Below are 268,002 nucleotides of genomic sequence, written 5' to 3'. Positions count from 1 at the left end.
ATTCTCCCCTCGGGCAGGTTCAAACCATTCCCCTTGGCCTGTCCCTACAGGCCCTTGTCCCAAGCCCCTCTCCAGCTTCCCTGCAGCCCCTTTAGGCACTGGAGCTGCTCTAAGGTCTCCCCTTCAGGAGCCTTCTCTTCTCCAGGCTGCCCCAGCCCAGCTCTCTCAGCCTGGCTCCAGAGCAGAGCTGCTTCAGCCCTCGCAGCATCTCCATGGCCTCCTCTGGCCTCGCTCCAACAGCTCCACGTCCCTCTTGTGCTGCTGCCCCAGAGCTGGATCAGGACTGCAGGGGGGGTCTCCCCAGAGCGCAGCAGAGGGGCAGGATCCCCTCCCTGAGCTGCTGCTCACACTCTGGGGGTGCAGCCCAGCACACACGGGTGGGGGGGGTTCTGGGCTGAAGCGCATATCATCTCATTTGGTGATTAATTCAGCTAAAAACAAAAAGTGGAATAACTGATTATATTTTCACTACTGACATATGTTTTCTCTTACAGAGAGCCAAGCCTCCTAAAGAACAAAGAAATGAAAATTTTGTCTTGACGTGGAGACAGAAAGAAAAGGAACTCCTTGAAAATACTAAATTAATAAAGCTGTTCGACCAGTACTGCAAGGTCTACAGATGGCAGCAACAGAAAGAACAAAAATGGCTGAACAGTGCTGTGCAGAGAAAGGTTGATTCGACAATGCAGGAGTACCTGGCCGGGATTGCCGAGAGGAGAATGAGGTAGCAAACGAGTAGCTAATACCATTATCTGCCCTACTATTTTCAACTTAGCTTAGAGGAATGATGACATGGAAAAGCCTTCTAGAACTCAACATTGTACACTGTATTGTGTATTGGAGCATGATGTTTGTTATTTTAACAGAAACCATGAGTTGTGCTTATTTGTTGGCCAAGCAGTAGTGTACAGCAAATAGTAGTTGTTGAGCTGCCATTACTATTATTGATGAGTGAACCAATCGCTAGAGATCACGTCAAATACATTAAGGTGGCATTTAGACCCTAGTCTGCCAAATGCAAATTAAAGGTAATATTTCGTAGTAGTATATGCAATATATAGCTGTAGTATATTCACTTTAGTAGCTTGATTTTTAAAGAGAACAAAGAGTACTTTATTGTCAGAAGCTTTAATTGCTGGGTGTAACAGTGTTTTGTTGTAGCTTCATCAAGTCAATGTTTAGGTCGTACAAGTAATTTTCATTACAGGCAGTTTCAAAAATAAAAGAATTTCAAAAGTCAAAATAATGAAGGTGAGGCATATTACAGTCTTGTAAAGGACACAACTGAGCTGTGTTGATCTTCGGAAAAAAAATCATATGATTCCGTTTCTCAGTTACTTTTTCATGGTAAGTGACTTTGGAGCTGTGAAGGTCAGTGTTTAGGTATCCTGCTCTGATGTGTCTTCGTAGCAATTGTATACCACTTGCACAGGTGGGAAGGATCCCTGTGAGAGAATCTAGCCTGACCCCCTGCTCAGGCAGTCTTGTACAGCAGGTTGTCGAGTACTGTGTCAGTTTGGGTTCTGCTTATCTCTACACATGGAGACTTCACCATCTCTGTGGGCAACCTGCATCAATATGTGACCACCCACACAGCTAAAAATCAAACCAAAACAAACCCGAGTTTTCTTGTGTTCAGATGGAATTTCACGTGTTTTAGGTTGTGCCTGTTGCCTCTTATGCTGTCACTGTGCACTACTGAGAAGACCCTTTTCCGCGTTCCTTTCCTTCAGATGTTTATGTACATAGATAAATTCCCCTGAACCTTCTCCAGGCTGAAGTTTCTCCTCTCAGGAGAGATGCCTCAGTCCCTTAATTATCTTGGTGGTCCTTCACAGGGCTCGTTTCACTAAGTCAGTATTTTTCTTGTCCTGGGGAGCCGAGAACTGAATCCAGCAATCTGTGTGAGGTCTGATCATTCCTGAAAGGAAGGTTCGCCTCCAATGACCTGCTGGCAATGCTTTTCCTCATGCAGACTTAAGATGCTGTCGGCTTTCTTTGCCGCAAGGGTGCATTGCTGGCTTCTGCTCATCTTGTCTGCCAGGACCTGCGGGTCCCTTACGGCAGAGCCTCTCCTCAGCCAGTCAGCCTGCAGTGTGTACCAATTCATTGTGTTATTCCTCCCCAGGTGTTGTTGAACTTCATTGGGTTTGTTCTTAATTAGCTACTTAATATACCTATGTTGTCCTTGCATGGAGACTCAGCTTGGTGTATAATTAGAACTTTGTAATTCAGTTTCCAAAGTTGGTTAGTCTTTGGCTTTGCTACTATAACTCCCACTGGCAGTGGCAGTTTAGGTCCTAGAGCGCTATTGCTCATGTAGTAGCATGGGCACACCATTGCATGAAAGTGAGAGTAATTTCCTGGAAAACACTGGGGCATTCAGGCTGAAATTAGTGAATTTCTGGATTCCTGAATTCCTCCACCTTTCTTTCTGCTAGGACAAATAGGTAAATGGTGGCATGTTTAAAAATTGCTGATTTGATATTTTTCATTAAGTTCTTTCAGAGTGAAGTGGTTTATGGAGTGATGCTTAAATAATAGAAGGTACTTTAAGCTAAGATACAGTTACAGATGTGTAGAGAAGGGTGGTAAATACCAGGGAGGGATTATGCTGAAGGATAACACTAGTACAAGAAGAAATTAATTTCATCTGGTGACAAATACAGTATTTGTTTAATGGGGGACTGAAGTTGTAAAGTAGCATCGGAAATGGGTTTGTAAGGGCAGGAACTTAAGTTGTGCCAGGACAGGCTAGCTCATACTGTACTGTAAGATTCCCTCCATGGGCACAACAGGAATGATCCCTGAGTTCAAATTTGATGTTCCCTTCTTTGGCATTTGCAAGAAATGTTGAAAGGAGCCTAGTACCTATTTTGTGCTCATAACAAACTCAAACTTACTCAACAGAAGCATTGTTTTAGCTTTTCTTTAAACATTTTTATTACAGGCTTTGTGAGCTTCTGGAAGCGGAGGAAAGTAGGTACTGCGCTGAAATGGAGGCACTTGAAGAAACAACACAGAAGAAACAAGCAAAGATGAGGGAGCGAGCAAAATTACTGAAAGAGAAGAGAGAAGAAGAAAGACAACAACTGGTGGCTGCAAAACAAGAGCAGCAATTCAGGTATCACCATAAAAATATCTTAGAGAATTTGTCTGAAGTAAATATAAAGAAGACATTTAACAAGGTGACAATAATAAACTGAGTAAGAAAAGATGAATGTGAGTGAAATGATAAACCAAGACCAAATTAAAGTGGCTTGGATAAAGGTATGTGAGCTTTGCCAGAAGCTGTAAGGCTTCAGCTATGTTGCATGCAGTGGAGCAGAGTATAGCCTGTTTTTTACTTTCTGTGGTCCAGGGACCAAATTTGTAATGCTGTAATGCTCAGTAAAATATGTGAGAAAAAAATTAATTAGTAGAGATGAAGGCAGCGGGTACAGAGATCTTCACTACCCCCATTATTTAAGTGTTGAGATACTAGGAAAACATTCTTTCAAGTGTACTGTGAAACTCTTGAGTCCTGTGTGAGCATCCCTGCACTGTCACCTGCCAAGTCAGCTGTTTTTGTCATTCCTTATTCTGGCATAATCTATTTCAGCTTTATACTATTGGAGTGAAAAGCGTTTATGGAAGATTAATTTGGTCTAAATGATACTTCCTAAGCTACATTGAAGGTCCTTGAAAAGTGAAGATTGTCCAGTAAGACAGTGTTTTTATTTAGTGCATATTCAAGAGTTCAAGCCAAAGGTAAAGTTTAAATGCAACCTGAAGTTCCTGGATGCTGAGCTTGTCAATATCTTCCAAAGTCATCAAGATTCACAGGTGTATATCAGGCTCTGGGGCCCTGGCATGAAATCTGACTTGTTCAGTTCTTGGAAATCTGATTTTCTGAGGAAGGGATGAAAATAATATTAATGCATTTTAATTGTAATCATTTGAAGTGTCTCTTGCTACTTTCCCACCGAAATCCAGAACACCTGCTTCTCAGTGTGCAGGGGTAAAAATCAACACTTGTTTTCACTTGTGCATGAGCTCTAATTAACTAATTTCATAGGTAGATATCTGTTTCTTAAGTGTGGGGTTTATTGACTGAGGCAGGTGTTAAGACAGTGCATGCACATCTAAATTCACATGCTGGCTTTAAAATATGGCCCTCACAGCTGACAGTTTCTAGTTCATATCCATCATGCAGTAGTTGAAATTCACTTTTAAAATTGTTTTGAGGAGATGCTGCTGGACTGCCTTTTATTTTGTACTTGTAGCTTGTCTTACATGCCGAGGAGGCATGATTCAGTTTCTCATTTAGACACCTAAAGGTAGATGTCTAAGTGTTGCTATCTTTATATTCGCTGTGAATATGAAATCCTGTTCTACTCAGTGAATTTTCATTGAGATCAGGACAGTTAAAGGAACCTAATGTTATACTGAATTAGTCACATACTGGTCTGTCAGTTGAACTGCACTCTCGCTGGTATTAACTGCAGTGATTGGGTAGATTCTCATTGATTAGAATTTAGCTGATACGTAGATGCCTGATTTTAGGTATTGTAATAGCAGACTGAATCCCACCAGTAAATCTCATCATCTGCTGATAACACACTTGGACTTTCATACTGCAGTTACCTGTCTTGATGTCTCAGGTCCTCTTTTCTCCCAGTACAACCCTGCTGGTACATGATTGACTCAGTCTCATGGGATCATTCCCATCGTTCTTCTACCTTTCCCAGTCTGCTCTCTCAGTCTCCCCTCTGTCAGTTTAAGGCCATTCCCTCTTGTCCTGCCTCTACAGTCCCTTGTCAAAAGTCCCTCTCCAGCTTTCTTGTAGGCCCACTTTAGGTATTGGGAGGCTGCTATAAATATATATGCATAATATATTTACTTATTTATAAATTATGTACTTGTAGTATTATAGTAGTATATTATATACATTATAAAACATATGCAAAAATAGAAATTAAAAGAGGGCAAGGTAAAGAAGAAGTAAACACTATTTTAATTTTAATGCTACTTATTACTGTTACAAACCATATTTTCTTCCTGCACCCCAGTAGATTGTCTTACGCACCCTGCTTTGGAAACCTTTGCTCTAGGGCACAGCCAGAGGAGCCCAGGGAGATGATTTCAACAGTAGGTGGATATACACATGATTTTCTGTTTCTCTTTGCCTGTGAATTTACGACTATTTGGAATGTCTTTCAGAAACCTAATACAGACTTCTTTATTTCTTTTAACTTTAAGAAAGTCACTCCACTCTTTTGCAGTGCAGATTCTCAGCCTGAGGTATGGGAGCACCTGAAGTGTACAGCACTCCAATACATTATTTCAGAATACTAAAAGGATGCTCTTTTATCATCTGTGTGGGCTGGGTTTGGAGCTGTAGCCAAAGGGTAATAGATCTAACAGCTTCTCAGTGGTGATATTAGCCAGGAAGAGTCCTTTGTGGTGAGGTCATAGAGGGCACAATCCTTGGACTACTAGAGTCACACTGGAATTCATTTTCATGTGGGGCTACAACTTGTATGAAGAGATACTCAGCCAGTTTTAGCCCAAGAGCATGTTCAGCACTGGTATCTTTAAAGAAAATTGCAGTGTCTTAAAATTTGCATAAAACACATCCTTTTTATTGTGATAACATCAAACATCCATACAGAGATGCTGTTATCACAGCAACTTTGTATTGTAGCCATAAAATGAATAAGTAACTGCGAGTGGTGGCGAATAAATGCAGTTTCTGTCTTTGGGAAGTAGCTACATACATTTTAATGTTAAGAAGCTTAGGATAGCAAAGTGAGGAAGAAAACCAGCCATCTGTGGGAGCAGATGTTTATAGGTTGCTGTAAAAGCTGCTTTAAAGGAATTATTTTGATGAAATCAAGCAATTATGGGGTTATTTTATATTAAAATTCTAACCGTGCTGAACTTTTATTTAACTTCTCTTCCTTTCGGAGAATTCAATTAAAATTCAGATTAGTTTATAGTCATGAAAAAGAATAAGTAATTCTTTATTCCTTCACTGCTGAGAGTACTTTGAACCCATTGTGTTAAGGTAATACAGTTATTTCTAATGGTGTAAGATTTCAAATCTTAATAATGGGATGTTTCCCTCACAATATTTGAGAAACACATTTTTCATTAATACTAATTAGTACTGTAGGCTTTAATCACCACTAGCTCCTGCCCAGGAGTTGGAAGATAGACCCCAGTGCTAAAATATAAGAAAACTGGCAATAACGTGGTATGTTGACCTGCTTGAAGGATGGGGACACCTCTTGGAGTGTGCCATTGCTTACAGCCTGCACATCTCTATGCTACTCTCTGCTTTCACTGTCGGGACAACCAGTAGTCAGAAGGCTCCTGTCTTGTACAAGAGGCAAACCATTCTTTTTCACTAGCATGCACTGGCATCTGCTGTTTTGTTACTGCATTTCTTCACCCTTCTCTTCTGCAGCTATGCTAAGGATGGTTCCTCACTCCAGGGACAGTTTCTCCTTTAGATGATACAAGCCTGCCTAAGCAAAGAACCAGCATTTGGTTAGAGGATGTGGAATATCCTAGGGTTGGGAGTGTGGGGGGTGGTGTTGGGGGGGAAGTACCAAGTGTGGCAGGCTATATCTTACATCAACTTGATGTTGATAAAAGGGAACTCAACAATTTGCTGTTGTTTCCTCCTAGTTAGAAGGTTAGAAATACCTTCTGGATATCAAGCAAAATGAGAATTTTGTTTTCATGGCACTGCTGCCCCTTTTATTGTTTGTGTATAGTACCTAGCACCTTCTGCCACAGGCTCCATGGCATTAGGTGCTTTACATATAGAAAATGAAGAAAGGAATGCCCTTGGCCTCAGAAACTTGCAGATGAAAATGTGAGGCAGCAAACAGTGAATGCTGACAGAAAGAAAGCTAGTGAGACCTCTGCTTCTGCATGAAATTACATGTCATGGATTGTGTTCTTTGGCTGTACCTCACTGCTACAACAACAAGGGACAGCAAGATGTAGCCACCTTTCCCCTCCACAGTCAGCTCTGATTTTGCACTGCTCCACTCTAAGTTTGACTGTTGTGGCAATGAGAACAGGGTCAGTCTGGCTTTCAGCACTGTCACTTTTTCTGTCTATCAGCAGCTTGTTCAACCGGTTCTGAACCAAAGTAGAGCTATTTGGGGAAATGCTTTTTGCATTTTATAAACCGTAAGTATTTTTTAGTAGGCTGTCTTAGCAAGGAGTTTTATTAGTAAAGCTTTGGAAGATCTTATAAGCCAACAAATAATTATTTACATGCTGGTGTTTGCCTCAGCTGCATATTAATGATACCAGGAGCTGTGCTCATTCTGTGCTTTTTAGCAGTAGGTGAGCAAGGGGTGATGAAGGAGCAGTGTCAGGTGAAGAAGCCATTATTTCAGAGCATAATCTTATCAGTTTTAGGGCAGAAATTGAGTTACAGATCACCAGTCACATGCTGTTTTGCTGTATTTCCCCTGCTTGCATCATTGCCAGTGGATACAGCAGTTGACCTTAGGGAGAGGCCAAATTTGAGTTGTTTCTGAGGCCTCTGTGTAGGTGTGAACCCATGGCCCCAGAGCGAATAATGCTCCTATTAACTCTGTACCTAAACTCCACATCAGGAAATATAAATATGGGTTTAGATGGAGACAGCAGCTATACTGGACTTCGGAATCATTTAGAAAAGTAAACACTTTGCAAAGACAGCTCCTTAGCAGGGCCACAAAATATGAAAAAGCAAACAAGCAAGTGCTTTACTGCTGGCAAACTTTATTTTGTTTTTAAGTATAAAAAAGAAAATTACACCTTAGTCAATGGGATTCAGATTTTGCGTTGTTGCTGCAGTTATTCAAATCAACTGTAACTATCCCAGTGTGGAGACTGAGTTCTGTGAAATAGTTCCTTGATGACTATTAAATATTTTTGCTACACAGGACTGTCAGCTAAATGCTGTGCAAAGTAATAGTATTTCACGTTGTACAGGTAACTGCTGCTGTCATATAGTGGTTTGAGATTCAGTCAATGATGTCTTACAATATCTGCTATGAATTCCTAATTAGGGTTGTAGTAACCTGTAGAAGATGGTTTCATTCAGCATGAAACTGAGATATATTTTTACTTCACAGCATTCATGTCTGTCTGTCACACATCCTTAGAGCTTGTAGATCCTGAACACTCGTAGATCTTCACCATTGTTTGCCAGTTTCCCATTTTGATTTTGTGAAAATTTGCATCTTAGTTATAGAACAGAATTAAAATGTTTGCATATTGTTCAAATTAGATGTTGTTCAATAGCATATGTTGATCTCAATAGTGTTTTGTTTGCAAAAATAAAGGCAGAATCTATAAACAGTTGAGTGTTCTTCAGCTGGGGACAAATACCTGTTTATATGCAACTCATTTGCAGTGAATAAGTGAAAATTGAAAGCTGCATTAGTTATTTGACTTTCTAGCTTCTCCCGACTTTCATTGCAACTTTTCTGAGTTATCCCACAAAACTTCATTTAAAAAAATAATAAATTTCTAGTGGTTCCTGTTGAACCTAAATTTCCGTGCTCAGAGTATTTCCTGAATATGGATGAGCTTTCAAGTGACTAATAAAGATTTTCTAAGTCCTCATTTGAATAAAGAGCAACCTACATGTTGAGCAAGTTCAGTGTGCATGTGTTTTATATGTTAAAAGAAATATACAGACCCAAACATTGCATGTTCCAACGGTATACATATATATTTTGTATAAAATACACATTGCGTATAAAATGTATGTATGTATTGTGCATGTGTGTATATATGTGCTTTACAAATTCATGTCAAGATCTCCATCACATCAGGCTCTATGTGATTCCTTAGGACTCACAAGGAGTTAGTGTCAGACCAGGTGTACAATTTGGTATCCTGATCCATGGTCCTTTGAGTATTATGAGCTGGGGACTTCTATCCATCACACCTCCAGACTTGCTTATTACTTTGAGACTTTTGGGTTTTTTTTTAACTTTTATGTTGCCTTTCAGAGAACAATCTGAAGAGCTTCGTACACTGTGGATGAAGAAGCATCAGAAGGAAGTGTTTGAAGACCAGCTGGTCCAGGTAGCACTCAAGGAGGAGTTGGAAAAGCAGCAGCAGAAGGAAGAGCGGATGTTTGAAGAGCTTTTGAAAGAGGATATGTTAGCAAAGGAAAAGCAGGAAGCGGTGAAGATGCAGAAAGTAGCAGAACAGCATCGGGAAACTCTGAATGCGCTCAATGCCCAGGTAGCGGTGCTGAGGGCTCACAAAGAGGAGGCAAAGCGGCTGAAGGAGGAAGAGGCTCGACTGCTGGTAATTTCTGTTATCATTCTCAATTCTGGGTTGTGTCTGAGGCCCTCCTAATGGTAGGCTTAGTAGACATTTAGATTAATCCATACCTTATTTGTATCTTCACTGATTCCATTAGTATCTGAGACTGCCCTATTATGCTAAGCTTCTTTTCCAGAGCTGTGGCAAATGCATTCCTGTTTACAGAGGGAAATACATCTTTTGAATGCTTAGCACTGTAAAGGATTTTGGCATTCAGAGCCTCTGTGGGAAATGGAAATGTTTTTAACCTTTTGCCCCACATCTTTGCAGTTTTCTGATTTCCGCTTTCTTGTGGGATAGCTGAAGAGTCCAGCACCAGATCTCAGACCAGATCTCAGACCACGATACGTATGTTCAGTGATCATGGTAAATGCGCTGTGAGGAAACACCAAGAGTGTGCTGCTCCCAGAAGGGAATTGGAGCCAGGAGCTGAAAGTGACAGTAGGACAGGCAAGTATACTGTCCTCTGTGTCAGGAATCCCACAGTACCCAAAGAAATGGAGGAGAGGAAGTCTGCTGACAGTGACTGCTGACATCTAGAAGTCCAGACTGCTCGGCAAGTCAAGTCAGCAGGTCTAGATCAGGATCAACCTCAGGCATAGGCATACCTGCAGCACAGCTCTTGTAGGCACCAAGGGCAAGAGACAGAACCTAACTGCAGCTTGAAGTGACTCCTCTTAGCCCTTTCTCACACCAGTCTTTCCCAGCATTCTGATCCAAAGCTCACGTCAGGGCTGGCTGCAAGCACAGGTAGGCAAACCCTGCAGAGAGGTTGTAGAGCCTGTTGATGTACTCAGAACCCTGATACATACATGAGGAGACATGTTTATATGAAAAATCTCAACTGCTTATGCTGCAGCTGACTCAATTTCAGAATCCACATCCCTTTTTTTAGAAACAAATTAGCAAGCAGTGCCCAAGCTCTCTCACCTGCTAGTGTTGGCTGCTGTTGGGCATCACATCATGGAAGGCATCTGACTACCTTGGCCAAAATGGGCACTACACTTTTTTTTTTTTTCTCCCCTTATCTCCCCCCAGTGTAGGCTTGCTGTGGTTGTGCTGGATTTAGTGGGGACACTGGTTTACAGTATTCTTGTTGACTTTGTGAGTTGAGACTCTTTAGCTCAGACTCAGTCTTCATTTTGTAGCTCTTTACATGTAGCAGTTGAATAATCACTCAGGGTACTGTGTTAGACACTGCAAGCTGATGTTGGCAAGATACATCACTGATTTTTAAAAATAATGACTCTATGCTCTGAAAATCCTGCCTGTGAGTCCTTATTTTGAGCTAGACTTATAATGTTTCACTTATTTAAAAACATGCAGAATGAAATTGTTTTCTTGTAACAACTTTTAAGGCACTGCCAAAACTCCCAGGCAAAGAACTCTTGTACTTAACTGGCCTTTTCAGAAATATGCGACTAGAGTAGAAGACTCTGTAGCTTCCCCTGAAGACACCTGCCTTGGGCTCTATCAAGGACATAAATTTCTGGTGAAGTGGTTTAGTGTCAGAAAAAAAGCTTTCTTCAAAGGGTCCATAAAGGAGAGTTTCTGTATTGAAAATGGGATATAATCCTTTATCAGCAGAAGAGGGATATGGCAGATGGCCCCATTACAGGTTTCTCAGTGCAGAGTTGATAGCCTCTAATGGTCAGGGGTTTCATCTGGATGAAGGACACACCAAGGACAGCTAAGTGTCTCGATGTGTAATGGTTTCTTCTGGTTGCTGCTGGAAATAGATTATTTAGTAAGTTAAAACTTGCACCTTTGCCATGAAATACCACGTGTGCATCAGAATGCCTCAGGCTGGATGACAAAACAGAGACAGCAATTTTGCATTAGCTACACTAGTGACATTAGCCATCTTCCTGCTGCTCTTTCTTTTCTCTCTGTTAAAGAATTATGATTTCCTGAGAAGGTGATTGAAATCACGTTATTCTGGCTGCAGTCTCACAAGTTCTACATGGGATTCTGCCATAGCACTTTGGTCCTAGCTTACAGGTGGATGGTTGGCAACAATTTCTGTGTACACTTGCAGTGTTGTGTTACCCCAGCGTTTATACCTTCCTAAAATAAGCACCATGGATTCCATTCTTGGACACTCTCACACAGCTTCACTGGTGTCAGAATTCGGTCTACAACATGTGGCAGCTTGCCCACTAGACTGTTAACTAGCTCTGGCTTTGAATCACTGGAAAAATCAGTGAGTGCTTTATGTCCAGTGTAACAAGTTCTGTTCCTTAAGAAGTGCAGCTTGTACTTCTGTATGGGGAAGATAAACCTGCTAATGTGTTTCAGAAGAATTGTTCACATTACAAAAGAGATATTTAATTTAAAAACAGGCTGACACAAAACTGTACTTTCAAGACAGCTGACACATTGCTTCTGAGGCCTGTAGATAAGTTAATGATGGTCACATACTGTTTTATGACTATGTTTAAATGCAGTTGTGCTTGTAAACTTACTCAAATGCAGGCTGTTCAAGAATTATGCTAAGTTAGTTTATTAATGGTACTCTGGGATTAATTTTTATTTATTTATCTTTTCTAAATATTCTTGAAGTTTGATCTTGAATACGTTTCCTGGTTTTCACTGTTTTTTCAGAGCTTAGCTCTACTGTCCATTTTTTCTCTTCTTTCCAATATCAAATGGAATGGTTTGAAACCATTGAAATTCAGTAACTGCCCATGAAAATAAAAAGATCCAATTATTTTACTTTATACAACGTTACATTCACTAGTTCTGTGCTCTGGACATGGCACAGACATGGCACAGGTAATACATGCAGAAACAGGAGGGTTCTGTTACTGGTTAATAGTTATGGCTGCATGTGTCGACTTGGACAGAGATCATAAATTTTGCAATGATATTGATTTCTCTGAAGAGATGATTCTGTCTACCCTTTGAAATACTTGGAGAACATCAGGCATTTCAGTGTTTTGATATTGAAGTGCATGTGATAATTAAATGTAAAAATCCTGAATTCTAATAAATGATATGCTGAAATGTTCATGCTTTAACAGGTTCAGTGGATGACACTGATTCACTAATGTCAGCAAGAAAGGCTTTAAATATTTATCTTTCCTGTCCAATATTCCAATTAAACTAATTCTAGCCATCACTTTAGTTTGAAGTTATTCAATGATTTTGCAAGCTGGCTATTTTTACCATTGTAGGAAGAAGAACAGCAACTGCTTAAACTAGAAAATGAACAACTTCAGATGGAGAAACTGCAGAAACAGAGGGAATGCAGGGATATGTTGCTCAGTGCAGCACAGGACAGGAAGAATCGTCTTAATGAAGAAAAACAAGTTGAACTTGCCTTAGAGATGAAGATCCTAGAAAAAGCTCTTCAGGGCCCCCAGGAGAACATTGAGAAAGCAAGAAGAAAAGTAAGGCCTAGAGGTGTTTGTTGTGAAGTTGTGGGGGAGTACCTCATCTAGACTAACTTTGTGGCCCCTAGTGCTTTATACTACACAGTATAAATAAAATCAGACACAAGCCCTTTTCTCTGAGCAAGTTGATTCTTTTCTTGCATAGTCTGTCACCTCTCCTCCTGCCACAGCTCTGCTTCTCTGAGGAAACCCATTATCTGTTAAAATCACAGTGAGTAATTTAAAGCATGCCTTGCAATCAGGAAGAATACCAAGCTAAGTGAAAGAAGGGAGCTCTTAAGAAATCCTGGACTCTTGTCCCTCTGCCAATTTCATGGTGTATAAATCACCTGAGATTTTTCATCCTTGCACTGCATGGGTATAATGGAGGTTAGAAAAATATTTTTTGTTTCATGGACCTGATTTGTTAAGTATTTACAACTGCTAATACTTCTAATTCATTAATGCTAAGAAATTATTTTAAGTCTTAGCTGGATAAGCCAAGATGCAGATATAGCATGGATATAGATAGCTGCATATATAGATGCAAAACCTCATATTAAATGTCTTGGAGATGCCGTGAATTGATGGATGTGACTGTCACTTCCTAAATTTAAAACAAGTAGATCGTCCAGCTTCAGGGTGAAAATATCTTTCAAGGTAACTTTAAGCCAGAGCAGAGAGATGCATTCATTACTCTGCTCAAGTTATTTAGAAGCTCATGTGAGTTTATATGAGAAAGTTGTATAAACTGTTTATTAGACCTTTGCACAAAATTAGAAGAGGTGATACTTATTATTATACTTACTGGACACCAAGTCTTCTAATGCAGGTAAAGGTGAAGTAGCTGCAGGAAGTTTGTGAAATGTCATTGTTGTAGGCAGCTGAGCTTCTCTGGGGAAGGGATCACTTGGTTTTGTTCTGCTCTTACGCTATTGTCCAAGCACTGCTGACTGGCCAGGAAGAGGATTCTGTGCAGCTCTTTCCCATGGCAGGGTTTGGAATGGAGCTCTCAGTTCCCACACTGGCTGCAAACCCCACTTCTCTTCATGTTTTGAAAGTTGTTTTGAAGTAATTTACTCAGCTCTGCAAATGTCTCTGTGTTTGCAGCAAGAGCTGTTAAAGGAACAGAAGACTTACCTGGCACACCTGGCTCAACAGCTGGAGGAGGAGAACCAGCGACAAAAAGAAGTGGACAAGGTCATTGATGAGGAGATAGCGAAGATTTGGGACAAAAAAGCTGAGCAATTGAAACTAGAAAAGGAGGCTAGAAAGCAGCTCCTGAATGATGTCCTGAATACAAGAAAACTGCAGATTGAGGAGAAGTGTAAGTAGCAACAGCTCACTGTCTGGGCACCAAACCTACCACATGAATGTGAGTCTTGGCAAAGGCAGAGGGAGTACAGCACACTGCTTTTGGGAAGACCATCTGGCCCAGCATGCACAGGGTGTATGGCTGACTGGACAACAACGCTACTGCGTCTGAATCTGCTTCTGAAACTTCACTCCTACAGACATTCCCTGCACTAATTTCCCATTGCTATCACCACAGCAAAGCCTAGTAAAGATTGCATGATCAAGCAGTCATTATTGTTAACTATATTATTATTAAATTCTTAATGTGAAATCTTTTCCATTCTGAGTGGGTGAAAAACTAAACTGAGAATACACTTGCCATTGTTCTGTGTGCTTCAGAAGCAACAGAACTCAGGCTCGCTATTTAGGCTTCTTGGCTTGAACACAGCCTTGCTGTCCCTTCAGGCTTAGCAGTGCTGTGATCTTTAAAAGGTTTTGTTGTTTGGGGTTTTTTGCAGTGCAGAGAAATGTAAAGAAGCAGGAAGAACTCGCTCAGGAGAAGAGGTTACTAGCTGAAGCAATCACCGAACTCAAGCATACAGAAGAAGAAAAATATGCAAGGTTTTTGTTTTGTTTTTCTTTCTATGCTATCAGTTCATTCCATTGCATATCAATGTTTTAAGCTTGTGGAAAGGCTAATTCTTATTTTCATATAATTTTAAGAGCACTGGGTGGGCTTTATTCTGTTCAGAGAGGCTCTGCCACTGTGCAACCTGTTAGCTCGAAACTGCTCAACAGCAGCTCTGTTAAACTGCAGTTGGTGTTAAATCACTAATTCCAATCTCATCATACAAATAACGGTGTTTCATTACATATCCATATTTTGGTCTTTTGGGAACATCATGTGACTTGCATCAATCATCCCCTCATACTCTGAGCTGTTTTTATGAGTGGCAGAATTTGGGGAGGAGGGTTAATGAAGGGTTAGTTCATTACTCACCTAGGAGAACTAGTGTATTCTGGTTTATTGCTAAACTCCACCGGCATGCATCCCTTAAAACAATCATATAGGCAGCCACCCAAATAACAGACTACTGCACAAAACCCAGCTACTCGGGGTTTTCCTCCCCTTGCAGCTCCTCAGGATGAGAATGTAGTTACATGCAATAGCTGAAATGTTCCTCTGGGTGTCATGCAAAGCCTAAGGCGCTGGGCCTTCTTCCTCTTCCTCAATTTCCATTTTGCACTTCCTGCCCTGTCTCCAGGCTTGTCGGCAGGAGGTAACTGAGTAGCTTCTTCTACAGACAGTATCTGTTGTGTTCTCTGATGGTGTGATTGGTAACAATCTCCTGGCTACAGCAGGAACCTCACCCTTCTGAAGGAGGCAAGCTGGGCTTCATTTTGGATATCACAGTATCACAGTATCACAGTAGGTTAGAGATTGGAAGGGACCTCAAAAGATCATCTAGTCCAATCCCCCTGCCGGAGCAGGAACACCTAGATAAGGTTACACAGGAACGTGTCCAGGCGGGTCTTGAATGTCTCCAAAGAAGGAGATTCCACAACCTCCCTGGGCAGCCTGTTCCAGTGTTCCGTCACCCTCACTGAGAAGAAGTTTCTTCTCAGGTTTAAGTGGAACCTCTTGTGCTCCAATTTGTATCCATTACCCCTTGTCCTTTCATTGTTTGCCACTGAGAAGAGCCTGGCTCCATCCTCGTGACACTCCCCCTTTATATATTTATATACACTAATAAGGTCACCCCTCAATCTCCTCTTCTCCAAACTGTAGAGACCCAGCTCCCTCAGTCTTTCCTCATAAGGGAGATGCTCCACTCCCTTAATCATCTTAGTTGCCCTGCGCTGGACTCTCTCCAGCAGGTCCCTGTCCTTTTTAAACTGAGGGCCCCAGAACTGGACACAATATTCCAGATGAGGTCTCACCAGGGCAGAGTAGAGGGGAAGGAGGACCTCTCTCGACCTACTAACCACCCCCCTTCTAATACACCCCAGGATGCCATTGGCCTTCTTGGCCACAAGGGCACAGTGTCGGCTCATGGTCACCCTGTCGTCCACCAGGACCCCCAGGTCCCTCTCCCCTACACTGCTCTCTAACAGGTCGTTCCCCAGCCTATACTGGAACCTGGGGTTGTTCCTGCCCAGATGCAGGACTCTACACTTTCCCTTGTTATATTTCATCAAGTTATTCCCCGCCCAGCTCTCCAGCCTGTCCAGGTCCCTCTGGATGGCAGCACAGCCTTCTGGCGTGTCGGCCACCCCTCCCAGCTTAGTGTCATCAGCAAACTTGCTGATAGTACACTCAATTCCCTCATCTAAATCGTTAATGAATATATTAAATAATACTGGTCCCAGTACCGACCCTTGAGGCACTCCACTAGACACAGGCCTCCAACTAGACTCCGCCCCATAGACTACAACTCTCTGGCTTCTCTCCTTCAGCCAGTTCACAGTCCACCTCACTACCCGATCATCCAGACCACACTTCCTCAATTTAGCCGCAAGGATGCTGTGGGAGACCGTGTCAAACGCTTTGCTGAAGTCGAGGTAGACCACATCCACCGCTCTGCCATCATCCATCCACCGTGTTATTTCCTCATAAAAGGCTATGAGATTGGTCAAGCACGACTTCCCCTTGGTGAAGCCATGTTGACTGCCCCTCATAACCCTCTTATCCTTGATATGCCTTAAGATGGCACCAAGTATAAGGTGTTCCATCACTTTCCCAGGAACGGAGGTGAGGCTAACCGGTCTATAGTTACCCGGGTCCTCCTTCTTGCCCTTTTTGAAGACAGGAGTGACATTTGCTTTCCTCCAGTCCTCAGGCACCTCTCCCGTTTCCCAAGACTTGGTAAAGATGATGGAGAGCGGTCTGGCAATGACCTCAGCCAGTTCCCTCAGCACCCGCGGGTGCATCCCATCTGGACCCATGGATTTATGGATATCCAGATTGCTCAACTGGTCTTTAACCCATTCCTCATCGACTAAGGCAGACCGCTCCGTTGACCTATCTTCATCCGGGGTCTCAGCGGTACAGGGCTCTTCAGGACTGCCTCCAGCAGAGTAGACAGAGACAAAGAAGTCATTCAGTAACTCTGCCATCTCTGTATCTTCTGTCACCAGGGCACCCGTCCCGTTCATCAGCGGGCCTACATTGCCTCTGGTGTTAGTTTTACCTGCCATGTATTTGAAAAAGCTCTTTCTGCTGTCCTTGACCCCTCTCGCCAGCTTTAATTCCAAGGAGGCCTTAGCCATCCTAGCAGCTTTCCTACATCCTCTAGCAGCAGCCTTATATTCTTCCCAAGTGGCCAGCCCTTCTTTCCATGACCTGTAAACTCTCCTCTTCCACTTGAGCATACCGAGCAATTCCCTATTTAACCACGCAGGTCTCCTGACCCTCTTCCTCGACTTCCTACGTGTCGGGATGCTCCGATCTTGAGCTCGGAAAAAGCAGTCCTTGAACGTCAACCAACTATCTTGGGCCCCTTTCCCTTCAAGCAGCCTAGCCCACTGTATTTCCCCTAGCAATCGCTTGAAGAGGCCAAAGTTTGCCCTGCTAAAGTCCAGGGTTGCGATTCTACTTGCTATTCTACTGACCCTACCACACAAGATCCTGAATTCTACCATCTCGTGGTCGCTGCAACCAAGGCAGCCCTCAACCTTCACTCCTTCAACCAGACCCTCCTTGTTAGTGAGGATGAGATCCAGCAGCGCACCTCTCCTGGTTGGCTCATCCACCATTTGCATGAGGAAGTTATCATCTATACACTGGAGGAACCTCCTGGACTGCGGCTGGGTTGCCGAGTAGTCCTTCCAGCAAACCTCAGGGAAGTTAAAATCCCCCACGACGACCACGGCCTGTGACCGTGAGGCCGCTGTCAGCTGCCTGTAGAAGGCCTCGTCAACTTCCTCACCCTGATCCGGTGGCCTGTAACAGACCCCCACAACAGTATCGCCCCTGCCAGCCTGCCCCTTAATTCTCACCCCATATGCTTCACTTAGTGAAGGTGTTATTCAGAGGTGTTAGTAAGGGTTTGTGGTTCAACTGCGTTGTTTTACTGCACAAGTCAGGACTAGACTGTTGGTATTTTAAGTGACTGTGTGAGTCTGTCTGACTGGTGCTCCAGAAGTGCCTGAGCAAGGAGGTAAACTTCCACTGCTTCTCCAGAGGGTAGTGAAAGTAATCTGTGAGTCTTGAGGTGGAAGGGAAGAATGATTTCTTCTGACAGCCATTTCTTAGAATATCAGTACAACAGCGCAGCAGGAACCCGCACCTTGCCTTCCCTTTGGCAGTAACTTGTTATCTTCAGAATGAGGGCATGGAGATGGGGTATAAGGCTGCTACAGCAGCAAGCCTGAGCTAGGAGAGGACAGAGACCTGACACACTGATTCTCTGTGCTCTCTCAACCACTGTGAGGAGCAGAGAAGGGGCCATCCTGGTTACAAAGAGTTGTTCATGCTCTCTTTGTTGAGCACCGTTGAGCACTGATTTTGCAATCTGCCTTGTAAAATGTTTCAGAATGCAGTTAATACTCTAAAGACCCTAAGGTTAGCATGTAGTATTTGGTTAATAGAATGGTAGTTATTCTTAACACCTAAAAGGAGTTCTTTAGTCCAAGGTTGAACGCTATTAGCTATAATAATAATAATAATAAATTATTATGTCGCTTTGGGTTTTTTTTAACCCACATTTCATAAATAAGCTATTCATATGTCTTTTACAGAAAAGTAAAAGAAGCAAAAGAATACCAAGAGCAACTCAGGGCTCAAATGGCCTGTCGACAACAGGCCCGCAATGCTGAGCAAGAAGAGAAGCAACGAGATTATGAATCGACCCTAGAAGCAGAGAGAGCATACCGAGAAAAAGTACAGGACATTCTTTCAATACCTTGTGAGAAAGTAGCAAAAACCCACCCTTTCAGAAGAAAACTAATGTCTTAACTGTAAAGAAGATCACCCAGTATGGTATTTTAGCTTCCTCGGTAGCCTTTAAAAACATTTTCTAAAGATGTTTATAATTGACTTGAGTTAGTAGACCCCTCTCCACTGTGATGCTCAAAATATTTAACTGGAAAATACAAGAAATAGTATTTTACTTGTATAAGAAACAAGTATTTTAAAGGTAATTTTTTTTTCCATGTGGACTTTTACAAAATGTCTAATCCAGATCAAAGTGTGGCATCTTAATACAAGACTACTGTATGTTCTCTGCAGTATAATAATGGATTATGGCATAAATGGTATACAGGCATCCTTTAAAATCTGCACAAATAAAACACATATGAGAGTTTTAGTGAACTTTTATTAAAGTGCCTTTCAAACTGCAAATATTTTCAAAGTCTTTTTTTGTATTTAGACAAAAATTACCTGGAGATTCATCCTCATTTCCCTTGTTAAACACAAAACTATGAATCTGTTTTACTATGAGATGGGCAGTAAAGAGCTGATACTGCTTTGCACATGTTCTGATAGCCCTTGAATGATCTGTGGAATACTGGAGTCACAAAGCTAGTCTGTAAGACATCTGCTTGGCCAGAATTAATTGTGCAGGACTGAAGTTACCATTTTCTTGCAAAAAGGGTTATTATTTATAGTTTTGACAGCAACTCTGCCTCTTTAGACTGCCTCTGGATTGCTGCCAGTGCCATGATTTGAACACACAGAATGGGATTGCAGAGCACCAGCAACATTTTAAGACAGAGCAACACAAAAAATGGTCAGATGTCAACAGGAAGCTCTTGGAAAGGTTTTGGCAGTGGGGAAGAGGGACAGCTCCCCACAGGACACTTAGCTCCCCCTGTCAATGAGCAAAATTGCCCTTTATGCCAAAGGAGAGGTGGACGCAATTCAGCTTCTCCCAGGGCATTGCCAGCAAACAGCTCCCTGTTGTGTATTTCATTAGTTTTCCCGCTGCCCTTTTCAGAGGAAGGAAGTGAAGAGTCCATTTACAGCCTCATATTCTTTCTTGTTCATAGACTGTGTGGCACCCAGAAATGTTTTAGCTGCTTTCTTGCGTTTTTCCAGTTGAGTCCTTGCTGCTAGTTACCTGCAGATGTTTCTCTCCAGCTTTTCAGCTTCTACCATCTTTCCTGCAGCCCTTGCCTTTTCACTGTTTTCCTCTCCCTTCCCAGTGTTTGGCTCCCTGTTGGCAAGTACGAGGACTCTTGTGGGTTTTCGTTTGTGGGAGCATGAACGATGCATGGGGAAGCTGATAAATGGCTGGGATTGGAGCTTAGGAGGTCTTGGAACGAATCAGGAATAAACTGCCTGCACAGTCACCTCAGTTTCATGGTTTAAAGCATCAACAAGTTGACAAACACTGTTTGTCTGTGGAGAAAGATGTGTGTCTGTTTGCAAAAGGACAGGAAGAGTTGTATTAATGTGAAATGGTATCAGTGATCTTAGCAGAGCAACAGAGCTAATTATGGGTGTTTGGTGGAATAATGTGGCCCCAAGACCTTGCCCTGCTGAGGGGTGAAGGTGTGTGGTGGGGTTTTATCCTTGCTTACAGACAGGACTTCTCTGAGATAGCAGAGGGGAAAGGAATGAGTTCACCAGCTGTGATCATAAAGACAAGTGACTAGACAGAGCAGAGCAGTGGCTCTTCATGTCTTCTTCCTTGAATCCAAACAGGGATGTCTGTTCTAGTATTTAAAAGGTGTCTACAAAGAAGATGGAGATTTGCTTTTTACAAGAAGTCCCATGGAAAAGGTGAGGGGTAATGGGCACAAGTTACTGCTGGGGAGACTAACTGGACACAAGAGGAAAATCCCAGTGAGAGCAACCAGCCACTGGGATAATCTCCCCACGGAAGTGGTGGATGCCCCAACGTTGGACACTGTTAAAATTTAGCTGGACAGGGTGCTGAGACTTCTAGTCTAGGTCCTGCCATGTCTAGAAAGGACTGACCAGATGATCCTTGAGTTCCCTGGGATTCTATGACTCCTACAGACACTGAGAAAGAAAATGTCTGTTGCAAGCCAGGAGCTTGGGTTGTTAATTGGGATGTCTAGCCCTTACACGGTGCTTTTCAGCAGCCATCTCCAAAGCCACGCTGAGTGGCTCTTCCTATTTTGCAAGTGGAAAGGCCACCTCAAATAATGCGAATAGTCTCATCAGTCCAGAGAGCTCAGGTAATCATAGGTCTCTGCTCTCCCTGCTGGGTCAAACTGGCAGAATGATTAAGAGATTAATTTCCTGGTTTGCTGATGTGGCCCTGCACAAGCAACATAGCTTTTTTTTTTCTTTACTACTTTGACCCATCTTTGAAAAATGATCATAATAGCACATTCAGAATTCCAGGATTAATTAAAGTGTGTTATTAAAGGTTGTGACATGGTGGGTACACCCAATATGAGAGGCAGAAACTTTCACATTGGTGAGCTGAGTGAATTTGAGCCATCCAAATTCATAACAAGTCTTTTTTTAATAGAATAGTATCTCTGAAGATGTGGTCAGAGATATCAAGTATTTATAAAGTATCTGAGCTCCTGTTCCTGGAGGCAAAATTCCTCTGCAATGAACACAAAGTCTGCACAAAAATGAAAGTTCAAATGCGAACAGGTTTGCCTTCAGCAGAGATGGATTCCCATGGGATAATGGCCAGCCGAACTCCTCTGAAGGGAAACTAGTGGTGAATGAATGTGTTGCTGGGGATGACCCCTTTGCTGCTGAGAGCTCTGAAGGCTTCAGGTTGGAATAGAAGAATGGGTAAGGCTCATACCAGGCTGATGAGTGGCTGAGTGGGTGAGCAGACTCCTTGGGAAGCATCCTCTCACTTCCCCTATCAGTCAGGTGAGCAATGCACTAAGAATAGTGCTGTCTGTTGAGACTGAAGAGTTTCCTTAATTCTACTGATTTCCATCTTCTTCCAGTTCCTTTCATCTCCTCACAGTAAATGGCAAACAAGGTGCTAAGTGGCACATGCTTCAGAGTGTGGTTGTGCCTTTGCCTCCCTCCAACCAGCACTCATGTTAGAGTTTTAACTTAGAGAACCAGCAAGCAATAATAAAATCATGGAATGGTTTGGGATGGAAGGGACCTTAAAGCTCATCCATCTCCAGGACCCTGCCATGGGCAGGAACACCTTCCACTGGAGCAGCTTGCTGCAAGCCCCTGTGTCCAACCTGGCCCCAAACACTTCCAGGGATGGGGCAGCCACAGCTTCTCTGGGCACCCTGTGCCAGCACCTCAGCACCCTCACAGGGAAGAGCTTCTGCCTAAGAGCTCAGCTCAGTCTCCCCTCGGGCAGGTTCAAGCCATTCCCCTTGGCCTGTCCCTACAGGCCCTTGTCCCAAGCCCCTCTCCAGCGGCCCAGCCCATGGGACACATAGCATTGTAACAGAGGGACAAGGCTGGGACCTGTGAGCGTCTGAGGGAGTAGACACATCTGACACACATCCGACACACATCCTGTAGCTGCAAAGAAGCCAGTGGCTCTGCTGAGAGGTAAAAAATCCTCCTAGTATATAGTTCATTCCCCCCAAAAGTGCTTCAGCGTGCATGCAAAAGGTGGCACTATAAATTGCTATTTAAGAGCCAGCACTTGTTAAATATTATCATTGATACAAGTTCTGATTCCCAAATGGAAAGAAGCTCCTGCCTCCCAAAGGAGACAGTTTCCAGCAACTCAGCACATCGGACATACTTCAAGGATTTTGTATGTATTTTTAGGTTTTGAGTTTCTAATTATAATTAAGTTTTAGATTAATAGAAAATCACGCATGGCACCGGCTGGTATTTTATGGCTTTGCCTCTGGGCTATCACTGCTAGTCAGGCTTCACTGACACCTTTGCTCCTGATTGCACTGGTATTTTGTTTTTACAGTTGATTTAATAAAAGGAGAGGAGCAAGTTTTGTGTGCCTGACAAAGCTTTGGAGGCTTTGCAGAGATTAGGCTGTCAAATGTGTTACCCAGGGTAATTTCTATGTAGGGTGCAGGTTTTTCTCCCCTTCTTTGCTCCTTCCCAGAGCCACCTGCAATTTATTTGGAGGTGGATTAAGAGCTGGAAATGGGAGATATCTGCGATGCTGTCTGTCCTCCCATCTGGCTCTGGGGTGGCAAGGGGGAAAGGTGCCAAAGGGGGGAGTTTCACCCTCCCAAAGGATGAGCAGCAGAGGGTGAGATGCCACCAGTAACGGCTTTATAGAAAGGCTGTGGGTGCCCCTATGAACGGCACAACCTGAAACCATAGCAGGAGGGATCCCCAGTACGGAGTAAACAACCGTGGCAGAGAATAAGCTCCCGCTGAGCACATTTTCTGCCTCCTTAGTTAATATGCAAAACACCTTGGATGATAATGAATAGTAATAATGATTAATTAGGAATACTTTGCATTCACATCATCCTTCTCAGGCTCAGAAGGTGTCTTATAAACAGGAACTGGAGCACAGGGTGATTGATCCCTGCGGGATGGAGTGGGACAGTGTGGCCATGGACCAAGAGGACGGGGACAGTTTTGGGCTGTTTCTGTCTGAAAAAACGTTCCTGATGTTGTTGTAGGATAAAGCAACACACACCAGTGCCCAGGAGCACAGTGTTGACAATGGGAACCCAAACCCACCTTCAGGCAGGAGACAAGAGAAAAAACCACCCCTGGAGCATTCCTTGCATGTGTTTCCAGAGGGATCATGTGCTGCTTATCCCTGCACAGATGTGTCCTGGCTAAGGACACCCTGTTAAGGCTATTCCTTGCACCCCAATATATGGCGATCCCTATTTGGGAGGGACGGCACAGCCTCAAACCACCAAGGGGCATCTGCTTGAGCCTTAATTTCCCTTCTGCAGTAAGAGAGGAAGAAGAATCAAAGAATAAAAGGGAAAAGAACCCCAAACCAAACCCAACAACAAATAGGGTGGGTGCTTCAGCAGCTCCCTCCTGCTGTAGGGAGCGGGACCAGAGTGGGCTCCTGGGGACACTGGGGAAGAGGCCGGGACCGGGGAGGGGAAAATGTATGTAAAAAGGGGTTTATTTTAAAAAGAAGTAATAAAAGCCGATACAGGCGGCAAGGGAAAAGCACTGCTCCCCCTGCCCAGCCGATCCGAGCCCAAACAGTGCTGAGCCCAGCCGATCTGAGCACGATTAGTACTGAGCCCGGCCGAACTGGGTCCGTACCGACCCGAGCCCAGCTGCACTGAGCACGAACAGTGCCGAGCCCGGCCGAACTCGACCCGAGCAGTGCAGAGCCCAACTGATCTAAGCCCGTACCGAGCCGAGCCCAGCTGCACTGAGCACGAACAGTGCCGAGCCCGGCCGAACTCGACCCGAGCAGTGCAGAGCCCAACTGATCTAAGCCCGTACCGAGCCGAACCCAGCTGCACTGAGCACGAACAGTGCCGAGCCTGGCCGAACTCGACCCGAGCAGTGCAGAGCCCAACTGATCTAAGCCCGTACCGAGCCGAGCCCAGCTGCACTGAGCACGAAAAGTGCCGAGCCCGGCCGAACTCGACCCGAGCAGTGCAGAGCCCAACTGATCTAAGCCCGTACCGAGCCGAGCCCAGCTGCACTGAGCACGAACAGTGCCGAGCCCGGCCGAGCTCGACCCCAACAGTGCAGAGCTCAACTGATCTAAGCCCGTACCGAGCCGAACCCAGCTGCACTGAGCACGAACAGTGCTGAGCCCGGCAGAACTGAGTCCCAACCGAGCCGAGCCTGAACTCATCCTAGACGGGCCGAACGGACCCGGAGGGGGCCGAGCGCGGCCGCACCGCCCCATACCTGAGCGGGGCGCGGCGGAGGCGGAGCGGTGCTGCCCCCTCCTCCTCCTCCTCCTCCTCCTTCTCCTTCTTCCAGTGCTGCCGCCCCGCCGCGTCGCTCTCTTCCCTGCCCGCGCCCCGCCGGACTCGGCGGTGTAAAGGTCGCTCGGTGCCTCGGTGCCGCTCACTGCCTGCCGGCCCCATGCTCCTCGCTTAGCGCCGCCCGCCCCTGCCATGTCCGCCGTGGAGCTCTACACCAAGGTGAGCGGGGGGGGGAGGGGGGGGGGGTGCTGCTGGTGTCTGTGTGCATCTTCCTTGTGTTTTGGGGTGGGGGGGTCCCAGCCGTGGAAGGGACCCGCAACTTTCCCGGACTCATCGCTCCCCCCCCCCCGGCTTCCCCCGGTTTTCCATAGGGAGCAGCGGGCTTCGCCCGCGGGTCCGGGTTGTGGCAGCGTTGGCCTTGTACTTGGTGGGGTTCCGTCACCTGAGCGGGCTCCAGACCGCGCTCAGCTTCCCCAGATCCACACGGAATAGTTAGTTTCCTCGTATGCCTACAGCGCCGGGGTAGGGGTCGGCGGGGGGGTGTGGGGGGGAGAGGGATAAATCCGTCCTTACAACTGCTGTAAGTAACCGGAATGCTCCCGACGTGCCTGGTTTCCGGAGTCCTTTTCGTTCTGTGGCTCAGATAAAGCCCTCGGCCGTGGTACTCCCAAAGGCACCCGCTTCCTGGTGGCAGTCGGGGAGGTGGCATGGCTGATGGGATGGTGGCCTCGCAGGGTGTCGCCGGGTTTGCATCCAGCTGCCCTCCCATCGCTTCCCAGAAAGAAGCACGGATTTGTCCTAAAAAGTGGCTCGTTGTGATGACGGGAAGCTCGGGTGCTTGTTTTTGAGCAGAGTTTGAACCGTAGATAAGGTATCACTTGTGTTTTCTTTCTCCTTTATTATTCTGTGGCTGCAGGGTACTCAAGCAGGGCACCGGGTATTCCTGCTCCTTGGTCAGAGCAGGACAGGGAATACATCCCGCACAGTTCAGGGCTTTCTGCCCCCTTCCCAGAGCGAGGTTTGTGTCCAGAGAGATTTTTGCCGATTGACTTGGCTTGATGAAAGAGCTCCTTGCACGGTATGGAGCGATAACTGGCACAGGGAGCGAGCCCTGTGCCTGTGCTCCACATCTTCCCAAGGCTAGGGAGTGCTGTGGGCATCCAGGATGCAGAGAATGTGCTTAGTAAAAACCATCAATAACGCTAAGCAGGGAGCTCATAGAGCAAAGTGCTTGGCTTCAGAACGGGTTTTGCTGCAATAATGAGAATTTTAGTGTTTTAAATTCTTCCTGTGACCATGGTCAGTGCAGGGATGCTGCCAGATTGGCACCAGCCCTCTTAAGGAAGCACTTTTTGTCTCTGTGCCAACCTCCCAGGCTTAACTTTGGGGTAGATTTCTGCTTCTGTAACTCATTTTGCGGACAGATTTTATGTAATATCGGGGGTTGCCACTTAGGTTTATTTTGGCTGTCAATACCAAACGCATGCAGGATGAATTGTGAATCTGGCAGCTCCTCCTTTGAACCTCTGGGAATTAAAGGAGCTCCACTGGACCGATGGGGCTATCTGTGAGCGGGATGACCTCCATCCTTCTCGGGAGCACTTCAAAAGCAAAGTCTCAGGTTTGGAAAACCTTTTTCCCTTGGAAAATCTGATGGGGAGCACAAATAAAGCCATGGCTGAACTGCTCCGATGTGCTGACAGCAGCATCTCGTCGAACGAGTGCGGGGATGTGATGGGAAGCATTGCTGGGGAGGAAGGAGGCTGGCTGCGAGCGTGGTGTTATCCCTAACAACCAGGTTAATTGATTCTTAACCTGATGATCAGGTAATTAACCCGTTTGGTGTTTTTATGCAAACTTGGTTAGCTTTGTATTCATGTTTATTTGTTGAGTGGGTATACAGCGCCTGTCGGGACATCATCACTTGTGATCCTGGTGCTGTATAGGGACTTTTCCATGAGGTACTTGTGAAGTGATGGTTTTGGTGACAGTCTGTGCCTATCATTAATTTCTAATTCAGTTTTACTAACAGCAAAGATTCTTGATGAGAGCTGGCCCTTCTGATGGCGTCTGTCTGTCCTGCGGGGACAAGCTGGTGTGGTGCAGACATGGATGGTGCCTTGAACACATATGGGTCATCTGTGGGGCTGAGCTCTGGCGTTGTGATGAAATTTAGGACCATCCTGCTGTGTTTGCTTCTGCATGGGGCGTCTGTGCCAGCTCCGGGCTTTGAAGCAGCAGGGAAATGTTTCCTGTGACTTTGAAAATGTGAGAAAAAGAGCAAAACAGTCTTTAACAAAACTCAATGAAACCAACAGCCTCATGCTTAACCTGATGGCTGCCAGCGGCTGATGGAGGACCCCAGGATGAACCAGATGGGGCTGCCTGGATTGCCTTGTCAGCATGGTGGGCATGAGGCTTTTGGAGAGGTGTACGGTCCAGCTCGCTGGAATTAATACAGGTGTGTTGCTGAAAGCCTATAGATCCCGTGTGAGGGGTTGCATTAGCACAGGCACAGTGGGGGTCCTTTGGGACCTTCTTTGGGGTCCTTTGGGACCTTCTTTGGGGTCCTTCCTCCTCTTGCTTGACCTAGGATGAGAGAGACTACTGGGGAGCCACTTCAGAGCAGCTGAGTGGGACCTCTGAGGTTGTCCCACCTCTCTTTCCTGCTGGGCTGCAATGGGACCAGCTATGTGTTGTTTAGAGTCCTTAGCTTCCACTTGATGCCTTCAGAGCTCTCCTGGGACTCTGTGGGATACACAGCATTTCCTTGGTGCTCAAGGCCATGTTTGTTAAGCGATGCTGCTGATTTTGTTGTGCACTTAAACTAGAGAGGGACCCATCATGGAAACACCAGCAGCTCTGAGTTGCTGGTGGAGGCTCTCTCCACGCGATGTCTCACCTGTGCCCCTTTTAAGAGCAGGGATGACGGGTGTTTAATAGCCCCCATCAGACAAGATAATTAACAGCTTTGCCTAATTATGAGCATGAGAGTAGTTCCAAAACTGCATCAACCTTCAAGCATGTAGGACTCCACTTGTGTAAATAGTTACGGGGAGACCATTATAATACTCTTCTTACTCCTGATGCAGTACCTGGGGACTTTGGGATTGCCTGGCTGTGGGGTTTATTTTGTTGCAGAAGAAAACAGGATTTTAGTGGGGCTTGTGTCCCAGCAGTGGAGGAGCTGTATGGCAAAGGGTCCTCCAAACCTGGTCCTGGAGCTACTGGCACCAGTGCGTGCAGGAGGAGTAGGGGATGTAATGGTGTTAAGGACTTCTGCTAGAATCGATGAATCCCAGACTGGTTTGGGTTGAAAGGACCTTAAAGCTCATCCAGCTCCAACCTCCTGCCACAGGCAGGGGCACCTTCCACTAGAGCAGCTTGCTCCAAGCCCCTGTGTCCAACCTGGCCTTGAACAGTGCCAGGGATGGAATATTCACACTTCCTTGGGCAACTACTTCCAGTGCCATACGAATGTCTTTCTAAGGCTGCTCGGGGCCGGTCCTGCTCCTGCCATGTCCCTGGGGCTCCTGCTACAATGCCCTTTCCTTCCTGTCCAGCCAGAGCCTTCCAAAGAAACCTGTTGCTGATGAAGCTAAACTACAGCCAAGATAAGTGCAGTCCAGTCCTGTTGCAGGTGCCAGCTTTACTCTGTAATGAGATAAGAGGGATGCTCTGCTCCTCTGAGGTGTGTACTGGGCAGGATGGAGGGAGGAGGACATTGTCCCTGGAAGATGCTGTCTCCAACAATGGTTTGATGGGCAGTATTAAACCAGAGATCAGACCTGTTTGCGTGTCTAGCCTTTGTTATTGTATTGAAGCTCTTCATGTGACTAAATTATAATTGGTTTTGCTTCTGGATGTTCTGCTCTCTTAAAGGTACTTCTTTAAATGTGTTAATTGAAGTGTAGCCTCTGAACCTCATGTGAAATGCTGCTTTTGCCAGGCTAGGGAATGAGCTGTGCCTTCCTGCTCCTGGGGTGTTGCACACCTCCAGGTAATGCTCCTCAGAAAGTCTGCATGCTCTGGGTGAGCAAAAACCAGGGTATTTCTGTCTTTTTTCATCCCCCCCCACCTCCTGTTTTGCCAAGTGACTGTTACTTGCCAAGTATTTTTTAACAGATGATAGAATTTAATGCATTAAAAGATCTTCTAAGGGCCGGTGTTGGGGATAGAAAACTCTCTGGTTTTCACTTAAAGTTGTATTAAATAAAGTAGCTGGAATGAATTGGTGGTTTCTTACCCTGGGGAGAAACTCTTCAAAAGCAAATATTGCCAGTGCGATCACACAGTGATTGAGTCAATGAATTGGCATAAACCTTCTGGCAGAAAACCTTTCTGAAAATGATTTATCCTTCAAGGCTCAGGGAAGATTCATCCCTAGTCTGTGCCTTTGTGCTGCTTTGGGTTGAGCAGCAGCGGGGAAGGAAAGAGAAGATTTTCTGTGTGTTGTGTAGAGAGAGATTTCTGGGAGTAAGTGTTGGCAATGGGGAAAGTCTGGGGCTCAGTCCCAGGACGTCCATGGGACTTCTGGTCCTGAGCTCCTGCCCCTGCTGATTGCAGCTACTGTTAGGAAAAAGTATAACTACTTGAAGGTTTTGCTTGGTTTGGGTTTTTTTCCTTTTTTCCTCTTTATTTTAGACTATGAGAATGTGCATGGGTCACACCACGAAGGGTAGTGACAGCTTGGAGGCCATGCTGGGGACATCTTGCTGAAGGAGCCGAATCCATTGGCATCCCCAGGCTCTTCCTGATCCTGCCTCCATATGAGCTGCAGTCGTGGAGAGGGAATCAGCGAAATGTAAAGTGTGATTGCTCCAGCCAGCTCCCTGCGGCTGGGGACTGTGCCAAGGGCATGGCCACCTCTGCAGCCTACCCAGGGCAGCATAGAGGGGATGGAAGCAGAGCCCAGCTTGGGGGCTTCAATACCATTCAGCCCAGTGAGTAGGTACAGGGAGGTGGGTGCTGCTGGTTTTGTGTGCATTGCCCTCCTTTGATGGGCAGGACATGGCCAGAGTTTGCCCCATGCTCTCTCGGCGCTGTGTGGGTGCGTGTCCTGCTGCAAGGCACGTTGTGCAGGGACTTTGCACTGCAAAAATAACCAGGTTTTGTCTTCTGTTGGTGCAATTGTTCATCTCAGCTGGGCATTTAATAGCACCTGTGCTGGGGTTAGAGGAGAGCCACTGAGCTAACAAACATGGAGCTAAGTGCAGGTGCTGGGGCACAGCCCTGGGAATTATTCCAGCAGGGATTAAATAGCCTGATTCCTGCTTTATGTGCTCTTGCTGGTTGGGATTAGTCAACTTGCCTTTCTAAAATACTACTTTCAAGAATGCCTGCCTTGATACTGCCTTGATACTGGGTTAAGGATATGAAATTTGTGTGTGGGGAATCCTAATGCACGTAAGCCAAAGTTGCAGAAATTTGTTTGGGTTAACTCCTGGTGAAGGGTGGATATCTGTGTGTGTATATATATTATATATATGCTTATATATATGTTTGAAATTGCTCTCAGTTTGCTGTAGTGCAGTGCAGTCGTAGGCACGTTGAGATTTTAATTTGCATACCAAGTAGCCTGTAGCTCTGGTCAAAAAAAGGAGCAGTGTACCTTTACTGCAATAGCTGTACAGAGAGGAATAGCTTAACTTTAACATGAAGATGGACTTTGGACCTTCTGAGTTAGTTGGTGGTGTAATAAATAGCAGGTAGTGAAGTTGAAGCCCTGAGTCCGGGTTTTTTTGCAGCATTATTTTGTGCTCTTTGACCTGTTCTGCAAACAGAGGCATTTTGTGGCTGTTAAAGGAATATCAGCATGAGCTACAGTTCAGATGAGGAAAATGACTGCTTTTACTGCAGCAAAAAACCTCAAGCTCTGGCTGATACCTGGAGCACTTGCAAACCGTTTTAGTGAAGAATTTGTTATTAGCAGAACTGATAACATTCCCTGTGAGCTTTCCGTCTCTTGAGTGGGTTGTGTAAGGCAATTGGCCTTGAATGCCCCTGGCCTGCTGCAAGGCATGTCTTGAGGACTTTCGTTGGCTTTTGGCTTAGCCTGGTCCTCCAGAAAAGACCAAAGGGATAGTGGCAGGGCTGGGAATGTTCAGGGATCGATGGGTGATGGGCTTTATGTAGCCTTCCTTGTCTGAATGCTCATTAACATGATATCCAGGGCTCAGTCAACTAGTCAATTTTACTAATGAGTCTATTAAGGATTTAGTGTTTCTGCTCTTTGCCTTTGCTGTGATATCCAGAGGATTTGTAGAGGAACATCCCAACAGGGAAGAGCCTGCAGCTTTGAAGTGTGACCTTTTCTCCCAGCTGTGCACTGCTTTTGTCCTTGATTTGCTGCATCCAAAGTCTTCTCCAGCCAACTGAAACTTGTTGTGAGTCATGGGAATGGGTTAAACGTGTCAAAGGTTGGACTATAAGACTACAAGAACTGTAAGCAGCATAGGTCCATAAACCCTTACTATAAGGAACATAACCCCTTAATGGCAAATTATGGCCCCAAATCCATGGTTTGGTGTGATGTGTTGAGACAGTGGTGCGGGTTCTTTATCAGTGTGTGCTCCTGACCTGCTGTGACAGCATCCTTCTCCACTTTTAAATACTAGCTTTTTTGTCTGGTTTTTAGTCTTTTTAGTACTGGCTTTTAGTCCCCCACACGTGCCCATATGAAGCTGGTAGTGCTGTTAGGACATTCAGACCCTGCTGTGGCAGTTACAGCAGGTGACACACATGGTAATGTGTAAGTAACATGTCTTGCTGCCCTTCCATTAGACCAGGTTGCTCCAAGCCCCATCCAGCCTGCCTAGGGATGGGGCAGCCACAGCTTCTCTGGGCACCCTGTGCCAGTGCCTCAGCACCCTCACAGGATGCTTCTCTAATATCTAATCTAAATCTCCCCTCTGTTAGCTTAAAGCCATTATGTTCCCATATGGGTACTGGTGGGGTGGTTTTGTGCTGTTCGGGTGCTTGGTATTTATATGATCCAGGCAATGTGGCTTGGAGATGTGTGCTCTGTCCACTTGTCCATCCTGACTTTCGGGTGTTCTTGCTGGTTCTCATCCATCCTTCTGCCCATGAGTCTCCGTTTGCCATGTGCTCCCAACTTAACTCTTCCTTGAGTACACCTTTTCCATGCTTGAGGTTGACCTGCATTATCAGCTCATGGCCACTTCCCATGCTGCTGAACCATGGGCAGCCCTGTGGGTCTGGTGGGCTTCATGAAGGGACATTTTTCACTTGGTGAAAGCCAGGGATTATCTCAGTTGATCCCTACCTTCACCCTTCCAGTGAGTCACTGCCCAAGCTCCATTACGATAGCCTCGCTGAGGTGTGAGGCACTGGTAGGATGTGCTAACCACCATTTACAGTGCTGTTGGGAGCAGGATGTGTTGTGGGTGAATCACAGCTGCTACTTATCAAAATAACACCTTACATCCTGGGAACGTGTCCTGGTGAGTCACCCCTCTTCAAAGGAAAAAAGACCCTTAATGTATTTAAAGATGGCTTTTTAAAAGTCATGGAGGACAGTGGTAGAAACGCTTGGTTTCTTCTGAAAGCCACCCCGGGATGATTTCGGGTGGCCCGGGCAAACCAAGTTCCCAAGCAGGCTGGATGTGAGCAGCCAACATGTGCCTTAAAAAATGGGTGTTGAAAACTGTTTTAAAATCTATTTGTTTAAAATAAATCTGATCCCTGTGCCTGCTGTGAAAGCTGGTCCTTGATGCTGCTCCCCATGTGAGCAGAAAAGTCAGTGTAAGCATATTTCAAGGCAGCAAGTGGATGCGGAGGTACCGAGATGATGTAAGCTATAATTTTCAACCTAATTAAGCTGAGTAACTCCTTGTGGATTTATGCCTCTTAATTACTTCTAGCGCTGCTAGCATGGGTGCTGTGGGTATTGCTGTTTTTTGGGCACTGAGTGTGATGTCTGGCTGTGTTGGAGGAGCGGTACCCATGGCATGGTCTCAGTCAAGGACATAGCCTCCTGGTGGGGTGGGCATGGAGAGCTGGAGTGGCTTTCATGTGGCAGTACTGGACTACAGTGGTCTTGAATTTGCCTCACATGTCCTTCTAGGACCATGTGTCCTGTTCAGAGATGAGGTGGAGGTGCAGGAGAATTAGGTCCTGCTCCAAACCCATGCAGACCTCAGCAGGAGGCAGATGTCTGGGTACTGGTGTGGCTCTCATCAGCCTTTCCCATGGTTTCAGAGTGCCTGTTTCTTGCCTAGCCGATGCCTACTTTCACCATCATGTTCAGTGGTAAGAAATAGAATAACAAAGGAAAAGAAGGCCCAAGTGCTGCTCATCTAGTACTTGATTGGTGCCTTGTGTCACTGTGCTGTCCACTCGCTTGCCTTTATTGGTAAGAAATCACTTTTCTGCTGGGATAGACCATCAACATCTGCACTACCATCTTGTAGTAGTGGTACCAACAAGGCATGGTTTGGCTGGAGGAAGACCTTAAACAGCACTAAGAAGCTCTTCTGGAAGTCATATCTGCATGGGGTGAGAACATACCACCTTAGGGCTGGTGGAGAGCTGCCCTTGGGGTGTCTGCAGGGACTCCCCTACTCTGAGTATTGGGATTTCCCCCCCAGATTTTGGTGTTGCAGGGATGAGATTTGCTTTCCTCTCCTGTATGACCATGGCAGCTGAAGTGCTGCTGGGGACACGTTGTTTGTGGCTAGATGGCTTTTAGGCTACCAGGATCCCTGGATGAGGGATTCTCTTTTGAGCTGGACTGCCCTTGTCTCTCTTGCAACACATGTTCTATGGCCCTGAGCATTATAAAGATCCTGTCCAGAGGGATAGGAAGATCATGGCTCTTCTCTGTAGACCCAGAAATTCCAGACTTGAAATCTCTTGCTCTACTTTCCTTCTACTTTATTTCTTTTTTTTTTCTTTTACTTTCTAAAGCCTTTATTTTCATTTGGACCTTGCTTCAGTGAGGTGATAACTTCTTCCTCCCCATGCAGTGATGAAATGGGTGCTTATGCTTCATCCAGAAGGATGGAGGCAGGGCTCCTAAATAAAATACTTCCTTTTTAAAGAAAAACAAAAAAAAAAAGGAAGGAGGAAAACCCGAGGTGTCTCAGCATGCAAATCTGGACTCTAGACAATACTGATGCTCAAGGTTAGGGTGCTGGTGCTTTGGGTGCAACTGGTGTCAGGGCAGGCTGTGGGTTTCAGCCTTGCAGCACTGCTGTCACCCTGGGGTGATTCCTGCTGCCCGGCCCCTTGCCTGCTCGCTGTGAAACATCATGAGCTCTTGCCATGCCAAAACAAACTCTGCGTCGGGGCTGTCAGAGCTGATCTTCGTTCTCTCGTGCTCTGCCCTCCCCGCTGCTGTTCCGGTAAGTGATGGCTGCGCTTGCACCCGCTTGTTGGTGCGGGAGCGTGGGGGCCATCGCTGTGATGCCAGATAAACACAAGAAGTGCTGCCTGGCTCAGAAACCTGAAATACCCATTTGCTTGTCTGTCAGGATATGCCTAAATCATCTTCAGGAGCAAATCTTGCTTGAATTTGCCTTTCAGCACCCGACGCTCCATGCTGAAGGAGACGGGATGGACAAGGCTGTCTCAGGCTGTGCAGTCCCTTACAGTCCCCAAAGACTGAGCTGCAAGGAGGCTTTTCCTTCCCCAGCAATGCTGCACCAGCATTTGCATCCCGAAGTCCAGCAGCAGGCAGAAAACATGCTGATCTCGCACAAATGCAGCCTCTCTGGGGCCTTCTGCTTCGTCCAAGGAACAGTGTGGTACAGAAATCCATACTTTTTAAAAGAAAGTCTATTCTCAGATATAGAATGTTCTATTTGACAATGCTGGAAAGTCTGTAACTCTTCAGGTTTTCACTATTTTTTTACATGTATTTTTTTAATTTATTTTCTATTTTTTGACTGAAAATGTCCTGTCCCCTGACAGTCTTTGCTCTGATACAAAGTTTGAGTGCTGGCAGGTCACATGAAATGAATCAGCAGAATGCAAACCCTGCTGTTACTCACTAAACTTTGCCCAGAATTCATCTAATTGTAGACCCGATAGGAACTTCAGGAGCTCAAACTCTTTTCCTTTGAACAAGGGGCTCAGCTCCAGCCCCTGGGGCAGCACTTGCTCCACCTGAGCATCCTCCCAGGATCCATGCTCTAAAGTATGGTAATTTTGAACCCTTTGGATATAAATCATGCTGAGAGATTACTTCCTGTTGTATCCCAATTTAAAACAGTATTTTCTCTGTTGGGTAGCAGGTTTATGGCTTTTTCTTCCTTTTTCTTTTTAGTCACAGATGGCTCTGCTTTAATACTCAGTCACTTGTGAGGTATTACACAAATTTAGGCTGGTACTATTTGCTGGCATGATGGCTTTTGGTGTCCCTGTGTGAAGACCAGGCTAAGGACTGGGACTTCAGTGTGCAGACCTGTGTTTAGCTATCGGATCACACAGCTCGTAAGTTAGTGAGGCTTCATCCTTTTAGCGGCTCTGGAAGCAGTTTCTTGTCTCCTTGCGTTCAGTACTAAAGGCTGAATGTTTCTAAAGGAAAAACCTTCCAACAAACCAATTTAATTTTCCTCGGTCATACTGTATGGACAATCTGTTGGCGACTGTTTTATCCAGCGTGCCATCTCTGGGCTTATGACCCTCTTTGATGTGGCTCATTCAGGGGAAAAATGGCATTACACACTACCTCAATCACTCAGATGTCGGAGAGGATATCTCGTTTGACTAATCGGGGTGAAATTTGGGAAGATTTAGTAATGCCAGGAGACATGACCCACTTTCAGATAAACGCTTTTCAGACAATAGAGGTTGTGCTGAACTGTGGGGGAGGGAGAAACATTCAAACGGTAGAAATAATTAATAATTGTTTATAATTATTAGATTTTATATTGTTGTGCTGAACTTCTCCCAGGTGCAGAATGGGTTTGCTTCCTAATCTGGTGTTTTGTTGGGTCTTTTTTTTTGTTTTAGAAGAATAAAGTGCTGTCACCAGCTGGCTTTCGACATATTTGTGTTATCCAGAGATCCCAGGCTGCTGATAACCTGTCACCTTTGGGATGCTCCATCGAGCACAGCGGGTGGTTGAAGGGTGTCGTGATGGTGTTGGGAGCTGTGGTCTGGTGTGATATGGCTCTGGTCCAGCTGCTGGAGACCAGCACAGGTTGGAGATGGGGAACCTACTGTGGGAGTTTGCCTTGAGTGTCCTGGAAGGTGTCCACCCAATGAAGTGCATCTTAAGTACATGAAGACAGAGGAATATCAGTCTGTAATGCCAGGTTTCTGTGTTTTCTTCATACCACAAACCTTTTATGTAGTTCACCCCTATTCCTATGTCATTGTGGAGCTTCTGGCCAAAACAGCAACAGAAATCACAAAGGTGCAGCACTATGATATTGTAAAACTGTGAGAAAACCAAACCTGATGCTTGCTTTTGTAGTATATAACCTTTATTCTTCAATGACAACAAAAGAGAGCGTTCTTTAAGTACTAATTGCATAATTTTCAGTGATGCAAGTTCTGTCAAGCAACTTGTGACTCTTCCTTTGTGCAAGGTTTTATTACAGCTGTATGAGCTGAGCAAAACCAACTTAGTCTGCTTAAAACTTCTTATAACTCCTTTGTAAAAACACATTTCTAATCATACAACATAGCAACAACAGTTCTGCCTTCATTTCATATTGCAGCTAAACTTCTGTCAGTATCTTGCAATTGGCATTTGGCAAAACAAACATGTATGTCAAAACAACCTTTTGAATGATCAAGCAGCTATAGGTGTTTTTTAATGATCTATTTTTCCCTGCAGCCACAGACTTCATTGCTGCTCTTCCACAGTAAAAAAACCCTTTTGTTTCCAAGTAGTTCCCTAAATTCAATTCTTTTAAGAGCCACATTATAACAAACTTCAAGCATAGAATAAAATCATAGAATAGAATCATAGAATAGTTAGGGTTGGAAAGGACCTTAAGATCATCAAGTTCCAACCCCCCTGCCATGGGCAGGAACACCTCACACTAAACCATGTCACCCAAGGCTCTGTCCAACCTGGCCTTGAACACTGCCAGGGATGGAGCATTCACAACCTCCCTGGGCAACCCATTCCAGTGCCTCACCATCCTTACAGTAAAGAACTTCATTGTTAGATCCAATCTAAACTTCCCCTGTTTAAATTTGATCCTGTTACCCCTTGTCCTATCAACTACAGCCCCTAATGAAGAGTCCCTCTTTGCTAAGCAAGCTAGCACCTTCCTCAGGTTGAAGTCTTTCTTCTGCCTTTAAGCTTCAAAGCCAGTGGACTGACAGAATTTGGGCATATCTCTGTTGATGAACGCTGATTTTACATGCTGTTACAGTGATAGCTGGAAGATGCGTGGCCCTGGCTCTTGTCTAGATAAATCCATTTCCTTCACACATACCTCTGGGTGTTTGGTGAATTGGCCCTTGGGATATTCGTGGGCGCTCTGAACTCCAAATTATCATTGTGTCCTGTGCAATGCCCCGGTGGAATTCTGGAAGCATCAACTGAGGGTGTTGAAGCTCTGATTGAAGTCATTTGTGATGCTGAGAGCATCTGTGCTCTTTGGGTGACTCAGGAGGGATGGTACCTGGTCAGGCAGGAAGGTGGTCTTGCTGCTTCTGTAAGCACCAGGGATGCCTGCTCAGTGTCATGTGCCTGGGAAGCAGCTGGAAAGTTGGGAAGAGCTAAAATATACCTGGGATCTGGACAAACCTGTCCTGCAGTTAGGCTAAACTTCAATATAGTTATTTTGTCTGGGAGGGAAGAGGCTGTTTTGGAAGGACCTGACTCCACTTCTCCTGCTCACACAAAACACACGTCATTTAGCAAGTCAGGACAGAGTAAAATGTAGTGGCCAAGGCCTGAATGAGCCAGCCCAGCAGCTGGACGTGCTGGAGATGAATGCAGATCTGAACCATGGCTCATAATTTGAAAGCTGAATAGCTTTTGAAACAGCCTGAGAGATGGAAGAGGCCCTGGCTGCATCTGCCTTACCTGCTTTAACCCCATAAACAGCACTGACCCTTGTCTCTTACAGGTTCTGTATATGATTTATGTTTGATTTAAGAGCTGGCTGCTGCATTAATATAGTTGTCCAGTGCCCCTATTTCAGCCTTGGAGTAGTCTCTTGGAAATGACAGTGCCCATCCAAGGGATTCATGTTGGATGGTTGAGTCGTATTAAGGATGTTTAAGTTGTTTTATGGAAGCAGGCCAGTGAATAAGGGAGACTTGGCTTCATTCACCCTTTTAGTTTCAGGCAGAGCTTAAGAAAAGCTGAAGCCACCAGAGAAACATGTATAGATCTTCTTCTCTGGTACTAAACCTGCAGCGGTGTAGCGGACGGGGCCTCCTTCATCCCATTGCTCTGAATGTGGGCAGCCAGAACAAGTGTGAAAATGTTCAGTAGCTTTTTGCCACTAAACCAGCCGTGATTATTTGTGGGGCTGAAGTGACACATGAAATCTTAAAGGGTCTCTTCAGGATTCAAGTGTTCCTTCCATAACCAAATGCTGCTGGTGCTGATGGCAATGTTCTACAGTTGCCTGCTGGAGCAGAGTTGTACCCACCAGGCATGAGCCTTACTGAGGTTTTTCTGGTCCACGAGGATGCTTTGAGCCCCCCAGATTAGAGCCCTGAGCTCTTGTGTATGGGGTTAGCAGTTGCTGACCTCTCTACATGTTGCACATCCTTTCCACATGCTCACAAAACATCCCACTTTGGGCAATTTAAACAGTTGCTGAGGATTTCTCTTGCATTTGGTTTCTGTAGATTGGCCATATGATGCTGGGGATAAATTTACTGTAATGATAAAACACACATTAGGACTGATAGCAACATTTGGCTGCTAAAGTCTGTCTAGCTACTGAAGGAGCCCCTATGTTTTATATCTTGCAATGGGGAGAGATTTGTGACTTGTTTTCTCCAGTGTCAGTGTAACACAATATGTGGGCTTTCTCCCGTGCATGCATATCCTGAAAGGAGTTCAGAAGCGTTGGAGAAGAGGGAAAATCCCAGCTCATGAGCTTTCGCAGGTGGTGTATCTGTGTGGAAGCAGGCAGTGGGGATGCTGAGGTTTTCTGGTTGCCTTTCAAGCAAAGTCCAGCCTTTTGACAGGGCACTGCTGGTAGTCAACAAAGGCATGAAACATCCTCTGAGAACAGGCTAAAATAGTGTTTAAACAGGTTAAACTGCTTTCCCATAAAAAGAGCTGTTGTGAAAACCAGTCCCTCGGGGCTCCTCACTGGGGCATCAGTGCTGGCAGCCAAAATGAGCACAGTTTGTGGCCATGCTGTGCCAACTGGTGACAGCCACATTGTGCCCTGCTCCTTGCTGTGGTCACCAGTGCTATCATTGCAAACCTTGTGAAGATTTGGGCAGTGTTGTGTTTCAACTGAGGTGGTTTCTCCAAAACGCATTAAGCTGGAGCTCAGATCCACATTCCCATGGCTGGGAATGCCAGCAGTGAAGTGAGCATGGAAATACGGGCACTTTTGCACCAGGAAGTGACCATCAGGTCCCTGGGTATTGGGCTGGGCAGGTTTTGCTCTGCAGGGTTGCTTGGCCTCTGTGGTGAAGTTAATGCTGAGGACATCCTTTAGCTTTGCATTTGGAAGTGACCCTGTTTTGCAAATTCAATATGGGGTGAACAGGGGAGGGGAAGGCAAATATTTGGATTTCTGCTGCTGAATCCATCTTGCTGATGCTCTGATAGGACGTGTTCCTGTCTCATTCTAGTCTCTGTGCTTACTGCAGTATTTCTGAGTTCGTTTACAGAAACTCAGAAGAGGGTCTTATCTCCATTGTGGCTGGGAGTAGGGAGGTTGTGCTCTGACAGTGGATTTAATAGTACTCTGATAATGGCTTGCCACCATCTTTGTAGGGAGAGCTGGTTTAGTGGGGAGTAGCAGAGTGTAGAGTGCCATGGGGAGAAGGAAAACTGAAATGGTAGCAAAACCTGGTTGGTATTTGGTAGTCTGATTGACTGGTAGGTGAAGGAGGTGAAGAGGGTGGGCATGGTCTTAAGTGTGGAAAGCACCTACATGCTGCTTGTCTTGATATCCTGGGACGAACAGAGCCAAGGGCATGACTTGACTCATAGTCAAAAATGAATCTCTTATATTTACTAAGTCAGCAGTTTGAGGTTATTTTATTCCTTATCATCCCATACCAGAGCTGGCTGTACCTTATTTTCTTGAATTGTATTCCAGTAATTATGGTAACGTGAGACTTACATCTGATATTCTGAAATTTCTGGAGAAATGGGTATCAGTGTACATTTGTGGCTTTAGGGGGAAGAGGGAGTTGATCCCAGTGATGGAGTTTGGGATGTGATGGAAACCCACTTTCATCTGTTAGCTGAGCCTTTGGTAACTGCAGTTGGGTTTCTGGTGCTCTCTCATGAGGCCGCTGTCCCTGTGATTATCCCCAGGGATGATCTGTCTTCCTGAGGTGGCCTGGAAAGGTGAAAGCTTCGTTAACTGCTCTTCTAGTGTGGTCAATTTATGAAAAAAGCACTCCAAGTTCTGATTCCTACTCATGTGGCTTCATTATCTATCTATATGTGTGTGTGTGTGTGTGTGTATCTATTTCTCGGAATTTCTACCTGTGGACTGCCCTGAGTTTAGCTGAAATTCCACATTAAATGCCTGTTGCTTGAATAAAGGCTCATAATTTTGTTCAGAGAGTCATAACTCTTGTTTCCTCAGCCACCACCTTTTCAGTTCTTCTAGGCAGTTTTGATGTATATGGAGAATAACTGACATTCAGATCATGAATCCAAGTTTAATCCTGTGGTCATGCTTGATGCTTTGTTCCTAATAAGCAGAAATCAGCTCCTTAAAACGTTGGTGATTCCATAACAGTACAGAATGCTTCTACAAGGAAGAGGTGCCAGCTGTTGTATGTCCGAAAAACTGACTTGACTTGGGATAATAAATTAGGAAACCCCAGACTGGTTTGTATTGGAGGGGGCATTAAAGCTCATCCAGCTCCAACCCTGCCACGGGCAGGGATACCTTTGAGCAGAGCAGGTGCTCCAAGCCCCTGTGTCCAACCTGACCTTGAGCACTGCCAGGGATGGGGCAGCCACAGCTTCTCTGGGCACCCTGTGCCAGCGCCTCAGCACCCTCACAGGGAAGAGCTTCTGCCTAAGAGCTCATCTCAGTCTCCCCTTGGGCAGGTTACAGCCATTCTGCTTTCCTGTCCTACAGGGCCTTGTAAAATGCCTTTAGCTCTCCAAGTTGAAGGTTAAAATACCTTGAACCTTTGCGGTCATGCTGTGAAGCAGGGTTCTGGGAGTTTTCACTCTTGGAATTCAGGTCTGTGGGTCACTTTTGGCTTGTGGATAACAGCAGCATCATCTCTTTAATCTAAATTACTGACTGTAATTGTCCAAGAGTGGAGGCTTTGTTTGTACTTGGAAAAGCACCGTCTGCTGGTCACTACAAAAGGACTTGGATTTAATTTACTTATGGGCACCAAAAGACATATCATGCTTTTGGACCTCTCCTGAACACCCTCCCTGTGCTGCTGGGAAACTTGTGGAGCTGTGGTCCCTTGTCTGGTGCCACCATGTGCTTGAGCCTTTGTCTTTCAAACAGTGCCAATTCCCCTGCAAATGTGAGGTCATGCAAGGCCATCTCCTGCTCTGGCCTTTTCTTAATGCCTCAGAGTTTGTGCAGTGTTTAGCACCAGGTACATGGGGGTACAGAGCTTTGGAGCTCAAGTTTTAGGCAGTTGAAGGAAAGCTTCTACTAAGGGATATCCTCAAGAGGTTTCATAATCTGCGGCAAGAACCATTACAGCCTAGTGCATCATGATGCATGCCCTGACCATTGCTTGAGGCTTTCTTTAGGTTGGTATGACCTCTTCTGTCTCAACTGTTGAACATCCGCATTTATGCTGAGAGTTTCATGGGACTGAGGAGCCTTCATACAACAAATCCAGATTTGGATAGAAGTGACATGACATGCACTTGAAGTTGCTGGTGGGTGCCCACAAGCAATGGCTTGAGAAGAAATGGCTGTGAACAGCATAACATAGAGTTATATCTCTAATGTTGCTGCTGAGGAGGAAGTGGGTGACTGTGATCTCTTCTCTTGCTGCCGCTTGAGTTGATGGCCATTTGGCTCACACCAGCCTCTTTTCCCATTAGCTGATGGGTGAGAGCTGGTGTGGACACACCGCACTCCGAAAGGCAACAGGATTTCAAGGGCTCATTGCTGTGGAGCTTGAAATGTGTCTTAAGTGGCTGTTGTCGAGGAGGGGATCCTAAAGGCTCTGAAAATGTTTCTTGAAATACAAATTTCTCATTGCATGCCAGCTCTTAAGCAGAGAAGTCTCTGCTGATTTGCACATGACGTTTAAAAAGGCTTTAGGGGTTTGGGTGTTGTGGTGGTGGGGAGGATTGTGCCTTTTCCCCCACAACTGCCCAACTTCCCCCCTGTGTGTTTGTAGCCCAATATGTGCTGAAATCTGGCATTTCCTGGGGGTGACACATTGATCTGTGCTTCACAGGTTAGGTAGCTATAAGCAATGGCCATACATGGTGATCTAAACGGGTTATTCTTTTTTCCTCTAAGAAAGCACCGAAAAATGAGTTTTTGAGGGTTTTTGGCAATTTCTCCATAGTGTGGGACCTCCTCGTCCAAAGGGCAGATGAAAGGGCAGGCAGCTGGAAGAAAACACAGCTATGAAGGGACATGTGTTGCTTCAGCATCTCCCTGTTTTTTGTAGATCACATCCTCTTCTGAGTAGGGTCCTAAATCCCTGCTGTGTGCATGGATGTGTGTGACCACTAATGCTTCTTCTAATGCATTTGCAAGTCCCTCAGAACAAATCCATGATGTGAGTGATGCTGTGGGTTATCTGGAGCTTTGCCCATGGTAGTGGGCTGTACAAATTCGGGTGTTCCCATCCAGCCACCAGACCGTGGGGTTTGCAGGAGCTCTGGTCTTGGGAATATTACTAATTATTCTAATATTACTAATATTTTATCAGAAAGGGCAGAAACTTTTGGGTTTGTGTGTTAGGAGCTGGGAACTGGCAGCACAGTTTGCAAGAACTTTGCTTTCACAGCAAAATAGACTGGGGTAACATAATGTTTATTTAATTTAAGTTTTTTTTTCCCCTTGATTTATTCATGTACCTGGTGAAGCATGAAGTCATTACCTAGAGGAGAGAAAACATTGCAATGCAATTCTTGGTAGAGATGGAATTAAGTTATGGTTTTCCCTAATTTGAGTGAGCCACTCTCCATCTCTCATTGCCTTCATGAACCACTATAACTTTGGGTGTGTTTTCAATTTTTTCACTGCTTTTCTAATTATCCTTTTTATTTTCCTCACTGGGGGTAGTGAGAGTAGGTTGAAGTAGTTTTGCTTGAAGCAGATTATAGTCCTTAAGCTGTGCTGGGGACCCAGTGGCTCCAAGGCAAGCTGCATCAGCTGAAGGGTGACCATAAATGTATGTCCTTGCCAAAGGGAAACACATCCTTTGGATAGGAACTGTTTCCTGGTCTTGGAACAAAACCCTCTGGGCCTGAGCTGGGTGATGTGTTGTGGGATGGAAATCCTATAGTTGGGATGTTTCTGGGGTGATGTGATGCTGCTGGTAATGATAGAAGAGTCAGAGTTCAGACTGCATTAAAACTCTGCACCTGCTGCCTGTGCCCAGAGGTAACTGCTTAGGAGGAATAAAGAAATGCGCTTGTAATGCAAGGAGCAGTGTTTAAATGAGTAAATACATCTCCTGTTGGGATATAGGTGTTGTCCTGTGTGTCAATCCAAGACACATACAACAGAGCAGATGTGCTGTGGGGATGGGGAAGGAAGCAGTAGCACAGGTGGCTGTGATAGCTTCTTTTCCTTTAAGTTATTCTTATTTTCTCCTTCTGCTTGGGATGTTTTCTATGTGGACACTCACTGGCTCATGAGAGCCGTTTGATCTGCTTGGGAGTGTGTGTTTGTGTGTGCTGCTGGGGCATCTGCCCTTCCAACGCACAGGGAACGTTGCCAAGCTAGGGAAGAAATCCAAGCCAGAAGGTGAAGGGTAGAAAGGGTGCATTTGGTGGCATGGTTATTCTTATATGTATTTATCCTTTTATTCGAAGTGGGGGCAGTTGCCTTCTTGTAGCCCTCAAGGGCAGCCTTCTGCATCTTGATGTCCTTCATTGAGCCCTTCCTGCACAAAGCAAACAATGTTCTGTTAATGGCATCACTTCCCAAGTCTCCTGCTGCAATTCAGTATTCAGGGGTTGATGGAGACAGCTTTTCTTGCATCCTTCCTTATTCAAGCTTTCATCTCCCTTATGTTTATTGGAGGAGGAAATTGTATATGGGATTTAAGGAATGACTTTCCAGGGAGCTGCTGTGTGGTATAAATAAGAGGCTGCAGGATGTCAGTGCTGGAAAGCCCAAATATCAGTATTTTAGCTGGACATGTGAAGTTATAAAGAAATATGAAGGAGAACATAGCTGACTGTCTAGCCATCCTGTGCCTTCTATTTTAGATATGAAAAAGGAACCTGCATTTGGGTTTCCTCAGAGGTGTATTTTGAACCCATTTCAGTTTACCAGTTGCAATATAGAATCATAGAGTAGTTAGGGTTGGAAAGGACCTCAAGATCATCAAGCTCCAACCCCCCTGCCATGGGCAGGGACACCTCGCTCTAAACCATATTACCCAAGCCCTCATCCAGCCTGGCCTTGAACACTGCCAGGGATGAATCATTCACAACCTCCCTGGAAAACCTATTCCAGTGCCTCACCACCCTAACAGGAAAGAATTTCCTCCTTATATCCAATCTAAACTTCCCCTGTTTAAGTTTTAACCCATTACCCCTTGTCCTATCACTACAGTCCCTAATGAAGAGTCCATCCCCAGCATCCCTACAGGACCCCTTCAGATACTGGAAGGCTGCTCTGAGGTCTCTATGCAGCCTTCTCTTCTCCAGGCTGAACAGCCTCAACTTTCTCAGCCTAGCTTCATATGGGAGATGCTCCAATTCCCCGATCATCCCTGTGGCCTCCTCTGGACTTGTTCCAACAGATCCATGTCCTTTTTATGTTGAGGACACCAGAACTGCACACAATGCTCCAGGTGAGGTCTCATGAGAGTAGAATAAAGGGGCAGGATCACCTCCTTTGACCTGCTGGTCATGCTCCTTTTGATGCAGCCCAGGATACGGTTGGCTTTCTGGGCTGCAAGCACACACTGAAGCAGGCTCATGTTCATTTTCTCATCCACCAGCACCCCCAAGTCCTTCTCCTTGGGCTGCTCTGAATCTCTTCTCTACCCAGCCTGTAGCTGTGTCTGGGATTGCTCTGACCCAGGTGTAGGACCTCGCACTTGGCATGGTTAAACTTCATGAGGTTGGCATCAGCCCACCTCACAAGCGTGTCAGGGTCCCTCTGGATGGCATTCCTTCCCTGCAGCTTATCAACTGAACCACACAGCTCAGTGTCATTGGCATATCGTGCTTGTTTTCTTTGTCTCACTGGGGAGAAGAGACAAAATACATACACTAATGTAGAGTAACTCATGATACAAGTGAGCATCTGAGGTCTGGAGTATGGATGTCCTGGGAGAAGAGGAGCAGGGTACAAATCACATTCCCAAAGACCTGAAAATTACTGCAACAAAATGAAAATGCAAGTCCTTCCTTCCAGGAGACCCCTTTTCTGCCCTCTCGTTCCTAAGCAAATAGGGGTGTATGACTGTTCGTTCACTGCTTCAGACATTTTAATTAAATGTGTTCATTCCAGCTTTGCATCTTGATCCCTGGTGCTGTTCTTCAGCTGTCTAATATCTCCTTGCTATCAAACTTTATTGCTGGGATTTTTTTAACTATAACCAGTAAAACACTTCTTACTTAAAGCCTCAGTAATCAATTTGTTTTCCTTCAGTTGCTCAGCAATGAAAAGGATGCAGAGGTGGCCTGGCGGGGGGAGGTTTACAGAGCATCCTTCTGGTTAGAAAGTGCTGAAGAAATGCCTGATACGTAAAACTAGGGGTCAAAACCCCTTTGAATTAAGCATGCACGGAGTGATGCTCTGAGAAGGCTTTTAATGCACGAGTTCTGGAGAGGTGAGGGATAACTGTGCAGGTAGATTAATCCAATTAGTTCTTTCTAATAAGGATGAAAATCCAGTCTGATGGAGATGTTTCTCTGCAATTAAAGGTAGATTTTGGTGGTGCTGTTTGGGCATAGCAGTGCCTGGTGGGGAGGATGGTTCAGTGCTGAAGCTGGGGGTGAGGTGGCTTGTACCCTGAGTTTCAGAAGATGCTTGTGACACCGTGAATGCGTTACTGCAGTTAACAGCCTAGAGGCAGCCACTGTTCTTACTGTTCCCTGTTGGAAGTCCTGGTGTCCCCTGGCTACATCCCAGGGCTGCCCAGCAGGGCTCCTCACAGGAAATCATTTAATGGGAAGTGGTCTCTGCACTGGGGAATGAACATGCTCATGAGCTTCCGTAAAGCATCATGAGGCTATGTTATACATGGAGAACTGTGAAAACCTGGGGGGAAAGCCTATTTTTAACTTCTTAATTAAAATTGAAAGGCCGTTTCTTAACTACTTTATAAATAATCAAATAATCAAATATATATGGTGTATATTGAGCATGTTTTGGATACACCCTATGTTCGTCAAGGTGCTTAAGTGGAGTTTGGGTGGAAAATGGGACTGCGGGGACAAGATTACACCACAACACTGATCAAGGTTTTGATTAATTGAGAATTAGGCGAGAGAAGGGTAATTAATGCCAATCAAGAGGGCTTTGCAGAAAGTAGTCTGGAAGGATTTAAGTTGCAGTGTGACAGGCTGTTTGGTAAGTCATGCTATGGAGACACTTAGCTCCTGCATGGGGTTTTGAATTAAAAAAGCAAAATCAAACCTGGGAAACCCCAACAGCCTTTATTGGAATAAAAACCCTCATGGTTGCCTTAGGACCATGAGTCTCATCTTGATTCCCCTTAGACACCAAGTCAAGGATGTTTTTCTAGATCCTGGGCAACATTTAACATTTGTGAATCAATGACTTGGAAGATGATGTAAGGAGCCCTGGAAGGAGCTGGATCAGGTGAGTGGTGCTGGTGGTGGTCATGAGCATCCCATGGGTGCCTGGCAAAGGGGAGATGCTTGGGAAAGAGCTGTAGAGCCCCCTGTTCCACACTGCTGCTTCCCTGATGCCTGCTGCTCTTCCAGGAGGAGCTGCAAGTAAAGTGCATCATGACCTGGGTTGGCTTTAGCACCAGACTGTTGTGCTTCCTCATGGACTCTGCAGTGGTTTAGGGGGTCTGCAGAGTATCCCTATTTCTGGCAGTGTGGCAGAGACTAGATGGTGATGGTGAGCATCTTGCAGGGCTCACCCAGGCCTGATAGAAGAGACCCTCAGTGCTCTCTGTGGCTCACTGAGTTAGTGATCCCCTACTCATGGTGCTTTATGGGACAGGACCTGCGGAGGGGTGTCCCACCCAGCAGACTGGTGACTGCATCTCTTGGTGCAGCTCTCTAATGCTGGTGAATATTACATTTTGAAGGGGCTTTCCCAGGGTTTGTACCAAATCCTCCAGTGGAGCATGTGCTTTAAATCCAGGTTTAGATACCCTAAGGGGCAGCCCTGCCTTGTACCCCATGATTTCATCAGGCTCCTGGCTGCACCCTTGCAGCAGGCAGCAGCCTGCTTCTCCCACTGCCAGCTCTCAGCCTTCTCTAGTGCTGCTTCAGAGCAACCGAAGGCAAAGGGCTCCTGTGCTCAACCTGGTGATGCACATCCCCTGCAGGTGAAGCCTTGTTGACCATGTTAGAGAGGTTTGGTTCCGTTCTTTCTTAGAGTACAGCAGCAGAGTACAAGTACAAGAACTGTTGCACAGCCCGGAGCAAACCCTGGTCTTGCAGCCCATGATGGGATCACTCCCCAGCCCAGGAGGGACTCCTTTTACTCCCAGGTTAAAACCAAGCTGTTTGTTCACCCTGTCCCAATCCACCTGGGGCTGTACCTGGTCTTGCAGCATCTAATGACTTATTGCAAGAGGCATTTTGCATTTCAGCCAATTGCTGCAGTGAGAGCAGGGCTGCGTGTCTGCCCGAGACCTTGGCTCTGAACTCGTCAGTCTTAATTAAGCCTGCAGTAACGAGTGCCGCTGAAACACCATGGAAGAAATGGTAGGGGAGAGGATAGGAAGACACAAGCTGGCTGTTAGTTACACGTAAGAACATTGATTACTCCTGGAAATCATGTTTAATTAAAGAGAAGCCTCCAAGCCTGCCCCCAGTATTTCTATCCTAATGTGGGGTTTGCCTGCAGCCCCGCTCTGCTCAGTGCCAGTTTTACCTCCGCCCTTCATTAGCAATGCTGTTAACGAGCTGGTGGATAAATGCTGCAGACGCTGCTTGTCCAAGCTGCTGAGTGCTTCTCAGCTGCTGTGACACTTCATGCAAATCACCATCTGAGTTAATTTGGGCAGGGGAATAAAATTCAGCAAAGAGAAATTTAGTGCTGGTGGGAGGCGTGGAGCCATCCATCAGTGTGACAGCCCTTCGGGAGGGGAGGAAAACCTTCCTGTACCTACGAGGCATCAGCAAACCGTGTGCTTTGCTAGCTCAAACCCAGTGACCTGGGATGGACAGAGATGCTCTGCAAGTTTAGGAGCTCTGCCTTGATGGGGACATGGTCTCGGTGTGCATTTATGTGCTTTCCCTGTATCCATCTCTGTGCTGATGGCACGAGGAGGATGAGGCACAGTTTAGATCAGGCTCGCATGCCTTTGCTTGGCTGTTTGGGTTGGTGAGTTATCAGCCCTGGGAAACTCACAGATTGCTTGTTCTCATGTTGAGGAATTAAAGATGCTTCTGCAGCATGCTGCTGTCTTTACCTTTGCATTTAACACTCAGCAAGTTAACATTTGCATTCTGTAGCTCAAAATGATGTTTTTTTGTGGTTTTTTTTTTTTTGTTGGTTGATTTTTATTTTTTCTTTAAGTAGTAAAGCACAGGATTATTTTTCTTGCCTTACTCCTTGAGCATGATGTTGGTGTTCTGAGTGTCCCTTGCTATGTGTTGAAATATTGGCTGGTCATGACCTCTCCTTTCAGCCTTTTTTGGTTTTGTTTTTTTGTTTTTTTTTTTTTTTTACGGTGAGGAAGAAGTGGATCTCTTCCTATTTCAGGTTCTTGATGTGAGTGAATGCCCTCTGGCCAGGCAGGGGGTGCTGGGCTCGAGCATGGCATCACAGCATCAGGTACCAGCGCTGCAGAAATTAGTCAGGGAAGGGCTGTGCAACACCAGAGCATCCCTGTCTGCTCTGTACCAAGCAGTAAAACCCTCTTGTCATCCCCTCATGACCCTTGTGAGGGTTTGCCAGCTGGTGGTACCCAGCAGCAAACAGAGAAGCCAGCCTGGAGCGAGATGCAGGCATCAGCCTGTCCTGGAGTCACAGCACGGCTTGGGAAGCAATGACCTAAATATGGGCTTTGCTTGTCTGCTGGGCAGGGGAGAAATCGCTCCTGGGATGAAAATCTCATTTGGAGGATGGGAAAAGGAGGATTATGATCTGCTCTCTGCCCTGATAGTCAATATTGTAAATAATAAAAGCAAAGCTGTTGTTACAACTTAAAAGAGTGGCCCCTGAACAGGGCAAAAACCCTCTCTGCTGCCAGAGCACCTTGTCTGTGCCTCACTGCGTCATGGGTAAAGCAGATTTTGGTCCTCAGTCACTGCCAAATGGGGCAGAAAGTGTTTCTGAGGCTGCAAGGCACCTGGGAGAGCCTTGGAGCCGGTTCCTTTCCGTGCTCTCCTGCTCATGGCACACATCAAGTGGCTTTTCCCAGCACTGACAAGCAGGGTGGTTTGCACAAGCAGTTTTAGCACAGCTAAATAACTCCATAAATAGCTGCTTGTTAATCACAGGGGATGTGGGATCCTGCTGCAGTGGGAATATTACCAGTGGATGTGCAAAAACACTTGTGGTGGTGACCCCAGTTCAGCCCAGGACTCTACACGCAGTGCAAATTAATGAGGAGAAGCTTGTTTGCTGTAGTGCAGAAAAAGGAGGGGATGCTGTTAGCATGCACAGTGTCTGCAAGGAGAATCCTCTGGGGATTTTTGCAGCAGGAGCCTCTTCAAATTAATTCTGTGGGGTAATTTTTAATAGCGGTTTAAGGAAAATAAGAAAGATGGCATCAAACCCTGAGTTGTGCTGGCATGGACCACTTTTAATTTAAGTTAGAGCTTGTATTTTGCTCTTTTTGCTTGGGAAAAACAAAGTTTTGGGAAACTTTAAATGTAGTAATAGCTTTTGGGAACTGAAGGGCAGTTATCAGACTGTTTCAAAGTGAGCTGATTAAGCATTCACATGCAGTATGTATAAATGTAAACATTGACCACTTTTAATTTAAGTTAGAGCTTGTATTTTGCTCTTTTTGCTTGGGAAAAACAAAGTTTTGGAAAACTTTAAATGTAGTAATAGATAGCTTGTGGGAACTGAAGGGCAGTTATCAGACTGTTTCAAAGTGAGCTGCTTAAGCATTCACATGCAGTTATGTATAAATGTAAACATCCGTGGGGAAGCCAGGACTGCTATTTATTCTTTCGTATGTGTTTTTGTTGTCTTCAAGGGTATCAAGTGATACTGAGCCATGTTATTTCTTTGTACAGTCTGGAATGAAGTTGCGATAAGCCTGCATCAAAGGGGGAAAAATAGCAGGTGTTTTGTCCCAATCTGTTTGTTCTTAGTTGACGGTTGTGTGTTCACCTTTGTTTTTCTAAGCTGGACATCACTGTCTCTGCTTTCTGCTACAGTCCTTTTGTAAGTTTTTTCTTAATCTGTGTGGAAGAACCTTGGTTGTGAGACACCATGTCTGCATCTTCGTTACTGAAATCATAACTGCTTGGTGGTCACTACTATTGTATTGCTAGCATTACGGGTTTTCTGCCATGCCTTCCTTCTGGTTGGAGTTCTGTTGGAAGGATGCCCCTGGAAAGGTGCCATTAACTCAGGAGCAATTAAAACTTCCTGGGGTCAGCTCTGAGTATTGCCATTCCTGAAATAACTCTGGGGATTAAAACCCAATAATAATAAAGATGGATTTGCTGACTTCCAGCTTGCCACAGATACTTGCAACCACCAAACACCTAGACTAGACTGAAATAGCTCATTTTTAAGCATTTTTTTCTCAATTTAATGGACAGTTATACCCTTTATTTAATGGACAATTACTATCTATCTGCACAGAGTACACAGAGGTATAACTCCTTCTGTGCATCCCTTCCTGCTGCAATGGAGCATCCTCCAAGCACATTGCCTGGAGTTTGCTGGGAGTGCCTTTGGCTGGCACCGAGGGCTTTCAAACAGCAAAACAAAACCTGCCTCTTCTAATTTAATGTTGGTTTTAATCTGCATCCACAGTGGCAGCCTGCTAAAATCTAAATCAAATCAGGAGGTGCGGATTGAATTTATTAAGCTTCTGCTTAAGCTGAGTGGAATAATGCAAGAGGCTTTGAGAGCACCAAATTGCTTTGGTTTTATTGGGAACCTTGTTTAAAAGAAACAAAACAAAACAGATCATATTTTTTCTTGAGCATGTGGAGCTATTTCTGATTTATGTTAACACATCATTCAAAGGAGTCCCTGAGGATTAAAGAAATGCTTTTCTTTACGCTCTCTTGGATGGAGACGTGTGCTGGGAGGTTAAGTGGTCTGCCCAGGGTTGCGCCTCCTTATAATTCTCCAGTCCCAGTGTTTTGACATAGACATGTCTGCCCTTTCCCTTTATAACAAGCTCCTCCAGAAGATCAAGAGGTTAAAGCTAACGAAGCCGGGGCATAGCCTATAACAGGGAATAATTATGCTAGAAGTGAGATTCTGGAAGTAAAGGTTCACAGAGATGCCCTCCTCCTGCCCAAGTGGGTACCTGCCTGGGAGCATGGTTTTGGTGACCTGGTGGCTGTCACCTATAGAAGCTTAACTGGCAAACATACAGCATGTGAAGCCGCTTTGGAGGCTGCAAAAGTTGGAGACAGGGAAGGCAGGTGACATGAGCATGGTGCTCCAGTGTTCCCTCAGCATGTGCTGCCTCCAAGCCTCATTGGGCTTTAATGAAAGCTGACCTTGTAAAGATCTAAGAATGGCAAAGTGCTTTTATTTTGTTGCTGTGTGGTTTGACATATTTGGGATTTACAGGTGAAAGGGAAGGTTGGATGCAGGTTTGTGTAGCAGCCTGCCCTGCCTGGAGGGCTGAGTACTGGCATTCTCTGCTGGCGTGCAGCAAGGAGGGGAGGATGGTGAAAATGCACAGTAGGAAAGGTGATCCCCTCTTTGGATGTCTGTGCGTGCATGCATGCATGAGATGACAGCATTATAGATGCTTGGGGAAATGCATTCATAACAGCCTATTCTAACAGCCTGCAGCTATTTAGCAGGACAGGAAGAGCTTAGTATAGGGGGTGCTTAAGCAGGGATTGCATTCAGGATCTCCCAGCCAGGGAACAAGCTATTCCCAGGGCTCCTGAGACCTTGCAAACACCTTTGTCTTATTGCCTTCTGTACTGCATGATCCCTTACACGTGTTGTGTATACACAGAGTCTTGGAAAATCAGTTATATTATGCAAATTGTCTTGTTGTCAGGGTGGCTGATGGGATGTTAATCATCCATCACCAGGTTGTAAATTCATCCCTGGGTGTTGGATGCTGAGAGTTTCTACCCTTCCACACTGCTGAACCACTGGTGAACCTTGCATCATGCCTGGGTGTTGAGTAGCTCCTGGCTGTGGTTGATGATGTGCTGCTGAGAGGGGCTGATGTGACCTCTTACTGCTGCTGGAGGTGCACCCAGATTTCAACCACCAAAGCATGAGCAAGCACCACTATGGTTTTGGGGTTGCTTTAGGGTCAGTGACCCCCTCTTCCCATCCATCTGTCCATGCAGGTCCATGTCTCAGCCCAGCCCATTGTGCAGGTGGAGGATTTGCAGGATTCCAGCCAGGACCAGCAACCTCTTGTTTTTGAGGCTGCCTTGAGCTGGGTACATGCTGATCCCTGGCTATTTCAGGCATTTCTAGAGCATATTTGATCTCTTTCTGCCACAGAGAGCTGGCACTGGATGAAACCACAGTGGTGGGGATGAAAAGGCAGGCAAGGCACTCTGCAGGAGGAGTGAGAGCTGCAGCAGTGGTTTGAAAAGCCCTTCCCATGGTGTTGGAGCAGGAGAAACTGGGCTGAGGTGCAGGAGGTGAGGAAGGCTGGTGTGTCCCCATCTTGCCCACTGCACCTAGACCTTCTTTCATGGTCCAGCTAAAGATGGGTTCCTGGCTGTGCTGCAGGGATGTTTCATCTCTTGCAATGCTCCTTGGTGGGAGTGGACAGTGGAGGTAGGACTGGGGTCCCAAACTTGTCCCTTCCCTATGGCAGCTTCCTTTCTTTGTGGCAGGGAAAGCACTGAACGCTCGTGGCGAGATAGAGGTGCTGGGAAATGTCTACTAATTTATTTCATTTTTTCCCCTCCCAGATGAAACTGCTGTTCTGGCAATACATTTGTGTAGCTCTGTTTAACATCTAAAGGTTCCCACTGCTGTAGCTATTGAGCAGCTCTATAAATAATTACACAAGATACATATAAAAATCTATTGCTCTTCAGCTGTAGAGCAGGCTGGTAGGCAGATGCTGCTGCTTTAACTCTTGGGTTGCTGCAAGTGATATTTGGCCATTGTGTACTGGGGGTTTTGCTTAAAGGTGAAGCCAAAACCATCTTTGGTGCTGTGGTGCTGGTGTCACTTGGATTTGCTGGGATTTTCCCCAACCCCTTGTGTTTTGTCTAAGAATGAGTTTACATAGCTCTGATTGCAACGAACAGGAAGAGTTTGGGAAAGACTAGTGAAGAGAGTACAAGTGTGATGGGGAAGGGCTGAGGGACCTGGGGGTTTCAGTCTGGAGAAGAGAAGGCTCAGGGGGGACCTGATCACTCCCTACAACTGCCTGACAGGAGGATGAAGCCAGGAGGTGCTGGGCTCTGCTCCCAAGGAACAAGGGATGGGACAAGAGGAACTGGCCTCAAGCTGCACCAGGACAGGTTTAGATGGAGCTGAAGAACAATTCCTGCCCCAGAGGGTGCTCAGGCATTGGAACAGGCTGCCTGGGGCAGGGCTGCAGTCACCATCCCTGCAAATGTTCACACCCCGTGGAGATGAAGCCCTCAGTGCCATGGGTTAGTGGTGGCCTTGGCACTGCTGGGCAATGGTTGAACTGGGTGGGCTTAAAAGGCTTTTCCAACCTGCTTAATTCTATGAGTCTAGGAGATGTCCCCCCCAGAATGCCAATAAATGATTGTAGAAGGACTCCTGTTGACTCTGTGCTGTCCAGCTGAGTCCAGCATCAGGATGGCTTTATGAGTCTGTGTCCAGCAACAAAAGCCTGCCTCAAGGTGACTCGCTGCAGAGATGGAGCAATTTTAGGTTCCTTGTTACTGTGACCTTGCCCTGGTAGCCCCATGAGCAGGGAAACTGGTACCTGCTCCTGCCAAAAGAAAGGTGGATGTGGAGAAGTGAGGGAAACCCATGCATGGAAGTTGCAGCATTACTGCTAGTTTTGCAGTGCCTTTGTCCCAGTTCCTGAGAGCATGCACTGAGATCTCGGCACAGCAGCAGTTACTTGCTCAGCATGGGGGGGATGCTTTTACACAGCCTGAGCAAAGTATTTAGCTCTGCATCATAAAAGCAATTAAATCTCATTAGCAGGAGGTGCTGTGGCTTTGGGTAATGCTGCCACCTCGTTACATGTGAGTGGTGCTGCTTGCTCTTGGATTTCATCCTTTTGTGGACACTCTGGCAGGGTTGTATTGGTCTGCCGTTGGGAGTTACCCTTGGAAGAACAAGGGTGTCCCTGACTTTGGAGATGTTAGTAAGGTTAAATGTTGCATCTAAGCATCTTTCTGGAGCCTTAAAGCCTGTTTGCCTACAACTGAAGTAGTTGGCTTTGGTGTCTTCTGCTTGCTTTAGCCCCATGGCAGTGGGTTTGGTTTAGGGCATGCTCTGTGAGGAGAAACTAATGTCATTTTGATCAAAAGAAATACGTTTCGGTGTATGGTCTGCTGGGGGAGAATTGCATTATTTCATAAAAGCTTCTGGAAGACTATCTTTTTCCCAGGGAAATTAAATTCTACATTTTGCCTTGAGACTCTGCCCTGCTTCGTTAGATTGGTAACAAGCCAGTGTACACCCTGCCTGATTGAAAATCAAACTTCTGGTCTATAATTTACCCCAAAATCTAAAATTAGAAGATTTTTTTTTGACTGAAATAAATGGTTTAGCTGCGCTGATTTTACACTGAGTGAGGAATTGTATCCATGGTGAATTAATTTATTTCTCATTTAATTTCCTGAGGTTTCCTTATGTTTAAACTTTTTTTTTTCTCTCTCTTTTTTTTTTCTTTTTTTAATATATATGTGTTTTCTTCTCCCTTCATTCTGCAGTACACAAGGGTTTGGATTCCTGACCCTGATGAAGTTTGGAGATCGGCAGAAGTTATCAAGGATTACAAAGAGGGAGATAAAAGCCTGCATTTGAAACTTGAAGATGAAACTGTAAGCTTTTGAATGTCATTTTATACTTTTCAGAAATGTAAAGCTTTGAATTAATGTGTGAAGAAACCTCAGCCATCTCGTATTTTTAGGAAGTATTTTAACGTGTTCTATTGCCTTAGCACTTTGAGCTTTTCCTTCCCCGCTCCCTCCCCAGGCACTTGTGTTAGAGTGGGTTGTGAGAAAAACCCTCGACCTCTCTCATCTCATTTCATCCCGTTGCAAAGTTGTAATAGTCTGTGATATCAGAATGATTTCTTTAATAGCAGCAGTGTGTTAGAAATATCATTTTATGCTTTTTGCTGTTGAGCAAACTGGAAAGGGAGAGGCTGGTGGAATCCACTCAAGTTTGGTCACCAATGGAAAAATCACTTAGAACACAGAAGTGACTTCTGTGCAACAGCTTTCTCCATGTCTTAGTTTTTCTCTATAAATATAATCTTCCATAAAGAACCTTTTCCTCTTTTTTTTTTTTTAATTTTAAATAAAAGAATCTCTAAAAGACAAAAATTAGAAGCTCTGCATAGGACTATGAGTGACTGCCCCTTGCTCCTTGGTGGTTTCCCTGCCCAGTAGCCCTGTGCCTGGACCTGCTGGATTCACCATCCTGCATCTAACAGTCCATGTTCCAAGTCATATCAATCGTTATTTGGGTGTATTTTCTTTCTCTAGTGAAACAATGCTTCATGCCCATAGACTCATAGAATGGTTTGGGTTGGAAGGGATCTTCAAAGCTCATACAGTCCAACCCCACCTGCAATGAGCAGTGACTTCTTCCACTAGATCAGGTTGCCCAGAAACACATCTAGCCAGGCCTTGAATATCTGCAGGGATGGTACACCTATCAGCTCTCTGGGCAACCTCATGATGCAAGGACGTTGCACAAAATGGGCATGTTTCCACCATTCCACCATGCAAGCAGCTTATCGCTGCCTCCCAGTGACATTGGGTGCCATAGGGATGACCCTTGCTGCAGGTTTATTTTATGATTTTTCTCTTGTTCCTGTGACAAGAAGGTAGAAACCAAGCAGCAATGCTCAAGCTTTTGCAAGAAACTGGTGATGGGTGTGAAAAACAATACAGGCTTCAGCCCTGACTGGAAAAAGGGAAATGTAACCCTCATTTTCAAGAAGCGGAAAATGGATGACTCAGGGAATTACAGACCAGTCAGTCTCACCTCTGTGCCTGGCAATCTTGGATCAGATCCTCCTGGAAGGCATGCTAAGGCACATGAAAATCAACAAGGTGCTTGGGGACAGCCAGCATGGCTTCACTAAGGGGAAATCCTGACTGACCAATTTGGTGCCCTTCTATGATGGGGCTACAGAACTGAAGGACAGCGGTAGAGCAGTTGATGTCATCTACCTGGACCTGTGTAAAGCATTCGACACTGTCCCACACGACATCCTTGTCTCTAAATTGGAGAGACTTCAATCTGATGAATGGACAACTCGGTGGATAAAGAACTGGCTGAATGGCCTCACACAAAGAGTTGTGGTCAATGGCTCAATGTCCAGCTGGAGACCAGTTACGAGTGGTGTCCCTCAGGGATCGGTGTTGGGACCGGTCTTGTTCAACATAGACTCACAGAATAGTTAGGGTTGGAAAGGACCTTAAGATCATCAAGTTCCAACCCCCCTGCCATGGGCAGGAACACCTCACTCTTCATCGCTGACATGGACAGTGGGATTGAGTGTGCCCTCAGCAAGTTTGCCGATGACACCAAGCTGTGTGGTTCGGTTGATACGCTGCAGGGAAGGAATGCCATCCAGAGGGTCCTTGACACACATGTGAGGTGGGCTGATGCCAACCTCATGAAGTTTAACCATGCCAAGTGCAAGGTCCTACACCTGGGTCAGAGCAATACCAGGCACAGCTACAGGTTGGGTAGAGAAGAGATTCAGAGCAGACTAAGGAGAAGGACTTGAGGGTGTTGGTCAATGAGAAACTTAACATGAGCCGGCTTCAGTGTGCGCTTGCAGTCCAGAAAGCCAACCGTATCCTGGGCTGCATCAAAAGGAGTGTGACCAGCAGGTCGAAGGAGGTGATCCTGCCCCTTTATTCTGCTCTCGTGAGACCTCACCTGGAGTATTGTGTGCAGTTCTGGTGTCCTCAACATAAAAAGGACATGGAACTGTTGGAACAAGTCCAGAGGAGGCCACGAGGATGCTCAGGGGGCTGGAGCACCTCCCATATGATGACAGGCTGAGAAAGTTGAGGCTGTTCAGCCTGGAGAAGAGACAGCCGCATGGAGACCTCATAGCAGCCTTCCAGTATCTGAAGGGGGCCTATAGGGATGCTGGGGATGGACTCTTCATTAGGGACTGTAGTGATAGGACAAGGGGTAATGGGTTAAAACTTAAACAGGGGAAGTTTAGATTAGATATAAGGCAGAAGCTCTTCCCTGTGAGGTTGCCCGGAGAAGCTGTTGCTGCACCATCCCTGGTGGTGTTCACGGGTGGGTTGAACAGAGCCTTGGGTGACATGGTTTAGTGAGAGGTGTCCCTGCTCATGGCAGGGGGCTGGAACTTGATGATCCTAAGGTCCTTTCCAACCCTGAGGAGTCCATGAGGAGCCCATGAGCCGTCCATGAGGAGTCCATGAGTCCGGCATGTTTCATGAGCAGTGCTAATGGTGTTCTTTTTGGGGTGCCTGAGTGAAGGTGGGTGCCCATCTCATCCACAGCAGCTCCTTCATACTGCTTTTTGTGCTCAGGCTGCCAAAGTTCATCTGCAGATACTGCTGAGTGCTGCGACCTCCACCCTTCTGCTTGAGATCTTCAGCGGTTTTAGTTCTGGGGTTGGGGTGGGAGAGGGTTTTTCCCTTACTGATCTTTAACCTGGATATTTCTCTGGAACCAGAGGGCCTAAGAAGTCCTCCAAGGTCTAGCCTTTTCGTACAGGGTCAGCAACATTAAAGCACAAGGAGATTAAAGGGTCATTAGGTGTTGGTAGTTTAATAAGCATGTCACTGTCATGGCGAAACACAAGAACATCTCATTTTGAGGTTGTGAAAGAGACTGCTGCTTAGCGAGGGTGCTCCCAGAGACCCCTGTTTGATGCTTTGCTGTATTAAACCCTGCCTGGTCCCAAGTCACGTTAGGCTGAAAAGCTTTAGTGAAGGAGAAGAGCACACGTGTGCATCAGAGATCCTGAGCATACATACCTCTGGGGCATTTGAAGCTGTTGAAAGCCTTTTGCTCCTGACAGCCAGCATGCATTACTCGACTGTTTAGTGCTTCTCTTTTGTCCTTGTGCTTAAAGTGAATTTTCATGGATTTTGTGTTTTCTGGCTGCACTTTGTATGCAAGTGTACTCCCTTTGAATGAAGAGCTGATTTTTTAATATCACAAGGGATCCCTGGTGTATTTGCCATTAAAATGTGATACTGAGTGCAGACACTTGAAAATTGTCATTGGCAATGTGGAACTGGAGTATAAAACAAGCCGGAGGTTGTCAGATGTGCTGCAGGAGCCCGTCCTTGTGCACTTTGGGTCAGCTTTTCTTGTGCTGTTTGCACAGGCAATAACCCAGTGCCAAAGCAATGGTAATTGTGCCTTTTTGTCCCTTCTGCTGGGATCTGAGTGTCAGGAGGCCTTCCAGAGGCACCCTGTGCAAATTAAGATGACAACAATTTTGTTTTCTCCACCGTAAAGGAAGGAAATTACACTTTTTCTCTTTAGCTTGTGTCTGCTTCATTTAGGGATGAGTCAAAAGTAATTAGCATATGGGCAGCTGTATGCTTCAACAGCATAAGCTGGCTCTTAAGGTACTGAAGCGGCAGGGGCTCCTTGCTTCTCCATGTCCTTCTCTGCCTGAAAGGGTATAAGGTTTTGAGTTTAAAAGCAACCTGAGTTAAAGATTAGCTGAGAAATCACTCTGATGGGGAGAATATGGTCTGGTTTGAAGTAAGGCTGCTTTTCAAAGACCATGAAGATGCTTAGATCAGATGAAGCTGTGGTTTTCTGTATGGTACCTGCTACTGATCAGAACTGGTTAAAGGCAATTTGACCCAAGGCTGGAATGAAAACAACCCAGGTGTGCTCAGGTTGGTGCTTATAGACCATTAGTGTCCACCAGGACCATCTTTTGGACAGCTCAAAGGCATTTACCAGAGGGATGGATGACCTGTCACCTGGTCATGTGCCATCCACATCTCTATAGGATCTAATGCAAAGGGGCTTTCATTTCCTTTAGAGCAGGATGTGTATGTATTTTGTAGTGTCAGGATGGAGTTATGCTTGGATAAGTTGTAAGACATTAAAGGAGCTTCTGGTTTTGGTGTTCTCATGTTCTTTGTGTGTGTCTCTTCAGCTCTCCGAATATCCCATTGACCTGCAAGGAAATGAATTGCCTTTCCTGCGCAATCCAGATATCCTCGTGGGAGAGAATGACTTGACTGCCCTGAGCTACCTGCATGAGCCTGCAGTGCTCCACAACCTCAAAGTCAGGTTCATCGAGTCCAACCACATCTACACGTACTGTGGTGAGTGTCCAGGCCACACGTTCAGCTCCTGGAATGCAATGGGCCAGCATACGTCCACATAGAAACAAGCAAGAGGCTGTGGCATGAGGAAGGTCCAGGGCTGTGAATTTGGGATGGGTGGGAGACACGAGTGTGTGTCAATAGGCTTTAGGCTGCAAAACCAGAGGTGGTTTTTGAGGGCTGGTGCAGTGGGAACTTCCTGAGCTCACGGTCCATGTATCTCTTGGTGGGAGTGTCTTGTCAGATGAGTTTGAGGCCAACTTTGCATGTGCTTGGCAGTCTGAGGGGAAAAAAGTGGGATCTAGCAAACCACTGGAGAGCAGCAGCATGCCAGAAAGATGTAGCCCAGCTCAGAAGTGTCCGTGATGGGTTTTCCTTCTAAAAGACTGCACAAAAACCCTTTCTGCGCTGTCATTTCCTTCCTATTCTTGATGACTTTGAGGGACATTTAACTCAATGCAAAGCAGAAGGAGGGTATGTAAATGCTCCATCCCCGGTGTTCAGGGCTGGGTTGGACAGAGCCTTGGGTGACATAATTTGGTGTAGGGTGACCCTGTCCATGGCAGGAGGGGTTGGAGCTGGGTGATCTTGAGGTCTTTTCCAACCCTGACTATACTATGATTCTATGATTCTGTGTGTGAACTTGGGTTTGTCATTCTTGGGGAGGGTGGCCTGCCAGAACCATTCAAGACAGCAGTTACCTGTGAATGGATGGCAACAAATTGCAACCTAAAAGAAAGAAAAGGAAGAAGACAACTCAGCCATTTTTATTTAGTTATGATGGAGAATATTGAGTGTTGAACCCTCTTACTGGCAGTGAAAGTGATTTTGCTAGCAGTGGTGCAGACTAATAATTCTCTAAGTGGTGAGTTGCAAGGTATCAGCAAAATGCATGGGATTATTTGTGTGGTTAAGGTTGGTACAGATATGATCGAGTGTTCCAATTTAGGGTACTTGAGAAAATGTGTGGCAGGAGGAGGTGACTCTTAAAGTAGTGCCCTTGAAATACATGGCCTCAGTGGCTGGCAGTAGTGGTGACTTCCTTTAAATATTTAATGGTGTGTAATGTTAGACTGCTGTCATAACTTACAGCCTTTTGCAGCTGCATGTGTGTTCCCAGTCAGCTGCAAGCCTGCTATCATCCAAAATCAGTGAGGTTTCATTATTGCAGCTCCTTGTGAGGGCTCATGATAACCTTGAACACAGCATCATGATAATGAAGACACGTGGGTTTAGGCTTAGCCATTTGGGCTTAGCAGGTGTAGCTTTAGCTGCAAAGCTCTATGTGCGTGCTACATACATTGTGCTTTGCTTATGAAGTAGTTGAGAAGTTGAGAAGAGTGCTTATCTAGTAGACAGTGCTGAGGCTACTATAGGGCTTCAGCCTGGTTGGCATTGTGGTGTGTTTTCAGCAATGGAGGGAAACAGATGCATGAGCCTAAGAGAACCAAGAAGTAGATGGGAGCAAGTCATGGTGAGGTGAAGCTGTTGGGTTGATACCATAGAATCACACATTGGTTTGTGCTGGAAGGAACATTAAAGCTCATCCAGTTCCAAGCCCCTGCCACGCACAGTGACACCTTCCACTAGAGCAGCTTGCTCCAAGCCCCTGTGTCCAACCTGGCCTTGAGCAGTGCCAGGGATGGGGCAGCCACAGCTTCTCTGGGCACCCTGTGCCAGCGCCTCAGCACCCTCACAGGGAAGAGCTTCTGCCTAAGAGCTCAGCTCAGTCTCCCCTCGGGCAGGTTCAAGCCATTCCCCTTGGCCTGTCCCTACAGGTCCTTGTCCCAAGCCCCTCTCCAGGTTTCCTGCAGCCCCTTTAGGCACTGGAGCTGCTCTAAGGTCTCCCCTTCAGGAGCCTTCTGTTCTCCAGGCTGGCTCCAGAGCAGAGCTGCTCCAGCCCTCGCAGCATCTCCATGGCCTCCTCTGGCCTCGCTCCAACAGCTCCACGTCCCTCTTGTGCTGCTGCCCCAGAGCTGGATCAGGACTGCAGGGGGGGTCTCCCCAGAGCGCAGCAGAGAATGCCCTCTTCAACTGCTGCTCTCACTCCTTTTGATGCATGGAGGCAGGGAACATGACTTGGCTGCTCTTGGCCTCCTGTCATGTGTCCTGGTGTTTGCTGCAGGCTGACAGTTCCTGTGCCTTGCTGTAATTTCAGCCTGCCCAAGCCCTGAATCGTCCGGGCTGGTGCACAGCACCCTGTCCCAGCAGCCACAGGCTCTCTGGAGCTCCTCACAGTAGCAATTCAAACCTGCAAAACCTGAAGGTGCTCTGGAGGTGGAGCTTTTCAGTACTTCAGTTCTGCAGGGTGCAAACCAGCTCCCTCAAGCGCACAGGTAGCACCATGCGTGTCTTTGTCTCTCATTAATTTCATTAGTCCCAGGGCTTACTGCCTCCTCCAGCCAGGCACGGTGTTCCTAGAGCTGGAGAGGAAAGAGACATTACAGCTTTGATGCAGCTCTGGCATTCATTTCCTGTGATTTGTGCATTTCATTTTGATTTGAGTGCATTCTTTGTTATGAATTTTTATTCAAGATTTAAGCTAGGGGAAAATCTGGGATATTTGTTTGGGTCTAGCAGAGCTTTGGTTGCACAGGAATTGATTTTTCAAAGTAATGGCTCACGGACTGCTCAGCTCTTCTTCTCACTCCTCCTGCAAATCTGGCTTCATACAATGAAGATTATTATGTATTTGCTCTTCTCAGCAGTATTGTGTGCCTTCTCTGTAGCTATGTGGGAGCTTATTGCCTTGCTATCAAGAGATGCTGTGATAAGAAGTCCTTCACCAGATTGATCGAAACAACTAACACAAGCCCTAAAAACCTGAAGTATTAACTGTGTGCTTGGTTTGTAACGTATCTGTCCATTTATCTGTTCCAAGGTATTGTACTTGTCGCCATTAATCCATATGAGCAGCTGCCAATCTACGGACAAGATGTCATCTACGCATACAGTGGCCAAAACATGGGGGATATGGATCCTCACATCTTTGCCGTGGCAGAGGAAGCCTATAAGCAGATGGCCAGGTGAGTGGTCGCTCAGTCAGTGTGGTCAAATCGAGCTGTCAGATCAAATAGGCAATTAAACATTGCAAATATGCAGTTAAAATGAAGTTGTGGAATAGCATGTGAAACACTGAGGTTTCCTCTCTTCTGAGAATACGGGGTCTTCTGTTGTGCCTTTATATCCCCAAGTTGGTATGGTATCTCCCCATCATGGTGGCTGTCTTCACCCACACGTGATTAGCTCTGCTCTTCTGTGAGATGCAAGAAGTGGTTCATGCAGCATCTTCCCTTGCACGGTGCAGACCTGCTTCACACTGAAATCTCTTTGAGGTCAGGCATTTCTGATTAGTTCTGCTTACTGGCCTGACCCCATTGTTGGCTGCCAAGACTGCCAGACAGGCTGGGCTCGTGGGGGTCTTTGGTCCTCGGGAGCTCATGGTTTCAGTGCAACCATGATTCAGATGGGTACCCTTCTCCTGTTGCTGCTTGGATGAGTTTCCTGGAAGAAATTCAAATCACTCTGCAAATGTCATGTGTAATAGCTTAGAGGAAACCGCATTTCAGATAATTTGGAGAGATAATCAGACTAAACAAGGGAGCTGATGTTAGTTGTCTTTATGGAGACACTGCGATTTTGAGTTAGAAGGTGACTGGTAATATTTACAGGTCTTTTAAAGCAATGTCTTCACAAGAACAGTGCAGTGTGAATTTTACTTTATTTATGTCTGTTTGTGTGTTGCTGAGGGCAGATGCAGGATTTTGTTTTGATGAGCCATGATCTAAAAGAGAATTTGAGAGGAAGCTGAAAGCTTTGCACCAGGGATCATTTCATTATAATTGTCTGGACTCTCACAGTGTGTTTAGATGCTCTTGTGGATTAGCTGTGAGTTTTTTTTTGTTTTTGTTTTTTTTTTTTTGTTTTTTTTTTGCTGCCTGGGTTTTTAATAATAAGAGTAAGCTCATAACCGTTTACCAAGGGTTGCAGACGGTTTTCTGCTGTGTCTCATCTTTAACTAATGAGTTAGGCTGCATTTATAATCAGAGATGTGCCAGAGTTCAATCTGGAAATGAATCTGGAGGAACACTGCCATGGGCAAAGATTGGAGGAATTGCACCCAAACTGACTCCATGCCTCAGTTTCAGCCCTCCAGCAAGTGCTTGTGCTTTGAGCAAAACCACTTTGAGAAGAATTTAGAAGTCTGAGGAGCTGTCTATAGAAAACAGAAGGCTTATTACTGTACTCTTGTATGAATCTAGCCTGAGCAGCAAGCTGCACTGTTCTATTTGGAGGATGTGGGGGTTTTGCTGACCAGTGTGGACAGGCCCCATTGATTTTCCTGGATAAGTGTCTAAAATACAAGGACTTAATTTTCTGTTGAAGTCTGTGCTAGGGAAGACTTTGTGGTTCCCCTCATGCCTGTGTTGTTTTGCAGGCAGTGGACTAACAGAAAGCCTTAGCCAGAGATGCTCACCTTTATTGTCCTCCTTACCATAGAATAGTTAGGGTTGGAAAGGACCTTAAGATCATCCAGTTCCAACCCCCCTGCCATGAGCAGGGACACCTCACACTAAACCATGCCACCCAAGGCTTCATCCAACCTGGCCTTGAACACTGCCAGGGATGGAGCGTTCACAACCTCCCTGGGCAACCCATTCCAGTGCCTCACTACCTTAACAGGAAAGAATTTCCTCCTTGTATGCAATCTAAACTTCCTCTGTTTAAGTTTGATCCCGTTACCCGGTGTCCTATCACTACGGTCCCTAATGAAGAGTCCCTCCTCAGCAACCCTGTAGGCCTCCTTCAGATACTGGAAGGCTGCTTACCAGAATAAATCTACTTTTGACAGCCACCTATAATTGATAGCTGCTGCCTGTGCATGGTTAGGATTGCTATGTTTGCAAGGAGACATGGAAATAACCACCTTCAGAGCTCTTAATAAACAAGATGCGCACTGTTAGTGCTGTTCTGATGCTTTGTGTCTCAGGCTGGTATTAGGGTAATTGCAGGCTTGGAACAAAAGAGGGATTCAAATGGGGCTGAGAGGAGATTGTAATGTGGATTATAGGAATCTGCCTCATTATTTAAAATACGGCTCTTAAAGTGAAGCACACTATATTTTAAACCTGAACGCTTCTGAGTGGATGTTGTGTCTCCACAGTTTGATCCATGCTTTTCCCTCCGTGGTGCTGCAGGGAGAGTGGTGGAGCTGCTGGAGCAGGGGTGTGGATAGTGTGTCTCATGAATGATGGATGTAGTGCATTGGACAGGACTTAGTTTTGCCTTTTTTTCTTGTTTTTCTTTTTAAACTCAGTGGGATGCCTTGTATCTGCAGCTCTGCTTAGGGGTGTGTGTGAGCATGGTGGGACATGGGCAGCTCAGCCATCAGGATGGAGGTCTGTGAGCACGTTAAACCTAAACTGGTGCAAAGCTACCACTTGTTTTGCAGTGTCTTTAGCTTTTAAACAGTTGTGTCGTGTCTGGTGCATCCAATAGACCAGGAATAAAACTCAAACCTGCAATCTCAAAAGGTCAAACTTCCAGTGTGACTGAGAGCAGAAAGGTAATCTCTAGCTAGCCTTCTGAGTTGGTTTGTTTTCTGTCTGTGTGCTTGCGTATATGCATATATAGGCTTGTGTGTGTGTATATATATATATATATACATATACATATGTATATATAAAGGAATTACTCATTCTAAAAACAAACAATGCAAATCGCATCATAGAAAAGCAAGAACAATGCTACAGATGTGCATTCTGTTTGAACTTCTCTGGTTTCCTTTCAATCAGAATGCCTTCAGTGTAAGTAAGAAAATCAAATGGGTAAAACAAGGCTTCTCCATGGAAGATTATTTGGAAAGCAGTTGATGTTATTTGCAACACCAGTGAGCAAAAAGGTGGTGAATAAATAACTTCCTGTAGTCACCAGGCAGTTATTTCTGCATGAGCTTGTCTGGTGTTTGGTGAGTGTCATCTCTAAGTTTTGCAGTGATATATGTGCATGGGATAATCCTCATGCAGTTCGTGTGGTGGAGCAGGACTTCATTAGCTGAGTTCTTGGTAAACTGCTTTGTTGAGATCAGACACTGCACTGAGGAAATAAACCTGTCAAAAAACCCCATTGCTGAAATGGTGCTTGAGGCTTTTCTGGGGCCACAGGCAAATAGAACAAACTTGGACCGAGTGTGTGAACAGGCTTATGGCGCTGGCTTCTCCCCTGCTGCGGAGTTTCAAGTTCAGTGGTACTCTAAGGGCAAACTTTTCCTCCTTTTCATGAAGATCTGGATAAAGAGGGCACAAGGTGTGTTTGGTTTTATAGGAGAAACGGTGCACAGATGTGATCAGCAACCATGAGGTCACTTTGAATAGCTCTTTTACAGTGCAGAAGGCAAGGTCATATCTCTCTATCTCTTTATCATCTCTATCTCTTTATCATTTATTATAAATATAAAATATACAATCATAATATATAAATTATATATTTATATAAAATATATAAAAATGTAAGTATCTCTACATTTTCATATCTATAAAACCAGACAAAAAATAGAATGTAATCACATATATACTATAAGTATATAAAAGCATAATATATGTATGTAATAAGCATTTACATATGTATATTTTAGCTTTATTAGTGTCACAGAGCACACTGGGAAGATGCAATGGAGGTGATTGAATGGGATTGAGTAGATGCCAAGGAAAAAGGGCCCAAAATCTAAGACTCTGTAAATGGGAGAAGTTGGAAGCAATTTGGTTCTTTTATTTCATTCTCTAGGTTTCTAGTATGCCACAGCCCTGAGGGGCAGGGTGCCAGGGCAGAAGTTAGGATGTTTGCTGGTGTGCAAGTGTTAGTGAAGTTGTCCTATGCTTTCTTTCCTTCCCCAAGCTGTTGATGTCCATAAGATGGGGCTGGAGGAACCTTCACAGGTGGATGTAAACGTCTGCTGTATCCTCTGGTGTTATCCAGTCATCAGGAAATGACAATTTAAACGGGGGAAAAAAAGGGACTGCAGAGGGTGTACAACATCATCTGATTCCTTTTTTATGGCCGCAGTAGTTCAGAGCACCTATGTATGTGTGCATGTGTTAAAACTCCCCTTTAAATGAAAGTGTTTCCCAAGGAGGATGGTTTGCAGCACTTGTGTGTAAAACAGGTTAAATAAAGGCAAGTGATTAAAACTCACACTTGACAGCCTCTAATTTTTACAGTGACCAGCTCTTTATAAACTCCCTGCATACGCAGTGTGAGACTAACTGCACCCGGTTCACTGAAACAATATTGTTTTAGGCTAAATACACAGCATGGAGTTAACTTGCTCCAAGCGCTGCTGCCAGAGGCATTGGAGTCAAGTACTGGGGTGGTAGAAAACTGGATCATTTACTGATTGCTAATAGCTGCGGCTGTGGAGTTTGAAGCAATCTGTGCTTTGGGATGCATGTTAACTGCAGAGCAGTGCAACCATCTCCTCTGCTCCTGGTTTCTGTCCTCCTGATACACTTGGTGAGATGCATTGGGTGTTGGTGACTTTTACACCTCTGAGTGCTGCAGAAGATATTTGTGCTGCAGAAAGCAGGCTGAAAGCTTTGTGGGGACAGCCAGGATTGCCCAGAGCAGCAGCATAGCTGCCAGTGTCCTGGCTGGTTGCTTTTTGCTTTCCTTACAGAGGAACAAACGATCCCTTGTGTGCCCTGATCCTGACGGTGGCTCTGATTCCCTTGTGTGCCATCAGTCTGGGCAGAAGCCTGGAGTCTAGCAAGAATATTCCCCTTGACCCTTCATTTCTGCTGAAGTGAGCCTGACCAGCAGCTTCCCATGCACGAGCAGGGATTGTTTGTCACTGCTAACCCTAACCCACAATCCTCTTGATGGGTATGTCCCATTGGTTATTGCCAGCTCTATGATGGAAGTTTGCAGGGGGACAATGCAACACCAGCTTTTCATTTCCAGCCTTTGGGGCTTTAGTTGGCTATTTAGCTCTCCTTCATGTCTGCAGCCACATTTTTCTTCTCCCCGGCTATCCTCAGTCCGCTCAGCTTGTGGATGTGGTCACTGTGTTGTCCCTTGATGCTGAGCTCAGTGTGTTGGGAAAATTATCGCAGTATGCTGCAGTACTGAATCTATTTGTGTGGATTTTTGTGCCCTTGGTATTTACCTCTTCCTTTTGTACCAGTTGAGTTCACTCAAGCCAGGACTTGCTAGTCCAAGTAAGATTTCTTAATGGGTGTTTTATTTATTTACTTTTAAAATAATGGAATATAATTAATAAAATGCAAAGTTGAACAGAACTAGGTGATAGAATTACGTGGTGTGTCATTACTGTGGGCAGTGGGGCAGGAGAATGGGCTCTCCTAAGGCTGTAAAACGTCTTCCAGAAATGGGGAGCATGTAGTGAAGGTAGTCTTTGCTCAAATCAAGCATCAAAAGCATCATAAACCCTTTACTGTATATTCTGTATGTTTTCCAATGAGCATGTCTGGATCTCACTGTGGTAGCAACTTTATTGTCACATATGTGGACCTCTTAGCTGGCGTGACATGGCAGCAGTTCATGTCCGCTAACAGACACAAGATAAGTGCAGTGTTCAAATCTTATGATGAAAAAGATCTCGAGTAACTTGCAAGTCTTGAGACTTACAGCAGCCTCCTAAGAAACATGTGGACTGAGTGAAGTCATACTCTTTAGTCACTTGTGTATCCATCAGGCTGATGCTTTCACAGATGGCACTTGTAACTTCAGTGGGAATGCGAGTGTTCTGGTACCCTGATGGTTAAACTGGAGTTTCTTCCTCCCCAGCGTGAGGATCTCCTCACAGTGTTGTCAATGGGTTTTGCAGAAGAAACAACACAAGAAACATAGAAGTTATTTGGGGGCTGGGTTTACATCTCTGGACTGCTTGGTGGGTACCAGAGAAACCCTGGTGCCTGCAATTCAAACCAGGGTCAGCATCTCCTGTGTGATTCTGAAATTGTGAGTTATATGGAAATAGCACGTCTTGCCTTTTCAGCCCTGTTGCCAGCATGCTGTTTCTGTCACTAAATAGTTAAGTACTAGGACTGCAGATGGGTAACTCTGTTTAGTAGTGTTGTTCTGTTTTGTTTGGAAGTTAGTGCACCCAGGTCTTGCATTGCACTATCAGAAGCATACGCCAAAATGTAAAAATCACTGCTTGCCTACACCAACAAACACCACACATGATCTGTGTCTTGCAAGATGCAGTGCTGGTGGGACTGTGCATGGCCACAACCATGCTTTCTTCTGCTCTGGGGAGCAATGCCAGAGCTGAAAAAGAGCAGAAATTGCAGCATCAGCCCTGTGCTTAACCCCATAAAGATGGGCAGGGGTATGGGCACAGTGGGGGGGTGCTGTCATTTGAAAGCACTTTAAATTTCAAGCTTTAAAAGAGGATTTAAAGCCATACAATGAGAGAGCGGGTAGGAGTCAAGAGAGATTAACCCCCAGCAGGGATGGGCAAGGAATCAGTCTGGCACAATAAATAAGGCTGAATGCTGTGTTGTATTAAAGGCGGGGAAAGGTCTCATGTCTCCTGGCGAATGAGGCTGGGCTGAGGGTTTACAGTGAACTGTGGGGCCAACCTGTGCTGCAGCTCTGCAGGGCTTTGCAGCAGGTACCTCTCAAAAAGAGTCAGAGGATAAAATCACTAATAGCCTTGAACTCAGAAAGCAGAGAAACCGAGGGGTGTCTCTTCTGCTTAAAGTGGGATAGGGAGGAGGTTTTGGAAGAGCTACCCTATGAACACATCAATGCTGATGTGAAACCTCAGGGTCCGCAGAAGCAACTGGACACAGCTCCTCCAGAGGTAATATAAAGAAAGAAGAGTAAAAATGGGAGAGACTTAGATAGTGTTTGTCGGGTACTGGAGGAGTCACCCTCCAGTCTTACTTGTCCTGCTATGGGAGAGGACAGAGAGGCTCTAAGTGACCAACTAAATGATCCTATTTTAGTTTATTTTTTCGCAATCTGGGATGAGAACTGTGCTATCTCCTAGCAGCTTTAATCATAAATGAGACATCCCTTACAGAGAAATCATAAATACACATAATGGGACAGCACTGGCATGGGACAGCTTAAGGCACAGAAAGGTCAGTGTGTGACTAAGAATAACGACTCTGTGTGTGAAATATTGGAAAGAGCTGTAATAGGCTGCATTAGATATGTAATTACTGCTGTGATGCAGATGAGCTGTTCCAGCTCTGAGGTGTGAAAGCTGTAACACCAAATATCATTAAACATTCAAAAAGGTGTTTATAAGCATCATAATTACATCAGAACACAACTTGTGATTGTCCTTGACCACCACCTAGTCACTGCTTGCTATATCCAGTGAAGTTCTGGAGACCTCAGGGCAGAGAACCCAAAGTCAGTGGCCCCAGTGGTTTCTGAAAATCTTTCTGAGGTTTTCCCAATGTATATCAACTATAATTAATTAGATGGTCAGGCAGGAGTTCTAAAAGATTCAGTGGTTGATAGTGGTTGAGGTGAAGTCTGTAGGAAGGACTTTGTGGGACTGCCATGGGGAGGAAGAGCAATAGACTTGTCCTTCTGGTGCCTGCAGAGCTGAACTGCTGGGGTATCATCTTACTAGCTCAGGGAGAAGAAAGCCAGCATGATTCTTGCCTGTCTGTGATACTTTTCGGGAGGATGAAGTACAAAGCCTCCTCCATCTGTAAGGCTGCAGTGCTCCACAGGGACCAGTGCTTGCGGGTGGCTTTGGTCAGAGCCGGGGATGCTCTGTGATGTGATCCCAGCGCAGAAAAGAGCTTCAGGGTGCCAGAGAGCTAATAAAATTGGCAGGGTGCGTGTTTTGCTCTCATTAAAAACGGCACACAAAAGAATTGCTGACCTCTTTTAAGTGTGGCTGAGGAGCTTGTGTTCTTCCCCAATGGGCTATGCAAAGCATAAATCCTGGGAGAAGGTCATCCCGCCTGCCTGCCCTCAGGGATTGGTGGGAAGACTGGAGACAGCTCAGCATTTTGCAGGAACTTTGAGCACTCAGGATTTTCTTTGCTATTGAAGGGGCATTTCCAGCCGGCTGCACAAAGCAGTTCGGGGAGAAAGTCCGTCAATGAGCTAGGACCAGTGGGACTCCCACTGCTCTCATAGGAAGAGTTTTCTGGAGCATCACATTAAAAGTGCTCTGACCTCTGCAAAGACATCTTAATTTGCACCGTGGTATTTGATCTCAGTGTTAGAAACATCAGATTGGTGTGCGTGTTAAATAGTGCTGTATAGAAGGAACGGTGCTGCTGGCGACTGCTGCAGAAGGGAAGGTTAATTTGCATGTTACTTGTTCTTTGAGCATCATGCTGCGAGCTCATCCTTTCCATTTAGGGCCAAACCACTACTTGTAGGCTTTTCCCAGCAAATGGGACAAGCTTTAACCTGCCAGAGGGGAGACTGAGATGAGGTCTTAGGCAGAAGCTCTTCCCTGTGAGGGTGCTGAGGCACTGGCACAGGGTGCCCAGAGAAGCTGTGGCTGCCCCATCCCTGGCAGTGTTCAAGGCCAGGTTGGACACAGGGGCTTGGAGCAAGCTGCTGTAGTGGAAGGTGTCCCTGCCCATGGCAAGAGGTTGGAAGTGGATGAGCTTTAAGGTCTCTTCCAACCTAAATCAGTCTGGGATTCTATGATTCTGAGAAATTCAAGCTCATTTTTTTTCTCTGATTTGTTGCTAAAACCCAGGTATTTGTAGGTAAATTGGCTTGGAAGCTGCTCAGGATGGACCCTCATGCGTCTTCTGAAGTAAGACCTTGGGTGTGCATGATCTAACATCCCCCAGGGACACCTGCAAAAGCTGATGGACATTACACCAGGCTTTAGGATCACTGAAATGGGATGTTATTGTGTTCTTTCTTTAGTTTTTGCACTAAAGTGCAATGCTGTCTCTACAGTTGTGATGGTACCAGGATGGAGAAAGGGTACAGCAGCTTTGGGGTGGTTCTGGCCAAAGTGTATTTTGGAGTTGTGATGTACCTCATGTTCGGTGTAGGATGTTGGTGAAAGAATTAATTATTCTTCCCCATCAGTACAAGTCACTATATAAAAATATGTCTACATCAAAACAAAAAAAAACAAAAAAAAAAAAAAGAAAAAAAAGAGAAAAAAGTATAGGCTAATAATTCGTGTTGTTTATGAGAGCTGCAGTGTAAGAAAGGCCCAGAAAAACATGTAGCATTTGAAAAGCCATCCTTACGTTGCTGCTGGCTTCAGCATCTGTGGCTTAAAACATGCATTTGCAGCAGATGTGTGATAATGCAAAGAGAAAGCATGCCCTTAAACACTCTTGTTCAACCAGACACTAAATAATGTCTTCTTGGGTTTCTCTGGGGGAAAAGTCCCACTATCCCAAAGTTGTGTTTTCATGTATGTGCTGACTGACGATGCCAGGCCTGGTATATTAAATACCCAAATTAAAGCCAACAAGTAAAACATTGCTGCTGAGAGTGGCAGCAGCTCTGCTGGCCCAAATTCCACTTATCCCACTAAGATGGGAATGATTCCTGGCTTCAGAGGTCATTTCTGAGGCAGCTCTTATCCACAGTACAATGCTGGAACACACTGATTTTAATCTTTATAGGGCACAACTTCTGTTTATTCATGTGAAGGCAGAGTTAGACCCATCTCAGTTTTCATCACTGTTGTTAGTACTTGGGGCAATGCAATCCTATGGTAATTAGATTATTGCATTTTATGTATTGCTAACAACGTAATGCAATAGCTAAACTCTTTAGCCTGAACAGTGCTGTCAATACAGCAGTGTCTTAGAGTTTGCTGTGCATTGGGTCTTTGTGGGTGTTCTTGTTGTGGTGAAGCTAAATTCAAACTACAGTACCTAAAGCATTTTTAATCTTCAGATTGCTTTATGAACACTAATCCTCCAAGCATCCTGAAAGAAGTAGGTTAAATATGATGTCCGTAGTGGAGAGATTTATTGACTTGTTCCACAGCACAGAATTAGTGTTGGATCTGGGATTAGAGCTGGAGTGACCCCTGATAATTATTCACAGAGTCTGGCTCTGTCGTGGTTTGCTTTGGATATTTTTCTCTCTCAGAGGAGCTGTGGTTTCAGTGCAACTGTTTTTACTCTTGTTGCTGTGATCAGGATGAAGTTTGCAGTGGTTTGCTTAAGCTGCTGGTGCCAGTGACTGTTTTCTGAAGACATGATTATAAAAACGAGTCCTGTAAATTCTAGGTCCCTTCTTATAGCTGTAGGTTGCTGCTTTGACAAAAGCTGACTTTGGAAAAGTTCTGTGCTTCAGGTTTGGAGAACATTTGGAGTATGTTTATCTTCAAATACTCCTGCTTTCAAGCTGTGTTGGGGAAGGCTAAGAATGTTGGATGTGTACAAGGACACTGGGATGTCCCCTGTCTCTTCTTGACAGAGGGGTCCATCACTGTCTGTGTCCAGCCCTTTTGGTATTGCCATAGCTTGACCATCCCTTTGCCTGCAGTGAGGAGTTTGCAGGGACATTCAGCACTGACTTTACCAGGTAAATCGATGGGATATCATATATTACAATGACTAATGACACTCCCAGACTGATAACTCATATGGAAACACTGAGCAGTGTTTCATGTGTGATTGCTCTGATGCAACCAGAGTGGGTGCAGATCTTGGTACAGTTGGAGAGTGTCTCCAGTTGGGTACGCTTGAAATTTTGACATTTCTACACACCTTTCCCAGGCTTCAGGGGTAGCGGTGTTCTCTGCATTGCTGCAGGTAAAGGACTGACTGCTTAAACAGGGAAATCCTTTTCCTCAATGCAAAGGCTGATGATTAGCAGCTAGTCCTAACCAGTGCAGGTATCTGTTCGAAGTGCCCTTTCTCTTCATAGACAACTGACTTTTTTTTTTCCTTGTGAAACACCTTTAGATGTTGCCTTAATAAAAAAACCGCTGGTATATGTGAGGCTTTAGATTAGATATAAGGAAGAAGGGTTTTTTTTTATGATGAAGGTGGTGAGGCACTGGCACAGGTTGCCCAGAGAAGTGGTAGATGCCCCATTCCTGGAAACACTTAAGCTCAGGTTAGATGGGACTCCAAGCAACTTTATCTAGTTGCAGGATACTTGGACCTTGAAAAGTCCTTTCCAACCGGAACCATTCTGTGATTCTATGGTATTTTTCATGTAGTGTTAAAACGCCAAAACTCTAGTGACTGCCATATTCACCTCTCCCAACTCTTGCTGCATGTCTGTCCAAGGGTGAGTGTTGTGACGGGCATTGCTCATAACATGATAAAAAGGGATCTGTTACTCACCTACATAGCAGCTTTGGAAGTCTTTGGCACCTTGCATTGAAGAAACAATCCTGGACTTCATTCTGGTTGGACATACGCTCCTTGATGGTTTTGTAAGCGTCTCCAATGAATGGAAGCTGTAGCTCAGATGATGGTATTAGTATTCCAGGCTGTCTTAGAAAGTGAAGAAACTAAACTTCTGCAGGCCCATGAAGGTGAAGGTTTGGGGGTGAAGGTTGGGAGGCTGCATCTTTAAGTGCCTCATACCTAGTTTTGAGCTGCAGCGGTAGCATGTGCTGGGAACAGCACCTTTGGCCATTGTTGAAACCTGATCCCCATTCCATACTCTAGCCTGCTGGATGAGCATGAGCATGTTGTGTGCTGGTATGTGTGCATCATGTGTTTGGTGAGAAGAGTACTTACGCACTTCATAGCAGCATAACAAGCAAGAGTGACATCCCCAAAGCGCACAAGAGCCATGTAAGTCCCAGGAGATGTGACAGTATTGCCATGCTGCAGCATGATATTCACCCATAGCATTCCATTTTAGCCAGGCTTTATTTCCACAGTAATTCTGTGCTGATGCTGCCAAAATTGACTGTATTTCAAGCATCTTTGTAGCGTATTGCACCCGCACAATGGGAAAATATTTAAATACATTTTATTCCATGCTGAATACAAACAAGAACTGCCTGGTTTTAACCATTTCTGCTTGCTGAGCAGCCTGCTTGCTACCAGCTGCTCTGTGGGGTTCATCTGTTTTATCCCTGCTGGCACCAGCAGTTGATTAACTTGTATGCTGAAGAAGGGAAAGCCTCTGTAGCCTTTATTCCTAAGGCTTTTGTTCCTGAAGTTGAAAAAGAAATGTCTGAATGTGCGTTTTCCACTGAAAACAGACATGAGACACATTACTGCAAAAGCAGGAGCTGGAGTGCCCTTGCTGTCTTGCTTGGAATCATGGAATGGTGGAAACAGGCAGCTTTCTTTTAACTTTCATTTTTTAATTAATATAAAACAACTCCAGAAGTTTTCTTGTGCAATGCATGGAGAACCTGCCTGGCGTATTCCATGTATCTGCACATCAGCTGTTAGGGCAAATTCCTGAGAAGGTCTAATGAAATGAGGCCGAGCAGCCGTAGTAGCAGTAAATGGTGTTGTCCTTGGTTTTTATCACTAGGTTCAATGTCTTTTGGAGAATAATGGTAGTTTTAAAATAAGGCAAGCTAGAGACAGGAGTACAACACTCAGGATGCCATGTAAAAGGCAGTTTGTGATGGGACCTGAATTCCACAGAGACTGTGGGTCTGGAGATCCCCTTGGATGATCTCCCTGGTGGGTTGGTCTCTGCCTGCTTCAGCCAGGCATACCCCAGTAGCTGACGTGGAGAAGTTTGGTAGCAAGAGGTATTAGTTCTGAATCCTAAACAGAAAAAAGCGAGATTAGAAAACACTACCTTGTAGAAGTGCTGACTGGATGCCAAGTAATGCATAATTCTCTATTTTGAGCTTTATTGGCTTCATTCATCCAAAAGTTCTCTCTCAGAATTGTGTAGTTTTCATCTTGACTTTAAAAAAAAAAAGTGGCAATGAAACGTTTTCTGAACAGAATGAGCAAAAATTCTCAAGTGACTTTCAGGCAAGTGTAGCTCTAAGCCAGACAGACACCTTTCCATTTGCAGAGCTCCTTTTGCAAGGCCAGCGCTTGCTGGCAGAGATCTTGGTTGTCACCTCTTCTTCCTCGCCTCCGATGAAGAATAGTCTGTTCATCTGCTCTTGCAGCCCATGCCAGAGCTGATCGTAAGGTCATTTCCAACCCTAACTATTCTACAATACTATGATTCTGTGATTTCTTTGTAGCCAACACAAGTTTTATGTGTTGCATACTACTCATAACCAACATGGGATGTTCACTGGTGGACTTCAGCAAGTGGTTGTCCATAAAGATTAAATCAGAGTTAAAACTTGTCACCTACTTTAACCAGAGATAAACCATGATGTATCACTGCCATCACCTGTCCCAGGAACTGTAGATGTGGGTTTATCCAGCATACTTCTGGTTTTGGTGCTTAGTCTTCCTTCCTAACTCTGAAGTTGGCACAGGTTTCCTCCATTGGACTCATGTGTCTGATGGCTTATGTTACAAAACCAGCTTTATTGCATACCCATGGAAGTGCAGAGGTGTGAGACGGGCATGTTGGCAGGCCCCTGTCTGCATCCTGCCAGCTGGCTGCCTGCAGCAGAGTCACGGTGGCTGTGCCAAGATGTACGGGGGGGGCATATAGCCATGACTTAGCAAGTCCTGGGTAAGACGTGCAGGTTGTCCTCACCTGGGTTGAGTCACCAGGAACACCATCTCCAGGTTGTTGTCTGCCTGGGTGAGGCTGTGCTCAGTTCACAGGTGGTAGAGCTAAGGGTGGTTGGAGGTTCCTCTTGCCTTCCTAATGGGTGATGCCCAGGAGACTGGTGGAGCTGGATAAGGGGTGGATAGGATGCACTTTGTGAATTGGTACCTGTAAAATATAAACAGAGTTGGACATTAGCTTGCCAGTGCTGGAAGTATCACAAAGTTGTGGTTTGCTCCAAAATATCACATGTTTGACTTTATAGGGTCAGAATTCTTGAAGTAATTAAGGTGTACATGCCTGACAGCAGGGGAAAGTAATAGTGTGGTGTTGCAGCATCTTTGTATTTTTGTTGAAAGAGTAAGAGTGATGCATGGCAATCATTTAGCCCCTATTCTCGTCTCTTGCTGGTATAAACTTGAACCAAGTACCTTAAATTGAAATGCATTTTTATGGTGTTTCCTGATGTCAAAAGAACTGCAAAGTCTAAATTTATTGTTGCACTGGTATATACGGTTTTGTGTGCCTGTATTCAGCCCTGATTCATGAAAGCCAGATAGATTCTGGGAAGTTTAATTTGATCTTATTTAAAACCACACTCAATTACATACTTACAGCTTATCCTTATACCTCTGAAGCTTTGGAGCTTATATCAAATCCTGTAATGAAAACTCTTTCCTTCCCAAAGTCTGTGGCCAGATTGCAGAGGTGTTGGGTTTGCCATGTGCCAGGATGCAACAGGGAGCAGATCCCACTGCACCAGAGGCACTTGCTCTCAGTGCCAGCAGATCTTTGACTAGAGGGATATAGTTCTCCTCAAAATGAGCTCCTCTTGGTGCCCTGATCCTTCCTTTGCCTTGCAGCTCAGGCACATTAAACTGATTAATTATTGAGATGTATCTAATGGGTACCACTTTGTGCACCCATGGTGGGAAAAGCTGGGTATTTAATATAGCCATGATGACTTGTGCAAGAGGGGTTTTTTTTTGTGTAAATGATGAATTTTGCAAGTAGAAAAAGGCATTAGGATGAGTCTTGCGCTCTATGCAAAGCTCAAAAGCTACCTGAGGTGAGGCACCCTCATGTTCCCTATGCAAAGTCCTGTGCCCTGGAGATGTCAACACTTCTGTAAGCAAATTTGGTGTGTGCTCGGAGGGCAGGTAAGTCTGCCCCATCCTTCTGTTAATGAGCGAGTCATTCTTTAAAGCTTTTGCAAAGCTCCAGGAGTGCGACAGGCTTTACTTAGTGATGTCTACCAGGAATTGCTTTTAAACTCTTCATTTGTCTGGTTTTACCCCTTGATCCCAGAAGTACCTCTGTGCTTTGGAGCAGTGACTTACAATTTGGGAGGATTTGGGGATAGATAGTGTGAGTCTGATGTCATAGAATCATAGAATAGTTAGGGTTGGAAAGGACCTCAGGTTCATCAAGCTCCAAACCCCCTGCCATGGGCAGGTACACCTCGCTCTAAACCATATCACCCAAGGCCTTATCCAACCTGGCCTTGAACACTGCCAGGGATGAAGCATTCACAATCTCCCTGGGCAACCTATTCCAGTGCCTCACCACCCTAACAGGAAAGAATTTCCTCCTTATATCCAATCTAAACTTCCCCTGTTTAAGTTTTAACCCATTACCCCTTGTCCTGTCACTACAGTCCCTAATGAAGAGTCCATCCCCAGCATCCCTACAGGCCCCCTTCAGATACTGGAAGGCTGCTCTGAGGTCTCCATGCAGCCTTCTCTTCTCCAGGCTGAACAGCCCCAACTTTCTCAACCAATCTTAATATGGGAGGTGCTCCAGTCCCTTGATCATTCTTGTGGCCCTCCTCTGGACTTGTTCCAACAGATCCATCTCCTTTTTATATTGAGGACACCAGAATCGTACACAATACTCCAGGTGAGGTCTCACGAGAGCAGAATAAAGGGGCAGGATCACCTCCTTTGACCTGCTGGTCATGCTCCTTTTGATGCAGCCCAGGATATGGTTGGCTTTCTGGGCTGCAAGCGCAAACTGAAGCTGGCTCATGTTCATTTTCTCATTGACCAGCACCCCCAAGTCCTTCTCCACACATCTACTCTGAATCTCTTTTCTGCCCAGCCTGTATCTGTGCCTGGGATTGCTCCGACCCAGGTGTAGGACCTTGCACTTGTCATGGTTAAACTTCATGAGGTTGGCATCAGCCCACCTCACAAGCGTGTCAGGGTCCCTCTGGATGGCATTCCTTCCCTCCAGCCTATCAACCGAACCACACAGCTTGGTGTCATCAGCAAACTTGCTGAGGGTGCACTCAATCCCACTGTTCATGTCAGTGACAAAGGTGTTAAACAAGACCGGTCCCAACACTGATCCCTGAGGGACACACTCGTTACTGGTCTCCAGCCGGACATTGAGCCATTGACCACAACTCTTTGTGTGCGGCCATCCAGCCAGTTCTTTATCCACCGAGTGTTCCATTCATCAAATTGAAGTCTCTCCAATTTAGAGACAAGGATGTCGTGTGGGACAGTGTCGAACGCTTTACACAGGTCCAGGTAGATGACATCAACTGCTTTACTGCTGCCCATCAGTTCTGTAGCCCCATCATAGAAGGCCACCAAAGCCTGCCAGAGCATGTCAGAGACATGCTTTGTATTGTTGTTGCCAAAGTTTTAAACAGATGTTACATATGTATATATGTGAAAATACTGATATTCATGTGATTGCATAGAGAATTGTAGGACTTGTGCAATTTCATAGAATCATAGAATAGAATCACAGAATAGTTAGGGTTGGAAAGGACCTTAAGATCATCCAGTTCCAACCCCCCTGCCATGGGCAGGGACACCTCACACTAAACCATGTCACCCAAGGCTCTGTACGACCTGGCCTTGAACACTGCCAGGGATGGAGCATTCACGGCTTCCCTGGGCAACCTATTCTCGTGCCTCTCCACCCTAACAGAAAAGAATTTATTCCTTATATCCAATCTAAACTTCCCCTGTTTAAGTTTTAACCTGTTACTCCTTGTCCTGTCACTACAATCCCTAACAAAGAGTCCCTCCACACATCCTTGTAGGCCCCCTTCAGTTACTGGAAGGCTGCTATGAGGCTATGAGGTCCAGACTGAACAGCACCAACTTTCTCAGCCTACCTCCATACAGAAGTTTCTCCAGTCCCCTGATCATCCTCATGGCCCTCCTCTGGACTTGTTCCAACAGTTCCATGTCCTTTTTATGTTGAGGACACCAGAACTGCACACAATGCTCTAGGTGAGGTCTCACAAGAACAGAGTACAACAACTCAGTTTTCAGGAGCTTGACTTCACAACTTCAATGTTCTTAACTTATTTTGAGCATAATATCTCAGCAATTGGCTACATGAGCGACTTTCACAACTATTTTGGAGAGAAAGATCTCAAATGCTAGAGTGAAGGTGTTGGAGGATAAAATAAGATATATAATAGTAGAAACTGATATTTATCCGGTGCTGCTTGTTCTCCAGGCAAATGTATAGCAGAGAAGGTTTGTTACTGTGGTATGAAAGGATGAGTTTCCCACTGCCAGGCTATGTACTCCAGGAGTGAAGAAAGCCACAGCACCTCATGCAGGAGTTGATCTCCTGCTGTCTCTGCAAGTCCTTGGAGATGTTCTGGAGATGCTCAAAATGTCCTTTATGTTTTAGCTGAAACGTACCACTACTATGTATTATTCGCCATTATTTTGGTGCAGTACAGAGTAAATCCAGCATCCATAACATAGGCAATAAGGCAAGGGAGTCGATGACATGTGAAGATGGAAGATCATTGCATGACACAAACAAACTGTTAACAAGGAAGTGGATTAACTCACAGATGCTTTTCTACTCTGCTGCAACAGGTATGAGAAGAACCAGTCCATCATTGTGAGCGGGGAGTCTGGTGCTGGAAAGACAGTTTCTGCCAAATATGCCATGCGCTTCTTTGCAACCGTTGGTGGTTCTGGCAGCGAGACCAACATCGAGACCAAAGTCCTCGCATCGAGCCCAATTATGGAGGTAAAAGCTGCAGCATTTCCTTTATCCTGCTTGTAGTGAATTCTGTGTGTCTCCAGAAGTCACAGAAACAGTGAGACCTGCAGGGGCTTGTGAGCCAGACCTAATTTGCAGCCTCACAGCAGCCCTGAGCTGGGCTGCAGCACAGAAATACACTTATAACTTCCATTTAGCTAGGCCCAATTGCTCCTCTATTGCATGGTCTTGAACCTGAGTCTGTACATCCCCAGCATGGCTTCAGGAGCTGGGATCTGATGGGGCTCCAGGGCGGAGAACCTGAGTGGTAGGCTCATCATTAATATTTTGTCATGTTCATCTTTCTCCTTGTTTTGCCACTGCATGATACCTCCTAATTTTATTTAATTGTAGAAGGGTGAAATATAAAAGAAAAGGATTAATCTGTTTTGAGATATTTCAATGCAGTTCTGTTTTTGTGAATTTTCTATTGCAGCCGGTCATATAGGGAAATAACAAGTCTCGTTATAGGGAAATTCTTGCTCTGAGGAAAAAAATCTCCTTTTGTAAAGATAAAAAGAAGGGGAAAAGCGACTTTACTTCATTGCACCATGTCCAGATGGTGAAAATAAAGGTGTAAACCTATTTTCCAAAGGGATTTTGGAGTCAGAGTGCCTTCGTTTGCAAAATAATTCAAGTCCTGTACTTAACCTTAGACTTGGACTAACCTGCAGGGAAGTTTCCCACCACTCATGGCCAGAATTGTTGTAATAGACACTGAGGTGGTGGCTGATCTAGGACAAAACCCAAGCCCATCCCAGACCCAGAAGCAGCATGCTTGATCTGGCATCGTGCTGCCTGATGTGGGGTGCTAGCTGGAATGATAAAACAAGTAGCTGTGCAGGTGAGGAGTAGGAACTGTAAGGCTGGCAGAGAACACTCAATGATCTGCTGTGGTGTGGGCTTCATGCTGGTGTACTCCTTTCCTTGCTCATCTCTTTTGCCTCTGTGAAATGTAGCTGCAATACCTGGGAACACTTAAAAAGCATCCAAGGAAAAATAAATAGTGCACACTATTCTTCTGTGTGACCCCATAATTTTGTTGCTCTATTTTTCTTGCCTGTGTTCAGTTCCGGATGTAATTTCTGAGTGCTGGGGAGAGGGACACTGTCTGTCTTTACTGGAAATTGTTGAGAACATTTTTCATGCAAAAATCAACAAATAGAACTGCCTGATGTGCAAAAACCCCAGAACTAGTGTGAAGATGGAGTAGAGGGGTGTGTGTGTCGTGAAATAGTCCTTAGTGCTGAGGTGTGCTGTTTTTGATGTGTAGGATATATGTCCCTGCTTGGAGGGTGAGGTAGGTATCTCTGCTTTATAGCCAAGGAATTGAAACACATGAGATAAGGTGATGATGGTGTTCTGGATGCTCCATTCAGCAAGCAAAATACCTAGTTGTAGTGTGTGTTGTAGCAGTTTGTGAACCCCATTTTCTGGGGCATTAGTTTCTGTGCAGAAATGGAGTGTGAATGCTCTGCCTCTGCCCTGCTGCTTTTATGTACGGTTTGGGGTAAGTGCTGAAAGGTTGGATGTGGGAAATGGGGACTGTGGATCTAGGAGCACTGTAAGTGATGTGGAAGGGTGAGCTGCAGTAAAGGGGTTGGACGGGGCTTGGAACAGCCTGCTCTAGTGGGAGGTATCCCTGCCTGTGGCAGGTGGTTGGAGCTGGGTGAGCTTTAAGGTCCCTTCCAAATCAAACCATTCTATGATAAATGGGCTTTGGAGAGAGGAGATAAATTATCTACATAGGGGTTGGATTGCTGGTGAATGGATAGGGTATGGAGCAGACAGGGCTTGCTCTGAGTGTGATGCTGAGGCTGCTGGGTCAAGGAACCCTCAACACTCAATGGAGAGGTCGAACAACCAAAGGGGCAGGCAACAAGGAGCAGCTTTGCATGTGCAACGGCCTCTTTTGTGTAGGCAGCACTGTACTGCACAGAGTAATTCCCTGGGGAGCCCGCTGCATGCAATAGGAGGCATCAGGTGCTATGATCAAAAAATTTTGGATGATGTCAATGTGATGCTGTAGGTAATAGCATGATTCTTGCTAAATATGTGTGCTTGGCATGTTCCCCAGGAGCTACCATAGGTTGAGGCAGTCTGCAAGTAAAGGCTGGGACAGGCAGACATCCTTCAAGATGCACCTGAGGGCTCTTCTCTGTACATGTCCATGCCCTTTCATTACTTCCATGCTTGCTTGAGGCATATTATCTCAGAACAGGGGAACAGCGGTGGAAAAGATGAAACAGGAGTGCTGTGGCTGTTGGGTTGTAGATGATCTAATTACTGCACAAATAATCATTGCTGTTTCTATGTGTTTTTGTTCTATAAAAATTCTGAAACACCAGATTTTCAGGGAAGAATTTTCCCAAAAGTCATGTCGTTGCTCTGCCTTCTGCATCTGGGAAGGGGTTTTCCTCAAATCCTCCATGAGTGTTTACGTAACACTGATTACACATTTAAATGTTTAAAAAACCTTAAAAATTAAAGGTTAATGTTTAATTTTGTTTCATGCAGGCAATTGGTAATGCTAAAACAACAAGGAATGACAACAGCAGTCGCTTTGGGAAATACATTCAGCTTGGCTTTAATAAAGGATACCACATCATTGGTGCCCGTATGAGGACTTACCTGTTGGAAAAATCACGAGTTGTATTCCAGGTGAGGAGTTGTGCTTTTTTTTTTTTGATTCCTTTCTTTTTGTACTCTAGTCCAGGAAATTTAATAGTCTGTGTCTTTCTGTGGATTAAAAATACCACTCTAAAGGTATTTTTCCTGGTGGAGACAGCTCCAAGATGTGTCTTTCAGACTCAGTCTTTTGCAGTTTTTCTTGATGATCCCAATCTGATGACTTCATAAGTACCTGGGGGACTTGTTAGTTGGGCTCTGGTTGCTACCTCCATCTACCTGAGGCTGGAGGCCAAAGGAGGGACTGCTGCTCCTGGCCTGGTTGATGGGCAGGGATGGAAAGCTTTCTCTGGGCAGCAGCAGAGGTTTTTACTGAAAAAGAGGTTTTACATGAAAAGCTAAGAAAAATAAATGCGAGGCAACAGTCTTCAGGTCTCAAGATGGAGGAGAAGCAGGAGAGGGGCTGAGGAGGCTAATGTCACTGCTGTGACACATCACGCAGGTTTCTTGTGCTGGGCTCAGGACAAGCTTTCTTGGTTTGTGCTTGAGATCTAGGTCATAAGCAGCTGAAACACTTGTGTCCTTACACAACAAAACCCCCAAACCTACAAATTCATAAAAAGAAACAACTTTGGGAAGCCATGAGTGTAGGCCCCTCCTTTTATGTTGTCAGTTTGCAAAGTGATGCTCGCTAGCTCTGTTAGCACAGTTATCCCAGATAAGGATAAGGCATAGAAGATAATATAAAGTTGTTTATTTCACTTGCAAGATGGGCAAGGTACATGGGTCAGGACAAGGCTTAGCACCTTCTCTTTCCCAGATGGCAAAAGATCTCTGTCTTCCTGGTGGCACTGAGAGGGTCTTGATGGTGGGAAGCAGGAGATGGGGTAGGGATAGCCCCGGGCTCAGTGAGCACTGGGCTGAGTCGGTAGCAGTGCTGTAACCTCTTTGTGCCTCTGGTAACTCAATGTTTTCCCATAGGCGGAGGATGAGCGCAACTACCACATCTTCTATCAGCTTTGTGCCTCAGCGAGTCTCCCAGAATTCAAAGACCTTGGACTAAGTAAGTACATTACCTCCCTCTTCATTGGTGCTGCTGGCTAGTTGTGATGGCAGCAGGAAGACCTGATGAGGTTAGAAATGCAAGGTCACTGATAAGGACGTGTGTGCCTATTCAGTGAGAGGAGGTAAAGGGAGATGAGCTTGAAGGGCAGCTTCTCCCCAGTGGCATCCAGGTTCATTCATACCGTCTTCAGGCATGCGGCACGTTGGATGGGAGAGGTAGGGATGAGGTGCTGAGGCACTGGCCCAGGTTGCCCAGAGAAGCTGTGGCTGCCCCATCCCTGGCAGTGTTCAAGGCCAGGTTGGACACAGGGGCTTGGAGCAAGCTGCTCCAGTGGAAGGGGTCCCTGCCCGTGGCAGGGGATTGGAGCTGAATGGCCTCTAAGGTCCCTTCTAACTCAAACCAGTCTATGAATCTGTGATGAGACACCAGCCCTCATCACCTCTGCTGTGCAGCAGCTTGCTTCAGAATGGGCATGAAGTTTGTGTTGCACTGGTTGGTGCTGTTAGGTTTCTGCAAGCACTGCTGGTAGTAGGAGCTTTCTCCTGGAGGTTAGCCATAGTGGGAGACAAGAAGAAGCCTATGTATTTTGTAGAAACTGCCTGCAGAACTGCAGTGAAACCACACACTGTGGTAGACAGTAGCTAATGCAGGGAGATCGTGTGTTAATATTGTGCGAAACTTGCATAAAGACACGTGTTTTAAGACAAATATGGGTTGATCCGGCCAGGGTCTTGGCAGCAGCAGTTGTGATCCATTATATTTTTTCAGTGGTAAACTCCCGAGTTGTTTTTTCTGCCAGGATTTGCAGCAAAACCTTTGTAAGACACCTAAATAAAAGGGTTTACAGCAGCGGGTATAGAGATGTGTTGTAATTATGTTTTTAAAGTCTTGAACATTTGCTGCTGCTTAAGAAGAGAAGCAAGGCTTAAAATGTGCTTTTAAGTACTTCAAATGGTAAGCAAGGTGGATTGTGATCCCAGCTCAGAGCATCTTGCCACTACAGTCTTTCAGAGGTTTCCGTCATGGCTATGGGGGAATGGCAGATGAAGAGATATTCAGTTCCTGTGTAATTCTGGGCTTGTCTTAATGACTTTATGGGTCACAGTAGGCATGCCAGCTACACTTACTGAGTGCTGGTGCTGAAATGGAAGCACTCCTCTTCTTGTCTTTTTGTCAGCAGTAAATGTCAGTGTGTTACTGAACTGTAGCCTATATTCTGCTCAGTGACACTGAATCAGACAACCACATCATGAGTTTGCTAAGGGATAAGATACCTTCAGAGACTGTCTAGGCATAACCATAATGTCTGTCTCAGGATTCCTGGGTGAAGGTTTTGCATGATTCACTGTGCACCAGCCATAGTGTGAAACCTGGCTCTGCACGTAGGTCAAGGTTTGTGATGGACCTGGGGCTCCTTTTGGTCTCTAAGGGCACCAAAATGATATTCTTCTGATAGCAGCTTCCCAGGTACCATTGAGGAGCATGTGTTTGGTCCCACTGCAGACTCACATAACCCCAAAGCACATCTCTCTGAGCACTTTAAAAAGTTTCTCCCATGGGATTATGTGCCTCATTTTTGCAAAGATAACACGAATAATGATGATGTCTGTTGGCATCTTAAAACTCAGACCTAAATTATTTCAGCCCAGTCTGGCAGATGAGTTAATATGGGAGAGCTCCAGCTGTGAAACTACCTTTCTGTTCTTGGGAGCATGTGGATCAGAGGAAGTATCAGTCTTGTTCAGCACAGCTCTTTAAAAGCATTGTCTGTATTTGTTGTGACTAGTAATGGTGAAGAATGAGAGCACTCTGCTCTGCTGGTGCATCATCCAGGACATCTTTATGTTGTTGTGACTGTGGCTCTCAACTTCAGTGTCTCAAGGGACAACGTGTAATGGCAGCAGCTGGCAGTGTAGGAGGCAATGGGTGCCAGGGCTGCTACCCCACGAGGATGGGTCATTTTTAATCAAACTTTGATGCTGTCAGTGTGTGTCAGTCTCCAACTCCACTTTTCCATGGTACTTGTGTATTTGCATATTGCAGCGTACACAGGTATCCATACAGCCTGCATTTGGGTGGAATGCAGCAATGAGAGAAGTGATTCTCTCCAAAATCCCAAGTGTGTGTCTTTGGTGTTTCCTGCACTGTTGCCTTGCAATAACTTAAAAATACTTCCCCCATACGTTTTTATAGCTGCTCATGTGCTAGGTGGGGATGGCTTTTAGGGTACATGGGTGCCATGAGCTAGTTTTGTTGGGGTGAACCAGGCTCTGCCTAGACCTGTGGAATGAATAGTGGTGGGCGGTTTTCTGTGAGTGCAGATGTGCACAGTTGACTGGGTTTTCTTTCTTTTGAGGGATTTTTTTCATTACCAACTTTGCATCAGATATACCAGCCTGTGTCTTGAGATGACTAGTCAAAGCACACTTTTTTTTACTCATGTAAGCTGTACCTTACATACCTGTCAACCTTGTCTTCCCAAGGCTCATACAAAACAAGGTATCTTGATGAGAAGGTTTCTTAGCTAGAGAGGAGGATATATATTTTTCCATATCAAATGTTGGGGCTTTTTTCCCTCCTTTGGGTCTTGCACACACAAAGAATTGTTGCTATCTTTTATATTGTAAAATGCTGGAAAGTAAAGAGAATCTCTATGTGAGCCCAACAGAGCAAACTAATAAGTATTTGCTCTTCTAAAGCCTTGATTTTAAACTAGAAAATAAATATTTGACTTAAAAATGCACGAGTCAATATTCAGCACAGTGACTTCCCAAGTGTGATTAACTTACTGATGCCTAGGCAATGGTGCCAAGCAGGAATGTGTTTTATTTGTTTGCAGTGAATCAAAGGGTTTCTGTGGGTATCAAAATCGTTGTACACAGATTGAAATACAAATATTAGAACCAGTTACACCAGAAATGACTTGAGGCAGAAACAGATCCCAGTGTTGATGCGTAAAATTGGAGGCTGATGTCTTGTACCATCAACCACCACCAGCTTGGGATACATCTTGCAGAGTGATGTGCAGCAACATTTAGTTGTTAATCATCGAATCCTAGAACCAGACTGGTTTGTGATGGAAGGAACATTAGAGATCATTCACCTCCAATCCCCTGCTGCAGTCAGGGACCCCTTCCACTAGAGCAGCTTCCTCCAAGCCCCTGTGTCCAACCTGGCCTTGAGCACTGCCAGGGATGGGGCAGCCACAGCCTCTCTGGGCACCCTGTGCCAGCGCCTCAGCACCCTCACAGGGAAGAGCTTCTGCCTAAGAGCTCAGCTCAGTTTCCCCTCGGGCAGGTTCAAGCCATTCCCCTTGGCCTGTCCCTACAGGCCCTTGTCCAAAGCCCCTCTCCAGGTTTCCTGCAGCCCCTTTAGGCACTGGAGCTGCTCTAAGGTCTCCCCTTCAGGAGCCTTCTCTTCTCCACGCTGCCTCAGCCCAGCTCTCTCAGCCTGGCTCCACATCACAGGTGGTCCATCGCAGGCTGGGTGAGTTCCATTGTGCTGGGAGCACCAGGATGGACATCAGCTCTCTGAACCCAAACAGCATTTTCTACCCCTTGCTCCTGATGCTCCAGCCATGAGCAGAGTTACTGAAATCTCTGGGTCCCAGGGCTTTGAATGCCAGAGAGAATTAAATGTTTTTCTTAAAAGCCTGACAGTACAGCTAATGCAAAAGCCTCTGCGGGAGGTCTGGGAAGGGATGAGGACCTTCTGGTGGCAATGTGATTCAAAAAAGGTACAAATTGCAGTGATTTTAAAGGTTACCAGCAGGCTGATGTGGAACACACAGTAGGCTGGTTTCGTCATTGCTTCCATGATAATTCAGAAATATGTTTGTGAATGTTAATGAATTTTCTGAGGTTTTCTTTGCAAGTCACTGCTCCCTGGTTTGAAGCAAGCTGAAGCTGGTGCTGAGGACTGATTCAGGGTAGGATGGGGAAGTTGCCCACCTCCTGGGCTCCCCAAGCCTGCTCCAGCTCTGCCAGCACTCAGCCTATCAGCCTTTGGCTTGTATCTTTACAGTTTTGGCCCCAACTAAGTCCTTGTTTAAAGGTGGGGCAATTGCTTGTGCAACTTTAAAGTGGGCATCAATCCTGCTGTCTCTTCTTGTTGTACCTGCATTTAAAATGCATTTCAGTCTCCATAGGATTTAGTTTTGTATTGTCCTGAAATAACTTTGCTAAAGCACGGGTACTCAAATGGTGTAATGCTGGCACTGCAGGTGATTCTCCATTCCCCTTGCTCCCCAGGTTTAAGGCATTATGTGGGAAAGGGTTTAAAGTATGCGAATCAGTCGTGGGTATATGAAACAGGATAAAAAGAATAAAGTAGCAACATATTTCAAACAGTCAGCACCCATGCAATACAGACATTATTAGAATTGCAAATACATCCTAGCTCTGCTCTGAGTGAACTTGCTTTGCATGGGGAAGGGATTTCATCACTGCAAGAGGTATCTACAGTCGCTTATCAAGGTTGTACTACATCCATTTCTGAGTACACTGTGGTTCAAAAGAGATGGGTGCCCTTTGGGAATGAGGTGGTGGGGTAGAGGGAGCGTCCCAGTACACACTCTGGAGAGTGACTGTGGGGGATAAGTGCTGCATGCTTATGTCTTTCTTCTCTTTCTTCTCTCCTAGCATGTGCTGAAGACTACTTCTACACATCTCAGGGGGGTGGCACGTCTATTAATGGTGTGGATGATGCTGATGACTTTGAGAAAACAAGGCATGCTTTCACCTTACTTGGTAAGGGGTCGCTCTCATTGGAGCCTTCCTAGCAGAAGTCTCTTGCAAATGTATTCAGTGTTTTGCCTGCACTATATGGCTCTCCTCTAACACCAAGAGGTATAAAGATCCATTTTTCCTATTGACCTAGTTGACTTTACCTTGTTCTTTAGTATGAGCTGCAGAAGTGTTTCATACAGCTATCTGTGAAGCAGCAGTGAAATGCAGGAAGACACTGGGTTTAAGAGAAACCTACATAAACCATTCTGGAGTCAAAACTATGCTGCAGCTTTGACTTGCTATTTTTTACCCTATTTACAAGCAGGAAATGAGCTATTACTCTGCAGTTCAGCTTGTATTTGGGTTGAGGGTGATGTCTCTTTTCGGACCAGCACAGTATTGTACTGACTAACTGATGGTTGGGAATAATTTGCTGACTACATCCATGCTCTGAAGAGTCCACATTTGCATGACCAGTTGCAAAACCTACCACTGCAACAACCACCTGTGCATGCTGTGGTTGAGCAATGCCATCACCTGCCTGCAACACCAGCTCTTTGAAAGGAAAAACAGTTTTTGCAGGGGAAAAGTTTCCCTGTTTATTAATATTTATCTGAAACCATGTTTTTAAATCCCGGTAAGTCTCGGTGCCTCCCCGTTGCATTTCACGTGTTTGGAGAGGAGCTCATGATGTTCACAGCTGGCTGTGAAATGCCTCTGAGCAGGTGTACTGCAATCACACAACATTTGTCCTCTTTGTATTTTAGATGGGCTCAATCTCTTTTTCTCTGGGGGTACCAGCAGCGTCTTGTCTTTGTATTTACCCTCCTCTTGTCTGGCTTGTGTGTCTTTGGTGAAGTACTTAAAAATTACTCCACTGAATGCTCCAAACCCAGGGGGCTGTAATCCCCAGGGAGCTTTCTCCCCATCCCCTTGTCATGTGTAGTCTCTCTTTGGTCCCCTTCTCTATGTCCCCAGGCTGACTCCCTGTCTCCTGCTTGGTCCCTGTGGAGCACTGTGTAAGCATCTCCCTCAACTACCAATTTGATGATGTTTTCCTGCTCTTCATGTGATTCCTCTGGCTTTGTCTTTCATGGGGTTTTTTCAGTGTTTCCCAGCTCTGCCTGGTTCTGTTCAGGGCCTGGTGAAATTGCTACTGCGCTTTCTAGTCCTGTCTTTGTATGTGTAACAAGAAGTCATATTTATCTGCAAATCTCTACCCTAGCCAGGCTTAACTTCAATTAAGAGTGCCAAGTAACAGCAGAGCATTGCTCCTTTCAGTAACCTTGAAACGTTTCTCACTGTGCTGATAACAGAGAAATCCCGAGAGAGGGAAGCTCTCGATAATTCAAAAACCAGCAGGTGATGTCTCAGACCTTGGGTGTATAATGAGGACACCAGCACTGAACACAAAAGGGGCACAGAAACCCAGTTGGGATGTAAAAGTGCAAGACGCAGCAAGAAAGCCATGTGCAGGCAGCTGCTGGGCAAAGCTCCTGCTGGGAATGGCTGCAAAATCCTGCCAGAAAAATAATATATAACAATAACATCTTACAACCCCAGTGAAGACCCACAACACATAGCTCCTATTGGGGCAATGGGGATGGTAAGATAGAACTCCGCATCCATGGTGAATTGCTGTATCCAGTGGTAGCACCAGTCTGGAGGTGTTGTGCATCATGCTCGTGGCTTTAATTTTCTCTTCTGTTTGTGGGATGCCAGTAATAAGTTGTAACTTCCTTGCTTCAGTTATCAGCAAGACCTTGCTGCTAGGCTGAGATCACAGAGAAGTGATTCCTTGTTCTGTGGAAGTCCCAGAACTCCTACAGCTCTGGTCCCGTTTGATCATTATGGAGTAGTGTCCTTGGTTTTGTACATGTTTACAATAATATTGAACCCATCTGTGATAAAACTGGTTTAATGCAACCAAAGAAATAACATAAGCAGCTCCTCTCACATCCTCCACTCTCATTTTTGAGGGGTGACTTTACTGAGTGCTTATGATGTGTTTAGTGGGAGAGGTCTGATAGCTCTGAAACACAGCATCCTGGGAAGGAAATCAAGCACTGCATGCCTTTTGAAATGAACTGAAAATTGCAGTTTGTTTTCTGTTGTGACAACTAGCTATCAATTGTTCCCGTAGGAGTGAAGGAGTCTCATCAGATGACCATTTTTAGGATAATTGCTGCCATTCTGCACCTAGGGAACTTGGAAATTCAAGCGGAGCGAGACGGCGATGCCTGTAGTATATTGGTAGGTCACTGGCAAGAGTGGGGTACATGGGGAGCTTTGCATGTTCATAAATCGGGCCACATTGAATGTGTTCAGCTTCACAGCAGTATCTTTTGTTAGAAAGCCCCTTTTCTGCTGTTTTTCTTTGAATTTTTTGAAAACACACCATAATTTCCTGGTTGCTTAGACTTTCCTAGAAGACAATGCATTATTTCTTCTCTGTAGCTGACCTGTGAATGAGGTGATGTAAAGGCTGCTTACCACCTTACATCCCAACCCCTCTTTAACTCTTCCTGCTTTCTTAAAAGACTTGGTCCCCAGAGTATTGGGTGAACAGTGACTCCCACCAGCAAAAGGCGTGATGCTCTAGAACCACTTTTCTGTTAGGAAACCCATGAAGCTGCTGCTTGTAATGTGGCCATCCAATATCCAAAGGAGCACAGCATGGTTAATTAGCATGAATAAATAAGACTAAAAATGCCTTAGCGGTGGTTTTTTTCTGTTTCTGTGTTTGTTCAGAGGGGGGGGGGAAATAAAGGCAATTACAGGGAAAACACTATCATTACATCCCAGACTGGGTCGTTTGTTCCTAATTAAAGTATTGGAACAGGTTCTGTGCACACTTTTAGTGTTACCCTTGAGATAATGTGGTGTTCAAGTAGATGCTGGAGGTAGTTTGCTTGATACTTGGCAAAATGGATATGTGAAAGTGGTCTGCTCTGGCAATGTTGAGTTCTATAAAGGAGTTCATGTTGTTTAATTACCTTTAGATGTAATTGCATGCTATTAAATAAGTCCTGTTTTGACTTTGAATCCGTAGTCAAAAGCGTATCACAGCAATAAAGCATCCTTGAGGTCTTTTAAAATGCATTTTCCTCCCCTTCTCCAAACCCATTCACCTTCTGTACATATATGTGTCTGGAAACTGTTTACTTCCTTTAGTTGTGTGTTACTACACTGAGGAAAGGAAAATAAATTTCTCATTGTCCAAAATGTAGTGTCAACTGTCTCGGCGTAACAGACACAGAACGGCCTTGTCTTACCTTGAGAGAGGAAAAAAATACAATGCACTAGAGAAAATGAAGCTTACATCTCTTTGCATTGATTATGCAAAACACAAGCCCTTCTGGTGATGCACATTTTGTGAGTTTGTTATTCAAAATGGAGTTAGTTTGTGAAAGGCATGGTGTAATGGCATTCCCTAGCCTTTAACTTCAGGCTTAATCAAGGTTGCTGTGAAGGAGTGTGTAGTTGCAGCTCAAAGAGGAGTGAATTAGAAAGTGCTCCTTTCTGTTGGCAGTGAGTGTGGCTATCTGCTCTTTATGAAAACAGAGACCTTAAGTATGGCCAGACCAGAGGAAAGCTATAAGGTATACTGTTATTCAGAGCTCCGTGCTAGCCTTTTCATCCATGTCCATGAAGGCTAGCTCAGCTGGATGAATGCCCATTGCTTTCCTGTTTCCTGTCAACCACATTGAAACACAGTATTCCCCTACACAGTTATGAAATGCTGATTATTTATTGCACTGATCTGAGAACATGATTTTGGATCTCTAGCTTTGGGGTGTCACCAACCTGCTGACTTTGCTTCTTGTTACCCCCAGAGCAAGGACGATCACTTGAACAGCTTCTGCAGCTTGCTGGGTGTGGAGCACAGCCAGATGGAGCACTGGCTCTGCCATCGCAAGCTGGTCACCAGGGCCGAGACCTATGTGAAGAGCATGTCCATGCAGCAAGTGGTGAATGCCAGGAATGCCCTCGCCAAGCATATCTATGCCCACCTCTTCAGCTGGATCGTGCAACACATCAACAAGGCCCTGCACACCACTGTTAAGCAGCACTCCTTCATCGGCGTGCTCGATATCTACGGGTAGGCAAGCTTTCTGCTTTTAAGGCTGTTTAGTTAGTCCTTTTTGATTTAACTCTCACGTTTTTCTTGGCCTTGGCTTGTGGTAGGTAATGGGAGTAATAGAAAGGGGTGCAATAGTGTATGGTTTGTACTTTTGATCCTCCTTAAGGCTGTGCAACCTTGACCCCAAAGTTGTGCACACAGATGTTTGAGTGACGACTTCTGGGATTTACCTCCTACGCCATTCCTACTTTTGATTTCTGTCCCCTGTGCTATTTAAAGCATCACACTTAAAGATGAGCTAGGGGTAAAGATGCCCATGTGGAGACCGAAGACTGCTCTTGGCTCTTCCTGGTGTTGCTGTGTGCTTTGAGGAAACTCCTTCTTTAGCAGTGAAACTGATGCTGCAGGGCCCTTGTCTTTCAGAGGTCTTTGGAAGCCTGCTGCAGGACAGGGTAAGGTGCAAAAAGCTCTACCATAGCAGAGGGCAAGGACTGCAGCCTGCAACCTCAGGGGCAATGAGCTGCTTTAAATTCAGACTGGGTACCAGTTACTGTCCAGCCTGTCACCCTGATGCTTGAGAGCTGGTAGCTTAAGCTTGCGCTCATTTTAGCTGAAGTGTTGCAAAGAAGCAGAAGGTGGAGGAGAAAGGGAAGGATTCTGCCACATGTGGGGTGGAAAAGGGAAGAGGTCTTCAGGTTTTAGGTTTTCCCTTTTCTTTCAACACCATACATTTTCTGTCTTTTGGGGGAGCAAGGGCAAGGGAGAAGTCACAGGTTTGCCCAGGGAAGTGATGGATACCCTATCACAGGAAATACTCAAGGTCAGGTTGGAGAGGGCTCTGAACACCCTGTTTAGTTGAAGATGTCCTTACTTATGCAGGTTGGACTAGACGACCTTCAAAGATCCCTTCTAACCAAAACCATCTGTGGTTCTAAGTGGGACAACAGTGACCAGCTGTGCTCCCTGAACATGTTAAGATGCCCCTGTTTTGGAGGAGAATGAGGGATGGATGAGTTGTAGCTGCTTCAGGAACCAGTCCCTGACCCAGTGCAGTTGCTATGCTTGCTCAATCTCAAATCTCATGTAATGGCAGACTTCTCGTAAAGGTCTGTCAGGTCTACGTGAACCTGAAGTTCAGAATTAAATCCTGCCAAAGCTGTTCTGGGTCAGCTGCAGAAAGCTTTTATGGCTATGATACCTACACAGTTATTAGAGCTTGATCTTGGTATGAAACCTCCCATGGGGTTTCTACAGCTACTGGTGTTTGCGATGTTGATTTTAACATCTGAACAACCGCAGCAGCAGAAAGGCTGCTAGAAAGTGCTGGAGCATCAGCGTAGTCCACTGCCATCAGTGACTATGGCCTTATGGCAAGGTTTAGGGGGACACTTGTATTAAGTATGATAAGAATACAGTCCTCTTTTAGGGTTTGGTATATTAGTGGTATTTGAGGTGGCTTGAGGTGATGAGGTTGCTCTCAAAGGTTTGCAAGTGTCTGGGCTCTCTTCAATAGATAACACAGGACCTGGAAGATGTTAAATAATGAGACGGGATTGGCACAGTCTGGTTTGAAGTCTATATGAGATGAAAAAGCTGTTTCCCATCAGTGTCCCTACAGATGAAGATTTCTACAGGCTGGGGTGTACTAAAGCAAGCCTTGGGATGAAGCCATGCAGCTGATGGTGGGTCACAGCAGAAAACTAGATGTCTGAGTTAGAAAATCAGATGCAGTCTTTCAGAAACCTGAAGGAGACTTGAGGATATAACGCTCATGAAAGATTAAGCTGGGCTTGAAAACCTGTTAGTGTGGAAGAAAAACATGCCTTAAATGCAGGTCCTTGGTGCATCACGTCCAGACAGACGCTTTTACAGCACTGCTGTCAATGCAGGGTACAGGAGGGCTTCTTTTCCACCGGGACCTGCAAGTCCTATCAAAAGAGGGAGGTTTGCTGGAGGAGAGTGTCCATGCTTCAGCCCATAATGCTGGTGTGTGAGTCCAAGCTCTTAAAGAGCTCTTAAATCTTAGTCTTAAATATTAAATCTTAAAGAGCTCTTAAATCCTTTTCATAAAAGGGTAGGGCTGTCTAAATACCAAGTATTTCACAACGCAGGGATTTTAGGTGCTGACAGCCTGGCTCTCTGCAGTCCTTGAAGGTGGTTTCATTCCCTAGACTCAGGTAATTTGGGAGTTTTAATGCATTCAGTTAAATATTGGATTTCTGCCCCCGCCCCCCCCCCCCCCGTCTGTTTTTCCTCTGGGAGAGTAATAAAGCTAGAAAGGCAGGACCCTGCAAGTAGCCTTCTCCACGTGTCTCTGACATTCCCAAAGCACCTCTGTCCCAGCGTTCCAGGGGAAAACTGTCCCCATAAGTGGGATTTCTAGAGACAGGAGCCAAGTCAGAGGTGCAGAGATGATTGAGTTTATTTCCTAAATCTCTAATGCTTGACTCTTTTATTCTCTTCTAACATTGAGGTGAGAGGGTGCAGCATTAAAAGCCTTTATTGTATTTATTTGAAAGCATACTATTTGCTATAGTAACAATACTGAAGTCCGAAGAGTGAATTCATGTGGCATTCCTGGCCTTGGGTGGGATAACTTGTTTTCTCTCTGTTTGCCATGTGAAGTGTGAACACCCACATGGCCAGCTGTATGCTGGACTTATTTATGAACTTTAAATATTTTAGCATAAACGCTGATGCTGCAGTGGATTTAGGATATACTAGTCACACAGCAGAATAGAGAATAGGAGAAAAGCCAAAATGTGGTATTTGTCCCCTCGTACCTCCTGATGATGTGCCTTCTTGGAAGCCACAGGGATGGGTTGGAGTCATGAATAAGCTTATTTAATACACCAAGGTACGGTGCACTGAAAGGATTAGAAACCAAACAGCCATTTGTTTGCTTTTCCCATTAGGATGTCATGTCAGTGCAGTCACTCTGGGCAGGTAGGACCTCCTAGTGAGTGCACACATGAAGCTAGTGACAGGTCTGCTCCATCAATTAGCAAATTGCACTGGCAGAATCCTTTAATTAGCTATTTCACATGATCTCCCTTGGAGTTGATGTGGTAAAGCTGCTCTGCCCCTGACCAGCACCTGCTGAGAGGGCTCATAAATCACACCTGCTGTCTCTGAAGTCGAATGAGAGTTTCCACTCTATCTTTCCCTCTTGTACTGCCACTCTCGGGTTTTTCCACCTAGCTCACCATTGCCTTTTAATCTCTGTTCCAGTTAAAGCTTTTCTTGCCCTGTTGCTCTGATCATGAGCCTGCAGGAGCTGGTATTTCCAAAGAGTCCTGGGAAAGTTGTGTACCTTTAGTTGCAAGAGATGAAGGCGGTCATCCTCATTGTGCAATGGCTGTACAACCAAGATCAATCATAGCAGGAGCTCTTCAAGGGCATGCTAATCACTGAGGCTCTGGCCGTGTGTTTATATCAAAGGCTTGTTGGTCCCATACACCAGATCTTGTTGCATTAAAGATTGTAAAGCTCAGTTCCTGGGGGATGGGGATGAATTGAGCATCCTCTGCTTGGCATGAGCTACACTGGCTCCAGGCACAACGCCATCCCTGGCACAGACAGAGAGGGGAACATTCCTAGGTTTCTTCAGGACTGTGTGGCTGATAAAAGCACAAAAGTGGGTTCTTTCTCCTGTTCCCCCTTTTTCTTCTGCATTTTTGCATTGGCTTTCCTCAAGGGCTTAGGCATTTTGTGTGGTGAGGGCGTTAACACCTGACAATACTGCATCACATGGATAACAGACTGGTAGTCCCCAGAAAGAAGCAGAAATGCTGAATTGTGTTCAAGGGGCAAGGGGGGGAAAGGAAGGGAAAAGGGCTTCATTTTTTTTAGTGCTTTAAGTCTGTTCTGCCAGCTCCTACAGCACCTATTACCCGAGCAATTACTTCAAAACACATTTATCATTGCAGCAGCTTATTCATTAAGCGGAGGGAGCCTTGCCACTTCTTCCCTTAGTTTAATCCTTACAGTCATGTGTCAAAAGACTTTTTTCCTCTCCCTTCCAAGTGTGCCTTAAAACAGAAATATAAATAACATTAATTCCCAGTGGTCCCGCTTTTTGAAGAACAAACCCAGCTCCCTCTGCCTGTCCCTGGGCTTTAAGTGCTTCAGCTTCTGTCACTCCGAGGGCTCTGCTGGTGCTCTACTGCTTGCCTGTAGTTTGTGCTGTAAGGACTGCAGGTTTTTCTTTGCTATTTGTGACTAGGAAGCCAGTTTCAAGCTCGGTTTGGAGTTGGCCTGTGGAGGGTTTGGATTATGTTTTGACAAGGGGAGCGTTGGAAGCCCTGGTGAAGAGAGGATCACCAAGGCCAACTCCAAGCTCCTGAGGAATGTGTTGAAATTGGAGCTGAAAGCACTATTTTTCCCTCTGCTTTCCAGAAGTCACTTGCTTACATGTATCCAATTTTTATGCTGTCAGGAATGCAGTATGGAGGCTATAATTATGGATTTAATACCTTGGTTTTCTGCTCTGTTGAATTGCGCCAAAAATACCATGTTTGGTCTTTTAAGACGGCAGCTACTGTTTCTTTATCACCTTTGCAGTGAATATATTTGGACTTAATATTTCAGAATATTTTTCCCTGAGAGAGGCTATTACATTTCTTATCTCAGACAGCACTTCTGCCTGATGGGCAGGAAGCTACAGTCGTGCCAAATATCTCATTTATGCCTAGAGGAAGAGATCTCTCAAATCCCTCGAGTTGTGGCAAGGAAAGATAGACATTTCAGGGAATGAGGAATAAAGTGTGGATCTGGGATAGGAGGAATGCAAAGAGATGGTTGAGTAGCTGGTGCTCCCCATCATGCATATGACACTGTGGCAGTGAGACAAAGAAACGCCTGATCCCAGTTTATTCATTGCTTTGCAGGTTTGAAACTTTTGAAGTGAACAGCTTTGAACAGTTTTGTATCAACTACGCCAATGAGAAGCTCCAGCAGCAGTTCAATTTGGTAAGGTCAGCTGGGAAGTGTTCCATAAAAGTTAGTAGAAAAGATGGATTTTCTTAAGGTGGGATTATTGTATGTTTGCTTCTACTTCATGGCATTTACCTGCAGCCTTGCCAGATCTCATGGACAACATGAATGTAGTCCTTGGGATACCATCTCAGAGATGATGATTTTACATTGTAGCTGCATTAAATGTATCAAGTTGACAATGTGGCTCGGCTTGATACTGGAACAGGCTTGAAATGGTTTACTCAGAGGTTCAATGATGTTTTTGAATAAGTAGATAGTTTGCCAATTTTTCTTTTTTTTTTCTCTCCTTTTTTTTTTTTTTTTTTTGGGTGTAGTTTCAGTCCTAAACCAAAGCCTGGTTGCTCTTGTGCTGAGTCCAGTTTTCCAGTGTGAGAAAAAGCATGGGTGGAAACCTGCCCATTAAGTGTGGCTTAAACCTCTGCAATAAAAGCTCTGTATTAAATAGTAGGATTGGACACACTCCCTGTTTTTCACTTGAAATTGCCTCACAAAAACCAGAGATTATTCTATTTTATTAGATATAAGCACTTACTTGCACTTGAAGTGAAACCAGGAAGGGGTTGTCATCTGCTTTTTGTTGTTAGCAGGGAAAAAATACTACTAGTTTCAGGATACAAAGGAAAAATTGCTAAATGTGAGCAGCTAAGTACTCCAGTTTGGCACTTTGAAACTGTATCATATGCATGGACATGAACATTTCCAGTATATCTAATTTATCAGATCATTGCTGCTAAAAATGAGAAGTAAATTATGGACTGTATTTGCACTATTCATATCTTACTTAGTATGTCCGACTATCACTTCTGAAGCTTATTAATTCAAACTCTGAGATGACATGTTTGAAGAGATTTTTAAAAGCTATCTTTGAAGAAAAAAGTGTGTTCGAAAAATCATTTTTTTATATGCTTAGGGTATCTCAGAAATAGCCACAGACAATTTATCTGCTTGGGCAGATACAGAAGCCAGGCAAGGAGTTGTTTTTTTTTTTTTCCTTAAAATAAGAATCTACAATAGAAGTGTTCCTGAGTCAGATGCTGCTGATGATATCGCTTGTAGGACGATGGATGCTCTTTGTGAAGCTCTGCTCAGAGATGGGGGCACATGCACTCTCCCAGTTTGTGAACCTGCTGCAGGTCATTAGTTTAATCAGCAGAGCACTAAGGGAGAGAGGGATCTTTTGTCAGCCCAAGAGATACATACATCGTTGCCATTTCAATATATGGCTTGCACCCAGATGTACTGATATTGTCATCACTTCAGTTGTTTTTTATTGAAAGTAATTTAAAAACTTTTTGTTTTCTCCTGCCCTGTGGTTTCCTAGTGTAATGTTTTTATTTTCCTTACCAGCAGCTAGATTGAGTAAATGGCAGAGCCTATACAAAGCTGTACGTGAGGGCACCTAAAGCTTCTATGACATCTGGATGTATTGACAGAACACTCCATCAGGGACGCATGCGTGAATGGGGAAGTTGCTGGTGCTGTGTTGGCTGGAGTCACGGTCAGTAACTGCTGTTTTTCCATTCTCAGCATGTGTTTAAGTTGGAACAAGAGGAGTACATGAAGGAAGGAATCCCTTGGACTCTCATAGAATTCTACGATAACCAGCCGTGCATAGACCTGATAGAGGCGAAACTTGGTATCTTGGATCTGCTGGATGAAGAGTGCAAGGTAAAGAGGACCACCTACCTTTTCACTGACCTTTTTATTTCTACAAAAGGTGAAGAATGGGCTATAACCTGTGGTAGTTTGAAAGAGAGTAGCTATCTCCTTTCACATGCATTGCTGGGGTACGCTGTTGGTATTTTTTGCTTCAAGACCATTAAGACCATTCATGGCAGATGATTGCTACCAACCTAGGTACCTGATCTCACCATGTGTTGCTAGAACTCATGTTTCTGGCCTGGCAGTACTTAGGAATAGCCATTGCTTTGACTTTTGATCCCTTCAGTGTTATCCAGGAGCTCCCTGTCTCAAATCTGATTTTGTCTCAAGGGAAACCTGAGTCCTCTAGTCCTCTTGTGATAGCTATTTTGGGTAAAGTTGATTGCATTTAACATGCAGGCTTCAGATGCTAGTGAGGTTGGGAGGGTAGTTTGCCTTATTTTACTCAATCTCTCTCTCTCATACTAGCCTAAATTAAATCTTGCCAGAAAGTTGAGAAAAGAGGCCAGAACCACAAACTTTCATGAGAATCCATAAGAAAGGTTGGACTCACTCATTCCTTGTTCAGTCATGAATTATCAATTCTACTTATGAAAAGAAATGTAAGGTGGGAGATTTTCTTAGGAAGTTGGGATGCCTGTTTTGAAAATCTTTGGTTTGAAGAGTAGGTGGAGAGTCCAGAGTCTTTAGGTAGCATCATCTCAACAGGAAAGTTCAGTGTGATGCTGTGATGAAAAGGGCAATTTATATCTTGTCTAGTTCTGGTCTATGCTCAACAATGATAATGAGGAAATATCAGAGAGAGTGTTACCAAATCTATAAAACATATAAAACACTGTGATGCTGAGGATAAAGAAACTTAAGTGCTGCATGAGTGGGTGTAAGTCAGACAGTGGGAGAGTTTTCAGACCCTTTGACACAAAACGCCCTAGTGTGCAACAGCTAGAAGTTGAAGCTTGACCCATTCAACCACGAACTGAGCCTTTTTAAGGCTCAGAATACCCTGGTGGAAGGGCTTTCCTGCTGGATGTGGGTGCCTTGTGAAGCCTCAGACTGGTTTTGCTGTGGTGCATTCAACAAGTTGTCTTTGGGAAGAGTTTCTTTCGAGACTCTGATTCTGTGCCAGGGAATGTTCTACTGATTGTGGGAGGGTTTTAAACATTTTTGAACAAGTGCAGGGAAGGGTGAGGCAGGGATTGATGGGAGAGCTGAAGCAGGGAAGGGGCCCTTTACCAAGATAGCCAAGGTGATAAGAAGGACAGACCGAACTCTTGCTGGGTCAGTGAGATCAGTGGGTATGGGACAGATCCTGTGGCCCAAGAGCGTGAGTGTCACATTGCATCAGAGGGAAAGATTTTTGGATCCATTATTTAGACTAGTGTCCCTATTGGGATTTAAGGAGATGTGTGACCTGTCCTTGTCTGGGAGGAAGATGACCTGTCAAGCGGCTGCTCTCTCCAAGTGGCAAGACTGCAGTTCCAGGCATGACAGGGCTGTCCCAGCCTGCATGTCCCATGCTCAGACCTCATCTGAGGTACAGACATTCTGGCTGTCTCTGCAATGACCTAGGGCTGTTTCTTTGACCTTTTCAAATCCAGTCTTGTGAGGACTCCTTAAAAATGAGAAAAAAATAAACTTAATTCTGTGCCCTTAAAAATAGCATCGTACCCAGTGCTGGCTCAGAAGGAAGTCGGATAGTGCTTGACACTCAGCACTGTTTCATTTGGTCTCTGTTCTTCTAAGCCTGGTAAATTCTTAAGGCACTAACAAGCTCCTGGGTATTGTAAAGTTTCTCTCATGCCGTATTGACTGACAACGTGCTTTGCTCCTCTCCAAAGCACCTGACACTGGTTGCTGCTAGTGACATGGCATTAGTCGGAGCAACTCCTATGCATCAACAGTAATATGGGCAACTTTGCTGTAGGTACGCCTGGTACTACTTTTTTCCTCCGTGTTCTGGGGTTCTTTTGTCTAAAAGAATGAAACACAAGACCTATTCCCTGCACCCCATCAACTGCCAATTATCTGGGTATTTACCTGTCAGTGGGAATGCTGTCATTAGTCACAGGCTTTTATTACAGGCCCTGTATTAGTCTCTTTTGTAATAACCTGCAAGCGTTTTCCAGCTTTATGAAAATTTCAGCAAAGCCTGTCAGCCGAAAGCAACAGTTTATGGATAAAAATCTTTACCCCCCCCCACCCCGCCCAGCAGTGTTTCACCTCTTGGGGAGAGCTGGCCATGACAGGCACAAGACCACAATAGGGTAATTGTAAGTCATCTTGTTAGCCCATTCAGTGGCAGATAAATATACTGCAGGACTCGAAATGGGCATCGAGGGGGTCCTGGCAACATAATGAAACATTAGGGCAAAAGTGGAGGGTTTGTCACTAATGTTCTTCCTTCACAGTATGGATTTCTTTTAGTCTTTAATGTGAGATTGGGGAGGGGGTGGTTGGCTACATGCTGGAGCAGTTCAGCTAACAGAAGTCATATGAAAGTCTTGTTTAGAGAAGAACAGGACCAGACAGGTTGATTTTATTTTTTTTTTTTTCTTAAGAGGCATAAATTATCCTCAATGGAAGTTGAAAACCCTCTAAATAATGAAGTCAAATCGCTGTGTCAAAGCTGGATGAGGTATTCTGCTTTTCAGGCTTAAACTACTTGCTCTGTTGGAGTGCTGCTTGCTTTCTGTATGCTTCCCAAGTGCCATTAGGGAGTGCAGTCAGAAGCTGCTGTGGATGTCCAGGTTTCTCCATAAGGTGTCTTGCTGCCTGGCTGCTTTCTTGCTTTGGCCTATGCTGTTGGGATAGGAGTGGAAAAGGAAAAGTAATGAAAAAGATTTTCATTAGCATGAAGCGCATCTGAAAGGGTTTGGTTAAGAATGGGCTGGTTGGAAGGCTTGTTATGTTAATCATGGTATAATCTTGGATAATCATTATTATCCAAGATTTATTAGAGACCTTAGTGAAATTCTTTCTGCTGAGGGGTGATATGATGCTTTGAGGATGCCAAAGGGGGTTGTGTCTAACCAAAGGCATAAGCTCCCTCATATTTTTGAACTCTCTTGTGGTTCTGTTTTGTGTTTTATGGCACATTGCCATCATGTTGCGCTGTTAATGTGCCAAGTGTATTTTCAAAGGGTGCTCTTTAACCTTTCCTGTGTCCTTCTGTCAACTGCCAGAAACACTGAGGTCTGCTTCTAGCAGACTGGTTTTCCATCCTGCTTTTCTCTGCACAGTGCTGTGAACTTGGGTATTTGAGCAAATGTGTTTTCCTTGTCTGGAATAGTTAGGTTTTTAAACATCAGAAATCAGCACGCTGCCTTCCTGTGCTGCCCTGTCCTGTCTGGGGGATTTCAGCTCCATGAGCAGATACACGGAGACTGGACCTCTGGGCTTTCCTTTCAAGCATTCAAAGGCAGAATAAACTTATCTACGTCATGCTGTCAGCTTTTATGACTTAAAAGTCAGACACATCACTTGCAGCGGAACATGTCTCTGGAGCGCGGATGAAGCCCAGGCTCTTTTTAGGATTTAACATATAATGGAATAATGAGAAAAGAAATAAAATACAAATAGCTCCTACTGTGTTTTAGATGAGTAGGTCAGAATTGAGCTTTGTTGCTTTTATCCAGTTAATTGTCCTTCTGTTGGAGGTGATGGTGGAGGGAATCTTGCTCTTCAACCCGTGAGATCCCAAATATCTCCTGAGCTGTGTGGTGGTCATGGTGGGTTCTTGACCCTGGGATGTTTCTGATACAAAAGCAGTGGACTTAAGCCTGGGGGGGCTGGTGCTGGCTCAGGGGGGTAGGTTCAATTTAGGGAAGATTTAAGTTAGGTATAGGGAAGAAATTTTTTATTGTGAGGGTGGTGAGACACTGGAGCAGACTGCCCAAAGAATTTGTGGCTGTCCCACCCCTGGCAGTGTTCAAGGCCAGGTTGGACACAGGGGCTTGGAGCACCCTGCTCTAGTGGAAGGTGCCCCTGCCCATGGCAGAGGTTTGGAACTGAATGAGCTTTGAGATTGTCTCTTCCAACCCAAACCAGTCTGGGGTTGTTTGATTTCAGTTGCAGAAACTCCTGGCAGCTCAGAGGACAGGAGACAGCATTTGGAGATGGGAGGTGACACTGTCTGGGATTACGCTGCCTGATCAATTTTGCACAGTAATGGGCACAGGGGTGGTGAGGGCCGATGAGCAGAAGAGGTGACCTTGTGCAACTACTACTGTAAGGTTTTTCCCGTTTAGAGATTTCAGTGCAATACTTGCAAATCAGTTGGTTTCTCTTCCCCATCCCCTAAAAAAGGTCATGCACTAATGAGATAATCTCTAAATAACATTTTCAGCAGCCTTAAACTGCCAAGCCAAAAGCTGTTACAGTAGTACACATAATGGCCCTGTTAGTTTTTATCCCGAGGACTTGGTCCCTATCAGGTTCTTCTCAGGCAGCTAAAAGTACCCAGGCTGCACAATGGTGAGCAGGGAGTGGTGTGGGCGTGGTGAACCCCTCTTTCTGGGAGGTAGGAGTAATGCATTTGAAGTTCATCTCTTAAATAAGCATTTCGCAGCTCAGGTGGCTGTGGTACTCTTGCTCTGCACCTCCAGCTTGGTCTTGAGCAATACACAGCTAATGATAGCACCAGAAAGGATGCTTTTTGCATATATATAGATATGAAATACAGCTGATGTAAAGGAACCCATCTACATTTATAAAATGTCATAAACATACATGTCTGTTGCATAACAATTCTGTACAACAGAACTGCATAGAATTGCATAGAATTAGAATAATTGAATTGCCTAGCTAAATGCCTTTGAATTGCCTAACTAAATGCCTTTTAATGTTTATATATAGTCGTGTTATTTCTATGTGTATCCGTAACTGGCTACGCTTAGAACTGTCAAATATAAATACATCTGTGATAACATGGCTTGCAGGAGTGGCTGCTTCATTTAATTCAGCCATTTCTTCCACTTAATGAGGGTGGAAGATGCTTGTCACTGTGTCCAGAACCTTTCTGGTGTGCTTTGGTTTGCTGTCATGAAACCAAAGGCTGTTTCAATGTTTCAGAGCAGCATTAAAAAATAGTCCTTATCTGTCTCAAGTTTTCCTTCTTACTCTTTGCTGTCCCTGTTTCCTATGTCACTTTTAATATAAAGGTCCATGTAAAGACCTGATGGGTGATCCAGAGCCTTCCCTGACTCTACACAATTATTCTGTGGTTTCCAGGCTTTGTCCTATCTAATTTTAAATATTGCCTAACACTTTCCTTCTGACTCTTCTCTTTTTCTAACCTAAATAATCCAGTCAGCCATTTTTTTGTTAGAAATTATATGTGTGTGAAATCATTGCTGTCCTGTTGACAGCAGGTTTGTTGATGGTGGGTCCACCAGTCTGTGCCTTCTGCGGTGGATGGAGAGATGCAGACAAACCCCATTAGCTGTGGTCCTTACCTCTCAACTGCAACAATTTCTCTCCTTGTTTCCCTCAGTTTTCAAGAATTTTGCTTTGTGGCACACTGGTTATGCTGGAAAAGTACAAAATAACAGTTTTTACAGCAAAGCTGTTTTCCCCAAATACCCTTATGTTTTTTTTGGAAAGCTTTGGGTGTTCTACCTGGTTAGCAGAGAGGGACAGAAATATACCCTAAAAAAATAAGTCTTTATGGGAAGTGTAATCGTAAGGGTATCCAAAGTTACAGTATATTGTTATAGAGTCAATGAATCTCAGACTGGTTTGGGTTGGAAGGGACCTTAAAGCTCATCATCCTGTTCCAGCCCCCTGTCACTAGACCAGACTGCTCCAAGCCCCGTCCAACCTGGCTTTGAACACTGGCAGGGATGGGGCAACTCCTTCCAGTCACGACTACTCCATCCTGGTCTTCCATAGACACTGCTAGAAGCAGTCCAAAATGCAACATCCAAACTGTTCCATACTACAACACGGGACATGGGAAAGCTGCCTCACTTCCCTCTCCACAGGTTTTTATTTATCTCTGCTTCAAAGCGAAGAAACAAGACCCTAGCTGTAAAAATGTATCTGGACTTCCTCTTGTCCTGTCCCTACAGGCCCTTGTCCCAAGCCCCTCTCCAGGTTTCCTGCAGCCCCTTTAGGCACTGGAGCTGCTCTAAGGTCTCCCCTTCAGGAGCCTTCTCTTCTCCAGGCTGACCCAGCCCAGCTCTCTCAGCCTGGTTCCAGAGCAGAGCTGCTCCAGCCCTCGCAGCATCTCCGTGGCCTCCTCTGCTGCTATACAGTTTTATGAACGTAAAAAATAACAGAACAAATCCAAATGATTATTGTGTCTCCACACCCCTATCTTGCATTAACTGAAGACGTTTGCGGTTATTTAGTGGGTAAAACCCGCAGGTGCTGACTAGGAACATGAACTCACACCCTACTTATAACTGCTGATTTATGAAAAGTAATTCATTTCCTTGCTGAACAATTAATGCCAATGCTATGTGCAACTGGGGTTAATGCATCCTGTGTTTGGGAACCAAATGACCTCCCAAGCCTCCTAAGAGACAGAAGTTTCTTCAGAATAATAATTTTATTATTATTTTTATTTTAATGTTTTAAAATTATAATTTTGTTATCATTATTTTTAATGAAATAAAACACAGCCCTCTTGTGTGTTGTCTCAAGTGGCTGTTTCTGAAACTACTTGGTCACCAAAAATTGCATTAAAAAAGTAATATTACTGCCTGAGCAATTAGTGTAAATTAATTGCAAAACCACTTCTTCAATCTTTTTTTTTATTTCTTCCTCCACCCTCACAAGAGCTATTCTGTCAGAACCAGCATTTGGGTGGTTTTCACTGGAAATGAATTTTTACTGTGTTTATCAAGAACTCTGTGGTCTTTGAACTTGAACTTGATGATCTTACAGGTCTTCTCAAACCAACCTGAACTCTTGCATAATTCTATTCTATGATTGTAAGAATATGCATGAAAATAAAATAGCTCGTGCTCTGAGTGCTGGGGGATGGACTTTGTTTCTCAAATATTCCTGTAGCCCACATGGATTACATGCAGCCCCCAAGGAGGGCTCTTCCAAAATCTCCTTGCACCTCCTCTGCATGCCTGACCATGACATTTTTGGTCCATTTTCTCCCCATTCAGGTTCCCAAAGGCACTGACCAGAACTGGGCTCAGAAGCTGTATGACCGGTATGCCAACAGCCAGCACTTCCAGAAGCCACGGATGTCTAACACCTCCTTCATTGTCCTGCACTTTGCTGATAAGGTAACTGGGTGCATGTCGTGTGTTCTGGGATGTGAATGCAGAAATGGGAAATGAATGGATGGGAAGAAAGAGCCTTGTGAAGGGAAATTAGTCCGTAGCACCAGTGAACTGCTTCTTGCTGATAGGGATGCCTGGCTGGCAGTAATCTTGGTTCAGTGCTCAAATCTAGATCAGCTTGGAGGACTTCAGGCTCCAAACTTTGCACTAAGCTTTAAACAGTGCTTTCTAGAGGAGAGAAAAACCCTCTTTCTCAAAGCTGCAGCAAAATGGATTTCTGTAAGGGCAGCTTGATGAAAGTGTATTGGAAAAGGGAATTACTTTTGAAGAGTAGGAGCTGTGAGCATCAGCAAGGCATGGTGGGGGGGAGTGCATGAGAGGTGACCCTGGGCTGATCTCACCCTTCTGAGGGACAAGATGCCAGTTGTAGGACTCTAAATCCCAGTGCCTGGTGCTGTAGCGTCTTGTCCATGGGCTCCAGCTTCATTGAATCCCTGATGTGACAAGTGTCCTTCACAGCAAATAATCTTAAAGGTCGCAGTTATCCAGAACAGGTTTGTTAGAAAGGGAAACATAAGAACAACCTGGGGCTGTGTTCAAGGAACCAGATGACATGCAGGAGTTCTGATCTGTGCACGGGCTTCTCCTAACCAGGTCTGCTCTGAATGCAAGCAGCACTTTTCATGGCAAAGGTCAATACCTTTCCTTAAACATGTGATTTTGCACATGCATCATTCATAAGCAATATCTCTTTGCAAGTTTTCCCCCTTTTTCGTGTGTGTGTGTGTGTGTCAGTTTTTTTAGTCAACTTTGAATGTAAAAAATGAAACAAGATTTGCTTATGTCCTTTCTAAACCCTTCCTTTGCAACCCAACCCTCAGCAATTTCAGAAACAAGAGGCATAGCCAGGGCATTTTTTTTTTTTTTATATTTATTGATCAGCTTACAAGGCATTCAAGAGTGAACAAAAGAGCATGTAGAGGTATTGATAAGCTTTGCATTTTTACTCCTGGTTGCCATGGAAGTGCAATTGGCTCCCATATAGAGCAGTCTAATGACTAAGGATCAGTCTGTGAAGAGTTTGCTTTCATTCAGATTGACTTTCTTTGATAAAGAGTGACCTTTAAATTCCAGTTGGTCCCCCTTCTTTCTCTTTTTCAGGTCTTTCAGGTTAACTCCTGACAGTCAGGGTGCAGTTATAGGTACTTGTCCTTGTGTGGCTGGACTTTAACTTCTGGGCTTCTTCCTTTGTCTCCTGCTAGGTGGAATACGAGAGTGAGGGATTTCTGGAGAAGAACAGGGACACCGTGTATGAGGAACAGATCAACATCCTGAAAGCCAGCAAGGTAAAAGGCATAATTTAGGGTAGTGGTCCTGGTTGGAGCTAAATTGATGCCACTTCTTTCCAGTGCATATGCTTCATACATTCGTTCCCATGCCATGTCGCAGCATGCTGTGTATGTGAACACGTAGGTGCCTCCAGCTAACAGCAGCACATGAGGCAAAGGAGTGGGGTGTGGAGGAGTGACGGGAGGGAGCTGGGGGCTGTGGTTGTGCCCAGGTGTGGACATGCTTGGTCCTCTGCTCTACTACACCTTGTTGGATGAGACATGTTGGTACGCCGTCAAGATGCACCACATGAATCTATTCCAAACCTGCTGATCCTCTTCTTTTTTGGTCAGGAACAAAAGTAGGAACAGCTAGTTTTGGGGCATAGTAAGTTCAACTGAACTCTTACTCAGAGCTTCCCACCCAACAGCTGGCACCGAAGGTGTTCTTGGATTAAAACCCACTTCAGCAGTGTAGTCTGTGGATAGTGTTGCTGACCCTACCAACCTTCTGTATGAAAATGGCTGTTCCCTTAGCTGTAGTCCATCATACTTGGCCCTGTGACTTCTAGTTATTTTAATAATTAGGGTGCAAAAATAGGGCTAATATACAATGATGGAAATCCAGTGCAACTCCTAGACATTCCAGCTGCTGTACAGCTATCTGACACTGCTGCCAATACATGATATTAACAAATTAACACACTGATTAACACACTGATTGCTGCCACTCTTGTTTTACAAGATTTTGTGCCATGTATTTCTTCTCTCCTGAGTATTGTACAAGTTGTCAACACATTGTACATTAGGTACCAAGCAAGATGTCATCCACTGACCTTGAAAACCAGCTCTCCTGCTGAAGAGCTTTTTGGCACGTGCAGTTTAATCTCCCTTAGTCCTGAGGGCCATGAGCTCTGTTGGAAGCAGAAAAGCAGAAGCTGTGGGGCTCTGCAGTCTTTGGCATGGGTTATGCCTGCAGTAAATGAGCCCTTGGCAAGTGGGCTTCAAGGTGGAGACTGTACAGTTGCATGTATGAACACAGCAGATTTTATACTGGCTTCTGCTACTGCACTGTTCTTTGCCATGGGCACTTGGGTGCTCTGCCTGCACTTGAGTGGGTTGGGTTAAAAGCATCAATAACTGACATCTAAGGTTTTAACGACAAGTCCTTGTTGTTTAAAACCAGACCAAAAGTTCCTTCCTGCCACCTTGAGTCTTTCATTGTCAGTTTATCAGTTGAGACTTAAAATGGCCTTAACCCTTAAGGAGTTAGTATGAAAACCAGCCCTGCAAAACCCAACATTCCATCCAGCAGCCAAAATTGAGACTGTATGACTCTGGGCACCTTTATTTCCACCAGACCTTGTGTGTGGTGTAGCGGTATCTGCTTTTCTCCAAACCATCTCAAAGCTTCCCCACCATGGGCCACTTCATTAACTTGCATTACCTTTTTTTTCATTACAAATTGAGAATCTCCCCCTGTGTGTTGCAGCAGATGTGTTGTGCATTCAGGTATCTCTTCTTTATGCCACCCTCCCTTAGTTTAGTGCTGGCTGTGACCTTCCAAATGCCACCATGTGTGAGTGTGATGAGGGGAGACTGAGGAAGTATTATTTTTAGGAGCATTTTAAGCAGGAGTTTGTTTCTGACCAAGGTAAGAGAGATGAGAATGGGAAATGACTTGAGTGTCATCAGTGGCTTGCCCTGCATCTCAGCAGTGAATTCATATGAAGATAGCAAGAGGTGCAATTTTCTCATCCGTGGGGGTAGTTTTGAGTCTAATAACTGAAGCTGGGCTTTAATAATGCCCAAATCAAGAGCTCTTTGTGTTCAGGAAGGTCCCAGTTCCCCCAGGGTGAAAACCGGCATGATTAGAGCTTAATAAAAACACCAGGTAACCTGAAGGAATAATTGATGCTGTATGATGAATTATTTAGCGAGTGCTGAACTTGCTCTTGGAGGTAGTGCTGCAGAGCAGGCAGTGATAGGGTTTTCCGTTAGACTTCTCCCCATAGGTGCAGAAATGTAACTCACTGGAGTAGTGGGTTGCAGAGTGGTAGGGATGGTGCCACCTGTAACTCCTTGCTCAAAGTAAATAAATGCATAAATAAAAGCTGAAATTGTTGTCTCTCCTATGTAGGGACCATAATACAATATCAGAGCAGGCTGGGCTTTGGTTCAACAGCAAAAAAACCTCAAAACCCTGCTCCTTGCCACTGGTTTTATTGACCTAAAAAGCCATTAATGTGTATGCCTCAGAAACAAAGATTTGGGTTTACCTGGCCTGCACACTAAGCTAATGTGCCTTGGAATAAGGTATTAGGACCTTGTGAGTGCACAGTGGTGGCTCTGTAGGTGACACCAGCATCTCCACTGTGATCCAGCCTAGAACACTCTCAAATTCACTTGGCTCTGAGAACATTTGGGTGATAGTCTAATGAACTATCTGCCTTTGAGGCATTTCTTTGGTGACATGGGAGCAGCGGCTGTTGTCAGCCTGTGCTGATGCTATGCCTTCCTTCCAGGGAGAAAGAACAATGCTTCTCGTGGTAGGAGCATAGTCACCCTCCCCATTCAAAGCTCCCAAAACCTGATCCTCTGCTCTTGCTTTCTCTAACCCCACTGGCTGGTGGATTCAATTATCCTGATTGTTTTGCTTCTCACCTGCCATGTGCTCTCCATCAGTATAAACAGATAGATATGTTTGTTTTCTTTGGCTGTAAAAAGCAACCTGGTTTCTCTGAACCAAAACAAGCAGCAGTGCCAGCACTGAGTCTGCTGCTCAGATGTGCCAGTTGGACTAAAGCTTAAGTTTGTGCTGCAAAAGGCTGTGCCATGAAGACTTTGTCCTGTACTCAGGATCAGGCCTGCATGCAGTATTCACTGCGTTCTTCTTTATATTCCCAATAAAGTGATACACAGGGCAAGGGGGAACACTCAATTTAACAAGTCAAGGACTTAAACACTTCTCTCAGCAAGTGAAGAATTGCCTTCTGCTAATTAGAATGCAGTTACTGCCATCAACAAGGTGGTGAAAGGGACTTTAGAAAGAAGCCAATTAGTTTTGTTAGTGCTGGTCAGCTAAAACAGTTGAGAGTTGATGTTCTTTGAATTAAGGAGACTGATTTGAATACTGACTGAAAGCATACAGGCATGCTGTGAAGTTATTATGTCCCAGTTCTCTGTAATTACAAATAAGTGAACCAAAGCTTTTGACTGCACCAGCTGGGAAAAAGGGATCTGTCCTTGCTTATCCCCCAGCATCTGTGAAATAAATGCTGGGCTGCTAAAGACCATCTCAGTTACACCATTTTTTTTTTTGCATTACACAAGCTGAAAGCTCACTTCTGAGATTCTGAGTGTTTGTGCAAGAGCAAGCAGTGCTGTTTTGAATAGGAGGTGAACGAAGGGGTCGATGGCATGCCTAGCTGTGTATTGAGAAGATATTTTGAAACCTGAAGGAGCTGGCAAATGAAGTTGCTAAGCCACTGGCCATCATATTTGATAGATCATGGCAGCCAGGTGAAGTTCCCGACGACTGGAAAAAGGGAAATATAACCCCCATTTTCAAGAAGGGGAAAATGGATGACCCAGGGAATTACAGACCAGTCAGTTTCACCTCTGTGCCTGGCAAAATCTTGGATCTTTCTCCTGGAAGGCACGCTAAGGCACATGAAAATCAACAAGGTGCTTGGTGACAGCCGGCATGGCTTCACTAAGGGGAAATCCTGCCTGACCAATTTGGTGACCTTTTATGATGGGGTTACAGAACTGATGGACAGGGGTAGAGCAGTTGATGTCATCTACCTGGACCTGTGTAAAACGTTCGACACTGTCCCACACAACATTCTTGTCTCTAAAATGGAGAGACATCAGTTTGATGAATGGACCACTCAGTGGATAAAGAACTGGCTGGATGGCAGCACACAAAGAGTTGTGGTCTATGGCTCAATGTCCGGCTGGAGACCAGTAATGAGTGGTGTCCCTCAGGGATTGGTGTTGGGACCACGTTTGTTCAACCTCTTCGTCGCTGACATGGACAGTGGGATTGAGTGCGCCCTCAGCAAGTTTGCCGATGACACCAAGCTGTGTGGTTCGGTTGATACGCTGGAGGGAAGGAATGCCATCCAGAGGGACCTTGACACACTTGTGAGGTGGGCTGATGCCAACCTCATGAAGTTTAACCATGCCAAGTGCAAGGTCCTACACCTGGGTCAGAGCAATCCCAGGCACAGCTACAGGTTGGGCAGAGAAGAGATTCAGAGCAGACCAAGGAGAAGGACTTGGGGGTGCTGATCGATGAGAAAATGAACATGAGCTGGCTTCAGTGTGCGCTTGCAGCCCAGAAAGCAACCGTATCCTGGGCTGCATCAAAAGGAGCGTGACCAGCAGGTCGAAGGAGGTGATCCTGCCCCTTTACTCTGCTCTTGTGAGACCTCACCCGGAGTATTGTGTGCAGTTCTGGTGTCCTCAACATAAAAAGGACATGGAACTGTTGGAACAAGTCCAGAGGAGGGCCACGAGGATGATCAGGGGACTGGAGCACCTCCCATAGTTGGGGCTTTTCAGCCTGGAGAAGGCTGTGTGGAGACTTCATAGCAGCCTTCCAGTATCTGAAGGGGGCCTATAGGGATGCTGGGGGTGGACTCTTCATTAGGGACTGTAGTGATAGGACAAGGGGTAATGGGTTAAAACTTGAACAGGAGAAATTTAGATTAGATATAAGGGGGAAATTCTTTCCTGTTCGGGTGGTGAGGCACTGGAATGGGTTGCCCAGGGAAGCTGTGAGTGCGCAGTCCCTGGCAGTGTTCAAGGCCAGGTTGGATGAGGCCTTGGATAACATGGTTGAGAGTGAGGTGTCCCTGCCCGTGGCAGGGGGGTTGGAACTTGATGATCTAAAGGTCCTTTCCAACCCTAACTATTCTATTGTGCTATGATCTGAGGAGCTAAATGCACTGCTTCCAGGGCTGCAGAATAGTGGTCCTGCTGTCGCCTTGCTCATTCATGCTGAATGCAGGTGATTAGAGAGGAAGTGCTGGCATCTCTTAATTGTTTGGAGAAGCAAGAGGGCTTCTGCGATTGTGGTGGGAGCAGACTGCTGCCTGCCTGCACGTAGAGACCCCATTGCAGGGACATGTGTCCCTGCTGTGGTCAGGACTGTATGACTGCTTTGAAGCAAAGCCTGGGAGCAAGCATCACCTCACATTCAGGAGGATTTGTGCCTTAAACAATACTTCAGCAATCCAGCCTTGGAGCTAGCCATCCTCTTTTTACTTCCTTTTTTTTTCTTGTTTGATTTAATGTGCACCTTTCAAGGTTTGCTGGACTATAAAACAGAATGGTTCATGTTCCTACTGATGTGGTTTATGTGGAAAATGCTTCTTGTGTTCAATTTACTGCTCTTTTCCTGTTCCTGGCTTAAAATGGATAAAAAATAACTGGAGTAGTGGGTCTTGGGTGGGTTCACTCAAGAAAGAATAGGACCAGAGGTGCTCAAACATTGTCTTTTGTTTTAGGATCAGATGGTAGCAGACTTATTCCAAGATGAGAAGGATGTTGCACCCACCACTTCTGTGAGAAAGAGAGCATCCAAAATCAGTGTCCGTTCCGCCACACCACACATCAAAGCTGCCAATAAGGAGCACAAGAAAACTGTGGGGCACCAGGTAACACATGATTTGAGTGGGTCAATCGATGGCAGGGAAATGATGGGATCCAGGTACATCATTGCAGTGAAGATCTTGTTTCTTCAATTTGAAGAAGAGAATTAAAAAGCTGTTGGTTTTACCTTTCAGTTCCGCAACTCACTGCATTTGCTCATGGAGACCCTGAATGCCACCACCCCACACTATGTGCGCTGCATCAAGCCCAATGATGAGAAGCTGTCCTTCAAGTAAGTGGGCTTCCAGACAAGCAAATGTGTTCAGCATTATAGCAACAGAGTGTGCTTTGGACTTACCCTCTTGCTAAAGAAATTTTCCCCCTTGTAGATTGGTCCTGTAACTAGAAGACCCCTGGAGATTGCTGGAGTCACTTCTCTTTGCTTTCATTGTGGGTTTTGTGTCCCTGAAATAAAAACTTATGCAGGTCCTACTAATTCGTAAATAGACTCTGCTAATACTGAGCATCCTTGCTTTGCAGTGGTAGGGTCTTTATAAAATTTCAACTTGGAATCACTTCAACTTACATAACTATGACTATTTAAACAGGGAAAAGTAGCAGAGAAAGAAATGAAAAAGTGGAGGTAAGTAGTATGCTTGCAAAATGGCTTGTAAAATGAATAGAAATGTCTTGGTACTTCAAAAACAAATGTGGAAGAAGAGCTAGCTTTCTCAACTTCAGGCAGGTTTCCAATTGGGTGAACAGCTGAAGCAAACAGCCAGACTTGGTCACTGTAGTTTAGAGATGTAAGGCAAGCTGTGGATGTTGTAAGCAAGTAGCTGTTAGCCTTGTTTGACATCTTGATAATGTACTTGTACACAGTTTTGTTGCCTTTGACTCTAAAAAGGGCTATTAGTGTGCACAGGCCTTGCAGATGTGATGTCCTTTAGAGGCTCTGGCATGAACTGCAGGTGGTGACATTTAAGAAAGCAGAATTATTATTGTAACCCATAAGCAGGGAGGCAGTGTTCTCCAGCTGATTCAATGTAGTTTCAGTGCTCCAGGTCAGCATGCAGCTACCTTCGAGTGCAGAGATGGCTCTGACAGTATCTTGCGAAGGAGGGCAAAGCATCTGTGGTCATGATATGCTGGTGGATATGTATGCCCCAGGAAGCTTCCCCAGCTTGACTGTTCTTCCCCTGCAAAAAGAAAAGCAAAGACTATTAATGGTTAGGAGACATTCAGGAACTGGCTTACATTTAACTGATTCATCAGATGATTAGTTAACAGCTGTGGAGAAGGCTTTGTTGGCTGTCTGGGGCAGCAGTTTCTGTGGGGTTTCTTTTATCTATTTCATGTGCCATTTTGTAGGTACTGGAGATGCTTAGGGCCTCAATCGCTTGTTGCCTATAGCAGAGGTTGTCAATTTAAATGAAATTTTATGATTCTATGATTCTGTGAAATTCAGGATTACACTTTTGTTTGGTTGCTTCCTTTAGATAAAGCACTAAAGTGTTTTCTAACTTTTGTGTAGTGAAGGTGTGGTAGATGCTCTTCATGTTGAAATGGCTTCACCTTCCCAAAGGGTGTTTCCAAGATTCCATGTCCCTGCTTGGCTCTACTTTCAGCCCATCCATCTTCACTTCTTTGCCTTTAACTTTGTAGTTCAGTTTTCCATGTGATGCTCAGGTTACAGTTAATATGGTTTTATAAGTGTGCAAGATCCTGGTTGTCAAGATGCAATAATTACCTAAATGAAGTACTCGTAAGATGTTATGGGTAGCAAATACCATGAAGATAATTCTGCATGTCTCTGCTTGCAGTCTGAGTGATGCCTCAGTTCAATGTGGTGCTCCCAATCTGGTAGATGTCTGAGTTGCCAAAGCTCGAGATTTTGGGAACAAAGGGCAAATCAAAATAGACACAAAGATGGTTGTGGAGGAGTACCATGCAGGTGTTTGTGCAGCCAGCAGCATTGCAGGAGTCACCTTGGTCTGGAAACAACAAGAGGGTGCTTTGGGTTGAGCATCCCCATCTACAAACTGAAAGAAACTGGTTCAGGTGTCTTGTGCTGGGATTTTTTCTGCAAGAGATTATTTCCTCCTCCCTCAGCAGGAAATCTTGGTCAGTGTTGATCTGGCTGCCACTGGCTTGAGGAATTTGTATCCTTAACGTGGCTCAAATAGAGTCTATTTGCTTATATGTAAAACTCAGGTCTGGAGAATAATGCGATGGCTGTAAAGGAGTCTGCATTTCAGAGGCACTTGTACTGAAGAAGGCACAGTGTCAGGAGGCATTAATGAAATGAAACATCAGTGGCATTGCTCTGGGTTAACAGTGAAGTGGTATCTTGTAGCTTGTAGAACACTCAGTGTTATGTTCATTGTTCATTGAAAAAACACAGACCTTTTCCTCTTCCTAAACCAACATTTTTCATCTTAAAAGAACATTACATTTCATTACATTAAAATGACATGTTTAGCCTGGAGGAGACAAGGGACCTAACAGCAGCCCTCCAGTACTTACAGGGGCTGTCATACAGTGGTGTGTGATGCTAGGACAGGAGTCAATGGCCACAAATTGACACGTTGTGTTATGTTTATGTTCAGACTGGAAATGAGGAAACACTTTCTCTCCATGGGACAGTCTCTCTGTGGAAGAGGCTGCTCATTGAGGTTGTGCAGCCTCTGTCTTCGGAGCTTTTCAGCCCCTGACTGGATAAAGCCCTGAGCTGTGGGCCTGCCCCGATAGCTGCCTCAGCTTTTGGGCATGGGAGGTAGATTGCACCCTGCATTGCTCTCACTCCTACTTTACATCTTGGTTCAAGTGTCAGGTTTGTTTCGTAGGGAGGTGAGAAGTGTAAGGCTTCCAGCCTGGAGGAACCCTTGGCACCACACAACCATATCTGCTGTGTCTGACCACAGGCTGCATCTGAGGTTGATCCCTCATGGAGAAGACTTCAGAGAGAGATGTGTGAGGGGAATGCCTGACTTCAGCTTTAACTTTGACAGTTTTTCTTCCAAATTCTGTTTCAGGCAGGGTTTGTGATGTCTTACTTGGGTTTCCAAGCCAAAAGCAAACTGCCAGCTGCTTCTACTTCACGTGGCAAGGAAAAGCGCTTCATAATAATGCATGTTTTTCCACTTTTATGCCCCTTGTTTCAGCCTAAGCCTGTAGCTGGAGTTGTTGCTAGAAAGAGTCCTGGCTTTTCATGCTGTTAAGTGACTGCGGCCACTCTGGTTCCTGAATTTCACCTGCACTCAGCAAGGCTTGACCACATTGCAGAAAGTTCCCCTTGTGTACAGTGTAGATTTCCCTGGGATCTTCCAGGACTGAAGCTTGCCATCTATCTGCCAGTCCTGTTTATTACGCATTGTTATGGAAATTGTTCCCTTGTGGATTCTTCCTTGAAGTGAATGACAGTCAAGACTGATTTTCCATCCTGCATCGTGTTTATGGTGTTGTAGTGAATAGCTTGATGCAGACTTGATAGGTCCAGGGAATTTAAAGATGCACAAAGCAGCAGGAGACTATTTCTTATGCTGCTTTTCCACAGCAGGAGCCAGACAGAATTATTCATGAAATCTTGACCTGCAGGTGTAAAGACTTTGGGCTTTCCGGAAGCGACAAGCAGGTACCTGAGAAGCTTTTGTTCCTTGCTTTGTTCTGGAGACCTAACACAGCTATGGACATCTGCATCGTATGAGTTCAGGCTTGATCCAACGACCTCTTCCAGGGTCCAGTGTCTCAAGCTGAAGAGCTGGGACCTCTTTGTGCATTTGCTGTCAGGGGTGGAAGGAGGGAGAAGCAGTGGAAGATGCTGGTACCTGGACTCACTCTGTGCAGAGGTAGATTGATCTGAAAGTGCGCTCATGCCAGGAACCAGAGAGAGTACAGTGCTGGTGTTCAGCTGGAAATTGGCATGAACATTTTCAGCAAAAATTGCTGATGGAAATGAGATGTGATTGTAAGGGGTAGTGCCAGCTAAAATGAAGAGGGCAGACAACTGAGAGGAGAAATGCCTTGAATATCCACATGATGCCTACCAAAACCCTTAGCCTGGAGCATGAGCACCACTGTTCTTGGTAAGCATAAAGGTCTCCAAATCCATGGGACTTGTTAATTACTCAGTTTTGTAATGGAATTTAGTATTTTTAATTTTATTTTGCTGTTGCACATTTATTTTGAAGATTTATTTTGCTGTTGAATTTTACTTTTTTTTTTTTTTCTCTGGAAATACATTGTGGCCCTTATAGCTGCAAAAGTAATACTGCCTGGTTCATCAGGCAGCTTGTGATGGGGTAGATGCTTCCCTTCTTCATTGTAGTTGTGTTGTTTTATGTATGTGGGTAGATTACAGATGTCGAGACTAATTGCAACAGATTGTCATCTTGTCCCAGGAGCACCACTTGGCATTGGTAATAGGGCAATAGCAAGGTCTGTTGCACTTGAAAAGCACAGCATCTTGTGACATGGAGGGGAAATGAATGACATTTGTGCAACCTGTTCCCGAAGCGAGGCATGGGATTTGTGGTTATACTAAGGTATACAAGGGAATGGCTATGGAAAAAAATTATCCATGGCTCTCCGTGTTTCTTCAGCCCCTATACTAATAAGAGTAGAGCTTTTTTCCACAAATTGGAACCTAATCCCTGTCTCCAAAGGGGAGTCGCTATCAGATGAGTTGACGGTATGGATTCCTTCTCATTATGTTAATCTCTACCCTAAATATAATTGCAGGTTTGATTCAAAGAGAGTGGTGCAGCAGCTGAGAGCTTGTGGAGTACTGGAGACAGTCCGCATCAGTGCAGCTGGCTTCCCATCCAGGTACTGTGGCTGGAGTTTGGTGTGGTGGTATGCTGCTGGTGTGCTTTCCTCAGCAAGTCCCTTGTTTGGGGCAAGGAAGGGAGCAGAAAACACCAGTGTTTTCAGGACAAACAGGGTTTATTTAGTTGGTTTATATCCAAGATACATTCTTGCCTTTTTTTTTTTTTTCTTCATTTTGCAAAACCCCCATTAGATTGTGGGTTCCTCAAATGTAAGCCATTCATTACCAAGTGATGAGCTGCAAAAGGCTGCTGTAGGGTGTGTTCTTGTGTCCAGTGTTTCATCTGGTCCATTCAGTTTGGTCCTGAGGATTAATTTGCTGTGGTGAAATCTCTGAAAATGCTGGTACCTGGCAGATACAGGAATTCAGCTTTGATCCCATATGGAGGTGGGCAGCAAGTAGCAAAGCAACGGCTCTATATTCTCTGCACCCATCTTGCTTGGAAGCAACTGTTACCCTACAGGACTTCTTCCCTGCTTCCCTGAAGCTCCCCATACAAAAGCTCCTTGCACTGTACAGTTTACTTTCCTTTTTTTTTTCCCATGCTGCAATAGTAATTTCATCCAAAAAAAATAATTTAATTATACTTACAGAGAAAGAAAATACCGTTGCAAATTACTATCACAGACTTTCACACTGCACATCCAAAGCATACTGGGCTTCAAACACTTGCATCTTAAAAAGGAAAGGTTATGAGTGGCGTGGCTCTTGCTGATTATGGTATGAAATTCAGAAGAGGATTTTAGGGCCTTGTAAATCAGAAAACATAAACTATAAATAAGCCCTGAAGATGACAAGGTCAAATAATTCTAAAAATGCATCAATTGCATTCTAGTGCCAAGCAGCTTTGTGTTAATGTCAGCATAGCGATCAGCTTTTTTTTTATGGAACAAAGGAGTTATAAATATGCTCACTAAAGAGTCAGCTAAGCGTGATGCTGAACACCATGAGAAACTCTGTCTCAGATTTTGGGGAGGAGTGTGCTGCCTTATTGGTTACTCACGTCTTCTGCAAGACAGCAAAGAGCCTGTAACAATTGACGGTGGCTCCTGCGCGATGAGGTGAGGTGAGTCTGATGCATTTAACCTCTGTTGGCCAGTGACCTCCATGGACAGGCAAAAACTGTTGAGTTCAAAACCCACCAAAACTGCTGAGCTCAGCTTCAGGAAGGAAAAACTTAAATCAGTTGTTCCACAGAACAGTTTTCTCTCTCCTCTGTCAGTACAGGCGGGTGGAAGAGGTACGTAGAGATTTAGGTCCTCCATGGGAGTCTGGTCCTGTTAGGGGACCCAGCACCACCCCATCTCTGAAGTCTTCAAGGCTTTTGTGGAAGTAACTAATAAAAACTTGCTCTTAAATGCCATGATCTCTAAGCCACAGAAGGGAATTAAAAATCAGCCCATGGGTTGGGTCTTTTATTTTCTTCTTTGTTAAAGTAGCTGCAGGAACAAATCTGTCTGTCCTCTTGCAGTAAAAGCCCTAAAGCAGTGAAACAGCCCTGGTTTCATTTGGAGGAGGCCACAGAAAGGCAGTTTTGTGCTCACTAAGCAAGTACTCAAGCTCCCAAGTGCAGTCTGGGCTCCTGGCTCTGCAGCAGTGCATCCCAGGGGAGGACTGAGGAGCTGTCTGAGGGCTGTCCATGGCTTTTGCTGCTGGTCTTAGTATAGCTGCAGGGAGAACCTGTACCTCACCTTTCATAATTTTCCTACAAACTTGCAGCCTTTCCCCACCTCTGCTCACTTAACTCTGTAGTTTAGGCGCTACAGCACTAAAATTGATAAATAGTGACTGGGGAAAGGGAACAGATGAGAGAAACCACTGTGGCACTTGCAGGCCAGCCAAGATCTATTTATGACAAATAATTGACTGATGAAGCCCACTCCATCCTGAAAAGCTTAAAAGTGATGCTTTCAGCTCTGTTTGCTTGCTTTTGGTTAGGAGGTCTTTGTCTCAAGATACTAAGAATACAGAAATCTTCTACCACTGTAACTGGTCAGCTTTCGTCCTTCCTCCAGGGGAAAAAAGAAAAAGGTACAAATAAGCTATTTCAGCCTTAATAACCTTCACTAGTTCAGTATTTGGGGTACTTCAAGGACAGAGTTTTGGTTTTGGGGTTTTTTTATGTTTGTAGAAGATAATCACATACAGGACCAGCTCTGTGCTAAATAAGATACTCGATTTGGGTTCTGATAGTGCTTCATCCTCCTTGGTCATAAAATTCCTGTCTTGATAATCCAGGAGTTGGACAACATCATTGAAAGATTCTGGATAATCTGTATATTTGAATTGGTTTTATAAACCAGCTTGTCAAAAGCTGCTTCCACAGGATCTTGTTTTGTGGGAAATGTAATAGATGCTTTAGTTCTTTCTGCAGTTTTACAACCATGTGGTAGGTCTCAGTTTTCATCACAGCAAGTGTGTGGATTATTTTTTTCTCTTTCTTTTTATTTTGAGGCTAAAACCAAAAAGGAGGGTCATTTCTTTAAATATTAACCCTGTGAGAAGGCTATACATTTCAACCACTTAGTAATAACGGAAAACTTGATCTTTGTGGGTTTTGCTTCCTTTGGGTGTAAGGAATTTACCTTTAGGGCAACAGGGATTTTTCAGGATGTTTTATCTCAAGAGAAGTTTTATTACAGAAACAGGAAAAAATGTTTATTTTCATCCTGTAGTATTTACATCTGAATGTTTCCCAGCATACTGTCACAAGAGTAACTTCTGAGGGTGATGTGGCCTTGGGTCAGAGATCTCTGGATAAAGCCATCTTCTGCCTTTATTTCGTGGTTCTCCACTCTGGTTGCTTTATGGGTTTAAGAATTGTATGAATTGAAGCCCCAATAATTTTTTTTCTACCTGGTTTCTTTAAGAAATGAAGACATTTTAATGTGATTTGTAGTGTTCTTCAACCCCTGTAACTCATGGTATGCTCCCACTGAAAGATGAAGCCTTGCATCCCCACGTTGGGTACGCCTGGCTTTATTTTATCATTTCCATGGTACGCTGCGCTGTGCCTCTTTCTCAAGTAAATTGGAAATGTATCATTTGCTTTTGAAATGTTACACAGCAGTTAAGAAATGTATTTGTTAGCATGTACATAAATGACTGTGATGAATGGACTGTCTCAGATGCATAGATAGTAAATCTATCATCACCTTCTGTGGGTAAAGCATGGAAGATGTCTCTGTGCTATGAAACCATTCATCATCTTTATAGAAACCGGCTACATCGAGATTGGTCTGTAGAGAATTAATTGGTGCAGATCTCCATTAATGACAAAATACTCTTTTAAAACAAGTTTTTAACTTGCATTTTGTCAAAGCTACTTGCTGGTTCTTGTGGTTTCCAGTCAATGGTACAATGACAGTGGTCTCCCAGCATGCCATCACTCTGCATAACGTTGTCATTGTAGTCTCCCTGAAATACTTGTTATTGTAGTTATTATGTATGAAATTTACTGTTTAAGTACTCTTGGCATTTGGCTGCTTCCTCTGGTGGCTGGAGCTGGTTGTCAGATGCAGCATCTTTGCATCAATTCCATACAAAATCACAGCTGCTAAACTCTATAAACATTAAACATTTACAACTGAAATGTATCATGAGCTTCCTTGGGTATAAAACCTTTTCTTTTATAATGTGCCTTTAGCTGTTGTTTCAGGAAAACAAAACTTGTAAGTGACTTTGGCTACCAGCAGTTGTGTTTGCTCACTCCCCCCACTCCCAACAAAGGTGTAATATGTAAATAGAGGGTGTTTTTCCCCCTCATTCTGCTCTTTGAATATATTCCAGATAATTTCAAGCCATGCCAGCCTGCATGTTTTAGAGCTAATTGAAAGGCAAATCCGGTCTGCTGCAGTAAACAAGGCAAAAGAGTTCTTCCTGAACCACAGTTTCTAAAATAATTTCATGTCAGATCTCGGCTCAGATATTCAACTTACTTGCCCCCAAACAGGCTTCAGCTCCTGTAGGAAGATCAATATAGTCCAGCTCCTTACTGCTTAAAATATTGATCCCTATGGAGCATGGTCGTACATGGTGCTGGCAGGATTTCTTACATGAAGCTGGGACTTGGGTGAAGTGGGATAATTAATTATTTACCCTTAATAGAAATATTTTGCATTCAGTTATTTTAGGCCATTGAAAGAAACCATATGATGGTTAAGTCATAAAAGCTTCAAGCTCTTATTATACTCTGTTTTGTTCTTCAGTGCTGATGAATTAACATTGCTGTAATCACCCTAAACAATAGGTTGGAGATATTTTGGGCAGTTGTTCACTGACTGGAGAGATGCTTTTAAGAGGCTTCCTCTTGGGAGTCAGCACTTCACCCCAGTTTCTTACCTGAGCCCTCCCTTCAATTGCAAGGTTGCCGTCAATCCAGCCTACTCTGCAGCACGGGGGTTGCTCTCAGGTTCATCTCCCCATGATTTTGGGCAGGAGCAGCCCCTTTGCTTTGCACGTGGTTGTAGTTTTGTGTGAAGTGCTCAAATCTTATTCATTAAACCGCAGGTACAGGGGTTAATTTGTGATGTGTTTTATGGGTTATTCTCTCTGTCTAATTCCTGTAGATTAAAAAGATATTGCTGGGTTGACCAGTTCTCCCACTCCTGCCTAAGCCCTCATGCATCCTCCTTGTTGCTAAAGCCCAAGGAGGGCTGTGTTTCTCATAGGCATAAGTTACTTTCCTGTGTCCTTACATTGCTTTTATTGCCTCTTCCCTTTAGTGACCTGTGCTGACTTCAAAGCAAAATTGTTATGTTTGAGGTCAGTTGTGCTTGATCTCAGCCCTGAAATTATTATGTTTTTCCCTGGGAAAGTTTGAGTAATATCCATCTATTCCTTCATACCCCCTTCTCAGTTCTGCAGGTACCAAAATCCTCCCGGTACAGCCTGTACCACCTGTCTGGATCTTATCACTTGATAATTATAAGGAACATCATTTATTGAGTTGCTGTTGATTTCCAGCTCTTAGCAATGAGGTGTACAGTGCTATGCACTGTGTGGCAGCATTCTGAAAGCCTGATATCTGCTTGCAACTTAATACTTGTCAACAAGTCAAACTGAGGTATAACCTTCCCATAATCTCTCCTGACCTGCTAAGCTGTGCAGTAACATGGCACATCTTTTATCTCATGCTGAGAATCGCTTTGTGGTCTAGCAGGAGGGAAAGAAATTTTCTCTTTTTTCCTTTTCTCAGATGTTTAATCTTAAAGGAAAGACATGTGTGTGCAGAAAAAAATAAAAGGTCCGTGTTCACTAAAGCATGGAGCTTTGGTATTTCTGCTCCAGAGAGATCTCCTATGTAGGGTTGTGGGATCATGTTTGTTTCTCTCAAAGCACATAGTTGTAAGGGAATTTTACACTGCTTTGAGCCCGAAGTGGTTTAACCAGGCATGTTACATTAAACCTGAGTGCTTTGATTGTTCTATTCTCTGGGGGCAGATCCTGTAACGGCACCTATGAGCTCCTGCAGCATTCTTTTGCTGTGAACTGGGACTGCAGGTATTCCAGTGAAACTCTTGATGGACCAGCAGAGCCCCATCATGGCACAGCTTTTGTCTTGGTATCCTGTGGTCAATCATACAAGCAGTGTGATCTCAGGAGTGTCATCTCCTGCTAAATCAGTGAGGCTGGTGAGAGCAGCCTCACTGCAGCAAGGGTGGAATGTGCCATAGAGGTGTAGCATTGAGCTATGAACCGCTGGGAGATGTGGATAGAGGACTACAGGTGCCACCAGCCTGGCAAAGCGCCCTGGCAGCAGTCAGTGAGCACATTTCCTGCTGCTTCCAATATCACATGTGAGACTAATTCCTAGCAAGTGAATTAGTTACACTACAGATGGAAGATTTTTTTTTACCACCTTGTGAAATGTAAGAGACAGGCTCTGAAGAAAGACCTTTGTGTACAGTGACTTATGATCTATTATCAAGGAATTTCTTGTTGGAAAGCAGTTGTAGGGTCTCTGTGTCTGTCTTGGTGCAGGAAGATGATGGATTTTCCTGCTTTCTGCCCAGCTTTGACCCATGTGTTGCCTCTTCTCCACTCACTCTTTGCTGGAGGAGCCTGGGTGGCAACTGCAGGATCATTTTGGCCTCCAAATAGCAGCATTTGATGACACCAGCCTCTGAACTGACTCTGGCAGCTTAATGGGAATACTCCATCCTTCCCTTTTCTCCCTTTCTAAGCTCTCCTGGCTTGAGTAATACCAAAGCCAGGCAGGAGCTCTCCAGCATCGCGTGCTGGACCGTGTGCCTCGGACATTGCGTGCTCTGCTTCTCCTATCGGGTTTGATTTGAAGCTGTGGAAGCCTCAGATGTGCTGAAAGTGAAAATGGGGTTTGTTCACACAAAACAAAAGGATTTAGGTGTGGGTGCAAAATGGGAACTGTAATTATAAAACAAAAACATCTAGAAAGCAGAAATAGCAAGTTTATGCTTAAACCTTATATGACACAAGCCTGCAGTCTTGCTTGTACCTCATCCCAGTGAGAGCCTCCCATAGCAAGTGTCTTGGGTGTTTTTTTTTCAAGTGTTAATCCAGTACTTTTGGTTATTTGAGGGTGGGTAGCCTTGGCTGTTCAGCCTCTGAGCTAGTCCATGTAAACTGGTGCAGGATCATTGCAATATCTGGGTAATCCAGAGCTAATCTGCCCATGGGCAATCGTCTCATCACAATTTCCTTCTTGCTTTTGTCTCTAGGGACCTTCCATCTTATCTTTTGCTTCAGGTACAGTGCTAATGAGTCAATTTTTTGCCATTCCCATATTCTTTGCAAATGGTGTCCTGGTTGCAGCATATCCATGAAGGAATTATGTGACACTTTGGCACTTCCCAGTCCTTAGCAGTCCATTTATTTATTTATTTATTTGCCTTTCAGCCTTCATTCTCTTTGTAAACATTTTCTTCTACTCTTTTAATTAGAATATTGATTTTAATTAAAGCGGCTTTCCTGTCCTTGTGCATTTTCTGAACCAATGTGAAACGGTGTTGGTCATGTATTTTGAAGTACACATTAAATTTTTGGTATGCCTACCTTACTAAATATCCTAGCTTTCAGGAAGTTTCAGTAGAGATTGTATCAGCAGTTGGACTCGATGACTGTTGTAAGTTACTTCCAACTGAACTATTCTATTCTATGAAGTATTTTATAGAGATTGCAGCCTTTGAATATGGGAGGAGCTCAGGTGGAGGTGTGATGGCTTGCTCAGCTCCACCACTGCAAAGTGACCAAGTGTAAGACCTGTTATAAGCATCACTCTGGCCCTTTGCAGTGTATTTTGACTTTCTTCTCCCCTCTCTTGATCTCTGGAAGTGGAAGAGCAAGAAGAGTTGGGTGTAATAATACAGGAAAAAAGATACGCATAGAGCAGCTGGGCAGAGGAGGAGATGTTTCTGTGGCTGCTCTTCATACTGTGTATTCTCATCTTGGCTGCCAGTACATCCATGTGGGTGAGGATCAGCGCACAGATGGCTTTGTTGAGAGGGCAGGAATCAGAATCATTGCAATTCTCTCTCATCTTCCTTTGTTATGCATATCTTTTTAAATGATGATGGCCATGCTTGACATCACTCAAAATGCCTAGTGTTTTAATTAAGCACTCAGGTTTTGAGGGGTCCATAACTCACTGTGTTAATTTGGAGAAGGCTGAAACTTGGCAGATGCCGAACCAAATTCAGGACCCAGTCTGCAGGCTCTGCGTCTAACAGCAGTGGCAGGGGATGGTATTTCCTAGCAGTAAGACACAGTGCTCTAATTCCTGCAATTAGTATTGTATGTTTGAAACTTAACTGTTGGTCAGAGTGAGGCATCTTCCCAGTGGTTGCTTTATCTTGTCAGAGTCCGAAGGTTCTGTGTTTGTTTTTAGAGTCTGGATAACAGACCTCAACATGGATTACTGAACTGATTAAAATTGATATTCAACAGAGTTTGGAAAAGCAAAATAAAAGAAGAATTTCTATTTGATGCAATCTCGAAGGTTGCATTTTTAACCATTTTTATATTTTGCCAAATCAGATCCATAGTGTCTTCAAAATGATCATATCCTTTCCAAAGGGAGCAGTGTTGTTAGATTTGACTGGTAAGATGCAGCAGCTTGCAAAGTACATGAGGAGGAGGAAAAACATGGTGATTCATGGCCTTTGTTCCATAGAAGTACACAGATAAGGTCATTCAGTGGCAGAGGAGAGCTGAGATTTGGGATCAAGTTTGGGGCGACCTAACTAATGTGTCTTTCATGCTGAGGGTAGCAGTGAGTGATCCCTTGGTACATGATTTTCATATATTGAGTCATCTATGACTTCAAATGCCTTGTTTTAAGGAAATTATGCCCAGCATGCAGACTAATCCTGTGTATGCTTTGCTTTCAGATGGTCCTACCATGACTTTTTCAATAGGTATCGTGTTCTTATGAAAAAGAGAGACCTCTGTAACAGTGACAAGAAACAGATATGTCACACCCTGTTGGAAGACCTCATTAAGGTGAGCTGTTACCAGACCTTTGGCAGTGATTTTTACAGCTCAAATGCTCATGGCACCAATATGATCTGGAGTGCTCTTCCTGCTCCTACTTCGCTTGCTGCTTGTGCAGGTTCTTCTTCAGCCTGGTCAGCTTGGGGCTTCCTCCAGAATGAGATAGTCTCCTAAGGAGGTAGCGAGAGCAAATTTGATATGGGATCTCTTCATTGTGGTCAAGCTGAACATACCATTTCGGTGCTGGTGAAGTCCAGAGTTTGCTGTCACTGGCTGGATGTGAACAATTGACCATGTCTAGAAAACTTGTCTCCTCAGCCCCTCATTTTGGTTTTGGATAGCCATAGCTGTAGCATATTTTAGAAGTTCGGCTTTGAACACCACCATGAACCTTATTCAGTCATTAAATACCTCTTGCACAAACAAGTAAGAGAAAAATGCAATAAATGCCCTGTATGGTGTGGGAGACTTTCAATAGCCACTAATATAGACAGAAAGCATTCCAGAGACAGAGACTCTTTTCCTTCAAGCAAATAAGAAGTTGTTACCTCCTTTCTTCACAAAACTGGGTTTTTCTTCAAAAAGCTTGGCTGCCCCATCCCTGGCAGTGTTCAAGGCCAGGTTGGACACAGGGGCTTGGAGCAAGCTGCTCTAGTGGAAGGTGTCCCTGCCGATGGCAGGGGTTGGAACTGGGTGAGCTTTGAGGTCCCTTCCAACCCAAACCAGTATGGGATTCTAGGAATCTATGAGACTCATGTGAATTACTTTTAAATTGCAAATGTGAATGCAGAGGTTTCTTCCTGTGGTCTTGCCATTGAGCAGCCCAGTACACAGAGCTCCTTAGCCAGATTTTAACTTTTAATCTCTTGCTTTCCTGATGGGATTTTGAGGAATTTACTCAATTGTGCTCTTCTCTGGAAAAGCCATTCTCCTTATGCACCAAGGGTTTCCTTTAGCTGAAAGGCATTTGCAATGCATACATGACTTTGCAGATGTAAGACAGAATCATAGAATAGGTAGGGTTGGAAAGGACCTTAAGATCATCTAGTTCCAAACCCCCTGCCATGGGCAGGGACACCTCACATGTAAAATGTAATTTTTTTTCAAAAAGAAATCCTTACTTGAAGTCCTCTGGTGTTGCATTTCTCTATTTAATTTAGAAACAAACCCTAAAAGAGTGAAAAAAAAATCAGATTTTGTGTAAATATATGTCACTTAAGATTGAATCCTAGTGCTGCATTCCTCAATGGGTACATGGAAGCTCAAGCAGTTTGCAGCCTAGTATCTTAATCACCCAATTAAGAATAAATGGCAGCTGAGCTGATGTGGATTCAAAGTATAGGGTGTTTAATCTGTATCTACTATTTTTACTAAAAATAAAAAAAATGTTTGCCTTAATTAAATGTCGTTTCCTTTATGTTTTTGAGAAGGATCCAGATGAGTTCCACTTCGGGTATACGAAGATCTTTTTCCGTGCAGGCCAGGTGGCTTATCTGGAGAAACTGCGGGCAGATAAGTTCAGAGCTGCCACAATCATGATTCAGAAGACAGTCCGGGGCTGGCTGCAGTGGGTCAAGTACAAAAAGCTCAGACAAGCTACAATCATCATCCAGCGCTACGTACGTGGGCACCTGGCACGGAGGTGGGTCCTGGGGGGCCCTCTGAGGAAGGGCTGGCTCGGAGGTGCTTTTGGGGTACTTGTATTTTCAATCTGTTCCATCTTATAGACCTTAAATGCGGGGATTTCATATAAGAAACATCGAAAATGCTCTGCATGAGGTGTTGTCTTTAAGCCCTGTGAAGACAAGACCCATATTGGGCATGTAGATGCCACTACCGTGAAAGCTTCTCTGCTGAAGTCACGACTCATTCCTGGCCTCTCTCTGCAGCTTTATTCAGGGTCAAGAGATCAAAATTCTTTACCTCAAACTGCATGATTTTATATCTATATAAATTTAATTTCTAGGTACCGAGCCAGGGCTATGGCATAGGCAGCTAGGTTATAAACAGATGACTGGAGTATTCTGAGAAATGTAGATGAGTGTTTCACAGAGCGGATATTTTTCTGAGTACCTCTGATAAAGGGCATTTGTGTCATTCAATGAGTACTTAGCTGGTTGGTATGTGCTCTTCTTCTGCAGGCACTAGGTTTGTGCTTCCTGGTATTCAAGGGAAGTTCTCAGAATTGTTTTGCTGTATCATTTGCAATGAGAAAGATCGCTGCAAATCACTGGCAATGGGGCTATTTACAGTACAGAATAACAGAACTCAGTGTTTAACTCTCTGTGTGCAAGAACCTCATGTTGATGCCTTGCTGGGATTTCCGGGATATATGTAACAATGTGCTGGAGAGTAGGCTGTTGGTAGCAGATGTGAGGTGGTTGTGAGGGAGCAGTAAAGCAATGTAATAGCACCCCAACACCCTGGCTACCTTGCATCTTGTGCCCCTTATTTATGTCAAACACTGCCATTGGCTTGTATTTAGCCAAGCTGGCTTCAGGCACTTCGCAGATAGGAATGAGTACTATATTTTGGTCCTTTCAGGTTTGTTTCCTCCTTTGTTTTCTCCTTAGAGAAGTTTTGGTATGTTGTCTGTGTTGTTTGGTTTAGGGCAGCAATGTTCTCTCCCTGGCTCTGAGTTAGCATCTGCCCACCAGTAGTATTGCTAATATACCAAACCTGCAGCCCAATTGGCACTGTTTGCACTTGGGCAACATAAGATGTTGTCATTATGCCACCAGGTTCCTGCATAGTAATTTCTTCACTCCTGGTTGCTGGATGAATGTTGATTTCTATCAATTACTGAGGGTACTAAAGGCAAAGAACTTCCATGTTCTTTCCAAGCATTTCCTCTAATTCATACAGTATCTCTGTGATGTATTTTGGAAGAACGTCAGAGATGCTAACTGAATTTGTGGTGTTATTTGTGCTCATAAAAGGTATTTGCATCATGGAGAATCTGCAGATGAGAAGGTCTCCAATAAGCAAAGCTGGGCAATTTGATGACTTCTATTTAAAACTGAGCACAGATTCTTCTTGTCCTTAGAAGTCCATATACATCTCTAGGCTCAAAGCTGCAGGTCCCCCTTGGCAGTCTCAAGCCCACTTCAAGATGAGGCAAATGAGACTGAAGCAATAAGAGGAAGGTTAAGAGAAAGAGAGTCCATGATTAACTTCAGCCTCTCCAATGGGCTGTCTATGCACACCTACAGACTTGGACCCTATATTTGACTTCACATCAGTCAACCATCCCTTTAAGAGGAAAGGAGGAATGCCTGGTGATGCTGAGGTGATGGGGTATGAGCTAAAAGAGAGTCTGGAAGCAGATGTGCCAAAATCACATGCAGCAGTTCTTCAACATGGTTTTTCAGGTCACCTATTCATAGGGATGGATGTCATCTAAATAACTGCTTTCTTCTCTTTTTGAAATGGACTGTCCCTTGTCCTCTTTAATAAGCTCTGATTCAGTAGGTCCTAATGAGGAGACTATATAAACCAGTCTGATACGTCTCTTGGTTTTGATATGCTTTTCACAAAGTAGATCAAATATCTATAAATTCTTACAATAAAAATCTATATAATGCTTCATGTTGACAGCAATAAACAATAAATTCAGCAAAACGAGCTAATTATAAAATTAAATAGAGGTTTTATGGGCATTTATTAACCTCTATAGCAGCAGATTGAACATGAGTTCAGCTGGAGAATGAGAGCAGCATGCCACGGATTTGAGAACATCCCTCATTATTTACTCTCTGTGAATCGCCTGGGGCTCTTCTCATGAGTGTAGCTAAACCAGTGCACACCAGTTTAAATGTCAAATCAGTTTACTGCTGTTGTCTCTCAGTTGGTAGATACTCAGCACAACACTTGCTTTTTATACTTAGGGAACCAATGGAGCCAACCTGGACATTGATTGGCTCAAGTACTCAAGACAAAATGTTCAAACCAAGGGAAAAGCTGGTAGTTAGGAATCAGGAGGTGTGTCGATTTCTAGTTCTAGTGGTCCTGGGTGCCATGGATGCTGTCTGATTGCATGCATATTCCCATTATTATAACAGAGACATGCTATTAGCTGCTCTTCTCTTAATCCTACTGCTGGATTAGTCTTTCTTGAATACCACAAAGCTGTTTTTGGATGAGAGGTTCTTCTCTGCCCAGTTTGGAATTTATTACAGAAGAAGGGGAGTTTAGTTTACTATTAACCTTTTTACTTGTGCTTTGCAGACTCGCTGAGCACCTGAGGAGAACAAGAGCTGCCATCATCTTCCAGAAGCAGTACCGAATGCTACGGATCCTCAGAGCTTACCAGAGGGTCCGCAGCGCAGCCATCACCATTCAGGCTTTTGCTCGGGGCATGATTGTCAGGAGGATTTATCACAAGGTACTGACTCCATGGAGTGGCTTTGCATTAGGAAAGAGTATGAAGAGCCTTACATCTACTGGCATAGCACGGTGATGTATTTATTGTGCCCACTTTGATGTTTTATGAAGCCGACAGCCTCTGGTGTTTCCGGAGAGCACATGGCGATGGCGAGCATTGCCATTTAAAGCTATGCAAGCAAATAAGATTTTGGCAGCAGCACTTCAGCAGAGCAGCTAAATGAAGTTAGCAATTCGGGTGCCAGAAAGTATTGTGGAAATCTGGAAATGTCATTTGATCTAACCCATACTCTGCAAAAACCTCCCTGGCAAACTGAATTTGTATCTGAGCTGTGGTGCAGGTGCTGTTTCCAGAATGGAAGGAAGACTAGTTGGGTCAAGTAATTTATTGATATAAATCCCTCTTTAATTAATTATCTCAATTAGTAAACCAGGAGCTGGAAGCAAGGAAGTAAAGGTTTGATGGCACTAAGTGAGAAGTGGTAAATGCCCCATCCCTGGCAGTGTTCAAGGCCAGGTTGGACAGAGTCTTGGGTGACATGGTCTAGTGTGAGGTGTCCCTGCCCACGGCCAGGGGCATTGGAACTGGATGATCTTAAGGTCCTTTCCAACCCAAACCATTCTGTGATTCTATGAAACCTAGAACAACTCTGGGAAATCTTCAGTCTGCTCCTCAGGTCCAGCTTTAGTTTTGTAGTCACCTGGATTTATGCCTAATTGTGGGGATACTGGAATTCAAGTCAGAGGCATGATGAGCCAGGAGGTGCAATCTTGCTTCTGGAGTTGATGAAAGCCTACCAGAGAGGTCAACGACGTCCTCCAAAATGGAGCAGCTGGATGCTGGTGATCAGGAATTTATGCTGCCACTGCTTTATCAGCATCTAATTTTTGAATCAGAAGCCTCTACAGGGAAGGCAGCTGGTCCAGCATTCAAACTCTCTGAGTATCGATTTAACCCAGAATCTTAACAAATTGTAGAAGTTGGATCTGAAGGTCAGGCTTCTCAAAACTGAGTATCCTTTATCTCTGGAGCACTAGGATATAGGTTCTGGAGATAGGCATTGGTTCAAATGCACGCTTAGCAACAGATGCAGGACTACAGGTGATACTCCATGAGGTCAGGCTGTTGTAAGACCTGTTGTAAGACCGGAGTAAGGCCCCAGGACAATGCACTAGAGTTTCTTCTAGCTGTTTGGGCACCTCCAGCCCAAACATCTGTAAAAGTGGCAAGGCTGGAGACATACGAAGCTCATTTCAGAGCAGCTCCTACTGCATCCTAAGTGCATACAATCCTTTTATTCTGAATTAAAATTTGCAAGTGCAAAGAAAGCCTTAGGGTGAAACAAAAGATTTGTAAGAGAAGCTGCTGTGGTACCTTTTCTGAGACAACTTATCCCCAGCTAATAACAGCAAAGTGTCTTGTAATCTTAAAATTCTTCTGCTGCTTCTTTCCTCATAATACGACAGCATAGATCAACATAAGAATATTATTAACATTCTTTTATATCTGCTTTTATATCTCATATGTCAGCCTTCAGGTTTACAGGAAGCAGTTGAACTGCCACCTACTGAAAAGATAGTTGTAAATTTGGGAGGAGAAATTAAATCAAAAGTGCCAGAAGTTTCACAAAACCAGATACAAGTTCCTAGAAATTGAATCATGCAAGAGAACTGACTGCAGACTGTACTGAGAGGACCCTAGGGTTTTATTTGAAGGTCATCCGCATGATAAGGAATCCCACCAGGACAGCATTTTATCTGCTGTATAAATTATCATAATGCAGGGGTGGAACACAATAAAAAAAAATCTAGAAACCTGTTCTGGTGTGGTCCCATCTGATGCTGAAGGGACAGTAGGTTGGTTGCTAAGTGTTGGTGTGTCTGTTAATGGGTATTTATTCTGCTAGCTGTGGATCTCTTGTATCTGAGAGCTGTTCCAGGGTGGTCCATAAACACATAGAACCAGCTAAGTTGGAAAAGACCTTTAAGATCACGAAGTCCAACCTTTACCCCAGCACTGCCAAGGCCACCACTAACACGTCGCTAAGGGCCTTGTCTACATGGTGTGTGAAAACTTCCGTGGTTGGTGATCCCACCACTGCCCTCGGAATCCTGGAAGTGGTGAAGTCTCACTTGAGCTCAGATGTTCCCTGTCCCCATCAAGTCTTCTACCCACTGGACAGGATCATACCCCTCATTGCACTTGCTAAGCAGGGCTTGACCCTCCTAAGAGAGGACTGGATGTGTCCTGCCTGCATCAGTTGAGCCTAGAGATTGGAGAACCCCCCCAGTGAGGGGGGATTGAAGTACCCCTTCCCATCTATGAGAGAGGATGCAAAATAACAGCTTCTATCTCCAGCCATCACCCTCTACACAACCAGAACACTGCTCCTTGGAGGAGAATCCCTTTCGAAGGCAGATTAGGAAGTGCTGAGTGCTGTGTTGCACCAGACGAGGGCTGTTGCTACCTTTACAGTGACTTTTCCCCCATGACTGTTTTGTAGATCCTGATGGAGCACAAAGCCATCATCCTCCAGAAGTACACCCGGGGCTGGCTGGCCCGCACTCAGTTCCGCCGGGTCAGGGCGGCCACCATTGTCCTGCAGTGCTACTACCGGCGCATGAAGGCCAGGCAGCAGCTGAAGGCGCTGAAGATCGAGGCCCGCTCAGCACAACACCTAAAGAAGCTCAACGTTGGCATGGCGAACAAGGTGGTCCAGCTCCAGAGGAAGATCGACGACCAGGTATGTCCTGAGCCATGCTGATCCTGCTGCTTCTTTCTGTGGTGTCTGGGACACTACCATGGAAGTGCAGATGTGCTTGGATCTTGGGTCTCCAGCAGGCTCTATGACGAGCTTGCTTGGTAAGCTGGAAAAGCTGCACTCTCATTGTTGTGAGAACTGCCCAGGACTCAGGGGAGGAGGACAAAATGGTAGTTTTGAAAGCTGTTGCTTGAAAACCCAAGCCAGCTCGATGTGAAATTCCCGTGTCCCAAAGGACTGGATTGTTCCATTACACTTCCTGCTTTGTAAGCACTAATAATGCAGACTGCCTGCCTCAGTTTGTTGTACTGAACCATATGTCATGAATTTTGTTACCTAGAAGGTAAACAGTAAATTGGGTAAATACTTCATGAAGTAGTTTGAGCATGTTCTTGTGTTACTGGACAAAACGTGTTCAGAGGTAAGAACCATGACAAGGGGTGAGATGGCACAGTGTGGTAGATGTCTGTGTGGATGACTTGATGGTCTTACTCACACAGAGTTCTTTACCAGCTGCCACTTGTCATTAATGATCTGCAGAATACTAGTTTGATTACACACTTAGGAGGAGAGTTTTCCCCACCTACTCACATGTCTGCAAGTTACTCTGATAAATACTCTATGTTGCTTCCCAGTACTGTGCAAGATTTTCGGGGATGATTATAAGAAATGCTGAGTAGGACCCAGTTGCATCAGCTGCTATGAGCAGGGAAATTCATATCCATCTATATCCTTAACCAGCCTTTTCACAGGCAGAAGAAACATTCTGTATAAGTCAGGATACCTACTTACTGTGGTACCAACTATTAGTAGTTGCAATTTATCATTCTGTTAGGATGTTAACAGGGATGTGTATGTCACACGCAGTTTTTTTTTTATGGCCTTAAATCACTCCCATCCCTGCAGGACATGAGAGGTCCTGTGATGAAGAAGATGAGAAATGACTCTGCGTTGGCTCAGATCACGCAGAGTCAAAACACCCAGGGATTTGCATTACTGCAGGCCACTTCCATTGCTGTATTAATTGGCTGCAAGTGTGCACCGCAGTAGAGTCTGACTTTTAAACTGTGGTGTTTAACTCAAAAATGCCTGCTTGCACACTTAGATTTTGCAGACAAACCATAGCTTAGGCATAGAAAACCTATATAAGGTTTTCCATATATTTATATAGAATCAAATATTTATATAGAATCATAGAATCACAGCCTGGTTTGGGTTGGAAAGGAACTTAACATCATCTAGTTCCAACCCCCCTGCCATGCGCAAGGACACTTCACACTAGACCAGGTAAATGTCAGAAACCTGCTAGATATGACCTTTCATCTGGAGGATAAACAGTGTAATTAATTAGGATGAGTCCATATATTTGAGCAGAACTTGTGCAATGAGCATGCGTTAGGTCTGCTGAGCTGCTGGACTCAGCCGTGGAGCAGCAGTATACATTTTTGTTATTTCCCCCCCCGCCCAGTTCCAGGCCATTTAGTGCTAGGAAAGGTGTGGAGGTGGAACAATAAAGGAAAAGTAGCCTCTGGTTAATGTCAGCTTTCCCTTTGTGGATTTTGAAAGCAGCAGAAAGGTCTAGTTTAGGGAAGGAGACATGGAGGGCTTTTAAGTAGGCAGAAATAATGGCACAGAGCTTGTCTTGATTGGCCTCGGTCCCCACACGGAACGTTTTAGAGTTGCTTTGATGCCTTCTGTGTAGCTTTTGCAGTAAAGAGTTGCTCTGTATGATTGGTGTAGTCTGTCCAGAGAGCGCATTTTAACCATCGTTTCAGGACTCACAGGTTTCCCTGGGATGCTTTGGAAGTGTTAATGAGCACTGTTCCAGTGGACGTGTTTTCTGGCAGCAACGAGTTTGTTGCACAATTGTTTTCCCTGAAGTATCTTGATTTCAGTCCTTGCTAATCTATAGAGATGAGCTTTCAAAATGCCAATTAACTATTGAAGAAAAAAAAATATATACCTATGAGTTACCTCGAGAGCTGCATTAGTAACATTTTCCAACTAGTGTGATGCAAAATGTTTTTATTGCTGCTACTTTAGCTCAGGAATGGAGATGCAATAGTCCATGCGCCCTTGAGGAAGAGAAGATCTTTCTCCGAAAACATTAAAAGCTGTTATTGTATGTCAGCCTCAGCTCACATGCTCTAGCATCCATTACTGGGGCCTATTTAATTCAGTTTCTTAATCAGGTGAGGGATTTTTTTTCCACACACAATAAAGATTTAAGTCTGTATTGCTGTGAAATATCTGCACTGGACCACTTCTTTCTATCCACATTGGACCACTTCTAGTTTGGGGTTCTTCTCCAGTTACTTGACTTTCTCTAAATGTACCCACTTCTTAAGGTTATTACTTAATTTAGTGTTACGTGTTTATGCAGCCAATATTTAGACTCAATGTGAGCTCCTAGCACTGTCAATGCAAATGGCAGTATCCCTGTGAGCACTGATTGTGATTAAAGCTTGTTTGGGTAACAGCAGTGGTGAAGTTGTCTCTGATGTTGATAGCAAAATAAACCCTAGATTGGTTCACAAGGCCTGGATTGAAACCAAGCCAATCACAGCCCTGCTGGGATGGATAATGGTTTAAAATAACCAAGTTCAAGTTTAACAGGGTCTTTTGAGCAATCTGTTATTGCAGCAGGGACCAGTTGTTTTGGTACAAGGAAGGAAATGCTCTCTCGTGGCTCTAGTAGCTAATAACATGGAAAAGCAATCCTGTTCATTTATCTTGTATATGGATTGAAATTTCAGTTGGCTGCTATGCAAAATTCACTGTTGAAGGGATCTTAAAGCTCACCCAGTTCTAAGCCCCTGCCACGGGCAGGGACACCTTCCACTAGACCAGGTTGCTCCAAGCCCCTGTGTCCAACCTGGCCTTGAACACTGCCAGGGATGGGGCAGCGGGGAAGAACTTCTGCCTAAGAGCTCATCTCAGTCTCCCCTCTTTCTGTTCAATTCATATACGTAAACCTTGGGATGCAAAGCCATGAAACGTGTGTTGGAGAACAAGCAGAGGCTGGGAGAAGCAGCAGAGATTTCTGAACCAGAGTAGTTATTGCCATTCTCTGCAAAGCTTTCCTTAAGTAAATAAGTAATTTCCTCAACACCACAGAAGCACTGAATTTTTCTATTCAGTAATAATTCATTACAAGGAAGCAAAGGAAAAGATGTTAATATCCCCTGTTTACTTGGTTTTCCACTGGAGATGTGTCTTAATCGTGCTTCAGAGAGCTGAGATTGCAGCAAGAGAGAGGTGCTTTGGGAAGTCACCTAGGGAGGGACCAAAAGGATAATCAGAGCAATGGCAGAAGAAGTGATCCTATGAGCCAGTTTGGGAATCCAGGAGATGAATCTGAAGTATGGCTGCAGGTTTCTGGTATCCAGCAACTCACCATGCATTTGTCCAGGGCTTGTCTGCTCTGGAAGAACCTGTGTAGACCTAGAAGATGAAACTCTGCTTTCCTGAATGGGTTGTTGTTTGGTTTTTTTTTTTCTTCCTTCTTAGGCTATAAAGTTCTTTGAAAACCAGCTGTTGTACAGGAGCTACTACAGGCCTTTGGCCCTATTACAGGGATAGGTGTCCCATCCCTGGAGGTGTTCAAGGCCAGGCTGGATAGGGCTTGGAGCAAGCTGCTCTAGTGGAAGGTGTCCCTGCCTGTGGCAGAGGTTGGAACTGGATGAGCTTTAAGGTCCCTTCAACCCAAATTGTTCATTCCATGATCATTTTTTTTTTTTTTTTTTGCATTGAAGTTTTTTTTTTTCTTGCTTATTTGATTCTGGTGAGCATCTAAATGTATTTGCATCTTAGGATCTGTGACTTTGCACCTTTACTGTTTATCCTGACTCTGTATCGGGACTTCCCTAGAGTCCTTTGACTTTTCAAATGTTACATTTGTGTCTTTAAAGACTTTTGTCTTCTGGCTGCTTCACATCAAGTTTATCATGCCTCTACATCAATAAAAACTTCTGGATTTTCTCATGAGCTGGTGTCACACTGCGGGTGACTGGAACTCTGAGAAACAGCAGACGGCTGAATTGCAGAACAGTCATCTGGTCTGGACAGCGACGTTTTCCAGCAGGACCAGGAAGGGCCAAAACTGATATTCCTGATAAGAGAAATATCCATCAAAGCCCCATTTAAGAAAGCAGTGCTTTTTGGATCTGTTGTACGGTGATATGAGCCCAGATCTTTGCAGCTGTATTGAAAGTTTTCAAAAAGAAAAACTCAGACTATACTTTAAATTTCAAAATGGTTCTTTTGCTCTCATGCTTACCAACCTGTTGTTAGCAAACCTGTGTGGTAGGTTCTTCACTGAAGCTCTCTGTCTGTTGTGAATTCATTGTCCTTTCTGGGCCTGGCTAATATCGATGGTGTTTTATTAGTCACTGACTAATCACTGACTTAGATTTTAACCATGAAAATGAAATGAGGCTACTGAATTTTCATATCTTAAAAACTTGTAGCAAATCATTGCTAAATGCTTTAAAAAGAGACAATTTGAGCAAATAAAGACAGTTGAGCTAGCACATGACTAAAAGCTGGGGTTTAGGCAGCTCTTTATGCTCAAAGCTGCAATTATGCTACCGTGTGTTGTCACCCCTGGTTCCTGTAGGCATAGGAGTAGGAATAAAAGGATAAACTGCAAATTCAATATTACAGACATTTTAGAAAAGGACAAACCAATTGCATTAAGCAACATTGTTTGGAAGCTGTAATGAAAGTGTAGGTTTTTGTTTTGGTTGCCAGTGCTACCAAGTGTTGTTTGCTTTCACTTCAAGGGTAACCATCAGTTTAAAAAAAGCTTGTATAATCATTATCAAAATATTGAGATTTTGAAATTGCCTTTAGCTCTGTGAGCTTTATTGGCATATACATGGGAATATTCATTATTGCAGGTTTATTACACACCACACTCAAGGATTTCTAATGGTTACTTCTGTAGTGCATCTGTGCATGCATCAGTCCCAGTTATGGTCTTTCTTTCTTCTTTTTGGGGCACTGCAGAACAAGGAATACAAACTTCTGCATGAGCAGCTCTCAACGCTTACGTCAGCCCACTCCGCTGAGGTGGAAAAGCTGAAGAAGGAGCTGTTGCGGTATCAGCAGAGCCACCAGGGTGATGGCAACCAGCTTGTCAGCTTGCAAGAAGAGATGGAGCACCTCCGGCAGCAGCTTGAAAAAGCTCATGGTGAGAGGAAGGTCGTGGAAGACAGCTACATTAAGGAGAAAGACTTACTGAGAAAGGTAGGTATGTCTGTCACATCTCATGTGTAGGCCTCCTGCAGGTGTCCGTACTGGTGAAAGCTCAGTTCTTAAGTCTGAAAGGGAAAGTATTTGGTTTTTAGTTAAGATTTTTTCTCTTTGCCACTGAAAACCCCTGAAATTTGCCTTTTAATCAGGTCACGGGACAGCAAGGGCAGGTGGACATCCCCAAAGGAGCAGTGACTCCGTCATGTCAGGAGGACACCCCATCTTGATGCCTTTGGCTCTGCCAACCAAGGACTCCCCAGACCCAGTCTTGTTTGGAAATAAGGGCTCTTAATCGTATAGGCTGAACAGCAATTCGTCATGGCATGTAATGCGAAATATTATAGAAGGCTGTTGTTGATGCTGTAAATATTAGGAGGATGTCCTTCCTCAGCCCAGCCTGATATGGAAAATGAGGGCTCAGTATCTGCCATGCAGTACATGGCCACTGCAGCTGGTCATAGTGGTTGGTGTTGTAGGCACATTGAAGAGTGGGACCTGTGTGGTGACCAATGTGTCCCTCCCAAGCAAAGGCTTTGCTCCAGCACAAGCTAGCATGGCTGTTCCAACCCTTTGTAGAGTTTGGAAGCTATGATGTAGACTAACTAGATTTTTATATTTCTCTTCCTTTGTGCAAATTCCTATGCTTTCTGGCTTTCTTGAGGTGTAGATGGTCCAGCACCGCAACCATTGTACAAGAAAGACTTCAGAGTATAGACGTTTTTTGCGAATAGTAAAAATGGACTTTTTTCCCTAAAGTTTTTGCTGGTCAGGTTCATTCTGAGTAACTTTCACACCCATTTTCATAACCTAAGGTACTAAGGTTTAGTTTCCTGCTGTGAATGCTTGTGACTGCTCAGGTTAAATCTGTGATCTTTCTTCTACATTTGACTATTGAAGTGATTTTCTTTGATCCTGCCATTGGAAAGAATTTAGGGCTTTTTTACTCAACACACTGTGTAGAAAAAGCTGTTTTGCAGCTACAGTAGTGTTTTGTGTGTGACAGCCTGAAGAGAAGACACTTTTGGAGATTAAAAAACCCCAAAGGTCTGGGAATAGCTGTGGGCTTATTATGATGGAAGACTGCTTGGATGGAGCTCTTCTAGGGCACATCCCCGGGCCAACCTCCCCTTGTGGACAAGGCCTCAGATGGTGGGTTTGGGTGAGAAGCTGTGGGGATTGTGTGGGGACTGTGTGGTCAAAATAACTTAATCTGATCAACAAGCACAGCTGAAATACAGCTTTGGCAGTTCTTCTCAAGAGAGCGTTCAGCCTTTACACGTGTTGCCTCCTGGCTGGACCAGGAAAAAAGCAATTGCTCTGCTCTTTTTTGCACCCACACAGGATGTATGAAATTAGTGATTTTCTTCTCTCCAGCATCAAATTAGAAGATCCTTTTTGGCACAGGGCTCAGTTCATCAGATGGCTGAGGCACAGGCTTTTAAAACCCTGAAAAGATGGCTTTATTTTAAAGGTGATGCATCTGGGGAAAAACTGTTTCTCTTTGTTCTGGTTTGCAAATCAGAAGAAAGGTTGATTTAATGACTGAAGGAATGATTTCAAAAAGCCTGAAAGCAAAGCAAAAGCTTCCCCTTGTTGTGGAAGTGCCTACAGCATAACAAATACTGTGCACTCTACCATTACAACAAATGATTTAGTTTTAAAATATTTCTACTGAGCAGTGCAGGCTGCCATTTCTGACATTATCTTTCAATCACTGCCTTTGATTCCTTGTCAGTGGGAAGGTAAAGACCTGTTTCCTTCCTAGGAACGATGGTTCAGACAAAACACTTTCTAAGAAAAATACTGATAGAGGTTTCTGAATTCTCATAGTTGCCAAAAGGGTGGGGACTGTCATGAAACTGAATTTAGGTGAGAAGCACTTTATACCTTCAGTATCAAGATTACACTGTGGCCATGGTTGTGATGGGATGGATTCCTCCTGGAGGTGATACCTAAAGTCATTAGACACTTTAGAGTCTGCAATGAGGGCCTTAATGTCATTGACATCAGATTGACTGACTGTCCATCAGTTCTGTAGCCCCATCGTAAAAGGCCACCAAATTGGTCAGACTAGATTTCCCCTTAGTGAAGCCATGCTGGCTGTCACCAAGCACCTTGTTGTTTTTCATGTGCCTTAGCATGCCTTCCAGGAGAATCTGCTCCAAGATTTTGCCAGGCACAGAGGTGAGACTGACTGGTCTGTAATTCCCCGGGTCATCCATTTTCCCCTTCTTGAAAATGGGGGTTATATTTACCTTTTTCCAGTCATTGGGAACTTCACCTGACTGCCATGATTTTTCAAATATGATGGCCAGCGGCTTAGCAACTTCATTCGCCAGCTCCTTCAGGACCCGCGGATGGATTTCATCAGGACCCATGGACTTGTGCACATTCAGATTTTTAAGATGGTCTCGAACCAATTCCTCTCCTACAGTGGGCCCAAGGTCTTCATTCTCGAAGTCCCTGCATCTGCCTTCCAGGACTTGGGTGGTGCGGTCAGAACCTTTGCTTCTTATTCGGTTTCTTTTAAACACAAGACAAATTTTGGATTCCAGCTGATTTCTTTTTCTACTGGAAACAGGAATGTGATAAACAAGTCCAATCACTGAAGATCATATCCTAAAACTATGTATACCCAATCTTTGGTGGCCTTCTATGATGGGGCTACAGAACTGATGGACAGGGGTAGAGCAGTTGATGTCATCTACCTGGACTTGTGCAAAGTGTTTGACACTGTCCCACACGACATCCTTGTCTCTAAATTGGAGACACATCAATTTGATAGGTGGAACACTCAGTGGATAAAGAACTGGCTGGATGGCCGCATAACAAAGAGTTGTGGTCAATGGCTCAATGTCCGGCTGGAGACCTGTAACGAGTGGTGTCCCTCAGGGATCGGTGTTGGGACCGGTCTTGTTTAACATCTTCGTCGCTGATGTGGACAGTGGGATTGAGTGCGCCCTCAGCAAGTTTGCCGATGACACCAAGCTGTGTGGTTTGGTTGTTACGCTGGAGGGAAGGAATGCCATCCAGAGGGACCTTGACACACTTGTGAGGTGGGCGGATGCCAACCTCATGAAGTTTAACCATGCCAAGTGCAATATCTTACACCTGGGTCAGAGCAATCCCAGGCACAGCTACAGGTTGGGCAGAGAAGAGAATCAGAGCAGCTCTACAGAGAAGGACTTGGGGGTGCTGGTCAATGAGAAAATGAACACGAGCCAGCTTCAGTGTCCACTTGCAGCCCAGAAATCCAACCATATCCTGGGCTGCATTAAAAGGAACGTGACTAGCAGGTTGAAGGAGGTGATCCTGCCCCTCTACTGTGTTCTCATGAGACCTCACTTGGAGTATTGTGTGCAGTTCTGGTGTCCTCAACATAAAAAGGACATGGAACTGTTGGAGCAAGTCCAGAGGAGGCCACGAGGATAATCAGGGGCTGGAGCACATCCCGTATAAAGATAGGGTGAGAAAGTTGGGGCTGTTCAGCCTGGAGAAGAGAAGGCTGCGTGGAGACCTCATAGCAACCTTCCAGTATCTGAAGGGGTCCTAAAAGGGCGCTGGAGAGGGACTCTTCATTAGGGACTGTAATGACAGGACAAGGGGTAACGGGTTAAAACTTAAACAGGGGAAGTTTAGATTGGATATAAGGAAGAAGTTCTCTTTTGTGAAGGTGGTGAGGCACTGGAATGGGTTGCCCAGGAAGCTGTGAATGCTCCATCACTGGCAGTGTTCAAGGCCAGGTTGGACAGAGCCTTGGGTGGCATGGTTTAGTGTGAGGTGTCCCTGCCCATGGCAGGGGGGTTGGAACTTGATGATATTGAGGTCCTTTCCAACCCTAACTATTCTATGATTCTATGATCAAGGATTTGAGGATGGTAAAGATAAAAAGTCTGCTCTCTTGCAGTCCAGGGCAGTGAGCTTGCTACACGCTCTTTTCACTGTCCTAAGTATCTCGATCTCAACCATATCATGGTCTTCACAACCATGCCTGCCCTGAAGCATCACATTTCCATTGAGCCCTTCCCTGTTGGTGAGCATGTCAAGCATGGCATCTCTCCTCGTCAGCTCCTCTATTACTTGCAGAAGGAAGTTGTCTTCCACACAATCGAGGAACCTCCTGGATTGCTTGTGCTGGGCCGTACCTTCGCTCCAACAGATACCAGGGTGGTTGAAGTCTCCCATGAGAACAAGGGTCTGTGAGCATGAGGCTTTTCCTATCTGTCTATAGAGTCCTTTGATTTGAGCATGAAGTCTGTGCTAGGAATGCATGACAGCTGGGCTGCCTATAAATTTTTTCTAGTGGTGACAGCAAAATTATTATCCTTGGGCACAGAAAACTTTTATTATGGTGTGTACAGTACTGTTTATCTTTGGCATCTTGAGATTCTTCTGCTGTCTGTAGCTGTTTCCTAAGCCGTGGCTAGAGGATGCGATGGAGCAGGTAGAGGGAATGGTGCTGGGATGATATGTCAGTTTGTTTTCCTACCTGACAGCAGCAGAACCATCCTACTTAACTCTAGCAGCGTATTTCACTTGATAACCTGATGTTTTCATCTTGAATACATCAACATTCCTGAGGATGAACAGAATTACAGGATCGGTTGCTCTCAGCATCAGCACAGCCTTGTAGTTGCGACAAGTGGCTTTGCTTCCCTTCGTTTTTTATAAAAGTGATAGTAAAAAAACTCCCAAACACCAGTATTTTTCAGGATTTAGCTTCTGTTTTCATTATTTTTTTGTATTTATTGCTATATATGCTCCCATTCTATTACTAAAAGCCCTGGTACATGCCGTGCATCCCTTTACTTGAGGTTTTGTAGTAGCATGAAGCATTAAAGTGACTGTTACTTGAACTGGATACAGTACACGTGAAGTTAAAAAAGCCTGAATTATTTAGTTTTAGTGCCCAGATTCACTGTGTCCATCTTATGTAATTAAGTCCTACATTGCTTGAAACAATCAGCAGAATTTCAGCCCCCACAACACCAACCGGTTCTATGACTTGAAGATAATGATGAAGTCCATTGAGAAGTGGAAATAAAGGTCTGGTTTATTGACTTGATTACTTATAAGTGTTTCACTCCTGTAGATCCTGGTCACCAATTTCAGTATTTTGTAAGTTTCTGCTGAAAACATTAATTTAAGGGGAAAACACACTCAGGAAAAGAAAAGTTAGTCTCTGTTCTTGCAGTGCACTTCTTGTACACTTCAAGTCCTCATAAGCTTTGGCAGTTATCCTGTGTACAAGGAGATGGATCTTTTAAACAGCAAAGAAGGGCTGAACAAAGCTGCCTGGCTCCAGCCAGGTGAAATGTAATCCCTTTGCAGAGGCTCTGACCTGCAGTAAGTAAGATTCTTTGCCTTGTTTTGTAGCGCATATCTGACTTGGAAGAAGAAAATGCTTTCCTGAAGCGGGAAAAAGAGGACCTTGAAAGCAGCATCCTGTGTAAATCTGAAGGTAAGAAAAAACCCCTTATAGCATTGTAGTGCCTCTACTAAACGAGGAGCTTCATTGTTCTCCCCATAACTTGTTTTTTTCCTGTGTGCTTTTCTACTTTAAAAAGTGCTAATCTTCCCGCAGCCCTTTCCTGGTGTTTTTTGTCATTGTTTTGTTGTGCAGGTAGTTCAGTTTGTGCTGTCCTACTGGTGGGTGGTAAAACACAGGCTGGTTTAGCTGGTGAAATACAGAATAAAGTACCTTAAAAGGCTTTTTAGTTTGGTTATGTTGCAGTATTTACTGTGGGTGATGTGGGAGGCAGCGAGGCTGCTGGGGTGGAGGGCAGAGCATAACAGCATCCAAGATTGACGAAAAAAGGATCCATGGAACAGCACAGTTAACGAGATTGAGCTGTGACAAAGGATTTCTCTAATGTGACGGGAGTCTGTGAGTGTTTTTAAAGCAGAGACCTACATGGTGAGATGTACCTAGAGGAAAGCAGTCTGGGAAAATCCCAAGCCACAGAAGAAACTCCCATGCATGTATTGAGATTTTTTACTTTTTATCACAATTTTCAGCTTTGATTTTGTTGTAGAATTTACAAAGAGCATCATGCATCATTCTGTGGCTGTATCTATCATTGCTTCACAGTACTTATGAAGTATCTTCTGCTTTCAGCCTGATGCAAAATAAAGGAAAGAACGTGTTAAAAAGAAACTTGCTGCTAGTATTTCTTCACCTCTTAAAGGATGCTTTCAGAGCATCAAATCTTGTAGAAAGCAGGTGAAGGGAGTTTGTTGTTCACTCATCTTAAAAGGATACGTCAAGTATATCTGCCTGGTTTCTGAGAAAGAGGAACTCCAAAAATGAGTTCTTGGCAAATAAACAAATTTATTTAGATCTAAAATACTTTCAGCCCCCAGAGTCTTAGCATGGTAAACGGTTGATGATGACAAGAGAAAGTAATGCTGCTGTTGATGGCATGGTGGGAAGCAGGCATATAAGTCTTTAAGTGCAGAGAGTACAACTTCTTAAACATGACTGAATCCCATACTGAGCTGGTCTTTAACTGAGTGGGTTTATGGCTGGCCCATGGGAACTGAAGCTGGAATGGTTCCGTGTAATTAGATCTGATGGTTTGTAGGTACTGGAGGGTTTTCTTGAATGCAAATGGCAGAGGACTCTGCTCTCTGAGTAGAAGACTTCAAGCTGTTTGTCCTGGGTTCAGCAGTAGCAGTCATTTTTTTCTCCTTCTCAGTAGCTGGTGCAGCACTGTGATTTTGACTTTCGGCCTGGGAACAGCGCTGATAGCACCGATGTTTTTAGTTACTGCTCAAATGTTTGGTCTGACCAAGGACTTTCTGAGCCTCATGCTCTGCCAGGGAGGGGGGGAAGCAGGAGGAAGCAGTGACAGGACACCTGACCCAAACGAGCCGAAGAGGTATTGCATACCACAGCACGTCATGTCTAGGATGTAACTGAGAGTTACCTGGAAGGGCTAGGGCACTGCGGGGTAGGAAGGTATGAGTTGGGTGGGGCGGTGAGGTGTTGTATTCTCCTCCCTTGTTATTTCCTTTATCATTACTATTGGTGGTAGCAGTAGTGATTTGTGTTATACCTTAGTTACTGAACTGTTCTTGTCTCAACCCGTGGGAGTTGCATTCTCCTCCCCATCCCTCCGGGAGCAGGGGGAGGGCAAGGCGGGGGGAGGAGGGGAGTGAGAGAATGACTGCGTGATTTATGGCTGACTGGGTTTAAACCACGACACTGTTCCAAATATCAAGGAGACAGATACAGATATTGCAACCGTCTCTAAATATTAGAGTATTCCAGACTGGTTGAAGGGACCTTAAAGCTCATTCAGTTCCAAGCCCTGCCACAGGCAGGGACACGTTCCACTAGAGCAGCTTGCTCCAAGCCCCTGTGTCCAACCTGGCCTTGAACACTGCCAGGGATGGGGCAGCCACAGCTTCTCTGGGCACCCTATGCCAGTGCCTCAGCACCCTCACAGGGAAGAATCCTTGTATTCTAAATACTCTTGGCAGAGAGTATTTTGTTAATTAGTCGTTGTTACTGCGCATATTTCCAAGAAGTTCATTTCGGAGATGAAGATCACAATTAGTTTGTCTTTTTTTCTTCTTATTGTAAAGATGATTTTGCACAAAACACAGCTGAGGAAAGCATCCAGATGAAGAAAGAGCTGGAAGAAGAGAGATCTCGTTATCAGAACCTGGTAAAAGAGTATTCAAGGCTGGAGCAGAGATATGACAATTTGCGGGATGAAATTACTATTATAAAGGTAATAAAACTGAAATTATCCTTATTCTTTTATGTCCTGGTCCTGATATTGGTGGCTGGACAATGTGACTCACTAGAACTTACTACTAGAAATAACATTATTGTGCAGTTAGTGTTTGATATTTCTAAGACTGAACTTCTACACTGAAGCCAAACCATATGTGTGCCTTGAAGAAGGAGTCTAATCATTCACACTTCTCTCTTAAGTGGTGAGAGATCTCTGTGAATCTCAAAAGCTAGTTCATACTTCTTGTTTTGCTTTTTGTTTCAGTGATGTTCATGTGTAAGTGTTGGGTTAAAAACAAAAGTCCCAACAACATGGCTTCAGAATTTCAAAAGCTAACATTTTTTGATTCAGTTTTGCTGAACTGTTGAGAAAGTGTTGAAAATTAGGTAACAGTGCTGCTGGATTAGGTGGATGGTTGAGCATTCAAAGAAAGCCCTGGAGCATGCTGTGAACAGCATAATCTTGAGCTCAGATTTGCGTATTCACACTTACTGGGCAGTTGGTGTCATGAAGAACCTTTAATACAAGAAACATTTTTAAACTGAGCTTTGGTATCACTTAGTATTTTAAAGTAGTCCCTTGCGTTAATATGAATGTTATGGTAGGGCATAAGAATTGGAAAAATGGAATTTGCTATAAGGTGGCAGTCAAGCCTTTTAATATATAGACAAATATTTGCTCTAAGAAACAATGCTTCATGAAGAATCCATCCTTAAACCCTGAATGCTTTATGTATCTGCATTGCTCCTTGGCAGCAGGCACCTGGGCACAGAAGAAACCCATCCAACCAGAGCAGTTTGGAGTCCGAGTCCAATTACCCATCCATTTCACCCTCTGAGATAGGAGACACCGAAGATGTAATGCCGCAGGTGGAGGTACAGTAAATTGGGCAGGCTCAGGGGGAGGAGGAGAGCCTTGATTGACATGGATTTTGGAGCACATAGGAGGAATGCAGGTTGGACTGTAAGGTGTGATGGATGAAATTGATTTTGTGTTACAGAATTGCATCGTTAATTGTGTGAGAGGGATTGCAGGGTTGCAGTGCAATGGCAAATGCTTAATTGTTTGTAGCATCAGGCTTAAATGGGGCTCTAAAATTATAGTGTTGCCTTTTGGTAATACCAGCTTAAAGACTGATGAAAATTCATCAGTGTGGTCAGCATTGCTACATGGAATTATTCCTAGGACTGATGGCAATGGCTGTATAGTGATCACTCTCTGCAAGGATGCCAGAGCTCATTATCCCCTTGCTCTGAGTGTTTTCATTCCAATGCATCTTCATGGGTATTTGCTGGCCAGCACAGTTCCTTTAATCAGCAGTCTCTTAATGCAGAAAAAAGCAGCGTAAATTATTCTCTAGCTATTAAGAATCACATGGGAAAGGGAAGTGTGGGTTTTGCTTACATTTCCAGGAATAGGCTGCTTTTTAAACTCCACTTCCATGACAGAAGAGCATGTATGGATGATGAATGTTCCAAGAATCAGCCACCTCACTGGCAGGACCCTATTTTGTGTCTATATATACCAGGCCTGCAGAACCCTCCACTTCCCTTTGCTGCCTGCTGTGTTATGTTGCTGTAGTATTTCTGAGCTGGTCTGAGAGCATTTGGTGAAGTCAAAGTAATCAGTGTTGACCATGCTGTAATATAAAGTATTCCAGGTGAAGCCAACTGAAAAACAATTAATGAATACTTGGCTAGAAGGGACTCAGCAGGGTGTTTTTAATGTTCTTAGCTGTTGCCCTAATCAGCACACTGATCTATTGGGCTGCTAAACATTTGGTGATTTATTAAACAAGTTGATTGTTTATTGACATTAAAATAGGTGTTCAAAATGGAGGTTTGGTCTTTGAAAGTACACCCCTTTCTTGGGGTGCTCCTGTTGCTGTCTGTGGCTGGGGTCAGTGCTGGTGTACAGTCAGGGTGTATCTGGACTGTGTGCGGTTACAGAACTTGACTGAGGTCTCTTCTTTTTCTTCCACTCTCTTGTTGCTCTCCAGGAGGTTGGGGTGGAGGAAGCAGCCATGGACATGACCCTCTTCCTGAAGCTACAGAAGCGAGTGAGGGAGCTCGAGCAGGAGAGGAAGAAGCTGCAAACCCAGCTGGAGAAAAAGGAGGAAGAGAGCAAGAAACCCCAGGTAAGGGATAAGTTTTCATTGATAGTAGTATTTCATGTTGGTATCTGTTTTTCCTTGACTGCCTGAGGAAGCACAATGCAGGGTTTGGGGTTTGAGCATGACAATAATTCCACAGGCAGCCCTGGAACTTGGCATATGGTAAGTGATACTGAACAGGGAGTGGAGTGAGGACACGGTGCGTGACAAGGCTTGTAATCTCTGCAGGTGCTGGAACGTGAAGATGCCATGTACTGACAAACTAACTTGCAGCTGATAAACAAGGGTTGTAAAGTGAGAGAATTTTACACCAAAATATGTTTGATTAGAGCCTCCCAAGCTCCTTACTATTTAGTTAAAAAGTTGAAACTTGTATTACTGTGAATGAGCCTGAACAGATACAAGAGAAGCTTAAAGGGTCACGGGACCTGAAAAAATAACACTGCTTTATGTAGAATAAGGAGTGGAATTAGAGAAGACTTCATCATAACTACTGGGCTCAGTTGTCGGGCTTAACCTCTCCTCTCCTCCCCCATAGGGACACCTATTGGGTAAGAGCTATACTCTGCATTTAATGGTTGCTTTTTAGCTGGCTTAATGTTATTTTCACAATTGTATATTATATTGTCAGCATCAATCTTCAAACCTTAAGTGTCACAAAATTATATAGTAAAAATTCTCAGCTGAAATATATTTTGCATGAGTTTCCAGAGATTTAAAATTGGCTGAAAATTTAACTTAGAACTTTTAACTTAATGGATGAATCTGTTCCTATGTACCCTGAATAGGATGGTCAAATTGCCCTCAGATATGTGCAGGGCGTTGTGCAGGACTCTGACACGAAGGCAAAGGCCCTGGTACCCCACATCTCCAACAGCCCTTCCTTTCAGTCCATTTGAGTTATTCAAGCATTTCTTTGCAGTCCTGGCTTCCCTTCTACCCAGCAGTGTGGTGTGAGCTGATAAGCACTTCCTAGACATGTCAGTCAGTGTTCTGTCCTCAGTTTGGTGGTGTTATGATCTGTGTGGTTTGGTGTTTTTGGGGTGTTTCTTTTCCTCCAGTACATATGAGAATGTAACTGAAAAAAATGGTGTAGTAAATCAGAACTAGCAAGACAGATGTTAGAAGAATGGGTTCTCCTTTTGCAGGGCAGGGATATTCCTTTGATGTATAATCTTTCTTCCTTGTGGGGGGGGGGGGGGGGGAAGCCCAAACCCATTGACTGTTGGAAGGGACCTTAAAGCTCATCCAGTTCCACCCACCAGTGACACCTCCTACTAGATCAGATTGCTCCAAGCCCTGTCTAACCTGGTCTTCTTCCTAAGTATTCCTACAGTTTGGGTCATTTGCTTGGAAGCAGTTTAAAAACCAAATATTAATAAATATCAAGATTCCTAGCAGTCTAATGGTCACTTAAGAGGCAGGAGTCCCTCCAGGCTTGCAACTGGAGCCTGAAAACACAGCTTTCTAGTTTCAGTGAGCTGATGTTTGCCATAGGAGACTTTTAATGGCAGATCTCTTGTATAGATTTAACCCTGACATCTGTAACTGAGATTCTGTGGCTTGGTCAGACACCAGAGTATGGGTTATTATACATGTGATGAAACAGCAGTGCTGTGTGTGTGGTGTCTTAAAGCAGTAAAGATGCTCTTCCATGAAATGCTGAGCAAATGCCATGACTCTTTGGTTTCATATTTGTAATTTCTGGGGCTTCTGTTGTTTTGTTTGGGGATTATTTTGTTACCCGCTGGTGTGAGATCTATGGATCTTTTGACAAAAGCAATAAGAGACCGAATAAAGTCATCAGCAGATATTCTTACTGATCACCTCTGGCAGTTTGCAGGAAACATGAAACAGGAGACTGCCCCAGCACTTCTTAGTACAGAGGCAGATTAAAAACCTGTTCTCCAGCTGCTGTGTTGAAGATCATTCCCCTAATGACTGTCATTGTTTGGAAGCTGCAGTGAGCCACAGTTGTCAAGATGTTAATGAGAGATTAATCCATTTTCTCTTGAAGTGGCTCCTGCCTCACTACGTGTTGCTGGGACTCAGTGAAATGGCAATTATGACATTATTATGGTTGAGCTGGCCAGCAATTCTGCGGCAGCTGTTGATGGAGACTTGCCTAGCCATCCTGTGCTGTAAGCCAGTACCTCTGGCTGCTTTTAGATATAAACTTATCTCCTTAATCCATGCAGGTAACAGAAGTGAAGACTGAAGTGACTTCAGAGCATGAGGATTTTGCATACAACAGTCTGAAGGTGAGTGAGAAGCTCCTGCTCAGTGTTGCAACCTGTTGGATGGTTCCAACAGCCCTAACAAATTGTCTGAATGTGTTAATAACCCGGCTCTGGCTATTTGACATGTAGCTGGAAAACTGCAGCTCTCCATCAGCTCCTGGGCCTGGGGTGGGCTCACAGATGTTTCTTTACAGCAACATAGAATCATAGAATAGTTAGGGTTGGAAAGGACCTTAAGATCATCAAGTTCCAACCCCCCTGCCATGGGCAGGGACACCTCACACGAAACTATATCTGCTGGTCTGCTTGTTTCTGAGTCATCCATGGCAGTAACAAGCCCATTTATGGCAAAAGGTGCTTCTTCCACTGCACATATTCCCACTGGGACTTTCTTCGGTTTCCTTTGACTTGACAATGCAGTAGTTGTGAATTATCACAGCTGAAGACCAACATGTTTTGTGTTCCAGGCTCCAACTCCACTCCTTGTCCGATTTACATGCATTCCCAAGGTGCCAGTCATGTCAAAACCAAATAAATCTGCATTGATTACAGTAACAGCCTCCATCTCCCAGCAGAAGTGACCTCAAAGCTCATTCCATTCCCATCCCTGCCACTGGCAGGGACACCTTCCACTAGAGCAGCTTGCTCCAAGCCCCTGTGTCCAACCTGGCCTTGAACACTGCCAGGGATGGGGCAGCCACAGCTTCTCTGGGCACCCTGTGCCAGCGCCTCAGCACCCTCACAGGGAAGAGCTTCTGCCTAAGAGCTCATCAAAACCTAGTCTTCACAGTTATTGCCCTACTCTACAATTTATCTTGTCCCCAAGTGCTAAATCCTTACAGTTCTGCCTCAATCATTTTCTCCTTACAACATACAGAGTGACTGAAATCTGTTGGGCTCCTACTGTGGCTTGTGTGGCTTGTGTCCTCCTTCTCTAACTGTTCCCAAACGCTTCTGGTCTTGACTGTTTAGCAAATTCCTAAGTCTTCTTATCCTCAGAAAACTGAAATAAAACTCTGTCTATATTCTAGGATAGGCTCTACAAGGGATTTTTAAATTATTTTCTTTTTTTTGTATAGTTAATGATGAACAGCCAGTTTTCAGGTAAGTTAAGGGTATTCCTGAGTCTTGTTCAGTACTTTGTGACCTGAGTCTTCACTGGTTTCTGTTCACTTTTGGGTCCCATTCAAGATATTTTTGACAGGCACAGCCCCTTGAGTGGGACAACACAAGGTGTAGGTGTTAGTGGATGGCTTTGTAAGCTTGTTTTTTGCAACCAGCACATGGTTTGCTAGTTCATATAAGTTTCTTTTCGTAACACTGCAAAGAAATGTGGTCTAATACTGATACATTTACAGAAGGCATAAATTCTGCATCCATTGCAATGGATAAATACCGTTTCCAGTAGATGCTGTCCAGAATGTGCCCACCAGGTGTTTGGTTAGCCATTACGCAGGGCTGGAGGAATGTGAATGCCTCCCTGGGAGATATGTTCCTAAGTAACACCTATACCACAAAAAGTTCCGCAGGGGAAAATGTATTTTCTGGCTTGTTTTCTTTTTTCAGGCTGGGAAAGTAGGAGTGGGAATGAAAGCACCTTGCCCTGACTCTGTGGTCCTAGCAGGAGTGCAATGCATAGCTGAAGACCTTCTCACTCTTCACATAGCTGGGATGTTTGTTTCATCCCTTAGATTTGGAAGCTTATCATAAAATAAACTTCTAGAGGACTTTATTTTCTTTTCCCATTGAGTACCAGAAATAGAAGAGAGGGAAAATTTCTGCCGTGGCAGTACGAACCTCTGTTTTACATGGGCTCATACTTCATCCTGCGCTACTATAAAAGCTCCTCCCTAAAGAGTGAGGCTGTTCCCATCACTGTTAGTGCTTGGGTACCCCTTTCACACCTCCATAATGCTGTTACTTGTTCGGACAAGTACGAGTTCATGTTCTGGATGTTCTGACTGTCTAATTTATCAAATAAATAGGTGTACTGGACTGTGTTGAAGAAACAACACAAGTAAAAATCTCTCCCCATTCAAAGATTTTTATTCTATCTTCTATCCTGCCATCACTGATGCTGATGCAAAAAGGGTGTATGTGCAGGGGACAGTGGATGTCTTGCCCATGTCTATATATGTATATGTTTTATCATTGCTCCATGAAATCCAGTGAGAAAGGAGTAGGGAATGAATTTAAATGTAACCTCTGAATGGAGCCCAGGACATGAGCTCTTGGAGCAGGGTTGTTAATAACTGCTTTTTTTCCTGGTCTTCCTGGCTTTGCTTCTAACCAGAGCACAGCTTGATAATGACCAGTACCTGGAGTTAGCAGTGTGGCTGACCCATTTTGGAATTAAAAAAGAGAAAGAAGAAGGGAAAAAGGAGGAGGGGAAAGAAAAGGAAAAGCAGGGGGTTTACCCAACAAATAACAAAAATCACAGAAGCTATTTGTGTAGAAAAGCATGTAGTTGCTTTCATCTTACCTTTAACCTGTCTCTGGGCTTGATCAGAAAATAGTGGAAAGCAAGCTGATGCTTTAACCACATAGCAAGAAGAGTTAAACCCAGTGTGGTATCAATTTCCCACAGTGCACACGCTCTCCACTTTCTTGTTTTAAAACAGCTACAGAAAAGCCAGTGTCTCATACACTCCCTCTGCTGAGCTGTGATTAATGTGGCTGTGGAGGAATTTCTGGATCTAATGCATTTCTTGCTCTTTTTCTTTTCGTATGTTTTCTTTTTTTAACAACAGATGGTATAAAAGTACCAAAATATGCTCTGTTACTGATTATGTTGGTTCATCTAGGAGTATGCTGACTGTCCAGATGCCAGATCAGCTATTCTGTTCACACCTCTGCTGTGATAAGGCATGCTATTTATAATCTGTAAGGATTTATAATTGTAACACCCGTTTCCTATGGAAACGAGGTTTACACAGCTGTGTTAGCTACACGTTGTATAAATTGGTCCCATCCCCCTATCCCCAGCCATTTTTGGAGTCGTTAGCTCACCTCGGCCAAAGCCGATAATGAAGCAGGTATCCCATAGATAAAGAGGGGTTGTGTGAGAAAGGTGTGGAAAGGGTCAAAAGTCCTCAGGAGAGAGAAGCACTTGGATCTAAGTGGTGAAGGAGCTTGTGCTGTTGTAGACATAAGAAAATCCACATGGATGGAAGTCTGTCCCTAGGAAGCAGCTGACCCCAAATCAGTCCGACACCAGACTTTGTCTTAGATGTCTTAGGGTTTGCTGTGTGGTAGCTGGATATGGATTCCATTTGGTTTAGGTGTGGTCTAAGAGGTCTGGGTGCATGAGGGAGCAATCCTGGTTGCCACACTGCAGCATCTGGTGATGGAGGGTCTGGTGCAAAGAGAAGGTGGGTTATTGGGATTTGGGCTGTGAGCAGGACCCCAAGAGTCTGTCTCCCTCCCTATCTATGACTCATAGCAAGAATTCCCCATCAACAGGAGCAGAGCTGCTCTTGACCCAGCTGGGATGCTCCAGATGGGTTTTGGATGCTGGCTAAGAGCTGCCAGAGGTGATGTTATCACCTGCAAACAAAGCTTCATGGTGAGATACTGAAATTAAGTCTGTCTTAGCTGCTGGAGCTTCATTCTTCTTTCTTTTACTGCCATGCAAAAGCAAGTAAGTCCTTCAATTGTCTCTGCAAACACAGTGAAGCTCATTCATCGTTATTCAGGAGAAGCTGTTGGCGTCAAACTTGTACAGCATTGCCCCTGCCTGTCAAGTGCCAGCAACTGACAAGATGTCAGAGCGAGAAATCCTCCAACTGCAAACATTGCACTGGGACAGGGGAATTACAAAGTGTGTGAGAAAAGAAGCTGTAGTGGGAATTCATGCAGCCCTAGCTCAGCTAACGGGATGTCTGTCATGATGAAGGGTCATGTAAATCGACATCTTCCAGCTTACCTAATGAATATAAAAGATGAACTAAACATTATGGAGCTGGTCATGATTCCTAGATTGAGAAGGAAAAAGGAGCGGAGGAGAAACAAACATGTTTGCCTTCTCTAATGGCTTGCTTTTGTGTTTAAAACCAGTGTCAACAAATAAAGTCTCACCTGTGTCACCCTGTAGTGTTCTTATTAAATCGCAACAGGCTGCTGGTTACAGCAAAAAAATCTTTTCTGAACCACACATGGCTGGTCAGGCAGCAAAAACCAGATCCTGGCATGAACTGATCTTTCAGCCGTGATCACTGGTAATGGAGTTACCTCAGAGGAATCTCAGAAAAGGATGAGGCAGTGCAAGACAGTTTATCTAAACTGGTTAATGGCTTGGTGTTTTCCAGAGGCAAGAGCTGGAGTCGGAGAACAAGAAGCTGAAGAATGAGCTGAATGAGCTGAGGAAAGCTATCGCAGACAAAGCAACCCAGAGCAACTCGTCCAGCGATACTCAGGACAGTTATAACCTGCTACTGAACCAGCTGAAATTGGCCAATGAGGAGTTGGAAGTGAGGAAAGAAGAGGTGCTCATCCTGAGGACACAAATTATGAAGGCAGCCCAGCAAAAGGAGATGGGGAAAAACGTGGTAATGGATTTTCTTTTTCTTTTCCCATTCTGTTGCTGGAAATTCTCTTCCTGCCTGTGCAATGCAGTTTCTGTTTTGGTAGGCTCTGGGTGGCAGGATGGAGTTGGGAGATTGTAGCAGGTTCTGCAGGGATATAGGATGTTCTGCCTATGGATAAGATACAGTCCATGACATCAGGCAGCTCAGGATGATATGTCCCATGATGGTCTGTACTGTTCTAAGGTGCTTGACCCCATACCTGATGAGGTCTGGCCAGACCACCTAAAGAAAGAGTTTCTCCAACCCCGCACCAGGGTGTGATGGTCTAAAATGCTCCTAGTGACGTTTTGTGACAGCTGGCTTATTTTGCAAGGAAATGGGATGGGGGAAAAAGAGCTTCTGGAACAGATTCTGCTCACTGGATGTGGTGCAGCTGTAATGTTTCAGCTGTTTCTGCTGGTGTGTAGGAAAGAAGGGAGCCTGTCCCATCACAGTGATTTGACAGCTTTTTGTTTAGAGCCCTTTCCAATGGAAGAATAGATTTTTCTGAACACCCTCTGCTTCGGCTTTTTAATTCACTGCCTTACTATTCCTGGAGGCTTTGCTGTGTTTTGTATTTCAGTCCACACCACCTCTCTTATCTCCCTCCCAGGTTCACTGTATCATCCTTCCATCTCCTAATCTTTGCTACTGTCTGTTCGCATGCATATAAATTCATAGCAACTCCCTAGTCTGATGGAGGCCCCAGAGAAGTTTCAGTATTGGTATCTTTGAAATACAGGAAGATATGTGCAGGATGTCATGCTGCTGTATTTTGCTGTTGAGTTTAGGAGAGCATCACCGATGACACCAGATGGCCGAACAGTGACAAGCACATTGATCAGGAGGATGCGATTGAAGCCTGCCAGATGTGCAAGACAAACCAGTAAGTGTGGACCACTTTGCAGCAGCAGGAGGGACTGACAGAAGGAGCAAAGTATGAGAGGTGGGATCCAGACCAAAATTAACAACGTGTTTTAGAGAGTTACCAATTTTTTGATTGTATTCTGCACCGTGAGTCAAGGATGGGTCATAAAGGACCAGACACACACATATTGTAATGGGTGAGGAGCCCAGCTTGTTGAGGCAGTGTATCCCCAAAGGAAGGGAGATACTGGTCAGGCAGAAAAGACAACATCCCTGTTGCCAGGGATGGGGCAGCCACAGCTTCCCTGGGCACCCTGTGCCAGTGCCTCAGCACCCTCACAGGGAAGAGCTTCTGCCTAAGAGCTCAGCTCAGTCTCCCCTTGGGCAGGTTGAAGCCATTCCCCTTGGCCTATCCCTACAGGCCCTTGTCCCAAGCCCCTCTCCAGCTTTCCTGCAGCCCCTCTAGGCCCTGGAGCTGCTCTAAGGTCTCCCCTTCAGGAGCCTTCTCTTCTCCAGGCTGCCCCAGCCCAGCTCTCTCAGCCTGGCTCCAGAGCAGAGCTGCTCCAGCCCTTGCAGCATCTCCATGGCCTCCTCTGGCCTCGCTCCAACAGCTCCACGTCCCTCTTGTGCTGCTGCCCCAGAGCTAGATCAGGGCTGCAGGGGGGGTCTCCCCAGAGTGCAGCAGAGGAGGAGAATCCCCTCCCTCAACCAGCTGCTTGCGCTCTGGGGATGCAGCCCTTCAAGTAAGTCCTCCTACTAGGCTGGGAAGACACCACACTTCTCTCTTGTTTTCCAGAGGCAAATGATGATCTTTAAATCTGTAAATAATGTTAAAGATGATCTTTAAGGTCCCTTCCAACCCCAACCCTTCTGTAATTCTATGAAAAGCCTGCAGTGGTGAACTGAGATAATGGACATATGCTGTGCTCTCTGGCAACACCCACATCATTGATTTTCTTGCATCTAAACTGAGAGTTGGGAACTTCTGTTTGATTACAGGTTTTACCATAGCAAGGGTTACTATTGTGAACATGGGTCAGTCCTTATAGTATTGCAAAGCATTCAGTGAATCCTTGCAGCTATTCATGACACCAAACCAAATAGTACTGTCTTGCAAGAAGGCAAAATTACATGGATTGAAAAGCAAGATAATATATAAAGTAAATCTATTTTACTGCAAGGGAATTGAGTGTTCACCATCTTTTCTCTTGGCAAATGCAGATGTTTGAGGCTTTTTTTCCTAAATAATTTGCATTCAGCGAGGTAGTCAGAAGACCAAACTGTTGCAAATGAGTGGCTTTTAATAACACAATGCACTGTGCCATCTTGTAAACTGGTTGCTGAAGGTTGTTAGCATTCCAGGGTAGGAAAACCTGGACTTACTTAGGGTTTTATTCATACCTGTATGTGTATGAGTAAAAGCACACCATCTCTGAAAGTGATGTGAATTGTGAAGAGTTGCTTAATGCTTTCAGGACTGGATGGCTAAAAAGGTGCAGTGGGAAATCCATGTGCCTTGCTTGATGTGCCAAAATTCAATGTGTATACAGCTGTATGTACATTGTAGGGACAGGCCAAGGGGAATGGCTTGAACCTGCCCGAGGGGAGACTGAGATGAGCTCTTAGGCAGAAGCTCTTCCCTGTGAGGGTGCTGAGGCGCTGGCACAGGGTGCCCAGAGAAGCTGTGCCTGCCCCATCCCTGGCAGTGTTCAAGGCCAGGTTGGACACAGGGGCTTGGAGCAAGCTGCTCCAGTGGAAGGTGTCCCTGCTCGTGGCAGGGGTTGGGACTGGATGAACTTTTAAGGTCCCTTCCAACTAAACCATTCCATGAGTCTATGATTCTATATAGCTGTGCAGTCAATTTTGGCATAGTGTCTGTGCTGTATGTCCCTCAAAGTTTCTGTCATAGTATGGGCTGGATTCTCTGAATATGCACCTATTTTGCTTCTTGTGAAAGCCATGGAATAACCTGTGGAAATCTAGTGTGTGAGTACAGAGATGGGCTTGCTGGAAGGGCTGGGTTCCACACACACTGTGTTGAAACATATGTGAGAAACCTGATGGCTTGAGTGAGGCTCTGCCCACACTAGTTCTGCCACCTTTCTCTTTGGGCTGGAGGGCTGAAGGAGTTGGGATTGTTGGGGGTCTAGGACTCTTGTGACAAGGGTTTCTCACCTGGACATCATATCTGGCTGGGTCAGGACCAGGGTTTGAGTTTTTTTCCAGTTTGTTGCCATTGCATATTTGTTTTCCTGAAGTAAACTTCCTGATGAAATTTCTGCACTTCGTGCAGCAAAAGTGATGAGATTGATTTAAACATCATCATTTTGTCAGTAAATCAATGGGGCTTGGTGTGCTTCTACTGCGAGATATGTTCTTTGGTCACTTTTCCTTCGAACTTTATCCTGGAGGTGTAGGCACTGGTATGGGATGTGAAATCCCATTATCAGCCACAGGCCTCATTACTCCCTAAACTGAATTTTCCAGTATGACATGTGTAGGGATGGTTAGTCTGTGCCCAGGCTTTGGTGACGGAGTTTGAGTCAAAGTGAGAGTTGCTGCTTTTGTAGAGCATGTGCCTGACCAGTTGATATCATTGTTCCCCAGCATTCATCGATATTTGGCCATTCTGGAGTATGTGTTGTGTGCTTTCACTCAGCCTGCCAAGAGACTTCAGTCCTTGAAACTAGACGGTTGTTAAGGTCCCTTCCAACACAAACCATTATATAGTTCTATGATTCTTTGGCTGCTCTGGTTTCCAGACTTAACAACTTCTGCAGGGAGGATTGAATCAAGCATGTAAATCATCATAAATGCTGCAATGATCTAGATCTCCACAGGAATATAAATCTCTTTCCTTGCAATGGGACAGGTGAGCTGCAATTTAAGAAGTTTGTATGATCAGGCCTTGGTGTTTTTTTGGTCTCTTAAGATCTGGTAAGGGAAACCTGCTACCTCCAGGCTCAGTTTCTTATTGTTTCTCTTGTTTACCTCTCATATGCAGGTTGGCTGGAGCTAGGCTCATATAATTCAGTAGCAGCAGCTCTATGTATATCACCCTGATTTCTGCACTGATTTATCCAGTGGCTGATTAATCACCACCAGCTTCTCAGTTATATGGTTCCCTGTGCATTTGTTTGTATATCGAGCTGATTTTTAAACTGTAGGCTGGTGTTGATGGCAATAAAATAGATGAAAACAAAAGCTCAGAGAGCATAGATTATTGTATTCATGGATATAAATTATATCTCTTCCACCCAGCACTCATTCACATTCATACTCTAGAGTCAAGTGTGGCAGCATGAGAAATAAAACCGTTTTCCCTTTCTAATCTTGATCCATATATCGAGATTTTGATGGACAGCTTAATGGACAGCTTTCCTGGTGGGACTGCAATTCTCAAGTGGGACTAATAGGCAAGAGCCACTTTTTCTCCCACCTGCAAGAAGCATTTATATTTCTCTTTACCCTGGTCCCTCTCAATCTGAGGGCAGTTTTTAACTGCGGTGGATGCTGTTCCACCAGTCCAGTCTTACTGATGTGGTAAAGCCATGGTCCACCTAACTTGCCATGGTCACTCCTAACTTGAAGTCATGCCTTAGCTATTTAGGCTGTGGAAGGAGCATGGCTTTACCTTAGTGGGAGATAGGCCTTTTATTCACTCTATGTCTATATAATCCAGGAGTTGTAAATACAGCAGGAGGAAAACAGGAAAAACTGCCAGGTGCTGCTAACCCTGCCCATGCAGCAGTTCTTTCTCCACCTGCTCTCAGGGGAAAGCCCTTTAATGCCAGATCAAGGGGAAGTTTCAGTTAAAAAACAGCCCCTTAATAAATGCAGTGAGCTCAGCTTTTTTTCTTCTTCTTATTATTTTTTTATTTTATTTTTATATTCCCCCCTTTTTTTTTCCTGACTTTCAGCTGCAAAAGGGTAAAGCATCAAGTTAGTTGCCAGCTAATTTTCTGCTTCAATAACAAATGTAAAGCTAAGTAGTTTGTTTTGTTTCCTGTTTCAGTTCTTGGGATCTTTCTTTCAAGCCTGTTTTGATCTTGGTGGAAAGTTAGAGCCAACAAAAGACCAGGTGATGATGTTACAGATAACCTGTCAGCTCAAAGCAGATCAGGCTTAGTCTTTGAAATTAACTTCTGTGATAACTTCCAAGTGATTTCTGTAGAGTACATGGCTCTTTATTTTCTTCTGGGTAACTCCCACCTGCAGCTGCAGTACTAAGTCAAGAACTTCATGTGGAGGATGCTCTTGCAGCTGGAAGAGGCCATCCCATGGGAAAGGGTTCATATCTCTGCTTACCACTCTCCAACATGTCACTTTTTATCACCGTTTCTCATTCTGTCCTGTATCTAATCTGCGATGTGCACTAGTTTTCCACTTAATTAAAAAAAAACAACCCAAACCACATCTGTGTTTGAAAATCAAATATGCTTTCTTCTTTGTTGAGAGATGATAATGATCTGAAGACGATAAAAATAACATCTCTGGGGTTGGGTGTATGTGCACCTCCTTTAAGTCACTTGCACAAGGCTATGTGGAGGAGGAGAGGGAGGTGATGGGCAGGAATTTGTCTCCTTTCATGTCTCCTGTCATGAAGGCAGTTTGCAAACTGCAAGGTCACCAGCTGCACTCTCAGGCCCAACCTCCAAGACAGGGAGATAAAGGAGAAATGAGTATTTGTAAACCATGTCATTTCAGCTCCTTTCAGCCTTATTTCTGAGAAGGATGGATTTACCCAGCATTTTACAAAATTGTTTTAGCATATACCAATTAGCTTGAATTAGCTCGAAAGGACTCCCGTTGACTTTTAATGTATTGGTCAGCATGACCTTCTGGGTAAGGGGATCTCAGTGATTTCTGAATCCATGCTGGCTGATGGACATGGACTGAATGCTGATTTCTCAGGGCAGTTTTATCTTAGTATAATGGCACACTGTTGAGCTGCTTTCCTCATTTACCACAACACGGATGATTAAAAGAAGCAGGAGAGCTGTTTTCCTCCTGTTCCAAGAAAATGCATCTCTTAAAACACTGCTCATTTTGTGAGATTTCCCGTATTACTGACATAAATAAATAGTGAGGATTCCTCCTGGGCTTTTTCTTGGGTTTCAGTGCCAAAGCACATGTTCTGCTAAGACTATATGAACCCCCCAAAAATGCCTTACTAACAAATAAGTCCAAATCAGACCAATAAACCTCCCTGTATCAGTCAGCCAATGGACTCTTTTGGAAACTTGCTACATATGAGGTGAAAAGAAGACTTCAATTTAAATTCATGATGCATTTTCCAAATGTTAATGCCTGAAATATTTGCTAGATTTGAGAAATGGCATGCTCATACACTAGAGTAGATGAACAAGCTGTCTGCAGTGGTGAGACATCTCCTGAGTCCTTTCATGGTGGTGCTCCAGCACCGTATTTCTCACTGCTTTCCTTGTGTGAAAATTTGCTGTGGGAAGTTTTGTGTTGTTCTTTTCCGCTTAAATATGCAGAGCTTTGTTTGCTGGGGAATGGCATCTGCTACACCTCTTCAAAACAGCAGATGCATGTTGACTTAGTTATTTTACTCTTTGTCTGAAAGTTTAATGATATATTAAGTGATTTTTTGTTGCTGTTGTTGTCATTTATTTTCTTTATTATTTCCAGAAAGAAAAACTTTTTCTGAACTGACATCAAAGCCAAGTAAAATCTGGCTGTAGCAAGTGTTCCTGGTCAGGTTGACCAGCTTATGTCACTCTTTGTCATGTGTTCAACACCTCATTAAAAAAGACGAGTTTCCTGCCTTTTAGAACTTAAAAAAAACAACCCCACAACAAAAATCAACAAAAACTCGGCTGTTAAAAGGAATCTTTTAGTATTTAAGTGACAAGAGACATGAGGCATATTTCTGCCTGGATGGGTATAGGAGAGATTTGATATAAAGATCCTTCTAAGATAAAAGGAAACAAACGCTCAAGGGCTATTTGGACCAAAGTCTGCTCTGAGGAAGGGGTGATGGTTTTGACTTGATGATTGATCCTGCTGAAGTAGAAGGAAGAAAATTTATTTAGTAAAAGACCAGTGCAAGTATTATTTAGACCAGTGCAAGCTGCTGCAGAAGGAAGGAAATGGAGAAACTCATCTTTAAAATGTCTTATTAGTGAGATGTGCCAGAGGATAGAAGGTCTGGAAGAGAAGTAAGCTGTTCCAAGCGATCAGTAAGCAATAAAATATGGGGTTGCGTTGTGTTTGCACTCTAGGTTGGAAGCACTTGCAGGCTGTTCCAGCTTTAATTTTGGGACAGGGAGAAGCAAGGGAGCTGCTAAGAATCATTCTGTGCCTTTCATTTTACCCTGTCTGTGCTTGGGCAGCAATTCCTTATCCCTTGTGCTGACTTCTGCTCTCTCATTTATCCCTCACAGTCCTTGTTTCCTCCTCCCTGGTTTTAAAGCATAAGGTTTTCCCGAGGATTTGAGCTAGCTGGTGTGTGTGGCCTTCCGAGATTTTCTTTGCAGTCATATGGAAACAGTTTAGCCACATAGAAAGAAAACTCAGGCTCTGACATCCAGGAGTTGGGCTTCTTGGTAAAAGCAGTAACATCTCGGGAATGATGATAACCTGCTAGGAGGCTGGACTGGGTGATCTGTGATGATCCCTTCCAACCCAAATGATGTTGGGTTCCCATATTAACTGCAGCGGGTTGGGCAGGAAGGGAATGCACAAGGACATGTTTTATAGCTGAGGAGGAAGGAAAAGCTCCACTAGCCAGGGGTATCATACGGAGCACAGCCAGGGCATGGTTCTCCTCCAGCAGGATGGAAAAGGAAATACACCATAATGAAAGTGTGGTTTAAAAACAAAATGAAATTAATGAGGGTTCTGCACCTTTTACCCTTCTATTGCAATTGACCTTTTGTCTTTCTTTGTCCTTCTTCTTTCCTTTCTCTGTCTGTTATTTCTAGCATTACTGAGGACTGGGGGTATCTCAATGAAGATGGAGAGCTCGGCTTGGCTTATCAAGGTTTAAAGCAAGTTGCCAGGTCAAACACTTTCTCTTTTTTTTTTTCCCCTTCTGCTTCTCCCCTCTCCCCCTTTCATTTGCCTTTTCGTTTCTTTTCCTTCCTCTGCTGTTGTCCTGTTGTCCTCAATAGGAAACTGATGTCCTCTTTGGGAGCAGCCAGAGGTAGGAATCTGGAGGAAATGAGACCCTCCACTTATTTTCAGGGGAGGAGTTGTGTTTCTAATTGGGCATTGCTGCTGGTAGCTGTTGCCATTAATGCCTGATCTGTGGTTCAGTGAGAATTATATTACATTAATGAGAAATAGTGAGATAAAGGTGTTGGGAAGCTCTAATCTCCACAATGCCAAAGAAAACCCAGCCCCATTTTTTATGGGATTTGTTTGGGTTTTTTTGCAAATTGCACTAAGACATGACACCTCCTGAAAATGCTTTCTCCCCATTCTGGACATGTCAGAAGTAGAGTCCCTGTGCTTGTATTGCGATGCTGTCTGCTTTGCATGATTGTGTGCTCCCATCCGTGCATTGCCTGTAGGTATAAGGAGGAAGGTGGACACACAGTGCCATCCCTCCCATGTCTGGATCTGGTGGGCAAATATCCAGCGGGATACACAGGAGCAGTACCTGCAAATTCCATATCTCCTGGGGATGCTGGTTGCTCTGTAATGATCTCTCATCTCCAAGTTAATGAAGGTTTAGAAATACAGCTAGGCAGAAGGACTCCTGGATTCTTCTCCTGGCTCAACCTGGTGCTTGGAATAGCTGATAATCAAATGTTAATTAATCTGTGCTCTTCTACAGAGTGATTATGAGGCTCAAATATATATATATAAAAGGTGAAATGAGCTGATTAAGGACATTATAGAGAGGGAAACAAACCTTCTGTGTAAAGTAGTCTAAAGTGGTCTGATACATAGGTATCAGAGTAAAACCAAACAGTAACAGGAACAATAAGAGGGATGATTCATCTGTTTTCCAAAGCAATACAGGAAATTCACAGAAGGGGGATGTTTTTTCTGCAGGCGGCTCACTGTTAATCTGAACCTATGTGAAGAAATAAAATGGAAATTAAGTACTTAATATTAATTACATGGTGGGCCTGTATTTTCCAAGCCTATTAAGAATATAACTCCTGACATGATTACGAGACTCCATGCATTACTGACAAGGTTTTTACAGCAGGAAAACATGATTTTCTGTCTTTTGCTGGATATGCTGGTTTTGGCTGGGATAGAGAAAATGGGAGTAGAGATTGGGTTATTTAGATCTTCCAATAACAATAACAAACCTCATGCCCTCGGAGCATGATTAATACTTCTTATGCAGAGATCTTTCATAGAAAGTATATGTTCTTTTATACAGGCTTTAAAACACAAACCAAAACAGTAAAAATAGTCCATGCTTGATTGTTCCTGCAGAGGAACTGCTCACAGGCATGAATTTCTATGAGTTTCCTAATTTCTCCATGAGTTTACCAGAGTTGTATCTTTTTCGCACTGGCACAGCTCCACGTCTGTGTGTGTCTTGAGTGAATGTGAAGCTGTCAACACCAGAGTTTTCCTCATCATTTTGGGATTTCCATTTGAATCTGTGTCACAAAGACACAAAGCCCATGAGCCTGGGGTGTAGTGTCTGTAGCTCTGCCCAGAAGAGCACATCCATGAACTACAGGAAGGACGTGGACTTAGTTATCCCCCTCTGTCATTCTTCCTCATTGCCACCATTGCCCTGTGTAATGTGATTAATTAGTCCCTGTGTTTGGGACTAATATTTTGAATTTGCTGGCCCTTCATTTGAGTCCTCATAGCTTCTGGAGTCACTTTCTTTGGTCTTCTTGAAAGAGCTAGGGAACTAACAGGGAAATTTCTATTTAGCAGAGGGTAGGGAATAACCTTTATGATGTCACTTGGTGGGTTTATCAACATTCCCATCAGGTGGGTACAGGAGGGGAGTTAACATCCAAGTAACGAAACATTCTTCCCTTGGATTAACAGTTTTAAGAAATAGCTGGTTAATGCATTCACTAAATAGCATACTTTAGTTCACTGTTTTCCTGCCCAGGTTTGTCCTTGTGCACAGGCTCAGGGCAGGGCTAGAAGGAGACCTGGAGTATGGGAAGAGGGAGTAGGAAAGTTTGGCAGGGCAAATTATTAGAGAAAAAGTCTGGTACCCACCTAAAAGTGGGAGAAGGACTGGTTTTTGTGACTTCCGTCAGGTGTGTGTCATGGAGGTAGAATTTGTTATGGAGTAGAAGTCTTTTTTTCTCCCTGCTGAAGGGTCCAGGTGAAGTCAGTAGCAATGTTGAAAGCAGGGACTGATGAAGATGACAGAAAATCAACAGAGAAGCTGTGGCTGCCCCATCCCTGGCAGTGTTCAAGGCCAGGTTGGACACAGGGGTTTGGAGCAAGCTGCTCTAGTGGAAGGTGTCCCTGCCCACGGCAAGGGGTTGGAACTGGATGAGCTTTTAGATCCTTTCCAACCCAAACCAGTCTGGGATTCTCTACTATTTAGAGACTAATACAGGAGTAAAGAACCAAAGTTTGAAAGGAAGTGAGCACAAAAACAAATGCCCTTCAAGCTGAGCTTTTGCAAAATTATCACAGGCGTTGATCTGCATGGATTTCTTGCCATGCATTTGCTTTTTGCTAATGGAAAGGGTAAAGGAACTCAAGTTTGTGATACTGTAACAGATAAAAGAGAACTCTTGAAATTGTTGGGGGATTTTTACTTCCTTTTATAAAAAAAAAAAAGAAAGCCAGACTTTTGATCTCATTACTCTTAATTTCACAAGTATTTGATCTGCAGTATAGCAATGACAGACAATTGTCAGACTAATGTACCAGTGATAGCCACAGCACCCCTTTAGAATCATAGAGTCATAGAATAGTTAGGGTTGGAAAGGACCTTAAGATCATCCAGTTCCAACCCTCGTGCCATGGGCAGGGACACCTCACACTAAACCATGTCACCCAAGGCTCTGTTCAACCTGGCCTTGAACACCACCAGGGATGGAGCATTCACAACTTCCCTGGGCAACCCATTCCAGTGGCTCACCACCCTAACAGTAAAGAATTTCATCCTTATATCCAGTCTTGTGTCAGTTTTATTAGAATTTGACTGGGAATACCTCCCAGGTTGGCCAATTATTAGAATTTGACTGGGAACATCTCCCAAGTTGGCCAACTTTGAAGGATGTAAATGGTGGTTACAACCACAATGCTGAAAACACAGGGTGATAGGTGTGGTCCTTTTCTTAGGTTGCTGGAAGCACAGCTACAGAATCAGAAAAGAGAGTATGAAGAGGAGTTGGAAGCTCTGAAGAACCAGATGGACACAATGAAAGAAGAGATGGAGAAGCAGCAGGATTCTTTCCTGGAGACCCTGCAGCTCTCTGCAGAGGTTCAGGTGGAGTTTGGACTTCAGCAAGAAATTACACGTCTCACCAATGAGAATCTGGTAAGAGGCTGTACTGAAAACACAGCCTAAGAAAGAAGATAAAAAGCTATGCTGAGAGAAAGGAGATAGGAACCATGAATGGGAAGAAACGCACTGGGGTCACTTTCACACCTCCTGAACTCTGCAGAACTTCAGCATCTCCCACTGGAGCATTGGGGAGTGTTGGTACTTAGCCTTGGACTATTGTTCAATGGCTGTATGACTTTTGTAACTTCCTAGGTGCTTTATTTTTTATTTTTCATCTTCTTTAAGCCTGTCCACTTTGTAGCACTGCCTAACAAATGAGATCACTGTAACGTGTAGTTATGCACACAGATAACACAATCCTTTCTTCTTACTTGCATTTATGGGGAGTGTGGAGAGGCAGTTGTTACTCCAAAAACTTGGCCTTGGCTGGTCATAAATCTTCCCTTTCTCACCTCCTGTATCTGGAGCGAACACTGGTCTCTTCTGAGTTCAGGTGAGGGCTTCTTGCCTTTCTAAACAACTCTAGTATGCAAGTAGTGTTGGAACTGTTTACATGATTAAAAGTGAGGAGTACAATGCTCTGGGTGGCATGTTGCGAGTATTGCCTGCCGCAAACTCCCCATTAGAGTTGCTCTTGGGCTTAATGTTTTATTTTAAACCCAATGCATCTTCTGTTTTTCAGGATCTTAAAGAATTGCTAGAGAAGTTGGAAAAGAATGAAAAAAAGCTGAAGAAGGAGCTAAAGATTTATATGAAGAAGGTCCAAGATTTTCAAGGTGACTTGGCTGTTGGCAGACATTGGGGTGGAGGAGCAGCACTTTGGTTTTGCTTCTTTGGTTGGCCTTGGAGAGCTGCAGGTTTTGTAAGATTTTGCTCATTCTGGCACTGAACTAGGAGCAAGCACTGAGCTGATTGCTGGCATGACAGCAGGGAACCGGATGTCCAAATGGTGCTCCTGGGTCATGCTTAGGCTGCCTTTGAGCAAGTACAGCTGCACTGCTGTAGCTTTAGCTTGTTAACATTGTTGAACGTGGTAAACTTGGAATTGGGCCCAGGAAGTGATGGGGGACAAGCATTTGGTGGAGATGTTGGTCTGACACTTGGTGTATCAGGGTTTGGAGGGTATTTAAAGGAAACTTTTAGCTTTCATTGTTGTTGATGATGTGACCCACGAGGAAATGGAGAGAGGATACCAATGGTTAGCAGGCAAGCGTGCTGATACAGCAATTTTGAGGAGGAATTAAAACCACTTAGGATTAAAATCTATGCATATATTGTTTGATCAGAAAACATCTCAGATGTGACACCTGTGTTGTATAGAAGGACCTTCCCATTCTCTGGAGATGCCATGATTAGTCAGAGAACCCCATTCTCATGAGCTAATTTTTGAAAACTAGGCATTAAGTGAAATTAAGCTGAATAACTGGAGAGCTTCCATAGCTTGCACAGCTGGTCTCTGTCACTGTAATTTGCATGCAGCAGGCTGCTGTTTCCTGCAGTACTTGTGTGCTGGTCCTTTCTCTTTTATTAAGCTTTTATGGAAGCAGTATTTAATGGTGTGCCACCATGCTTCTTCAGCTTTACAGCCAGCCAGGAGATGTGATGTTTCAGTGTATTTTCATTGTCTGGCTATTTTTTTTCCTCTCTGTGAAAGCCATACACTATAAAGTTTCCCACAGAGTTATTACTTTCTAGCCTGTGGTTCCTTAGAAAATAAAAATTACTTCATCTTTCCCTCCTTAAATCCAGCTTTTGTGCTCTTTCTTTCATTCAGAGTCAGAGCTACTGCTGACTGGTAATTCAAGATCTGGTTCTTTATATGTCTGTTGAAGATAATGACATTACTGGAAACAATATATAGTGGTTTTGTCCTGGTGTCTGCTCTAAGGCTGTGGAGGAGCTGAACAGTTCTCAATTGCCAGGTACCACCTTTCATGCTCTTTTCTCTTCACAGCATTCCAGACTGTGGTACCAGCAGAGGCAAGGCAGCGTGAATGTCACATGCAAGTTGCTGTTCAGAGGAAGGAGAAAAATTTCCAGGGCATGTTGGAATATTATAAGGAAGACGAGCCACTTCTCATCCAAAACCTCATTACAGGTGAGGAGCTTGCTCGTTTCCTTCCTCTCTTGTGTGGGAGAGTTTGTAAACTTGAGATCTCAAGGTAGACAAATAGATCATAGAATAGTAAGGGTTGGAAGATCTTTTAAATTAATCTTTTCTGAGGGCTGCATGTTTGTGGTGACAGCAGTTTTGGTAGGCAGATCAGTGCAGCACTAAGCAGACAGACCAGCATGGATATAATCCTTAAGAATAGGAAAAAAATAATAATCAAAAAAGGAGGCTGTAGGGCAGGCAGTAACTTGCTGAACTACATACAGTGTGGTAATTGATAGGTAGGGGATAGCAAAGGATAGACTCTGTGGATTTTGTGCAGCAATGGAACAGAAGTAGTTTGGTTTATGAGATAATAACAGATAACAGATAATAAACTTGGGAGCTCCTTTGTGCTTGAAGGTCTGATCAGAATTGCTGTAGCATCCCCTTATTCAATGCTGTTAGGAAGGTTGTGCTAAAGTGTTAGTATTTACTATCCCTCTCTAACCTCAGAAGAAACCAGTAAGGATATAAAAAGTGTTCAAAGAGCAGTGCTAGCCCATTGCTGTGGTCTTCGAAGTTCCCCTAATCAAGCAGGCTTTTTCTTTAGAAGCTGCAAATTCCCTAAGCTGCCATTAGGATTCAGTATCATAAGGGAAAGGATTTACTATGTCATGAGTTCAGTGGTGTGGGTTATACTCTGTGGGAGAAAGTCCTAAAAGCCTTAGGAGGCTTTTCTAAGGTTATTTGTATGCCTCTTGGGTAGACTTTTACATGGTAAAGAAGATCTAATGCTACTTATGCATCCATAAGTTGAAATGGGACACTGTCACAAACTTCAGTGCAGACAGTGCTACTATTCTGAAGCATAGTGTTGCAGCTTTTCTGCTTTGGCAGGCTCCAGCAGGCCCATCTGTCCTGCAGTTGTACCTCTGGTTCTGTGTCCATGTTGCAGAGAGGGATGCAAGCCACAGGGCCAAAATCTAGCCTTCCCCAGGGTTGGGGCAGACAGGTTTGCCTGGTTACAAGTGCAGCTCAGGTGCTCACTGTTTCCCTGCCAGTTGGTGAATTTTGAGAGGATTTACAAATGAAAAAAAAACAAAACCCTCACTAAACCTTCTAGATCTCAAGCCCCAGGCAGTGTCTGCTACTGTTCCTTGCCTTCCTGCCTATATCCTCTACATGTGCATCAGACATGCGGATTACATTAATGATGACCAGAAAGTGCATTCCTTGCTCACCTCCACCATCAATGGCATTAAGAAAGTGCTGAAGGTAGGTATCCATTTTCTCTTGTCCTGGGGTTGAGATGATCTAAGCTGGTAATAAGCATGTCAAAAGGGGTGATACTCAGCTCCCATAGTGATTTTCAAACGAAATTACTCTTATGGCTTCCCTTTTTAAAATAACAAAGAGAATTAATATCCTAGCAATATAATTATTTGCACTTACAGATTAAAAACAGAATGTTTGCAGGGAAAAAAATGGCTAATATCGCCCATCTGCAGAGAGAGAGCTTCATGATTCTAAATGAGGAAACTCGAAATCATTTTGTCTTGTTATGCCAGCATCCCCCACTGAAGGAGGGAAGTCTCATATTCCTTTAATTTTGCTCCTCCAGAAACACAGTCATGATTTTGAGATGACATCGTTTTGGCTGGCAAATACACGTCGCCTTCTGCACTGTTTGAAGCAGTACAGCGGAGATGCGGTAAGAAACTCAACATTGATCTTGAGTTTGTTGGTATTCCTCCAGGAAGGATCGTCAGGTCTCCTGGGTCTAGTGGTTTCCCTCTGGTCAGGGATCATCTCTGACTTCAGTCTTTTGTTAATTTGGATATAACGTGAGGCAGTTTCTAGAATCACAGAATCCCAGACTGGGTTGGGTTGGACAGGAGCTTAAAGCTCACCCAGTTCCAGCCCCCTGTCACAGGCAGGGACACATTCCACGAGAGCAAGTTGCTCCAAGCCCCTGTGTCCAACCTGCTCTTGAACACTGCCAGGGATGGGGCAGCCACAGGTTCTCTGGGCAACCACTGTCATAGTGAAACATTTCTCCCTTCTGTGTAGTCTAAAGTGGACCAAAGATTCATGGGGCATTGCACTGATATTTGATCTCAACATCTGTGATCTGAAGGCAGAAACCCTACATCACATGCAACAGAACAGTTTAAATTTCATAGCCAACCATGCACTTTAATTTGTCCAGACAGGGGATTTCCTTCTGGTCGGGTGTTTTGAAGGCTGATCTCCTAGTTCTAGTAGGTCCTGCAGCCTTTCATTAACCATGATTTCATTAACCATGATTTTTAGACAGGGGAAAATTGTCCCAAATTTTGCAATTTTTTTTTAATGTTTCTACCTGTTTTTTCCTGTTCTGTTCAACTAGATCAAAATAACCACACTTTGAGAGGGTAAACATGAGAATCATAATGTGAGCTTTTGGAAATAAAACCTCTCATTTCTTGCCACATTAGTAATATTACATAAGTGAAATAAGTTTTATTATAGCTGATCTGAGAAAATCAGATCGTAACAGTCCTCTTAGTACATCACACGCTGCCATCCTTATAGCCATATGTTCCAGGTATTAAGATTTTCAACAGAGCCAAATATAGAATCATAGAATCATAGAATAGTTAGGGTTGGAAAGGACCTTAAGATCATCAAGTTCCAACCCCCCTGCCATGGGCAGGGACACCTCGCTCTAAACCATATTACCCAAGGACTCATCCAACCTGGCCTTGAACACTGCCAGGGATGGAGCATTCACAACCTCCCTGGGCAACCCATTCCAGTGCCTCACCACCCTAACAGGAAAGAATTTCCTCCTTATATCCAATCTAAACTTCCCCTGTTTAAGTTTTAACCCATTACCCCTTGTCCTACCACTACAGTCCCTAATGAAGAGTCCATCCCCAGCATCCCTATAGGCTCCCTTCAGATACTGGAAGGCTGCTATGAGGTCTCCACGCAGCCTTCTCTTCTCCAGGCTGAACAGCCCCAACTTTCTCAGCCAATCTTCATATGGGAGGTGCTCCAGTCCCCTGATCATCCTCGTGGCCTCCTCTGGACTTGTTCCAACAGTTCCATGTCCTTTTTATGTTGAGGACACCAGAACTGTACACAATACTCCAGGTGAGGTCTCACGAGAGCAGAATAAAGAGGCAGGATCACGTCCTTCGACCTGCTGGTAATACACAGTTTATCACGCTCCTTTTGATGCAGCCCAGGATACGGTTGGCTTTCTGGGCTGCAAGCGCACACTGAAGCTGGCTCATGTTCATTTTCTCATCCACCAGCACCCCCAAGTCCTTCTCTGCAGGGCTGCTCTGAATCTCTTCTCTACCCAACCTGTAGCTGTGTCTGGGATTGCTCCGACCCAGGTGTAGGACCTTGCACTTGTCATGGTTAAACTTCATGAGGTTGGCATCAGCCCACCTCACAAGTGTGTCAAGGTCCCTCTGGATGGCATTCCTTCCCTCCAGCATATCAACCGAACCACACACCTTGGTGTTATCGGCAGACTTGCTGAGGGCGCACTCAATCCCACTGTCCATGTCAGCGACGAAGACGTTAAACAGGACCGGTCCCAACACTGATCCCTGAGGGACACCACTCGTTACAGGTCTCCAGCCGGACATTGAGCCATTAACCACAACTCTTTGTGTGTGGCCCTCTAGCCAGTTCTTTATCCACCGAGTGGTCCATTCATCAAATTGATGTCTCTCTAATTTAGAGACAAGGATGTCATGTGGGACAGTGTCGAACGCTTTGCACAAATCCAGGTAGATGACATCAACTGCTCTACTGCTGTCCATCAGTTCTGTAGCCCCATCATAAAAGGCCACCAAATTGGTCAGGCAGGATTTCCCCTTTGTGAAGCCATGCTGGCTGTCCCCAGGCACCTTGTTGTTTTTCATGTGCCTTAGCATGCCTTCCAGGAGGATCTGATCCAAGATTTTGCCAGGCACAGAGGTGAGACTGACTGGTCTGTAATTCCCTGGGTCATCCATTTTCCCCTTCTTGAAAATGAGGGTTATATTTCCCTTTTTCCAGTCGTCGGGAACTTCACCTGATTTCCATGATTTTTCAAATATGATGGCCAGCGGCTTAGCAACTTCATTTGCCAGCTCCTTCAGGACCCGCAGATGGATTTCATCAGGACCCATGGACTTGTACAGATTCAGATTTTTAAGATGGTCTCGAACCAATTCCTCTGCTACAGTGGGCCCAAGGTCTCCATTCTCACAGCCTCTGCATCTGCATTCCAAGACATGGGTGGTGCGGTCAGAGCCTTTGCCAGTGAAGACTGAGGCAAAGAAGTCATTCAGAACCTCAGCCTTCTCCAAATCCTGTGTAGCTAGTTCACTCGAGGGCTTCCTGAGGGGGCCTGCGTTCTCCCTAATCTGCTTATTTGCTATGTACCTGTAGAATCCCTTCCTGTCATCCTTAATATCCCTAGCCAGGTTTAATTCTAACTGGGCCTTAGCTTTCCTAACCTGGTCCCTAGCTTCCCAGACAACATCCCTGTACTCTTCCCAGGCCGCCTGTCCTTGCTTCCACTTCCTATAAAACTCTTTTTTCATTTGAATTTTCCTCAGCAGCTCCTTATCCATCCAAGGAGGTCTCCTGGCCCTCCTGCTGCACTTCCTTCTGGTTGGGATGCAACACTCCTGAGCTTGTAGCAGGTGATCCTTGAAGACCAACCAAGAGTCTTGAGCCCCCCTGCCCTCTAGGGCTATAGCCCATGGAACCTTACTAAGCAGGTTCCTGAAGAGGCCAAAGTCTGCTCTTTTGAAGTCTAGGGCAGTGAGCTTGCTGCACGCTCTTCTCACTGTCCTAAGGATCTCAGATTCGACCATCTTGTGGTTGCTGCATCCAAGGCTGCCCTGGAGTGCCACATTTCCAACGAGCCCTTCCCTGTTGGTGAGCACAGGGTCAAGCATGGCACCTCTCCTTCTCGGTTCCCCTATTACTTGCAGAAGGAAGTTGTCTTCCATACAATCGAGGAACCTCCTGGATTGCTTGTGCTGGGCCATACCTTCGCTCCAACAGATGTCAGGATGGTTGAAGTCACCCATGAGAATGAGGGCCTGTGAGTGTGAGGCTTTTCCTGTCTGCCTATAGAGTGCTTCATCCGCAGATTCCTCTTGATCAGGCCGTCTATAACAGATCCCCACATTAATGTCTCCCATCGCTGTTTTCGCTTTAACCCTGACCCACAAGCTCTCTGTTAACTGCTCCCCTGTCCCCAGACAGAGTTCCATACTCTCCAGTCTATCCCTAACATAAAGGGCAACTCCCCCTCTGCGCCTGCCAGGACTTTCTTTTCTAAAGAGTCTGTAACCTTCCATTCCAACACTCCAGTCATAGGAGCCATCCCACCATGTTTCTGTGATGCCTATAATATCATACCCCCATAGACGAGCACACATCTCTAATTTCTCGTTTGTTCCCCATGCTACGGGCATTTGTATAGAGGCATCTGAGCCGAGCTCCAAATGAAGCCGGCTCATTGGCTGGAGCAGCTGGAATATCTCTGCATTGCTCCAAGCATTTATTATAGGAGCTGGTAACTGACTGGGTGTGTTGGGATGGAGTGATGCCCCCCCCTCCCCCAACAAATCTAGTCATTTCACATATGTTATTTCTCATTTAGTTTTGGTTTGGGTTAGATATATTAAGCAATCAAGCTTTTAAGAATAAATGAAAAAAAATCATAGAATCAAATTTTTCAGGTCATTCACAAGATAATGACTGGTGTGTAAAACTTGGTGCTTGACTTCCAAGATTTAAATTAGAAAGAACATTAATTTAGATGATAATTACTCATCGTTTAGCTCCTATTCGCCCTCTTCTGCCTGGATAACAACATTACATTTCAAGAAAATACCCAGAAAACCAGCGGGGTAGGAAAAAAAGGGAACCCAAACTTAAATTTCAGGTTCTTTGCTATGATTTACTATGTTAAGTGAACCACTATTTGCAAATTAAGTTGATAATCTGGTGGAAAAGCACAGGGGAAAAATAATTCTGAACAGTTTTCAAAATACTGTTCTTTCATCTGAAATCCAACCTATCTGAAAGGAAACAGGTTTGAAAGGAAATCCCAAACTAAATGCAGTCTGGCAATGCAAAGAGCATTTGTCAGAAAAATGGAGAAATTCTGAAGTCAACTCAAATTGTACATGTTGTATTTTTGCATCTTGCTAGTCAGCAAACAACAGAAAGTTTCAGAGCTATCAATTGGTGTCAAAACAAGAAAACAATATGAGCAGGCAATTAAAGTGGCTGTGTTGATTACAAAATTAAGTTAGATCACATTTGCTTCTGTCAGCGAAACTAGCACTAATGTCTGAGCCCAGAACTTGTGGCTACAGCATCCATGGCAGGATCCGAGATCAGCTGCTGCTTCAGCAAAAGGCAAGGAATAAATTCAGTTACTTGGAGAGATTTCCACACTTCAGATCTTTAAAAACATAGTCAAAGCATACAGCATGTGGCTAAATTTCTTTAAATTATTTCCTAAACTATCAATCTCAAAATACTTGGTTTCCCATAAATAATTGTGACTTACAGGGATAAAGAGCTAGAAAAAGTTTCTCAGGGACTGAAATGTCATTTTCTAGTTTATATATATATTGCAGTTAATACAGATACTGCTCCTTGCTAAAGCTAAAATGGCAGACTTCTCACTTAATGGTACTTTTCTTCAAAAAAGCAGACCTGTAATAATAATTTATGAACAAATGGCTGAGTAAATCAAAGGTGATTTATGAGTCTAGATCTTTTCTATAATAGAGTAACAATGTCCTTTGGTAACATCTCTGGATATATTGTACTGTAAGGGTTTTTTTTTTTGCTTTTTTTTTTTTGTTTTGAGTGGTTTACTGGACTATAAATAGGTGGAATAATGAAACTAAGTGTTTTAATCTCCCATTCAGGGTTTCATGACGCAAAATACGCCTAAACAGAACGAGCACTGTCTGAAGAACTTTGACCTGACCGAATACCGCCAGGTGCTAGACCACCTCTCCATCCAGATCTACCAGCAGCTCATTAAGATAGCAGAGGGCATACTTCACCACATGATTGGTAAATTCGCATTAGCCTTTAGGAGGGTGGGTTTTTTCACTGTAATTATCTACTCTGAGGGCTTTTCAGACCTTTGCATGGTGCTAGAATGACCTCACCACAAAGGAAAAGCCTGTAGTTGGTCGGAAGGCGTATGTTACAAAAAATAAGGGCTTGGTTTGGAGGATGTCCTTGTGTTAGCAGTGACCTGGAGTTAGGGAGGCAGACCTGGATGAATTTATATTTTCCCCTATGACAGAAACTAACAGAGATGAGGGCTCCCCCCTCCCACTCCCCAGTGATAAATGATACCTCCTTCCTTTCTGTTGGGGAGGTGGTGACAGAGGTGAGATGGTGCTGGTGGGTCTGTAGGAACACAGCTCTCTACATACCATGTTCACAGTTAAGCTTTTTATGCTTTATGCTTAATAAAAGCTTTATTTCGTTATGAGGGAGGTGAGAATTGGGAAGAGGAAAAAAGAGACTAATAAAGCCCTTGTTTTGCCAGGGTGAGTCAGTATGAGAAGAATTACCTCCCCATCTACGTTAGTCCTCTTTGCTAAGCTAATTGAGGGGTTGTTCTCAGTGCTTTATATTTTCTAGCTATTAGTGTTTTTCTTGAGCTCCCAGCCTGGTCCCTTCTGTATCTGGGACTCTTTCCCTGTACTCTCTAAATGTCCTTGCACAAATTCTGGCTATACCAGATGGCATCACTGCCTACCATTGCTGCATGTACCTCCTGCTTGTTGTAGAAATTTGTCCTGTTCCTCTAGTTAGGGTGTTATTACTTCTAATCTATCTTCATTTCTTCCAATCCTTTGAGCCAATTAATCACTTTAACTGCAGAATTTAAGGCTCTCTGGTGGATATACAGAGAGAAGTGATTACAGCTCAAAAGAGAGCTGTTGCCTGTTTCTGCAGCATCTTAAGTGATTTCCGTGTAGTAACACCAAGGAAGAAAAAAGTGTGACCTTACAGATATATTTTATGCTTCAACTGTTTTGTATTATAGAATCATAGAATCATAGAATAGTTAGGGTTGGAAAGGATCTTAAGATCATCAAGTTCCAACCCCCCTGCCATGGGCAGGGACACCTCGCTCTAAACCATATTACCCAAGGCCTCATCCAACCTGGCCTTGAACACTGCCAGGGATGGAGCATTCACAACCTCCCTGGGCAACCCATTCCATTGCCTCACCACCCTAACAGGAAAGAATTTCCTCCTTATATCCAATCTAAACTTCCCCTGTTTAAGTTTTAACCCATTACCCCTTGTCCTACCGCTACAGTCCCTAATGAAGAGTCCATCCCCAGCATCCCTATAGGCCCCCTTCAGATACTGGAAGGCTGCTATGAGGTCTCCACGCAGCCTTCTCTTCTCCAGGCTGAACAGCCCCAACTTTCTCAGCCGATCTTTATCTGGGAGGTGCTCCAGTCCCCTGATCATTCTCATGGCCCTCCTCTGGACTTGTTCCAACAGATCCATGTCCTTTTTATGTAGAGGATACCAGAACTGTACACAATACTCCAAGTGAGGTCTCACGAGAGCAGAATAAAGGGGCAGGATCACGTCTTTCAACCTGCTGGTCACACACAGTTTCTCACAGTAAACTAGCAATTCATGGATCTGTCCTGCTTTCAGACCTCACAGCATCCATCATTTTGCATTACTGAGACTGCTGCATGTTTGCAATTGCTCATAGAGGGATCAGTTCTTGCCTCTAGTGACTAAGAGGTGGATAGAGGTGTTTTTAGCTCATTTTCCCCCCTTTTTCAGTGTCTGCCGTGTTGGAAAATGAGAGTATCCAAGGGCTTTCTGGTGTCAAACCAATGGGCTACAGAAATCGCTCCTCCAGCATGGCAGAGGGTGACACCTCCTACAGCCTAGATGAAATCATTCGCCAGCTGAACACCTTCCACACCATCATGTGTGACCAGGGTCTGGACCCAGAGATCGTGCAGCAGGTCTTCAAGCAGCTGTTCTACATGATCAATGCAGTTGCCCTGAACAACCTCCTATTAAGGAAGGATGTCTGCTCGTGGAGCACAGGCATGCAGCTAAGGTGGGATAGTGACTTGGGGCAGGGATGTACCTACTTAAGGAAGCCTTGTTAATTTTATAAGGTAGTGGAAAACAGGAAAATAAAATGCAGTGGTGTAAATAAGGAGAGAAATTGGATTCAGCAGGGGACTGATGCAGTTAAATCTAACCCCCATTGTGTAATGCCTGTGTGATGAAGTTTACTGTACCACTTGTGAATTAAATACATGTTATACTAATTTTCTCTGGGATATGCTTTCCCCACCTTTCTCTCACCAAGACTGAGCAGGTGATGTAGGACAGGTTGGACACTGGGATGGAGAAGTCTCTGGTTCTCTCCTTCTGCCATGTCTCTGATTTTGAATGTTGCAGTATCAGACTCCAGCCTTAAAGATGTTAAGCCCCTGTTGCTGTGTGCAGTGCCTCCAGCTTCTCATGAACTGCAGAGAAGTGGCAGCAAAGGATCTGCTGGGCTGGGATCAGGGGCCTACATTCCCCATTGCTGTCTTAGCATAGTGGTGTAACAGGGGTTGAAATTTGAAAGGGCATCTAGTGCAAACCTGCCACAAAGGGGCCATGAACATTTATCAGCCCTGGCATAAATCTATCAGCTTCTTTTGTAGTGAAAGTGACTTAAACTTTTTTTTTTTTCTTTTGCTACCCTCTCCCCTTCCCACAGTGGATCTTTTGCATGTTCTCTGTCCGCCTGGAAGTGGGCACAGGCACAGGCAATTTTTTGTGTAAATATTTTCGAAGATACTTGGGTACCTTGCAGGATTTTGTTATCATTTAAAAGCTTGTCAAAAGCTTAATTTTAATTGACTTTTGAATATGAACAAACGTAAATGCTGTAGAAAACCACATCCCTTGTGCTTTTCTTGTGCTCAGCTGTTACATACCTCATCTGTTTCTAAGGTACATAGAATACAGATTTTGCTTTGAGTTGTTGAGTATTAAGCTTTGGTCTGGTTCTGTCTTGTCATGTGTATCACAAATATGAGTCACAAAAAGTCACATCTACCCATACTGCATCATACGTTGAGTCTTGTAGAGGATTTTCCAGATGTTATGTCTTATCTCTGGGCTGTCAGCTTATGTCTTATCTTGGTTGCTTACCCAGGTTTAACATAAGCCAGCTGGAGGAATGGCTCCGCGCCAAGAATTTGCAGGAGAGTGGAGCAGCACAAACTTTGGAGCCCTTGATTCAGGCAGCACAGCTTCTGCAGCTGAAAAAGAAAACTTCAGAAGATGCTGAGGCCATCTGCTCCTTGTGCACATCACTCACGACCCAGCAGGTAAGGAGCAGGGCAGAGATTGACACCACAGGATAACCAAAGGAATGGGAAAGGGTGGTGTCCTGGTGCCAGCTCTTCAGTGCCTGGACTCAGCATACCATTCCAACGGTGGGGGCACCTTGTCCTTTTCAGGACTACTGGTGAGTACTGACCCCTGTCAGTGGTGGTCACCGCAATGGCTCCTCTCCTACAGTGGCACTGATGACACTGGAGCTCCAGAAACCTACAAAGTTGAAATCCAGCCCCGAAGAGTTCATGATATAAGTCAGACACTTGGAATTTTAAACCCACACATTGCCATTACCCAGGGTCTAACCTGGCTAGGTCTGCAGGATGTCCACCAAAGGTTCATATTTGGGGCAGGAAGTTGATAACTACCCATGTAAGATGGGGGGATCTGATCTTAAACTACAAGGCTCCGTTCCAGAAGGATATGAACTCATGTTTTTTGCTGCTGGATTGCTTGGTCCTCATTTGATAATGGTGTAAGAGGAAAGAACTGAGAGGTGTGAGCTGATCTCCAGTTCTTGGAGATCCTTTCTCCTGTATTTCTGTCTCCCTGCCTTGAACATGTGTTCTTGAGAAGCCAATGGGTGGTAGTGGAGGAGCAGAAGTAAGGAAGCTTCGTAAGTCTTGCAGAGCTGACATCAGAAAGTACTGGGAAGTGGTCACCTGTGCCACTGTGTGTCAACCGAACAGAGTCCCTGTGTAAATCTGTTGTTCAAGTGTATTCCCAGTTGACAGTCTCTGCCATAAGTGGCTTTTACAGGCCTGTAAATGCTCACCATAGCTTAGAGTGGGCACAGGAACACCAGGATGATATTTGTGCTACTGCTTCTCAGTAGTGTCATGGGAGACTTGTTATCATAGGATCAGAGAATGGTTTTGGTTGGAACAGATCTTAAAGATCATCTAGTTCCTCCCTGACACCTTCCACACTAGACAGGGTTGCTCAAAGCCCTGTCTAACCTGTCCTTGGTTATGGCTATAACAAGACAAGCTTTTAGTGGTGCTTTGTATTCTGGAAAAGTTTGGTTTCTCATGATTGTCTGTAATCCTATTTTGTTTTCAACAGATTGTAAAGATACTTAATCTCTACACTCCGGTGAATGAGTTTGAAGAACGCGTGACAGTAGCTTTCATTCGAGACATACAGGTAAATTTCAAGGGCTGTAAAATGGAGGAGATAGTACTAATGACTGTATTAAGTACTAATCTGTATTAAGTCATTACCAACTCGGATGTTTTGTAATAGGCATGCTGCTGCATGTTGTCCCAAATTTAGTGCAAGTAGGCATGTGCACATGCTTACTTGCAACATACAGCTGCAGGGATAAGTGGCCTGTTAATCACAATGAGCAATAATCGCCCATTTTCCCAGCTCATCTAATCCAAAGCTCTTCAGTAGCAGCACAACACAGAAATAAGGTTGCAGGAGTCAGTGAAGCATCAGTGAAATGGAGTTATTTCAGAGACAGAAGATAGAAAATGGTAACTAAAGGAGAAATAAATAAATGAAACACGAATACCTTTTCATGCTAGCAAGGAGGAGGCAGGAAAAGGAAATCTGTTCAGCTACTCCTAGAATATATCTCTCTCACTGAGTAGCTGAATCAAAAATGGTCTGCTGGTAACATGCAGTGCTGCTGCTGCTGTACAAGGGGGTCATGTTGTTTCCAAGCCCTGTATCTTGCTTTGTGTTCATGTACAAAATGTATCTGGGTTCTTCTGAAGCAGTGTTTCCTAGTCGCTGTAGAAGTAACTGTAGATATTTGCTGAAAAGATGGCTGCGGCATTAAAGAACAAAAGAATTCCCACCTTTTGTTCTGCGGTATCTCTAGAATTGTGTACATTCTCAAACTTTTGTGATATTAAACATGAAAAATGCAAAGAAAAGGCAACAAGTGATACTAAATTAATTTTTTTCTCCCACACCTCCTATAGATGCACTTGCAAGAGCGAAATGACCCTCCGCAGCTGCTGTTAGACTTCAAGCACATGTTCCCAGTTTTGTTCCCGTTCAACCCATCCTCCATAACCATGGACTCTATCGATCTCCCTGCTTCTCTCAACTTGGAATTTCTCAATAAAGTCTGAAGACAGTATAATTAAGCCCACCTCTCATACCCAGAGATCTCCAGCAAAGAAAGAAAAATCCTGAAAGGAATTTAAGGAGCTCTTCAAATACAGACCAAACAGGCTTGTAGACAAATGAATACATAGTGATAACTGGATGCTAAACTATACAGTTAAAAACCGACTGATCTGTATGTGATGTTGGGGGTTTTTTTTTGGTAATTTGCAGCTCAGAAATAATGATATCTGAAATGTAGATTTATTTCTTACTGTTTGATTTTTACACTCAAACCCCATAATCATCTCCAAAAGACACTAACAAAAAAGAATGGGGAATGAAATCCCCGCTGGTTTCTATAGGTGTCTAGGAAGAAACGAGAGTTAAATCAAGACCAAAATCTGAGACATGCTTGCCTCCTTTAAAGACATGTAATTTGTCTGATAGCCAGGTGATTTTGTAGGTATTAATCATGTGACAAGCAATTTTGCCTCCTGTTCTTGCTAGTGACCCTATCACAATAGTGAGTTGAGAAAGTCAACTGCAGAAAGTGCAAGTATGTGTGTATCATGCTCGTTAAGGTTATGGGCTTGGACACTGCTTGTTTCCACTGACATAGAATTTGGCACAAATTTTATGCTTAAGAAATGCTATTGCTCCTCCTAATGCATCCAGTGCATCTGCTTCGTGGGAAATGGTAGTTTGGACTTTCTTCTGTTACCAAATTTACATTAGTGACTTGTAAGGGTTTTGTTCTCATGAAATTATCTTAAGACAAGGGACTGTCTCAGGCTTCCTCGTTTTAGTATAGGTGAGCTTCACCCTGATATCTGCTATTGCCTTTTCCCTGTGTTTTTGAAAGTCAGAAACTTTCATCCAGTGGCTATTGAGGTTCTTATACTTACACGGCCTGTGTCAGAATCTTATGCATAGATGAGATGTGCTAACACAGCCCAATTTAACCACCAGGTCTCCACTTCAGTTCAGTGGGTTACTCCTAGCTGTAGCAGGGCTGTGGAAAAACTCTATTCAGTTCAACAGACATCTGGAATTTCACCAGCTGTGCAAATACAGTGGTTATATAAATGAAGAATACATAAAGTTCTAAAATAAAAGGGAGTGGATAAGTGATGAAATGTTTTTGTGTAACACAAAAAAAAAATTGTCAGTGTGTTAGTAATGTGTTTCTTTAACAGTGAGCATAAACTCTTTGTCTACAACAAAATCCAATGAACAACTGCAATCAGTTCAAATTGTTAAGCTTTTTTTTAACCTACCTTATAAATTAAAACGGACCAACCCCCTGACCTCACTATGTAGACACTGCAAGCTCCTCACAGCAGAATTCATTGATTTTTCTCAGTACGTACCATGACGTGGTGAATTCTTGGTTTCTGTAGAGCCACTTTCTCACTGAGATGGGGAAAAGCCATGGTTGAGTGATGTGCTGCAATAAGCCTAATAGTGATGAGTCTGCAAAGTGCTCAGTGGCTATCCTTCTACTGGAGCTCAGCATGCCAAAATGCAGCTAAAGCCCCCCTCATCTCATCACCTTGACCAGTTTCCATAGTGCTCTTGTCTAAGTCTATCTGAACTTTGTGGTTGTGGTTCCTGAAAAAAAAACAAAAACTTCTTCTCATCTGACTGCTTTTAGTTGGTGCAAATCAGATCCAAATAGCAAATTTTATCACCAGGTACCCTATCTGCTCAGAGGATTAAAGTAGGTAAAGTATTGTAAAGATATACTAAATCCTGCCATGCTGGAGTCACATTTTTAGATAAGCACTGTGTTTTGATTTAAACATCATGTACATAATCAATGTATATACAAACTGTAATAGGTCCTGTATGTACTATATATGTATATTGCTACCCAAAAAGCACATTTTTAAAGAAAAAAATGAGTGCTGTGAAGAATTATATTGGTCTGTGCCAGTGAATAAATAACCTTGCTTCAAACAGACCATGGTTTAGCGTGGCTGTTACCAGTGAAGGACCAATTTAAGGCCGAGAGATTATCTTTGCCCATGTCACCCAAATAATTATAGAAGAAAACTGATTTCTTTTGTGGCACCAACACTACCTCCAAAAGACAGTCTTCGAGCATTGCATCTACTGCTTACATTCAGTAGTGCCTTCATCTCCCCTTCGTATATATAAGGGTAATGGCACCGTCTTGTGGTCTATGCCCAGTGAACCCATGCTCTTCTGTCACCCACTCATCTACCATACTTTTATTTCTTACACCTACCTCTCCATGTTTGCAAATGAATGTTTTTGCAATGCTCTCAATTTAATTTTTTAATTGTATCTTACTCCTTTCTCACCCCACCCCATAGTAGTAATCACCTAAAAATTACAGAAAAAAATAAATAAAAAAAATCATTCAGAGCAGCATTCAGTCTTTCTGTAAAACTGTTTAAACAGAGCTATTTTTCAGAATTCATCTTAGGCCAACAGTTTCATCGTGGGCTCTTCAGATCTCTACCTCTCTCTGATGTAAAGTGTTCAGAGTATAATTAACAACAGATTGACTAAAGCAATGGTTGGTGTGCAGACGAAATGACAGGTTGCTGCAGAACCCACTTCTGCAACGATTTCGTTGCTGATTGCAATTGTGAAGTGTGGTTAATGGCCTTCTAGGGGATAATGGTCTTTCACTGGCATTTTCAGGATCATAATTTATACGTACAGTAGAGACTTTCTTAAAAACTATGTATTGCAGAAGGGAACTGGGATTTAATGTCTTGGTTGGTGATAATGTAGTTTATCAATTAAAATCCATCTGGAAGAGGACTGTCTATGAAATATCTTCAATATATGTTATCTTTTCTGACAGCTATTTGTTTTCAAATGTGAATTTTGTTAAATCGCTATGCTCAAGCATGTCCTTCTTTCCTCAGATTGGCACTTCTTTATTTAAAGAGCAAATCTAACACAAAGCATGGCTTTGAGAAAGCTGGCTGTTATCTGGATCTGGTTTTATGTTTAAATATTGACTATTAAGTTGAGCATTTTCCCGCTGTGTGCCTTTAGCTGTTACTAAGGTAACTGACTTCTCAACCACTGTTTCTCCGAAACAAGCATTAAAATGTGGGGATATTTTTATTGTTCTCTCATAAAAAGTTGTCTGTGGATTTATAAGTAAGCCAATAAAGTCTCACTCTGCAGAGGTCTGTAAAGATGCTTTTTTCCTAGTAAGTTCCTAGTAAGAGAACAATATTGACCAGTACTGGGGTTTTTTGCATATATAATGTATCTTAGAAAAGTGCTATTAGGAATAAAAACCCCCAAACAAAACCAAACCACATCCAAAAATGAAACCCTCAAAAAAAAAAAAAACAAACCAACCCAAAACAAAACCAAACAAAAAAAAAAAACAAAAGACCCCACAAAAAACCCCAAACAAAAAACAATTAAAAAAAAAACCCCACACAAAAAAAAAAAAAAAAACAACAAAAAACCCCCCCAAACCCCCAAATCACACCAAGCACCACCACTACGAACCCACCATTTCAAATGTGAGGTTCAGGCTGTGCTGTCTGACATCCAGGGCAATGTACGTGTTACATTTTCACCAGGAACTTGCTTTGAAATACTGCATTTATGCATCACAATTTTTTTTTCTTATGTGGTTTATTCTGCAGTCTCTAAAATGACTTCTTTGTGTCAATGAAACAGTAATGGGGGGCATGTTTCAGAGTTTTAAGTGCAGTGGTTACTTTTTCTACTTCAACTGAAACACTCTGATCACACCACCACTGACTTTTCCAGAGGTGACCCTCCCGTTTTGTGATATGCAAAAGATAAAATTGAAAAAGATGCATTTGAAGCAACTGTTCATGTTCCTCCACTTTCAACGGTAAGTGAACAAAACTGCAAATGTACTCTTTCAGACTGTATTCAGCTGAAGAATTAGCATTTTGTCACTGCATGGAAATATAACGGAATCACAGCATAGTTTGTATTGAAGGGACCTTAATGCTCATCCAGTTCCAACCCCTGCCACAGGCAGGGACCCCTTCCACTACAGCAGCTTGCTCCAAGCCCCTGTGTTCAACCTGGCCTTGAGCACTGCCAGGGATGGGGCAGCCACAGCTTCTCTGGGCACCCTGTGCCAGCGCCTCAGCACCCTCACAGGGAAGAGCTTCTGCCTTACATCCAACCTAAATCTCCCTTATTTCAGTTTCAACCCATTACCCCTTGTTCCTTGTTTCAGTTTAAACTCATGACACCTTCGTCCCCTGATTAAGAGTTCCTCTGTGGACCGTGAGCCAAGTCCTGCTCTCCTCAGAACGCCTAAAGGTGGGAAAGAGGAGCGGCTGGGTCACCAAACCTCCATTAAACCAACATTAAACCCCAGAGGAGTGTTCGGGGGGTGGGCGGGGGTCACCTCACATCATCATGGTCGTCGCTGCCCTCAGGGCTCCGGGGGCCACCCCAGCCGCCTCCCGCGAGTCTCAGGTGCCTTCCTCAGCGGTCCCGCGGATCTCGGCGTGCTCAGCGGCGACTCGTTACGGACCGCGAGGCCGGGCCGCCAGGAGGCACGGAGGGAGCAGGCCCGCGCCTCCCGTTGCCGGGGCAACACCTCGGGGTCCGGTTCCTCCGATTCCTCAAAGCCTTTTCTAGGAGTAAGGCAGGGAGAATGGATTAGAGGAGAAAGAAATCAAGTCAACTCGAAATGAAATAAGATAAGATTAATTAATTAATTAATTAAACGTGCTCTCTAGGCGTGCCCGCCCCCTACGCCCCCAGCGTGGCGAATGTGCGGTGGGTGAGCTGGGCGCGGCAGACGTCGGAGCAGCGCGGAGGGGAGCGGTGCGGCCATGGCTCTGCTGCGGGGTGAGGGCCGGTCAGCCCGCCCCACCTAGGGGCAATCGGGGGAGGGGGTCTGACTCTTCTTCTGAGGGGGAGCAGGGCCCGGCCTGGTTCCATGAGGCGGAAGCGGGGATCGGTGTGCTTGGGGGGAGTTCTGCCGTGGGCCGGAGGCAACAGTGAGGGGCGGTGGCGCGGCTGTTCCGACTGTAGTCCCAGGGGTAATGCGAGGGGCTTCCAACATGGAAGCCGCTTTTGGTCCCCTCCCCTGTTTCCTTCCCCCCCACCCCACTTGCCGTGGTGATTTTTCTTCCCGTTGTGTCAGCATAAACAGCTGGAAATAGAGGCGACCCTTCAAAAAACACAGCTGGAAACGGGGTGCGGGTAGCAATCCTCTCTTTTGAGCTCCGTTTTACTCAACAAAATAGGCTGTTTGACTTCCTGTGGCGTTTGAGGCAGTTACGGTACAAACCAGCCTCTAGCAAAGGGTGAGAATGGGTGTCCCGTGTTAACGGGCAGTGGCTAAAAGTCATTAGAAGTGACGCTTATAGTGGCAGCGACTGCCGGGTTCTTTAGTTCCATCCACCCCTCGCTTGTTTGTTAGCATGAACAGTGCGGGATAGACTCAGAGTGCCAACAGTTCCTCAGAGTGTTTTCTGTAAAAAAAAAATGTGCTTTCTGCTCTACCTTGCACCTCTTAAAATTAGATAAACACATCCTTTAATACCTGATTTGCTTAGAAGTAACATTGAACTGTATTAAAATGGGGCTTTTTGTCTTATTTGATGGTACTTTGCTACTTGACACAATGCACTTAAGTAATAACATACCTGTAAGTTGTGGTTTGAGGTTTCAGTCCCAGCAGCCTGTAAGGTCAGTGCAGCAGTAATTCTGTATTGCTTTACTGAGCTGGAGCAGCTTTGCCTGTAATACTTGCTTGATGTTGCTTTTCTGTGCCTGTTTCATAATCTTGTGTCTTGCCACAGTATTTTTCAGAAGCTGTTTTTGCTCCTTAACTTTTGGGAGGAAATGATTGGTTTTTAGGCCTTTGGAATAAGACTTGACAAAATATTTTCATACCAAGTGCATTTGAGAAATGTTAGAGGGTTGGAGAATGTCGCAGGCCTGTAATAGCAGATCACCATTTGGCAGCAAAACAGATTTAAAAGATGTCTTGAATTGTTTGGTAAGGGTTCAGACTGTCCTTTGCTTTCTTGCCCCAACATTTACAGATTCCTGTGCATTTTGTGATATTCTGCTCTCATCCAATGTTCATTACCTTGGAAAACTGCAGATGTTGCAAGTCTTCCTGTGGTAATGCAGGACAGTACTAATTAATGGAGACTTAAGAAGAGCTGGGCACAGAACTGATCCAATGAAAACTAGCCCCTCGTTTTGCACCATCTCTGCATTAGTCTTCAGGTGTCTTGGTTCTATGATCTGTTTTGGTTTACATGTTGGCTCTGTAGTGCTGTTGAGAAGTGGGCAGCAGTGAGTAACCTCAATGAAAGACTTTGTTATCGTGAAAGGATGGTGTAAGAGCAAAGGTCCGTCCTTGCCCTTGTACTGTTTGTAAGGCAACAGTGTTGTGTATGAGATTCAGCAGATAATGTGGATTACCAGCAACCTGGCCAGAAGGGAGGAAAACAAGTTCATTTAGCTTGGCCAGGTCCCTGAACTGATCTGCAGCAAACCTACGTAATGAGCTTGGATGGCGCAATTTTGTGAGACTGAGGGAGGAATGTGGAAGGATGATTGTCAAAAGTCTGCTTTGTCACAAGGAAGATAAGTTTAGGAATGTGAGATAACCCTTAAAAGAGCAAAGGGTCTTTATTTTACCAATATTGTTAACATTTAATGAAGACTCAAACTTAACAATCCATAAATTATTGTTAATACAAGATATCTTGGATAGTTAACTGAAAACTATTAGTATAAATTTAAATCTTCCATCTTATTACTTGAGAGAGTCCAGGGACTAATTCTGCATGACTGTGTTGATCGCAGTGGTTTTCTATAGAGACAAATCAATTAAAGCATCCTCGCCCCTGTTAAAAAATCTTATAGGGGCTCACACTTTGTTACTAGTTTTCTTCAGGGTTCTTTGTTGTTTGGTTTTGGTATGTACAACCAAAGTAAAACATGCTCAGTCAATGGATTAAGAATTGTTTTGATTAAATCACTTGCTCTCAGTTGCATGATGATAAATTAAGAGTGAAAACTGACAATGGATGTAGCCTACACTGTGTGGATGAGGAGTCAGTTCTGAGCATTTGTTGCAAGCCTGGGTGCAGAACCTTCCCTGCAATACCAGTTCTGTTACTTTTCAGACCTCTGAATATACAGAGGCCTCTGCAACGACTATGGTGTTCCCTCTGTGCTTAAAAAACCTGAAGAGTGGGCTGTTTGGAGGTATATCTATTTATTCCTTTGAGGAAATGAATTTTGCTTCTCCCAGGTTTCAGATAGTTACCGTGTCAGGACTGCGTTTTAAGGGAGCAGCAGTAGTGTCTTTAGCAAAGATTTCTTTCTAAGGTCTGTGGGATATCCCAGAAAAGAAGCCACTGGGCAGGATCAGGATGTGAGGGTGACACACTAGTTTGCTGTCTACATGTCTTTGAAAGCGACATTTCATGTTCATCCCTATCCTTGAAGCTTCATTACTGCTTAGTCCACTTTGGGGTACTTCCCAGGTGATCTTAAGTGTACTTGTTCCATGTTTCAGATCCTGACATTGTGTTCAAGCCCTTGTCAGTGGGACAAGCTTGACCTTCACCAGTTTGGAAAGTCCTTTTCTAGAAATGCTGCCTGGGCTCCAGATACGTGAGAAGCAGAGGAGCACTCTCTCCCTGACAAAACAGGCAAAGAATGTGAATCCTCCATCCTCTAACAGCCTAAAAACAGTGTTCATGAGCAGCTTAATGAACATTCTCATTTGCCTTCATTCTTTAATCAATATGTATCTTTCCAACGTTACTTAAAATAACTCATGGCAGCTGTAGAAAAGGGAGGTGTGAGCTCTGTTGTTCAACTGGGGGAAAGTTCACAGGCTGCCTCCTGCTTGTTGCTGCACATGGAAGCAGAGACACACAGTCAGTAATGTTTGGTTTGGTTCAGAGACAGCTTTTCCCAAGCCAAAATTCACGTAGACTGCTTCTGGCCAATGCCTCAGTACACAGGTTCTTGCACGTGCTCTCCTGTCTGTTGAAAGGGAGGGGAATCTCCGCTTCTATCTGCAGTCCTAAGCCAGCTGTGGGGCAGCAACACAAGAGGGATGTGGAGCTGTTTGAGCGAGTCCAGAGGAGGCCACAGAGATAGGTGGATTTAGATGAGCTCTTAGGCAGAAGCTCTTCCCTGTGAGGGTGCTGAGGCGCTGGCACAGGGTGCCCAGAGAAGCTGTGGCTGCCCCATCCTTGGTGTTCAAGGCCAGGTTGGACACAGGGGCTTGGAGCAAGCTGCTCTAGTGGAAGGTGTCCCTGCCCGTGGCAGGGGTTGGAACTGGATGAGCTTTAAGGTCCCTTCAATACAAATCATTCTATGATTCTATCAAAACTCTGTAATTCTTCTCTGAAACTGGAAGGCTGATTCTAATACAGTTTAGATGGTCTATATATAGCTCTGGAAATAACACAAAGTTTTTGAGTAGAGAACGTTTTTCCTCCTAAGTTAAAGGAGTCAAAGTTAAAATGCATATAAAAAGTGGGGTTTTTTCTTTTCTTTCTGAAAACTGTTTCAGGGTATAAGCCAAAAACATGCTGATTTTTCTAGGATGAGGGAATGGCCTCTTTGTTTTTCAAAAGACCTGTTCCTCACCTGACTATTTCACAGGTGCCCACTATGGGATTCCATGGATGTTACTTTCATCCTTTCAGTATGCTAGCACTCACGTCTGATGTGGTGTGGCAGCCTCTGTTGTTCAGCAGTATCCAAACTGTCTGTTCTTTCTGAAAACTCTTTGTGTAAAGGAGGTATTTCTGGAATCTTCCCAGCTTTCCTTTCTGACCATTAATTCTGCATACCTCCCTTGTCTAAAGTATTGCTATATCCTATACCTTATCTTGAACTGTGTGCATTCACACTGCCTATATTTATGAAGTTGCTTGTGAATGTAGGATGTCGAGGCTGACTTGGTGAATTTTTGTTTGTTAGCTTCTGCACATCTGGATAATTCTTGCTTCTCTTGCAGGTGTGTTCATTGTTGCAGCAAAGAGAACTCCTTTTGGGACCTATGGAGGTTTGCTGAAGGACTTCACAGCCACCGACCTAACAGAACATGCAGCTCGAGCTGCACTGGCTGCTGGCAAGATCTCTCCTGAGATAATTGACAGTGTCGTCGTCGGCAGTGTCATGCAGGTTGGTAGCATGGAAAATCTGCTGGTTGGTGATGATTTCAGTTGTCTCCTTCAGTATGGTCCTATAGATAGTTACCTCTGTTTTGCAGCCAAGAATAAACCAAAGGGTTGGAAATGAAGTGACATTTACAGTGTAGTATTTCCTGTTCATGTTTAAGGGACATACCTCACATGATTTGTGATATTATTGGGAGCAACTCTTAGTTTTCTTTTCAGTATGAAAGGTAGCTTAAACTAGAACAAGCTTATCTTCTAAAAAATGTGCAGTATTCAAATGGTTAATTGGCAATCCCTGGTACAGTTTTGCTATTTTATTGACTTGAGCTCTGTAACTGCGTGACAGTAACTGTGTAACAGTGATTTTTCACTGGATTATATAATCTCCTGTCTTTCTGGAGGTTGTAATTTGAGTCCATTTCGCTTGAGTTTTCTATAGATTTTTTTTTTTTTTGACTGAATATGAGCTTATCTTGAGCTGGAAGGATACATGCCTTGATTGGCAGAGACATCTAGACAATCCTGTCTTTTCCAAAGAGCTTGTGGTGCAGATGCTGTTGTATGCAGAGCATCACCATTGCAAAACTGCAGTTATCCGTATATCTAGGTGAGAGTCTTTGTTCTAGGCAGGACAGCAAAGAGCATTTTTGGTTTGTTTTTTATACTGACTTCACCACTGTTAAGGGTGGCACTCTTTATTTTGCACTGTTTGAAGGGTGCAGAAGAAACAAAATCTTGAGAACTTTCATGATAACTGAACAAGCATGCAGTACTCCTTCTTAAGGATTTTCATCCTAAAGAGTAGCTTTTGATTATTCTGTCTCCTATAGCTACTATCTCAGTTTCTTTTGTTCGCTTTTTAGATTTTGTAAGAACAGTTTGGGGCCAAGAAAAATGATATTGCTGCATCCAAAACTCTTGTAATGCTTTCACATGGAAAAAGTACAGTTCTCCTAATAAAATGTCTTTTCATGTTGAAATTTTTTTCCTTTGCATCATACTCCCCTATCCCAGTAGATTTTCTTTTTTTAGTCCTGTATTGCTTTTAAGTATTATTTGATTAAGTTTAAATATTTATAAATCTGTGAATATCAGGAAAATTTTTTTACTATGAGAGTGACAGCACTGGAACAGGTTGCCCGGGGGGTTGTGGAGTCTCCTATGTTGGGGATATTCAAGGCCTGCCTGGACAAGTTCCTGTGTGATGTACTCTAGGTTACCCTGCTCTTGCAGGGGGGTTGGACTAGGTGATATTCTGAGGTCCCTTCTAACCCTTGGGATTCTGTGATTCTGTGAACATTTCAGCGGAAGTGGCTAGATTAATTATTTATATTTTTTTTCTGAACTTATATGGGCACATAGCATTATGCACAGAATTTTTTGTCTTTATAAAACCTGTTAGCCTAGGGCATGATCCCCAAGAACATGTGTTCTCTCTGGAAAAAGATCCATTGCAAACCTGTAGCAGCGCTGTTATAATTTTTTATGCTGTACCTGTGCTCATCGTCATCTGCTGACTCAGTAGCTGAAATACAGTAATTTAATAGTTTTTGTTTCATGTTGGAGACTGGTTTATTAAAGGAGTGGGTTCTGAAGTGTTCTGTTTGCAGTATTTTGCTTTTGAAATAGAAATGTGGTAGAATTGTCTTTGAAAAGCTTCAGAGGAACAAGATTTCATGTTAGATCAGGCCAGTGTCCAGTTAGAACACAGTTACGGAATTTCATCAAGTGGATATGAAGCAGTAATGTCATCTCTGCATTTTCCACACTGGCTGGTTTTGGGGACCCTTACCACTGTTAGTCTGGGCAATTTTAATTTACCTTGAAATAATTTTTCATTGCCGGGCAGGATCTGCTCTTAAGTGTGTTGTGTGTATGCTGTTTTGAAAATGAAGGATAAGTGAAAACGTAAGACTCTTAAACTGCTGACTTCAGTCTTAACATCTGAAGGCCCATTTTTGGCCTGATTTCTCACTTTTACAACACACAGTTTCTTTAAAAAGCATGTTAAGACACTGTCCCTTTTTGATCATATAGGATGGCGTCTTTTTGATTAGCAGGATTTCTGCTGTACACTATTAAGTTTTTTTATATTCTGACTTTTTGTCAGGACTTTTACTCCAAAGAAGTTAGAGTGTAACAAAACCTGTTTATTCTGTCCACAGAGCTCTGCAGATGCAATTTATATTGCAAGACATGTTGGTCTGCGTGTGGGGGTTCCTGTCCCAGTTCCAGCCCTCACTGTCAACAGACTTTGTGGCTCTGGTTTCCAGTCCATTGCCAATGGATGTCAGGTATAAAGCTCTGTATTTCTGTAGTAGTTGTAGCCTTTATCAGTTTGTTGCATCAGACAGTTAATGAGAGAAGAGGCTTGTGTAGAAATGGGGACTTTCTGCTTGGGATGAGTAATTACTATTATCCCATAACTCAGACAGGTTGCCCAGAGAACCTGTGGCTGCCCTATCCCTGGCAGTGTTAAAGATCAGGTTGGATGAGAATTGGAGCAACCTGTCTTGTGAAAGGTGTCCCTGCCCATGGCAGGATGATTGAAACTAGATGATCTTATTGGTGCTTTCCAACCCAAACGATTCTATTATATGATTCTATGATTTTTGGCTACCACTATTAGAAAATTCCTATTGCCCTGCATGGTCTTCCGGAAGAGTTCAGCCTCTGCAGATCCTTTGTGGCTGGATTTAAAGATTATCATTACAGCTATTATGAGTTTTAACATAAGGAATGCAACTGATATTAGCCAGTGAAATAGTGTTCAGCTGTGCAATAGTTGCATTCTGTGATCCTGTTTGCATGAATTGGAGTTACTGGCCATCAGAACCACAACAGGAGGCTTTCACCCTTTGATCATTGTATAGAATCTCACCTACTAGCTATGTTAGGAGCATCCTGTGTTTTTTGTGTGGTTTTGTTCAAAGATCCAAAACCTCTGATGGGTTAGGTAATTTGTAGAGTCACTTTTTTTTAAACAGAAGAAAATCAACTTCTCCTTGACCGGTTGGCTAAAACCACTGAGTACTGAGCAGGATTATACAGTGGTATGGTGATTTTTATTTCAGTTATTCATACAGACCAGTGGTCTATGACACTAGTAGTGGTTAGACTTTACAAAATTAAAGGGTATTTTGTAGCTGTTGGAGCAGCCACAGAGTTGGTTTTTGTTTGGATGTTTTTGCTGGGATTTTGAGTTGGTTTTTTTTGTTGTTTGATTGCTTTTTTAGTTCTGAAAGTTCCTAATGGCTAGAGAATTTTAGGTTTGATCCTCTCCAGGAAAAAAATGTGAAAGACAATGTAAACTTAAGATTGCATGTTTACAATAATACCCACTTGACTGTTTTTAATAGTGCTTTCTGCAAAGGCTATATATGTGTTGGTCTTCACTGAAAAAAGTCTATTGGAGAATTCGACCACTTATATTGGAAGTGTGGTTGTGAGATCTTTTCCAAAGATAGCATTTCATCAGTGCAGCTAATGCTTTTGTATTTCCCTGGCACAGAACAAAGCTATAGCTTCTTTTCTGAGCTGCTCAAATACACAAAGTTTTTGGTAACTATAGGAAGCATCTTGGAAGAATCTCATTTGTATGACTACAAACCAGTCATGCTGATTACTAAGTAGTTATCTCAAATGCACATGAAGATTACTTCATCTGCTTCCATTCCAGTACACAAACAACCTTAACTGCCCACATGACTGAACTGTTTTAAAGAAGTGGTCTTACGGTGTGTTTAGTAATTGGGACTTTTAGGTTGTGTTGAATTAATGTGTTTTGGGGGGTTTATTTTGACAGCTTGCATGTCTCATGTTTTATAAAATGATGTCCTGTATTTTTTAGATTTGTAAGGTCTGGTTTCAGACTTTGTGGTTTAATTTGTGTTCTTTTTGAGAAGATTGGGAGCTCAAAAAGAAAAAGCTCAACCATCTGTGAACCGATCCACACAAGCATTCAGATGCTTAATGACTTTGTTCCTCCATCCTGACATTTGTGTGCACCCATATTCTCGTCCTTCATCATTGGTATAATCATTCCTTACTGAAAGAAGGAAGAAGGAGCATGTCATGAAAGAGACAGACCCTAATCTTAATAGAAGGGTGAACCCTTCATAAATGTACACATGACAAAGCTTGAATGCATTCTCCATTTGTCGCTCTGTAGGCAATGAGGTCTTTTTCTGAAACATTCATTATTGTCTTACAAAACCATCAAACTCAATCCTAGATCTGTTTTGTTTTTCTGTTAACAGGAAATTTGCCTTAATGAATCAGAAGTTGTTCTGTGTGGTGGAGCTGAAAATATGAGCCAAGCACCGTACGCAGTTCGAAACATTCGATTTGGAACTAGATTGGGAGCAGACCTTAAGGTCTGGTACCTTTTTTTCCCACCTGTTTGTTGGTTTGTTTGTTTTGTTGTGGGTTTTTTTTCTGAACAAAGTCATGTTTACAGAGCAACATAAAGTATCAGGCTTGTAGATACTATATCCTTGCAAATTAAAGTACTTGAGATTAGATCCAGATTAGTTGTTCAAGGCATGAATCAAGCATTCAGACATTATCATGATGGTAGGTTGAGGCAATTTTATTTGGCATGCCAGTTTTCTAGCTTTCCCAAGCCCATATTTGAATTCTTGTTCTATGTTAAATGTATCAATAAACTCTGGCACAAAACTTACTTTGCTTGGTACATCCCATTGAATTACTGTATATAACATAAAACCTTGTCAGAGGCTATTAAGCAGAGGTATACAGTTTAGGTAAAGCTAGTAATGCTAGCAGCGTGTGCATAGACTGGTAAAGAACATGTGTGTCTCCAAGTTATAAGCATTTCTCAATTTTAAAAGAGGAAACTTGAATTTAAATACATTGATAGATAACTTACTTTTGCATTTTCTTCTGAAGACAAATCCATAGTGAATACTGTGAGAAATTTGCAGCAGGATCCAGCTCTGCTCTGATATTTTCTATTTACTCAATGGGTTATAAGCAACATCAAAATGCTAAATTAGGGTGTTTTAGTCTTTCAGTCCTTAGGGTTTTTTTGCTATTTTTCTGTTATGAAGGTTGAGAATCTGAAGTACCAGCTCTGTTCGGTGAATCTTGTATGGCACTGTGACTAAGTCTCAGATCCTACAAAGAAAACCTTCACAAGGTTGCTGACGTACTGAGTCTCCTTAGGTGCCACTGGGTTCTTATCATGAAGATAATTGACTTATACAGTTGCAGGTGAATGAGTAATTGATCTTGCAGAACTTCGCTGGTCACAGAGAGAGGGCAAAATGCATCTGGACTGACTGGGCTTGCCTTTATCAGGTTAAGTGAAGTTAGACTTGGGTGTTTTCTCACCAGAGAGGTTTTCCCTACAGGAATCTTGGGTCCCAGTAAAGTGATTTTTACCTGATGGTAGAGAAAGACCTGAAGAATCAGTAGGCTGCTGTGCCTTTTCGTAGTTCCTCATCTTTCCCTTTTGGTAACCAGAAAGAGAGGCATGTGTTCTCATAGGTCTCTAAAAAATAATTCATGCAGCAGTAAAATACACTGAAATTCTAAGACTTGTAGGCTTTTCCCAGGTCTCTCAAGGCCACATGTGAGTAGAAAGAGCTGTGCTAGAGCACACTGTCTGTTAGCTGAAATAGCACACAAGAACCTGCAGACTGGTTGCAGTATATTCTAACTTAAATAAAGTATCCACAGGTAACCTGAGTTAACTTTACAAAGAGGTGTTAGTTTCCAAGAGGCTACTGGATAATTAGAAACTGTCAATAATAAATGTTAATACTGCTGTGCTTTATAATTTTCTTATGTTCTACGCAGCTGGAAGACACACTGTGGGCAGCTCTAACAGATACACATGTTAAAATACCTATGGCAATTACAGCTGAAAATCTGGCTGCAAAGTACAACATCACACGAGAAGACTGTGACCGATACGCTTTCAAAACGCAACAGAGATGCAAAGCTGGTTAGTAAATTTAGGAATTAAAGTGTTTATATGATACTAGCTTCAATTCTAGAGGTTTTAGAATCAATTAAAAGTATTTTTAATTTTTTTGTAGCTCATGCATCTTGGTGTAATTTGTCTTCTGATTTTCAGATACTGTAATTCAAGCCCTCTGGTCTAAATCCTTTTCCTTTCTTTTTCAAACCTTGAACAGTTAGAGCAGATGGAATCTGAAGAAGGGATACTTGTTCAGGACCTGTTTAAAAACTGTTTTGTAGGTGGTTTCATGGCCAAAGCCATGACTTAGAGTCACTTGGTTCCTGTAAATCTGATTAATAATGTAAGGAGGATGGTAGACCAAAAGCCAGTAGAATGTGTAGTGATTATACTGGGACTTCAAAATGCATTGCAACCCGAAGATGAACCTAAGATGGAAAGACTTTGGTATACTTTTAGATTCTAATGATGCTGCTTTTTAACAGCTGCTAGTCTTGAAGGAAGATTTTGAATTTTTACAGTGTGTGCAGCAGTGCCTTTTGTAACTTTTCTTAGTCATATGTTGCATTTCCTGTTCATCTTGTTAGCTAAATCCTGCCATTCCTCCATCTTTTGCTAGAAACATTGCCCCTGAAGAGGCTTTTGCTTCTTTCTTGTTTTCAAGGATTCTGCCTTGCTGTTTTCATGTCTGCTTGTTATGAGTAGTTAATCTTATTCCACACTAAAGAGAGAGTCTTGTGGTTAATCAGGAAAGAAAAAGGTTTTGTAGAATTAACTGGGAAGTTCAGAGGTAGCTAAACAACATCAGACCTGGCAATTTCACTGTCATCGTTCTAAATCCCTTAGAGTTGCATTTGTGGAATGATCTGAAGAGGCTGGGATTCTTGGTTTAGTTTTGGGAGATAGGAATTGTTTTGGTTTTAAATCTGTGTGTTTATACCAAGTGTGAATATGAAAGGTGGTGTTTCGATGCCTGAATATTGGCCCCTAATGTCGTCTTAGGTGATATGGCCCTCTTGTGGGCATCTTAGGTAGCTACAATGTCTTCAATTATTTCAGGTTGCTTAGGCAGCTGAATTCCATTCTGAGATCATGACTTGAGCTGAGAACCTGTGGGGGTGCCCCTTGGACAGGATTTAAATTGATATGCAATAGCTTATGCTGGTTATCAACAGAGAAAATGTGGCTTAGGATTTTTTCTACATTCCTCTCTGAGTGAGACTTACAGCTTCTTGCCTTCTGGTGAATGACAAAGCTGTAGAATAAAGCAACAATAAAGGGGAATGTGTATAAAAAACCAAATCTGGTTATTAAAACAAAAGAAGGAAGAAGAGTTCACTTATTTAAAGCTGAACTATAACTTCAGTATTTGAGACTTCCTTTGGAGAATTTTGAGAATGTATTTTTAGAGTTTTTGCTCAGTTTCTAAAAAAAAAAAAAAGAACTTGAACAAGCAATAAAGCTCCAACCAGCCTATTTAAGCAAAATAAAGCATAAACAGGACTGTCCCTGAACTCTTAGTTAAAATAGAGCAAAAGTTGTGTGCTCATGAAAATAGGATTATTGGTCATGCTGTGCAATCAGCTTGATATTTGTATCATACTCGTTTTATTTTCCTTTTTGTGGTTGCAGCTCATGATGCTGGTTACTTTAATGCTGAGATGGCACCAATTGAAGTGAAAACCAAAAAGGGGAAAGAAAGTATGCAAAAGGACGAGCACCCCAAACCCCAGACCACTCTGGAACAATTGGCAAAACTCCCGACTGTCTTTAAAAAAGATGGAACAGTCACTGCTGGGAATGCTTCAGTGAGTACGTCAAAGCCTTGGGTTGTGAAAGTGTCACCTTTAAGGTTCTCCAAATTTAGTGTCACTGTATTTATGTCTCAGTGAGCCACCTTTGGCTATCGGTGGTGTCTCGTGACAAAAATGATTTCTAATTCTGAAATGGAATGCCCCTGCCTGAATGCCTCAGCCCCAAGATGGCAGGGGATCCTTCAGTCTGCTCCTGTGTCCTAAAATTTGGTTCTTTGGATTGCCGTGTTCTTTTGGTGGGGCATTGACACTTCCTCATCAGGCTTGAGTTACACAGCTCGTACCTGCAGTGGCTGTGTACAGGCACCTTCTTTTCTTTGTATTTTCTTTTGGTGGCAGTGATTACTGGATACTTGTTTTACAAATCATGCATTATGTTAGGTGGGTCTGTTGCTGATGATCATCTTTGTACCACAATTAGTATCCTCTAGTCCAAACCACATTTTGTTCTTACATGAAGTAGACTGGGTGCTTAGCAACATGTTATTACAGACTGTTCCTCTTACAGTCATTATCTTAACTAAGTGATTAATGATCTTTGGGCCAGAAGGACCACTGTGATCATATAATCTGATTTCCTGCCTAAAATAGATCATAGCCACTGTAAGTATGAGTGTCTGTAAAGCATCTTTTGTAATTTCTAATACATGTATTATACAATATTAACACTGTTCTTGCCAGTCAACAGAACAATGTTTCCAATGTAAGGGAGACTTTTAAGTGGAAAAAATGTATTTTGCATTTGTAAAACACTGAAATTAATTAAACATCTCTATTTAACTTTTTTCACTATCCACAGAATAGTGAGATTGTGGTTTGTTGTTTTGAATAAACAATAATACAGTTGTTTGCTGATAACTGGTGTCTTGGACACAAGTTTTTTCTGAGGGGCATACTTAGTGTACTGGACTTTTTGTTTGATTTTTTTTCCCCCCTCCACTAAGAATGCTTTTCTCTCTTGTTGCAAGGGGGTATGTGATGGAGCTGGTGCAGTCATCATTGCCAGTGAATCGGCACTTAAAAAGCACAGTCTTACTCCTCTGGCAAGAATAGTAGCATATCACTCATCTGGCTGTGATCCTTCCATAATGGGCATTGGTAAGTTGCAATAAAGCATGTTATTTTATAGGATCAAGCAGCACTAAAATGTTTTTGTATTGGGCATTCTGTGGAAAGAAAGAGAGACTGCAGTGTGATGAGTCTGGAGACTGTGAAGATGCTCATGTAGCTTACTACAGAGAGACTGTCCATTCCTCTGCATCACTCCACCCCTCTTACTCAGAGTGACTTACTCCTCAGTTTGGCTGAAGGAGTATGTGCAGTGCCTGACTTACAGCATTAGCACTGAAGTATAGTCTCACAGGCACCCTTTTTTTCCTCCTTTTTTCCTCTCTTGTTAGTCAAAAAAATAGTTATTTCCTCAATGTTTTTTAAAACCCGTTTTCTCCTGAAATTCACTTTAGTTTCCCAGCTTTGAAGTTTTAAATCCCATTGTTTAAGTGGGCTACTATGAGTTGCCTTCTGCACCTCTTGCTGAAGAGGCTAAGTGTACACTTTCCAGCTCAACCTAAGATGGGATTCCAGGATACACATCTGTTCAGATATTATTTTGGCAAACCAACTCTTTTTTCAGTCGCATATTTTATGCTTCTTAATCAAGTAGCTGTTAACACAAACAAACCCTCAAAGCCAATCTAGACATCCCAGGATTTTCCCTTCTGTTTAGTTTGTAGACAGTGTTGTATCCCGGCATCTTTTCCTTTCTGACATTCTGTTCAGAGAAGTCATTGTTGGCTGGTTCCATGTGTCAGTAGAAATGCAAATGAAGCATTGTCAGATTTGTTTTCTCGATCAGACTATCCGACTAACACAACCTTCAAAGCAAATGTAGAGGGAGGGTTTCTTTCGCTAGACTTCATGCTGTCATTGTGCTTTCTGAACTAGCCCATTCTTTCAAAGTCAGGCAACTCTTTTAGCTTGTTTAAAAACTTCATAAATCATACGGAGAAACATTTAGTATCCCAACTTCTTAACACCAGAGCTTGTCCCCAGCATCTCAAAAAGACCAGAGGAGATTCATCGACATGACAGCAACAGATCTGAGAACAGGAGCTCAGTCTAAGCAACTGCTCTTTCACATACTGATAGTGGTGAGGAGTCCTGCTTCACAATGTCTAGTGAGAGAATTCATTGTTTTTAAAGAAAAGAGAAAGAGAGAGAGAGGGAAAAATGTCTGCTTGGCTGTCATTAATGGTCTTTGTATTGTCCACATGAGACCCACCCGTTACTCTCACGGGTAACGGGCATACTAAAATCTGTAATGAGATGCATTTAGTTCAGTATTAAGCAGCCTGAGGCTCTCTGATAATCCACTGAGCTTTGAACTGGGCCCCTACTTTTAATTTTTCTGTCTCTTCTGTCATTTACTTATTTTTATGGTTTTTATTCATTGAGCTGTGAGTTTTCATCACCAGTTTTTGGTACTGAGATAGAATTTAGGCTTGTTAATGTTCTAGGATTGGGGTTTTTTGTCTAATAACCAAAATGGCTATCTAAGATCTCAGTATCTTTGTTCTACAAGCACATGTCTAATTAACCCTTTCAGATTCTCTTTGAGTGTCTCTTTCCTTAGGTATCTGAGAGATTCATCTCCTCTAGTGGGTTATACTAGGTCATAGGTGTCAGCTTTCTTACTGAAACAGTTTTATGGCCAAATTCTGTAATATTCCCAGAAAAAATCTTAACTGTCTTCAGTAGCTGAGACATGGGTCCAAGGGAGCATTTTATTCTTAGGGATTTTTACTAGAAGATTTTCAGATAAATAATATTAAGAAAACCAAAACAACAATACCCATAACTAAGCACATGACCAGCAAACTCTAGAACGCCCTGCCTTTTTCTTTTTTGTGTACCTGGAGGCTGCAAATTGTGAAGAAAGAATAAGCTGAGCCAAGAGTACAGGGAAAGAGAAAACGTCAAAACTGTCATGAAATTGTTCTGTTTGGCTGGGGACTGTCAGTTCTCTTGACTTGAAAGCTATGTCTGTGTTTACCAGCTGTGCAGCAGTAGTGACACTCCTGACTTTCCCTGGCAGTGTGTTGAGAAGGCTGCCAAATAGTTTTGAGATTTAGCAGTTCTATTACTACCTAATAAAGCAGGTGAGTGGCATATCCAGAATTCATTGGCTGCAGAGGCTCATGGGAGGAAATCTGATGAGGCTTTATGAAACTATCCTATGTATGTCATGTTTATAAGCTTTTATTTAGTTAATTTTTTTTTTTATTTAAGTAACTGTGCATACAATTTCCAACCAGGTCCTGTACCTGCAATTACTGAGGTTCTGAAGAAAGCAGGATTGACCCTGAAGGACATGGATTTAGTAGAGGTAAGGAGTTTTAATATGAACGATAAGGTTACTCCTGATCTTTTTAGCAGAAACATTCCACTCATATGTGTAGCCCGCCATCACAAAGTAGATGTTTCTTCATGTCTGGAGCCTGCCTGACCTCTTTCCATCTAGTTTCTACAACAGTTGCACAGTTGTTAAAATAAAATAAAAAAAAAAAAAAAACAAAAACCCAGCCTTAGGCATGTGGATGTGGAAATGGCATGATAGCATTCCATGGAAAAAATCCTCATGTGACATGAAGTTTTACTTTGCTGGCTGGACTGTTAATGTTTAAGTTAGTCGCACTTCTCCATTTGTGACCAAGGCCATTTTTAATCAGAGCAATGGATTCTTTATGAGCACACTGCATTGGAATCTGACATGCCTTTTTTTTTTTTTAAATACACTGTATACTAACTTTGTATCACATGTGCCAGGAGGTTTTGAATTTACGTTGGCTTGGCCTGACAATTCGTATGCTGTCTTAGTATGGTTTTATATGTTTAATATTTTTCTCAATCAAAATGACCTGGACAATAAATGAGGTGCACTTCATCTTGTGTGCACACCTACTACCGAAGGCTTGTGTGGCAAGTCAACATGAACAGTTTGTGTTGTTCCTCTGGTGTTTTAGGTGAATGAGGCGTTTGCACCTCAATACCTAGCTGTTGAAAAAGTTTTGGGCCTTGACCCTGAAAAAACCAATGTCAATGGAGGTGCCATTGCAATAGGTCATCCTTTGGGAGCATCAGGCTCACGGATCACAGCTCATCTGGTTCATGAGTTGAGGTATGTACATAGTCAATAGCTGCTGGTAGTGAATGCAGTGCTGATGTGTTTACCCATGCAAAAGATTTTCAGCGTGGATGCTGTGTGACTAAGATCTTCCGGTTGACTGGATTAAAACTCTACTCACTGAAGTATGCTTTGTTACCTTTGTGCACTACTCCAGGTCCTGCAGCTTGCCTCATACTCCATTCTGGTCTCATTGCAGGATTTTTGCTTCCTCTACATCTGATCCAACTCCACAGTAGGCAGTGGGAAACTTTCCTTTTTTAAAATGGCCTTTGAACAAAGTCTGTTCTTTTCATAACAGGGTGCATTTAAAAGGCTTTGTCATCACCTTCTTTCTCCTATAGTCCACTTTCAGAAATTTTGACTCTTTTTGGCTTGCTTGATATGCTTAACACCACTTAATCTGAATTTTCCTGGTTTCTCCCCCACCCCAGGGCAGAGATCACTCTTATCTTTTCGCTTGTACTTGCAACATTAACATTCAACCATAAAGCTTCATTTAATTTGTACCTTGCAGAAAACTGTTTCGTGGAGTATGGCTGCAGAAAACTTAGCTTTAAAATATTACCTTGGCAATAAAATCCTGTCTTACTTACACCACCCATATTATGTGTTGAAACCACAAGTGTCCTGTAATGTTATTCTTTCTGTTTCTAAGAACAATGTACAGTCTTTCAAATGGCTAAAGACTGACATGTAACTCCTTTTTCTACAAAAATATCTCAACATCAGTTGAGGCTTAATGATATTTTTCTAGAAGAAGAACGACATACAATCTAAAATGTCATCTTTAGTGGTATCAAGTTGATGGCTAGTTTCTTTTCATAAAATCAGGACAACAACTACTGTGGTTTTATAAATGTAAATCACTCTCACTGTTTTTACAGGCGTCGTGGTGGGAAGTACGCAGTTGGGTCAGCTTGCATTGGCGGTGGACAAGGTATTGCTATTATCATTGAGAACACAGCCTGAGAGATTCTGGAGACTGCAGTGTTGCCTGAATTACTAATTCCCTGAGAAACTTGTGCCTTTTGTGACAACAGAGCATCACTGCCTGCCTTCACTTTGTGCCATTCCTGCAAGGTAAAGGAATAGCTGAGAAGTCTGAATTCTGAACAGAAGGATTCATTACTGTCTTTCTAACTAAAGGAAGTGTAATAATTTCACACTGATGAAGTATTTTGTAAAACCCTCTTTTCAATCAAAATTAATGTATTTATGTAGACAAAATTATTGTTTTAATTTTCTGAGGAAATTGTCTGTCAAACTTTCACCAAACCTGCCTTAAAATAGCAGTCAGTGTAGCTTTTTAAGCAAGTTTTGCTTAAACTCTTCTTATTTCAGTTGCTGCTGCTGTCTGGCACATGTGCCTCTTTTATCATCAGGAAATGTTAAAATTTAATTGGAGACCTGAAGTATATATTGATTGTAGATTGACGGCTATAACCTGTAACCTGCTGGTTTACAAGGGCAAATAAATGAACAAAAGCTGAAATTTCCATTGTGCCTCCCAAAAGAACAATAAACGCAAGAGGGGAAAAAAGGGGCTTGGTGTTCATTTGTTTGTTTATTTTAAAAGCAAATCACTGTGGGAATTGTTACTTTTGGTAAGTCAGTGCTTGTTTTTGGAGGGACTGTTTTTCCTGCCTGAAAAATAACTGGTGTTGACTAGGTAGTTTCTAGAGAATTCTTAACAAATCTGCCAGCCTTCCGAGTTGTGTTGTGTCTGCATACATCCAGCAACTCATTTCTTAACTTCTTCTGATAGTACCATCTGTTATCTCCTGGGTCACTCTAAGGTGGGGCTGTGCTTAGCTAATCCGCTAAGTGCACATCAGAGCAAGTTGTCTTGCCTCTCACAGGCAGTGGAGTTCAACTTACGAATCATTTTACATGATGTTCTTGAGGTGTGAAGGAAATGAGGTGGCCATTGACTGTGCTCTAGGCTCACTTCACTGTCAAGAGCAGCTTGCAGCTTGCTCTGATGTAGATGTCTGTGTTAGATGCTCACAGTTAATTGGACAGATCCCATGTCAAAAGCAGCATGCACTTCTGCATGGCCTACATTGTGCTGCATAAACTAAAATAGTAGCAAAAACTTCAGCCTTTACACTTTCTCATCCTCTGTTCACTGTCAAAATATAGCTTGTATACAGCTCCTTGCTACTCCTCTGGCATGAGCTGTGGTGATTGTGAGCAACAGCAGGTTATTCAAAACCTGACTGCCTAGCCTAGCAAGAAATTCAGGTCAAGGCAAGTGTTGTTACAACTGGTGGATAACAGTTGAAGCATGCTCATCACTGTCGCTGGGTTTTTTTATGAATTCAGTGTCTTTAATGGCTGGAAATACTTAGCACTGTTTATATGAATTAAAAACCCACCTGCCATAAGTCTGCACACCAGATGTTCATCTAATACAGTATCCATTTTCCTTTCTACTGTATGTAGTTAGGGTTGCAGGGGGTTTCACTGCTCAAGATACAGTTGCCACATGGATTTTATAAAGTAGGATATTTTCTGTTCTTAGTTCCATAATAGCTAATTCCCTCTTCCGTCGTGTCTGTGGGTAATTATCAAACTCTTATTTGCAGAGTGCTGGCCACAGTTTTTCCAAGATCTTGTCCCTGTGCTGTAATCGTTCTTTGAGAGCTCATCACTATTCATGTACAGTGAAGGATAATCCCCTTCATGTACTTTATTTTGCCTGTAATGTTTTGTGTCCCCCTTTTATCAATCAGTTTCTTGAGATCCGTTTGTAATTCTGGCTGAGAGAGTTGAATTTGGTTGTCCTGAATAATTACGTATTTTCTGCAAAATGCATTATAATGTCCATCTCATTTTCCAGATAACTTATGAATGTGTTATCAGGACAGATGATTGTACATCCTGCTAGTAACCATTCTTTGCTGTGTGAGCCACCTGTTTCGCATATAATTCCATTTTTATCCTGTTCATTTCCTGCAAGAGCCTCTGATGAGGGGCTTTGTCACACTAATGTGAAACAGCAAAATCCTTTCCCCTAAGGTTACTGGGACTTAATGTATTGAACTTCTAATACGTGCAACTTCTTCCACAACTTCCGGGTTTTAAAGTTCAGTGTCTGTATTTTCAGGGGCAGGAGGGGAAAATGCTCTTGTTTTGGGAGTAAATTTCATTCTTTTTGCTGTCTGTGTTCTCGAGTTGCAGTGCCTGGTGTGTAAGTGCTCCCTCTAAAGGATGTTTGGTTTGCTTGGGGAGAATGCAGTCCCTTCTTTAGGTTCAAAATGAGCTCAGATGTTCTAATTAGGGCAAGTTATGTATGTATTATCTAAATATGTGCTTCTGTTCTCTGTTGACCATTTGAAATGCGTCTTGCATTGTGAGGCTGCTGCCAAAAGGGCTATTTTGTGTCAGTTAAACCCTTGAATAGTTGAGACCCATGCAGTTACTCCTTGTAGACTAGAAGTCATCAAGTGAGTTGCCAGTGACTTTGTTCCACCTTTGAAAGTTGCATGGATATTCTGTGGTTTGGGGGAATATGCTGTATTCCACTTTTAAGTTCCTGAATTAGCTTTAAAGCCTAGAGTGTGATGTTCCCAGAAGTGCAAAACCAGGTTCTGTGTTGGATCATGCACAAACACAGTTTGCTGTGCTTCAGAATATTGGCTTTTTCTTACCAAGTTATTACTGAAGATGAGCACAAGCAATGACATTTGATTCCTTAGCCTGTATTCCACAATATATAGGGTTGCTATGCATTGAGGATTTAGTTCGGTCTGAGCCTGTCTTTACTAGCAAGTCCAATCATTTATGACAGACTAACAGCAGTAATAACCTTATCCTTGTACATCATTCCAGAGTATGTTATCCAGTTTCTCAAATATGACAAGGGTAGAACTGTTTCTGCCTTTGGGAGATGAAGGCATCTCTGCTGACAGCAATCAGGATTAGAGGAATTTAATCGTGTCCTGGAAGGAGCAGATTAAATTTATCCCTCTAAAATCTAACAGAGAAGAAATGTGTTAGATTTCAGAGGGGTAGTGACATACATTGATTGTACCAAACGCATGCTTCTTTTTTCATTTTAGGGTCAATTTAGGATTCTTAGGATTTTCCATTTTCGTGCAAGTAGTCTCTGTTATACAGTATAATGAAATTGTTTAGTTTTTCTTTCTAGAAATGTGTGAGAAAAGAAAGCATTTGTGGACAGTATTCATTGCCTGCATAAAGCTGTGCAGTATTTACTCAGAAGTGTAGATGAGGCTTCCCACCACCGGGTGGTGCGTTTTAAACACCCTGCGGGCCTCACTGTATTCCAGAGGAGTTTGTTATCCCGATAGCAGCAGAGCTTTTATTTTGAGTGCAGGCTAGGTTAGCCTTGAAACAGAATCACCTGAAATTCCGTGTCCAATTTCTCCTTTTGGGTGTTTTAAACAGGGACGTGGTGCGATACCAACATATCTTTGCTACCGTACACCACAGTCTTTGGTGTTGCTTGATGTCAAGTGGATTAGAAACATTTGTTTTGCAGAGTGAGGTCCAACTGCAGTTGGGTTCAACAAGATGATGACAGGAGTATTATATCTGTCAGAAGATGAATAGAATACATTGCCCATGGCAGGGGGGTTGGAACTTGATGATCTTAAGGTCCTTTACAACCCTAACTATTCTGTGATTCTGTGGTTCTTTCATCCAGAAAAAAAGCTATTAAACCTATGCAACTGTAAATGAGGGACAGAGAGTGTAGAGAGATCCAGTGGAGATAGACTTGCCTGTTGCACTGCGTTCTGGACTAAGTGCAAGCAGCTCTGTTACGCTGCTAGTGGAACTCAAATAATTAAGATGGGGTGTTGCACAGCATGCTATAAAAAAGAGTCTTACATCTTGAAGCTTCTAAAGTGCATGATTTCAGGGAAGTCTCACCTCATTGTGAGTATGTCTAATAAACTCTTCTTCAATCTGTAAATCCAGACATTTTCCATCTGTTCTGATGCTGTTAAGCCAGGCAGGGCTCTGTCTCGCCTCCACCTCAAAAGGTCTGTGTCATCCAACTGGGACAGCTGGATGCAGCACAGGGATGCTGGGGGGTGGGGATCGGAGAAGAAGTTAATCCTTCTGGGAGTTCACAAACTAAGGATTTAGTAACAGTGAGTGCAGTTTCTCCTATGGCTATGAGGGCTACAGCATCCTTGCGGCTAAATTGAGGAAGTGTGGTCTGGATGATAGGGTAGTGAGGTGGACTGTGAACTGGCTGAAGGAGAGAAGCCAGAGAGTTGTAGTCTATGGGGCGGAGTCTAGTTGGAGGCCTGTATCTAGTGGAGTGCCTCAAGGGTCGGTACTGGGACCAGTATTATTTAATATATTCATCAACGATTTAGATGAGGGAATTGAGTGTACTATCAGCAAGTTTGCTGATGACACTAAGCTGGGAGGGGTGGCCGACACGCCAGAAGGCTGTGCTGCCATCCAGAGGGACCTGGACAGGCTGGAGAGTTGGGCGGGGAATAACTTGATGAAATATAACAAGGGAAAGTGTAGAGTCCTGCATCTGGGCAGGAACAACCCCAGGTTCCAGTATAGGCTGGGGAACGACCTGTTAGAGAGCAGTGTAGGGGAGAGGGACCTGGGGGTCCTGGTGGACGACAGGGTGACCATGAGCCGACACTGTGCCCTTGTGGCCAAGAAGGCCAATGGCATCCTGGGGTGTATTAGAAGGGGGGTGGTTAGTAGGTCGAGAGAGGTCCTCCTTCCCCTCTACTCTGCCCTGGTGAGACCTCATCTGGAATATTGTGTCCAGTTCTGGGCCCCTCAGTTTAAAAAGGACAGGGACCTGCTGGAGAGAGTCCAGCGCAGGGCAACTAAGATGATTAAGGGAGTGGAGCATCTCCCTTATGAGGAAAGACTGAGGGAGCTGGGTCTCTATAGTTTGGAGAAGAGGAGATTGAGGGGTGACCTTATTAGTGTATATAAATATATAAAGGGGGAGTGTCACGAGGATGGAGCCAGGCTCTTCTCAGTGGCAAACAATGAAAGGACAAGGGGCAATGGGTACAAACTGGAACACAAGAGGTTCCACTTAAACCTGAGAAGAAACTTCTTCTCAGTGAGGGTGACAGAACACTGGAACAGGCTGCCCAGGGAGGTTGTGGAATCTCCTTCTTTGGAGACATTCAAAACCCGCCTGGACACGTTCCTGTGTAACCTTATCTAGGTGTTCCTGCTCCGGCAGGGGGATTGGACTAGATGATCTTTTGAGGTCCCTTCCAATCTCTAACATACTGTGATACTGTGATACTGTGAAGTGACTACAACGAACTAACGCTAGTGATATGTTTGCTGATTTAGGTACATTTACATAAAAAATTAACAAATAGATTGGAGCATGAGTTAGGTCTAAATTATACATGTAATTGTTGGTATTAGTATTAGAATGGATAAGAATAACGGAAGGCGAGTTAAGATAAAAATGTAACATTTTTGAACTTGTCTGCTGTTCGATAACCAGCTAGTAATGCCAGGTCAAAATGCCTTAGGAATTGCAGGGCAGATCAGGTGTAAAGTCAGGGTCGCAATCCGCAGCTATCTGAAATTGTCAGCATGATAAATTCATCCTGGCAGGTATTAAGCCAGAGTGGCTATTGTTTTTAACTCTGGTTGTCGTGCTGTTACTCAGATTCAGCAGAAGCAGGGCTGTATGTTCAGACCCTACCTGATGCTTTTATTTCTCTGTTGCTGTCTGATAAGCTGTGTGAAACATCATTCCAGTTACTAACTAATTACTTAATGAAGATTGGAAACACCGTTTGACTACATCTCGAAGGAAAGCTCACGGAAGTTTTACTTTGAGAGATTGACATTGACAGCAAGCTGGAGCTCAGAATTTTTATGGTGTTAGATTCTTCTGCAAGTTCCTTGCAGTACTGTGTCTAAATATGTTCCTTCAGTGTTGAATGAACATCTTCTATTTCACATATTTTCTCTATCATTGTGTTTATTATAACTGTTGTCAGCTATAGGAGGAGAAAAAAGATGGGAGGAGAGTAAAAATCTTGATCCCTCTTTATAAACATTTAGCTGTAGTACGAGATGCACATGATAAAAGCATTGGGCTTTGTGTTTTGCTTGTAGGAATACTTTATACTGTGTTTCCCCTCTGCTCTGGTTATATAGAAATAGAGATTTTTGAGGTCTTCAAAAGGGATTTGCAAAATCTAGAGTGTGAAGCAGAAGACAACATAATCTAAACACAGAAGGGAGAGCTTAAGAGATGGCAGAACACTGGGATTTTGTATTTACTGGGCCTCTAATCATTGAATTGACCAATAAATAATTTTCAGGAGTTTTTTCTCATGCTCACAAGGCTGAAGCTTCTCACCTACACAAAACTGAAGTGCTCTTTTTAAGGAAAAGTATACTTGCTAGACTACAGAAACTTCTAAATCCTGTTTTAAGAGTAATAATAGAACTGTGAGATTCAGCAAATCTATAGTTGGTAGAATGATAAAAAGTTGACTGAGTTGGAGAAAAACATGTAAGGTTGTGGTGACCAAAAAGCAGAACTCAGCACTTGTGGCTACTGCCAGAGGAGTGGCAAGTGTCAGGTCTTCAAATACTTAAGATTCAGGGTAAGGTAGGGTAAGGTAGGAAGGAAGTGGATTATGAAGTAGATTGCGTATGGAGTAGAGTCTGAGTACTTTGAGTATGGAGTAGATTGAAGTTGATGGAAAAGGCAAGTGTTGGATATGAACCAAGAACTTGCTCTGGCAGGTGTTGAGCACAGACCAAAACTACACTATGCAAACACCAGCATTTATTCATTACTCCTATCTCTAAAAACCAAAGTGTGATTCAGGTACTGTACACAGGGACTGGGGACATCCTGTCTCTGGCCTCTGTACCTGTAGCATTACGTCCTGGAGATTTGGAAGCCCAGGTCCTGGTCCTTTGTGCAGAAGTCTATGCGTTAGGCTCTTTGCGCTGGGGGAAAGCTGTGAGGAGCTATGAACCTGAGCACAATCCTAGTTTCAGTGCGTGATTAGTCCATTGCATCTAGTGCAATTACGTGCCTTCGTATAGTTGGCCATGACTTTAGAAGATCAGTGAACGCAGGTTAATGCAACTGCAGAATGAACAGTGATCCTTGTCCTTCACTGCAGTATGTCTTTCGGCATCTCTCCTCTTACCAGCACCCAAAGCCCAAGTTCCTTTAGGAACTTCTTCCTATAGTTACAGTAACATGATGACCACGCACTAGAGCTATAAGGAGTGAAGTTCTTGAGAACTTCATGTTTTTCAAAGCTGATGTGCACTTAAAACGGTTTATGGATACCTCAGTGGCTCACCTATCACTCTCGTACTTCAAATCAGGTCTGCTCCTTGCTCAGGTCTCTTTGTTTCCTGCGCTGATGGGTTGGTCTCTTGTCTTCAGCCAACAGTAACTGCCTTTTCTTGCTCTGCCCAGTACTGGGGTGTGAGACAGGGTGATTGAGTGCCATGGAAAAATGCAATTGAATGCCTAAAAATATATTCCTTGAGAGTAATTTTAGAACCAGGCAAACCGAAAAAATTTGTGGTATGTTGCTACCACCTGTATAACTCCAGTCTAAATCACTGTCTTATGAGATGGAAAGGGTTTCACTGTGACTCTTCAGGGAAGTAAGGGGGAGTGTCGGTGACTCCCAGCAGTGCATTGAGTGGGATGGAGAAGTAGCTTAGGGCTCTTACTACTGAGGTATGTTCTCCTTGCCCTTTTTTTTTATTGACTTCCCTGTTCTCCCCCTTTTCACAGTACTTGTTACTTAGACATTTGTGCAGTTGGTGGTACATAGCTTGGTAGTTAGAGCAATAGCTCAATGTGCTGCTGCTGGAATGGGCCTCTCCATGGGGTGAACTTACTCCCCCACTTCAGCGCACTTGTCAAGGACTGGCAGCAGAAACAAGATTTTTTGTGTGTCAGGAGATTCTCTGGTTCCGTTTTGATGCTGCAGGTAGTCCTCCGTCACTCTTTCCTCTTTTCCATTCCCTGATCTGAAGAATTAATTGGATAAATATAAGGGACGTTTGGAAGCAAGATGCATAACTGGAGAGCACAGCACTCGATCTCCCACCCTGCTCACTTCCTCTCCTTCCCATCACTCCCCTTGACATGTTCCCTTGTTGAGTCAAAGCTTGAGCTCAAGCCAGTAGGTTGTCTTTGGGTCGAGCGCTGGATAGAATTCAGGAATAGACCTATTAGGTCAAGTCTTGGCTAAAAACTAAACAGTAGAAAGTTATTTTTCCATAAAATGAAGTCTGAAATAACTCCCTATGTGAGATAGATCATTAAAACTACTATATACCATTGATGATGCTAGGATAGATACCTGGTGTGATGCTGTAGCACATTGCATAAAATGAATGCCAGAATATGGCAAAATAGTCAAAACCTGACTTTCAGATTTATGGCCCTAGTCTCATTTTCCTTTCCAATCCTTAAGCTTGTTCTGGCAGCAGGCTTACTGGATGGCTGTTTCCCAGCATGGATCTGAGCAACTGATGTTTGCTGTTGATGTTGGCCAATAACAGGTTGCAGGTGGGGAGCTCCGTGGTGTGATTCCAACGCTTGACATTCAAATCAGTAACATGCAGCATCACCAGCTGAAGCAGCTCCTGATGTGCTTGTGATAAGGGGCTCCAGGGCTACCAGGAGGTATTTAATGCCTGGGATCCTCACCTCCCAAAAATGGGGATGTGGTTTGGCTATGCCATGGAGATCTAAGAGCGCTTGTAGGTCCTTAGTTTTGTGCAACTGCTTGATTCACCCAGACGTGGCACTTGAGCTCGACTGTACTTCTTTCATGGCACAATGGCTGTGTGGGCACATAGTCTGAATCCCAGATGAGGTAAGATAGAGTTATGTCGGTGTGTGCTGCATTCACAAAGCCTGATGAAGAAACGAGTGTTCTCAGCAGTTGCTGAACAAATGCGTTTGCACAGCCTGTTTGTCATAGGGGAAGTTTTATTTCTTACATAAATTTATTATTGTGAGCCATGTTGAGGCCAGTACGGGGGTCAGTTTGGCATGTTTTGAAGTGACTGTTGGCAGTTTAGAACATGTATTTAATGAAATAAAATCCCTTAGGTCAACAGCCACCATAAATATACTGAAGTTTATCAAGGTATTTGTTAATCTACTAGAAAACTTACAACTGGAGAACTCTTTGCCCCTTTGTAGCCATGAGAATTTCGGACTGAAAAATAAAGGGAGGACTCTTCCTACGGAAAACAGTGTCCTAGTGGTGGTGACTCTAAAAGTGCTTTATGATATTTATGGAGCTGCTTGTTGCATGTGCGTATGAACTGAGGGATTGCTGGCTTTTGCAGGCTTCTTGGTAGGGTTTTTTAAGCTCTTATTGTGCTGAGGAGTGAAGGAGGTGCTTTTCATCCCATTTCAGGTCTTGATACCTGTATGATAGAAGCACAATTATGCACATGTATTAAGGGAGTTGCTAAATATGGGGGACTCATCCAGTCTTAAACCTAAGGTTACATGGCAAGAGTGTGGTTTAGTGCTAGAATAAGGGAAATCTGTTAAAGGACAGTTTGAACGACTGAGCAACCTGACTTTCTTGCCCTCAAGGGAGATGTCGGAGACGGTGGAGGCACTGCTTGCAGTTTGCCTTGGGATGCCAGCCGTTCCAGCCCACAGTCTCCCTATGGGCTAGGGTTAAACCTGCTCTCTTCCTGTGGGATAGCCAAAACACCATGACTGTTAAAGCTTATACCCTTGGTGAAGAATGGGGAAAGAAAGACTTGCATCTCCTTTTCTTGTGCAACACAGAATTACACCACTGTCTTGGAGCTGGATTTGTGGTAGTCCCCTCTCACCCATGTATGAATATTAAAGACAATCAGAGCAAGCATGGACTCAACATCAGTCTGTGGTGTAAGGCATGGCCATTCCCCTGGGTTTGACCTCTTAATTCCACTTTGTACGTGTGCTTCAAGCCCATGAGTGTGCTCCTTTTTAAATGACAGAGGTGCCTGTTCTTCAGAGAAGTGGATTCTCCCACTGTTTATTTTGGGCTGCGTTAAGGCTTGTCCTTTGGTCTTACTCAGCAGCAAGCTGGCTGTGTGTGCTGGTTATACCTGCTCCGTCACCACCTGCAGCTCCTTTACTCAGCAGCCTGCATGAGGTAGGCTGGATGACTGCAGGATGTTTATCTGGGGCTGAATGCTCTGCGGCTGTTGCCTTCAACCAAGAAGAGCACCAGGAGGAGGTCAGGATGTGCTATAGTGATTTCACAGCCAGCAAAGGTTCTTTAGGATGATCCACAAGAGGTGAGACCTCAGTTTTATCCTCCAAGATGCCCTGAGTTGCCTCTGTAGCCTCTCGTTAACAGGTCTGTTTCTGGGCTACCGAGGCTAGACTGTTCACACCTATCATTTGTCCACATTAGCACTGTCAAACCTCTGAAAAAGCCTGGCTGGTATTTGCAGGGGAGATGAGCATCTCGGGTGTCCTTTGTGAACGTGCCATACCTTGCATTACTGGACTGTGACAATGTGCAGCACCCATGAAACCTGTGTGTCCCTGCTGTCACACCACACGGCTGATCACAGGCAGATACAATGGCCTGAGGCTGCACTTAGGAGGGCTCCAGTCTAATTTCCTTCAAAGAGACAGCTTAGTATTGGATTGAGCTTTGCCCAAGGTCTTGCTGATGCCTGCCACTGGGGGCTCTGCTTCGGCACAGCCAGCTCCCATGCAGAACACCAGCCTTGGATGAGGCCATCCACCACCAGGCATGGGGATACCTGGCAAGTATTATTTATGAACTGTGGCTTTGCAGTGTTCAACAGCACTTGAGGCCTGGAGTTGGTGTGTTGGGTTTCTTCCTGCCACGTATTTCAATGGGTCTGGGATCAGGGTCTTCGCACAGCTTTTTGGATGAGAGAATGCCTGTTGGGACCTCAGGATTCAAGGAGGCTTTCTGTCATCCAGGAGTCTTATTTATGTTCATGCTCAACTTGTTTTGTTTGAGTTACGCAGCCAGTTCTGGATTCATTTCCACTCATTGGAGGTCTCAAGAAGTGGAAGTGAGGGTGACACTTGGTGTCTTGGGGGACAGTGCTGTTAAAAGCCAGGAGACTGCTTAGCGATGTTGCAAGCAACAGTTATGAGGGACCTGGTGCAAAGCGAGGTGATAAAGGATTTTTACTCATTGGAAAGATGTGCTGTACAAATCTGGTCTGAATTTTGATTTTAGTACTCTCACTGGGAACAGGTAATGCTTTTAACAACCCTTATAGTAGCATTTATTTTACTATTAGTGTTATTTATGCTGCAATTCGCCTGTGTTATTCCCTGCTTGTAGTTAATGCAAAGTGTTGTGGTGGTGGGGAGGAGGAAGAAACGTGGAAGTGGGACAAAGGCAGAGAAATGTAAGGCATAAAGGCCTTTGCAGGTCTTCCCAGCACCACAGAGTTTCTCTACCAAATCATACTTAATGCTTTAGGCACCAAAGGAAAGCAGGGTATATTCAGCTCCTTCCAGGTGGCTCGCAGGCAGTAACGCATCCACCCAGAGAGGGATTTTCTGTGGGTTACACGTCTTAGAAGGCTTGACTGTGGTACTGGCACCTGGCTTGGGTTTTGTCCATCCAGGGAAGAGATGTCTGAGCTGTGGATTCATCTCTTCCTCCTTGCAGCGTGCAGCTAGCTCCAGTGAGGCTGTCACGGTACGGTTTCAATTTAACTGGGTTTCTTCTGAAACACTGGCTTACAGAAAGGATTCCCCTTTATGCTGCTGGTGATATTGCACCAAGCTCAACCTGGGTTGGGAAACTCAATGCTGATCTTGTAAAACAGCTTCCACCTGCCTCCGATTACAACAGAAGGTAACCCACGTGGCACCGGGAAGCACAGAACCCTCGCAGCTGAGTGAAGAAAAGCAAGAACAAGCACAAGCTACCAGGAAACGTAAAACAACGAGAGGAATTCGCAGCTGAGCAGCATCCCCCAGGGCGCAGGAGGCCTGGGCAGCGGTGCCACACATCTGGCGCAGCAGAGGCCAGGCTCGCTGGCGCTGCGCTGACGCAGCCTGCAGCGTGCTCTGTCATTTGGGATGTGTGCACACTTCACCTCCCTCCGGCATCATCTGCAGCCTCCGACCGAGATTGGCTGCGACGGAGTCAGCCCATATCTTACTAGAGAGAAACTTGAGACCCGCCAAGCCCAAATGTCAAATGCTGCTTAGTCAGATGAATAGCAGCAGTCACCAGCAGCCAGCCGGAGCTCTTTCCACACTTCATTAGAGGCAGCATTTTGCATCTAAGCTTTATTTCTCAATGTAATATGTTAAAAAAACAGAGTTTGTGTGGAGCTGGCAGCGTGTGTGGAAAACCAGCATCTGCCATGCTGCAGAAAACATAAGTGGATGAGCTTCTTCCCTGCCTGCTCCTGCTCCGCTCCCCATGCACCTGCCCCTGACAGCTGGATGTTAAATGCACAACTGAGAAAGGGCAAAGCCCTCACAAGTGTTTTGCTGGGGTTTGCAGTGCGAGGCTCCTGCAGTAAAAATGGGGTCTCCTTTCCAGGCCTCCTTCCCAGGCCCACTTAGATCCCTACGTGTCTCCTCATTGTGCTTGCTCATCCAGGAAGGATTTTCTGACAGCTTGGGGCTCATATTGCTGCACACACCTCCACTACCACATGGTGCCTTTGAGGTGGTGGTAGTTGGGCACCCTCTGCCTCAGGCACCGTACTCGAAGCATGGTGCTAATGCAGGGTGCTGCTGTTGGGAGGAGAAGCTGGTTTGGTCAGGCTTTGTTCTGGCCTTGTGCATGTACACATGAACGTACACATTTGCCTGGTTGCATGTATGGTTGTTACAGTGCAATGGAAAATGCTCTCAAGCTGCAGGTCATAGGTGTATTTAAACTATTTTACTTCCCTTTTTTTTTTTCCCCCTTCTTCTTTTCTTCACTACTGGACCTTTTCCTGGATTTGACTCTCAAATGCTCCTGGATTTGAACTTCAGAGATGCTCATCGAGTGTGCCTTTGCAGATCAATGCTGCTCTGCTAAGGGTTAGCAGCATCTTAACAGTAAAAATATCCCAAGCAATTAATCTTGGCAGAGAGGTTGGGAGTGCAAACACCTTGCTTGCTTCCCTACTTGCCTTTCCTTTTGAACCAAAGCAATGGACGCTGCAGGATGCCGGATGCTGGGATGCTGCCAGCCAGGTCGCTCCAGTCGGCTTCCATAGCACCTCCGAATCATCCTGACCTCCCCAAACCTCCAGGCAGCAGCATCAGGGAACTGAAACATCCATCCGGAATTACAGACTCGATTGTTCCAGGGGCTCCATTGTGCTTTGGATTCAAGCCATGTGCTTGGAGTTGTGCTGAGGGTGGGATACCTCCGATTTAATTTCAGCTGCCTATTTAAGTTTGGCACTTGAGTGCTTTCTAGAACCTCTGGGGAGAGAGCAAGGGAGACCTGCACATAGCGGCTGTTTTAATCTGTGTTAAAAAGGAAGCCAAGATGACTATCGGCCATTTCATTTTTAGACAGATTATGTTAGAGGAAGTTAATCCCTTCCTTTGTATCAGGCACTCGTGGAGTTTAGATGTTGATGTCTGCTAATGTCTCCTCTCTCCTTGGCAGGGGTGGGAACATGAGGTGAGCTGTGCATTTTGGAAATGTGAAGGTTTAGAGTTGAAAATGAGCTTTATGGAGGGTTTTCTAGTATTGTGTCTTCCTTCTGCAGAGTGGAACATTACAGGGTTTATTTTCTTTTAATTGTTTTTCTATATATTATTCCAGTGGGGTCGGTTTACTGCAAGCTCTTGTTTTGTTTCTAAAACCTTGTAAATGTGAAATATCAACTCTGGATTCAGCAATCACACTGTCTCTCCCATTTAATAATGTCTGGCTGGCTTAAAGAAAAATGAGTGTGGACGTTTGCAGACTCCAGTAAGTGTTTCCAGGGATAATGTGCCCCTCTAATGTGGCCTCCCATTAGAATGCAATTGGAAAGGGGTAGATGTTGTAGCAGAGCTGATGCCTCCTCTGAGAGCAGCAGGCACCCAAGTTGGTGTGTTTGTGTGGGAGCAGATGGCAGTATGTGATCTGGGTATTTTGGTGGCTGAGCATCAGTATCATTCAATTGTCACTTTCCCTACTATTACTTAACGTTTGGCCAATTCTCCTACGCAACCATCCCCTAGAGAATCCTCAAGGACTTCCACAGGGCAGAAGAAGAGCAGTGAACAGTGCATTTTCTCCAAATTGAAGGCTAATCAACATGGAATATATCATATTAAGGGACGTATTTAGTGCCTCAGTTCTGTCACTGGGAAGCTGGAATTCTGGGGTTGCATAATTATATCCCAGCAAGTTTATCAGCTTAAGCCAGCAGTGAGAATGCTGTTTGTGTTTAGCCTCCAGCTGTAAGAGTAGCTGGGATATTTTGCTGCCCTGAAGAGTTCTTCTTGCCTTCAGGGACTGTTTATTCAAAAAAAAAAAAAAAAAAAAAAAAAAAAAGGCAATGATTGGTGAAATCTATGGGAGTTTTTACACAGAAAAAAAGTGTTGCAACGGGCAATGTAAATAACACTCTGTGTTTCTGGAAATTCAAGTACAAACTGCTTACACAGAGCTGCCAAGTGATGCATGAAGTCTCCTTGCTTCAAGAAATCAAGGGGAAATAAAAATACTTCTGGAACAAAAAAATAATGTGATAGAAAGAGGTTGCAAAAACCATACAGCTGCATTGTCTTTAAAAACGAGGCATTTTGCGTGTGTGAAGTACGTACAGAAAGTTGCATTCACAACTGACTATAGAAATACCTTGTGCGTCTCTCCAGGGAAATGACGGATATCTTGGCACAAACACAGTGACTTTAGCAGCAGATTCAGAAACATGAACAGAGCTTTCCAAAATCACAGCCTGGTTTGCATTGGAAAGACCTTAAAGCTCATCCAGTTCCAACCCCTGCCACAGGCAGGGACACCTTCCACTAGAGCAGCTTGCTCCAGGCCCCATCCAACCTGGCCTTGAACACTGCCAGGGATTACTCCTTTACCAAAAAGCTGTTAAGTTCTTAAAAAATATGTATCTTGTTACTTATTTAAAGCACTCTGTAGGTCTGATAAATACTGCATTTAATACTGCTAGGTGTCTTTGAAGTAGCATATATATATATATATATATATACGTATATATACTCACAAAGGTGTGTGGTCTCTGATGACTGGTGGATGTGACTTCTTGAGTGTACGGGGTTTCATTTACTCCAGGCAGCATTTTTCAAAGAGTTTCTGCAAGCCAATTATTTCTTTTGATAGTAAAATGTTGTTTGATTGTGAAATACTGATGGTAAAATGTGGGCTTCAAGAAATTCTTGAAGATTTTAAAGAATATTTAAAAAATTATTTTTATTGTCCTTGAACTTGCTTCTTGGAGGATGGGGAGAATTATTTTTGGTTAAAATGATACAAATACAACCTATTTCATGCTGTGATCCCAGAAAACATCCAGGACCACTACTCTGATGGTGTATGTCTGTCTTGTGTCTTCTGAAGGAGGGTTTTGCATACAGCAAGTGTAGCTTCTGCCGAGACAGGAAACAGCAGGGTGTGTTCAGTGTGAATAAATGGGAACACACGAAGGAAAAATGAGTTGTTCCTTTTCCGTAGGTGCTCCAACAGGAAATCTGCAGGTTTCTTGGCATCACTGCCATCCAGTGCGTGTCCCTGTGGTTTGGCTTCCTCTGATGTCTCCACTACCAGGAGATGTGGAGCATCACAATGGTGGGAAAGGGAGAAACTTGTGTGGCTTGGAATGGGGCTACAGGGGAAGAGCGATAAAGTCTGAGACAGTACTGAGTAATTAGATATTAAATTGGGAGGGAGAATAGGGGAAAATGAAACTCTGGTAACTGAAGCCAAGTAACTGGGCTTGTGGCATTCTTGAGTATGAGCTCTTGGAGATGCAAGAGACAGTGATGAGTAACTATGAAGAAAGGAAAATGTCTCTAACAGTTTGAAGCAAAATAGAGAAGCAGTTGTCTGCATTTCAGTATTGATTGCCTTTGCTAGGAGCATCACAATTCTTGGTCTGCAAAGGGAAAATCTCCACCAACCTGGTGAATGATGGGCAGAGGAGATGGGAAATGCTGATCGCAAAAATTGGGTGGGTAACACTTGATTTACATATTGCAGAGGTGCAGAACAAGAGAAAAAAGCTCAAGTCAGTGACTTTATCACAGGTACTTTCATAACACTGGTATGAAGAAGGGTCTTACAACAGTCTAGAGTAAGTACAAAGTGCTGAGCTGATCCCAGATGCCTTTTGCTTAGGTATGTGTCACCAGAATTGTATTAATGTGTGAAGGAAAGTCTGAGAGTTACAGACAGAGGAAAAATGGTATGTCTTCATATCATATGGTTCTTACCATGGCAGTGTTGTGCTTGTTGCCCTACTCCAGTCGTACCTGGGTGCATGTGTACTCTAACAATGACGACTAAGAACAGAGCTAAAAGCTGAGCCTAAGCAAGACTTCCCAACTAAAACGAATTCAAATCACAGATAAATAGGTAGCTATTCTGAGTGCCAGTCCCTGAAACTCTGTGTGGAAACTGAGGGTCATTCTAGGCTTTTATGTCTTCACTCATTAGCAAGAATAATCGCACAGATGGGTCTTCATTGATGCCTCTGATGAGGTAGGAACTACAGAGGGAAACAAGCCCATGAATAATGTAGGAATGAACATCATCACTGATTCCTCCATACAAGTACAGTTACGCATTGCAGTTCTATCTTCAAAGTAAGAAGTTGCTGTTTATACCAAGACATCTTATTTTTCTGATCCTATCCAAATGTTATCACAAGGTTGCTCCAGCACTGAGGCAGAGCTGAACCTCGTCATCAGTTTCTGAAAAGTGCCTTGAGACAGCCAAAACCAAGGCTGCAATACTGGCATGATTACAGCTTTCTTGGTTTTGGACCATATCACAGAATCACAGAGTGGTTTGTGTTGGAAGGGACCAGTTCCAACCCTGCCACAGGCAGGGACACCTTCCACTAGAGCAGCTTGCTCCAAGCCCCTATGTCCAACCTGGCCTTGAACACTGACAGGGATGGGGCAGCCACAGCTTCTCTGGGCAACCTGTGCCAGGATCTGGATCTAAATTGTTTAATTCCTGCTGTCTTTAGCTCCCCACATCAAGTGTGAATCAGATTCTTAGAAACAGATTCTATTCATATGGGAAAGTAGGGAATAAGTATGTAAATATATATGCAATATAAGAAATATTATGTAAAAATATGTGAATGGGGAGAACCTCATAGCTAACGAAGACCAGCCCTATCTGTGTTGGGCTGTCATCTCATATACAAGCATTTATGGCCCTCCAGCTTTTTCCTAGCTGTAGTTAGGGGCTAACTCTTTTTGTATCTACTAACCACTCTGAAGATACATTTGGTCTTGCCAAAGTCTTCTTTGGGCTTGATGGTATCACAGGACAGCAAAGTATGTGAAGTAAGCCTGGGCATGGGATACAACTTGCAACTCATCATACCTTACACCAGTTGAACCTGCTGGTGCACCCCTCCTCCCTGGGGCCAGTCAGGGACCGGCAGAGGCATACTCCCACATCAGGCAATAGGGATCACCGGAGCATTGTTATTGCAATGGAGGAGCTCCAGGCTATGTCAGGAATCCTCCTCCTTGATGGCTGAAAATACCAAGGTTACTTTCTCAGTGATAGCAGTTTTCCTGTTTTAAGTTTAGGGATTGAGAGCACAGTAGACAATGGGTAGAGTATCTTCTTTACTGAATGAAAAAGTGTGTGCTCTGTGCTTTCCCTAGGGAGCTTTACATTGCAGGGGTGTTTTTAAATAATTGGGGGGTTTATTATGGACTCTGCCAAAACTGTTTGTCCTTCTGGTGTTAATAAATGTTGATAAGATGAGGAACCCCAAGACAGAGATCAGTCAGCACTCTGACTATGAGATGTCTGCGATTCACTTGCCATGGATCAATACCTTCCCATTCATGAGCATTGCAATGCAAGGATTGGAAGAAGCTCTGCCCAGAGAGGTTGTACAGCCTCCATCGTTGGAGTCTCATGACTCAGCTGGATAAAGTTCTGAGCAACATGGTGTGATTTTGTAGCTGACCTTGCTTCGACCAGGGTTCAGGCTGGAGACCTCCTGAGGCCCATTCCAACCTGAATCATCCTATGAGCCTGATGCTTAGCTTGCTAGACAAGCTTGATGACAAGCTCTGGGTCTTTCCCTGGTGAACAGCTGCTTATTCCAAATCTGTATAGTTTGGAAACTATAGTTTTCTATTTCTTGTATGTTGTCCTAAAGAGGAAAAATCCATGTTCCTGTGAGCATTGCAACTACGAAGCCTGATTTCCTATAGTTTTCTGTCTTGAGATTGATTGACTTTGACATTTTAAGAAAGGATGAACTGTGATTTAAAACTTTCTCATAGTCAAGGCATTTCAAGGAGTGTCTTGTGTGTTTCTCCAATGTTTAATATGATACAGACCCATAGATTGTTACTCGGACTGGATACACTTAAAGGGCCTTTCTCTGTTCTCCCCAACACACTTTCAGAAACCTTGCAGAAAAGCAAATTCTCTGCGAACGCTCTTTTTATGTCAAATTTACTTAAAAACTTGACATGAGTCTTGCTGAAGGGAGAGGGATCCTAAGCAGCTTCTGTACTTTGATGCAGAAAGCAGATCTGCAGACAAACCCCAGATCTTTTGGGCCCTCTTATGTCTTTGCTTTAGGATATAATAGACACCGACCTCTTTGAAAACGTGACCCCTTTTCAGGTTTGTATGTTAGAGCCGATATCTGCAAATATCTGATGTTGGATTTCTTTTTGGTGAAGAAAACTAGTCATAATATGGCCTGTGATTGTACAAAAGTGGGGTGGACCTTCTTGATCAAGGACAAGATCAAAAAGAAAGCAAAGCGCTTTGTGTGAGGCTCAGTGTGCCCTCTAGCCTCTGATCCTCCTCCCGCCTTGTCTCCTCCTCTTCCTTTTTAGTTTCCTTTGCTTTCTTTGTTGCCTTTTAGCCTTAGTATTTTCCACTAAAAGCAGAGAAAATAGCATTGTGGAGTGCAACATAGCCCATATAGATCAAAATCCCCATTTGCTTTTCCTTTTGGTGGCTCCACTCAACTGCTCTCTGGGATAGTGCTGCAATAGAGACTCTTAGTCACCAAAACACTGTGGCATAGAAGCCTGTGCTCTCTTCACACACTTCCCTGTCCCTTGGTCAAACCTTGATTTTTCTTTGTGTGTGTGTTTATTAATTAGGTTGACCAAAACATGGGACAAACATGGGCTTCGAGTGACAGTTCTGTCAATGGGGGTCAGTCTCCTGCCTCTTCTTCCATGAAGCCCCAGCATGAACCTGATAATAGCAGTCAGTGTCTGAAAAGAGTATTTTATCATTGACAGGAGAGACAATGTGAATGAGGCTCTCTGACCCTTTTCTCCCATCTTGAACACCCTGAGGTATCTGGACATCAGCTTAGTCCCCCAAAGCATGATGAGATAACCAAGTCCCTTGAGTAATGCTATGATCTGCAAGTTACATTGTCATTGAGGACAGCTAGTATCACCACTCTAAGGGTAAAGGACAAAATAATAAGAAGAAAACAAGGGCAAGGAGCAAGAAGGTTTGTTAGGAACAGTTAGTACAGTTCTGGTGTCCTCTACATAAAAAAGACATGGATCTGTTGGAACAAGTCCAGATGAGGGCCACGAGAATGATCAGGGGACTGGAGCACCTCCCATATGAAGATCAGCTGAGAAAGTTGGGGCTGTTCAGCCTGGAGAAGAGAAGGCTGCGTGGAGACCTCATAGCAGCCTTCCAGTATCTGAAGGGGGCATATAGGGATGCTGGGGATGGACTCTTCATTAGGGACTGTAGTGATAGGACAAGGGGTAATGGGTTAAAACTTAAACAGAGGAAGTTTAGACTGGATATAAGGAGGAAATTCTTTCCTGTTAGGGTGCTGAGGCACTGGAATGGGTTGCCCAAGGAGGTTGTGAATGCTCCATCCCTGGCAGTGTTCGAGGCCAGGTTGGATGAGGCCTTGGGTGACATGGTTTAGAGCGAGGTGTCCCTGCCCATGGCAGGGGGGTTGGAACTTGATGATCTTAAGGTCCTTTCCAACCCTAACTATTCTATGATTCTGTGAACTGGAGGTACTGCCAGTTTGCACTGTGGGGTGTTTGCTGTGTTTAAGATCCATAAACCAGCTGAGTGACAGTAATCTGGCAGCAAGAAGAGATGGCATGAAGCCCTGGGTCTCCTAGGGAAGATAAAAAGCATTCTTGCCCTGCAAAATATCATGTTTAATTGTTTTATCTTAGGCAGTCAGGTTTCTCTGCTGGGATGCTGGGATGGAGCAATGCAGCTTGTATTTCACACAGAGATGTGGGCTTGGTTACACTCTGGCTTCTGCCACTCAAGGAAGGCCCATACCTGCTGATGAGTAGAAGAGTTTGCACAATAACCTGCCCCATTTACATACACTGAAATAAGTATTTTAACAAAGAACACTGTGTTTTGGCTCATTCTCCATCCAGTGCCCTGGTCAGCTCTGAAATGCCATCAAGAAGACTGGCCTCGCCAAGGAGAGGTCACAACTACAAAGAGGCAGAGGCAATGGAGTAAGAGCAAGCACCGGCGGGACTTTTCTGAGTGCTGCACATCAATGGGTTGGTCCCTCCTTGCTTCCCACGCTCTTTGGGTTGCATTCCCAAAAGGAATATGGTGCAGGAGGGTGATGCGAGTCAAGTGACGTGGCCTGAACCAGTGGTGGGGTGAGCAGCACTGCTGTGGTTGGGCTCCACCTCCTGCAAACCAGCAGAGAAAGCTCTCAGCGGTGAAGAAATAGCCAAGTTTAATAAGGGAAATGGTTATAATTACACTGCAATGAGACCCGGGTCTCACATGTGGTATTAGTTTCACTGAGAGACTTCAAAGCCCTGCTAGGTAAGTGCTGCTAGGCTCTTGCAGCAGGTAGGGAAACTGAGGCACGCAGCTTTGGTGTTAGAAATGGCTTGGTGCTAGAGACAGACACAGACTTTGCTGTTTTTGTGCCAGTCAGCCCTAGAGATCAGCCTGGGCACTGAGAGAGCCAAAGCAGTTATCCCACTATGGACTGTGATACAACACAAAACTTAGGTGCCCAAGATGAGGTTTAGGTGGAGTCCAGACCTGAACATTTTAACCTCTCAGTTATTTATTTTAACCCCCCCAGTTATATAATAGAAAGAACATTTTATATATATATATAAAAGAATATTTTAACCCCCCAGTTATATAATAACCAGCCTATTGCTGCTGCCTGGGTCCTTCCTGTCCATCCTATCTTGATCTGTGCAGCATCCTTGCTCATGTGCATGGGGATTCCTGGAGCCCCTTCAGAGGTATTCCAAATCCAGGCCATGTGACAAAGCTCCAGGTCTCCAGACTGGGTCTGCAGGAAGCTTTTTCTGCCTGGCAGCAAGCCCGTGCTGAGATCTGAGTGCCTCGGAGCTAAACCTGGTGTAACTCTTCTCTTGCTTCTTCCTGGGCTGAGCTCGTGCTCGAGGTGGATTTTCCCTTTGTTTTATGGGCTTGCTTGAATTTTATTGAGAATGTAATGACTGGAAAAGGGCAGTCACCAAGGTGTCTCGGAGCAGGTGGTGGCTTTCCAAAGAGGCCAGGACTCAGCCACACCTGCAGAGCAAATAAACGTATGGGTCACACAACAAGGGTGCAGGTGACAGGGAAAGATAAAAGGGCTCATCTGGCATCTTCTACCTGTGCTGGGTTTGTCTCTTCCAGCCTCGATCCCATCAAAGTTTGCTGAGGGTTTTTCCTAGGAAAATGGATGACTGATGTGAGTCAATGGAGAGACTTGAGACCAGACAGCTTGGGTCCTAAGCCTCTGAGCTGGAAGATCTTTACCTGCTGCTGTCCTGACAAAGAAACCATCTGTACGTCTTGCTGCTAGCTTGATGGCTGCTTCTAAATCTGATCCTGGTGCATGGAAAAACTTGTCATCCAATAAAGCAGCCGGCTGGAGAAGGTAGTTGGCAGGCAGCGGCGGGGAGCAGTGTCCAGCGTGCATCATGTTTTGGCATGTCCATCTCTGTTTCTAGCAGCCTTGGAAGGTTTCCCAAGATATTAGTTCTTTATGAAAAAGAAAAACCCAAACCAAAAAACAATGCTTCTATTGCAGCACATCACTCCATAACCATCTCCCTGCAGTTAACCGGAATGGGGGGACCAGAGCAGGCAAACATCTGTACATCATGTTAACGCAACACTCTCACTCTGGATTTCATCCAGATTGCACTTTCCTGCTCAGCAATGATTATCCCTCTCTGTCTTCTATGAACAAATAGAGATGCTCTGAGAACAAAGTTACTGGAACAAGCTTCTAGGAAAGAGCACTGTGCACGTCGCCTTTGGGAGCCCCATTGCCCTCTCGGGCAGGCATCCTCAAGGGGTGGAAAGCCTGACCTCTACCCAGGTCTCTGTATTTCAAGCTTTCAAAAATGTATATAGTGGTGTATTTTCCTACCTCATAGCTGATTCAGCTCATTGAGCACTTTATATCACAGGTGAATTACAGCAAATCTAATGTGGTTTCAGTGAACCCAGATGTTAGCACCAGCGATCACTGATTAGGTTTGGGACACCTGGAGGCTGGGCACTGATGTCAGGTTGGATTTACAGCTCTCCTCGTATCAGTTCCCAATAAACCAGTTAGACAGCGAGTTTCAGGGTCTGCCCTGCTGCATCTCCATCCCATCATGGGATGACACTACTGGGGGGTGTTGGCTGGGGTTCAGGGCTCTGAAACGTGTGATGGATGTGGCACAGCGATGTCTCCGCACGTTGCCCAACTGCTAACCACACACAGATGACTGCAGTCACAACAATCTGCAGGCACGTTTGACTTCTGTAAGGCTGGATGACAAAAAGGATGACGGAAGAATGGGACTGACCGTTGTGACACGATGACCAAATATGTTTGTTTCTATTTAAGTCTGAGGGGCTTTTTTTAGTGCTTTAACAGATGAGGTTTGCTAATCTGTGGCAATTAAGGATTTTCTGCAGTTCATGAGTATGCTGGAAAAATATTCATTTGCGTATTATTTAGCTCTGCTGACATGTCAATAATTTAATGTGGTTTTTAATGCCATTTGTTGAATGAAGTGGGCGTTTGCAGATGTCAGCATTGGATTGGAGTCCTCAACATTGACGTGGTCACAGCTCACTGGGAAGCAGTGCAAATACAAAATGGAAAATGTGGTGATGTGAGTGACCTTTCCTATGTGATAGGAAGTCTGTAGTATTGCCCTATTGCATTCAAAGCAGACAGCTAGAGAAGAAGCATCCTTTCATTCTCCATCCATTTCTCCTTGGGACTTTCCACTCCTCTGTGACCCCTAGCACCAATGTCCTTGCAAAGAAGGGAGGAAAAATACTCACACAATCCCAGACTGGTTTGTCCTGTCACTATAGGCCCTTGTCCAAAGCCCCTCTCCAGGTTTCTTGTAGGTCTGTTCTAGGGAAAAACGTATTGGTAACTTGAGTTATCAGCGGGACACAGGGACCAGGATACTGAAGGCTGTACATGAGAAGCATGTAAAACAAAAGTTATGTTTTTAAATTACAATTTTAGTGGACTTCAGGCATCAGCAGTGCTTTTTATTCAGCCTTCTAATATGACTGGAATAAATTGAGGGGGGCGTGTGTGTAGGAAATAAGTACCTATCAAAAAAAGGAGTGTTACCGAATATAATGTAACATAGAATTATTTAGGGAACACCCTGGGGATGTGTAATTGGAGGGTAAAATAGCCGTGTATATAATGTTATGGTAGGCTGTCAGCGAGTGGCTGTGTTCCACACAGACATCCAGGACGTTTTCTTTAATGTGCGGGCCAATGCTCAGTGTGGGGAGGACAAGCTTGCGGTGATGTTAGCTTTTTATTACATCCTGTTCTGCAGGGAAAGCAGTGCCTAGGAGAAGCAATTTATGAGTGCTTTTACTTCTTGATTGTCTGCTTTGCCCTGAATCGTCTAATAAAGCACTTTAGCTGGTATAAATTGTTGCTGAAACGAGTTGGTCCAGCTTTTGGGGCTGGAACAGGGCCACTGGAATGGTAACCTGGGAGGTTACCTGAAGAGCAGCCCTGGTCCTGGTGGGAGTTACTCCACATCATGCTATGAATGCAGATGTACAAACAAACACATACGAAGGAGTTACCCCTCTAGGCTGATGTACGTGGTGAACTTGAGAAACAGATGCTCATTAAGGAGGTCAGATCTATGCACCTCTATATGCCCCCCCTGTGAATAGTTTCCTCTTTTGCAGCTGAGCCCATCACCGGTGTTCGGGGTTTGAATTTGACACCTCTGCCAAGTTTGACATTTCCTGGCTCTCTGTAACCAGGAAATTTCTCCTTTCTGGTGTTTTTCTCTGGGCTAAGACAGACACACAGTGATATTCCTGAGCCTCTAATCCACTCTGAGACTCATGTGTGCAAAACGCTGCCCAGGAGCCTGATCTGGGATCCACTCTCCATCTGCAGCTCTGGGAGAGACAGAAGAGCAGGAACTTCAGAGATCTTTGTGTGACACAGCGATTCAATCAACTTTAATATTGCAGGAACCCCGGCTCACCTCAAATCGCCAGTGCTGAACTGCACAGCATCCATATGTGTTGGCTTTCTTCTTTATGAATCACTCGCAAAGCCCATGTTTGACTCTAAAATCCATTCATCTCTAGCTGTACTGCATTTATCTCCAGGTCAGACACTAGCTCCTAAGTGGGAGCTGATTCAAAACAGATTGAGGCTCTCAATCAAAATCCTTTTCTTTAAGTGCACCATGGCAAACCTGGATGTTTAATACCTCTGAGGAGAGAAATAACCCTTTCTTTCTCAGTCATGCCGAGAGCCTTACTGTGTAAAACGTGCTGGCTGCAGAAGTAGGAAGTGTGTTCGTACAAAGGGGAATTTCTGCGAGGGGTTCTGCTGAAGGGGCCCGTATTTATTGTGAGGCTGCTCAAGGATGAATGAATGAATGAGTAAAAAATCATGTGATACAAGTATCTGGGGTTACTTCGAGTCAGTGAACTTCAATTGCAGCATAGGTAACACCTCAGGCCCTCTCTTCCAATAGGAAAAGGACTTCTACGGGGCGAAATCAGGAGAGTTTGTCAACCAATGAACGTTTGCTCTGGGAGTGAGTCACATTCATAAAGAGTTTCAAGTTTGTGGTCTGGCAGATCCTGAGAGATGATTAAACCCACATAAAAGGCCATTATTAATACAGTTTCTATAGTTCTGCACCCGTGTTAGTTCATGCAGATGGGACAGGGAAAGAAGGGGGGGGGGGGAATGAAAAATTACTTAACCATGCTGGAAGCATGAATCACTGCTCTCCCGGGTGAGATCCATCCTGTAAGTGCTGTGGGCTTTATATACCTGCTGACACCCTTATCAAGAAGCTCCTATCTGGGACAAAGACAGTTGCAGAGCAATTGGCCCAGGGAATTTTTAGCTGTGGCTAGTTGCTTTGAAGTAGGCTTCCACCTTCCTGCTGCAGGCTGCTCCCTGGTGTCCTGCCCAGCAGTGCTGCTGGCTGGGATGGGACCCCATTGTTATTTGGCAGTGGGATAAAACAAGAGGGTAGGCCAGCCCCAGACAGCTTAGCCAGGGTTTTCCTGGAGCAGTACCCACCTCCTGACAAGATGCTCATTTCTCCCTTTCTACCACTGGGACCAATTTACAGATTTATATGATCATAGAATCACAGACGGGTTTGGGTTACAGGGACCTTAAAGCTCGTCCAGTTCCAGTCCCTGCCACGGAGAGCAGCTTGCTCCAAGCCCCTGTGTCCAACCCGGCCTTGAACACTGCCAGGGATGGGGCAGCCACAGCTTCTCTGAGCACCCTGTGCCAGCACCTCAGCACCCTCACAGGGAAGAGCTTCTGCCTAAGAGCTCAGCTCAGTCTCCCTCTGGCAGGTTCAAGCCATCCCCCTTGGCCTGTCCCTACCCATCCTTGTAAAAAGTTTCTCTGCTTGTCTTGGACTGGAATAATTAGATTGGAATAATCCTGGTTGTGGGTTGGAGTAATTTGTCTTGATTTTTTACATTAAGATGATTTCTCAATGTTTCTATCCCTGGAAGTCTTCTGTTAGAGTAAATGTTTCTCATTATCAGCTGTGTGGTTGCCAGGTCTGGGAAATATTTCTGTTTTATGTTACTATGATCTTCCTAGTGTGCATGAGACATCCCAGAACCAAAGATGATGAGATCCCTGCTTTACCCATAGGAAGAAGATGCAATATAGTACAGGGAGCTGCTGCCCCATCGTTGGTACTCGCACCAAAATGCCATAGCCCCGTTTCAGCCGTTAGACCTTTGACCCCTTTGCCAGGGAGCATGGAGAAGCCTGAGGACATCTGTCCCTGTGGCTGGTGCTCTGCCACCCTGCTGGCGTACATACCTCACTGCAGGAGAGCAAGAGGTGCAACTCTGACACACCTCTGCTACCGCAGCAGCAGCTGCCAGGGAAAGTGCATGAGTAATGATGGGGAGGAAGAGAAGAGGGGCAAATTACAGACTGTGAGCCTCCTAACACCACATCAGGAGAGGTTTAATGGGAAAGAAAAGGAGAAAGGGACCCATCTGGTGTCTGGTTGAAGCGGGTGACTGCTGGGGGTGGGAGCTCCTTTCCTGACATGGGGAAAAACACTTGAGACAGTTTCCCAATGAAACTAGATCAGAAGTTTGTAAGGGAGTGAAAGCATTCAACAAGGCTTGTCCTGGTCCCTTCGTGTTCAGGGTGCTGCACACAGACCTGATCAACAGGTGATGGGTAGGTCTTCAGGTGCACTCTTCTCCAGATACCCCGAGGACAGGAGATATCTGTGGTTCTAATATGCTCCTGTTAAAGACTTGTGACTGGGACAGGGATTTTTCTCTTCTATAGCCATTGACTTTCTGACAACTCTTGTCTTTACCCAAAATAGGTAGGTTTTAATTCTAAACCCACATGACTCCATCACCCATCCCATCATAGGCTGAGCAGTGCAGGAGGATGCCACAGGATACCAAGCCCCTGCATGAATGGAGAAAATGTGAGCAAAACCACCTTCATCTTCATCTTCTCACCCTGCTCAATGGCTCTGCTTGGAGATTCAATAGCTTTCATATCGCATCCTTCTCTGGGACAAGAGGGTAAGGACTTCTTTATCACCTGGCCCCAAGGGGTGCTCCACCAGGCCGGTTGTTTGACCGGTGACTGGATCAGATCCCATCTGAGGTCACGCTATTCCTACCTGATTACACCCTGCAGTTTTCTGCCTAGGTAAATAGTCCCACACCAGCTTCAGGAAGGGCTGTCCCAGACTCAACTAAATATTTCTACAAGCAAATACTGCTATATTATTTTTGGGATGAGACTTTAAATGAAATAGATTTGCTGTTCCTCATAACCCTATCTACTCTCTCCTGCGGCCATGCCAGGCTGGGGGTTATTCTGAGCTTTACCACTACTGAACTAAGTTATTCCCCATCAAATATATGTGTTGGGAAGGCTGTTCTTATCCCTTTGGCTTCCTGCTGAAGAAACAAGGGGTAGCTGGTCTCAACCTTACCTACAGAACATTCACCTTTTTAGGGCTTTTCGTATAGAAAGGAGCTAGAAAATAATGTTCTCAGATCTGCCTTAAAGAGAGATGGTAGTGATGACTGCCCATGGATGTATTCCAAAGGATGGTACAATCCTACTCATCCCACTTCCAAAGGGAGCTCTGAGCTGGTATCCTTCAAGGAACACAATCTCCTCTCCAAGCTGGGAGCTTCTGGACATATATATCCTTGGATAGAGTCATATTGGCTGATGTAGCTCAGCACCAAAGCAAATCATAGAATCGTAGAATCATAGAATAGTTAGGGTTGGAAAGGACCTTAAGATCATCCAGTTCCAACCCCCCTGCCATGGGCAGGGACACCTCGCTCTAAACCATATCTCCCAAGGCTCTGTCCAACCTGGCCTTGAACACTGCCAGGGATGGAGCATTCACAGCTTCTCTGGACAACCCATTCCAGTGCCTCACCACCCTTACAGTAGAGAATTTCTTCCTTAGATCCAATCTAAACTTCCCCTGTTTAAGTTTTAACCCATCATCCCTTGTCCTGCCACTACAGTCCTTAATGAAGAGTCCCTCCTCAGCATCCCTATAGGCTTTCAGATACTGGAAGGCTGCTATGAGGTCTCCATGCAGCCTTCTCTTCTTCAGGCTGAACAGCCCCAACTTTCTCAGCCTGTCTTCATACGGGAGGTGCTCCAGTCCCCTGATCATCCTCGTGGCCTCCTCTGGACTTGTTCCAGCAGTTCCATGTCCTTTTTATGTTGAGTACAGCAGAACTGCACACAATGCTCCAGGTAACGTCCCACAAGAGCAGAGTAGAGGGGCAGGATCACCTCCTTCGACCTGCTGGTCACGCTCCTTTTGATGCAGCCCAGGATACGGTTGCCTTTCTGCCATGCTCTTCTACATACCACATGGGTGGAGAAAGCCCTCTCTAATTACAGTTTGTGAATAATTAGAGCAAGATTTGTGCTGAGCATGTTCTGGTCTGAGGGTATCACTGTGGCCAGGGCAGTTTTGGCTCATGTTCTGAGGAGGGTTTAAATGGAACTCAACTTGCAACAGCTTCCCTGGATGGCTGTGGGAGCTGGGAGGATTTATCTGAACACAGTTCAGATGACAGATTTAGCTAATCTCCCTATTGTTACCTCTTCCTGTCATTTATCACTGTATAGCTGTTGCATGTGTTCCACATCAGCAGGTTAAGGGGCAGGGCTCAAGTACCCAGCTTTTACTTGCAGGGTTAGCAGAAAGGAGCTTCAGTTGGAAATGATGAGGCATATCCCTGTTAGGGTCCTCTCTGATGAAGCCTTATCCAATGGTCCGGACAAATAAGTCCCCGTGGCCAAAAGTCACCATTTACTTGAGGTGTCCATCTTCAAGTGAAGAAAAAGGTGCCCAGAGAAGCTGTGGGTGCCCCATTCCTGGAAATCACAGAATCATAGAATGGTTTGAGTTGTAAGGGACCTTAAAGCTGAATTAGTGCCAAAATACTCAAGGCCAAGTTGGACACCAGGGCTTGGAGCAAGCTGCTCTAGTGGAAGGTGTCTCTGCCCATGGCAGGGGTTGGAACTGGATGAGCTTTAAGGTCCCTTCCAGCACAAATCAGTTTGGGATTCCCTGAATGAATGCTGAGGGACCCCACCATGCTCTGCAGGGTGAGAGGGGTCCCAGTGTGACCATGAACGAAACTTAGGAAACTTGAAACATAGGAACTGCCCATCCCAGAGCTGGGCTAAGCTGTGCTGAACCTGATGGGTTGCTGCTGTTTGCACAAGGAGGGTGTTACAGGAATTCACCAGCCTGTAAAAGCACCAGGTGCCATTAAAGCATCCAGTCCTGCAAGCTGGGAAGGGTTGGTGGGATCCCTGCTCCCTCTCCAAAGCTCTGCCTGGAGAAGGCAAATCCTACCTTTGCACAAGCATTTAAAAGAAAACCTTGCTACGGAGGCTTTCCCTGAGTCAATTCTTTTCCTGGAAAACTTCTGCAGGGCAGAAGTTCATCTCTACAGAGAAATTTGTGGGGTTTCATCTTCTGAGAAAGCTTCAGAGGCCTTGCTTGAGAGGGGGATTTTTTTCAGAGCTAATGCAACGGATATGCTCATGCTGCACAGTGACAGGAGAGGCTTTCAACACAGGCTGAGATGCTTCTCATTTCCTTGAAATCTTAGCTGGGGAATTCAGTTTGCTGCCATCAGCTGCTGCTCTTCAAAGAAAGCCTCCAGTGCAATCTCATACCAGTGAAATGTAAAGAAAAAGGTCTCTGCTGAGCCCTAGTCCCATGCTGATTGCTTGCTGTAAGCCTAGGGGGGGGTGGCTTTGTAGAGAATCAGATATATCATGCATGAGAGTGTTCAGAAAACACGTTATTTTTACTGTCTTCTAATGCCTGTCCATTTTGCTGATTAACACTCATGAACACCCAGCTTTGTTTTCACCATTCTGAAAAAAATCCTCACCCTCAATCATGATTTCCACTCCCACCCCCCTCCCACTTATTTTTGTTTTCACCTCAAACCAGTCTCTGTAGATGGTTCATCTTCCTGGGTAGATGCTTTTTGCTTTTCACTTGTAGCTGATGCTCATGAACTGAATGCTATAACCTGATAATATTAAAATTGCTCCCTCAAACGATGTACCTACATTGTCTGTTTAACATCCCTGAAGCCTAATCGTCTGGGGTAGCACTGGGAGCTAATGAAAGTTTTTGCCAAAATAGATACTTCGCACTATTTTTTCCCCCAAAAAAAACATAGAATCATAGAATAGTTAGGGTTGGAAAGGACCATAAGATCATCAAGTTCCAACCCCCCTGCCATGGGCAGGGACACCTCACACTAAACCAGGCCACCCAAGGCTCTGTCCAACCAGCCCTTGAACACCACCAGGGATGGAGCATCCACAGCTTCCTTGGGCAACCCATTCCAGTGCCTCACCACCTTAACAGTAAAGAACTTCCTCCTTATATCCAATCTAAACTTCCCCTGTTTCAGTTTTAACCCATTACCCCTTGTCCTATCACTACAGTCCCTAATGAAGAGTCCATACCCAGCATCCTTATAGGCCCCCTAAAGGAACTGGAAACTGAATTTATGTTAATACTTTATAGAGACAGAACTATTCCTGAGGGCTGGTGCTGTCAGTTCCTCGTTATTGTAGTCAGCAGGATTTAGACTCTAACAATAAAAATTCCTGAATGAAGTTCTGTTGACCCTAACTTGCTGGCCAGTTATTTCCTGGGGAAGTAACAGCTGCATGGTAGATTTTGAAAGAGAAACTGAAATTTTTACTTCCCAATGTTTCGTTCTGGTTTTGTGTGATTATAATTACGTGATTATGTTATGGAAAAAGACAGTAGAAGTAGTAATACAGGTAGAAAAAAGACAATTCATTGTGTAGTAGTGCTTAGAGATCTTGAACTTGACCAGGAGCCCATTTCCAGAAATGAAGGTCTCACCTGGAAGAGTACCTCCTCACCTCTGTCTTGCAGAGGCATTTGAATTCAACTTTAGCCCTGGCTCTCTCACTTATTATATTAATTAAAAGGTAATCACTTCTCTATCTCTTCTTCCCAACACTGAAAATTGCTTGAAATCACAGTGGCTTGTTTGAATTCATGTATTCAATGAGGTTGGTTTACCTTTTCATTTAATCCTACAATCACAGAATGGTTTGGGTTGGAGACAACCTTAAGATCATCTAGTTCAGCCCCCCACCATGGGCAAGGACACCTCACACTAGACCGTGTTGCCCAAGACCTTGTCCAGTCCTGGCCTTGATCACTGTAAGGGGTGGGGCATTTACAGCTTGTCTGGGCAGCCCGTTCCAGCCCTCACAGTAAGCAACTTCTTTACATCTAACCTGAACTTCCCCTGTTTCAGTTTGAACCCATCACCCCTTGTCCTGTCACTACAGTCCCTAATGAAGAGTCCATCCCCAGCATCCCTATATGCCCCCTTCAGATACTGGAAGGCTGCTATGAGGTCTCCACGCAGCCTTCTCTTCTTCAGGCTCAACAGCCCCAACTTTCTCAGCCGATCTTCATCTGGGAGGTGCTCCAGTCCCCTGATCATCCTCGTGGCCTCCTCTGGACTTGTTCCAACAGCTCCATGTCCTTCTTATGTTGAAAACACCAGAACTGCACACAGTGTTCCAAGTGGGGAGTTTTTTGATCATTTTTGAGTATTTTGATCTTTTTTTTTTTCAGCATGCACGAGAAACAGGTTTTGGTTTTATGTTGGTGACAGCTAAATTTTTCCTTTAAGCACAGGAGCCCAGAAGTGAAGGTTTTAAAGAAACACTAAACACTGTGAACCTTAGGAGACTGAAGCATCTCTGATTTGGCTTATTATGTCATCATGAAAGGTACCAGTCTGCTTTGGACATGGAAGGCTCAGCTTGTAATTCCACCATTGTGCTGTGCTTTTAGTTTATGAGGAGTAAGTACAATGGAAAGAGAGATGTCTTTTTTGCTGTTGATTGCTGACGGTTGTGAAGGTTCTTTGGGCATGCTTCCAACTCTGTGAAGGGATATGATAGTTCTGATGATTTTTATTACGTGAAGTTACAATGTGTGGTTTCCATGTGGAACTGAAAGCTTGTGGTAACATCTTCCCCAGGAGGGGAAAACTTCAGACCCATGCAGAGCAGCTACTCAGTAGTCTTGTACCAAATTTGTTTATCAAACATGTTTTGGTTTTTAGTACATTTTATTAATTTCTAAAGTGCCCCGGGCTATTATTTATCTAGAATTTCGCTTCCAGAGAATACTGAGAGAATTAGCATGTAAAAATCACTTTTCTACCAGTAAAGATTCATGAAATAATTTTATTCTCTTACAACTCACTGGTTTATGCAGCCTTTACCCCAGTGCTGAAAAAGGAGACAGCAAGGGGTAAAAATACCTGATGGGAGGTAGCTTATTACTTATGAAGCTCTGCAGAACATGGAGCAATTTGGAAATGGACTACTGACATCTCAGTATGCTCAGCCCCATTTTGTGCTCTTGAGCTCTACTGGTAAACGGATATTCTGAGGGGTAGGTTGCTGCCCTGAGATGTAGTTGTTGAAGATTAAGGGATGTCTCTGAGCAGGAAATAAGGAATAGATCCTTCAGGTGACTTCCTCAGAGCATGTTGCTTCACAAATTTGCATTTGAAAACGCAATGTGTTTTGACTGCATGGGATATAGCAGGGATTTAGGCCACCACTGTGGCTTGGTGGAGCTGAAAGGCTTTTTGTGTGGTAAATGGCTCAAGATGAGACAAATGGCATTGGAGTAGCTAAAATAACGATTAAGAACACTTCTGAACAGCATCAGCTGGTACCACATAACATAGGCTGCTATTTGACTTACACAGCCCTTTCACTGAGTTACTTGTGCCAAGGAGCATGTCAACGCATAGGTGAATGATGATGATGCTCCTGCTGAGTAATATGCAGGTATTAGGTGGAAAGTACTGTACATTTCTTAGGGACTATGAGTTCATGCCTGCATTTAAATATCTTGCTACAGCTCAGAGACCTTCCTTGAGCTTTTTGGACACTGGAAACACCTTTCTCCCTCCCACATCAGCAGCTCATGATCCAAGTAGTGTCTGACCTGAAGCAAACCTCAATACCCATCAAAGCAGTGTTTTGGGGAGGTAGCACTTGAGAATCATGTCCCTGTATCCCAGTTTGAAGAGTTGCCAAACCTAGGAGAGGAGAATACCTTGTGGTGCCTCAGCTCAGGCTCACCCAGCTGTGCCGCTAGACAGGGCAGACGGATGAAATAGTACATGAGACTAAAAACATAGATTTGAAGTAAAGGATAAAGTTAAAAGAAGATAAAACAAGAAAATACCTTATTAAGTTTATGCTTAGTTACAGAGGTGGTGCTTAGCTGGCTCAGCATTTTGACAAGCACATGTTGCATTTTCTTCTGGAAAGATGTTGGAATCACCCTTTCTTTTCTCCAGTAACTAAGACAGATCCCGAATCTTTGTTTCTGCTCTTCTGGGAGATGAAAAGTTCCACTGGAAAATCTGTTACCCTCCCATTTAACAAGCACAGGCTAAAGTACCTGTAGTTGTGCATGTCTGTTCAAGAAAGCACCATACCTTGTTAGAATGATAGAACCATAGAACAGTTAGGGTTGGAAAGGACCTTAAGATCATCCAGTTCCAACCCCCCTGCCATGGGCAGGGACACCTCACACTAAACTGTGGCACCTGAGGCCTCGTCCAACCTGGTCTTGAGCACCACCAGGGATGGGGCATTCACAACCTTCCTGGGCAACCTATTACAGTGCCTCACCACCCTAACAGGAAAGAATTTCCTCCTTATATCCAATCTAAACTTCCCCTGTTTAAGTTTGAACCCATTACCCCTACAGTCCCTAATGAAGAGCTCCTTCCCAGCATCCCCATAGGCACCATTGTTCTCTGTGACTGGGTGGTGGGACAGTGCATGGACTTGGGAGAGGTGAAGTCTTGTCCTCCTGAAGCCTTCTGTGAATGTTTGCGTCTTAGCACTTCACTGGTCTCTGGCTGCTTTCTGCCCATTCAGCTGTGTAAAGATGTATCAGTAAAAGTCTTTAATCTTGAGAATATCCTGACATTTATAGCTGAGTTAATAACTACTTTTAGATCAGAAGTGCTATATGATGAAGTCTATGAGCACTTTCTGGGGGGTTTGTGTCAGGTAGCTGAGGAAAGGAAACATTCTACCTATAGGTGTTCCCGTACATGAGGCCAAACCTTCAATGGGAAAAAGTCAGAGGCTCTCAGGGAATAATAAGTGTTGAAAAAGCTGGCCGTAGGGTTCAGACCCATTATGTTAAAAATTAACAGAGACATGTGAAAACCTCAAGCCACATCTGTGGTTCGTAAGTGGAGGTTTACAGTTGAACAAATTACTGCTGAAGTCTATTGACTCGTTGAATTCCCTGAACTTCTGGTAGGTCTTTAAAAGGCTGCGTTCTGCTTTTCAGCACTTCCCCATATTATGTGAGACTAGTAACAGCATCAGTGTTCTGTGGAAATCCAGCCTTTTCCTCTCTTGACATCTTCATAGGTGGTGCAGCCAGCCAGATACCTAAGGCATGCACTGTGGTTGTAAACTCCTTTTATTAAGAGTAATGAGGTTTAAGATGGAAAAGAAGTGATGGCTATGTGGGTAAATAACAGCACCAAAATAGAAGTGCCTAGGATAGCCTCCTGATAATTACTGTGTGCATCTGCTGGTGTTTACTTTACATCCAAAAGCAAGCGAGCACTTGGTGGCTGCATGCTGAGCCCTGTGTATTCCCAGGAGATGGATGCTCAGCTGTCAGGTGGAGATGCTGAGAAAAAATATGAGTTTGTTTATAAGGCCTCATCTGAAGTTTTGCCAGCAGAGTAAATGAAGACAGGATGTCCTCAGGAGTCTTGACCCAGCCATCCCTGAGGGCTGTGCCTTTGGGATGACTGAACTGAAGGCCCCAGTGCTAAAAGAGGCAGGGATGTGGCTGACCTGGGGAGGAACGTGGCATTAGAACTGATTATTTTCCAGATAAAAGGAAGTGTTTTACCCTTCCAGCTTCTTGGTTGTTAATCCAAAGAGGAAAATTTTTGCATCACCTGAATTTCTCAGGAATGCCCCAAAGCATTTCAGTTTGCTGGAATCTGCTCAGCACCTGGAGCCATTCTCATGTTGTGCTAGCTTCATTCTTTTCCTCCTCCTATCCATTATCCTCTACGTGCCTAACTGCCTTCATGCTTTGCTTCCCAACATCATTTACATAAGAGTAAAATTAGCAGGCTGAGTAATTGTGAATGAGTTACATTAGACAAAAAGGACTTTAGGCTGAATGTAGCCAAAATGTCTAGCATCACGAAACTTCAATGGACAGAACAGCAGGGAAAGGATCCTTTTTCTCTGTCTTCTGAGAGAAATTCCTAGAAATGTCAAGGGTTTAGGAACCTAAATCCCAATAATGCTCAGCAGGAGGCTGGTGTGGACACAGGGTATGCTCAGTGTGCCAATGTTTAAGGTGCCCAAGCTGTGGCCTTTGGTCTGGCTCACCTTTGTAGACTTCTTCTCTGTAGGCTGGCCATGTGTAGCGCCCAGTTACAAACACCACTACCTATCTGCATCCCACCAGGTTAATCTGGAACTGAACACCACTGAGCTGGTTTTGAGAGCAAAGCACTGGGGTTGGAACTAGATGATCTTTAAGATCCTTTCTACCCCAAACCATTCTGAGAGTCTATGATTCTATAACTTGGGCCCCACTAATCCTTAGTCAAGGGCTGGGAAGGAAAGCTGCACCTGATTTAAAAGAACAAAGATCGGAGTTTGGGTTGGTGTTTTCCGGATTGAAGGGTTTACCAGCCACATCTAATGAGGAGAACGGGTGCTGCTGAGCTGAGTCCAGGACAACAGCTGTTGCTAGTAAAAATAATGATTGTTTTTACTAGGGAAAATCTACTCACAGGCAGCAGAAAAAGAGTTTTACTTGAGTGGAAACTGCAAGGTCTGTCTCCTTATACCCATATATTAAAAATACAGCCTTAAAAGGACAGCTTGTAAACAGACATGTTGCTGTCTCCAAGGACTGATGAACATAAAGGAGTCTATTTCAATTTTTGCATGTATTTGAACACTTACTTGCATAAAAAGCAGCTTGTTTTTGTTTAAAAATATTAACATACGTGTAAAAAACATGAGGCTTATGGGCAATTTTGCAAAGGATACCACCACAATCCCCCCAGGAGTTTTATACCTGCACCCTGGCAAAATCCTGTGATGAAAACCCCCACGTAACTGAGCTAATCTGGGATTTTTTTTAGGTTTTGGGTTAATCACTGAGGTTTAAAACCCAGAGATCACATCAGGACACACATACAGGGTCAGTGTCAGGAGTCCCAGCAGATCCAGACTGATACAAACATGCATCTGACCATCAGATTTTAACTGCAGCCGAAAATAGCCTCTTTTTTTTTTTTTTTAACTTTTTTTTTTCCTTTTGTTCCATGCCATAAAAAGAATGAAGTGCTTCTCCCATCATTTACATATGGAAAAAGTCTGGTTCTGAAACTGTGCTCTTCCCGCTTGGAAAGAGATGACTGTTTTACAGCTTGCCGGTTTTCAGTGTTACTCCCCCAAAACGTGTCATGAGATGACACATTTCAAGACAGTAATTTGTTTTTCCTGCACTACAAGGCCTATTTGCATTTCATTTTTTTCAATTCTAGCCTCTGGTCGTTTCCTGGTACCTCAAAGTTTATTTTTCTGTTACCGTTTTGTATCATTTTGATGTATTTGCTCTGCCAGGATTTCTGTTTTATTCCAGCTGTCATATTTCTTAGGGATTTTGGTCAGCTACAACATGTAGAGGCCAGAATAAAAGCCGTGTTTGGCAGAGGTGTTGTATAGCTTCTCTGTGAGTACAGTTTACTGTACACAACAACATCACAGAGGAGAAATTTTCTTCTGTCTTTTGCCTCTTCTTCCTTTGGATTTGGTATCGCAGTGCTGCTGCTTGATGTGAATTTGCTTAAAGACTCATTCTACCATCTCTAATCTGCTGATTCGTCCAACCTCTCATGGGCTTGCTTTCAAACAAAAGGGGTTTTTAAACTTCTTTTCTGATTTTTTTTTTGTAATTGTTGCTAAGAAGGTGAAGGGAGTCACAGCCTTTCATCCCTATTGCCTCATTTTTAACTAATTTGAGATGATATCACAGGGCAGGGAGTTCCCCAGGTATGTAATGAAGTCACTGCCAAGCCCTTTGACTCCCTCTTATTTTGCTCTCCAGTATTCCGGCTTGATCACTGTGACTTTTGCTCACTTCAGGACCAGCTTCATAAAGACATCAAAATTCTCTTCTTACAATATTTTGGCTTCTTAACAAGTAGTCATTTGTATGCTGTAACTCCTTTGGTATATTCCACATTGCCTCCCCTGCAAAGATAATTTTAAGAAAAGTCACAGTATTACAGATACTGAAAGGTCATGGGAACCTCTTGCTAAGATTAGTCCAACTTCTTCCTATCAATGGCTGTAAGTGGCGTTAGCATTGTAAAAGGAGTACTGTGTGAGCATTAAAAGACATTTTTTTTCCCAAGTTCACATTGAAAAGCACTTTTATCCCATGTCTAGGGCTGGGCACTAACTGGAGCTCTATCACTATGGGCTGATGTTTTCTATTCAGTGGCTCACAGAGAATGCATTGTTCGGAAGGGAGCTGAGCTGCAGAGGTTGGAACAATTTCATAAGCACAAAATTATTGCGAGGTGTCTGTGAGGAGCCTTCAGATGGAAGGGAAACCCTATGATGCAGGCTGTTAAGCAAATGAGCTTTACACTGTACAACTCTAAGAATGGGAAAAATAATTAAAACCCCCCAAATCTGGTGCTTCACTTCACTCAGTTTATCATTACCAGAAGATGAACAGAAAAATCATGTTGTACAGAGAGCAAACAGATTGTCCTGAATTTCTCCAAGGATGTACTAAACCCCAAGCACCTTCCAGCATCTCTCTTCCATTAGCAGCTTGCCATGGTGGTGAAGCTGTGAGGATGTAGACATGTGTTGTTCTAAACCCTGAGAGACACCACTCTAATTTGAGACCCCTACCCAGAGAGTTTAAATTTCTCAAATGGCTGCTTCTCTTTTATCTTTACAGTATGTGGGATCTTTACAGAAGGAAATCTGTAGGCTGGGTGCCCTCATAGAATCATATAATAATTAGGGTTTGAAAGGACCTTAAGATCACCCAGTTCCAACCCCCCTGTCATGGGCAGGGACACCTCACACTAAACCATGCCACCGAAGGCTTTGTCCAACTTGGCCTTGGACACCACCAGGGATGGAGCATTCATAACCTCACTGGGCAGCCCATTCCAGTGCCTCACCACCCTCACAGTAAAGAACTTCATCCTTAGATCTAACCTAAACTTCCCATCTAGACTCATCTCCATGGGCTGCATCCCTTCCTTTGAGGAGTGGCTGGAGTACACCTTTTTTAGAAACACCATCGGTTGTCCTTGGCACAGAAGCTCTTTGCTGATCAACACAAACCCTGCCTAGAACCCCTGGCAGATTCTTCCAGTTAAATGCATTTCTACCAATATTAAGGGTTAAATGTGTTGTTTGATGACTTTTCTGCTCCTTCCAGGTCTTTGCTGAAATGCCCAACTTACACGTAGCTCTCCTGGTTCCTCAGCCCTTAGCAAAAGGAAGAGAAATCAGCTTGGAAGGACACCAGTTTCTGTAGGGGAGGGATTAAAACATCAGGCAATTACTGAAAACTCTTCTGTGTAGTGACAACAAATGTCCTGGTGCAAATGGAGAAAGACAGAGATGTCTCCTGAGTAAGATTAGGGTTGGCTAGTATAACAGGAATAACAAGATGTGGTTTTGGAGGCTTTTCTTTCTCTGAAAAGGACAGGCAGTACTTCAGAGAATCCTCCTTGTATTGCTTACAAAGTGATGCTTCCCACTGAAAGGCTGATTCATGGTCATAGAATCCCAGACTGGTTTGGGTTGGAAGGGAGCTTAAAGCTCATCCAGTTCCAGCCCCTGTCATGGGCAGGGACACTTTCCACTAGAGCGGCTTGTTCCAAGCCCCATATCTGGGGAAAGGTACCTGAGCACCCTGGGTGACACAAGCTCAATAGTAGTGAATAGTGAGCAGTTATGGCAAAGAAAGCCAACAGGATGCTGGGGAACATCAACAAGGGCATAATCAACAGTGATAAAGATGTTACTGTCCCACTCTACCCAGTGCTTTTCAGGCCACCCCTGGAATACTGTGCTCAGTTTTGGTTGCCACTACACAAAAAAGACATGGATGGACAAGGAGAGCCCATAGAAGGGCCATAAAAATGATCCAAGGACTGGGCAGCGTGCAAAGAAAGGCTGAGAGATGGGACTGTTTAGCCTGGAGAAAAGGAGGCTCAGGAGAGACCTTGTCACCATATTTCAGTATTTAATGTGTGGCTACAAAGAAGATGGAGACTCCCTTTTTACGAGGAGTCCCATGGGAAAGACAAGGAGTGATGGGTACAAGGTACTCCTGGGGAGATTCCACTTGGACACTAGAGGGAAAGTTTTCATACTGAGAACATCCAGCCACTGTAATAAGCTCCCCAGGGAAGTGATGGATTCCCCAACATTGGACACTGTTAAAGCTGGGCTGGACAGGGTGCTGGGACATCTAGTCTAGGTCATGCTTTGCTTAGAAATGTTTGACCAGAAGATCCTTAAGGTCCCTTCCAACCTGGTATGATTCTATGATTCAATATCTAAAGGTCTTACCAGCTCAGGTGCCAGTTTAATAACCCCTTTCCTTAGCTAGCTGGTTATCCTAGAGAAAATCTATTACCTGAAAGTGCATGCACAGCTCTCCTGCTTCAACTCTGAGCAGTCCCGACCGAAGGCAGCTCAGGAGAGACCTTCATCCTGCTCTCCTCAAACTGCAGGTCTGGGGTGACACTGTAGGGTGGTTTGGGTCTGTATGTACCTCTGTATTTTGGTGAGGAGTCCCCTGTTCTCCAGCAACCACAGCTCACCCTGCCATGCTCAGGAGCCAGGTACGTCCCAGCCCCTCTGCCATGGGGATGCCGCAGTCACAATTAGAGCTGTGAACCCCCAGCAAGGTGGATGAATATGAAGCTGCCTTTGCTTTTTGTCCTTCTTCTTCATGCAAAGACCTGAAAATATTTGTTTATATATTTTTTTTTCAGCTTTTTTCTTTTTTTTTTTTTTTTTTTGCTATCACCTTTTCCCGTATCATTACAGGTACATCTGCAATACTTCACCAGTTGCAATCATCATTGCATCTGCATTGTTTCCAGATGAAACATTCCAGGACACATTTTCCCACCACATAGATAACAACTACAACTGCAACTTTCTGTACAGCTCAGTGAAAATGGGATTTGCCCGAATATGTTTGCCTGGCTGAAAGAGCCCCATCATCCTGTGAAATTGCCCTACCCTCAATGATAGCTGCTGTGCTGCCAATGCTAATATTACCCACAGATTTTATCAGCAGTGTCATGTAGGCGTACTTCGGGATCATTCATTAAAAAGGTCCATTAGCATTGCAATATTTCCCACCTAACAAATAAAAAATAAAAAAAAATCAGAGTTGATTCCAAATTCTTGCAATTCCAAAGCTGTGAGAGGCTTTAAAAGGAGCAGAGAGATGATGCTGCATGAAGAAAATTGCCTCTTGAGCTGCCTACTCCAATATCTACAGCCATATTCTCTCCCATCACAGTATCTATAGTGTATATGTAGCTGGGAATGAGGATGAGACCTCATAGCAGCCTTCCAGTATCTGAAGGGGGCCTACAGGGATGCTGGAGAGGGACTCTTCGTCAGGGACTGGAGCAATAGGACAAGGGGTAATGGGTTCAAACTTAAACAGGAGAAGTTCGGGTTAGATATATGGAAGAAGTTCTTTACTGTGAGGGTGATGAGGCTCTGTAATGGGTTGTCCAAGGAAGGCGTGAATGTTCCATCCCTGGTGGCGTTCAAGGCCAGGTTGGATGGGGCTTAGAGCAACCTGCTCTAGTGGAAGATGAAGGGGGTTGGCACCAGCTGAGCTTTAAGGTCACTTCCAACCCAAACCATTCTGTGATTGTATGACTATGATTCTATGAAAGCACATGTGGAAGGCATGGATGCTCTCATCGGGGTTCTGCTGTTAGTACTAATATTTCACAAACTCGGTGTCCAGTATTGACAGTGGGATAACTTTTGGTCGAGTCTGATGAGAAGTAACAAATCAGAGCAAATGTTTTATTTCTATTTAATATATACTCTCAGTGAAACTGCTGTGGGGTGTGGGACTGCTTAAAACACACAGCCTGAATTTCAATCTTGATTAATTTCATGCAAAGGCATTAGGAAAGCATTTGCAATATGATGTGTGTGGCACAACTATGGGCCATAACAGAGTGGATATAGAGTAGTATTTTGCAATGCTAGGGTTTTTGTCTTTCACTTTAGACAGTGGGCAGTTTTATTTCTCCCATCAGGAGCTACTGGTGAAACAACACTGGAGCTAATCTGGAGCATTTCCCATGGGTATTTTTTAAATGGGTACCGACAGGTTAAATAAATTTGCTTGTAGTTATCAATAAAACAACCCCTACAATCTGAGCAATCTGATTCTGTCTTAAGCTTTTATGTCGTTCCGTTTTGAGACTGAGGAGAGGACAAAGTTAATTCCTATGGTAAACACAGGAGATGGGATGGGGTGGTATGACTAGAGTGGTAAATGAGAGAACTGGTAAAATCAAGAGATTTTTCCAGCCATGATATTAAATTGACAGCTCTTGATTAAGAGTGGTATTATAAATCGATGGTTGTACTTAATCTCTTAAAGTTATGATAGGATCCTAGAACAATCTTCCTTAAGCATCTGCTCATTGCCTTAGAGAAACATATAGAGATCAGGTAGGAAAAAGCCAGTTCCAAGGCACAAGCATGGCTCAGCTTGTGAAAACAGCATCCTCCAGGGTAGCTCCTGGACTTCACTGGGAGCTCAGGTGGTTTGGGGTCTACAAATCCCACCAAACCCTGCAACAATGGCACAAATTGTGATTTGAGGGACACCTGAATCCTTAAGTTCTGAGTGTGGCTGTGGCCTTTCTGGTTAACAATGCAACCTTTTTTTTCAGCCTGGCTTTTGAAGTCTGAAGGAAGATATTAAAGCTACACGTGCTTTAAATGAGGCTGAAAGCAGGGAACAGGGTCCTTGCAGCTCCCACATGGCTGTGCAACGTTGCTCCTGCTCACCTTGTGCTTAACCTAGGGCTTCATTTCATTGCAAAGGAGCCTAGCAAACACCAAGCAGACACCAATGTTTTAGGCTTTAGCATAGCCAAGGGATAAGAAACATGCTGGTCCTCACCTAGCAAAATGTCAACAGAGAGTTTGTCTTTCATCTTCTCCCAAATACATCCTGTTATTTCACTGCTGCGCAGATCTTTCAATCTAAGTATTACATGGTTGAATACCTTGAGTACTCCGAGGATGCAGAGGCTGAGTCCATGTTTACAAGGTCAGAGAACTCCTTCATATGCACCTTCCAGTTGGATCTGAGCTGGTGGCATCAGGTTTGTACACCCAGATCCCTTTAGAAACCAAACCAGGGGAGCAGGGAGCTTTCAGAGACTGAACCCAAGTGTATGTTCCCAAGTCAAAAAGAAGATCTGATACAAATCAAGGACAAAGCTCTGATTTATGGACACAGAACAAACGTGGGTGCTGTGGTCGCCTGCAGGTACTCATCTTCCCCCTCTCTCAGGATGCCCATCTCTGCTGCACGGGTGGTTAAGCTCCCGCGGAGCAGCTGCTCAACAGCTGCAGGTTACACTTCACATATGAAAGAAACCCCAAATCTGTGTGAAATTTCCAGTGGTTTAACAGCTGTCGCTTGAGCCAGGCTGTCTGTGTCACGTATATGGGGACACTGGAGGGGAGAGAGGCAGGGCAGACAGCTGGGAGCAGTAATTTCTCTAGCCGCTTAGTTTTAATCTGCTTTTGGTTGTGTCAGAGCCTTCTGAGTGAAAATTTGAGAATGGAGAAGCCTTTGGATTTACTTTCCTCCCTTTTCTCACCCCCTACCCCACGGCTGCAGTGAGCCTAGTGCGAGCCAAACTCTGTCATTAAGGGATTTATTTCTAGAGAGACTTCTTGGTGGGATTCATTGCGACGTGTTTCAAATATCTCAGCAAGTCAAACACTCATTCTTGTGAATGGAGATGAGCAAGCATCCAGGAATGGTCAATTCAACTGAATTAACTATTGGTTTTAGAGAAATACAATTCGAATTCTGAAGACAGGGGTCTTCTCTGACTCTGAAATTCCCTTTTTTAGCTGCAGTGCTGGGGGTAGATCCTGGTGTGTTCTGGATCTTCTGGGAAGGGGAACGTGTTATGGAGAGACGAGAAACTTTGGAAGGAGAAGTGCCAATAAAACTCAGGAAATTAGTTGTGCACGGTGAGAAAACCATGAAGAGCAATTTGCCAAAGAATCTGGATGGTGTTTAAAATATCCACATATTAATAGTCTGTGGTGTGACCAACTGAATAACCTTGTTTGCCTGTGGAAAGGGAGAGTTTTATGCCGAGGACATAGTGGGGAACAGTCTGGGTCACCAGAAGGGCTTCATTTACCTCAGTCAACAATTAAGTGCAGGATAAAATCTGTGGTATCGCTGGGATTTATTTTAAAAACACCTGGTACAAACCCTTGGTTTTACTTCCTGACATTTTGTGTTCTGTCTGCACATATAAAAATAAAATGACCCATTAATTCTTAATCAAAACCAGCCCTTAATTCTGTTTTTACTGAAATTGTACTTATGCCAGGATTCCCCTGTTTGCTCTTAAATGTGAATACAGGTTAACCAAAAAGTGATGTGGTTTAAGCTGTAGAAAGTACTGCTGTCAGCAGAGGTGATGCTGCAAAGTTCAAGCACACAGCACATGCTGAGGAGGTTGTGTCTTCCCAACACTACTTGGCTGTATTTTGGCTAGCATTTTCCTGATTTCTGCTTGCCCAATGAGTTTCCTGTAATGTGCTATCAGTGACTGTTCAGACAATAATTGCATTGAGGAATTATGTCTCGATGGAACAGGGTCACCTGCAATGAGGCAGCAGTCAGGTCACTCCTCTCTTGGTCTTGGTTCCTCTGGTTGAAATCATAACTTGAAGTGCAGTTTGAGTGCAAGGTCAAAATTATTTGGGTCTTAGTGTCTCCCAGAATCAGCCATGCAGGGTGGTCTTCCTAAACCCCAAACTTTTCTTCACATCTAGTGGCTCCACAGGGATGGGGCACCAGGAATGGAGAGCCAGACTGGAGACCTGGAGCTGAATATTACACTAGGGAAAGCCTTGCACCTCCTGTAGCTTCCTCAGGAGCTTGAACATCACTTCAGTAACCCCGAAATGTTTCACAAGCAGCACAAACTGGAGTTTTCTGTTTGTGGCAGTGGGCTGTGGGGTTCATGCTTAAGGATGGCTGGAGGGGGCTGGGACAACTGGTGGCCCCACACTGGTGGGATTTGGGCTGCCATCCAGCAGCTGTTGGGATGAGACCATGAACACATTCCCCATGGAAAGAAGAGCAGAAAACAGGGCTGGTCCTACTAGGTTGAAGGAGAGCTGGCAGGGCTCCTGCTTTTCCCTTCCTTCAACCATGATGGAAAAGCCTTTTAACCTCATCCAGTCCAACCATTCCCCGGCACTGCCAAGGCCACCACTAACCCATGGCACTGAGGCCTCGTCTCCACGCTGTGTGAACACTTGCAGGGACGGTGACTGCAGCCCTGCCCTGGGCAGCCTGTTCCAATGCCTGAGCACCCTCTGGGGAAGGAATTGTTCCTCAGCTCCATCTAAACCTGCCCTGGTGCAGCTTGAGGCCGTTTCCTCTTGTCCCATCCCTTGTTCCTTGGGAGCAGAGCCCAGCCCCTCCTGGCTCCATCCTCCTGTCAGGCAGTTGTAGGGAGCCATCAGGTCCCCCCTGAGCCTTATCTTCTCCAGGCTAAAATCCTCTCCTTGGCACAGCAGTGTAGAAAAGACATGCCCCATGCTGTCCAATGCTTCCATGGCACTGTTACCCTCTCTGTCCCATGAGATAGCTCCAGGGTACACGACACCCCATTTCTGAGATGGGTCTTGTCCAGGGACACGAGATGTGATGCCACCAGGGATGCAAGGGCAAGCAAGGTGATACAGAGTGAGTTTTCCTTGCCTGGCACAGAGGCTGGATGCTGCCAGGATATTCAAAGCAAGAAAATGCCAAGGCTGGATATGCGACGGTTTGGTTTTGTTGTCATGTTTAAAACAGCCCCTGTGAACAACTGTTGTGCGTAAGAGGCGGGAAGGGGGGTTGCCATGGCAAAGTAGGATTTGTTGGGAATGAATAGCTTTCTTTTTCTCCCCTGAAATGAATGGGTTGCTAAGACCTCCCTGCGTATGAAGATTTTAGGTGCTACACTCGATGGAAGAGACAGCGAACAGTATCCCCCCCCAGTTCTATGCTATCCACAGGACTCTTAATACAACTCAATGTTATTACACACAAAAAATGTGATCTCAAGTGTAGATTGAGAGAGACAAAATGTTCCCAGTGGGATCTATCCATGCCTCTTCCCCAGTCCGCTCCAACAACAGGGATTAGCGGCAATGTTTGCACTGACTGTAACTAGGACATAAAGACCATGGTTCATTTCTTCCCATTCAGCTAATTCTTTACATTGCAGACACTACAGGATCCATTTATGGTTTGTTCTTTTCTTTCATTCTCTTTTTTTTCCCTTCTTTTGTGAGAGTGGGTTGGGGTGGGAGGGGGCCAGGGGGAGAAATCTGCTGAGGAAACTGTTGGCATCTCCAGATAAAAGTGTCTTTTCAAACCCTCACCCTGCAGCCCACAGCCCTCCTCTGCCGGGGATGAAAGAAGCCGCAGTCCACATCTGATGCAATGACATTCAAAGGCAACGCTGCTTTTAGATGATGGCCACAATATATTTGCCAAGGAGGGCAACTTATAAGAAATAAAGTGATTTAAGATGGCAGATTTGACTTCTCATATCAAGCTCTGGGGCTTTTTTTTACAGCTAATGGTAGTGCTTGCTCTCAGCCATCTCTCATTCCTGACACGTACCCACCTCTAAAGCAAACTACAGCACCGACTTTAGGTATGTTTTTCTTCTGGGAGAGCTCTGGGAGGCAGGATTTGGCCAGGACCCTGGGGTAAAAGATTTTGCCCTGATGCAATCCCTAATACACATCAACTGACAATGTTCATGTTTTATTCCCAGAAGAAAACTTCTCCAACAGCTGAAAACACAGATGTGGGACACAGGATTTGTGCAAAGCAGCTGGAACATGGCCTTGGTGTGGTGCAGCACACTCCTCAGCTTGTCTAGGGAAGGATCAGTGAGGCAATGTCATCTGAAGCATCCTCATGTTGGTCCTGAACTCACTCCATCCTTCTTCTGGGGCATTGGGGTGAGAGAAGAGATGGTTAATATTGCCAAAATGCCTTCTGGCTGACACAAGAACATGCTTTATCTGCTTCAAAGCCATGCATCAATCTTGCCTTAACAGACAAGTCCTGCTGACTCACAGAGGGTTCAGTGGAGGTTATGTGGTGAAAAGGAAGGATTGTGAAGTGAAGGAGGAAGCTCATACATCTTTCTGAGGTGGAGAGAGCTGGCAGGGCTGAGTGTCATAGGCAGTACCAGGATATGGTGACCCATCTCTGCCTCATGGTCTCTCATTTCTGACTGCTAAAAGACAAATAGTGCCGAAATAAGAGCCACAGAGTTCTTCAGGGCTTCAAGATGTTGATTGTGTTGGTTTATTTCCTTATTTAATTGCAAACTTCCAGCCTCAGAGAGCAGAAGTGTGCAGTGTGGACACACCTCTTGTCTGAAATTTGGTCATCACACTTCCAGGCCATGGTCCATGCAAGGGTTAATTCAGATTTGTGCGTAGACAAGGGAGAGGAAAAATGATCTAAAATTGCGCTGTGCGTCTCGAGTGATCCTCACTAATGTGCCCCAAATGTGTGTGATGATATATCTGCTACCTCTCACTGCTGTTCTTGGCACTGGGAAAGACAGCATATGAATCTGAGCTGCCTTTTGGGGAGCACAGCCTTGCAAAGGACTTCAACACATGCTTTGGAGAGCAACAGTGCATGTACTTGAAGTGGAGGATGCAGCACTAAGAGATATCCTAGGAATGGGCAAGTGCTGGTATGCATTATGCATTTCCAGGCAAAGGGAAGGCAGGAATGGTACCTGGGAGAAAGTCCCCTTTCTGGCATCTCAGTTCTTCTTGCAAAGGAAATCTGGTCCAGGCCTCCCAGGCTGTCAGTGTTGAGACTGATAGAATACCTGTGTTCCCCATTGGTTTGTAGGGAAAAAAATAGAACTTCCACAGGGTCCTACATGAAATGTGTTCTTCACCTTCAAATGTGCCAAACTGAAAGTGGAGAGGCTACCAATGGAAAGCAGAAAATAGCTGAGGATAAGATTAGAGAAGTTTGTGGGAGGCTAAGGAGGGATTTCGTGTCGTGGGCTTGATGCAGCATCCTGGTGAGGATTTCCATACTGAGAAGCTACTAAGAAGGTTGGACAGGTCTTGGAGCAACCTGCTCTAGTGGAAGGTATACCTTCCCATGGCAGGGGTTTGAAACCAGAGAAGCTTTAAGGTCCCTTCCAACCCAAACCAGTCTGTGATTCTATGACACAGTGGCTGGGATTTAGGCCTGGATTATCAGTGCCCAAATGTAGATGTCCACTGGTGTCTCCATGTGTCATCGGTGTCTGAGTTCCCATCAGCTGGCAGAAATCTAACCATGTGTTCAAGCACCTAGATGGCCCATGGCCGCTTTATCTGAGCAAAGTGCTCTCCAGCCTTCATCATCTCCATTAATCAGTTCTCAGATGGCCCTGGGGGAGCTCAGATGTTTACCACACATACAAGCACCTCCATTCAGCCGTCTCCCATCCTGTGACTGCTCACACTGACACTTTTGTTCTGATGACACACCAAAAAATACACAGGACACTTGATCTGCGCATCCCAGGAATACCTATACGGACTGCTCACCAAAGCCACACGATGTTAATATAGTGGCTGTCCTAACGAGTTTTCGTACTAGGAGGGGATGTGTTTTTAGTAGGTCAAAGGATGCTATTTTTCAAAATAAAGGCGTACTGGCGATTTTGGAGAATGCGTGCTCACACTGACATGTTCATTTGATGTTAATTAGTGAGGAGAGGGAAAATACTTTGTCAGATTCAGTGCTCTCTGTTAACCCACTCCTCTTAGTCCTGATCTGGATGAATGATTTATATCTTTAAACATAAAGAACCTGGAAACAGACCTGCATTTTCTTCCCATGGGAATATCACTAACTCCACTTGTTCTAGCTTTTGTAAAGTCTGAAACAAAGATGGTTTTAATTCATTACTGTCAAATGTGAATGATGCTCTGACTTCGTAAAAAAGCAGCATAGTTCTAAAATTAGTGTCATCCTGTTTCACCTTCTTCCTGGTCTCTTTGTGCAAGCAAAGAAATCAAACCTTTGTGCTTCTCTAGAACAGAAAGCGTCCATATTTGAATTATTTTAAAGTGAGATCACATCACAGTAAGTGTGAAATGAATCATGTTTGAAAATCAGGTGGGGAAAAGTATATACTTTGACATCAGAAAATGTTCTGAACTTCCAGATGCTCTTCAAAGATGCACTGGGGATCAAAAACCTCTTAGATTTTCTGTTGCAAAAGCAGTGAGCATCATACCATGTTGTGTAAGCAAAGAAGTTAAATATACAGGTCACAAAGCAACTTTATTACTCAGTTCAGTCATCATGAGACTTTACCTAGGACAGAGCTGAAGCATAGCTTTATGTACTCCCTGTTATGGTTTTGGCTGGAGGGGTGGACTCAAAAATCCAACCCACCCTATTTTCAATTTTTTATGGAGATTTTTTAGGGTTTTTTGATGAAAATAACCTAATAGTCACAGGAAGCCAGCTAACAGTTTGTTCCAGGTGGATTACTTCAGTTACCAATTAACTTGAAGGAGTTAATCAGAGTTTTCTCTTTCACCTAGGAGCTAAATCTCTTCATCATTCAATGTATGTAGTAATTGGTGCCTGCAAGAGCCTGGAGCAATTAATTACCTGTGTGTTTCCTCTTGCGGTGGGAAGAGCACCAGTTGCTGGAACTCTCTTAACAAACACTTATCAGGACAGTCTCAGCAGCCCATAAATCACTGCTGGCTCCCACATCCGAAGCTACACAGCCATGAAAATCAGTCTTATCTTGGTGTAAAGTAGCAACCCTCTCCCTTCAGCGCTATCTGCAGGTGTCCTTTGTCACTGAGAACATCTTCAGAATTAGCATCAGAAGATGCAACTCAGCTGGAAGGAGAAATTCTGGTGGGTTGCTTCTGAATGCATCTGCAATTAATTACCTGACAAGCAAGGAGCACCTCTCTCTGTTAGCAGAGGATGTGTAGCTTGTTTCAGACACCCAAATGTAATCAAAAAGCTCAGGAAAGAAACCTTGCTGAAGATGTGACAAGTCCCTGTGCACAGAAGCGTCACTGAGCTCACCCAGCTCAGGGTGACGTGTTCATCCCGAGTTCAAGTACACGAGTGGATACTGGGAGGTGACAATAACCTTGTAGTAAAGCCACTGCCCAAATTAAACAGCTATGCATTGTTTTCTGCACAGATGGTTTCTCAGGAGGCTTTGGCTACAAGGACACGTGCCCTTGCTGCTGGAAAAGAGTGCAATCACCCCTGCTGCTAATTACCCCACCACCTCAGAGAGGCAATAAGTTAGGTTGGCCTCCCCCTACTAGCTTTATGAGAAGCTGGGTGGTGAGGCTGGAGCAACGTTGGGATAGCAGAAGAGTGATGGGTGGTAGAGCACAGTGTCTTCAGTCTACACAGTGGCTTAGAGGATGGTCAATCAGCTATTTGATATTTGCTTCAAAAAAAAGATAAGTGTTTTATTTCTATGATTTTCTTCATGAGTGCTTGCTGTGGTGGTGGGGGTCATTATTTGTAATGGGCAGGGATGAGGATGCTCTGGTGTGAGTGGATGTGCCAGCAGCAGTGTGAATGTTCCCTTATTTAGCTTCGGTAGGGTACTCTCCTGTTTCTTTCATGCAAGCACGCTGCTGAATGTTAGCTTTGTGTAGCTAACGATGCAGTACATCTAGCTCTGCTAATTAGGGTCTTCTGTATTTCATTTACTGTTGAAAGGCTGTGGCTATAAATAGAATAGAATAGAATAGAGAACCTGCTGTATTTTTCCAGATTTTAGGGATTTTGGAGTGGTTTACCTTGACAAATGAGCTAGGGGGTTTATCTTCTAGGAGATGCTGTTCTACTTAGTTACTAGACTTATTTAACAAACGTTTCCTGGCTAAAAATCTAATACAACTGTTGGAATAGCAATGTAGTTTTAAAGTATAGTGTTTTGAAAACAAGCTTTCATTAATTATTCATATCCTGGCTTAATTTTTTTGTTTATCTATTCTATTATAATTTTTCAATTTTATTTTTCTACGTATTGTTATCCTCAGAGAACAGAGTATGAGTGCGTATCTTGTATGGAATGCAGAAGAACTACTTGGAAATATAAGAAATAATTCTTAATTTTAGCTAAATTTTTGAAGAAAAGTCTTCATTATATATATTGTCTGTCAATAAAATATGCACACTTCTAATCTGCAAGCATATGATTCATTTGTTAAAGTTTCCCTTTGTCTATTAAAATCATACTTATTGCCAGTTTAAATACATTCAGACTGTGTAATGAATATAGATTTTCAATTTTGCAATCAGTTCTTGAAATTATGTGCAAATGCTGTTAAATTAACATCTGTTTGAAGCTCAATTTTAATAAAATTTCTTAATTGGAGAAATCCATCAAATTATGTATTTACAAAAGAAGAATTCTTTCCTCGCTGGGATAGGGAATGAAGACACCAAATTCCAGAACTTCTACAGAACTGAAGAGCTGGGATTTTTTTTCAAGATATAAAGATTAAGTAATTTCCTCATTCAGGGTCCCAGAAGCACTGTATGTTGACATGCAGGGCTCTGCATACAAATAATCTATCCCCTATTTGGGGAGTTAAGGCACACCCTTGCATGAAATACTTTGCATGTTTTTCCTGTTTCGCAGCATTGTGTTATTGGATACAAATTCTATTTATAATAAAATAATCTTTGATCTGTTCCCTATTGTGAAGCTGAGTTGTGTCTCACCGTTTCACTTGGCTGATGAAGGTGGAAAGTTAGTCATCCCGCCTCTCTCCATAGCTGCCGGAGCAAGACAGATTCAGGAAGCAATCAACTCGACTGTGCTGGGGGGTTTTATTGCTTATGTAGGACTTTTTTTATGCCAGGACAATATTCTCAAAGTCATTTGCCTCTTTATCTTCTTACACATTGATTTTACGTTGAGTTCACCCCTTTTCTGGAAATGCTCCCCTCCTACTGCCTGTAGATGAGATGCTTTCTATGGTGATGGCTGGAGCGAAACAAAGCCACTTAGAATCAGGGCTTCGTCCAACCTGGAAGAGGACACTTCACACCAGTGTCCTCTTCAGACCACAGTGTTGACACAGAAAGCTCCACACATGGAGCTGATGTGATTCCTTTGACTGGATGTCCCTGTCTTGTGTTTTCCCAGAGGAACGTAAGGCAGGAGAAGGTGGTGATGAGGGAGAGGGCAGAATGTCTGGGGAAGACAGGGAGTGTGGTAATGAAAACAAGCAGCCAGGAGGGGATGTCAAAGGATGACCTTCTCACCCTGCTTTTTTGGAACTTGGAATGGTTTTTTATATCTGGTTAATAATAATAATCTTGTTAATAATGATCTCATTATTTTAATATAAATTAATAAGTTGTGTGCAAACCTGAGTTGAGGCTGAGCAGTGCTGTTCAAGTCAATGGTTGCTGGCTGTGGAGCTGAATGTGGTTCAGGTTTCCTCCAGCACAGTGCCTGATCATGCAGAGATTTCCATGAGGATGGAGAAGGTTGTGTAACTTGTGATATGAGTGAGATGGGTGAAAGGAAGGTGGGCAGACCAAAACCACTGGGATTTTGTCTAGTAATTTGTATCTAAAGAGGTGTGTTCTGCCTCTGTGTTTGGGCAGAAGCAGGAATTCACTACTTCTGTCTCCTTTTGGTGTTTGGAAAGCCCCTCTTTGGGGACTTTTGGGGCTGGGGAGGGGAGGCGAGCTTGTTTGCTGGTTTTGAATCCCCAGTGTGAAATCAGACTTTCCTGTATAAGAATAATTTCCCTTTGCATCTTCATTCAAGGGCATGTGGCTGGCATACACCAAGGGCCAAGGAGAAGAAGGAAGGCTGGACAAGGTGTACCATAGTGGGTTAGGAGCAGGGCATGGAAGCAATGCAGTTCCTTCACTGGTGAATGCACACTGGCTTCTCAGGGCACAAGGGAGACTTCAGAGCTCCCAGGCCTCCTCCTGGGATGATTAGTCCGAATTCCCTTGGGACAAAGGTCCCTGAGTTGTTCCTCCTCTCCCATCTATTAGCAAGACTGTTTGGAAGGAGGTTTGGCTGCAGAGCAGGGTTGCTAACAGCAAACTAAGAATAATCCTTCACCATGAGCAAAATAACTAACTGGGAGTTGTTACCCCGTCAAGCAAGGTGATAACCTGGGGCATGGTAGGAGACAGAAAACAGCCAGGAATGAGAGTGTGTCAGGACAGCCTGTCTCAGAAAACACAGCTCAGTTTGGTTTGGGGGTATTTTTTGCACAGCTTAGCTTACAATGGGTGAAACCACATGTGGTTTCCTGTTTTCATTATTTGGCTTTTTTTATTGTATGGCAGCAATGTTTTTGAGAAGCAGAATCATCTCCATGCCCACTTTAGCAGGTCTGGTGCTACCATGCAGTGTAGCATGGCCACCCAGAGGCTCCATTGAAGGGGTTTGCATCCCACCATAAAGAGAAAGCAGCACTGTATGGCAAAGGAGAGGGCAAAGAAACCTGGTGTGGGGCTCATTTTGCCACAAAGCCAAGTATAATCCGCCCATGTGTCTATTTTTAGTTGATACCCCAAGCTCTGTAGCTGGAGACAGTCGTTTATAATGCTGCATAAAGCACTGAGAAACAGAGTAGACAAAACAGGAAGCAAAAGAGCTTCACAAATGTAAGTATTTGTGATTCACAAGTATTAAGAAATTTCTCCGTGCTAGGGATACTTACAGAATGATGGTACTTTCCCCAGGAGTTGAGATGGGGATTAAAAAAAAAAAACAAACAACAAGGAGCATGCACTGGGCCACCTCTTTGGCTGCTTTTCTCCACGAGTGACTATGCAGGAAGAATTCAATCCCATGTTTTTTCCCTTGCGTTATACCCAGTATTGATACAACCATGCGAAATATGATGGATGGTTGCATCTTGCTTGTGTTAGACAGCTGAAAATTCCTAGAATTAGCAGCTCTCTGCCAGCCCAAGTGCACGAGGGAGAAGGCGTTGCTCTGAATTGACCATCTGTACAAAAGTTGAAGGAGCTGCAGGGAGAACAACAATGTTGTGGTGCATTCTTGGCTCCGGGATTGGGTTAGCAGCGGTGTATCCACGTCCAGGATTTAACAGAAATGTCACCATGGGAGAACATAGGCAAAAAAGAGTTTCTGCACTTGGAGAAGAGCCCCTGCTCCTGCAGCCCATGCTGCACAGCTGAAAACACGGGTGAAATCTTACAGACGGAGTAATACCTGTCGCTGCCCCGCTGGGTTCAGCCCGAGTGTCACCACTACTTCAAGCTGATGCTGTGTTATGTCCTTAGAGCCTGTAAAGGCCAGGAGTGTGCTGGTCTCCTGCTCACTTCCCCCTATCATCTGTCACGCTCTTCCCCAAACACGTTCTCGCATTGCAGTGACATCACAATGTGCCGTAAGTGACCTTCTTCCCTAAGCAGTCAGAGATAAACTTAGCTTTTAAGTTCTTTTTCTCTAACCAGGAAAACTTCTCCTTTTTATGACCTCTGTGAGTGAACGCTGAAATCCAGTACGGATGAGTGGACTTCTGCCATGCTTCCTGGAAATTTTGTTAATTTATAGCACAGGGTTTCTTTCAGGAAAGACAAAAAATATTCTTATAGTATAAACCTTTGGGAAGCACTCGTTGCAGTAAGTGCTGATAGACCTTTGTTACACCAGTTTACGTTCTGCAGATGGCTGATTTATGGTGGTGGCAAGTTGGTGGTTTTTCTCCTTCTAGATGCAAGGTAATTTCCTGAGCAAGTCTGAGGTTGAGTATCTGTCACATGTATCCTGAAAGAACTCATTTTGTTTAAAGGTATCTCAAAAATGAGAATATTGAATGCCCTGCTGGCATGCAATTGGTACGAAGTCATGTTTGCACTGAGCAGAAACTCTCCCCAGGCTGTGGATGAGATGAAGATGCTGAGGAGAAAGGGTGTCTCCCTCCCCATTCCTCTGAGCAAAGGCCCAGTATTGCACAGAAGCACTTCACCAAAAAATGATGGACTTAATAATTAAAGGCCTTAAACAATTATTTAGCTTCTAATAAGAAGCTGCTTCTGTGGATGGAGAGGTGTGCAAGCAGCACTGGGTGAGAAAAGCCACTGAAGTTTGGTGTGTAAAGGTTTTATGAACAGCCAGCACAGTTCCTTGTAGTAGTGTGCAGCTGGATGCACTTGAGAATATTTTTATTTATCTGTTCTGCTGCTCAGCAACAGTAAACACTGTCTCTTCTTCACTAAAAATTGCTCATCCATGTTTATATCCATAATAACATGTCAGTTTCTGGCACAAGTGTTCCTTGGAAATTTCATCCACTTGAAGAGCCATGAAGGGATGAAAAGGATTTGGGTATGTACTTGAAGGCTGAGCTTCAAAACATCTAACCTGCCCAAGTGAAGCAATGAGGGTCTGCTTGCTAGGAGCTGCAGGTAATCTATTTGCTGGGGTTACCCTTGCATTTTGCAAGTGGCCTCCAAACTCCAGCCACCAAATGGATGTAAGATGCCATTCTATAATTCTATATGGAAGGAGTTTAGTAGCACTTTTCATCCTGTGCTCAAGACCCACCAGGAACATTTACATCTGTACCTCAATGGAGGGTTGCAGCAGCTGAGATGGGAATGAAAGTTTTGATGCCACATCCTACATGCCAGGAAATACTCTCCCCCAAAAATCAGGGAAAAAAACCCAATAAAACCAGCTCACATTTTCCTATAGTGGATTCCTAAACAGAGCTTTTCAGTGTTATCCTGTTTTGTGGTTTCCTTCTGTGCTCCTACTTTCTCTCTTTCTATGTACACCATCAAATGTACTAACTGGATTTAAAAGTCCACTTGGCTGAGATCCTTAATACTGAGTCAGTGGCACATTTCCTGTTGTGAGCAGGCAACTGTATGTGGCTGCATGTCTCTAAGCAGAAGCTCTATATGTATTTTCAGCTTTTCTAAGGAACTGAAATGTAAAAAGCTCTTTGCCACTGTCAGCAAATGGCAACAGGAACAACTGAGAGGTGGGAAGGAGAAAGAAAATGTGGGTTTTGTCACCAAAAGACAAATTCTTGGAAACAATAAAAAATAGATTGCATGCTAAAAACTCCAAATGACTGCCCAGAACATGTTCCTTCTAAGATTCTCCATCTGAAATGTGATTTAAACAATAAACCCTACACATCTCCACCAGTGGCAGTGAGAATATCCCTGGCCAGCTATGCCCACCAGCTTTCTTGTAATATGCATAATTTTGGCTTCTCTTAGGTATGAGCTGCATGCAGATTACAGGGACAAGTGTCTACAAACAGCTGATACTGGGGCTAAAGCTGGTATAAATAGGAAGTGTGCCTTGTCTACAGCTTCAGAGGTGTAGTACTGCAGATGTGTGACACAGGGAGGACCACAAGTTCCTGGCCACCTTTACTTAAAGGACGAAAAACCCAACCCACTACCACCAAAAACCAAACAGCAAAACTCTTCCCTGTGATGTTTCACTCACTGCTTAACTCAGCTGTGTGATATTCGAAGACATCCTAGTGATGTGACCAGTACAAGAACTGAAAATCATTTCAGGAATACCCTGGAAGTAAAATGCTCTGAAAAAGACAAACTCTCCAACCTTGTGGGCATTGAGTGGGGAAACAAAGGAGGCCATGAAAAATGCAAATATTAATGTAGATAATATACTCCTTGGAGTAGACTCTCTGGAAATAGAGCAGCTTCACAGCGGACTCTCCTCATGTGCTTGTGGAGAGCCGAAGGTGCTCTTTGGGACCGTTCATACCTCCCTAACAAAAAGGATAAACATGAGATAAACCATCTTCTGAAGTGCTTGTTATCTTCAATAACTCTAATAAACCTTTTGTTGGGACTCTGTGCTCCTCTAGGTCTATGTGGACATCTTTGTTCTTGCTTTGATTGCACCTGAGAAAGCTTGGCAAACATGGATCCTTCTCCTTTAACAGGCTCTGCATGGGAGCATGTGCTGCAGTTGCTGCCTGGATACTTTTGTGGCTCAGATTTCAAGCCTTTTTTCTGCCCAGAATCATATTGTTCCCTTATTCATGCATTCCTGCTCATAAGAGACATCCTCATCAGGTTTTTGGCAGTGCATCTTGTAGGCATTATGACTTGCTTGGTGTTTTCTCTGCTGTTTTAACTGCTGCAGCGTGGTGTATGGAAGCATTTGGCCGGTTGGAGTGGGGTGGTGTGGGCTCTGCGTGCTTTATGGATGATCCTGCAAGTGATGCATGGTGTCAGACCTATAGGTTAAGAGTAATCAGAGGCCATGAATTACTATTATGTGTTGAGAAGACAGGAAGGAGAAAGGTCAGTTTAATTTTACTCTGTAAGTACGAGTTATTTTGTAATCTTCCTGTCACAACTAGGAACTGAATCTGGATAAAGCCTATTAATTCAGATTTTGCAAGCAAAATCCCTCAGTGCCTTACAGCCATTTACCCTGAGTGTAGTCTTCAGCTCCTCCTCTTTCTAAAGATGTTTCTGTGGTGTTTTGCACCTTATTACATCATGAAGCATCTCCTTTTCCATACTAAGACATGCTCAAAGGTCTCCTCTGCAAACAGGAGCCTTGACTTGTGTGCCCAATCTGTGTAACATAATTTTCTCTTCCAAACACATACTTATGTGAATAACTGGCCAGCCTGTAACCATGCTGAGCTGAAAGCTGGTCCCCTGTAGTCATGGCAAAAGATGGTCATGGTGGTTGTGTGCTTGGGGTGGGAGCAGAGGACACTTCTTTCTGACTCAGCCCTGGTCAGGAAGTCACTGGGACACTTCCATAGTGGCACAGTTTTTGTCAAAGCACGACAATAACTCATAATAGCCCTTACATGGCCAACTGAGTGGTTTGGTTAAATAGTCCAGAATTTCTTACTGCTATTATGGCTGGAATACGGGATTTTCCTGCCCCAGCCCCCTGTTAAACAGGTGCTTTCTATCATCTGGAAATAGCTGCATTTCATCACGGGGATCAAGTAGATTTCACGGAGATGCTGAGAATTGCTTTCAAGCTTGGCTCATGTGACGTGAAAAGCTGGCTCTACATGTAATAAGCACTAATATTATTAAAGCATATTTCAAGGTGGGCGCTCTGACAGAAAACACCACTTTATCACAAGTGCAAGAGAGAAGGGTGGCAATTTTATGCAGTTTTTTCCCAGTTTTGTGGGGGGGTTTAACTCTTTTGTTATCGTTCCAAACCGTGGTGCATTTGGACTAAACCACAGTAATAAAAAACTCTCTCATGGATGGAGCAGACCAGTAATCTCATAACCACACTTTGTGGATAACAGAGAACAAACACCCTTTGCACCTCAGCACGTCGGAGGAACAGGCTGCTCTCCCTCCCTCGCTCTGGAGTCAAGTCAAAGCAGGAATCTTGGCTGTGTGAGTGAAAGCAGGATGCCAAGAGATTTTATTTGGTTGTTGGGTTTTTTTTGTTTGTTTTTCATTGATTTATAACTCCACCTGCAAAATATTCCCGAACCTACATCTATTTTTTTCCAGTATTTTCCTGATACAATGCAAAAGCGCCATGATTCTCTAAAACTAAGGGGCTGTGTTGGGCTCTCTCTCCATTTCTCACAAAAAATGGGGAAAAGTAAATGCCTGTTCAGGGTAAGGACAGTTTCTTACAGCGTGAGTGTTCTCCACAGTGCCAAGGAGAAGGATCTTAAAGGACAAGGCTCTTAATTCCTCCATTTACCCCTATTATTTTCTTTCCTTTGCATTGGCTCGGCCATGGCAGCATCCCTGGAAGCCTTGGGGAACACACTGGGTGAATGCACAATGAGGGGAGCGCATTGCTCTTAGAGTTACGTGGGCTCATGGCACATCTCAGTTGACATCATGCAGTAACAGCCACAAATCCTTCACCTCCTCTGTATCACAGCAGCGTGTTCAAAGTTTTTAATAAACTATGAAGGCAGTAATTCTTCACGGGTACCAGTTTGATGGCATTTTGAGGTACTTTTGTCTGGTGTTGCAGTTTCCCGAACACACCTTCTCACGTTTTGTAATCATGGTCTCTGAAAGATCCCCAGTGACTACAGAAACTGGGCACATGCACAAAACAAATGGAAGCAGGGAATTCTTTCTTCCTCTCTCAGCTGCTGACACTTTCCCTTCTCCCAGCTGTGTCCCTGTCCTGAAAACTAAAAGGCTCCCTGAAGCTGATGTTAATTGTACTGTATTTTGTGCAATGATCCAAAAATGACTGTAAAAGGCTGCTGATATCGTGTGGATGCAGTAGTACATATTCAAATGCAAGTAACTTGACTGCAAAAGGTTTCGAGATTGAACAAAACTAACCATCAAGAGCAAAGAAATTTACAAGTAGACCTATACATAAACCCATGCCATTATTTTGATCACTTCAGATTTTTGTGTCTCAGGCCATAGACTTAAACTAATTCACCCTGAAGATATTTTAAGCTGGGAGGAGACTGAGCTGAGTTCTTAGGCAGAAGCTCTTCCCTGTGAGGGTGCTGAGGCGCTGGCACACCCAGAGAAGCTGTGGCTGCCCCATCCCTGGCAGTGTTCAAGGCCAGGTTGGACACAGCGACTTGGAGCAAGCTGCTCTAGTGGAAGTTGTCCCTGCCCATGGCAGGGGTTGGAAGTAGGTGGTCTTTAAGATCTCTTCCAACTCAAGCCAGTCTAAGATCCTATGAAGACAGGCTGTTGCTACAACATCTGTAGTCATGAAATGAGAATGGAGGCACCTATGCATGGAGACTTGCTGGGGTGATATACTATAAACAAGGGGCTAAATGCACTGAGGCATTTTGGGAAAGAAGGACCAGAGATCCACCTCCCCTCTTCTCTACAAATGGGTTGGACCCCTGGAAAGAGCTCAGGCAATGGGGTACACTGGAGCTACTGGAGCATCTTCCCAAGCAGGACAGAGCTGGAGTTTGGACCTTCAGAGGCAAATGTTTCTCTTTATTTTGGGAGGTGAAACTAAGGTAGGGGATAAGAGGGATTTTTTTTTTGTTTGTTTTGTGCAAACAGAGCAAAACAGGGTCTGTCTCAGATCTAGTAGTCAAATAGAGACCATTCACCTGAGATAGAAAAGAGCATTGAGCAGCAATCTCTTCTTCAAGCCATACACAGCTATCTATACAAATGAGAGCTGTTTCAACAGGATGTATTGGCTTAGGGCAGAGGACACAAGCTCAGACCTGGGCAAGGAGGGATTTGAGCTTGGCCTCCCTCACCCCATTCAAATTGTTCTAGTGTCTGAGTCAAAATGGATATTGGCTGGGTGGGGATGTGCTTTGGGAACAGAGGGGCATGTTCTGCAGCAGCTTGCCCGGGACAATGGGGGTTTCCACAGTAGTGTCCTGAAGGGATGCATGCGTCTGTGGGTGCGCATCTTGCTGAGCCCAGCCTTGGGTGCTGGTAGCCCACATATTATGTTGGGTCCTGTTCATGCTGCCCTTGAGAACATAGAACCATAGAATCATAGAATAGTTAGGGTTGGAAAGGACCTTAAGATCATCCAGTTCCAAACCCCACGCCATGGGCAGGGACACCTCACTCTAAACCATATCACCCAAGGCCTCGTCCAACCTGGCCTTGAACACTGCCAGGGATGGAGCACTCACAACCTCCCTGGGCAACCCATTCCAGTGCCTCACCACTCTCACAGTAAAGACCTTCTTCCTTATATCCAATCTAAACTTCCCATACAAGGGTTTGCGTTGGATTAAGACTTAAAGACAATCTAGTTCCAACAGTCCCACATCCTTGTCATGCTGTTGCCCCAGAGCTGGATCAGGACTGAAGGGGTGGTCTCCCCAGAGCACAGCAGATGGGCAGAATCATCTCCCTTGACCTGCTGGCCATGCCCGTTTTGAAATTATCTGCACTATGATGCTCAAATCATGTTCGGCTTGACCTTTACTTCCTGCCTGTTTTATTCAAGTGTATGTAGATGCATCTTTGTGATTCCTAGTTTGCAGTACCAAAGGAAGAAGGCAGGACACAGGGGGCTGTGGACCTTGCAGCCCTGAATGCAGAGCCCACGTGCACTCCATCATCTACCCAATAGACACAGGCAAACAAGGTGTCTTTTTTCGGGGAGGGAGTAGGACACAACAGGCTGACAGAACTGGGCTGGAGCAACCTGGAGAAGAGAAGGCTCCTGAAGGGGAGACCTTAGAGCAGCTCCAGTGCCTAAAGGGGCTGCAGGAAACCTGGAGAGGGGCCTGGGACAAGGGCCTGTAGGGACAGGCCAAGGGGAATGGCTTGAACCTGCCAGAACAGGGGAGACTGAGCTGAGCTCTTAGGCAGAAGCTCTTCCCTGTGAGGGTGCTGAGGCGCTGGCACAGGGTGCCCAGAGAAGCTGTGGCTGCCCCATCCCTGGCAGTGCTCAAGGCCAGGCTGGACACAGGGGCTTGGAGCAAGCTGCTCTAGTGGAAGGGGTCCCTGCCTGTGGCAGGGATTGGAGCTGGAGGAGCTTTAGGGTCCCTTCAACCCAAACCAGGCTGGGATTCTATGACATGAGAAACTTGCAGATCTGAAAGGCCCTTTCTTTTTCATTCCTTGAGTTCCTTAATCCCAGCAAATTTATTTTCCTGCAAAGGCATTATTCTTTCTTTTTAAAATCAATATTTATTTCTATTAAAATCCCTTCCAGACTACAAATCCCAACATTTCTTACTCATGATGCCTCACTCCACATGAAAGCAGAATGAAAAATCAGTCCTCCTGAATTCTGGGGAATGGAACGTTTTTCGGGCAGTTAAGCTAATTGCTCCCTCAATCATTGTGTGCAACTGGGGCACTGCTCAGTTGTCCTTGTACATGAAATCCCTGCGATTGCCACTTGAAGCAGGTTGTTCCAATTAACAAAACAAAGTGTTTGTACTTAGACAAAACATCCTGACGCAATATACTGGCTGTGCAGTTTAGCCTCACTGGGCTCCTCAGAGGGATGCAACTATTGGAGCAGATCTGAGGCCAGTTTAAATTATTGAAGTATTGAACATTCCAGCTGTAATGAAAAAGCAGATTCTAACGCTGACTTTTTTGAGCTGAAGAGAGCACTGGTACTGAGATAAAACTCTTTGAAATGTCACTTCCCCTCGGGGCCCAGCTCTGCTCTCCTGTAGGCAAAACAGCAATTAACATTTTATTGTTTCTATTTCCCTGCTTTGCATTGGTCTTCCCAGCCGCATCAGGAAAAGTGTTAGAAAGGAGAAGCATTCCTGCTGAAAAGGCTTCTTTGAGTCTTGGGTTTGGCACTTTTACGTAGGATTTCCATCCATGTACACAGCAACGCCGCAGCTTTTAACAGTGGGGAAGGAGCTGGGAAGCCAGGGTATGCAGCAAACAGCCAGCATTTACCTTGTCTTCCTCCTGTGTGCAACTGCTGCATTTAATAAGTAATTACAAAGTAGTTATGTGATCAGTGCAGATGGATGTGCTCCAACAGTACAAAAAAGGGCAAGACCATAACAATGTCTGTAGCTATGTCCTTCTGGAGCCAGAGATGCTGTTTCTGGCTTGAACAGACTTTGTTGGGTTAAGCGTCTTACCCTGTTCGCATCCTGTTGCCACTGAAACCAATGTCATGTCCATGGCTTTTCTCAGCTTATTGAAGCATGAAAAATTGCCTTCATTATGCCTTCTTGTCTTTTCTTTTCTTTTGGAGCTTCTAACTGGTAATTTGATTTGTTGCTGTCCTGCACCTGGACTGCAAAGGTACGGATGCAAAAATAGGCAATAAAAAGATTACTGAAGATCATCAAAATGTGATCTTCAATAATATTTTTAATACTACACAAAACGTGCAATTGCATCTGAGTTTCTCAGACTCACTTTCTAATTACATGTAGGTACTAACTAAACATACTCCTGGGTGTATTTACAATACCTTTCTTTCTTTTAAAGCTGTTTTCTTGTTGTTCTTAATCCACCATCAACCACACAACCCTGCATGCAGCCAAATATTTGCAGTGTTCCTTTAAAGCTAGCGTCTACCTTGGAGGTATGTCTTTCCATGTTAAGTCTTGACATTTTCATTTCAAGTGTCCATATGGAGTCTGAAGCAAACACAAACATTCCTTGCATCCCAAGGCAAATGGCAGCCATGCAAAGTGGAGATGGCAGCTTTGAGGCTGGAGGTTGGACCATAGGGATCACAGCAGGAACTCAAACCCAGCATGAGCAGGGGCTACATGGCCCGGTTCAGAAGGGTTTAACTGGTGATATGAATGGTGATGCTAGGCAAAAGCCATGAGATGTTAAGAGGCAGAATGGGTTCAGTCTAGGTAATTCACATGAAGCTCAATGGGAACTGAAATCACAAGTACCAACAAGAAACTTCTCATATATGTTTGCTGCTTTTTGACTCATCTCCCCTTGGGCAAGTTCAAGCCATTCCCCTTGGCCTGTCCCTACAGGCCATTGTCCCAAGCCCCTCTCCAGCTTTCCTGCAGCCCCTTTAGGCACTGGAGCTGCTCTAAGGTCTCCCCTTCAGGAGCCTTCTCTTTTCCAGGCTGCCCCAGCCCAGCTCTCTCAGCCTGGCTCCAGAGCAGAGCTGCTCCAGCCCTCGCAGCATCTCCATGGCCTCCTCTGGCCTCGCTCCAACAGCTCCACGTCCCTCTTGTGCTGCTGCCCCAGAGCTGGATCAGGGCTGCAGGGGGGGGTCTCCCCAGAGCACAGCAGAGGGGCAGGATCCCCTCCCTGAGCTGCTGCTCACGCTCTGGGGGTGCAGACTTGATGAGAAAGTGTAAAAGCGTTGGAAGGGGAACATAGAAGGATGAGGGGGTAGAAGGCCCTTTGACACTGAGGCTATAGCACGCTCATCAGGAGGAGTGGTGAGAAGCTAGACAGTCTCCCATGTTTATTCCTGCTCTCAGAGAAGTATCAACCCATAGTAATGGCCAACCTAGTGGGAAATGCAAACCGAGGTGGCCTTGTCCAGCCTGCCCTTGAACACTGCCAGGGATGGAGCATTCACAACCTCCCTGGGCAACCCATTCCAGTGCCTCACCACCCTAACAGGAAAGAATTTCCTCCTTATATCCAATCTAAACTTCCCCTGTTTAAGTTTTAACCCATTACCCCTTGTCCTATCACTACAGTCCCTAATGAAGAGTCCCTCCCCAG

General features: G+C 44.2%; 3 protein-coding genes across 4 annotated transcripts; all 3 read left to right on the top strand.

Moving 5' to 3' along the window:
• Positions 1–431: 431 nt before the first annotated feature.
• CFAP53 (cilia and flagella associated protein 53) lies at positions 432–19,026 on the top strand (the record flags this gene model as incomplete). Its single annotated transcript, XM_061353568.1, has 7 exons — positions 432–724; positions 2,951–3,124; positions 9,012–9,315; positions 12,510–12,725; positions 13,818–14,034; positions 14,522–14,624; positions 18,744–19,026. Coding segments are annotated over 7 exons (1,524 nt in total), but the record flags the coding sequence as incomplete, so codon positions are not given.
• Positions 19,027–24,849: 5,823 nt separating this feature from the next.
• MYO5B (myosin VB) lies at positions 24,850–185,213 on the top strand. 2 transcript variants are annotated; one of them, XM_061353571.1, is made up of 40 exons: positions 24,850–24,977; positions 55,246–55,356; positions 59,667–59,838; positions 62,720–62,864; positions 80,301–80,457; positions 82,987–83,130; positions 84,079–84,160; positions 88,804–88,911; positions 91,034–91,143; positions 92,727–92,992; positions 97,864–97,945; positions 99,500–99,640; positions 106,756–106,878; positions 108,138–108,221; positions 113,720–113,869; positions 113,999–114,096; positions 118,545–118,631; positions 126,999–127,110; positions 128,532–128,743; positions 131,329–131,485; positions 133,989–134,228; positions 139,257–139,496; positions 144,879–144,963; positions 147,093–147,241; positions 148,003–148,122; positions 149,247–149,384; positions 151,559–151,621; positions 155,908–156,147; positions 156,957–157,051; positions 163,983–164,060; positions 167,296–167,494; positions 168,144–168,237; positions 169,416–169,559; positions 170,680–170,831; positions 171,178–171,267; positions 176,504–176,654; positions 178,413–178,698; positions 179,797–179,971; positions 181,047–181,127; positions 181,916–185,213. In XM_061353571.1, exons 1-40 carry the CDS (start codon positions 24,951–24,953, stop codon positions 182,066–182,068), a joined length of 5,541 nt encoding a protein of 1,846 aa, XP_061209555.1. In that variant the 5' UTR covers positions 24,850–24,950; the 3' UTR covers positions 182,069–185,213. The 2 variants fall into 2 exon arrangements, with proteins under 2 accessions (XP_061209555.1, XP_061209556.1); XM_061353572.1 differs by lacking the exon at positions 163,983–164,060.
• A 1,481-nt stretch (positions 185,214–186,694) lies between these two features.
• Positions 186,695–204,699, top strand: ACAA2 (acetyl-CoA acyltransferase 2). The gene is made up of 10 exons (XM_061353570.1): positions 186,695–186,887; positions 191,047–191,213; positions 193,375–193,503; positions 195,469–195,585; positions 197,033–197,180; positions 198,789–198,964; positions 199,939–200,068; positions 202,285–202,355; positions 202,993–203,147; positions 204,041–204,699. The coding sequence occupies exons 1-10, from the start codon at positions 186,872–186,874 to the stop codon at positions 204,123–204,125; spliced, it is 1,194 nt and encodes a 397-aa protein (XP_061209554.1). The 5' UTR covers positions 186,695–186,871; the 3' UTR covers positions 204,126–204,699.
• Positions 204,700–268,002: the final 63,303 nt, after the last annotated feature.

This window comes from Neopsephotus bourkii, unplaced genomic scaffold, assembly GCF_033783945.1.
Source record: "Neopsephotus bourkii isolate Nb327-2 ecotype Australia unplaced genomic scaffold, CSIRO-AGI_Nbou_v1 NB_682, whole genome shotgun sequence".
NCBI lineage: Eukaryota > Metazoa > Chordata > Aves > Psittaciformes > Psittacidae > Neopsephotus > Neopsephotus bourkii.
Note: the sequence above shows the minus strand (reverse complement) of the source record. Positions and strands in the feature narration are given on the sequence as shown.

Coding starts and splice junctions, on each gene's coding strand:
- ACAA2 (XM_061353570.1), top strand. Junction 197,181..198,788: donor GCAACAGAGATGCAAAGCTG/GTTAGTAAATTT, acceptor TTGTGGTTGCAG/CTCATGATGCTGGTTACTTT. Junction 200,069..202,284: donor TCCTTCCATAATGGGCATTG/GTAAGTTGCAAT, acceptor ATTTCCAACCAG/GTCCTGTACCTGCAATTACT.
- MYO5B (XM_061353571.1), top strand. CDS start 24,951: ATGTCCGCCGTGGAGCTCTACACCAAG. Junction 88,912..91,033: donor GCATGCTTTCACCTTACTTG/GTAAGGGGTCGC, acceptor TTGTTCCCGTAG/GAGTGAAGGAGTCTCATCAG. Junction 149,385..151,558: donor AAGAGAGCAAGAAACCCCAG/GTAAGGGATAAG, acceptor TAATCCATGCAG/GTAACAGAAGTGAAGACTGA.